The sequence below is a fragment of the Chiloscyllium plagiosum genome, unplaced genomic scaffold (genome assembly GCF_037043375.1).
Source record: "Chiloscyllium plagiosum isolate Xiang-an unplaced genomic scaffold, Cpla_swu_hap1 HiC_scaffold_18, whole genome shotgun sequence".
Classification (NCBI taxonomy): Eukaryota; Metazoa; Chordata; class Chondrichthyes; order Orectolobiformes; family Hemiscylliidae; genus Chiloscyllium; species Chiloscyllium plagiosum.
The window spans coordinates 102,390,145-102,678,502 of NW_028270156.1; the positions used below are offsets into that span (position 1 = coordinate 102,390,145).

The 288,358-nt window shown below is 45.2% G+C and overlaps 3 long non-coding RNA genes across 5 annotated transcripts; 2 read left to right on the forward strand and 1 right to left on the reverse strand.

Moving 5' to 3' along the window:
* The first annotated feature begins 54,535 nt into the window (after positions 1-54,535).
* Positions 54,536-85,729, forward strand: LOC148147128 (uncharacterized). The gene is made up of 5 exons (XR_015760061.1): positions 54,536-54,587; positions 55,226-55,332; positions 58,088-58,170; positions 65,073-65,177; positions 85,554-85,729. It is a non-coding gene; the product is annotated as an uncharacterized LOC148147128 (long non-coding RNA).
* On the reverse strand, positions 64,308-110,568 carry LOC148147129 (uncharacterized). 2 transcript variants are annotated; one of them, XR_015760062.1, is made up of 5 exons: positions 110,523-110,568; positions 109,779-109,885; positions 106,987-107,069; positions 91,249-91,482; positions 64,308-64,402 (listed from the first exon to the last, which is right to left on the reverse strand). It is a non-coding gene; the product is annotated as an uncharacterized LOC148147129 (long non-coding RNA). The 2 variants fall into 2 exon arrangements; XR_015760063.1 differs by lacking the exons at positions 64,308-64,402; positions 91,249-91,482 and adding an exon at positions 105,206-105,262.
* A 17,092-nt stretch (positions 110,569-127,660) lies between these two features.
* Positions 127,661-201,501, forward strand: LOC148147130 (uncharacterized). 2 transcript variants are annotated; one of them, XR_015760064.1, is made up of 3 exons: positions 127,661-127,771; positions 128,749-128,864; positions 201,294-201,501. It is a non-coding gene; the product is annotated as an uncharacterized LOC148147130 (long non-coding RNA). The 2 variants fall into 2 exon arrangements; XR_015760065.1 differs by lacking the exon at positions 201,294-201,501 and adding an exon at positions 154,904-155,041.
* The last annotated feature ends 86,857 nt before the right edge of the window (positions 201,502-288,358 follow it).

Consider the following 288,358-nt stretch of genomic DNA (forward strand, 5'->3'; position numbering starts at 1 on the left):
CATTGATGGAGTGAGGGTGAGGGGTTAGGATGCCGGTGAGGGAGTGAGTGTGATGGGATCAGTGTGACGGTAATGGAGTGAGGGTGATGGGGTCAGCGTGACATGGACGGAGTGAGTGTGAGGGGGTCAGGGTGACGGTGAGGGAGTGAGTGTGATGGGATCAGTGTGACGGTAATGGCGTGAGTGCGATGGGGTCAGGGTGACATTGACTGAGTTAGTGTGAGGGGGTCAGGGTGATGGTAATGGCGTGAGTGTGAGAGGGTCAGGGTGACAGTGAAGGAGTGAGTGTGATATGGTCAGGGTGACGATGATGGAGTGAGTGTGATTGGATCAGTGTAACAGTGATGGAGTAAGTGTGACGGGGTCAGGGTGGCCGTGATGGTCTGAGTGTGAGTACATCATGGTGACAGTGATGGAGTGCGTGTGAGGGGATCTGGGTGACAGTGATGACGTGTGTGTGTGGCGGTCAGTATGACGGTGATGGAGTGAGTGTGCAAGGGTCAATGTTACAGTGATGGAGTGAGTGTGAGGGGGTCAGGGTGATGGTGACGGAGGGTGTGCGAGGATTCTGTGATGGACTGTGTGTGAGGCGGTCAGAGTGACGGTGACGGAGTGCGTTTGAGGCGGTCACAGTGACGGTGATGGAATGAGTGTGAGAGGGTCAGTATGACTGTGATCGAGTGAGTGTGAGGATGTCATGGTGACAGTGATGGAGTGAGTATAAGTGTGTCAGTGTGACGGTGAAGGTGGGAGTGAGAGGGGGTCGGGATGATGGTGACGGAGTGAGTGTGAGGGGGTCAGGGTGACAGTGATGGAGTGAGTGTGAGAGGGTCAGGTTGACGGTGATGGTGCGAGTGTGAGTGCGTCAGGGATGGAGTTAGTGTGAGGCGATCAGTGTGATGGTGACGGAGGGTGTGCGAGGATTCTGTGTGACAGTGATGGACTGTGTGTGAGGCGGTCAGAGTGACGGTGACGGAGTGCGTTTGAGGCGGTCAGAGTGACGGTGATGGAATGAGTGTGAGAGGGTCAGTATGACTGTGATCGAGTGAGTGTGAGGATTTCATGGTGACAGTGATGGAGTGAGTATAAGTGTGTCAGTGTGACGGTGAAGGTGGGAGTGAGAGGGGGTCGGGATGATGGTGACGGAGTGAGTGTGAGGGGGTCAGGGTGACAGTGATGGAGTGAGTGTGAGAGGGTCAGGTTGACGGTGATGGTGTGAGTGTGAGTGCGTCAGGGATGGAGTTAGTGTGAGGCGATCAGTGTGATGGTGACGGAGGGTGTGCGAGGATTCTGTGTGACAGTGATGGACTGTGTGTGAGGCGGTCAGAGTGACAGTGACGGAGTGCGTTTGAAACGGTCAGAGTGACGGTGATTGAATGAGTGTGAGAGGGTCAGTATGACTGTGATCGAGTGAGTGTGAGGATGTCATGGTGACAGTGATGGAGTGATTGTGAAGGGGTCAGGGTGTGGGTGATGGAGTGAGTGTGACGGGTTCAGGGTGACGGGGGTGGAGTGAGTGTGATGGGGTCAGATTTACGGTGATGGAGTGAGTGTGAGGGGATCAGTGTGACGGTGAGGGACTGAGTGTGATGGGATCAGTGTGACGGTAATGGCGTGAGTGTGATGGGGTCAGGGTGACATTGACGGAGTTAGTATGAGGGGGTCAGGGTGACAGTGAAGGAGTGAGTGTGAGATGGTCAGGGTGACGGTGATGGATGAGTGTGATTGGATCAGTGTGACGATGACGGAGTGAGTGTGAGGGCGTTCTGGGTGACAGTGATGACGTGTGAGAGGGGCAGTATGACTGTGATTGAGTGTATGTGAGGATGTCATGGTGACAGTGATGGATTGAGTGTGACGGGTTCAGAATGACGGGGATGGAGTGAGTGTGAGGGGATCAGTGTGACGGTGATGCAGTGAAAATGAGGGGGTCAGCTTGACGGTTACAGAGTGAGTGTGATAGGATCAGTGTGACATTGACGGAGTGAGTGTGAAGGGGTCATGGTGACGGTGAGGGAGTGAGTGTGATGGGATCAGTGTGATGGTAATGGAGTGAGTGCGAGGGGGTCAGGGTGACTTTGACCGAGTTAGTGTGAGGGGGTCAGGGTGACGGTGAGGGAGTGAATGTGAGCGGGTCAGTGTGACGGTGATAGAGTGAGTGTGAGAGGGTCAGGGTGACAGTGATGGAGTGAGTGTGATTGGATCAGTGTGACGGTGACGGAGTAATTGTGACGGGGTCAGGGTGGCCATGATGGTGTGAGTGTGAGTACATCAGGGTAACAGTGATGGACTGCGTGTGAGGGTGACAGTTCAGGGTGACAGTGATGACGTGTGTGTGAGGCGGTCAGGTTGACGATGATGTACTGAGTGTGTGGCGGTCAGTATGACGGTAATGGAGTGAGTGTGCGAGGGTCAGTGTTTCAGTGATGGAGTGAGTGTGAGGGGGTCATGGTGACAACGATGGAGTGAGTGTGAGAGGGTCAGGGTGACGTGATCGAGTGAGTGTGAGGATGTCATGGTGACAGTTATGGAGTGATTGTGAAGGGGTCAGGGTGACGACGAAGGAGTGAGTGTGAGAGGGTCAGGGTGACGTGATTGAGTGAGTGTGCGTGTGTCAGTGTGACGGTGATTGTGTGAGTGTGAGGGGGTCAGGATGACGGTGATGGAGTGAATGTGAGGGGGTCAGGGTGACAGTGATGCAGTGAGTGTGAGACGGTCAGGTTGACGGTGATGGTATGAGTGTGAGTGCGTCAGGGATGGAGTTAGTGTAGGCGATCAATGTGATGGTGACCGAGGGTGTGCGAGGATTCTGTGTGACAGTGATGGATTGTGTGTGAGGCGGTCAGAGTGACGGTGATGGAGTGAATGTGACGGGGTCAGGGTGACGGTGAGGGAGTGAGTGTGAGAGGGTCAGTATGACTGTGATCGACTGAGTGTGAGGGTGTCATGGTGACGGTGAGGGAGTGAGTGTGAGAGGGTCAGGGTGACAGTGATGGAGTGAGTGTGAGTGGGTCAGGGTGACGGTGATGGAGTGAGTGTGATTGTTTCAGTGTGACGGTGATGGAGTAATTGTGACGGGGTCCGGGTGGGCGTGATGGTGTGCGTGTGAGGGGTTCAGGGTGACAGTGATGACGTGTGTGTGAGGTGGTCAGAGTGACGGTGATGCAGTGAAAATGAGGGGGTCAGCTTGACGGTTACGCAGTGAGTGTGATGGGGTCAGCGTGACATTGACGGAGTGATTGTGAGGCGGTAAGGGTGACAGTGATGGAGTGAGTGTGAGTGGGTCATTGTGACGGTGATGGAGTGAGTGTGATTGGATCAGTTTGACGGTGGCGGAGTAAGTGTGACGGGGTCAGGGTGGCTGTGATGGTCTGAGTGTGAGTACATCAGGGTGACAGTGATGGAGTGCGGGTGAGGGGTTCAGGGTGACAGTGATGATGTGTGTGTGAGGCGGTCCGAGTGACGATGATGGACTGAGTGTAAGGCGGTCAGTATGACAGTGATGGAGTGAGTGTGCGAGGATCAGTGTTACAGTGATGGACTGAGTGTGAAGGGGTCACGGTGACGACGATGGAGTGAGTGTGAGAGGGTCAGGTTGAAGTGATTAAGTGAGTGTGAGTGGGTCAGTGTGAGGTTGATGGAGTGAGTGTGAGGGGATCAGTGTCACGGTGATGGACTGGGAGTGAGGGGCTCTGTGTGACGGTGTTGGAGTGTGAGTGTGTCAGGGTGACAGTGATGGAGTGAGTGTGAAGCGGTCATTGCGACGGTGATGTGGTGAGTGTGAGGGGGTCAGTGTGACAGTGACAGAGTGAGTGTTAGAGGGTCTAGGTGACAGTGATGGAGTGATTGTGCGAGGGTCAGGGTGACATTGATGGAGTGAGTGTGAGGGGGTCAGGGTGACGGTGGTGGAGTGAGTGTGATGTGGTCAGGGTGAGGGTGATGGTGTGAGTGTGAGAGGGTCAGGGTGACGGTTATGAAGTGAGTGTGAGGGGAGCAGAGTGACGGTGATGGAGTGAGTCTGAGAGGGTCAGTATGACTGTGATCGAGTGAGTGTGAGGATGTCATGGTGACAGTGATGGAGTGTGTGTGAAGGGGTCAGGGTGTGGGTCATGGAGTGAGCGTGACGGGTTCAGGGTGACGGGGATGTAGTGAGTGTGATGGGGTCAGAGTTACGGTGATGGAGTGAGTGTGAGGGGATCAGTGTGACGGTGATGCAGTGAAAATGAGGGGGTCAGCTTGATGGTTATGGAGTGAGTGTGATGGGGTCAGCGTGACATTGATGGAGTGAGGGTGAGGGGTTAGGATGCCGGTGAGGGAGTGAGTGTGATGGGATCAGTGTGACGGTAATGGAGTGAGGGTGATGGGGTCAGCGTGACATGGACGGAGTGAGTGTGAGGGGGTCAGGGTGACGGTGAGGGAGTGAGTGTGATGGGATCAGTGTGACGGTAATGGCGTGAGTGCGATGGGGTCAGGGTGACATTGACTGAGTTAGTGTGAGGGGGTCAGGGTGACGGTAATGGCGTGAGTGTGAGAGGGTCAGGGTGACAGTGAAGGAGTGAGTGTGATATGGTCAGGGTGACGATGATGGAGTGAGTGTGATTGGATCAGTGTAACAGTGATGGAGTAAGTGTGACGGGGTCAGGGTGGCCGTGATGGTCTGAGTGTGAGTACATCATGGTGACAGTGATGGAGTGCGTGTGAGGGGATCTGGGTGACAGTGATGACGTGTGTGTGTGGCGGTCAGTATGACGGTGATGGAGTGAGTGTGCAAGGGTCAATGTTACAGTGATGGAGTGAGTGTGAGGGGGTCAGGGTGATGGTGACGGAGTGAGTGTGAGGGGGTCAGGGTGACAGTGATGGAGTGAGTGTGAGAGGGTCAGGTTGACGGTGATGGTGCGAGTGTGAGTGCGTCAGGGATGGAGTTAGTGTGAGGCGATCAGTGTGATGGTGACGGAGGGTGTGTGAGGATTCTGTGTGACAGTGATGGACTGTGTGTGAGGCGGTCAGAGTGACGGTGACGGAGTGCGTTTGAGGCGGTCAGAGTGACGGTGATGAAATGAGTGTGAGAGGGTCAGTATGACTGTGATCGAGTGAGTGTGAGGATGTCATGGTGACAGTGATGGAGTGAGTATAAGTGTGTCAGTGTGACGGTGAAGGTGGGAGTGAGAGGGGGTCAGGATGATGGTGACGGAGTGAGTGTGAGGGGGTCAGGGTGACAGTGATGGAGTGAGTGTGAGAGGGTCAGGTTGACGGTGATGGTGTGAGTGTGAGTGCGTCAGGGATGGAGTTAGTGTGAGGCGATCAGTGTGATGGTGACGGAGGGTGTGCGAGGATTCTGTGTGACAGTGATGGACTGTGTGTGAGGCGGTCAGAGTGACGGTGACGGAGTGCGTTTGAAACGGTCAGAGTGACGGTGATTGAATGAGTGTGACAGGGTCAGTATGACTGTGATCGAGTGAGTGTGAGGATGTCATGGTGACAGTGATGGAGTGATTGTGAAGGGGTCAGGGTGTGGGTGATGGAGTGAATGTGACGGGTTCAGGGTGACGGGGGTGGAGTGAGTGTAATGGGGTCAGATTTACGGTGATGGAGTGAGTGTGAGGGGATCAGTGTGACGGTGAGGGACTGAGTGTGATGGGATCAGTGTGACGGTAATGGCGTGAGTGCGATGGGGTCAGGGTGACATTGACGGAGTTAGTATGAGGGGGTCAGGGTGACAGTGAAGGAGTGAGTGTGAGATGGTCAGGGTGACGGTGATGGATGAGTGTGATTGGACCAGTGTGACGGTGACGGAGTGAGTGTGAGGGCGTTCTGGGTGACAGTGATGACGTGTGAGAGGGGCAGTATGACTGTGATTGAGTGTATGTGAGGATGTCATGGTGACAGTGATGGATTGAGTGTGACGGGTTCAGAATGACGGGGATGGAGTGAGTGTGAGGGGATCAGTGTGACGGTGATGCAGTGAAAATGAGGGGGTCAGCTTGACGGTTACAGAGTGAGTGTGATAGGATCAGTGTGACATTGACGGAGTGAGTGTGAAGGGGTCATGGTGACGGTGAGGGAGTGAGTGTGATGGGATCAGTGTGATGGTAATGGAGTGAGTGCGAGGGGGTCAGGGTGACTTTGACCGAGTTAGTGTGAGGGGGTCAGGGTGACGGTGAGGGAGTGAATGTGAGCGGGTCAGTGTGACGGTGATAGAGTGAGTGTGAGAGGGTCAAGGTGACAGTGATGGAGTGAGTGTGAGTGGGTCAGGGTGACGGTGATGGAGTGAGTGTGATTGTGTCAGTGTGACGGTGACGGAGTAATTGTGACGGGGTCAGGGTGGCCATGATGGTGTGAGTGTGAGTACATCAGGGTAACAGTGATGGACTGCGTGTGAGGGTGACAGTTCAGGGTGACAGTGATGACGTGTGTGTGAGGCGGTCAGGTTGACGATGATGTACTGAGTGTGTGGCGGTCAGTATGACGGTAATGGAGTGAGTGTGCGAGGGTCAGTGTTTCAGTGATGGAGTGAGTGTGAGGGGGTCATGGTGACAACGATGGAGTGAGTGTGAGAGGGTCAGGGTGACGTGATCGAGTGAGTGTGAGGATGTCATGGTGACAGTTATGGAGTGATTATGAAGGGGTCAGGGTGACGACGAAGGAGTGAGTGTGAGAGGGTCAGGGTGACGTGATTGAGTGAGTGTGCGTGTGTCAGTGTGACGGTGATTGTGTGAGTGTGAGGGGGTCAGGATGACGGTGATGGAGTGAATGTGAGGGGGTCAGGGTGACAGTGATGCAGTGAGTGTGAGACGGTCAGGTTGACGGTGATGGTATGAGTGTGAGTGCGTCAGGGATGGAGTTAGTGTAGGCGATCAATGTGATGGTGACCGAGGGTGTGCGAGGATTCTGTGTGACAGTGATGGATTGTGTGTGAGGCGGTCAGAGTGACGGTGATGGAGTGAGTGTGACGGGGTCAGGGTGACGGTGAGGGAGTGAGTGTGAGAGGGTCAGTATGACTGTGATCGACTCAGTGTGAGGGTGTCATGGTGACGGTGAGGGAGTGAGTGTGAGAGGGTCAGGGTGACAGTGATGGAGTGAGTGTGAGTGGGTCAGGGTGACGGTGATGGAGTGAGTGTGATTGTTTCAGTGTGACGGTGATGGAGTAATTGTGACGGGGTCCGGGTGGGCGTGATGGTGTGCGTGTGAGGGGTTCAGGGTGACAGTGATGACGTGTGTGTGAGGTGGTCAGGGTGACGGTGATGCAGTGAAAATGAGGGAGTCAGCTTGACGGTTACGCAGTGAGTGTGATGGGGTCAGCGTGACATTGACGGAGTGATTGTGAGGCGGTAAGGGTGACAGTGATGGAGTGAGTGTGAGTGGGTCATTGTGACGGTGATGGAGTGAGTGTGATTGGATCAGTTTGACGGTGGCGGAGTAAGTGTGACGGGGTCAGGGTGGCTGTGATGGTCTGAGTGTGAGTACATCAGGGTGACAGTGATGGAGTGCGGGTGAGGGGTTCAGCGAGACAGTGATGATGTGTGTGTGAGGCGGTCCGAGTGACGATGATGGACTGAGTGTAAGGCGGTCAGTATGACGGTGATGGAGTGAGTGTGCGAGGATCAGTGTTACAGTGATGGACTGAGTGTGAAGGGGTCACGGTGACGACGATGGAGTGAGTGTGAGAGGGTCAGGTTGAAGTGATTAAGTGAGTGTGAGTGGGTCAGTGTGACGGTGATGGAGTGAGTGTGAGGGGATCAGTGTCACGGTGATGGACTGGGAGTGAGGGGCTCTGTGTGACGGTGTTGGAGTGTGAGTGTGTCAGGGTGACAGTGATGGAGTGAGTGTGAAGCGGTCATTGCGACGGTGATGTGGTGAGTGTGAGGGGGTCAGTGTGACAGTGACAGAGTGAGTGTTAGAGGGTCTAGGTGACAGTGATGGAGTGATTGTGCGAGGGTCAGGGTGACATTGATGGAGTGAGTGTGAGGGGGTCAGGGTGACAGTGATGGAGTGAGTGTGCGAGGGTCAGGGTGACATTGATGGAGTGAATGTGAGGTGGTCATTGTGACGTTGATGGGGTGAGTGTGAGAGGGTCAGTGTGACGATGATGGAGTGAGTGTTAGTGGGTCAGGGTGACGGTGATGGTGGGAGTGTGAGGGGGTCAGGGTGACTGTGACGCAGAGAGTGTGACGATCAGTGTGATGGTGATGGAGTGACTGTGAGTGGGTCAGTGTGACGGTAATGGAGTGATTGTGAGGGGCTAGTGGATGGTGATGGAGTGAGTGTGAATGTGTCATGTTGACAGTGATGGAGTGAATGTGAGGGGACAGGGTGACGGAGTGAATGTGAGGTTGTCATGGTGACGGTGATTGTGTGAGTGCGAATTGGTCAGGGTGACGGTCATAGACTGAGTGTGAGGGGGTCAGGGTGACTGCGATGGAGTGTGTTTGAGGGTGCCAGTGTGACGGGGTTGGAGTGAGTGAGGGGGTCAGTGTGACGGTGATGGATTGAGTGTGAGGGTGTAAGGGTTACGGTGATGAAGTGAGTGTGACGGGGTTAGTGTGTTCGTGATGGAGTGAATGTGAGGAGTTCAGGGTGATCATGATGAAGTGAGTGAGTGTGACGTGGTCAGGTTGATAGTGATGGAGTGAGTGCGTGCGGTTCTGGGTGACTGTGGTGAAGTGTGTGTGACGGTGTCAGTGTGAGGGTTATTGAGTGAGTGTGAAGGAATCCGGCTGACAGTAACACAGTAAGTGTGTGGGTCTAAGGGTGATAATGACACAATCAGCTTTGGGGGTCAGCGTGACTGTGACACAGTAAGCATGTGTACGTCAGGGTGACAGTGACACAGTAAGTGTCAGTGGGTCAGGGTGACAGTGACACAGTAAGCGTGTGGTGGTAAGAGCGATAGTAAAGCAGTCAATGTGAGTGGGTCAGGATGATAGTAACGCAGTCAGTGTGAGGGGGTCAGGGTGAGAGTGACACAGTCAGTGTAAGTGGGTCAGGATGATAGTGACGCCGTAAGTGTGAAGATGTAAGGGTGAACGTAAGACAGTAAATGTGAGTTGTCAAGGTGATAGTGACACAGTAAGCATGTACGGGTCAGGGTGACAGTGACACACTAAGTGTGAGGGGGCAGGGTGATAGTGACGCAGTCACTAGGAGGGGTCAGGCTGACACTGACACAGTAAATGTGTGGCGGTCAGGGTGACACTGACGCAATCAGGGTGAGGGGGTCAGGGTGACAGTGATGCAGTAATTGTGAGGGGATCAGGGTGAGAGTGACGCAATAAGTGTGAGGCGTTCAGGGTGATTGTGACGCAGTAAGTGTGAAGGGGTCAGAGAGATAGTGACGCAGTAAGTGTGAGGGGGTCAGGGTGATAGTGACACAGTCAGTGTGAGGGGGTCAGGGTGATAGTGACGCAGTAAGAGTGAAGGGGTAAGTCTAATAGTGACGCATAAGTGTGAGGGAGTCAGAGTGATAGTGACGCAGTAAGATGAGGGTGTTAAGGTGACAGTGATACAGTAAGTGTGCAGGGGGTCAGGGCGAGAGTGACGCAGTAAGTGTGAGGTGATCAGAGAGATAGTGACGTGATAATTGTGAGGGGTCAGGTTGATAGTGACGCAGTAAGTGTGAGGGAGTCAAGGTGATAGTAAGGCAGTAATTGGGAGTGGTCAGACTGGCAGTGACACAGTAAGTCTGAGGGGGTCAGGATGACAGTGATGCACTAAGTGTGAGGGGTCAGACTGACAGTGATGCAGTAAGTGTGAGGGGGAGAGGCTGGTAGTGACACAGTGACTTTGATGGTGTTAGGTTGATCATGACGCAGTAAGTGTGAGGGGTTCAGGGTGATAGCGATGCAGTAAGTGTGAGAGGTACAGGGTGACACTGACGCAGTAAGTGTGAGGAGGTCAGGCTGATAGTGAAGCAGTAACTGTGAGGGGTCAGACTGACAGTGACGCAGTATGTCTCAGGGGTCAGTCTATAGTGGCGTAGTAAGTATGAGGGAGTCAGGCTGTCAGTGAAGCAGTAAGTGTGAGGGGGTCAGGGTGATAGTAACAGACTAAATGTGAGAGGTCAGGGTGTCAGTGATGAAGTAAGTGTGAGAGGGAGAGGCTGGTAGTGACACAGTAAGTGAGTTGGGTTTCAGCATAACACTGGTGCAGTCGTTGTGAGGGGAGAAGCTGGTAGTGATGCAGTAAGTGTGAGGGAGTCAGGGTGTTAGTTGCACAGTAAGTGTGTGGGTGTCAGGATGATAGTGACGCACACAGTGTGAGGGGGCAGGGTGATAGTGATGCAGACAGCGTGAGGGGGTCGGGGTGATCGTGGAAAAGTAAGTGTGAGGTATCAGGGCTATAGTGACACAGTATGTATGTGGGGGTCAGCGTGATAGTGATGCAGTCAGTGTGAAGCTGTCAGGGTTATAACGACACAGTAAGTATGAGGGTGGGCAGGGTGATAGTGACGCAGTCAGTGTGAGGGGGTGAGGGTGATAGTGACACAATAACAGTGAGGGGGTCAGGGTGATAGTGACACGGTTAGTGTGAGGGTGTTGGGATGATAGTTACGCAGAGAGTGGGAGGTGTCAGGGTGATAGTGACACAGTAAGCGTATGGGGGTCAGGGTGATAGTGACGCAGTAAGCGTGTGGGATCAGGGTGATAGTGACACACTAAGTGTGAGCGGGTCAGGGTGACAGTGACACAGTAAGTGTGAGGTGATCAGGCTGATAGTGACGCAGTTAGTGTGTGTGATGGTAAGGTTCAACATGATGTAAGGCGTCAGTCTGATAGTGACGCAGTAAGCGTGAGTTGTCTGTGATGCAGTAAGAGTGAGGGGGTCAGGGTGACAGTGACACAGTAAGTCTGAGAGAGAGAGGCTAACAGTAACGCAGTTCGTGTGAGGGGTTCAGGCTGATAATGACACAGTCAGTATGGGGGTGTTAGGGTGATAGTGTCACAGTAAGTGCAAGGATGTCAGGGTGATAGTGATGCAGTAACTCTGAGGGGGTCAGGGAGATAGTGACACAGTAAGAGTGAGGGTGTCAGTGTGATAGTGACGCAGTAACTGTGAGGGGGTCTGGGTTATACTGACGCAGTAAGTGTGAGGCGATCAGGGTGACAGTGACGCAGTAACAGTAAGGGGGTCAGGATTAGTGACGCAGTAAGTGTGAGGGTGTCAGGGTGATAGTGTCGCAGTAAGTGTGAGGAGGTCAGGGTGATAGTGCTGCAGTAACGGTGAAGGGGTCAGGGTGATAGTGACGCAGTAAGTGTGAAAGGGTCAGGTGATAGTATCGCAGTCAGTGTGACAGGGTCAGGGTGATTGTGACGCAAGATGTGTGAGGGGATCAGGGTGACAGTTATGGAGTCAGTGTGAGGGGGTCAGGTTGATAGTGAAGCAGTAATTGTGAGGGGTCAGGGAAATAGTGACACAATAAGTGTGAGGGTTCAGGGTGACAGTGATGCAGTAAGTGTGAGAGAGACAGGCTGGCAGTGACGCAGTAAGTGTGAGGGGGTCAGGCTGGTAGTGACGCAGTGAGTGTGAGGGGGTCAGGCTGATAGTGACACAGTCAGTGTGGGGGTGTTATGGTGACTTGCTCGCAGTCAGTGTAAGGGGCTCAGGGTGACAGTGACACAGTCAGTGTGAGGGGGTCAGGATGGTAGTAACGCATTAAGTGTGAGGCAATCTAGGTGATAGTTACGCAGTAACTGTGAGGGGTCAGACTGACTGTGACACCGTAAGTCTGAGGGGGTCAGGATGACAGTGATGCACTAAGTGTGAGGTGTCAGACTGACAGTGATGCAGTATGTGTGATGAGGAGAGGCTGATAGTAATACAGTGGTTGTGATGGTGTTAGGTTGATCATGACGCAGTGTGTGTGAGGGGGTCAGGGTGATAGTGATGCAGTAAGTGTTAGACGTTCAGGGTGACACTGACGCAGTAAGTGTGAGGGGGGTCAGGCTGATAGTGACGTAGTAAGTGTGAGGGGGTCAGGCTGATAGTGACACAATAAGTGTTGGGTGTTTGGATGATAGTGACGCAGTCAGTGTGGGGGAGTTAGGGCGATAGTGACGCAGTCAGTGTGACAGAGTCAGGGTGACAGTGACGCAGTACGTGTGCGGGGGAAAGGCTGAGTGACAGAATAACTGTGTTGCTGTGATGGTGTTAGGTTGATCGTGATGCATTAAGTGTGAGGTGCCAGAGTAATAGTGACGCAGTCAGTGTGTGGATGTAAAGGTGATAGTGTCGGAGTCAGTGTAAGGGGGTCAGGGTTACAGTGATGCAGTAAGTCCGAGGGGGTCAGGGTGACAGTGAAGCAGTAACTTTGAGGGGTCAGACTGACAGGTGACGCAGTATGTCTGAGGGGTCAGTCAATAGTGACGCAGAATGTGTGAGGGGGTCAGGGTGACAATGACGCAGTAAGTGTGAAGGGTCAGTCTATAGTGGCGCAATAAGTGTGAGAGGTTCAGGGTGACACTGACGCATTAAGTATGAGGGAGTCAGGCTGTCAGTGAAGCAGTAAGTGCGAGGGGGTCAGGGTGGTAGTGACAGACTAAATGTGAGGCATCAGGGTGACAGTGATGCAGTAAGTGTGAGGGGGTCAGGGTGATAGTGAAGCAGTAACTGTGAGGGGTCAGACTGACAGTGACGCAGTATGTCTGAGGGGTCAGTCTATAGTGGCGCAGTAAGTATGAGGGAGTCAGGCTGTCAGTGAAGCAGTAAGTGTGAGGGGGTCAGGGTGATAGTAACAGACTAAATGTGAGAGGTCAGGGTGTCAGTGATGAAGTAAGTGTGAGAAGGAAGGCTGGTAGTGACACAGTAAGTGAGTTGGGTTTCAGCGTGACACTGATGCAGTCATTGTGAGGGGAGAAGCTGGTAGTGACGCAGTAAGGGTGAGGATGTCAGGGTGAGAGTGAACCAGTAAGTGTGAGGGGTCAGGGTGACAGTGATGCAGTGGGTGTGAGGGGTCAGGCTGATAGTGATGCAGTAAGTGTGAGGGGTAAGGCTGATAGTGACGAATAAATGTGAGGTTAAGGGTGACAGTGACGCAGTAAGTGTGAGTGGGTCAGGGTGACAGTGACCTAGTGAGTGTGAGGGGGTAAGACTGAGAGTGACACAGTAAGTGTGAGGTTGAGGGTGACAGTGACGCAGTGAGTGTGAGGGAGTCAGGATGACATTGATGCTATAAGTGTGAGTTGTCAGGGTGATAGTGACGCAGTAAGTCCGGTGGGGTCAGGGTAAGTGTGAGGGGTAGATGCTGGTAGTGACGCAGTAAGTCTGATTGTGTCAGGGTGATAGTGACATAGTCACATATGAGGGGGTCATGCTGATAGAGACGCAGTAAGTGTCGGGGTTTTAGGGTGATAGTGACGCAGCCAGTGTGGGTGTGTAAGGGTGACAATAACGTAGTAATTATGTGAGGGTCTGGGTGATAATAACGCAGTAAGTATGAGAGGGGCCTGGGTGACAGTGATCCAGAAACTGTGAGGGGGTCAGACTGACATTGATGCTGTAAGTGTGAGTTGCCAGGGTGACAGTGACACAGTAAGTGCGGTGGGGTCAAGGTAACAGTGGTGCAGTACGTGTGATTGTGCCAGGGTGATAGTGATGCAGTAGGTGTGAGAGGTCAGTCTGATAGTGATCCAGTAGGTGTGAGTGTGTTCAGCTTGTAGTGAAGCTTTAAGTGTGAGGGGGTCAGGGTGATAGTGACGCAGTCAGTATGAGGGAGTCAGGGTGATAGTGACGCAGTAAGTGTGAGGGGGTCAGGGTGATATTGACGCAGCAAGTGTGAGGGGATCAGGGCGATAGTGACGCAGTCAGTATCAGGGGTTCAGGGTGATAGTGATGCAGTCAGTGTGAAGGGGTCAGGATGATAGTGACGCAGTAAGAATGAAGGGTAAGTGGAATAGTGACGCAGTAAGTGTGAGGGAGTCAGAGTGGTAGTGACGCAGTAAGTATGAGGCTGTCAAGGTAACAGTGATGCAGTAATTGTGAGAGGGGTCAGGGCGAGAGTGTCGCAGTAAGTTTGAGGTGATCAGAGAGATAGTGACGTGGTAATTCTGAAGGGTCAGAGTGATAGTTATGCAGTAAGTGTGAGGGGGTCAGGGTGATAGTAACGCAGTAAGTGTGAGGTGTCAGGTGAAAGTGACACAGTAAGTGTGAGGGGGCTCAGGGTGATAGTGACGCAGTAAGTGTGATGGGGTCAGGGTGATAGTGACGCAGTCAGTGTGAGGGGTTCAGGGTGATAGTGATGCAGTAAGTGTGAGAGGTACAGGGTAACACTGACGCAGTAAGTGTGAGGGGGTCAGGGTGATAGTGATGCAGTAGGTGTGAGTGAGAGATGCTAGTAGTGATGCAGTAAGTGTGAGGGGCTCAGTCTGATAGTTGCGCAGTAGGTGTGAGTGTGCCCAGCTTGAGGTGAAGCAGTAAGCGTGTGGGGGTCAGGGTGACAGTGACGCAGTAAGTGTGAGGGGGTCAGGGTGACAGTGATACATAAATTGCGAGGAGGTCAGGGTGATAGTGACGCAGTAAGTGTGAGGGGGTCAGGGCGATAACGACGCAGTCAGTATGAGGATTTCTGGGTGATAGTGATGCAGTCAGTGTGAAGGTGTCAGGGTGATCGGGAAACAGTAAGTGTGAGGTGTCAGGGTGTCAGTGGCGCAGTCAGTGTGAGGGAGTCAGGATGATAGTGACGCAGTAAGTGTGAAGGGGTAAGTGTAATAATGACGCAATAAGTGTGAGGGAGTCAGAGTGATAGTGATGCACTAAGTATGATGGTGTGAAGGTGACAGTGATGCAGTACGTGTGAGGGGGGTCAGGGCGAGAGTGACGCAGTAAGTGTGAGGTGATCAAAGAGATAGTGACGTGGTAATTGTGAGGGGTCAGGGTGATAGTGACGCAGTAAGTGTGAGGGGGTCAGGGTGATAGTAACGTAGTCAGTGTGAGGTGCCAGGGTGACAGTGACGCAGTAAGTGTGATGGGGTCAGGGTGATAGTGATGCAGTAAGTGTGATTATGCCTGGGTGATAGTGATGTAGCAAGTGTGAGGAGGAGAGGCTGGTAGTGATGCAGTAAGTGTGTGGGACTCAGTCTGATACTGACGCAGTAGGTGTGAGTGTGTCCAGCTCGTAGTGAAACTGGAAGTGTGAGGGGGTCAGGGTGATAGTGATGCAGTAAGTGTGAGGGGGTGAGGGTGACAGTGAACCAGTAAGTGTGAAGGGGTCAGGGTGGTAGTGACGCAGTCAGTGTGAGGTGGTCAGTGTGATAGTGATGCAGTAAGTGTGAGCGGGTCAGGCTGACAGTGACGGAGTAAGTGTGAGGGGTTCAGCGTGACAGTGACGCAGTAAGTGTCAGGGGGTCAGTGTGACAGTGATGCAGTAATAGTGAGGAGGTCAGGGTGACAGTGACGCAGTAAGTGTGAGCGGGCAGGATGAATTGATGCAGTAAGTGTGAGGGCTTCAGGGTGATAGTGATACAGTAAGTGTGAGGAGGTCAGGGTGATAGTGAAGTAGTCACTGTTAGGGGGTCAGGCTGATAGTGACGCAGGAAGTTTCGGGGTTTTAGGGTGAAAGTGACACAGTCAGTGTGGGTGTGTAAGGGTGACAGTGACATAGTAAATGTGAGGGGTCAGGATGATATTGATTCAATAAGCGTGAGGTGGTCAGTTTGATAGTGACGCAATAAGTGTGAGAGGGTCAGGGTGACAGTGATGCAAAAAGTGTGAGGTCGTCCGGCTGACAGTGACACATTAATTGTGATGGGTCAGGGTGATACTGATACAGTTAGTGTGAGGTTGTCAGGGTGATGGTGACACAGTTGGTGTGAGGGGGTCAGGGTGATAGTGACACATTCTGTGTAAGGATGGTCCTGTTGATAGTGATGCAGTAACTCTGAGGTTTCTCTCTGACTGAATCTGTCTCCCTCCTGTCCCTCCCTCCCTCTCTCTCTGACACACTCTGTCTCCCTGGTCCTACCCCCTCCCTCTGACCCAGAGACAGGGTGGTTTGGGGGCGAGGTCCCATTTGTGGCGGTTGGGGTGAGATGTGGGAGAAAGGGAAAATTGTGGGAGGCAGACAGCGACAGCAGGACAGTGAGAGTGAGCGGGAGGGGGTGGGGATAGGAAAGCGTGGAGGCAGGTGGAGAAACCAGGGTTGGGGGTGAGAGAGGGGGTACGAGAGAGAGTGAAAGGGAGAGGAGTGAGAAAGAGTGAATGTGCAGAGAGGGGGGCAGAGAAATGAGGAGAAAGCGTATGGGAGAGGAAATGGGGAGGTCAGATTGGAGTGGGGGAGACAGAGGGAGTTAATCCCAGCTCCTGAGCTCAGGGCGCGATATCTTTCCCTTCGCTGAGAGCCAGGACTTGGGGCTGAGTCTGTTTCTCTCCAGCTCAGCTTCTCCAACACAAAGACACACAACAACATCGGTCACTCTGCTGCTCGGCATGCTTTAATCAACATTTTTATTGTTTATAAATGGAAGTGATGTTTACAGTCAGTGGGATGGTGCCTTTTCTCACTGGCACCTGAGTTGTGAGAAACATTGAAATGTTTCCCTGTAACTCTCCTGGGGGATAAGGATGGACAAACCAGCGCTACCCTCAGTCTGTTACCATAGCGACAGGCTGCTCCATCGCTGAAACACTGAACTGAAATGAGAAAATCCCGGATGGATTGATTAATGAGGGAATTTGATGGATGGATGGATCTGGGTGAAGGGATATTTCAGCACATTCTTCAGCTGCTGCCTGAACTTAGTCTGGGTCACGGCATAAATCGCGGTGTTTGTGCAGCAACTGAGGAGCTGCAGCATGAAGCCCAATTCCCGCACAAAGCCAGGGAGAGACACAGAGGTATTCACAATCCACCCCATCCGTATCCATATAGAATACAGCATTAACGTTGACCATAACAGGATCAAATTGGCCGAGATCACAAACAGTAAAATGATGGATTTTTTTCGGTTCCTCATTTCAGTGTCAGACTGAGCGTCCCCATTGGTGTGAGCGCGGAGTCTCCTGCGGGCTCTGCTGGTCATTAAAATGTGTCTGACGGTGAGAACATTGAGCAGCAGAATCAGGAGAAATGGGACACACGGGGTTAGAATGTGGTGGAGGGAATCGATTGAGGTCCAGACATTGGAGTAAAGAACAACGACTTTTACCGCACAAAACCAGGGGCGGTTCATCAGCGAATACCGAGCCGTGAGAATAAAATACCAGGAAATGTTCTTTAAACAGCTCAGCACAGTCACTGCTCCCAGAACCACAGCCGCCGTTTTCTCACTGCAACATTTACTTTTCAGCTTCTGGCAACAAATGGCCACAAACCGATCAAAGGTGAAAGTGACGGTGAACCAGACAGAGCAGTCAGTGGCTGCATAAAGTAGGACATCGTAGATATTACACACGGGGACGGAGACTCTCAGGAAATAAAACTGTTCCCGATAAACAATGGGAATGTGTCTCAGTATCAGGTCGAGGATAATGACCAGGAGATCCTCGGCTGCCATGGCCCCCAGGTAACGTCTGACACATGGAGACAATCCACAATCTTTATAAAGCAGGACGTAGATGGTCACGACGTTAACTGTGAGGAAGGAAAACAAACCCATTATCCATCAGCCTGGAGGCAAAGGAACCCGTTTGATTGGGACCCAGTGAGATTTTCAAATGTGTCCTTGTATTCAGGGATTTATTAAAATAATTGGAGTTGGAATAACAAATGGGAAGGTCGGAATTACTGACAAAAATGTGACATAAACCACAGGAAACCCTCCCACTTCAAACACACAGAAACACATCCATAAGGACAGATGGTTTCTAGAACATTCCCACACACTCGATCACTCGAGAGCAGACACAGGTCACTCCTTCCCAGTTCCTAATACGGAGGGTGGGAACGTTGCTGTCCTGAAGGATTCTCTCCCAGTTTCCTGAAGACAAACGGAATTTGGGAATTTCTTTGTTTTGGTCTAAATTGTGGTCGATCCTGTGTCGGGAAGAAATGTAAACGCAGGGAAAACTTATTCACCCCTTTAACTGCCTGAGGGGCCTTCGGAACAGTGTCTCCTTCTCCCTGCAACGGGATCTCTACCCTCAGGATCTTATCGTTTGTTCAATTCACTGACGTCCGGGCGTTCACAAACAATGTCAGGGACAGAACGTTCCGGGGAATGGTGGTTATAGAATGCCGGGGACAGAACGTTCCGGGGAATGTCAGTTATAGAATGTCAGGGGCAGAACGTTCCGGGGAATGTCAGTTATAAAACGTTGGGGAAAGAACGTTCCGGCGGATGTCAGTTATAGAATGTCCGGGACAGAACGTTCCGGGGAATGTCAGTTGTAGGATGTTGGGGATAGAACGTTCCGGGGAACGTCAGTTATAGAATGTCAGTGACAGAACATTACAAGAAATGTCTGTTATAGAATGTCGGGGACAGAATGTTCTGGGGAATGTCCGTTATAGAATTTCAGGGACAGAACATTCCGGGGAATGTCAGTTATGGAATGCCAGGAACAGAACGTTCCGGGGAATGGCAGTTATAGAATGTTGGGGATAGAACGTTCCAGGGAATATAAGTTATAGAATGTCTGGGACAGAAATTTCCGGGGAAGGTCATTTATAGAATGTCGGGGACAGAAAGTTCCGGGAAATGGCAGTTATAGAATGCTGGGGATAGAACGTTCCGGGGAATATCAGCTATAGAATGTCAGGGACAGAACTTTCCGGGGAAGGTCATTTATAGAACTCATTGACCTGGCCATCACCTTCCCCCCCCCCCCCCCCCCCCCGCCAATCCACCCCACCAACATGACGTACTGTACCTGGACACACTGTAACATTAGTGGGGAAAGAGATTGAAGGTCCAATCACAGGAATGGGAACTAAAGGCATTGACAGATCAACTGAAATGGTTAGATATACCACATTCTCAATCCACCTCACAGAACCAGCCCAGACACCATACACCCAGAGGAGATATCTGTTCGCCGTGGAACACTGTGCAGACCAGGCCTGTGTACTGCTCAGTACAACCCAGCAACCTCTCCAGATTCATCCATTACACTGGTCAATCCAATCCAGGCAATCTGTCCAGGGTGAAACATTGCACAGCTCCTGTCACAGCACTTATCTTCAAACGCAGATTAGACATCTGTCCAGTTTGGGAAGCTGGGATAGAGACAGAAAAGGTGCAGATGCTGGAGAGCAAAGTAGACAGGCAGGAAGCTGGGAGAACACAACAATCGATCAGGAGTTGGAGAAGTCGACATTTCGGGTGTTACCGTTCTGTAAGATTCCTGAAGAAGGGCTACACCTGAAACATCAACTTCTACACCTCCTGATGCTGCCTGGATTGCTGTGTTCCCCTAGCAAGTATACAGCATGAGACGCAGTGGAGACCACACCCGTGCATTGATCTATAAACCCCAACTAGATATCTGTCCAGCACGGGGAGCTGTGCAGACCACAGTAGGGCCCTAATGTGTAAACCTGAAACAAATATCCATCCAGCATAAGGAACTACACAAACCACATCATTGTATTATCTATAAACCTCAATCAGATAGTCTGACCAGCACAGGGAACTGTGCAGTTATCGGCCATGAATTAATCTGTAAACCAGGAGCAGTTACCCTCCCAGCATGTAGGACTGTGTACACCACTCCAGTACATTGATCTGTAAACCAGGAGCATTTAACCTCCCAGCATGTAGGACTGTGTACACCACCCCAGTGCATTGATCTGTAAACCAGAAGCAGTTACCCTCCCAGCATGCAGAGCTGTGTACCCCACCCCAGTGCATTGACCTGTAACCCAGGAGCAGTTACCCTCACAGCATGTAGGGCTGTGTACACCACCCCAGTGCATTGCTCAGTAACATTGTGTTAGATACCTGCCCAGTGTGTGGAAACTTGCAGCCCATGCTGGAAGAGACATGATGTGCAGCTCCCACCCATTTACAGCTCCATATCTCCATTGTGCCATGACAAGGGGGTGCTGTGGCTATGAACATCACTGCCAGAGAGAGATGGCAGGGGAATAAGTTTAAATATCACCACATGGGAGGGGTTTTGGAAATAGACAGAGACAGGGTGACTGAGAGACAGTGTCATGGAAGGATGTGTTCCCAGGTTTCAGAATACTGAAATGTAAACACATCGATAACATCCTGTAACATGAGCCAGTCTTCCCAGGAAAGATGGGAAAATGGGATATTGGTGTGAGGTCAGATGAAACAACAGCTGCTGCGTGATTTTGAAGTTACGTTTATGTAATTTTAATAAGTGTCTTTTTGAAACAGTATATTGTTATAGAGTTGGAGTAGGGTAATAAGCAGTTAAGAGAAATGGGGTCCCAGAGTTGTGAATAGTTGATGTACAATGTTCACTTTCAGAGTTAAAAAAAATTGGGAGTGGAATTTGGGAGTTCTTTCTGACTCATATTTTAACAGTTTACAAGGCAAATTGAGCATTTCTTTATGTTTAGTGTAAATTACCAGATAAGCTCAATGCTGTGTCCTAACAATTGCTGTGTGTGTAACTGTGTGTCTCTGTGTGGGGCAGGTCTGGCAGTCTCTGTGGTGCTTAAAGCGATGCAATGCCAACCTCTGCTGGCCTCCTCACGCCACAGCACAGACATTGGCAGAGGGTGAAAACCAACATGGATCCATTCAGAGAAGGGGAGGGGGAGGGAGAGGGCAGCTGCTCACAGCACCATTCAAACTGATGTCTTATCCATGGACTGATCTAAATGTCCTTTAAACGTTGTAACTGTCCCTGCTTTCACCACTTCCTCTGAAAGTTCATTCCACACACAAGCCAGCTTCTGTCTAACATAATTACCTCTCGTGACTTTTGTAAATCTTTTTTCCTCGCACCTTAAAATATCCCTCAGTTTTGAATCCCCATCTCCAGTGAAAAGACATCAGCCCTTCAACGTTTCTGTAACCCTCATTATTTTATAAACCTCTGTAAAGTTACTGCTTAATCTCATATTCTTCAGTGAAAAAAATCCCAGCCTATCCAGCCTCTCCTTATAGCTCACTCCCTCCTTTCCCAGCAACATTCAGGTTAAATTCTTCTCAATCCTCTCCAGCTTAATAATATCAAGGTTAATACTATCAAAATGAAGAGTCAAGGTATTTTCTAAGGGTATGGGGAGTCCAACACTAGAGGACATAGGCTTAAGTGGGCGGCACGGTGGCACAGTGGTTAACACTGCTGCCTCTCAGCGCCAAAGACCCGGGTTCAATTCCTGCCTCAGACGACTCTCTGTGTGAATTTTGCGCATTGTCCCCGTGTCTGTTTGGGTTTCCTCCGGGTGCTCCGGTTTTCTCCCACAATCCAAAAATATGCAGATCAGGTGAATTGGCCAGGCTAAATTGCCCGTAGTGTTAGGTGAAAGGTTAAATGTAGGAGAACGGGTCTGGGTGGGTTATGCTTCGGCGGGTCGGTGTGGACTTGTTGGGCCGAAGGGCCTGTTTCCACACTGTATGTAATCTAATCTAATCTAATTTAAAAGTGACCTAAGGGGCAGCTTTTTCACCCAGAGAGTGGTGTGCCTATGGAATGGGCGGGCAGGGTGACCAGACTGGACACAGTATTCCAGAAGAGGTCTCACCAATGTCCTGGACAACCACAACATGACGTCCCAATTCTGATACTCAAACGTCTGTCCTATGAAGACATGTGCGTTAAAAACCTTCTTAACCACGCTATCAATATGAGATGCAAACTTTAAAGAATTAAACCTGACGGCCTAGGTTTCTGTACTACAGCACTGCCAAAGGCTCTACTTTTAATTGTATAGGTCCTGTTGTTTGATTTACCAAACCCAATACCTCGCATTAATCCAAATTAAACTCCATAAGCAACCCCTCAGCTCAGTGTGTGATATTACTGCCACCTCACCCTCCCCCTTCAATTTTAAAATGCCTATCCCTCTCCAGGATGCCTGCACACTCCGGCCTTGATTTTCACAAAGACCCTGAGCATGGGATGCCTTGTGTGGTTAGGGGGAGAAGAGACAGATTGCAGGCACAGTCAGTGGGGAGGAGAAGCTGGACAGTAATCAGCGGCCTGGTGTCATTTCATGGTTTTAGGAAGAGTGCAGTCGCACGTGAGAGTTGGGTAAGAGTGTTCGGTGTTTTGGGGTCAGAAATTAAGCTCTTCCTTCGTCTGTGGTGTTCAGTCATAAATATCTATTTGAGACCTTTCATTTGGCAGAGTGTGTCTGCAGGATTTCTTTCCTTAATATTGCAGACTACAGATAATAGCAATTAAAGATGTTTATAGTTAATTTGATGGCACAGCACGTACACTCAATATTCTACAGTTGCGACAATATCTTGCATTTGTTTAATAATACAAAGTGTTTTTTTGTAATTCAGTAACGGTAACCTGATTATAATAAATCTCACCAAGCTGAAAACGGGCACTTAAAATATTACCCAAAATCTGGGTATGGTAGTTGTAGTGGGTAGTGTCCCTGTCTCTGAGCCAGAGGTCTGGATTTGATTCCAATTCCTGAATATGTGTGGTCGTGTTCCTAGATCTGGACTAGAAGGCCTGGATTCAAGTCCTGCCTGTAGCAGAGGTATGTCACAGCATATCAGAACAGGCTGATGAGCAAACACACAGGAGAATAATGTTACAGCTTTATGGGTATTGCTGAGTGATGCTAGTGTCCCCACCTCTGGGCACAAAGGTCCAGGCGAAAAGCCCACAGAAGTGTCTCATGATACATCTGTGCAACCTGATTAAAATAGATTTAGAATTGTGACTTGATCGAGAAGGAAGTGGAGTCAGTATTGAATTTCAGAATTTCGGCCCGGGATGATTGAAAGTACGACTATTCGTGTTGATTGGAGGCATATTTCGCAGCAGTAAAGGTTTATAAAATCAGAACGGTCCTGTATAGGGTGACTAGTCAGGGTTTTTCCCCAGGTTAGGCGCGCCCAAAACCTGAGGGCATTGGTTAAAAGTGAGAGGGGAAAGGTTTTGATGAGGCCTAAAGGGCACTTTTTCACACAGAGGGTGGTGTGCATATGGAATGAGCTGCCAGAGGAAGTGGTGGAGGCTGGTACAACTAAAACATGTAAAAGGCATCTGGATGCTGACAGACCTGCCGAGCTTTTCCAGCAATTTCTGTATTTCTTTAAAAAATGCATTCAGTTTAACACAGGTATTCTGAATAAATTAAACATTTTTATTTTTTTAATATCGCAGGGATATATAAACATATCTTCAAATTGACCGAGACCATTTTCTGGGAAGCATATGGCTCTGTTTATGACAGCAGCAATGATGCATCTACATTGAACAGGGATGTGATGGAGACATAGTTTGGACAATGTACAAGGAGACCTCACATGGTCCAGTTTGGGAGAGGATGACATTCCTGTGTGATTCAGCTCAGAGAGGGAGAAAATGTCATCTGCCCGAGAAGGAATGGCTTATTGCACTCGCTCTCCTTCAGTGTTCCTCATCACAGCAATGTGTGCAAGCTAAAAATAAAACCTCGACAGTCACCGATGCCATTCTTATTTTTATGGAATCACTGCAGTGTTGAAACAGGCCCTTCGGCCCAACAAGTCCACAACAACATTACCAACCCTTTTCCCTATATTTACCCCTGACTATTGCACATAACCTAGAAATCCCTGAACACTACAGACAATTTAGCATGACCAATCCACCAAACCTACACCGTTTGTGGGAGGAAATTGGATCACCAATTAGAAGCTCACATAGACAAGGGGAGAATGTGCAGACTCCACACAGAAAGTCACCCAAGGCTGGAACTAGGGCTGAAATCCCTAGTTCTGTGAGGCAGCAGTGCTAACCACCGTGCTACCCTTTGGATGATCCCGAACCAGAATTCACTGGAATCTAATCACTGCCTAAAGCAAAGGGAATTCAGCCAAATCCAAACTCTACTAGGATGAAATCCCATTGCTAGCAGCTTGTGTGAGTACAATATCTTCAGAAGCAGAATAACGTTTTGGACAATCTCACAATTTTTCCTTGCAATGAGATCCAATAATATCTGGACAAAGTTCTTTCAAGTTAAAATTGCAGAGATTGTGTGTGTGTGTGTGTGTGTGTGTGTGTGTGTGTGTGTGTGTGTGTGTGTGTGTGTGTGTGTGTGTGTGTGTGTGTGTGTGTGTGTGTGTGTGTGTGTGTGTGTGTGTGTGTGTGTGTGTGTGTGTGTGTGTGTGTTTGAGAAAGGGAAATATTGATTATATAATTGCAATACCCAAACAGTTTGCCACTCATCTTTCCATCATAGTTTGAGTAACATTGCTCTGGATCATAAATGTGTTGTTTTAGCAGATTAAAGAAACGAGCCTGACTTATTTCTAAAGCTGACCCTGACCCAGTCTGAGACCGATATCATCGGCCATATCACCCACCTGGTTACATTTAACATTTGTTGTGAGCAGTGGAGGAATGGGACTTGAGGAAACAGTGACCCACAAAGCTGGGGAACTATCGACCGGTAAGCCTGATATCAGTGGTGGGTAAGTTGTTGGAGGGGATACTGAGGGACAGGATTTACATACATTTGCGAAGGCAAGGGCTGATCGGGGTCGACAACGTAGCTGTCTGCTTGGGAAATCATGTCTCACTAATTTCGTTAAGTTTTTTGAAGACGTCATAAAGAAGATTGATGAAGGATGTTTGTTAGACATTGTCTATATGGACCTCAGCAAGGTGTTCATTTAAAGAACAAAGCGCAAAGAAAATTTCCAGGCCAGGAACAGGCCCTTTGCCCTCCAAACCTGAGCCGATCCAAATGTACTGTCTAAGTCTGTCGGTCAATTCCTAAGCATCTGTATCCCTCTGCTCCCCACCTACTCATCCATCTGCCCAGACGCATCTTAAATGAATCTGCCTTGCCTGCCTCTACAACCTCTGCTGGCAACACGTTCCAAACGGCCACCATCCCTCTGTGTGATGTACTTACCGCGTATATCCCCTTAAACTTTCCACCTCTCACTTTGAAAGCACGACCTCTCGTTATTGAATCCCTCAACCTGGGAAAAAGCTTGTCTCTGTCCATCCTGGCTGTACCCTTCTTGATTTTGCAAATCTCAATCAGGTCCCCCCTCAATTTCCTTTTTTCAAGTGAAAATAAACCTAACCTACTCAGTTTCTCTTCATAGCTAGTATTTCATTCTGATTGGTAGACAGATTAGTAAGTTTCAGTCACATGGGATACAGAAGAAGCTAGTCACAATTGGTTTGAAGGAAGAGGGATATATTTCAGACTGGAGGCTTGTGAGAAGCAGTGTGCTGTAAGAATCAGTACTGAGTTCACTGCATTTCATCATTTATGTAAATGATTTAGATGTGAATATAGAGGCAATATTTAGTAAGTATAGAGATGACATCAGAAAGGTGGTGCAGTTGATTATCTCAGATTACAACAAGACGGCAATTAGATGAGACAAAGAGGCAAGGAGTAACAGATGAAGGTTAATTTAGATAAATATGAGGTTTTGCATTTTGGGAAGGCAAACCAGGGCAGACATTATATACTTCATGGTCAGGTCCTGGGGCATGTTGTGAAACAAAGGGACCGAGGACTGCAGGTACATTGTTCCTTGAAAGTGGAGTCGCAGGTAGACAGTGGTGCTGAACACATTTGGCACATTTGCCTTAATCAGTCAGAGCATTGAGTTTAAGAGTTGTGGTGACATGTTGCATCTATAAAGGACGTTGGTGAGACCACTTTAAGAATACTGAGTACAACTCGGTTTTCTGCAAAAATGACTTACACAGATGTGTAAGCTTTAGGGAGAGGTTGATTAGGTTGAGGTATTTTCGCTTGGAGTGTCAGAGGCTGAAGGGTGCCATTACAGAGGTTTATGTAATCATCAGGGGCATGGATATTCTGAACAGCCATGTTCTGCTCTCCAGGACAGGGGAGTCCAGAACAAGAGGGCATAGGTTGAAGGCGAGGGCGAATGATTTAGAAGGGACCTGAAGATAAATGTTTCACACAGGGAGTGGTGTGTGTCCAGAAAGTGCTGTCAGAGAAAGTGGTGAAGGCAGTTACAATTGCACATTTAAAAAGAATCAGAAAGAGGAGGGGTATTAGCCAAATGCTGGCAATTGGGACTGAATCAGATTTGATATCTGATCGGAGTCAACAGATTGGACTAACGGGTCTGTTTCCGGTTTGCTTGACTCTCTGATTCTATAAGAGGGATGATGAAAAATTCTGTAAGGTCCTTTCAAGTCGTACTTCTCTTCTCTGGAAGTTTATCGTGCCTCTATGTTCACATTGATCGAAAGCTGAATTAGTTAAATGTTTGACAAAGAAGTGAATCATGCACAATGGGATGCAGAGAGGAAAGTGGGGCTGAGACGCCAGCCTGATCAGCCACAATCTTACTACCTGGTCGTGAAGGCTCAAAGTATCTAATGACCCACTCCTGCTCCTCAGTCCCATGTTCCTGTGTTCCATTCAGCCCCTCAAACCTGCTAGACAGGAACAGTTGGAGGCCACTTACTCCTATAAACTGGTGCACAGAAACAGAGGAGACCATTCAGCCTCTCAAGACTGTCACACACGCTTTGAGGTGATTTGGGAAATGTAATTGGAAAATCCAGACTGGGTATGAAAGAGGCCCCTCAGCTCGCTTTACAGAGGTTCCCCTATCTGCAGCTTGTACTTCGTTTGTTGGTCGTGTTGTAGACCCAGATTCACTGTGACTACAGCTCACATACCTCACCCAGAGATGGATCAAAAAATCATTTGGTCTCCCTGACTGCAATATGCAATACCAGAACATTCATAAAAATAACACCCACTAACTTTCCAATAACAGAATGTGAGAACATCAGAAACAGGGGCATGTCGTTCACTCCCCAAGCCTGCCTTGCCCTTCACTAAGATCATGGCTGATCTGCTCCTGGCCTCAAATCCTCTTTCATAACCAATTCCTCATAGCCCTCAACTCTCTGACACGTCAATATCCATTTATTTCCTCTTCAAATGCTTTCAGTCATCTAGCTCCCGGAACACTCTTGAGAAGAAAAATCTTGACATTCAATACCACCTGTTTGAAGAAAACACTTGCTGCTCCTATATCATGGCCTATTGATGTGAACAAAAGAGGTTGGCTTAAGGGTTCAGGTAAAAATGACTGGCCCTGATATCAAGGCAATGGTTGACTTCTGTTGACATCAAGGAGCTGGACTTAATGGGAATCAGAGTAAACTCTCCAGTATTTGGAGTCAAACATGGCACAAAGGAAGATGTTCATCATCTTAGTCCTGGGTCACTTCTGTGGGAGATTCTCAGAGTAGCTTCCTCTTCACAAACATTTTCAACTGCTTCATCAATGTCTCCCCGCACCCACCTTCCCCACCATAAGATCAGAAGTGGGGATGGTCACTGAAGATTCTACAATGTTCAGAATGTTTTGTCCCCCGTCAGCTCCTGAACTGGTCTGTGACCATGTGCAGCAAGACCCAGACTCCATTGAGACTTGTGCTGTTAAAGTGTCTGTAACATTCATGTATGTGCACTGCCTGATACTGCGCATTGCCACAGTAAAATAAGAGTTCATTCAGCACCTAACGCTGGTTTCACAGGAATATGAGGAAGCCATTCAGCCCATTGACACTATTGGAGAAGAAGAGGGACAGCCCATTCAGTGCCTCCAGCCTATTACTCAGGAAGAGAAGGAGTCTAGTGTGATGGACCACACCAGAGCCCCTCGAAAATATTTGATGGCAATAACCTAGACTCTAATGTTTTTTTTTGCTTTAAAGGAAATGTAATTTTTCTGTTACAGATGCAGTGTGACTGGTCAAACAACTCGGTGTGAAGCAAAATACCATCTATTTCAATACGAAAGACGAAATAAAACCACAGAAAGAGGAATGTAGAATAACGTAATTCTATTGGACAGTTTAGGAGAATAATAGAATTAGGAGCTGTTACTAATGAACTATTCCAACATAGGAAAATTCCAGAAACAGAGCCCTTGGCAAAAACGAAAATTCAGACACAGAATGTCACAAATATTTCTCCATTCTAGGAATAAAAAACAGCATCAAGAGAAAATTCAGAGAGAGTAGCAGCCGGGAGATAGTCACTGACGCTTCCAACTCTTGGAGACCCCTATAACTTTTGATGTTACTGAGAAACCAAAACCCAGAGATCCTAACCTGTGAGAGCTGGCCACACCCATTCAGGCTGCATTAAAATTAACCTAAGGACTCCCTCGCTGTTTACTCAAGTGGTCTGAACTAGCCATATTTGTAACAATCTTTCTTTTAAAATAAACCAGGACAAAATAACCTCTTAAAGCTGCAGCATTGTCACACTGGTCAGTACATTGAGCTGTCAAACAGGAACCGGGGGAACCCAGTCAGGCCTCGGCCCTGTCCAATTGGACGAGGAAGAAGCCAGTCAGTCCCTTGAGTCACTTATACAGGAACAGTAGGAGACCATTCCCACCTCAATGCACTTACACGGGGGCAGAATGAGGTACTTTATGCTGATTCCTGATGATTTATGTATGCCCAAAACGTCAATTATCCTGCTTCTAGGATATTTCCTGACCTGCTGTGCTTTTCCTTCAATCGATTCTCTACTCTGATCTCCAGCATCTGCAGTCTTGGGTGTCTCCTCAATAATGCTCTGACATGATGAACAAGTGGAGCAGAGGCTGCACAGACAGACTGCTCCACGTTGTTCCTCCTGGGTCCGTTGCTCATTCTACACATGTGGGACTTTAACGTGGTCTTGTATGAAGTCTCAAGAAGGCATCTTTCAGCTCCGAGAAGACAGCCAGGTGTTCTCTATGTAGGGCGGAAGCTGGTGGGAATGGCTACCTGTTTCAGATGGAAGGTATTGTGGCTGCTGTTGGGGATTGTGAACAACATGATGTTGAGTACGGGTTCACACGCCGACTGCACAATAACGTGGAGAGAGTTAATTTAGGCATATAAACTATTAGGAAAGCCATGTTAGACTGATAAATGGAGATTCTAAGTTCAAACAATGGTGATCTTGTTCATGTTGATCTTGTCTAGTGCACGTCGTGTTGCCTTACTCTGTCCAAGTCTATTTCCACCCTATGATGTGCCTGGGCATGTTCACTATGATCTTCCTCCACTGCTCATAAATAATGTGTTTCCCTGTACTGACGTGCACGTGGCAATAAATGAAACAAATCAATCCTGGTAAAGTATGGAACTTCTCACCCTATCAATGTCTCTTTTGGAAATAAGTGATCGCTGCCACTCCTCATGTTTCAGCATCGCCATTGCTTTGTCTCTCACAGCTCTGCAGATTAAACACTCAGCTTATTCACTCTCTCCTCATGTTACCATGACCCGTGTCTGTGGTAAGGAGATCATTCCTTACAAAGGAGATCAAATCTGTAGAGAGTGCCCCAAGTGCTCTCTCAGCATGGCTCTACAACAGCAGGAAGATGGCTTTACTTATGTACTCGAATCATCTTACAATGAAGGACAGCATACCCTTGACTGCACCCATGACTGACACAGGTTTTGATTCAGACCGGTCAGCATAAACTTGTGAGTGGGAGATCATGCTTGCCCAATTTCTTAGAGTCCTTTGGTGAAGTGACCAAGAAGGTTGATGAGGGCAGAGTGGTAAACGTAGTACCTATGGATTTCAGTCAGGCCTTTGATAAGGTTCCACATGGGCAGGCTCCTCTTCTATGAAATTGAGGTCGCGGGTACATCGGATAACGAAGAATGCGTTTGGTATGCTTTCCTGTATTGGTCAGAGTACCGAGTACAGGAGTTGGGAGGTCATCTTGCGGGTGTACAGGACATTGGTTAGGTCACTCTTGGAATATTGCGTGTAATTCTGGTCCCTTTCCTATCGAAAATATGTTGTGAAATTTGAAAGGGTTCAGAAAAGATTTACAAGGATGTTGCCAGGGTTGGAGGATATGAGCTACAGAGAGAGGCTGAACAGGCTGGGTGTGTCTTCCCTGGAGTGTCGGTGGCTGAGGGGTGACCTGATCGAGGTTGACCCTGGGGTCAGAGATTCTAGAACTAGAGGGCATAGGTTTAGTTTGAGAGGGAAAGACATGAAAGAGACCTAAGGGGCAACTTTTTCACAGAGAAGGTGGTACGTGTATGGAGTGAGCTGCCACAGGATGTGGTGGAGGCTGGTACAATTGCAACGTTTAAGAGGAATTTCGATGAGCATATGAATAGGAAGGGTTTGGAGAGACATGGGCCAGGTGCTGGCAGGTGGAACTAGATTGGTTTGGGATATCTGGTCGGCATGGACAGGTTGGAACGAAGGGTGTGTTTCCATGCTGTACATCTCTATGAATCTAACACTCTGTAACTCACTCCGGGCTACCTGTTTTTCTGCATAGAAACCACCCTGAAACTCTCGATTAGATTCCAATCTGTAACTAACTCTGGGGTATCTGTTATTGTACTCATGATCGTCCTGAATCCCCTTGATAAAATTCCAATCTGTAACTGACTTCCATTTTTAAGGGACTCTGTACATGAGCCACCTCAATCCTTGAATTAGATTCCAGTCTGTATCACACTCCTGGATATCTGTTAGTCTGTATATTAATCATCCAATCCAAACCCTGTTAAAATTGCCCACAGTGTTCAGGGATGTGTATGTGAGGTGCATTAGTCAGGGGTAAATGTGGGGAAATGGCTCTGAATGGGTTATTCTTCTGAGGGTCAGTGTGTTCTTGTTGGGCTGAAGGGCTTGTTTCCCCACTGTCGGGATTATATGAATCACCCGGAACCCTCTCGTTTAGATTCCAACGTGTAACTCACTTCCATGTATGTGTGAGTGGCATGTTTCAAAAACACCCCAAAACCTTCAATTCTATTCCACTTCGATAAACACGAGGTGCTGTATTTTGGGAAAGCAAATTTGAGCAGGACTTACACACTTAATGGTCAGGTCCGAGAGAGAGTTGCTGAACAAAGAGACTTTGAAGTACAGGTTCGTAGCTCCTTGGAAGGAGAGTGGAAGGTGCATAAGATAATGAAGGCAGCGTTTGGTATGCTTTCCTTTATTGGTCAGAGTTTTGAGTATAGGCATTGAGAGGTCATGTTGCGGCTGGACTGGACATAGTTTAGTCCACTGTTGGAATATGGCGTGCAATTCTGGTCTCCTTCCTACCGGAAGGATGTTATGAAACTTGAAAGGATTCAGAAAAGATTTACAAGGAGGTTGCCAGTGTTAGAGGATGTGAGCTACAGGGAGAGGCTGAATAGGCTGGGGCTGTTTTCCCCGGAGCATCAGAGGTTGAGGGGTGACCTTATCAAGGTTTATAAAATCATGAGGGGCATGGATAGGGTAAATAGACAAAGCATTTTCCTTGGGGTGGGGGAGTCCAGAACTAGAGGGCATAGGTTTACTGTGAGAGGGGAAAGATATGAAAGAGACCTAAGGGGAAACGTGTTCACTCAGAGGGTGGTATATGAATGGAATAAACTGTCAGACGAAGTGGTGGAGGCTGGTATAATTGCAACATTGAAAATACAGCTCGATGGGTATATGAATGGGAAGGTTTGGAGGGAGATGGGCCAAGTGCTTGAAAAAGAGACGAGAGTAGGTTAGGATATCTGATCGGCATGGTGGGATTGTACTAAAGGGTCTGTTTCTATGCTGTACATCTATATGACTGTATGATTCCGCGATTTTGTGACTCACTCCTTGTTATCTGTTATTCCGTATGTAAACCACCTCAAACCTCTCGATTAGACTCCACTTTGTCCCTCACTCCTGGGTACCTCATATGCTGTATGTAAATCCTAAACCGCTCAATTAGATTCCAGTCTGGACCTCACTCCTGGGTTATCTGTTATTGGATCTGTGAAGTGATCCTTGTTGAATGTTAGACTGAAGACAAGATGAACTAAATGGTCAAATGCTACATTGGGAGCAGGAACACAGGAAGCTGCTGGTTCATTTGTGTTCTGTTACATATCTCCAAATTTCAGATTGGGGCTGAATTTCTGCCACAATGGTGAAAGTCTCAAAAGCTGTTTACTGTCCTGCATAAATGCATCGTCATAACATGAATTCCCTTGCAAGATAGGAAATTGAGAAGCTCCTGGGAGGTGTCTGTATCTCTGTGTGTCTGTGTATGTCAGTTTGTATGTGATTCTGTCTGCGTGTTCAATGTTTCATATAATTTCAAACTGTATTGATGTTGCCCGTCTCTCTTGCTTTTCCTTATTTATGAACTCAATGTCATCGTTTTGCTGATACAAAATGGTGGCTGAGGACGAATCTAAAATGTCTGCCTGACTGATTTGTGTCAGGAATACTTTCAGCAAGGGCGAGGGGGCAATGTGTCAAAGGCCATTTCCATTCATTGATGCTCGCAGAGATAGGAAATGGAGACAGCTCTTTGAAGGTGATCAAAATTCAAATCCCAGAACCTGTTTACAGTGAATGCGGAGAGACAATGTGACATTCCAGTAAGGTCTGCCTTACTTTCCAAGCTCCTAATATATGAGAGAAACGTAAGATCCAAAACCTGATAGAGCTCAGCCACTGAATTGTAGATTTGCAGCGTTGGATCAGAATCCTGCCTGGCTAGGCCTCAGCCCAAATTGAAGGGCTTCTCAAATACCACATGATCTTCTGTGGGTTCAAATTGTGTGTTGTCTACAAATAAAAGAAAATAATGCACCTGCAATTGAACAAAACTCTTTCTGGAACTTTGTATGTCTGTTGGTTTAAGTATCTTTCAACACGATTGAAGATAAATGAGACAGTTAGAGATAGGCAGCACTGTAACCAGAATGGCAGTGCATTATAAAAGATATATTAGTATCTTCAGTGAAAGGGGAAAACAGGGAAGGATAGTCCTCAAACTAGTACCGTGGGGAGTCAGTAAAGTCGTGTAGTTTGTGACTGCATTATGTTTCTGTGAGTCAAGATTTGAAACCACTTGGCCAATAGTACACTTTGTGACTCACTTCCAGTTACACGTTAATACACGTAAAAAGGTTAACATATCCCTCGATTAGATTCCAGACTGTAACTCACTCCGGGCTATCTGTTATTCCATATATAACGACCCTGAACTCGATTAGATTCCAGGCTGTTACTCATTCCGGGCTATCTGTTATTTTGTATATAAACGACCCTGAACCCCTCGATTAGATTCCAGGCTGTAACTCTCTCCAGCCTTTCTGTTATTCTGTATATAAACCACCATGAACCCCTCGATTAGATTCCAGGCTGTAACTCACTCTGGGCTATCTGTTATTCTGTATATAGAACACCCTGAAACCCTCGATTAGATTCCAGGCTATAACTCACTCTGGGGTATCTGTTATTCGTATATAAACCACCCTGAACCCCTTGATTGGATTCCAGATTGTAACTCAATACGGGGTATCTCGTATTCTGTATATTAACCACTGAACCCCTCGATTAGATTCCAGTCTGTAACTCACTCCGGGCTATCTGTTGTTTTGTATATTAACCACCCTGAACCCATTGATTTGATTTCACTTCCTGAAATGTTAAGCTCATGTTCCCAACAAAATCTAATATCAATAATGATCAGTGCATGAGGAGAAAGTGAGGACTGCAGATGCTGGAAATCAGAGCTGAAAATGTGTTGCTGGAAAAGCGCAGCAGGTCAGGCAGCATTCAAGGAGAAGTAGAATCGACGTTTCCGGCATGAGCCCTTCTTCAAGAATGAGGCAAGTGTGCCCAGCAGGTTAAGATAAAAGGTCAACTTGGATGCAGCCGGACCTGCTGCGCTTTTCCAGCAACATATTTTCAGCAATGATCAATGTATCACTGGTCCTCCTGTCTGCTGCCACTACCATCATGTTAACTTTCTGATGTTTACGGAGATGATTAGCTGTAGCAGTGAGTCGCAGGTAGACAGAGTGGTGCAGAACACATTTGGCACATTTGCCTTAATCAGTCAGAGCATTGAGTATAGGAGAGGCTGATTACGTTGAGGTGTTTACCCCTGGACTGACAGAGGTTGAGAGGTAACATTACCGAGGTTTATAAAATCATCAGTGGCATGGATATTCTGAACAGCCATGTTCTGCTCCCAAGGATAGGGTATTCCAGAACAAGAGGGCATAGGCTGAAGGCGAGAAGGCGAATGATTTCGAATATTTCACACAGAGAGTGGTGTGTGTAAGGAAAGTGCAGTCAGAGGAAGTGACTGCACTATGCGATTTTCCTATATTGGAACAGTTCATTAGTTATAGTTCCTAGATCTATTATTCTGTTAACTTGGCCAATAGAATTATGTTATTCTAAATTCCTCTTTCTTTGGTTTCATTTTCTCTTTTGTGTTTAAATAGATAGTGTTTTGCTTCCCACGGAGGAGTTTGACCAGTCACATTGCATCTGGAACAGACACTTTACATTTGCTTTAAAATTAAAAAAAAAACATGAGAGTCCAGGTTACCAACTTTAAATATTTTTGAGGGGCTCTGGTGTGGCCCATCTCACTAGACTCCCTCTCTTCCTGAGTAATAGGCTGGAGGCATTGAATGGGCTGTCCCTGTTCATCTCCAATAGTGTCAGTGGGCTGAATGGCTTCCCATTCAGCATGAGATGCTGAAGGAACTCTTGTTTTACTGTGGCAATGTGCAGTGTCCGGCAGTGCTGTTACATGAATATTACGGACACTTTAACAGCATAAGTCTCAATGGAGTCTGGATCCTGCTACACACGGACACAGACCAGTTCAGGAGCAGACGGGGGACAAAATGTTCTGAACATTGTGGAATCTTCAGTGACCATCCCCACTTCTGATCTTATGGTGGGGAGGGTGGGCATGGGGAGACTTGATGAAGCAGCTGAAGATGTTTGTGAAGGGTAAGCTACTCTGAGGATCTCGCACAGAGGTGACACAGGACGGAGATGATGAACATCTTTCTTGGTGCCATGTTAACAGCATACGTCTCAATGGATCTTAAGGGGTGCAGTGGGCAGAGAGACCTTGGTGTTCAGGTGCACGGTTCTCTAAGAGTGGAATCACAGGTAGACAGGATAGTGAAGAAGGCTTTTGGCACATTGGCCTTCATCAGGCAGGATATTGAGTATAGAAGTTGGGAACTTATGCTGCAGTTACACAGGACTTTGGTAAGGCCGCACTTGGAGTATTGTGTTCAGTTTTGTCACCTTGTTATGGGGAGAATGTTATTAAATTAGAAAGAGTGCAGAAGAAATTTACAAAGACGTTGGCAGGACCCAATGATCTGAGTTATAGGGAGAGGTTGGACAAGGTAGGACATGTTATTTCGCATGTAGGAAACTGAGGGAGTCCTCATAGAGCTGTATAAAGTCACGAGGTGTAACGATAGGGTTCTTGCTCTCAGTCTTTTTCCAAGGTGTAGAGAATCGAGGATTAGAGGGGATCAGTTGAAGGTTAAAGGAGAAGGGATAAAAGGGAACCTGAGGGGCCACTTCTTTACACAGAGGGCTGGTACGTGGATGAGCTGTCAGCAGATGTGTTTGGGGTTTATATTAACAACATTTCAAAAGCATTCGGATAAATTTGTGGACAGGAAAGGAATGGAAGGATATGGGCTAACTGCAGGGAAATCGGTTTAGTGTGGATGGACATTTACAAGGTGGAGTTGAACTCTTCTGTTAATTAAAACCTAACACTCAGAAAAGCTCACCTCACCTCGTTATCTTTTAAAATATGAGTGATGCAGATCTCCTACATTCCACTATTTAAACAAAAAATAACAAGTTAGTTTCTTAACTTTAATAGTGAACACTAAACAACAACTATTCACAAATACAAGCCCCTCTTTTCTTAGCTACTTGCTATCTGACTCCAACTCTGTAAAACTTTGCTGTTCCAAAAACCCACATACTAAACATTACAATCTCAAGACCATACAGTCTCTATCTTCCCCGCTGTGTTCACTCTACTGATCTTGCGGGGTCATTATCTTTTATTGCAAATAGGTTTGCATGAACATGTGTCTTTGATAGAGAGTGTTTGAGATGGCCAGTTAGCACTCCTGCTCTACAACAGTTACCCTGCTGTTGGATGGCAGTACCTCTCCCTCCAGTGTTCAAAATGCTGGGTTCATATACTCCCCATGATACAGCAATTCTCATAATTTGATTGCTTTCCAGGTGTCCAAACAATAATATTCAAATTCTGTTGGTTTCTGCTATCCTGAGCGTTATTTAAACTCTTTGGTTGCATTTGAATGGCTGTCAAAACAGCAACCAAAACTCAGGTATCCATTTCTCAGCTAATGGTGACATGTGGAACAGTGTGACATTCAGCTGGAATCTGTGGCTTTAATTTCTATTCAGCAAAACCCGATCTGTCTTAAAGTACCCATACAAGTTTTTGTCTTCATAACATCTCCCCGCTTCAGAAAATAAAATGAACCAGCAAAATGAAAAGATGGCTACATTTCTTTTCCTCTAATTCTTAATCCCAATGTTATGAAATACAAAAGTACTAATCTCAGTTATATCATTCATATTAATTCGGCACACCAATACAACATTGGAATAAGTCAAATCTTATCTACGCTGTTTTCCTTTAAATCCGCAATAACACATCTGCTATCACATTGTCGGAGCCACAGCATGTACATTTTGTGAGTTTAAAGTCAGTAAGGTAAGACTCCAATTAAATAGTCTCATATTCTGGTCTTTAAATATTCCAAAAAATGCGAGAGATTTGTCGTTGTCCACAACCATCTCCGACAATTTGTCATATACACATTAAAATATTGACAGGCCAGTGTGAAACATAATCATTCTTGTTCAATAATGGAGATTTTGTACTTTTTTTTTCTGGTGGATATTGAGCTTTTTCGACAAGTAGCCAATTAACCATTCAATTCCATCATCCTCTTTCTGTATCAATACATCTCCGAGCCCTATATCCCGAGCATCAAACACAATTTTCAAAGGGTTTCAAAATATTTGGTGGAGCTAAAACTGGTGTGGTGATTAATCCTGCTTTAAAATTCTCAAATGCCTCCTGGCATTGTTCTGTCCACCACAATTCTGTGTCTTTCTTCAGTAAATCCATCAGTGGTGCCGATATGCTGCTGAAGTTTGGAACAAACTTTCAATAGAATCCACTCAGTTCCAAAAATCGAAGCACCTCTTTCTTCGAGGATGGTTGTGGAAATTCCTCAAAGTCCTTCGTTTTTGTGTTGCATGGGGTCAACCTTCCATGGCCAATGTAATGTCCCAAGAACGTCACCTCTGCCTTCACGAATTCTGTTTTCCTTCAGTTTTATACCAAGTTTGCTTATTGTAATCGTTCAACATGCTCTGCCAGCTGTAACATGTGAGCTTTCAATCACTTGCTAAAGACCACTACATCATTCAGATAAGCTGCACAATTTGTCCATATGGCCACACCTCTGTTCTTGAGTCTTAAATGTGGCTGGTGCATTATTCATCCATATTAAATAGTCAATAAAGTTTTTTGTCATCTCCGGTATCTTTACCAGATAGTTGAACTGACTCCACATTTTTTTTATTTGAAAGGGGCCACGAAACGCGGCTTTGAAGGGATTTCTTACCACTGGTGGCAATACTAATAGCTCATCCCCACGGGAAATCGTCAAAGTTTCAGAGTTTTTATCTGCCACTTGCATCACTCTGTACTGTGCCCACTTCAGGTGCTGTTGAGCTCACTCACCTACTTCATCAAATCTATCCCTCACCTCAGATACATGATCCGACTTTGGTCCAGTCAATTTATATTTAATTAATTTCAAAGGACCTCTCACTTCATGTACGAACATTAAACCAAAGGAAGTAAAGTGAGTAGAATTAGTTGGGGAATCTCTAATGGCAAACAATATAATGGGGCACCTTTATCCGAATCATTCAGGTACTCCTGACAGTATGCTGTTAACATGGTCCTCAGTGTGTGATGCGAACTTTCCAAGGCTCCCTGGGATTCAGGATGGGACGCACTTGATTTCAAGTGCTGTATGCCTAAGCTATCCATGATTCCTAAAACAGCTGAGCGATAAAAATGAGACCCTTGGTCTGACTGAATCTCTCTGGGCAGTCCACAGTGAGTAAAGAAAGCTACCAACCCCTCCACCTCAATTTTTGCCTTAACACGCCAATAATAGATTTGCCTCTGGAAATCTGGTAGGCACATCCATTATGGTCAGCAAATATTGGTTTCCACTTTTACTTGTGAAAGGTTCTTCGAATGCAGTAATCCGCAACAAAGGTGCTGGTTTTATTACTGCCTGTGACTTACCTACCATTTGGTATGTATGTCACGTACAACCAAAATTAACAGCGTCCTTGTGCATTCCAGGTCACTAGAAATGCTTCTGTACCTTAGCCTGAGTCTTCTGTACACCTAAGTGACGGCCTACAGTTAGTTTATGAGCTACCCGTAACACTGTACGTTACTGCAGTATCCGAGGGGCAGGAGCGTTGACGTTTCAGGCATAAATCCTTCATCAGGAAAGTGGGGGATAAGGGAGGGGGAAGAGGTTGAGAAATAAATGGGAGGGTGGGGGTGGTGCTGGGTGGAAGGGATCTTGGAAGGCGAGAGGTAGATGCAGGTGGAGTGTAATGGTGATAGGTCGGAGAGGATGGTGATAGACACCTATCGGTGATAGGACAGCTGAAACCCTCAAACTGTACAGCATCAACGTTGACTTCACCAAATTCCAAATCTCCCCTCCACCAACCTCTCCCAGATCCAACCGTTCAAACTAGCACTGCCCTCTTAAACTGCCCTAACTGGCCATCTTCCTTTCCATCTATCGACTCCACCCTCCCCTGCGACATATCACTATCATTCCCAAATACATCTTCTTATCGCCTTCCCAGTGACCCTCCCACCAGCTCAGCTACTACCCTCGTATTTATCTTTCAGCCCCCTTGTCCCCCCACCATGTTCCTGACGATGAGTTTCCGCCTGATATTCGATTGTCCTGCTGTTCGGATGCTGCCTGAACTGTTGTGCCTTTCTGGCGCCCCACTTCTCAACTATTACAGACTGAGCAGATCCCGCATCTCACAAAAATTTAGGCGGCACGGCGGCACAGTGGTTAGCACTGCTGCCTCACAGCGCCAGAGACCTGGGTTTAATTCCCGATTCAGGCGACTGACTGTGTGGAGTTTGCACATTCTCCCCGTGTCTGTGTGGTTTTCCTCCGGGTGCTCCGGTTTCCTCCCACAGTCCAAAGATGTGCAAGTTATGTGAATTGGTCATGCTAAATTGCCCGTAGTGTTAGGTAAAGGGGTAAATGTAGGGGAATGGGTGCATTACGCTTCGGCGGGTCGGTGTGGACTTGTTGGGCCGAAGGGGCTGTTTCCATACTGTAAGTAATCTAATCTAATCTAATCTAATCTAATCTAATAACTTCTTGTCCTTCTCCCCCTGTTCTTTCGGAGTAAACTTTATCTACAGAGGCGAATTCTTGAGAGAGATCAGGCACTGCCTCCATACCCAGCCCTTGCTGAGGCTGTGCAATTTCCTGCAGCTCCTCGGCTCCACTTGGGCTCTCCTTTACCAGTTTCACTAATGCCACTGGGCTTAGCCTCTTCTACCCCATCTTTCCTCAAAGTGTCATCCTTTAACGCCCAGCACGGTGTGTGCCAGCTTACTGCAGTGAAAACAACTTTTTCCCTGTGCCCTTCTTAAACCAGCAGCACTGTAATATTATGTGTTCCACTCCCTTATTAGTGAGAACACCTGAGGCATTTCACCTCCTGTCAACGCTCTTGGGCTTCTTTCTTCACCTGTGGTAAACTATTGTGAACTAATGTTCGCTTTGTAATGTGTGATCTTCCCTTCTCCCAATTTCTATCCCTCCCAGGATGAAATTCCTGCCAGAAGCTAAATTTCATCACATGCCACAATGCATATTTACCTGCCATTTCTGCCTCGCTTCTCACTTCTTGAACTTTCTATTCATTCACATGAATTCTTATTATCTCTGGAAGTGAGTCTTTTAACTTCTCCAGCAGATTAATCTCCCTTCGAGCCTCACAGGTCTTATCTATTTTTATTTTTATTTTTTATATATTTTTAATAGATATTTGTATTAGAAATTTAACATTTTTACAAGTTTACAAAAATAAACAAAACTTTCAGATATAAACATTGATATACTATTAGCTCAAATATACAATAGCCAAAATTTAGCAAAAAAATCAAAACAACAACAAAAATAAACCGAAAAGAAAAACAAACAAACAAACAAAACTCAACTATCTACTAATCTAACCTACAACTAACCAGGGTGTATATTTAAGTCTCTTACATGCTCGGGATGTGTTAGCATCAGATATAATAAAACCCGTATTCGTGCGGGATTCCTCCCCCGAGGGGCCGCGGACCAGCCAGGTTTGTAATCTCGATGAAATAAAAGCCCTTGTTAGGATAGCCGAAATATCTGTATTTATGTAATTCAAAAAGGGCTGCCATATTTTATAAAATAATTCGGTCTTTCGGTACACCATATTTGTAAGGAAGTCAAGGGGAATACATTCCATAATTAGTCTGTGCCAATTTGAAAGTCCGGGGGGGCCCTCAGCCGCCCAGTTCACCAAAATATTTTTCCTTGCACAGAAAGAAAGAATAGAAAATAGTCTCTTCTAGGGAGGGAAAGTTCGAAAAGCCCAAGAGGAGAGATACAGGGTCCACTTTAATTTCCATTCCTAAAATTTCTGTCAGGGTACTTGCTACTTTAGTCCAATATCTATGGATCTTATGACAGGTACATAAGCAATGTACAAGAGTGCCCACCTCTATTTTACATTTAGGACACATTGGAGATGCTCCTGCCTTAAATTTTGCCAATCGAACCGGTGCTATATGGGCCCTATGAAGTATCTTCAGCTGGATAGCCTGGGTTCTGTTACAAATAGTAATTCTTCTAGCATTTTCCCAGATATCATTCCACGTTTCTGTGGAGATTTCTAGTCCCAGATCCTGATCCCATGTTTTAAGCAGATTATCCATATATCCCGATACTTCATCATGTAGTAAATGATAAATATTACTGACGGAAGATACCCACATTGGTCGGAGGACACTACATTCTCTATCGGATTTATAAAGACTATCTAATAACGTAGTCTTCTTCTGTATATAATCTCGAATTTGGAATTATCGAAAGAGGTCTCCATTGTGTATCCGAATTTCTGGCGCAGCTGTCCGAAAGACATCAGGACCCCATCTTTAAATAACTCCCCTAGACATGAGATACCCCTGGATCTCCAGAGTTTAAAAGTGGCATCTGTTAACCCCGGTTGGAATCCCCATGCTCCCACTAAAGGTGCATAGGTGGATGTTTTATGTGAATTACCCTCATTTTACCGCATTATATTCCAAGCCTTGATTGTATTTAGTGTTATAGGGTTTTTACAGTGATCTGTAATGATTTTCCTCTTGTCTGAGATTAAAAGGTTAATAAGTGGGTATTTTACTTGAGAAGCCTCGATGTCCAACCAGATTGATTGTGGATCAGACAAGACCCAATCAGCTATGTAACTTAATCGGGAACTTAACTGATATTTCCTAAAGTCTGGGAAGTCCAATCCACCCCTTGCCTGTGGAAGCTGTAGCTTCTTCAGCTTAATGAGGGGCCGCCTATGATTCCAGATAAAGGAACTCAGCCAGCCATATATTTTACATAAAGCCGTCCTCGGCAGCATCACCGGAAGCATTCTCATAGGATATAGGAGACGGGGCAGGATATTCATTTTGATTAATGCTATTCTACCCAACCAGGAAATTGGTAGGTCTCCCCATTGCTAGGAGGTCCTGCCTTATCCTTTCCAATAAATACACAAAATTAGCCTTATACAACTGACCAAATACTGGAGTAATAAAAATGCCTAAATATAAGAAACCCTCCAGGGACCAGCGAAAGGGAAAAAGGGAACCATCCGCTAAGCGGGGTATCATAGCAAGGCCACCCATTGGCATAGCCTCCGATTTTGAAAAATTAATTTTATAGCCTGAGAATGCACTAAATGTATTAATAACTTGGATTAAGCGAGGTATGGACATCAAAGGGTTACTGAGGAATAGAGAACATCATCTGCATAAAGGGTAATTTTATGTTTATCTGTACCAATCCTTGGGGCCACTATATTAGGATCAGCTCGTATAGCTTCTGCTAGTGGTTCAATTATTAGCGTGAATAACAATGGCGAGAGGGGACATCCCTGACGGCAGCCACTACCCACACTGAAGCTATCCGAGCCTAATCCATTGGTAACCACAACTGCTTTGGGATCACTATACAATGTTGAGACCCATTTGGTAAACACCTGTCCAATGCCAAACCTCTCCAATGTGTAAAACAAATATGACCATTCGACCCTATCAAATGCCTTTTCCGGGTCAAATGAAACCACTACTCCTGGTATCTTTCCCTGATGACAAGCTTGAATCATATTCAGAGCCCTTCTAACATTATTGGATGATCTACGCCCCTTAATAAACCCCGTCTGATCCTCCTTTATAATATGTGGCAGTATCCTTTCTAGTCTCAGTGCTAACGTTTTAGAGAGGATTTTAAAATCTACATTTAGCAAGGATATTGGTCTGTATGATGTACAATCTTCTGGGTCCTTTCCTTTTTTAAGGATAAGAGAGATATTTGCCTCTTTCAGCGAAGGCGGGAGACAGCCCTGACTATATGCATAGTTATACATGTCCATAAGTGGACCAGCCAGTATTTCTGTAAATTCTTTATAGAATTCAGCTTGAAAACCATCTGGGCCCGGCGCCTTACCATTTTGAAGGTGCCTAATTGCATCAACTATTTCTTGGGGTGTAAGAGGAGCATTTAGGACCGATACTTGTTCCGGAGTTAGGTCTGGAAAAGTCAAATTTTTTAAAAATGACTGTATCCTCTTCGTCCTAGCTTCACAATCCTGTGATTTATATAACTCAGAATAGAATTCTCTAAAGGTCGCATTAATCTTTTTGTGATCATGAGTCAAAATACCCGTACTTTCCTTGATAGACATAATAGTCTGAGGGGCCTTTTTTTCTTTTACAAGAAATGCTAAGTATATACCCGGTTTGTCACCATATTCATATAACCTTTGCTTTGCAAATAATATTTCCCTCTTAGCCGTTTGAGTAAGTGTAGATTTTAGAGCTGTCCTAAGAGCTGTAATCCTTTGCAATTTAATAATAAATAAGGTCTATCAGTGTATGCTGTTTCAGCCGCTTTTAAGCGGGCTTCAAGCAGACGCTGTTGTTCTCCCTTTAATTTCTTCTGGGTCGCTGAGTAGGAGATGATCAAGCCTCGCGTCTAAGCTTTGATGGTCTCCCACATCATTGACGGGTTGCTAGCTGTACCTGAATTAATTTTTTAAAAAGTTTTAAATTCTTGAGAGAAGTACTTTACAAATTTACTATCTTTCATTAGGAAGGGGTCCATACGCCAATGCCGAGGGGATGTCCCACTGTTCCTCGCCTTAGTTTCCATATATACAGCAGCGTGGTCAGAAATTGCTATATTACCTATTTTACAGGATAATATGGAATTTAAAAAAATCGAGGGGGCCAAAAAACATATCAATTCTGGTATGACATTCATGTGGATTAGAGTAGAAAGAAAAATCTCTACCCTGTGGATGAAGACATCTCCATACATCTACTAATCCTAATTCTTTGTTCAGATCCATCAATTGTCTAGATCTGGGAGATACTCCTGCAGTAACCTTGGGAATCCTATCTATTTCCGGATCCATAATACAATTAAAGTCTCCCCCTATAATTATATGACGGGCATCAAAAGCCATCAATTTTGAAAAGGCTTCCGTTATAAATTTAAAGGGGTGTGGCGGGGGGCAGTACAAATTTAAAATCCCATATTCCTCTCCATTTATGAGGGCTTCAATCAAGATATATCGTCCAGATTCGTCTTTTATCTGCTTTAGGATTTTGAAAGGGAAATTCTTCCGAACAAGAATAACAACTCCCCTGCTTTTTGAGCTAAAAGAAGAAAAAAAGGCCTGATCAAATCCGCCCTGTCGTAATTTCAAGTGTTCTTTATCTGACAGGTGTGTCTCCTGTAGGAGAGCTATATCAACTCTTTCCTTCTTAAGATTTGATAATATTTTCTTCCTTTTGAGTGGCGAATTACTCCCCTTGACATTCCAGGTGCACCACCTAACCGACTGATCAACCATAATCCTCTGGGCCAATCCGAGACCCCTCGGGAGGGGAAACCCTATCCAGAACATCCCGAGCGTGGAACATGTAAAATTTACAAAAATAAAGCCTCTTTAATACACCCACAACAATACAGTAAAAAAACTATTTCTAAATAAAAAAATATAAAACGTATCTAAGTGGAGATTTTCCCCCTTGTTCCCATGGGGCGTCATTTCCTCTCCAAAAGTCCCTCATATCCTCTCCCAACCAATGCCCCACCCTTGACCCAGGCACCCCTCAGTAAAATGAGGAGAATTCAAATATAATACAAAGCTAGAGTTAACAGTGAGCACCCTACCCCCACCCATACCAACACCTGGGTATATTTGGTAATGTTAATACCATATATAAACATATAACTATAAAATGACCACTTCAACAAATAATAATTAAATAATTAAATACAAAATAACGAAGGGAAAACAACCCCGCTCCTAAAGGCAGAGGTAAAATTGAATAAGGTAACCACTTCCCCCCACCAACATTAACCAAACCCTCCAGCTTTTATATATACACACATACATATATATATATATACATACATATATGTATATACACACATACACACATATACATACATCCCTCATATATACATAAAATAATAACAGAAAATAACTCCGGGGGGGGGGGGGAGAAAATCAAATCCCTCTCCCCACCCCCTATGATAATATTAAGCAGTAAGGTAAGAGAAAGAAAAAAAAAAGGAGGGGATATAAACCAAAGCGGGGGGGGGGGGGGGGGGGGGGAAGGCAGACCAACATCCATTATGTCTTACAGTTTATCTAAGAGAGTCCAAGAATTCCTTAGCCTTTTCTGGTGATCCAAAGTTATATACGGATCCTTCATGGTTAAAGTGTAACATCGCTGGGTAGCGTAAGGAGTACTGAATATTTAAATCCCTTAAACGCTTCTTCACCTCGTCGAATGCCTTCCTCTTTCGAACCAGAGCTGGGGAAAAGTCCTGAAATAGCATGATCTTGGATCCTTTGTAGATCATAGCTTGGGGGTCTTTTCCGAGATTTCTAGAGGCTTCTAGGAGTATCTGCCTCTCCCTGTAGCTCTGCAGCCGGAACAGGACCGGGCGTGGGCGCTGGTTCGAGCCGGGCCCGCGTATTGCAACCCGATAGGCCCATTCCACCCTTACCTGGCCTGATCCAGCTTGCAGATTTAAAAGCTGTGGCAGCCACTGCTCCAGGAATGCTGTAAGCTGGCCTTCCTCTTCCCGTTCGGGAAGTCCCAGCAAACGAATATTTTTTTGACGACCTCGATTATCGAGGTCGTCAATATGATTTTCCAAGGTCCGGACTCGCTGCTCGAGAGTCCGGACCTGATCCACGGCCAATTGAGCGGTATTTTCGGAGGTCGCGGCCTTTAGCTCCACCCCTCCGACTCGGCGTTCAATTTCTTGAATCTCTCGGTCGTGCTTCTGCAGCGCGGCCGAGAGCGACTCCCAACGATTTCTGGATTCTGCAATAAAGGCATCGATCTTCGAGTCAAGCTTGGAAATCATTTCTGCAAGGCTTGTTACTGTTGGTAAGTCCCCCGGGGCGGCTGTGGACGCCTCTGCTGCAGCTGGAGAGGGTGGGGGAGGGGTTCCTGCTTGCTGAGAGCTGCGGGCTCCCTTCCCTTTTGTCATTTTAATTTAGGATTAAATTGTTTAAATATAATATTACACAACTAATTAAATTACACAACTATTATAAATGATTTGGTGAGCGTGGTAGGGGGTGGGTGACCCACTGTACCCAAGTTTTGGGAGGAGCACCATCTTGGATCCCCTCGAATTGATTTTTTAAGGATGTTGCCAGGGTTGGAGGATTTGAGTTGCAGGGAGAGGCATAATCGGCTGGGGCCATTTTCCCTGGAGTGTCATAGGCTGGGGTGTGATGTTGAAGAGGTTTATAAAATCGTGAGGGGCATGGATAGCGTAAATAGACAAGGTGTTTACCGTGGGGTGGTGGAGCCCAGAACTAGAGGATATAGGTTTAGGATGAGAGGGGAAAATTCAAAAGGACCTAAAGGGCAACCAAAATGGCATTTGAATAGGAAGGGTTCAGAGGGATGGTGGTTAAGTGCTGACAAATGGGAATAGTTTAGGTTAGAATATCTGGTTTGCATAGATGGGTTGGACTGAAGAGTCTGTTTTTGTGCTAGACATCTCTGACTGTGGGATCATAAAAGTGAACACTGCTCTGATTCACCTCTGGGCTCCTTGATGTCCACTTGTTCGTTATCTAGCTTCCTCAGTCTCACATGAGTGTATTTTTGTCATGTTTAGTATTTTACTCCTACGTTCACAGACCTTTTTGTAAATGAATTGTCCACTGCTGCCCGACTCCTGACCGTATGCTGCTCCATTATCAGGTTGTTTTTTCCACAATGTCTTTGACAGTCAAGAATTCTTTTTTCCAATAGTGAGTGGATTTTTCTTCCATTTCTGACAGTCACATTCTGCACCATTTTCATTCCCTATAATTCACATTGCACTCCCTGAAACATCATGTGTATTTCTCCTTCCACAGACACCAGTGATCATTGCCAAAGCCCTGTTGCCTGTGGAGCGGGTGATGTTTGACGTCCTTGTACAGCTGCAGTTTGAATGGTGAAGGCGCGCCCACAACGTGGTTGGGTAAGAGACATTACAGATTATTCACTCAGAGATAGTGAAAAGTAGAAGATATCTGTACAAATCAACATGTTTTTAATTTCACAAAAATATTGAGAACCTTTGACATAAGGCTACAGCTGGACAATATTATGTCCAGTGACCAAAACCATTGCCAAATATGCAATTTTTCAGTAACGCCTTAAAGGAAGAAAGCAGATCTCAGAGGGTGGGAATTCCAGACCATGCTGTCTTGGAATCTATCGAAACAGTCACACAGCTGAACTCAAAAATAAACACATCATTGGGAGTCTAAACTAAAATGAGTTCTTGAGATATGAAAGGGTGTGTGGTGCAGGAAGATAGGAATGATTACAGCCAGGAATTAAGTCAAGGGTGTGAAAGTAAATTGTTGTTGCTCATAAATGGGAGCCTTTTGATGGATCAGCAAGTTCTGGAACAAGTGAGCACTTGGGCAGTAGAGTTTTCAATAATTCTGGAGATTAGAGGGAGGGTGATTGTGGGATTCTGGCCAGGAGTGGGTTTAGATAATGAAATCTAGAGTTAGCAAAATGAATGAATGAGAGTTTCAGTAAATGAGCTGAGACTGTGGTGAGGTCGGGTGATATCACTGAAGTCGAAATAGTGGTCTTGGAGTGGGACTGGGCTATCACCCTCACCTCACCTCTGGAATTCAGCTGTTTGTCAGTTTGTGAATCAAGTCTGTAACAAGATCAGGAACTGAGTGGCCCTGACAGACCCCAAACTGGGTGTCACAGAAGATTATTGCTGAGCAGCTGCGTGACAGCACTGTTGATGACACCTTCCATCACTTTTCTGCTGAGCGAGTGTGGACTGATGGAGGGAAATTGGCTGGGTTGGCTCTGTCCTGCAATTTTGTGTTGAGCATCCCTGGGAAATGTTCCACAATGTCAGTAGGTGCCAGTACTGGACTTGTCTTGGTGGGCAGCAATTTCTGGAGCACAGCCATCAGTATTATTGCCACAATGTTGGTAGGGCCGACAGCCTTTACACTACTTCTCCATTTCTTGATCTGATTTGAAATAAGTTTTCAACCAAATTGATTCACGTCTGTGATGTCAGGGACCAATGTAAAAGGCTTATCCACTTGGCACTGCTGGCTGAAGATTGCTGCAAATGCTGTTGTCTTGTCTGTTGCATGGATGTGGAAAGATGTGGAAGCTTTGGAGAGGGTGCAGAGAAGATTTACCAGGATGTTGCCTGGAATGGAGAGGAAGTCGTACGAGGATAGGTTGAGAGTTCTCGGCCTTTTCTCGTTGGAACGGCGAAGGATGAGGGGTGACTTGATAGAGGTTTATAAGATGATCAGAGGAATAGATAGAGTAGACAGTCAGAAACTTTTTCCCCGGGTACAACAGAGTGTTACAAGGGGACATAAATTTAAGGTGAAGGGTGGAAGGTATAGGGGAGATGTCAGGGGTGGGTTCTTTCCCCAGAGAGTGGTGGGGGCATGGAATGCGCTGCCTGTGGGAGTGGTAGAGTCGGAATCATTGGCGACCTTTAAGCGGCATTTGGATAGGTACATGGATGGGTACTTAATCTAGGTTAGAAGTTCGGCAGAACATCGTGGGCCGAAGGGCCTGTTCTGTGCTGTATTGTTCTATGTTCTATGTTTCTATGATGTGTGAGACCCCTCCATCAGTAAGATGGGGGATATCTGTGATGCTTCCTGCAGTGAGTTGTTTAATTGCCCATCACCATTCCTGACTAGGTGTGGCAGAACTGCAGAGCTCAGATCTGATCCATTGGTTGTTGGATCACATAGTTCTATTTGGTGTTGCTTGCACTGTTCGGCATGCAGGTTGGGTAGCTTCACCAATTTGGCACCACATTTGTAGGTATCCCTGGTATTGCTCCTGGCATGCCCTGCGGAACTCTCCATTGAACCAGGATTGATCCCCTGGCTTGATGTTAATAGTTGAATGGGGGATATACCAGGCCATGAGATTTCAGATTGGGCTGGAGTACAGTTTTGTTGTTGTTGGCACACAGTGAGACAGAAGTTGCAGGGTCAAGAGGGCTGATTGTGTGGTTGTATTTGCTAGTGCATTGGTAGATGTAATGTGGTCCATCCAGTTTCATTCCTTTGTTGAGACTGTGCAGTGACTAACACAATGAGTGACTTGATGGGCCACTGACAGGAATACAACTTTTCAAAAAAGGTTTTGTGATTTACACATGAAAGAAATGAAACTATCATGGTATTCGAACAGATGAAAGACTCAACAGACAATCAAGGTATTTTTCAATGGGATAATTTCATTTACATCACACTAAATTTTTGCTATAAATTCTGTGCCTTAGAATTGTGTCCTCCACAATCTCCTGATGAAGAAGCGGCGCTCTGAAAGCTTCCAATTAAACCTGTCGAACTATAACCTGGTGTTGTGTGATTATTAACTGAGAATATTACAGCACTACTAACAGGGCTGCATGTAAAGAGGCTCAGTCCAGTTCATCAATACATTCGGAAGGATTTCCTCCAAGTTTGATGACGCAATATTCGTCAAAACCGTCAACTTCAACCTGCAATGTTGTTATTAACAAAAACTTCAGGCTGACACAACGCTCCCTTACCCAACTGCAATGTGGTAACTGGGCCCGGCCCAGGAATTGGAACTGGGACATTTGTGGACTATGATCTCAAAGGAAGCGAGATGTGATGGTACAGAGAACACCGAACGGAGAATTCTCCACAAAGGTTGACAGGAAAGCCACACACACAGACCAAGTCCTGAACTACGAAAGCAACCACCCCAACACGCACAAACGAAGTTGCATCAAGACACTATTCAAAAAGGGCCACAACACACTGCAGCACACCAGAACTGCAAAAAGAGGAAGACAAACACCTGTACAAGGTATTCGCCAAAAACGGATACCCTCGCAATTTCATCAACAGATGCAGAAGGGAAAGACAATGGAACGAGAACATGCCACAACCCAAAGGACTAGCCACACTACCATACATCAGGAGCATTTCCGAACTGACATCCAGACTACTGCGACCACTAGGACTCATAACAGCACACAAACCAACAGCCACTCTCAGACAATAACTTACCAGAACGAAGGACCCGATATCCAACATGAGCAAAACCAATGTAGTGTACAAAATCCCATGCAAGAACTGCACAAAACACTACATAGGACAAACAGGAAGACAGCTAACGATCCGCATCCATGAAACCAACTAGCCACGAAATGACACGACCAGCTATCCTTCGTAGCCACACACGCAGATGACAAGCAACATGAATTCGACTGGGACAACACTACCACTATAGGGCAAGGCAAACAGAGAACAGCCAGGGAATTCTTAGAGGCATGGCACTCATCCACAGACTCTATCAACAAACATATCGACCTGGACCCAATATACCGGCCACTACAGCGGACAGATGGAACTGACAACCGGAAGCGGTAGAGACAGGCCACTATAAATGCCGGAGGAAACATCACAGAAGCACTTCACAGGAGGCTCCCAAGCACTGAGGATGTCACCAAGACAGGGGACAAAACGTTTGCAACACAAATTCCCAGCTTGGCGAACAGAACCACAGCAACGAGCTCCCGAGCTACAAATCTTCTCCCAAAAATTGAAAACTCAATTTTTGGAAGGATTTTTATTAAACCTGATTGAACATTTAAATCTTTGTTTTTTTAAACAAAGTGTGTGGGAACCAACCCACATCTTGCTAAAGGTTCAGTTCGGCCTGATACATACAGCCAAAGGTCAAGCAAACATCACACTTTCCATTCACTTCTACAAAGGGCTGACATCACATTTCCTCAGGACTTAAAGTATTTTATAAATTGTTTGTAAAATCATTTGTCACGTTAAAGAACTGGACAATAAATGTCATTGTATACAATAAGAGTGAAGCCTGTGACAGCAGATTTAGCTTTGGAGGGCAGTGTGTGCGCTTCCTAAATTCTGGGAGCATTTTGGGAGACTGCTCCCAGATGGTGATAGTGAGCATATCTGCAATGCACTGTTTAGATTTGGGAATCCATGGGAAACAATCTGTGGTTTCACTAATACTTGGCTTGCGTTGTTGGTGTACAGTAAGCAATCCATAAAGTTACTTATGTATTGTTGTTGACTACCTGAAAGGTATTCAAATCTGCCAGGATGCCTTCAATATGTAAATGCATCTATTGTAAATATTTGGAATATCCCAGAACTGCCCAGTGCTTGGCAAATTCAGGGGGGACAAAAAAATCACATTGAGTAATTTGAAATTAAGAATCCAAGAGGACGTAACCACTGAAGTATTCAATTCAAATAGTTAAATGGAGTGCTCACATTTAAAATACCTGTTATCCATAGGAATGGATGGACTGACAGAATTGGGATCAAATTCCTGGCTAGGGAGTGTGAAATCTGCTTTGATAAAGTCACCTGCATTTACCAACAATAATTTGGCAAGTTTGGAAATTTAACAAACAATACCAACTTCGGTGATGCTCCAGTTAGGTCCCAAGCTCTATGAAAAAAATAACAATGTTCAGGTTTATTGCATACACTCTGAAACACGTGTTTCTTCTACAGATCCTGCAAGTTTCCCCAATGAGCATAGTCCATCCAAATGATGTTGCTAACTTTGGCCAACTCATTTCTTTCCGAGCCTCTATAACCTGAAGAATGACCAGAAGCAATTACTTCACATATGTGGGAACATTACCGACGAGGATTTTTTCCTTCAGAATTGACTTCCATATATTCAGTGCCCAGAAAAGATAAAAACGCTTGTTATCTTTTATAGAGCAATGAGTCAGTGGGAGTAAAACCCTAACCTTTTCTTGCTTAATAATCACGCTGCCTAAATTTTAAACATGAACACTTCTTAATAGTTCACCAGATCCTAACGAAATATTTTGTGCAAAACAAATCACATGATGCGTAGTTATTCAGATAATAAAACAACTTTGTTCATTGAAGAACCCAGAGGAAAAGGTCATGAAACAATGTGAGTTTGATATACCTCAATTATCATTTCAAGTGCAATCTCTGCATAAATTCTCCTTTTCCTCCTCGAAGTATTCAACTTCTTGAATAACTGAGAGAATGAAGTCACAGTTGTACAACACAAAATCAGACCCTTCAGTCCAACTTGCCCATGCTGACCAGATATCAAAAATTAATCTAATCCCATTTGCCAGCATTTGTTGCATATCCATCTTAAACCCTTTCTACTGATTATCAGTTTATTTTACTTTATCAGCACTTGAAATACTGACATTTTTTTCTCCCAACATTGGTTAAAGAAATCATAAGTTCATTCATCCAAGTTAATTTTGTAATCTTTCACAAAGAAACAAGTGAGAACAACATATAGCTGAGTGCAAAATAAAATACTGCAGCTGCGCGATATCTGGGAACACTCTAAAGGTGAGGCATTGATACTGCACAAGTTTGTCAGCACGGTTTCAATTACTGATAATAATTTAGTAATGTCTTAGCCTTCACATAGTTAAGGTAAATGTGAGATATCTGAATTTCATGAATTGGTTCGTATTGCACTTTGAGAAGATTAAACCAAGAATAATTTTTTTGATCAAAGGAGAAAGTGATGACCAAAGAAGCTGGACATCAGAGTTGAAAAGTGTCATGCTGGAAAAGCACAGCAAGTCAGGCAGCATCCGAGAAGCAGGAGAGTTGATGTTTCGGGCATAAGCCCTTCATCAGGAATCACAGGCTTCAAAAAAATAACTGGCATAGACTTATGCCAGTACATACGTAGAAGGGTCAGAACATGTTACTATCAGATTAGAGACTAATTTCAGATTTGGTACCATTCAGTGCAACATTTCAGTATGATATTTACATATGTACCTAAAAGAGAAGTTGTCTAAAATTACAAGCTCTAGAATGATTATACGATTAAACCTGGAAATAAAGCTGGTGAACAAGAATGGCAAATCAGTCCCATCAGTATCGCCTTGGGCAGTGTCAAGTAAGAATTTGACAACAGAGTTGCCACTTTGGTATAACCTGCAATCTGGCCAAATTGCAGCAAAAATCTGTTCAATTTTATCTGCACACTATTGAATGCAAAATCCTCCTTGCACAATATTGATGCAGCATTTTGGGATGTCATTTTTAAAATATATTATTTTCAAAGTTACTCACAATTAAGAGTGATCACTTGGTGCTGTCTGCATAACACAGTACAAAAAGGAATGAACAAAAAAAAACATGATAACCCAAATTCAGAGTCACTAATTCATTGATATTGCATGGGTCCAGCATTTTTAAGTAATCAATTTTTAAAAATAAATGCAGATACATTTACTAACTATATTGGAGTACAGTCAGGTTTCTTACTGAACGGTGACAGGATTGGACAGACTCTGCATGGATTTAAGAGAGGGGAATCATACTTAGCAAATCTACTGAAAGAATCTACAGAGTCGAATATTAAAGAAATAAATTGCAGGACATTTAGAAAAGCTTATCATTAAACATGGTAGACTGGGTTTTGTGAAAGAGAAACTATATTTGACAAATTTACGACAGTTCATTGAGGAGATAACAAGCAGGGCTAATAAAGGGCAATCCAATGATGTTCTGTATTTGGATTTTCAAAATGTAAATGATAAGGTGCTACATAAAAGTTAATTGCACAATTTAGGAGCTCATGTTATCGGGGTAATGCATTGGCATGGGCTGAGGATTGGTTAACCACACTGGCTGTTGCTGAGTCCTTACTTGGAGTACTGTATACAATGTTAGCTCCTATATTTAATAAAGGGTAAACCAACATCGGAGACCATTCAAAAAAGATTCACTTAGCTGCTTTCAGGACGAAAGGGTTGACCTATCAAGAATAGATAAGCAGGGGTGATCTTATGTCAACAAGATTCTGAGGAACTTGACAGGGTAGATGTTGACTAGATCTTCTAGCACCAGTGAAGTCTCAAACCAGGGACATTACATAAGGGAACATTCTTTTTAGAAAAAGTAAAGAATTTTTTCTCTCAGTGAATGGCTAGAATTTTCTCGCCCAAACAATTGTGAAAGTTAAATGTGGGAGGGGAATGGTTGGGTTACTCTTCGGAGGGTTGTTCTGGCTTGTTGGGCTGAAGGGCCTGTTTCTACACAGTAGGGAATCTGTGATTCTATCTCAAATTATTTTAAAAGAGGGCAGATAGATTTTTGAAATGTTGAGGGCTTTGCGGATCAAGCATAAAAGAGATGTTGAGGTCTGGGTTGGCCCAGCCATGATCTGATAGAATGGGGGAACAAGCTAAAGGGATGAATTGTCTACTCCTGCTCCGATTTCTTGAGGCTCCATTTCATGTTTTTTTTTGTTTCCAAAGAAGAGCGTGATACATTGTGCTAAAGACCTCAGATGTGAAAATGGGGTGTTTATGTACTGATTCAGAAGGCATTGATTCATCAATCACACCTATACAGTCATGAGTAGGAAGGCAATTCCCTCCATGAATAAAGGAAATCTACTGCAGAGCTCACACAAAGGGAATTCTTACCCTCAGTGAACTCTCCCATCACATTACCCAACATATCAGCTAAAGCAGGACACACTGCGCATGCTCTAGCCAACAAAGTGACCCCCGGGTGATCGATTCAGCACCAGACCAATGAAAGAACAGTGGGCGAGGCTGGATGACCAAGCGGGATGTTGGTCCTCCAACCAATCAAAGTGACTGAAGGGCGGAGCTAAACTAAACCATGTGATCACCCTCGCGTGCGGCGCAGAGTCGCTGTCATGAATGTTCGGCAAGTTATGGAGAGAAAGGATACGGTAAGGAAAGAAATAAACAGGGAAACGGGAGAAAAACTGTGCTGCTACGAGCGGAGAGGTTTTACAAACAAATTGTGCACGTCGGAAAATCCAAATTTGAACGTCCCAGTCCCGTGTTTGCAGTAAATGAGGAATGGCCTCAGCGCGGCTACAGGCCTGAGTGAGCGCCGCCATCTTTATTTGGGGCAACGATTCACTGTACACGTGCGGAGCCGCCATCTTTGTAGGGGGCAAGGTGCAGCCAGGCGCATGTGCAGCCTTTCTCTGGTATAGAGTCTTTGTGATCATAGCAGCCAGTAAAGCTCTGATTCACCTCTGGGCTCCCTCATCACCACTTTGTCAATATCTAGCTTCCTCAGTCTCGAACCATAGGTGTATTTTTGGTCTGTCAACTACTGTATTAAAACTTTTTTAGACCCTTTGTAAATGAGTTTTTCACTGCAGCCCAGCCCCTGACCATGTACTGCTCTATTATCAGATTACTTTTTTCTTGAATATTTTTGACAGTCAAGAATTCTTTTTTCCAACAAGCAAGTGTATTTTCCTTCCATTTCTGACTATCAAATTCTGCACCATTTTCATTCCCTGTAATCCATTTTGCACTCCCTGAAACATCAACTGTGTTTCTCCTTCCACAGATACCAGTGATTAATGCCAAAACCCTGTTGCTTGTGGAGAGGGTGATGTTTGACTTTCTTGTACAGCTGCAGTTTGTGTGGTGAAGCTGCTCCTACAATGTGGTTGGGTAAGTGGCATTATAGATTATTCATTACAGCAACAGTGATGATTTGAAAATAATGTCTAATTCAGCAACAGTTTGTATTTTTATTATCATGCTTATAATTTCACAAAAGTACTCTTGAGAACTTTAGTCATAAGACCAGAGATGGCGATATTAGGTCAGGTGACCAAAAGCATTGCCAGAAAACAGGTTTTGAGGGATGTCTAAAAGGTGGAAAGCAGACCTGTGAGGTTTTGGCTGTGAATTTCAGACTATGCTGCTTCAGCAACTGTAGAAACATCCACACAGGTGAAGTAATGAATTAACAAATGGTTGGGAGTCTTAAAGAAAATGTGTTGTCGAGGTCTCACAGTGTGTGGGGTGCAGGGAGCTCGGGATGATCACAGCCAGGAATTAAATCAAGTGTGAGAATTCTAAATTGAGGGATATTGGCCAGGTGCTGGCAGGTGAGACTAGATTGGGTTGGGGTATCTTGTCGGCATGGACGGGTTGGACCGAAGGCTCTGTTTTCTTGCTGTACATCTCTATGGCTGTATGCTGTTGATTATAATTAGGAGCCTTTTGATGAATCAACAAGCAGAGATTTAGACTTTCTTGAGATTACACGGAGGTTGAATGTGGGAAGCTGGCCCTGAGTGTGTTTGGAAAATGAAGTCTGGAGATAACACAAGTTGGATGAAAGTATATGAGCTGAGACAAGGATGGAATCAGCTAGAAATAGTGGTCTTGGAGTGGGACTGAGTTATCACACTCACCTCACCTCTGGGATTCAGCTGGTTGTCAGGTTGTGAATCAGAGCGGTAACACAATCGGGAGCTGAGTGGCCCTGGTGGAGCCTAAAGTGAGTGTCACTCAGCTGGCTGTTGCTGAGCAGCTGCTGCTTGGTAGCCCTGTTGATGACATCTTCCATCACTTTTTACTGCTGATCGAGTGTGGACTGATAGATGTAAATTTCCTGGGTTGGATTGCCCTGTGCTTTTGTGTTGAACATGCCTGGGCAATGTTCCACATTGTCCGTAGATGCCAGTGCTGGAGCAGTACTTGGCTTGGTGGGTGGCAAGTTCTGGAGTACAAGCCATCACTATTATTTCCAGAATATTGGCAAGGCCCGTAGACTTTGCACTACTTAACCATTTCTTGATGTTATTCAAACTTAATCGAACTGGCTTAAAATTCTCATCTGTGATGTTAGAAACCAATGGAGAAGGCTAAGATGGATAATCCCACTTTGCACTTCTGGCTGCAGATTGCTGCAAATGCTGTCATCTTGTCTGGTGCATGGATGTGTGAGGCCTCTCGATCAGTAAGGGTGGGGATATCTGTGATGCTTCCTCCAGTGAGTTGTTTAATTGTCCATCACTGTTCACAACTGGGTGTGGCAGAACTGCAGAGTTCCGATCTGTTCCATTGGATGTAGGATCACTTAGCTTTGTTGCTTGCTGCTGATGCTGTTTGATATGCAGATGGTCCTGTTTGGTAGCTTCACCAGGTTGGCACTTCAGTTTTAAGTCTGCCTGGTGCTGCTCATGGTATGCCCTCCTTTACTGTCCATTGTGATGGGTGAGAGCAGGATTTACAAACCCATGAGATTACAGATTGTGCTGGAGTACAGTTCTGCTGCTGTTGATGTCCCACAGTGCCTCAGAGATATCCAGTTTGAGATCCTACATCTCTTCAAAGTCTGTCCCATTTAGAACGGTGATAGTGCCACTCAACACTGTGGAGGTTTTTCTCAACTTTAAGGCACGACTTTGTCTCCAAAAGGAATGTGTGATGGTCGCTCTTACTGATACTGTCATGGCCAGATGTATCTGCCGCTGGTCAATTCATAACAATGAGATCAAGTATGTTTTACACTCTTGTTGGTTCCCTCACCACCCGCTGCAGACTCAGTTGAGCAGCTATTTCCTTTAGGATCTGACCAGCTCAGTCAGTAATTCTGTTGCAGAGCTAGTCTCGATTGTGGACATTGAAATCCTGTACCCTGAGTACGTTTGACACCATTTTACTTCCTCAGTGCTTCCTCCAAATGTTGTTCAACATGAAGGAGAACTGATCCATCAGCCAAGGGAGGACGGTACGTGGTAATCGGCAGGAGCCATGAGACTTCCTGGTCTCCGGAGCCAATGCTGTGTACTCCCAGGGCAAATCCTCCCTGTCTGTACACCACTGTGCCACCACCTCTGCCTGGTCTGTCCTGCCGGTGGGACAGGACATATCCAGTGATTTCAGGAGAAAGTGAAGACTGCAGATGCTGGAGATCAGAGTCAAGAGTCTGGTGCTGGAAAAGCACAGCAGGTCAGGCTGATGAAGGGCTTAGGCTCGAGACGCCGATTCTCCTGCTCCTCGGATGCTGCCTGACCTGTTGTGCTTTTCCAGCACCACACTCTCGATATCTCGGGATGGTGATGGTAGTGTCTGGTCATTGTCTGTAAGGGATGATTCCGTGAGTATGAGTATGTCAGGCTGTTCCTTGACTAGTCTGTGAGACAGCTCTCCACATTTTGGCACCAAAAACCATATGTTAGTGAGGAGGACGTTGCACCATTGAGAGGGCTGAATCTGTGGTTGTAATTTCTGGTGCCTTGTTAGTTGCCAACTGGTTCATCCAGTTTCATTCCTGTGTTGAGACTTTGCAGTGATTAATACAGTGAGTAGCTGGCTGGGCCGCTGTCAGGTTGGCAGGATGTTTTTCACCATTGAAAATGGTTCCATGGAGATCAGGAGATTCCTAACACTTTTTTTTACTTGAATTCAGATTCCACCATCTGCCAAGACGGGATTCGAACCAGGACTTCAGTCGTTTGTTTTAATATTCTGGATAAAAGCTAAATACATCAGGTTTGTTAACTCATTTTAAATATCACTAACCCTGGTTTTGTTTCTTTGTAAAACACTGTCCATCATCCTGTCTCCTCCATCCTCCCCTCCAACACGAGTGAGGAGCACATGGAGTTTCTCTGTCACTAAGACTGAGATAATACGATCTGCTGCTTCTCTCCCTCCCACGAGCCCACTGAGTCAAACTGCCTCACGTGGTGTTCCTGGTTTTTGTCCTAAAACTACATCTTTCTCCAGTCTCTTGTCAAGCCTTATCAGAGCTCACCTTTACCCTAATCTCGCTAAACTCATTTTCCAACTCTCTTTCCTCCGATGCTGCCTCATCATCCCCCTCGCCAATTCATAGATATTGTTCCTTGTTCTCTCTGTTGGTCTTTTCTGGTTATGTCCTTCTCTCCCATTCTGTGAAAAACTAATATTTGACCTCACCGTTGTTGGAAAATCCTGCTCCATCTCCACTCTCCCTTTCCTTTCTGAATTCCTTGCATTTGGTGTCCCTCAACGATCGATCCTTGGTCTCTCCTGTATCTCACGTACATAGTGCCAGGAAGTGATATCGTCCAAAAACACTGTTAGGTTTGACATGTACACTGACGATGCCCAGCTCTCCATCCCCATCATCCCTCTCCATTACTCCACTGTTACTCAGTTATCAAACTGCTTATCACATTCCCACTACTCGATTAGCTTCAATTTCCTCCAATGACACATTGGCACGGTTAAACCCATTGCCTTACCTTTACCTTTCTGCTGAGCCCCTCCCTCCCACTCTGAGACAGAACTCTGAGGCAGAACGACACTTTTCACAATATTGCTGTTATATCTGACCCCAAGATGACCTTCTGATCAGACATCCACACAATCACAACCCCAGGAATTCCAATCTCTTAAACGTTGCTTTTCTCCACCTCACCCCAGCTCCATTGCCACTGAAACCCCTTACCCTCGTCTGTGTCGCCTTAAACCTGAATAAAAAACAGAATCTTTGATTCCGTGACTCGGAATCTGGTTTCAGACTCCCCTCTCAGTATTTACCCTCAGACACATCCTCTTTTTATTTATCCTGTCAAACCCCCTAAGAATTCCATCTGTCTCAATGAGATCACCTCTCTTTCTCCAAAATCCAGTGAGTAGAGTCCCAACCTTTTCAGTCTTTATTTAAAAGATAATCCCTCCAATCCAGGGATCATCTCATTGAATCTTCCCTGAAATGCCTCCAATAAAGTGACACATTTCCTGATCTAAAGGGACCAAAACTGCTCTCATTACTGCAGATATGGGGGTCTCACCAGCACTTCCACACGGTACTCTCAGGTATACACTCCAAACTCTAATACTGAGAACCTTTGAAACAAAACGTTCCATTCCTCTTCCTGCTTCCCTGTTGTAACTGTGTGGTAGCTTTCTGTGTTTCCTGCACAATTACCCCGGTCCCTTTGTGGTGCAGCTTTCTACAGTTTCCACCATTTAAATAATACTTTGTTCTTTTATTATCTCCTCCAAAATGAGCAACTTCCCATTTTCCCAAGTTACACCCCATCTGGCAACTTGTTGCTCCCTTCTCCTGTGCATCTCTCTCTTTTCATAATCCTCTTAGACCTTTACAGTTATGCCTTTTCTAGAAGATATCTCCCCTTCCCATTCTTCCAAACATTTACTGGGAGCACTGGGCAGTGGGAAACAGAGAGAGTTGCTATCTTTTTAGGGATACGCTTTGGAGTGATTTGAGAGGATCTTTCTACCCATTGGCCAGGATGGAGACAACTTGCCCATCGTTAGGCATTAGCCTTTCACACCCATGTCTTACTGATGAGGCAGAGCGGCAGCACGGAATGAAAGAAAAGAAAGTAATTCTTGTTCCCCATATCTCACTGACGCTTGGATCATTTTCTCCAATGTGTCAAAGAACTGCTGTGTTCAGTCACATGAGATCTCAAGTTGGAATCTCCTAGAAACCCACAGATTTCCCCCTGAGTTGAGTGCTGTTGTCCTCAAGGATAATGTGTACAGTCATCCTGGGCCACGAGGAGGGGATAGTGTGGGTTTCTAACTTGGACTGATAGTGACAGATTTTATAAACTTGTATTACAGGGTATTACTGGTTGACATTCAGATGGTAATCTCAGTAAGTATTCTGCTAAACTCTGATTGAATTACTCAGTATATCAGGATCTGGATATTTGCATTGTGTGTGTGAGTATTGTGTTCCAGATCAATCCCATTTGCTGCTTAAAAATTCTCCTTTGAATCATCGCATTCGCTCAAAAGGTCTCCCAAAACCTTCAAAGTGTCATGTAATCCTTTTATGATGACCTGATGAGTGTAAGGTCTATTATTCGAATGTGTAAGTTTTGTATAAGGATGTCTCAGAGAGGGAGCAGAATATTCTTAAAGGGGAGAATAATCATTTTGAGGAGAGGCTGTTGTTTAATGGTATCAATGACATAGGAATAGAAGAGTTCACATTATTGGATCATTTGAGTCTCTTGTGGGGTAGAATTGACCTCCATCAGAAGGATGGATTGTACCTGCACTGGAAAGGAAGAGTTGCTAGTGCTATTCATGAGGCATTAGACCAGTGAAGAAATGTGGGGAAACCGAAAGAGAAAGTGAGGACGAGCGAAGTCTGAGGCTGGTACAATTCAGACGTCAAACAGTCAAGGCAGGCAAAGGCATGGCAGAGAACGAGGTAGGACTGAGCAGTTACACTGCATTTATTTCAATGCAGGAGGCCCGATAGGTCAGGCAGATGAGCTCAGGGCATAGGTTTGAACATGGCAATGGGATAGTATAGCAATTACAAAGGCATGACTTAATGATGGATAGGACTAGCAGCTTAATGTTCCAGTGTATAGATGCTATAGCAAAGATAGAAAGGGGGCAACAGAGCAGGGGGAGTGGTATTTTTGATTAGGGATAACATTACAGCTGGGCTTCAAGAGGGTATTCCAGGGAGTACATCGAGGCAAGTTATACAGGTGGAACTGAGAAATAAGAAAAGGATGATCTCCTTACTGGGATTGTACTATTGAACCCTCCTCACCCCTTCCCCAATAGTCAGCAGGGAATTGAGAAGCAAATTTACAAAGACATCACTTATCTGTAAGAATAGTATGGTTGTATACAAGACTTGACCTTTTTTATTCATTCACAGGATGAGGGTGTCACTGGCTGGGCCCAAAGGGCAGTAAAGAGTTAACCACATTGCTGTGGGTCTGGAGTCACATGTAGGTCAGACCTGTTAAGAATGGCAGATTCCTCCCTTGAAGGATATTAGTGAATCTGATGGGATTTTTTTTTCCTCGCAACAATCGACAATGGATTCATAGTCTTTCATAGATTCCTAATTCCAAATTTTTATCGAATTCACATTCCACCAACTGCTATGGCAGGATTCACACCCAGGGCTCCAGAACGTTATCTGGGTATCTGGATTATCCGTTTAGCCAAAATATCACTAGGCCATTTGGCAGGGTGAGTGACTGAGGTATCCGTAGGACAGCACATCAGCACCAAAATTCCCATGGTCTCTGCGGAACATAGAAAGGGCTGGGGAGGGAAATATATTCGAGGTGGTGGGGTCTGACTGTAGGTAGCGGAAATGGCGCTTTATCTGGTGATAACTGGGGTGGCAACTGAGGACCGGTGGATTATATTCTTCTTGTGGTTGGAGGGCTGATGTAAAGGCGAAGGTGCAGGAAGTGGAGGATATGCATTGAAGGGCATTGTTGATCACGTGGAAGGGAGATGTGGTGCTTGAAGTAGGAAACCTTTTCTGGGATGTCCTGGAGTGGAATTGCTTCTCCTGGGAGCACATATGGCAGAAGCAGAGGAACTGAGAGTACAGGATCACGTTTTTACTGAATATACTCGAGGGTAATCAGGAGAACAAAAAGGGGACATGACATATCTCTAGGAAATAGTTTAAGGAGAATCCAAAGAGATTCTTCAAATACATTAAGGATAAAATAATAACCAGGCAGAGAATAGGACACGTTAAAGATCAAGAAGGCCATCTATGGAACAACAGGAAGTGGGAGAGATACTATGCTATTCTGTTCGAGAGAGTTTGGAGAAATAATAGTGATAGCTTGAAAAGTGCCCATATTACAGAGGAGGTGGTACTGGATGTCTTAAATCGTAGCAAGGTGTATCCCAGAAATTTGTGGAAAGCTAGGAAAGTGATAGCAGTGCTCCTCCCTGAGATATTTATATCATCGTTTATGACAGGTGAGGTGTTGGAAGATGTGTGCCATTATTTTAAAAAGTAGTAAGGAAAGGCCAGGGAGCAAGAGGACAGTCACTCTGACGTCAGTGGCAGGCAAGTTGTTGGAAGGGATTCTGAGGGATAGGATTTACATGTATTTGGAAAGACGAGGAATGATTAGTGATAGTCAACGTGGGAAATTTTGTGTGTGGGAAATTCTCTCTCTCTAACTTGATTGAGTTTTTTTAAAGGCAGACTGTGGACGTTGTCTGTATGGACACTGAGCAGACTGGTTAGCAAGGTTAGATAACATTGAATGTTGGGAGAACCAGACATTTGGATACAAAACTGGCTTGAAGGTAGGCGGCGGAGGGTTGATTTGTGGACTGGAGGCCTGTGAGCAGCTGTGTGCTGCAGGAATGGATATGGGGTCCTTAAATAAATGACTTGGATGTGAATATGAGGGATGGTCAGTAGGTTTACAGAAGACACCAAAATTGGAGGTGTAGTGGACAGTGAAGAAGGTTAGTTCAGAATACAACAGGATCTTGATCAGATGGGCCATTGGAGCAAGGAATGGCAGATGGAGTTCAATTTAGATAAGTATGAGCTGTTGTATTTTGGAAAGGCAAATCAGGGCTGGACGTATGCACTTAATGGTAAAATCCTGGGGAGTGTTGCTGAACAAAGAAACCATGGTGTGCAGGTTAATTGTTCCTTGAAAGTGGTGTTGCAGGTAGGGAGGCGAGTGAAGGTTGCGTTTGGTACACTTAATTTTTTTTGGTCAATGCATTGAATACAGAAGCTGGGGCGTTATATTGTGGCTGGACAGGACATTGATTAAGCCATTCAGGAATTCTGTTTTAAGTTCAAAATTCCCTGTTTTGGGAAGGTTGTTGTGAATCTTGAAAGAGTTCAGACAAGATTTCCAACAATTTTGCCAGGGTTGGAGGATTTGAGCTAAAGGGAGAGGCTGAATAGGGTGGGGTTAATTTCCCTGGTGAGTCAAAGACCGAGAGGTGATTTTACGGAGATTTATAAAATCACGAGGGGCATGGATATGGTGAACAACCGGAGTCTTTTCCCCCCAGGTTAGATGGGTCCAAACAAGAGCACACGGGCTTAAGTTGAGAGGGCAAAAATTTAAAAGGAATCTAAGGGGCCACGTGTTCAAGCTGAGCGTGATGTATGTGTGGAATGAGCTGCCAGATGAAGTAGTTGAGGCTGATAGAATTAAAACATTTAAAAGGCATCCGATTGGGTACATGAATAGGAAGGGTTTCGAATGATACGGACCAATAGCTGGCAAACGGGACTCCATTAGTTTAGGATTCCTAGTTGGCATGGACCAATTGGACCAAAGGTCTGTTTCTGTGCTGTACATCTGACACTAATAAATGAAAATAAGATGTGTTCCTCTTTTGTGGAGAGCTAGCAGAAGCACAGATAATTATCCTTGGAGCTGAGAATGTTAAGCAATGATTTCGACCAGATGCAGATTTGTTTTCAATGTATTTAATTTGCAGAGAGAGAGAGGAATTGTTAACAACGTCATAATTTTAGTAACTATTTTCAAGTAATTGGCAACTAATGCAGGGTGAATATGTGAACATTATTTTATTCAGTAAATTCTGAGCATCTGGAACAGTCTGAATGGCAGCTGGACACAGATTCAGCAGTTATTCATAAATAGATTTGGAATTTTACTTTTTAAGCAAAGGTTTGGGGGGCTAAGGGCAAATGGGAGGGGAGTTGGGACAGATGTGCAGCATCTCCAGAGGGAGAGAGTATAGCCCCGATGGGCTGAATAGCCCCCAGCCCCAAGCTCTGTGATACTGCCCCATTCACTGTGAATGATGAAGCTCATCCGAGGGCAGAGAGGGAGGATACCACCACTCACCTCACAATGGGCCTCAGGTGATTGATGTCAGCGCAGGCCAACAGGAGGCAGAGGGTGGGACTGGAACACGAGGCAGTACCAGTTTATCTTCCAACCAATCGGAGTGAACGAGGGTATCCTTAAGGCTAGAATGAAAGAAAGGCACATGTAGCAGAGATTTGAGAAACTGGAGGAGATTAGAGATAGGGAGCGTTTTGTGGCTGGAGAGGAATCATATGAATAAGGAAGAGTTGTGAAGCTGGATGAGGTGACAGTGATCGGGAGAGTTGTGAGGATGGAGGAATTTGGAGACAGTGATAATGAGAGTCCTAATGTTATACAGCAAGGAAACAGGCCCTGTGGTCCAACCAGTCCATGCCGACCATAATTCCAAACTAAACTAATTGTACCTGCCTCCGTTTAGTCCACATCCATCCAAATATTTCCTATTTGCGTACTTATCTGAATGTCTTTTAAATATCGTAATTGTATTCACAACTACCACTTCCTCTGGAAGTTCATTCCACACGTGTAATTTTTTAAAAAAAAATCCCTAATGTCTTTTCTCTAATCTTTCTCATCTCTTCTCAAAATGAATGCACCCGAATTTTGAACTCCCCTCTCTCCCAGCCATTCACCTTTATCTACACTCTTCACGATTGCATAAACCTTTTAATAAGGTCACCCCTCAACCTCCTAAACTCCAGTGAAAAAAGTCCCACCCTTTCCTGATAACACAATCCCTCCATTCCCATTAATATTCCAGTAAATCTCTTCTGAACCTGCTCTGATTTAATGATATCCTTCCTATAACAGCACAACCAGAGCTGGGTTTAGAAATCCAGAAGAGGCCTCGCCAACATCCTGAACAACCTCAACATAACGTCCCAATTCCTATACTCAAAGGTGTGAAAAATGAAGGTAAGTGTGCTTGAACACTTTCTTAACCACCCTGTCTACATGTAACACGAACTTCAAACACGTGAAGCCCTCGGTCTCTTTGTTCCATATCACTACTCAACGCCTTACCTGTAATGAGTGTAAGTCCTGCCTTTGTTTGTTTTATCAAGATGTAATATTTTGTATTTATTCCAATCCAAAAATCCTTTGATTATAAAGGCAGTAGGAGTATAATTAAGAGGGAAATCAGGAGGCAAAAAGGGGACGTGAGATAGCTTTGGAAAATAGGGTTAAGGATAATCCAAAAGGCTTTTATAAATACATGAAGAACAAAAGGCTAACTAGGGAGAAATTAGAGACCCTCAAAGATCAGCAAGGTAGCCATTGTGTGGAGCTGCAGGCGATGGGTGAGAGAGGGAAACAAGTATTTTGTATCAGTGTTTACTGTGGAGAAGTACATGTGAGATATAGATAGTGGGGAAATAAATGGTGATATCTTGAAAAAAAAGTCCATATTACAGAGAAGGAGGAGGTGCTGGATGAGTGGCTAAGGAGCTGGTGCAGGGGAAAAGGATTCACATTTTTGGATCATTGTGATCAACTCTGGGGTAGAATTGACCTGCGTAAGAAGGATGGATTGTACCTGATTTGGAAGGTGTCTAATATCGAGGCAGGGAGATTTGTTAATGCTACTCGGGAGGCAGTAAATCAGTGAGGAGTAGGTGTGATCGCAAATAGCTAGTGAGAAAAGAGATATCTCTGAGGCTGGTACAGTTCAGAAGGCAAATAGTCATTGCAGGCAAGGGCAAGACACAGAACAAGGTGGGATTTAGCAGTTACACTGCATTTATTTCAATGCAAGAGGCCTGACAGGGAAGGCAAATGAGCTCAGGGTATGGTTTTGAACATGACACTGGGATATCATGGGTATTATAGAAAGGACTGGCAGCTTAATGTTTCCGGGTATAGATGCTATAGGAAGAATAGAAAAGAGGACAAGAGGAGGGGGAGTGGCATTTTTGATTAGGGACAGCATTAAGATTGTGCTTAGGGAGGACATGCCTGGGAGTACGTCCAGTGAAGTTATTTGGGTGGAACTGGGAAATAAGGAAGGGATGATCTCCTTATTGGGGTTGTCTGCGTGGGTTTCATCTGGGTGCTCTGGTTTCCTCCCACAGTGCAAAGATATGCTGGGTAAGTTCGATTATCCAGGCTGAATTGCCACAGTGTTCATGGATGTGTAGGTTGGTTGGTTATCCTGGCTGAATTGCCCACAGTGTTTAGGGATGTGTAGGTTGGGTGGATTATCCTGGCTGAATTGCCCACAGTGTTTAGGGATGTGCAGGTTGGGTGGATTGTCCAGGCTGAATTGCCCACAGTGTTCAAGGATGTTCATGTTGGGTGGATTATGCAGGCTGAATTGCCCATAGTGTTCAGGGATGTGCAGGATGGCCCTGGGAAATGCAACGTTGCAGGGGGAGGTTAGGCGACTCTGAGGGTCAGTGTCAGTGTGATGAGATGAATGGTCTTATTCCACACTGTCGGGATTCTCTGATAATTCTACTAGTTTTAAAATAGTTCCAGAAAATAATAGACCAGATCTAAAAGTTAAGGTTCTAAATTAGACAAAGGCCAATTTTCACAGCACAAGGCAAGCACTTTCAAAATTTATTTGCGGGAGGTTATTCCCAGGGAAAGGGACGGCTGGAAAGTGGGAACATAAGAACATAAGGAATAAGAGCAGGAGTAAGCCATCTGGCCCCTCAAGCCTGCTCTGCCATCCACAAGATCAGGGCTGATCTGTTCATGGCCTCAGCTCCACATTCCTGCTCTCTCACCATAACCCTTAATTCTTTTCCTGTTCACAAATCTACATTTTGCCTTAAAGGCATTCAAGTTGATAACGTCAAATGCTGCACTCGGCAGGGAATTCCACAGATTCACAACCCTTTACCTGAAGAAGCTCCGCCTGAACTCAGTCCTAAATCTGCTCCCCTTATTTTGAGGTTATGCTCTAGTTTCACCCGTCCCCAGTGGAAATAACCTCCCTGCTTCTGTCTTATCTACTTCCTTCAAAGTTTTATTTTTTCCTCTCCAACCTCCCATTCTTCTAAATTACAATGACGATAGAACCAGTTTTCTCAATCTCTCCACATACGCCAACCCACTCAATTCCCAACTCAAGCTAGTGAACCTCCTGTGCCAGTACATCCTTGCTAATGTAAGGGGACCAAACCTGTACACAGTACTCCAGGTGTGGCCTCCCCAGCACACTGTATAGCTGCAGCATAACCATCCCTCTAGCAATGAAGGACAATATTCCCTTCACTGTCTTAATTACCTGCTGCACCTGCAAACCAACTTCCTGTGATTCATGCACAAGGACACCCAGCTCCCTCTGTACAGCAGCCTGCTGCAATTTTTCACCAGTTCGTCATCAGTTTGCTGTTAGTCCAACTAAAATGGATAACCTCACATTTCCCAACATTGTCCTCCATCCACCAGATCCTTACCCACTCACTTAACCTATCTGTATCCCTGTGCAGACTGACAGTGGTCTCTACAGACATTGCTCTACCTCATCTTTGTATCAAATGTGAACTCTGACACCGTACACTTGGTCCTCAACTCCAAAACATTTGTGTAAATTATAAACCGTTGTAGTGCCAAAAGTAATCCAAACACCCATTTATCCCCGTTCTTTATTTTTTGTTGGTTAACCGATCCTGTATCAATGATAATACATTACCCACAATGCCGTGCATCTTTACCTTATACAGCAGCCTTTGTGTGGCAACTTGTCGAGTACCTTCTAGAAATCCAGATACACCACATCCACCGAGTACCCCATGTCCAACGTGCTCGTCGTATCTTCAAATAATTCCAGTAAATGCGTTATACATGACCTACCTTCCATGAATCCATGCTGTGTCTGCTCAATGAGACAATTTCTACCCAGATATCTCACCACTACTTCTTTGAGAGATTCAAGCATTTTCTCCGCTACAGAAGTTAAACTAACGGGTCCTTTTTGAAAAATAGTGGCACCACATTTGTAGCTTCCATTCTGTCAAAACCATCCCAGAATCCAACAAATTTTAGTGGATTATTACGAGTTGTATTTGCTATTTCCCCCCCACCCCCGCCATCTCCTTTTTCCCTGGGTGCATTCTTTTTAGATTAGATTACTTACAGTGTGGAAACAGGCCCTTCGGCCCAACAAGTCCACACCGACCCGCCGAAGCGTAACCCACCCAGACCCATTCCCCTATATTTACCCCTTCATCTAACACTACGGGCAATTTAGCATGGCCAATTTGCCTAACCTGCACATTTTTTGGATTGTGGGAGGAAACCGGAGCACCCGGAGGAAACCCACGGGGAGAACGTGCAAACTCCACACAGTCAGTCGCCTGAGGCGGGAATTGAACTCGGGTCTCTGGCGCTGTGAGGCAACAGTGTTAACCACTGTGCCACCGTGCCGCCCACAGCCTAAAGGTAGATGGACCAGGAGACCCATCTACCTTTAGGCTGTTATCTTTCCCAACATTACCTCTTTACTGGGAATGATTGCTTCTCTGTCCTCATCTGCCATTGCCTCCATAGGCCTGCGACAATGCGAGGACATAGACAGTATGTTCCTGTTAAGGCCAAGGCTGATAGGTGTAGAGAATGCTGCCTGTCGAGAGAAATTGTGGGCCTGGTCAAGAAAATGAAGGAGGGTATGGCAGGTACAGACAGCTGAGTTTGTGTGAATCCCTAGAGGAGTATAGGGGCAGTAGGAGTATACTCGAGGTAAACCAGGAGGGCAAAAAGGGGACATGAGATAGCATTAGGAAATAGGTTTAAGGAGAATCCAAAGTGTTTGTACAAATACACTAAGGACAAGCGAGTAACCAGGCAGAGAATAGGTACCCGCAAAAATCATCAAGGCTGTCTGTGGAACCGCAGGAGGTGGGAGAGAATCTATATGAGATTCTTTTACTGAAAGAGGATGTGGCAGCTAGAGTGTTTGGAGAAATAAATAGTGATCACGTGACAAGTGTCCATATTACAGAGGAGGGGGTACTGGATGTCTTAAACGGTAGCAAGGTGGAATAATCCCTGGGACGTACTCAGGTGTAACCCAGAACTTTGTGGGAATCTAGGGAAGTGTTTGCTGGACCCCACGCTGAGATATTTGTGTCATTGATAGTCACAGGTGAGGTGCTGGAAGATGGGCGCAATTATTTGAGAAAGGTGGGAAGGAAAGGCCAGGGAACAATAGACCAGTGAGCCTGAAATCAGTGGCACAGAAGTTGTTGGATGTGATTCTCAAGGACATGATTTACATGTAATTGGAAAGGCAAGAAGTGATGAGGGAGACGCAGCATGGCTTTGTATGTGGAAGTCACTAACTTGGACTCCAGGAAGACACAAGGTTCTACATAACAGACCGGTTAGCAAGTTTGAGACTGTAGAATACAGGGAGGACTAGCTATTTAGATACAGAATTGTCTAGAAGGTCATAGAGATGTATAACATGGAAACAGACCCTTCAGTCCGTACCGTCCATGCCAACAACTTACCCAACCCAACAACTGTGTGAGAAATATGCTGTCAGGCTGGGTGCTGGGTCCACTGCTTTTTGTCATTTATAGCAATGATTTCTATGTGAATAGATGAGGTATGGTTAGTAGGTTTACACTAGACACCAAAATTGGAGGTGTAATGGACAGTGAAGAAGGTTACCTCAGTACAATGGGACTTCAATTAAATGGGCTAAGGAGGGGCAGATGGGTTTAATTTAGATAAATGAGTTTCTGCATTTTGGAAAAGCAAATCAGAGCAGGGCTTGTACACTTAATGAGGAGGTCCTGGGGAGTGTTGCTGAACAAAGAGACCTTGGAATGCAGGTTCACACTTCCTTGAAAGTGGAATCTTAGGTAGGCTAGTGAAGAAGATGTTTTGTATTGAGTATAGGAGTTGCGACATTATTTTGGAGCTGTACAGGGCATTGATTCACCTACTTCTCGAATTCTGCTTTCACTCCTGGTCTCCCCGCTATAGGAATGATGTTGTGAAACGTGAAAGGATTCAGAAAAGATGCACAAAGATGTTGCCAGGGTTGAGAGTTTGAGATATAGGGAGAGGCTGAATTGGCTGGGGCTGTTTTCCCTGGGCATCGGATGCTGAGAGGTGACCTCAGTGGTTGATACACTCGTGAGGGACATGGTGAGGGTGAACAGCCAGGGTCTTTTTCCCACGTTAGGTGTGTCCAAAACGAGAGAGCACAGGCTTAAGGTGTGAGGGAAAAGATTTAAAAGGGATGTGAGGGGCAATGTTTTCAAGCTGAACATGGTATGTGTATGGAATGAGCTGCCAGAGAAAGTGTGGAGGCTGGTACAATTGCAACATTTAAAAGGCATCTGATTGGATATGTGATCAGGCAAGTTTGAGAAGGATATGAGCCAAGTCCTGGCAAATGGGATGAGATTAATTTAGGATATCTGGTGGGCATGGACAAGTTGGACCAAGGGGTCTGTTTCTGTGCTGTACATTTCTATGACACTAATAAATTAAAATTAAGATCGGTTTCTCTTTTATGGAGAGTTAGCAGAAGGTCAGAAAATTCTCCTTGGAGCTGAGAAGGTTAAGCAGTGATTTCAACGAGGAGCAGTATTGTTTCCAGGAAATTTAATTTACAGAGAGACAGCATGAGAAATTATTAACATTGTCACAATTTTTATGAACTACTTTCGGTAAGTGGCAAATAATGCAGGGTAAAAACGTGAAGATTATTTTACTCAGTAAGTTCTGAGCGTCTGGAACAGTTTGATTGACAGCTGGATGCAGATTCAGTAGTTCTTGTCAAAACAAATTTGCAATTTTCCTTTTTAAAGGAAGGATTTGGAGGGCTATGTCCAAATGGAAGGTGAGTTGGGACTGACTGGCACCATCTCCAGACGGAGAGTGTACAGCCCCATTAGGCTGAATAGCCCCCAGCCCCTGTGCTCTGAGACACTGTCTCATTCACTGAATGACGAAGCTCATCACAGGGCAGAGCCATAGACATGTACAGCATGAAATCATACTCTTTGGTTAAACTGGTCTATGCAGACCAGATATCCCAACCTAATCTAGTCCCATTTGCCAACACTTGGCACATATCCCTCTACTCCCTTACTATTCATATACCCATCCAGATGCCAAATGGTATAATTGTACCAACCTCCTCCACTTCCCGAGAGAAGATTCCATCCACGCACCAACTCCACTGTGAAAGAAATTGCCCCTCAGATCCATTTTAAGTCTTTCCCTTCTCATCTTAAACCTATGCCCTCTCGCTCTGGACTCCTCCACCCCAGGGAAGATACCTTGTCTATTTATACTACCCATGCCCCTCATGATTTAATAAACCTTTGAGGTCATCCCTCAGCCTCTGATGCATCTGGGAGGATCCCACCACTTATGTCACAATGGAGCCTGGCTGATTGACACAGCTTCAGACCAGTAGGACAGTTGGCGTGATCCTCCAGCCAAAGGGAGTGAATGAGGGGTGGGTCCAGCGGGCCAACACCTGACCATGAGCTTTGCAAGCGCAGTGTCACTGTGAGCGGGAGGGGTCTCAGTGAGTGTGAAGGGACTGGGAGAGAGATGGAGTTCGTGTGGACTGGGAGGGTTGATAAACACTGTTTCAGTCTGCTAGACCTGAAAAAAATACTCGGGGTAAATTAAAACCAAAAGAACTGCGGATGCTGTAAATCACACACAACAACCTCAAGGTACTGGAAAAGCTCCGCAGATCTGACAGCATCTGTGAAGAGAAATCAGTTCTCATTTTGGATCCGGTGACGCTTCCTCAGGTACTGATATTACTGAGAAAAATACTATTGGTTTATATGCAGAAGGTAGGGGTTAAGGAGTAAATGATAGGTGTGGATAGAGTCAAAAGAGAGAGAGACAGAGAGAGAGGAGCAGTTGGACAAAGGAGTGGATATCAACCTGGCTGGGGGAGAGTAAATACCTGTTTATGGGGACTGTTAGTGGTTATCCATAGGTAGTGTGTAATAGCAGGCTATGTAATAACAAGGCCTGGTATTTGAGGTAGGGGGCAAAGAAACTAGAACGTGGGAGAGTTCAGGACCTAAAATTATTGAATTCGATGTTGAAGCCATGGGATTGCAGGGTCCCCGAGTGGGAGATGAGGTGTTGTTCTTCCAGCTTGCTTTAAAGTGTGGCGCTGGAAAAGCACAGCAATTCAGGCAGCATCCAAAGAGCAGGATAATCGACATATTGGGCATATAAGCACTTCATCAGAAATGTGGGAGTGGGGGAAGCTGGCTGAGAGATAAATAGGGAGGGGTGTGTGGGGTTGGGGGGAAGGGAGCTAGGAAGAGACGAGGTAGATGTAGATGGGGTAGTAAAAACAATGACTGCAGATGCTGGAAACCGGATTCTGGATTAGTGGTGCTGGAGGAGCACAGCAGTTCAGGCAGCATCCTGATGAAGGTCTTTTGCCCGAAACGTCGATTTCAAAGCTCCTTGGATGCTGCCTGAACTGCTAAGCTCTTCCAGCACCACTAATCCAGTAGATGGGATAGTGGTGAGAGGGTGGAATGGATAATTGGGAAGGATGATGGACAGGTGGGACAGTTCAACAGGCCAGTGCCGAGTTGGAGGGTTGAATCTGTGATGAGGTGGGGGAGAGGAGATGAGGAAACCTTGATGCCGTGTGGTTGAAAGGTCCCAAGGTGGAAGATGAGGTGTTCTTCCTCCAGGGGTCGGGTGGCTCGGATCTGGAGGTGGATGACACCCAGGAATTGCATGTCCTTGGCAGCGTGGCGGCAGAGGGGGGTAGCTGAAGTGTTTGGCCACAGGGCGGTGGGGTTGGTTGGTGCATGTTCCCTGAAATGTTCCACAAGTTGGCATCCTGACTCCCCACTGTAGAGGAGACCGCATCGAGAGCAAAGGACACAAAAAGTGAGGTGTTATTGGATGTGCAGGAAAATCTCTGCTGGATGTGGGAGGATCCTGTAGTGCCTTGGATGGAGTTGAGGGGGGAGGTGTGGGCACAGGTGGCAAATGAAGGTGCTGGGAGTGGAGGATAGTTTGGTGGGTCGCATGGATCTAATGAGGAAGTCACAGAGGGAATGGTCTCGGGAATGCTGAAAGGGGTGGGGAGAGAAATATATCTCTGGTGGTGTTGTCTGATTTTAGTTGGTGGAAATGGCAGACGATGATGCATTGTATCTGGCTGGAAGGTGAGGAAGAGGGGGATTCCATACTTGTTGCAGTTGGAGGTGTGGGTGCCAAGGGCAGTGGTGTGGGAAGTGGAGGAGATACACGGGAGGAGAAATTGCAGTCCTTGAAATCGGAGGCCATTTGGTATGTTCTGGAGTGTTCTTCCAGCTTGTATCAAGCTTCACTGGAACACTGCAGTAAGCATGAGACAGAGATGTTGGCCTGGGAACAGCCTTGTGTGTTAAAGTGGGGGGCAACTGGATGCTCCGGGTTTTTTTTGCATCAGAACATAGATCATCAGCCGTCTTTTCCACCACCGCTACTGAGATGCTACCAGGTTCCTGTCTACTCCATTAACAGCTTTCCGCCCTTCCAGCCGGATTGTTATCCACTCTTTTGTCTTTCCAAATGTTCCAGTCTCTCTTTGGGCTCTGTCCCCACCTATTATTTACTCTTTAACCCTTATCTCCTGTAGTCCAAAAATGTGCAGATTAGGAGAATTGGCCCAGCTAAATTTCCCGTAGTGTTCAGGGATGTGCATTAGTCCGGGGAAATGGTGAGTAAACGGAATGGGAATGGGTCTGGGTGGGTGTAGAATTGTTGGGCCGAAGGGCCTGTTTCCTGTGGGGATTCTAATTTTCCCAATTGCCATCGGTTCTGAGGAAGGGTCACTGTACCCATGATGACCCTTCGTGTGTGCAGGAGGAGGAAACGGGAAAGGAGAGAGTGGCAGCAGAAACCGGATGAAATGTATCAGTGGAGACTGGGAGGGTTGAGTGACACTCTGTGCAGGTCGTTAATCTGAATTAGAAACTCCTGGTCCCTGGTTTGCAGCAAAGTGGAAGATGGCTTGGGCCTCAGGCAGTGAGACGTGCTGGGTTATGGCTGCCATCTTTATCTGGGGCCAAGGTACAGCAAGGAGCATGCACGTGTCCTCTTCCTGGGTGGGGGCGGTGCGATTTGAAGAGGAGCATCCAACACCTACCAAAAGAAGTGTTTGCCTTCACTATTCATCTTGCACTGACTATGAGCTTTGTTTTGTGAATTTATTTTATAGGATATTAGTTGAGAATAATTGAGACTGTGATCTCAAAAGCAAGTTTCTGCAGTCCACAGAGTCATCACGATCTGAATATCATTGACATTTAACTGTGAAAGGAGAAAGGTTTATCTGTTCTGTCTGTGGGACAATATCTTCAATATTTTTGTCAAGCCAAAAGCAGAACGATGTTCAGGTCCATGGTTGGATCACCCTTTGGGTGTGTGTTCAATTCTTGGCCCTGTAGCTGTGGAAGGAGGTATTGGCCTGAGAGAGAGCACAGATTTATCCATATTACACCTCGTCTCTTTGCAGGAACTGTCAGATTTAGTCTCAATCATCCACTTTATGATGTTAATCTGTAAACTCCTTACTTCCAATTCCCTGCAAATTTCACATTGAAATTCCTTGTGGACTCAAATTCCAGCACCATTTCAGGTGGAAAGTTCCAGATTCTGACAACTGTCTGTTCATTCGGAAACTGCTGAAGTCCATTTTGACTCTGGGGTTACAAAGGGATGAATTGAAAGATGAGATGCTGGTCCTGAGCTCCCATTGAGATGCATTGGAACAGTACAAGAGGCTGAGGGCAGTGTAGGTGTGAGCAGACAATGAAAATGACAGGGCTGCACTGTGAGGGCTACTTGGATCAATGAGAGTGTTTTGGAGTTGGATGTAAACAGAGTGAGGTGAGACAGGGAGAAGGTGAAGCTGAAACTCAGTTTTACTTCAGACTATTCAGAAATTCACAGTCCCAATGGGAATAGCCAATTTGTCAGTGATACCTGCGGAGTATTTAAGTTTATAAAAGTACAACATATCAGCTGAACTAAAGATTTGTTTTATTATAATGGGCATGTTTGAAGTGAAGGAAGGTTGCTCACTCACTTAAATTCTCTTAATGGGAGTAACTAGATGAATGTAGTGAGATGTTGTTACAAGAGCCCTCAGACCCGTGGTGTGCTCCTCTTGCACAATGTGGGACATAAGGGATGCTTCCAGTGTCCCTTACGGCTATGTGTGCAGGCAGTGTGCCCACCTGTCGCTACTGAGAAACTGTTTTTCAGACCTGGAACTGAGAATGGACTCGCTGTGGAGCAATGCTGAGATTTTTATGGACAGAATGGTTAATGAGTTAGTCACACTGCAGGTGAGAGTTACACAGGCAGAAAGGGAATGTGTGACCATCAGATCAAGTAAAAGGCTCAGGAAGGAAATGCAGGACTCCCCAGCGGTTATTCCCTTCTCATACAGATACTATGCACCACTTGGAATTCTATAAAGGGGGCAACAGGTGGGGTGGCCTCTCAGGGGAAATCAGCAACAGCCAGGTTCATGACACTGCTCCACTGCACAGAACAGGAGGAGGGAGAATGGCAGAGCTGTAGTGACAGGGGATCCAGTAGACAGGCGTGTCTGTGGCCACAGACATGAATCCAAACAGTGGAATTGAACCCAGGTCCCTTTATTGAAAAGTGCACAGACCAATAAAGGTCAGTGTCCCAAATGCAACCTTCAGCACTTGACCACCCTGAAGCTCCATTTTCCAGGGACTGTGCACTTGTTCTGAGCTCTTCAGAGGGATTGAAGGGGACAGGGAAAAAACAGGAGCAAGGTTGTGTTGCAGATCTATAAAATAACTGTCTCTCTCGCCTCTCGGTTTCTCCCCCCGCCTCGGTCGCCCACACCCCTCGTGCCTCCTCCCCACCACAGGGAAAAGACCTTGTGTATTTACTCTATCCATGCCCCTCCTGATTTTATAAACCCCTATAAGGTCACCCATCAGCATCTAATGCTCCAGGGAAAACAGTGTATTCAGCCTCTCCCTGTAGCTCAAATCCTCCAACCCTGGCAACATGCTTGTAATTCTTTTCTGACCACTTTCACGTTTCACAATATTGTTTTGATAGGAAGGAGACCAGAATTGCATGCAATATTCCAAGATTGACCTAACCAATGTCCTGTAGAGCCGCAATATGACCTCCCAACTCCTATACTCAGTGCTCTGACCGATAAATGAAAGCATACTAAACACCTACTTCACTATCCTATCTACCTGCGATTCTGCTTTCAAGGAGCTATGAACCTGCATTCCAAGGTCTCTTTGTTCAGGAGCACTCCCGAGGACCTTACCATTAAGTGTATACACCCTGCTAATATTTGCTTTTCCAATATGCAGCACCTCACATTTATCTAAATTAAACTCTTTCTGCCAGTCCTCAGCACATTCGACCCTCTGATCAAGATCCTGTTGTAATCTGAGGTAATCCTCTTCACTGTCCACTACACCTGCAATTTTGGTGTCATCTTACTAACAATGCTTCCTATATTCACATCCAAATCATTCATATAAATGATGAAAATTAGTGGATCCAGGACCAATACTTTGTGACACCCCACTGGTCACAGGTCTCCAATCTGAAAAGCAACCTTCCACCACCACCCTCTGTCTTCTACCTTTGAGCCAGTTTTGTATCCAAATGGCTCGTTCTCTCTATCTTCCTTGAGATCTAACCTTGCTAACCAGTCTTCCATGGGGAACCTTGTTGAACACCTTACTGAAATCCATGTAGATCGTTTACACCGCTTTGCCCTCATCAATCCTCTTTGTTACTTCTTCTAAAAAATTGACTCATGTTCATGAGAGGTGATTTCTCACACACAAAGCAGTTATTAATATCCACGACTTAACTGTACATTGGGGTCTGCGTCACACAATTATAGGTGTTAATATTCTGGATAAAGTTCACGTACACCAGCTTTGTGTTAGTGACTGTGTGTTGAGTCTTGTTAATAACACCAATGCCGGTTAGTTCCTTTTGAAAGGCAGTCCCTTCCGTTCTGCTTGTCTCCTCCATCCCCACCGTAGACAGTAAGTGGGAGGAGCTCATGGAGTTTCCATGTGAGTGAAATTGAGAAAATCTTCCCTTCATTCCATTAGCCCACCAGGAAATAGTGGTAGTGTCCTTACCTCTGAACCACGAGGTTTGGGTTCAAAGTTGAGTAACAGCATCTTTGAAGAGGCTGTTTGGAAAACATGCCCAAGCTTCCAGCTGTCCCTGCCTGAGCCTCCAAATACAACCTTCCTGTAGTTTCTCTCCTGTCAGACTCTCCCATTGCTCAGTTTGTCCAGGATCCCCTCCTGCTGCTGCACTGCTCCTGTCCCTCACTGAGCTGTCCATCCCCCCAGTGTCCTCCACATTCATTCATTGTTTACCATCCTATTGTCCCAGTACTCCAGTCCTCCAGCCCCGCCCCCTCCACCCTATTGGGCAGCAACTGCTGTCAATCACCCAGGGTCCTATGTGATCTGGAGCATGCTCTGTAGGAGGGGCAACCAGTGCACGGGCGCAGTGCTGGCCAATTGTTGGCGTATGTGCAGTATGGGACAGTGCCAGGGAGGCTGTGGGTGTGTGGGATTAATCTGTCATTTGGCAGCTCACTCCTTTCCTCCTCTGGGAACAGGACCCAGGGGAATGGTCCCAGCCCTGGTATCGTGACAAGTGGTCGGCGTATCAGTGGGGGGAGCATTTTGCAGAAAGTTATCTGAACTCGTGTGAAGATTCAGTAATGTTATGGAGAGGATCAAGGATGGGCCTGCAATTAAAGTTCTAATTTGGTTCATTTTAGTTCAACCAGATATGATTTGGCCAGTGTGTGCAGGATGGTTCTTATCAGAGGGTCGGTGTGGGGAAAATAAATAAGAGATTCCAGATTGGGAAAAAAAAATCAGTTTGGGTCTGACCAGGAAGGAAACCCTGGGAGGTGGGAGGAGGATTCACCAACACCCAGGAGGCTCTGATTCAGAGTAATAGACTTGATTAGATTAGATTTCCTACAGTGTGGCAACAGGCCCTTCGGCCCAACCAGTCCACACTGAAGAGTAACCCACCCAGACCCATTTCCCATGGCCGATTCACCTGACTTGAGCATCTTTGGATTGTGGGAGGAAACCGCAGCACCCGGAGGAAACCCACGCAGACACGGGGAGAACGTGCAAACTCCACACAGACAGTCACCCAAGGCTGGAATCGAACCTGGGACCCTAGTGTTGTGGGGCAGCAGTGCCATCGTGCCACCCCCTTTTTTTGTTCTTAGCCTGCAGGCAGGAGCTAGGAAGCTGAATTCAAGGAGAGGAGAGAGAGTGTGAGAACTGGGTGTGGAGGAAAGGAGTGAGGAGATTGGTCTGGTCTTCAGTTAACGAGAGAGAAATTGTGAGACTGAGATTTAAAGCTTTGGGGCAACAAGGAAACTACAATTTAATACTATCATTGTCTTATAAAGATCTTGTTTTCTCTGTACGGTACTGAAATGGCGGATTTGCGGATGAGAAATTCAAATTGAACTTCATGTTCAGTTTTGATGGTTACTTGATCCGTGCCGATCTGAATATCATTGGCCTTTTCATGTTGAAGGAAAGGTGTGTATTCTGTCCGTGGGTGAATATTTCAAATATCACTGTGACTGGAAACATTACTGAGACACAGCCAAGTCCATGTCAGTGTGGTGACTGTGGAGAGAGATTTCGTTTGTTTTTAAAAGTCTGAAAACATGGCACATTTTCCAGGAACAATTAAGCTACAGATTTGTTTTGTATGAGGACAAGGTTTTAATTAACCAAGCAACCAGAAAGAGACAAGGATGCCTGCACCATGGAACAAACCATGAAAACGGGATTGTTGTAAAGGAGTTAATTATCGATCATGGCTTGTAATTCATTGGCGTTGTCACGTCGGTTCCAGCGCCTTTGGGAAATAGTGGAAATGTGATGAATTTAATGTAGGTTTCAGTTATTAAACGGGAAAAAGTGCAGAAGAAATTTACAAGGATTTTTGCCAGGGCTCAGGGGTCTGAGTTATAGGAAGAGGTTGGACAAGCAAGGATTTTTTTTTGGTTAGAGCAGAGGAAACAGGGGGGGAATCTTTTCTCGAAGTCTATAAGACAATGAGAGGCATGGGTAAGGTGAATGCACTCAGTCTTTTGCCCAGTGAATCAAGGACTGGAGGGCATCAGTTTAAGGTTATAGGAGAAAGAATGAAAGGGAACCTGAGGGGCAACTGTTTTACACAGAGGGTGGTATGTATATGGACTGAGCTGCCAGTGGAAGTGGTTGAGGTGGGTACATTAATAACATGTAAAAAATATTTGGACAAATGCATGGATAGCAAAGGGTCAGAAGCAGATGGGCCAAATGCAGGAAAATGTGGTTAACGTGATGGGCATTTTGGCGGGCATGGGCCAGTTTGGGCCAAAGGGCCAGCCTCTGCTATAGGATGCTCTGACTCCAAGTATATTTGCTATTTCTCCTGCTATCTCTGGTAGCACCCTGGGATGTATTTCATCTGAGCAAGGAGACGTGTCCACCTTTAACTCCATTAGCTTGCCCAGTTCTAACGCTTTCGTGATGATGGTTGTTTCTTGCTCCTCACCTTCCTTTGTCTCTTTATCAATTACTGGCATGTTCTTCATATCCTCCACTGTGAAGACTGCTGTGTGCTCATATTCCTGAACCCTGCTGGATAGGAATAACTAGGTACAGAACTCTGAGAGGTCTTCTTTGAGTCTTTATTGATGAGACATGGCAGGTACCTTGATAATGTACATGCAAAACACCTCCAGGCAGCATCAGGTAACCCCCCGCCTGTCCGATGTGCCACTCCCATTCTTATACCTTTGTGGTTTTGAATGGAGGCTGTCTCTCAATATTATTTCCATAGCAACGGCAGTTAAAAAGTCGAGTTCAGCTCAACACTTTGTGTGAAATCACATACCCCTCCCCCACACCCCTATGGCTCAGTAAGGTATCTGACCGGCACTTCAGTTTCAGTGGGGCTGTCTGTCAGGATTCTGATGTTGAAGAACTGGTGTTGGACTGGGGTAGGCAAAGTTTAAAAACCACACATCACCAAGTTGTACTTCCAAATAAACCTGTTGGACTATAAGCTTTTGCAGTGTGCTGTGAGTTTGAACTTGATCAGGATTATCTCTATGGTAACAGTTAAGTGCTTCAACAATTACAGAGGCCATATGTTCCCCACATAATAGGTTCTCCTCTAGCAGTGTAAACTGCTATTCTGACCCTGGGGATAGCTACTCAATCCCATCTAGCTTTCTGTGGATCTTTAAAGTTTTTCTAATCTCCTAGATTCTCCTTGGCCTTTGCCAATTTGTATGCTTTCTATTTCAATTTGATAAACTCCCTTATTTCCTTAGCCACCCATGACAGATTTCTTCTTTTCCTACAGTCCTTTGTTTTCACTGATATATACTTTTGCTGAGCAGTTTGAAAATTTTTTTGATATTCCTCCACTGTCTGTCAACTGTCCCACCCTAAAGTCTTTGCTTCCAGTCTATATTAGCCAACTCCTGCCTCATCCTATTGTAGTCTCCTTTGTTTAAGCACAGGATCTTGGGATTGGATTTAATCTTCCCGCTTTCCAACTGTATTCTAAATTCAATCATACTTAACACAAGTCTTTTATCAGATTATGAGGTGAGGCGATGTTACCTGGGTGTTTTGGTTTTCATTGTCAGAGACCTTGGCTTTGTAATAAAGTACAGGATAGATATTCACAACAGAATGGCTGTTGGAGGTTCCTGGTTACAGGTGTTTCAGTAAGATTAGGGAGGGTGGGAAAAAAGGAGGGGGGTGGCATTGCTAATTAGAAATGGTATAACGGCTGCAGAAAGGAAGTTTGAGGGGGATCTGCCTCTGGAGGTAGTATGGGCTGAAGTCAGAAATAGGAAAGGTGCAGTCACCTTGTTGGGTGTTTACTATAGGCCCCCCAATAGCAGCAGAGATGTGGAGAAACAGATTGGGAAACAGATTTTGGAAAGGTGCAGAAGCCACAGGGTCGTAGTCATGGGCGACTTCAACTTCCCAAATATTGATTGGAAGCTCTTTAGATCAAGTAGATTGGATGGGGCGGTGTTTGTGCAGTGTGTCCAGGAAGCTTTTCTAACGCAGTATGTAGATTGTCCAACCAGAGGGGAGGCCATATTGGATTTGGTACTCGGTAATGAACCGGGACAAATGGAGGGCTTGTTAGTGGGTGAACATTTTGGTGATGGTGACCACAATTCTGTGACTTTCACCTTGGTTATGGAGAGAGATAGGTGCGCACAACAAGGTAGATTTTATAATTGGGGGAAGGGAAATTACGATGCTGTAAGGCAGGATTTGAGGAGCATACGTTGGGAGCATAGGCTGTCAGGGAAGGATGTGGTGGAAATGTGGAACTTTTTCAAAGAGCAGATACGACGTGTCCATGATATGTATGTACCTATCAGGCAGGAAAGAAATGGTCGTGTGAGGGAGCCTTGGTTGACGAGAGAGGTTGAATGTCTGGTAAAGAGGAAGAAGGAGGCTTACATAAGGTTGAGGAAACAGGATTCAGACAGAGCAGTGGAGGGATACAGGATAGCCAGAAGGGACCTGAAGAAAGGGATTAGGAGAGCTAAGAGAGGGCATGAAAAATCGTTGGCGGATAGGATCAAGGATAACCCCAAGGCATTTTATGCGTTTGTGAGAAACATGAGAATGACGAGAACGAGGGTAGGTCCGATCAAGGACAGTAGTGGGAGACTGTGTATTGAGTCGGAAGAGATAGGAGAGGTCTTGAACAAGTACTTCTCTTCAGTATTTACGAACGAGAGGGACTGTATTGTAGAAGAGGAGAGTGTGAAATGGACTGGTAAGCTAGAAGAGATACCTGTTAGGAAGGAAGATGTGTTGGACATTTTGAACAACTTGAGGATAGACAAGTCCCCCGGGCCTGACGGGATATATCCTAGGATTATGTGGGAAGCAAGAGAGGAAATTGCAGTACCGTTGGCAATGATCTTCTCGTCTTCACTGGCAACGGGGGTGGTACCAGGGGACTGGAGAGTAGCGAATGTTGTGCCCCTGTTCAAAAAAGGGAATAGGGATAACCCCGGGAATTACAGGCCTGTTAGTCTTACTTCTGTGGTAGGCAAAGTAATGGAAAGGGTACTGAGGGATAGGATTTATGAGTATCTGGAAAGACACTGCTTGATTAGGGACAGCCAGCACGGATTTGTGAAGGGTAGGTCTTGCCTTACAAGTCTTATTGAATTCTTCGAGGAGGTGACCAAGCATGTGGATGAGGGAAGAGCAGTGGATGTAGTGTACATGGATTTTAGTAAGGCATTTGATAAGGTTCCCCATGGTAGGCTTATGCGGAAAGTCAGGAGGCATGGGATAGAGGGAAATTTGGCCAATTGGATAGAAAACTGGCTAACCGGTCGAAGGCAGAGAGTGGTGGTAGATGGTAAATATTCAGCCTGGAGCCCAGTTACAAGTGGAGTTCCGCAGGGATCAGTTCTGGGTCCTCTGCTGTTTGTAATTTTTATTAATGACTTAGAAAAGGGAGTCGAAGGGTGTGTCAGTAAATTTGCAGATGATACGAAGATAGGTGGAGTTGTGGACAGTGAGGAGGGCTGTTGTCGGCTGCAAAGGGACTTAGATATGATGCAGAGCTGGGCTGAGGAGTGGCAGATGGAGTTCAACCCTGCCAAGTGTGAGGTTGTCCATTTTGGAAGAACAAATAAGAATGCGGAATACAGGGTTAATGGTAGGGTTCTTAGTCAGGTGGAGGAACAGAGGGATCTTGGGGTCTATGTACATAGATCTTTGAAGGTTGCCACTCAGGTGGATAGAGTTTGTAAGAAGGCCTATGGAGTATTATCGTTCATTAGCAGAGGGATTGAATTCAAGAGTCGTGAAGTGATGTTGCAGCTGTACAGGACTTTGGTTAGGCCACAGTTGGAGTACTGTGTGCAGTTCTGGTCGCCTCACTTTAGGAAAGATGTGGAAGCTTTGGAGAGGGTGCAGAGAAGATTTACCAGGATGTTGCCTGGAATGGAGAGGAAGTCGTACGAGGATAGGTTGAGAGTTCTCGGTCTTTTCTCGTTGGAACGGCGAAGGATGAGGGGTGACTTGATAGAGGTTTATAAGATGATCAGAGGAATAGATAGAGTAGACAGTCAGAAACTTTTTCCCCGGGTACAACAGAGTGTTACAAGGGGACATAAATTTAAGGTGAAGGGTGGAAGGTATAGGGGAGATGTCAGGGGTGGGTTCTTTACCCAGAGAATGGTGGGGGCATGGAATGCGCTGCCCGTGGGAGTGGTAGAGTCGGAATCATTGGCGACCTTTAAGCGGCATTTGGATAGGTACATGGATGGGTACTTAATCTAGGTTAGAAGTTCGGCACAACATCGTGGGCCGAAGGGCCTGTTCTGTGCTGTATTGTTCTATGTTCTATGTTCTATGTTCTATGTAGAATATTCTGGACAGTGTGAATGTACTACACAGTCTAAAACCATACATCACTGTCTCCCCTCCTTTCACATGATTTGGAAATGCCGGTGTTGGACTGGGGTGTACAAAAATTTTAAAATCACACAACGCCAGGTTATAGTCCCTCAGGTTAAATTGGAAGCACACTAGATTTCGGAGTGTCGCTCCTTCATCATGATCCAATTAAACCTGCTGGACTATAACCTGTTGTTGTGATTTTTAACTCACCTCAATTTAAAATTGCAAAATCATTATCTCCCACACGCTTCCTCACTATCTCATCCACCTGACTATCCTGCTTTTTCCGAAAATCTCCTTTGGTGAAGGTAGTGAGTTTTGGATTCAGCTTTCCAGTTATTACCGTAAAGAGATAAGCCCTCAGCCCAGGAGAGGCAATGCAGCCCTTTGAACCAGCTCCACCATTTAATACCATAATGATTGAGCTCACCTCGGTCTCAGCTGGATTTTTCCCACCTGCTCCCTCTCTCGCCCTTCATCTCATTGCAAATTTAACATCTGTATCTCTTCAGTAAATTTGCTTATTGTCCTGGCATCCACTGTATTTTGAATAAGGAATTCCCCAGATTCACAGCACTTTGAGATAGGTACATTCTTCTTCATGAGAATAGAATAGAGTCCCTACAGTACAGAGACAGGGTATTCGTCCATGGAGTCCACACCAACCCTATAATGAGCATCCCATTCAGACTCACCCATTTGCTGTATTTCCCATGGTTAATGGCTTAACCTGCACAGGCATGGACACTGTGGGAATTTAGCATAGCCAATCCACTTAACCTGCACATCTTTGGACTGAGAGATGAAACTGGAGCACCCAAAGGAAACTTGCACAGACACGGGGAGAACGTGTAAACTCCACACAGTCGCCTAAGGCTGGAATCAAATCCAGGTCCCTGACGCTGTGAGTCAGCAATGCTAACAATTGAGCCACCTCTGCTTAAAACCTGCTCCTCCTATTAACCACTCCACGCCCCAGTTGGCTGAATCTATATTCCTTACATCAAAAAATCAGGTTGTGGAAGCAGATGTCTCAGTAAAACCCAGTGACAGTCCATATGTTCTGTGTGTCTGTATGTGGATCCTACACACAACCCTCCAGCCTACACTTTATAATCACTTCCCAGAGACAGGGCTCCAGTGGCTTCATGGGGACTACAACTCCCACAAGCCCTGAGGCAGGGACCACGCATGTGTGGGGAAACCCAGAACTGTACATGTACAGAAAATGGGTGGGTTTTGGAGCATGTACTTTGGGTAAGTATACTTTGCGGAAAGTACTTCACACTGTGATTGGCTGGAGGAGGAATGCATCTGCTCATAGTATTGATCAGTTGGGGGGGTCAAAGTGTCACTACACGCATGGAGGACCATTCTCTATTCCCAATTCATTGTAATGGTGGGAATCAACTGATGGGGAACGAAGAAGGATCTGACCCATTCTCCCAGACTGTAGGTTCCTCTTCTGTCCAGGATCTGCCACCTCCCTTTCTGTTTCCTTTTGTTTCATTCTGCTGTTACATTACTGACTTGCAGCAACTGAAGGGAAAGGAAGTGAACCCAGAAAGGGTGCAGAGTCTAACCAGGGACGGGAAGTGGTGGCATGGATCTTTTTATCAGTAATGCTATGAGAATGTGGAGGGTGTACATTAGGGGGTAGCAGAGTCAGAATGGTGGGAGAGAGTAAGTGGGCTGGAGGGTTACAGCTTTGAGGGAAGAAAGGGGAAAAGGATATTCCAGAGAAACTAGAATTGTCTGTTCTGAATTTCTAATCTGTAAATATTCCTTTATACAGGGTGCTAGATGGTGAAGATTTGCAACTGAAATCTCAGAATCATGTGCAGATCATGATTAAGTTAACCAGCATTTGAAGAACCAAAGATAGAGAATCTCTCGGCCAAAATCCTGCAACACTCTCCCTCCCAGCATTGTCGGTCTATCTGCACCAAATGGACTGTGAATGGTTCAAGACAGCAGCTCACTACCATGTTCTCAAGGGTAACGAGAGATGGGGTATAAATGCTGGCTGAGCCAGTGATGCCCATATCCTGGAAACGGTTTCTGTCTCGAGTTGCTAAAACCCAGTTGATGTTACTGCAGGATGATGAGGGAGGCTGAGTACATCCTCCAGGAGGCAGCACCATCACATTACCCCTGCCTACACCCACACAGTAACACAGCAACATCACTGGTACAAAAGTCAGTAAAGTTAAAGGAGGACTTCGATATAGTTCTTCGAGGTAAAGTCATGAAAGGGGATTGGAACACAGCAGGAACAGGAGACTGAGCTGGATGGTCAGCTGTTTCCCATTGAATGGTGGAGCAGGATTGAAAGGCTGAATGGTCTCCTCCTGCTGCTATCTTCCAGGAGATTGAACTTCCACATCTTTTTTCAGTGAGGGATGGTTTGATGGATTTTATTTAACATTTATCTTTAACACAAGGTTTGTAAATTTTGGTTTTAAAATGTTGTAAAGGTTGTTTGCACAGCAAATAAAATTAAAGAAAATAAATTAAACTGTCTGAATATAAGTTTTAAAACTTTCAACCTCCTGTAAAACAAAATCCTGTCTATTCCCGGACCCCATCACTTTCCAGCTACTCAAACTCCAGGAAAATATTCCCTCCCTGTCTGAACCTTTGGTTTGATTTAACTGCTTTTCAGTTCTCGTTCTGTGAGCTGTGAAGCATTCTTTTTCCCATTTCTCCGACCCAGAAATGTTATCACAGTAACTTTCCCACCATCAAAATCATCATTACGCCATTTTGCTTTTGGTTAACATATAATCACCAGCAGAGAAAAATGAGGACCACAGATGCTGGAAGCCAGAGCCTAGATTAGAGTAGTGCAGGAAAAGGGCTTTCCCAAAACGTTGCTTTTCCTTCTCCTTGGATTCTGCCTAACTTGCTGTTCTTTTCCAGCACCACTCTAATCTAGACATATCATCACCAGCAGTAACCAATCATTTGTGTAACCAATTGAATATTTCCAAACAAAGCCCATTACTGGCCAAGCAAACCATTATAAGTGACAAAGTGAGAAGGGACTAAATCAAAGTAGAGTTGTATGGAGGGGGCAGCGGTGGAGATAAAGCACTGTATCCCCTGCGGTGCCCACCTCTATCTCAAAGCATCGAGAGCATTGATACGCAGCACATGCTCCTTCTCCAAGGACACTTTGCTGTGTAGCCTTTATCCTCAATCATGGAATAGAATCCCGACAGTGTGGAAGCAGAGCATTGGCCCATCAAATCCCACCGACCATCCGAAGAGCATCCCAGACAGAGCACTCCATCCCTGCAACAGTGCATTTCCCATGGCTGATCCACCTAGTCTGCACATTCCTGGTCACTGTGGACAACTTAGCACGACTGGCCCACCTGACCCGCATATCTTTGGATTGTGGGAGGAAGCACCTGGAGGGGACCCACACTATCATGGGGAGAATGTGGGAACTCGACATTGACCAAGGCTGGACTCCAACCTTGTACGTGGTGCTGTGAAGCAGCAGTGCTATGATCATAATTTAAATCAAAACAGATTATCATTGCTTATTGTCACATTGCTGTTTGTGGAGACTAACTGCACAGAGAGACACCCTGATGTTCAGAAAGTGGCAATATAAATTCAGTCAACTCCAGCCCAGTTCATGTGATGAACAACCACAACATCAAAACTCCAACAGTGTCGTCATATACAAGGTCCTGTGCTGATTCTGATGGACAGTAACTCCAGAATCAGAGTCCTGCAGTGATGTCTGAACTCTACCCCACACGGAGCAGGTGGGTGACCACTTCCCTGTGAGCACTCACTGGGCTCTCAGTCGTGTTGAAGACTCAGCAAATCCTTTGTCACACAGATAGGGAAACAGCTTCTACCCAGTGTGAACCCGCTTGGGTCTCAGGGGACAGGATGAATAACTGAATCCTCTCTCACATACTGACCATATGATTGGCCTCTCCCCCTGTGTGGGCTTGCTGGGGTCTCAGGGGGTAGGATGAATCACTGAATCCCCCCTCACACACTGACCATCTGAATGGTCTCTCCCCTGTGTGGGCTCACAAGGGTCTCAGCAGGTGGTGCATTTGTGTGTATCTCTTCTCCCACACTGGGAACAAGTGAATGACCTTTCCCCAGAGTGAGCTCGCTGGTGTTTCAGCAGGTCACTGCGTGAATCCTTTCCCACACACTGAGCAGATGAATGGCCTCTCCCCGATGGGAATGCACTGATGTCTCCGCAGATGGGAGATTTGAGTGAATCCTTTCACACACATGGAGCAGGTGAAGGATCTAAATCCACTGTGCTATCTCTGGTGTCTCAGCAGATTGTAAGATCGAGTAAACCCTTTCCCATACGTGAGGCAGGTGAGCGGCCTCTCCGCAGTGTGACTGTCAGTGAGTGTCCACTGGGAAGGGTAGGTAAATTCCTTCCCACAATCCCCACTTTTGCGTACCCTCGCCCTGGTCCCATCATAATGGTGTCTTCCCAGATCACATGACTGGTTAAATATTCGACCACAAGCAAAACATGGGAATGATTTGTCTGGGCTGAGAATGCTGCGTTCTCCTTCCATATTACCGATAAGGATCTGGACCTGTGCAATTGGATGACTCTGCAGTTGATGTGATGTTAAAGCTGAGTTTCCCATCTGGGAACTCTCTCTCTCTGTAAAACAATTTTTCCCTATCATTATTACAACTCCCAAAACCTGCTTTCCCATCAGTCCTCCTGAACTTCTAAATTTGGACTAATGCAATGACCTCAGTAATGTGCCTTTCTCTCACTTGTTTCTGAAAGTAAATTAGGAACATTTTGAATAACTTTGCACACTTTACCAGAAGAACCCATACCTATTCTTTCATTTACAAGTTTTAACCCATGGGAAATTTGTTAGCTTCTCCAATGACCGTTATAATGTTCTGACCACTTCTACAGAGCTAATGTAAGTCAATTCTAACAATTATCAATAGATTGTATCTAAACAGGATGCCCCCACAACAGGAAGTGCTCTGACACTCAATGCCCATAAGTTGTGTTTTTTTTTCTTAAAGCCCCTCATGCTTCTGGCAATCTGGCAATACAATTGAAGATATTTTATACAGTAGCCTTACAGTCTCAATTGCCAGTTCCAGTCCATGAAGCAGCCAGTTACACACACCAGTGACTTGAATTCTGACGACAGTGTTGCCCTGGCAGGAGAGATTGAAGAGCATGAAACTGTCTTCTCTGGAGTATCTAAAATGAAACACTTGAAATGAACAAAATTCTTCAAAAGCTCGATAGGACAGATACAGGAAGGATGTTCTCCCTGGCTGGTATATCTGGAATGAAGTCAGCACTAACTGTGGTATCTTTACCCAGCATCCCCTTTAGCTGCATCAATGTTTAAGATGTATTTGCTGCTCTAATTCCACTCTCTTGATCACTCCCATTTGTAATGGCTGTACTGTTGGGGCCATGCAAATTTATAACATTTGATTCAATCCATCCCAAAGTCTTTCTGTATAGGTGTCTCACTTTTGTTCACAGAGACTCTCAATCAATCTGACCTCTTCACAATCCCTGCTCTGATATTTCCTTAGAGGGCTCAGAATGAAATGTTCACAGAAGGACAAAAAGAGGCTGATTGGCTCATCAGTTCTCCAAAGGATCACCTCACCAAATGCCATTCTTTACCTTTACCCCATAAACATTCCCATTCATCCCCTTCCAATGACTGTTCAATTCTATCCTCTTCATTGTACCTGGCTCCACCACACTCTTTGGCAGTGCATTCCTGACCATAAACCTTCTCTGCATGAAAACATTTTGTCTCATGTCACATATACTTCTTTTATCAATCCCTTTACATCGGTGCCTCCTCATTATTGATTCTTTTCTGAATGTGAACAGTTTGTCCTGATCTACTCTCACGAGACCCCTCTTGAAGGTATCGTTACCCAGTATCATCTGGGATGGTGAATATCTCTCCCGGTCACAGGAGACCAGTGCGAGACCATTCAGGAGCTCTCACTTTGGGACTGGGTTCAGTACACCATCCAGCCTCACTGTACTCCAGTGAATACACACTGGGGAGAGGCCATTCACCTGCTCTGAGTGTGGGAAGCAGTTCACTCAGATATCCAGCTTGATGAAACACGAGCGAGTTCACAAGTAACCACAGTGATTGGATTTGTTTTGTTTGTTCATGGGATCACGGCATCACTTGCTGGGGCAGCATTTGTCATCCATTCTGACTGGACAGGAGATGGTTCAGAGTCAACCACATTATTCAGGGTCTGGATTCACATGTCCGTTGGACCAGGTCAGAATAAACAGTTTCCCAGACCCAATGACATGAAGAGTTGTTTTCTGGTCTATTATCCTATTTCAGAAATGATAAGGAATAATTTTTGCAGTTGAATTAAAAGTGAAAGACCAAAATGGGTTTTAGTCTGATTGAGCACGTCCTTCTATTTTCTCAGTTGTTATTGACAGTCTCATTCCCCTCGCACCAGAACCTGTTCCAGTGTTACAGAAAAGGCAGAATGGTCAGCTGCAGCTGGTCACCTGACCAGTCACTGGACCCAAAGGTTCACTCTCCACAGATGTTGCCAGATCTGCTGACTTTTTCCAGCAATGTCTGTTTTTGTTCCTGATTTCCCAGCATTTGCAGATCGTTAGTTTTTCAATATTGATTTTGTCTGTTGCAGAGGAGTTTATTAATGAGTTTGGAGGGTTTTGAAAATTGCAAGTTAGGCCACAAATCAGCCATGATCATCCTGAATGGCAGAGCAGGGTTGAGGGGCTGAATGGCCTCCTCCTGTTCCAATGAAAGTTGTCCATCTGCAGCTTTGGTAACATTCCCCCTCACTGTTCATTTCACATCCATGTCTAACACACTGTTACTGACTGAACAAATCTCCTGTGTTTGAACTAAACCTGCTAATGTTCAGTGGCTTCCTCTCCTGCCACACGGGTTTAACTCTCATCATGGAATGTTGTCTCGTATTACTGTGGGAATGCCCACAAAGGACTCAGCCTGGAGTCTGTATCCCTGAGAGCCACAAACCCCATTTATTTTCTTCTTCCTATTTCATTCTGGCGATTGAATTCTCAGTTTCAATCCAATCTCCTGTCATGCTCTTCAACATGTCCATGTGGGTGGACTAGAGGCAGCTGGGATTTAATGAAGGGAAGTGGGGATTAGGCAGAAGAATGAGGAGAGCTGACAGCAAAGGCAGTTCTCATTGGAATGGCAGAGTTTCTCCGTGACCCAGTGAGTGGTGAGGCACCTGAGACTGTGGGGGAGGCAGATTTGGGATCAGGGATTTGGGAAAGCACTCAGACACTGACTGACCTGTCCATCTGATTGTTAACTCAGACAAAAAGACACAAAGAAAGAGGCACATTTAGATAGCACTTTTGATGACCTGGGGCAACGAAACATGCTTCAAACCCAATGATTTCAGCCTCAAATCTCTGAAAATATAGACACAAAGCTTCCTACTTGTACCAGGTTGTCTCTCCAGCGTCCTTTTTTCTTGAGAAAAGAGTTTTAAGCTGTGTAGACATTCCTGGTGATGTAACCTCTGTGTCCTTGTAAGATGTATGACTGAATCTTTATTTTCCTGTTCCCTGTGAGCGACATCAGCAGCAGAAACAGGTCCTGACCTGTGCGGGTTTCGGTTGGAGTATTTATACTTACAAATTTATTCTCACCCTCACGTACAGTGTGAAATTGCTGTAAAACAGAAGGAAAGGAGTGAGAGAGCACCCACAGAAACACAAAGGCAGCATGTGTACCTGAGCTGAATGAACCTAGCATGAGGAAAACGTGTCGACAATCACCACTAGTTAGAATTACAGGATCTCTGAGGTGCACAAAGAGACTATTCGGTCCATCGAGTCTGCAATGACCCTACCTCCATAACCCCACATTTACCATGGTTAGCCCAACCCACCTAACCTACACACTACAGGCCATGTTAGTAAACCTGCACATCTGTGGGAGAGTCATAGATTATGTCTAAGTGCTCAGAATTGTGGATGAAGGCTCACAAATACTTGACTCTGACACAAATGCTCTTTTTTTTTTCAAAATAAAATCTGGGGGAAACTGCAACCGGAAAGATTTCTGATTATCTCAGGAGGAAGAGAATTCAAAACTCGTGCCATTGACCCAGGGGGCGCAGTGATAGTTACAGATGTCTGGGAACCATCAGAATTGTAACGGGGTGTGAGCAAGGTGGCGGTGAGACAAGGACAAAAATACATTCTGTCACACGGGGGAAGGCAGGAGAAATTAAACAGCAGAAATGGTAGTGCCTCAAGGCCACAGGGAATGGAGTTAGGGCTGGGAAAGAAACAAGGAAACAAGGTGAGCAGCTGCCAAAGAAATACTTTGAAAAAACAGATTATAACAACATAGAGGACAGAGTTCACAGTCTGAAATTGTTGCTGTCATTGGTGAGTACAGAACGCTGTAAAGTCTGGATCGTTCTATTACAGCCAACACATACAGGATGGACAAAGTGGCCTCGATCTGTCCTGTAACTAACTGACAAATTTATTCTGACTTTTGGAATTCAGGTCGGCTGATATTCATAAATTCTCAAATTGGACTTGAGTTTAATATTCTGGAGAAATGTCAAATAAATCACAATGATCCCATTCTGCAGACTTTAGTCCATAGCCCTGCATGTTCTAGCGTTTCAGTTACATCCTTGTCCTTTTATTCTAATGTGATGCTGGCTACTGCCTCTACCACCCCATCAGTGAGTTCCTGCTCCCCATCATCCACTCCCCTTCTTTCTGAGAATTAGTTTCAATCTAAAACCTCCAGTTTCTGCCCTCTCTGTTATGAATAGCTCCTTCCTATTCACTCGATCCGGATTCCTCAGCATCTTATCACTTCAATTAAATCTCAGCTCATCCTCCTCGGAAAGCATCCCCAACTTATCCAACCTTTCCTCAGAGCAGACATTCTCCAATCATGGAAACATTCTGATCAATCTCCTCTGTACCCTCTCTGGTGAGAACACATCAACGTGGGGACTAGGAGTGAGTGCGGTACTTTAACCATGGATTAACTGGTGTTCCTGACATTTCCCATGTCACCTCCGTGTTCTTGTGTTTGTCGCTGATACAAGAAGTGTCCTGGTTTTCCCACATGGAACTGGATGTGCACTCCATGGGGCTGGGATTCCATACCATGTGTTCATTTGTTAACTAATCCTAAATTAACTCCAGATTAAAACAAAATTATCAGATACCCAACAATCAACTTGTTCCATTATTCTCAAGTCACCTTACTTTTTAAAATTATTACTATCTAAACACAGCAGGCTTTAATTTGCTGAACAAGTATTCAGATGTATTCTCTGTTCGAATCACTTGAAGATTATTACCTTCAGCTACATTTGGTGAATTGAACACTGATTGTAAATATATGAATATCAAATAGATTTGAGTTTGATGATAATTAATCTAGTCTGACATTCGTGTTGATTAATATCAATATAAATAGCAATGGGGTTGATTCATACCTGCCCTCTGGGCAATTAGGCATGGGCAGTAAATGCTGCCGGGTCAGCGACACCCTTATCCTGTGAATGAATAAAGGAAAATAAAAGTCTCTACCCAGTGTGAATCTGTACATGTTCAACGATGTTGTGAACATTTCCAAAACTAAGTTCTCTATATGCAAAAAACTTTATGAACTGCCAATACCATTGTTCATTACTTGGTGTGAATAAGAGAAACAAAAATCCTTCAACTTGTGGTTATGAGTAAATTCACTGGTGTCTCAGCAGGATGGATGCCTGAGTGAATCCCTTACTCTGCCGCCCCCCCCCCCCCACACACACACAATAGACAATAGACAATAGGTGCAGGAGTAGGCCATTCAGCCCTTCGAGCCTGCATCGCCATTCAATATAATAATAGCTGATCATTCCTAATCAGTATCCTGTTCCTGCCTTATCTCCATAACCCTTGATTCCACTATCTTTGAGAGCTCTATCCAATTCTTTCTTAAATGAATCCAGAGAGTGGGCCTCCACTGCCCTCTGGGGCAGAGCATTCCACACAGCTACCATTCTCTGGGTGAAGATGTTTCTCCTGAGCTCTGTCCTAAATGGTCTACCCCATATTTTTAAGCTGTGTCCTCTGGTTCAGCACTCACCCATCAGTGGAAATATGTTTCCTACTGCCAGAGTGTCCAATCCTTTCATAATCAAATACGTCTCAATCAGATCCCCTCTCAGTCTTCGAAGCTGAAGGGTATACAAGACCAGTCGCTTCAGTCTTTCAGTGTAAGTTAATCCCGCCATTCCAGGAATTGACCTTGTGAATCTACGCTGCACTCCCTCAAATTTGGAGACCAGAACTGCACACAGTACTCCAGGTGTGGTCTCACCAGGACCCTGTACAGCTGCAGAAGCACCTCTTTGCTTCTATACTCAATTCTTCTTGTTAAGAAGGCCAGCATGCTATTAGCCTTCTTCACTACCTGCTGTACCTGCGTGCTTGCCTTCATTGACTGGTGTACAAGAACACCCAGATCTCTCTGTACTGCCCCTTTACATAAATTGATTCCATTGAGGTAGTAGTCTGCCTTCCTGTTCTTGCCACCAAAGTGGATAACCATACATTTATCCACATTAATCAGCATCTGCCATGCATCTGCCCACTCACTTATCTTGTCCAGGTCACCCTGTAATCTCCTAACATCCTCATCACATTTCACCCTGCCACCCAACCTTGTATCATCAGCAAATTTGCTAATGTTATTGCTGATACCATCTTCTATATCATTAACATATATTGTAAAAAGCTGCGGTCCCAGCACGGATCCCTGCGGTACCCCACTGTTCACTGCCTGCCATTCTGAAATGGAGCCGTTTATCACTACCCTTTGTTTCCTATCAGCCAACCAATTTTCAATCCAATCTAGTACTTTGCCCCCAATACCATGCGCCCTAATTTTACTCACTAACCTCCTGTGTGGGACTTTATCAAAAGCTTTCTGAAAGTCCAGGTACACTATATCTACTGGATCTCCCTCGTCCAACACACACACAGAGAGCAGGTGAACAGCTTCTCCCCAGACTGTCTGGTTTGGCTCGTTTCCAGGTGGGACTGGGTAAAGAATTCCCTTCTGGCATTCACCACATTTCCAGAGTCTGTCCCTAGTGTGGCTGCACTTGTGTTTTCATTTCAGATAAATGCTGGCAGACTGTTATACACACCGTTAGCACCACTCCACCCACCGCTCCCCCTCCCTCCTCCCAGAACCCAGTATAAAGCAGTAAACATCATCTCCTGCTGTGGAGGGACAGCCTGTGTTGGTTTGAGTAGGAACACTGAGCAGATTTACCTCAATGACAATTTAATCGGTGACCAGATCAAGTTAAGTAGGTCCAAATAAAATGCATTATAGCACAGAAAGAGGCCCATTAAATCCAAGCTGGCTCTCTGTAGCAGAATCCAACATTCTCATTCCACATCCGTACCCCAAAATCTGAGATTTTATTTCCCTCAGACCTGATATAATTGTTTTTATCAATCATTCATCTTCTCTGCTTGCACCACCGTAATAGGCAGCATGTTCTGCATATTTCCAGCCAATACAGCAGAGACATTTACTCATCTCCCACTTTCTCAAAACCTCACATCTGGTCTTAATTCTTGTGCCATCACCTAGCAAATACAGATATTTTTGTCTGCTATATCTAGGTGTTATAATCTTATACAGCTTTATCAAAAATATATTCAACTTGTTTACTTCAAAGAAAATCGCAATTTCTTCAAATCAATTCAGTGATTGCATTTTCTTCATCAGTGAACTACTCCAGTAAGTCTGTACGCCACACCCTGAAGATCACTCATATCCTTCCTTGTTGATGCCTATTCTGTTCCACAAATCCAGACGAGACAAGTTTTCTGCACAACAGCAGTAGCTTTATTATTGGACAGCCGGCGAGAGTTTCAAAGTGTCTCTAAAGTAGCCGAGTGTCTTCTTGCAGAGACTCTTCTTCACGAATCTCTGCCTTACCCACAGAGACAGTATATTTAATAGGAATTAGACAAAGGCATATCAGCCACATGGGCGATTGTCATTATATAGTTTAAAGTAGGTAATTATGACCTTACAAAGCTTGATGAATGGCGATGTCCTGTGATAACGTGTGATGGATTACAGAAACTGATTATCGTATTGTTCATGTTTATGTGTTAATGGGAAGAGATTAAGGCAGAAGGGTTCTTTCTTCAGTAAATGGGGGATTCACTTACATATGCTAATATGGAGGGGAGGTAAGACAATGGGAGCGGGAGGCAGTTTAACAGGGTTGTGCCCAGGGCTCTCAGTCTTGTCTGGAAAAGGCAAATTCCTCTGTCTGGGATTACGGGGAATCCACATTTTTTCCTGCAATACGTTCTATTTCGAAGGTACAGTCCGCCTCCCCCTACTGAGGTGTTCTGTCTGTGTTGTAAGAGTACAGGCCTTGTACTCTTACAATACAGCAGTAAGACCTTTGGCAGGAGAATGTTTAACCCTTGAGTCGCCAATGCATCCTGAAAGAAAGCAAAGTATGGAACAGGTCCCTCTGTGGTATTTTAACTTTCTCACCCTGACCAGGAATCTGGTGACCAGAATTGGATGCAATGATTGACTGTGACCTAACTAGAGCTTTGTCAATGGTCAGCATCTATTCCATGAGTTTGTTATCATTCGCTCTATTAATGAAGCCCAGTATCCTTTACGTTTACTCAAAACACTTTATGTTCTCTCTCCTTTAATGATTTGTACACATTGTCCCCCATTCCTGCTGTCCTACTCCCTGTGTCTGTGCCATTCAAACATATATTCCCTTTCTACATTGCTTCTCTCAAAATTGTCAACATACTGTGTGTTCGAAAGAAGAGACATATTCCACTCAAAATATTATCTCTCCCTCCACACATTCTCCCCCCCCCCCCCCCCCCCCCCCCCTGGAAAACAGAACAGTACAGTACCGGAATAATCGGCCCACCATGTCTGTGTGGATCATGATGCCATTCCAAACAAATTCCATCTGCCTGTATATGATCCATATCCCTGCCAACCCATGCCCGCTTATGTGTCAGCCCAAATGCCTCTTAAACATTGTGATTGTTTCAGCTTTTACCATCTCTCAGGCAAGTACATTCTAGTCACTGACCACCTTCTGCATAAGAAACTTGCCTGACACAACTCTCTTTAAACTTGTTCAGGTGTTGTTGGAAATGTTCAGCAGGTCATGCAGCATCTGTGAACAAAACTCAGTTAATAATTAGGGTCTGGTCACCCTTCCTCAGATACGTTATCGCTGATTTATCTTCACAGATGCTGCTAGACCTGCTGAACTTTTCCCGAAAATGTTTTTGTTTCTGGTTTACAGCATCTGCAGTTGTTTTGGTTTTCATTTCCTTTAAACGTGCCCCCTCTCCCCTTAACTCTATGGCCTCTAGAATTTGTCGTTTCCACCTTGGCAAAAGATTCAGATTATTCACTCTGTCTGTGCCTCTCGGATCACTCCACAGCCACTGACTTTCCAGTGACAACAACCCAAGTCTTTCCAACCTCTCCCAATCCAGGCAACATCCTGTAAACCTGTTTTCAACCTCTCCAAAGCCTCCACATCCCCCTTATGCTGTGATCAAAACGGCTCACAATACCACAAAGGTGACCTAATGACAGTTTTATATTCAGTCCCCTGACAGAAGAAGGCAAGCCTGCCATCCAGCTCCTTCACCACATTCAGGGAGCTGTGAACTTGCACCTGAAGATCCCTCTGCAACCAATGCTGCTCAGGGCCCTTCCGTTTTGTGTATACATTCCTCATGCAATGTGCCTCCCAAAATGCATCACCACACATTTGTCCAAATCAGATCTATCTGTAATTTCTCCGTATAACCTTCTAACTGATCTTTCTTGCTGCGTCCTTTGACAACATTCTTCACTGTTCACAGCTTCATCAATTGTACCATCTACAAACTTGCTAATTACGTTGTTTACACTAATATATGTTGCAAACAACAGATGTCCCAGCTCTGACCCTTGTGGAACAGAGGCACTGGCCACAGACCTCCAGCCAGCAACATGCCTCTGCACAACTGTTGCTGGGAGAAGTATCAAAGAGGAGCCTGTGTTTAGCAGCACACCTGACCTTTATTCAACGCTCCTTACTTAAGCATGATGGGAGAGTTCCATCTCGAGAACTCTGTGGCTTCCCCAGCCAAGTACAGCTGGGTTTCCTTCATGCGTTCCGGTAATATTTTCCCCCGACCCGATCTCCTGGGTTTGGAATGTCAGCTCGGATATTTCTGTGCTCCCTTTCCCAGTTTCTGGTTCTCTGTCCCTCTGCAACTTCCCCTCTCAGCTCATGCAGTTGCTTTGCCAGTTCTTGCAAGAATTGTTTAACCCTATCCTTGCCATTGCACATCTCGGGCACTCCCAATACCACACCCTGTGGTATCTGCATAGTCCGTCCGATCACTAATTCAAAGGGGGACTGCCCCGTTCCCTTTGCTGGGTTTGACGTCAGTTTCATTACGGAGTACTCTAACCCATCCCTGCCTGCCTCTGCCGAGTTCCGTCACCGCGCCTAACCCCGCCCACCGGCCGAGTTCCGTCACCGCGCCTAACCCCGCCCCCCGGCCGAGTTCCGTCACCGCGCCTAACCCCGCCCCCGGCCCAGTTCCGTCACCGCGCCTAACCCCGACCCCCGGCCCAGTTCCGTCACCGCGCCTAACCACGCCCCCCGGCCGAGTTCCGTCACCGCGCCTAACCCCGCCCCCCGGCCGAGTTCCGTCACCGCGCCTAACCCCGCCCCCCGGCCCAGTTCCGTCACCGCGCCTAACCCCGCCCTCCGGCCGAGTCCCGTCACCGCGCCTAACCCCGCCCCTCCGCCGACCTCTGTCCCCGCCCCCAGGCCTAACCCCGCCCCCACATCCAGCTCCAGTCCCACACCAGGTCCTAGCTCCCCGCCCTGCCGTGTGTTTACCATTCCTCCGGACCTGCCCCTCTCTGAGGATGAGAGATCAGTCCTCAGGAGGGGTCTCACCTTCGTTCCCACACGTTCTCGGGTCAATGAATTCAATACACGGAGTGACATTGAACGATTCTTCCGCCGCCTTCGCCTCCGTGCCTTCTTTTTCAATCAAGACCCTCACCCACCCTCTGACGACCCCTTCTCCAACCTCCAACACACCCCGTCCACCTGGACACCCCGTGCTGGCCTCCTACCTGCCCTCGACCTCTTCATTGCAAACTGCCGCCGCGATATTAACCGCTACCTGAACTCCCACACCCCTCCCACCCACTCCAACCTCTCACCCTCGGAACGCACAGCCCTCCACTCCCTCCGTTCGAACCCCAACCTCACCATCAAACCAGCTGACAAGGGAGGCGCAGTAGTACTTTGGCGCACCGACCTCTACACCGCTGAGGCCAAACGCCAGCTCGCAGATACCTCCTCCTACTGCTCCCTTGACCATGACCCCACCCCACACCACCAAACCATCATCTCCCAGACCATCCATAACCTCATCACCTCCCATCCACCGCCTCCAACCTCATAGTACCACAACCCCGAACCGCCCGTTTCTACCTCCTGCCCAAAATCCACAAACCTGACTGCCCCGGACAACCCATCGTCTCAGCCTGCTCCTGCCCCACCGAACTCATCTCCTCCTACCTCGACACGGTCCTGTCCCCATTAGTCCAAGAACTCCCCACCTACGTCCGTGACACCACCCACGCCCTCCACCTCCTCCAGGATTTCCGCTTCCCCGGTCCCCAACGCCTCATATTCACCATGGACATCCAGTCCCTGTACACCTCCATCCCCCATCACGAAGGACTCAAAGCACTCCGCTTCTTCCTTTCCCGCCGTACCATCCAGTACCCTTCCACCGGCACCCTCCTTCGACTGACTGAACTGGTCCTCACCCTGAACAACTTTTCTTTCCAATCCTCCCACTTTCTCCAAACAAAAGGAGTAGCCATGGGCACCCGCATGGGCCCCAGCTATGCCTGCCTCTTCGTAGGGTATGTGGAACAATCCATCTTCCGCAACTACACTGGCCCCACCCCCCATCTTTTCCTCCGCTACATTGATGACTGTATCGGCGCTACCTCGTGCTCCCACGAGGAGGTTGAACAGTTCATCCACTACACTAACACCTTCCACCCCGACCTCAAATTCACCTGGACAGTCTCGGACTCCTCCCTCCCCTTCCTAGACCTTTCTGTTTCTATCTCAGACGACCGAATCAACACGGACATCTACTACAAGCCGACCGACTCCCACAGCTACCTGGACTACACCTCCTCCCACCCCGCCCCCTGTAAAAACGCCATCCCATTCTCCCAATTCCTTCGTCTCCGCCGCATCTGCTCCCAGGAGGACCAGTTCAAAATACGCACAACACAGACGGCCTCCTTCTTCAAGGACCGCAATTTCCCTCCCGACGTGATCGACGATGCCCTCCACCGCATCTCCTCCACTTCCCGCTCCTCCGCCCTTGAGCCCCGCCCCTCCAACCGCCACCAGGACAGAACCCCACTGGTCCTCACCTACCACCCCACCAATCTCCATGTACAGCGCATCATCCGCCGTCACTTCCGCCACCTCCAAACGGACCCCACCACCAAGGATATATTTCCCTCCCCTCCTCTATCAGCTTTCCGTAGAGACCACTCCCTCCGCGACTCCCTTGTCAGATCCATACCCCCCACCAACCCAACCTCCACTCCCGGCACCTTCCCTTGCAACCGCAGGAGGTGCAACACTTGCGCCCACACCTCCCCCCTCACTTCTCTCCAAGGCCCCAAAGGAAACTTCCATATCCGCCACAGATTCACCTGCACCTCCACCCACATTATCTACTGCATCCGCTGCAACCGGTGTGGCCTCCTCTATATTGGGGAGACAGGCCGCCTAGTTGCGGAGCGATTCAGAGAGCACCTCTGGGCCACCCGGACGAACCAACCCAATCACCCTGTAGCACAGCATTTCAACTCCCCCTCCCACTCCACCGAGGATCTGCAGGTCATTGGACTCATCCACCGCCAAACCACAACAACGCGACGGTCGGAGGAGGAGCGTCTTATCTTCCGACTGGGAACCCTCCAACCACAGGGGATGAACTTGGACTTCACCAGTTTCTTCATCCCCCCTCCCCCCACCTTGTCTCAGCCGAATCCCTCCAGCCCGGCACCGCCTTCCTGACCTGCAGTCTTCTTCTTGACCTCTCCGCCTCCACCCTACTCCGACCTATCACCCTCACCTTGACCTCTTTCCACCTATCACATTTCCAACCCCCCCCCTCCAAGTCCCTCCTCCCTACCTTTTATCTTCTCCTGCTGAACACTCTCTGCTCATTCCTGAAGAAGGGCATGTGCCCGAAACGTCGAATCTTCTGTTCCCTAGATGCTGCCTGACCTGCTGTGCTGTTCCAGCAATAAAGTTTCAGCTTTGATCTCCAGCGTCTGCAGACCTCACTTTCTCCTCGAAGATTTCAACCTACTGCGAATCCTCTTACAAGGATGCCTTCCTTGAAGAAGCTCTCTGCCTCTCTCTACAAAGATTTCAGTGAGTCCCTCTTTCACTGCACACCCCAGGTCATCTCCTCTGCACAGAAGCTCTTCAGCCACATTCTGAAGCAGACTCGTTACCACAGCCATATCTCCTTTCTCAGCACCTGCCTACGGATCCGACTGATCCCCCATGGACTCCAGATCACCTTCCGACCAACACAATTTGGACCCAACCAGGACTACCAGTACCTGCAACAAATCCGCAGCCTCCCGCAACGGACCTCCCTCCGGATCCTCCACTCCACGCTTGCAGCCATGCGCCGGTACCTACATTCCCTGCAGCTCGACCTACCCCAGCTCAGGACAACTCTCTCACAGACCTGTAAAGGACCTCTACTGTTCTTCATTTACAGAAGAATCCATAGACTGAACAAACAGTTCTTTCTCGCCATAACAGAAATTAAAGGCAGTAAGTACCAAAAACTTTCATGCACTTACCCCCAAACTCCGGATTCCTCAACTGTTCCAGAACCTTCCATCGGCCTCCAGTCCGGCGCCATTGCACACGCGGCCACTACAGCGCCCGCGGCAATAGCCGCAGACGCCACAGACGATGACGTCACTTCCGCCACCACCGACCTCGCAACGTTCATGATCGCGGCCCAAACAACCGCCTCCGGGATCGCCGCACAGACAACCTGCTCTGCGATCGTCATGAAGACAATCGCCAACAGATTGGAAACCTCCGCGAGTATGGGGAAAAACTCTGTCTCCGTGGTCGCCGCAGCTACTTCCGCCCCCAGTGACGTCAGCGACCTGCATTCGGACATCGCCGCATGTGTCTCCGCCCCCCCGCCGCGTTCCGTCACCACGCCTAACCCCGCCCCCCGGCCGCGTTCCGTCACCACGCCTAACCCCGCCCCCTGTCCGAGTTCCGTCACCGCGCCTAACCCCGCCCACCGGCCGAGTTCCGTCACCGCGTCTAACCCCGCCCCCCGGCCGGATTCCGTCACCGCGCCTAACCCCGCCCCCCGGCCCAGTTCCGTCACCGCGCCTAACCCCGCCCCCCGGCCCAGTTCCGTCACCGCGCCTAACCCCGCCCCCCCGCCGACCTCTGTCCCCGCCCCCAGGCCTAACCCCGCCCCCACATCCAGCTCCAGTCCCACACCAGGTCCTAGCTCCCCGCCCTGCCGTGAGTTTACCATCCCTCCGGACCTGCCCCTCTCTGAGGATGAGAGATCAGTCCTCAGGAGGGGTCTCACCTTCGTTCCCACACGTTCTCGGGTCAATGAATTCAATACACGGAGTGACATTGAACGATTCTTCCGCCGCCTTCGCCTCCGTGCCTTCTTTTTCAATCAAGACCCTCACCCACCCTCTGACGACCCCTTCTCCAACCTCCAACACACCCCGTCCACCTGGACACCCCGTGCTGGCCTCCTACCTGCCCTCGACCTCTTCATGGCAAACTGCCGCCGCGATATTAACCGCTACCTGAACTCCCACACCCCTCCCACCCACTCCAACCTCTCACCCTCGGAACGCACAGCTCTCCACTCCCTCCGTTCCAACCCCAACCTCACCATCAAACCAGCTGACAAGGGAGGCGCAGTAGTAGTTTGGCGCACCGACCTCTACACCGCTGAGGCCAAACGCCAGCTCGCAGATACCTCCTCCTACTGCTCCCTTGACCATGGCCCCAGCCCCCGCAACCAAACCATCATCTCCCAGACCATCCATAACCTCATCACCTCAGGGGACCTCCCATCCACCGCCTCCAACCTCATAGTACCACAACCCCGAACCGCCCGTTTCTACCTCCTGCCCAAAATCTACAAACCTGACTGCCCCGGACAACCCATCGTCTCAGCCTGCTCCTGCCCCACCGAACTCATCTCCTCCTACCTCGACACGGTCCTGTCCCCATTAGTCCAAGAACTCCCCACCTACGTCCGTGACACCACCCACGCCCTCCACCTCCTCCAGGATTTCCGCTTCCCCGGTCCCCAACGCCTCATCTTCACCATGGACATCCAGTCCCTGTACACCTCCATCCCCCATCACGAAGGACTCAAAGCACTCCGCTTCTTCCTTTCCCGCCGTACCACCCAGTACCCTTCCACCGACACCCTCCTTCGACTGACTGAACTGGTCCTCACCCTGAATAACTTTTCTTTCCAATCCTCCCACTTTCTCCAAACAAAAGGAGTAGCCATGGGCACCCGCATGGGCTCCAGCTATGCCTGCCTCTTCGTAGGGTATGTGGAACAATCCATCTTCCGCAACTACACTGGCCCCACCCCCATCTTTTCCTCCGCTACATTGATGACTGTATCGGCGCTACCTCGTGCTCCCACGAGGAGGTTGAACAGTTCATCCACTACACTAACACCTTCCACCCCGACCTCAAATTCACCTGGACAGTCTCGGACTCCTCCCTCCCCTTCCTAGACCTTTCTGTTTCTATCTCAGGCGACCGAATCAACACGGACATCTACTACAAGCCGACCGACTCCCACAGCTACCTGGACTACACCTCCTCCCACCCCGCCCCCTGTAAAAACGCCATCCCATTCTCCCAATTCCTTCGTCTCCGCCGCATCTGCTCCCAGGAGGACCAGTTCAAAATACGCACAACACAGACGGCCTCCTTCTTCAAGGACCGCAATTTCCCCCCCGACGTGATCGACGATGCCCTCCACCGCATCTCCTCCACTTCCCGCTCCTCCGCCCTTGAGCCCCGCCGCTCCAACCGCCACCAGGACAGAACCCCACTGGTCCTCACCTACCACCCCACCAATCTCCATGTACAGCGCATCATCCGCCGTCACTTCCGTCACCTCCAAACGGACCCCACCACCAAGGATATATTTCCCTCCCCTCCTCTATCAGCTTTCCGTAGAGACCACTCCCTCCGGGACTCCCTTGTCAGATCCATACCCCCCACCAACCCAACCTCCACTCCCGGCACCTTCCCTTGCAACCGCAGGAGGTGCAACACTTGCGCCCACACCTCCCCCCTCACTTCTCTCCAAGGCCCCAAAGGAAACTTCCATATCCGCCACAGATTCACCTGCACCTCCACCCACATTATCTACTGCATCCGCTGCAGCCGGTGTGGCCTCCTCTATATTGGGGAGACAGGCCGCCTAGTTGCGGAGCGATTCAGAGAGCACCTCTGGGCCACCCGGACGAACCAACCCAATCACCCTGTAGCACAGCATTTCAACTCCCCCTCCCACTCCACCGAGGATATGCAGGTCATTGGACTCATCCACCGCCAAACCACAACAACGCGACGGTCGGAGGAGGAGCGTCTTATCTTCCGACTGGGAACCCTCCAACCACAGGGGATGAACTTGGACTTCACCAGTTTCTTCATCCCCCCTCCCCCCACCTTGTCTCAGCCGAATCCCTCCAGCCCGGCACCGCCTTCCTGACCTGCAGTCTTCTTCTTGACCTCTCCGCCTCCACCCTACTCCGACCTATCACCTTCACCTTGACCTCTTTCCACCTATCACATTTCCAACGCCCCTCCTCCAAGTCCCTCCTCCCTACCTTTTATCTTCTCCTGCTGAACACTCTCTGCTCATTCCTGAAGAAGGGCATGTGCCCGAAACGTCGAATCTTCTGTTCCCTAGATGCTGCCTGACCTGCTGTGCTGTTCCAGCAATAAAGTTTCAGCCCTCTCTGAGGCATCCTTGTACAAAAATTACACATTCGAATCATAAACCTTACACTCATCACATCATTATAAAAGGATTACATAACACATGATGGTTTGGGGAGACCTTTTGAGAGAATGTGATGATTCAAAGGAGAATTTTTAAGCAGCAAAAGGGATTGATCTGGAACGCAATACTCATAATGCGAATATCCAGGTCCTGATGTACTGAGTAATTCAGAGTTTGGCAGAACATTTACTGAGATTACCATCTGAATGTCCACCTGTAATATTCTGTAATACAAGTTTATACAATCTGTCACTCTCAGTTCAAGTAAGAAACCCACACCATCCCCTCCTCCTGGCGCAGGATTACTGTACATAGTTACAACAGGTCATCAGGAAGGGGAATAGAATGTTTTGTTTAGAGGGTTTTCAGTATGAGAGTTTGGAGTATATACCTGAGAGTAACGTGAGGAAGTGGTGGTGAGACCACCATATCTGGAGTAATGTGAGCAGTTTTGGTCCCTTTAGATAAGGAAATGTGTCACTTTATTGGAGGCATTTCAGGGAAGATTCACGAGTAGAAAGTGCGGACTGCAGATGCTGGAGATCAGAGCTGAAAAATGTGTTGCTGGAAAAGCGCAGCAGGTCAGGCAGCATCCAAGCAGAAGGAGAATCAACGTTTTGGGCATAAGCTGAAGAAGGGTTTATGCCCGAAACATTGATTCTCCTGCTCCTTGGATGCTGCCTGACCTGCTGTGCTTTTCCAGCAACACATTCTTCAGCAGGGAAGATTCACTGGGATGATCCCTGGTTTGGAGAGATTATCTTTTAAATAAAGGCTGAACAGGTTGGGACTCTACTCACTGGATTTTGGAGAAAGAGAGGTGATCTCATTGAGACAGATGGGATTCTTAAGGGGTTTGACAGGATAAATACTGAGTGGATGTTTCCGAGTGTTAATACTGAAAAGGGAGTCTGGAACCAGATTCTGGGTCAGTCGCGGAATCAAGGGTTCTGCTTCAGATTCGTCAAGTTTAAGGCGACACAGAGGCGGGTAAGGGGTTTCAGTAGCAATGGAGCTGGGGTGAGGTGGAGACAAACAATGTTTAAGAGATTGGAATTCCCTGGTGTTTGGGATTGTGCAGATGTCTGATCAGAAGGTCACCTTAGGGTCAAATATAACAGCAATATTGTGAAGAACGTATTTCTGCCTCAGACAGTTACCAGGGAGAGGGAGAGGCTCAGCAGTAAGAGAAAGGAGTTTGGAATAACAACTGAAGGCAATGGGTTTAACCGTTACAATGTTTCATTGGAGGAAACTGCAGCTAATCAAGTAGTGGGAATGTGATAAGCAGTTTGGTAACTGAGTAACAGTGGAACAATGGAGAGGGATGGTGGGGAGGGAGAGCTGGGCAGTGTCAATGTACATGTGAAACCTAACATGGTGCTTTTTCACAATGTCAACTCCTGGCAGTATGTAGGTGAGATACAGGAGAGAGCAAGGATAGATACTGGAGGGACACCAAATGCAAGGAATTCAGAAAGGAAAGAGAGAGTGGAAATGGAGCAGGATTTTCCAAAAACCATGAGGTCAAAAGGAAGTTTTTCAAAGAAGGGGAGAGAAGGGCACAACCAGAAAAGACAGACAGCCAGAACAAGGAACAATATCTGTGAATCGGTGAGGAGGAGGAGGAGACAGTGTTGGAAAGTCTGTGGTTTAGCAAGCTTTGGGTAAATTGTAAAGATGAGCTCTGATAAGGCTTAACAAGAGACTGGAGAAAGATGTAGGTTTAGGACAAAAACCAGGAACACCACGTGAGGCAGTTTGGCTCGGTGGGCTAGTGGGAGGGAGGGAAGCAGCAGATCGGATTATCTCAGTCATGGTGACAGAGAAACTCCATGTGCTCCTCACTCATGTTATTGGAGGGGAGGATAGAGGAGACAGGATGATGGACAGTGTTTTACAAAGAAACAAAACCAGGGTTAGTGATATTTAAAATGAGTGAACAAACCTGATGTGTTTAGCTTTTATCCAGAATATTAAAACAAACGACTGAAGTCCTGGTTCGAATCCCATCTTGGCAGATGGTGGAATCTGAATTCACGAAAAAATAACTGGAATTAGGAATCTCCTGATTTCCATGAAACCATTGTCAATGGTAAAAAAAATCCTGCCAACCTGACAGCATCCCATCCAGCTACTCACTGTACTAATCACTGTAAAGTCTCAACACAGGAATGAAACTGGATGGACCATGTGGCATCTAACAAGGCACCAGAAATTACAACCACAGAATCAGCCCTCTCGATGGTGCAACGTCCTCCTCACTAACATCTAGTTTTTGATGCCAAAATGTGGAGAGCTGTACCTCAGACTAGTCAAGAAACAGCCTGACAGTCATATTCACGGAATCATCCCTTACAGACAATGACCAGACACCACTTTCACCATCCTAGATATCGAGAGTGTGGTGCTGGAAGAGCACAACAGTCAGGCAGCATCAGAGGAGCAGGAGAATCGACGTTTTGAGCCTCAGCCCTTCATCAGTCTGATCTGGTGTGCTTTTCCAGCACCACACTATCGACTCTGACCTCCAGCATCTACAGTCTTCAATTTCTCCTAAAATTTCTGGATATGTCCTGTCCCACCGGCAGCACAGACCAGACAGAGGTGGTGGCACAGTGGTGTACAGACAGGGAGGATTCGCCCTGGGAGTCTCATGGCTCCTGCTGATTACCATGTACCGTCCTCCCTTGGCTGATGGATCAGTTCTCCTTCGTATTGAACAACATTTGGAGGAAGCACTGAGGCAACAAAATGGTGTCAAACATACTCTGGGTACAGGATTTCAATGTCCACAATCGAGACTGGCTCTGCAACAGAATTACTGACTGAGCTGGTCATGTCCTGATGGACGTAGCTGCTCAACTGAGTCTGCAGCGGGTGGTGAGGGAACCAACAAGAAGGAAAAAAACATACTTGATCTCATTGTTATGAATTGACAAGCTGCAGATACGCCTGGCCATGACAGTTATCGGTAAGAACGACCATCACATGTTCCTTTTGGAGACAATGCCTTGCCTTAAAGTTGAGAAAACCTCCGCTGTGTTGAGTGGCACTATCACCGTTCTAAATGGGACAGACTTCGAAGAGATGTAGAATCTCAAATAGGGTATCTATAAGGTACTGTGGGACATCAACAGCAGCAGAACTGTACTCCAGCACAATCTGTAATCTCATGGGTTTGTAAATCCTGCTCTCACCCATCACAATGGACAGTAAAGGAGGGCTTGCCAAGAGCAGCACCAGGCATACCTAAAAATGAAGTGCTAATCTGGTGAAGCTATCAAACAGAACTACCTGCATATCAAACAGCATCAGCAGCAAGCAACAGAGCTAAGTGATCCAACATCCAATGGAACAGATCGGAACTCTGCAGTTCTGCCACACCCAGTTGTGAACAGTGATGGACAATTAAACAACTCACTGGGGGAAGCATCACAGAAATCCCCACCCTTACTGATGGAGGGGCCTCACATACCCATGCACCAGATAAGATGACAGCATTTGCAGCAATCTGCAGCCAGAAGTGCAAAGTGGGATGATCCATCTCAGCCTTCTCCAGTGGTTTCTAACATCACAGATGTGAGTTTTAAACCAGTTCGATTCAGTTTGAATCACATCAAGAAATGGTTAAGTAGTGTAAAGGCTACTGGCCCTGCCAATATTCTGGCAATCATACTGATGGCTTGTGCTCTAGAACTTGCCACCCACCGAGCCACATACCGCTCCAGCACTGGCATCTACCGACAATGTGGAACATTGCCCAGGGATGTTTAACACAAAAGCACAGAACAATCCAACCCAGGCAATTTCCATCTATCAGTCTACACTCGATCAGCAGTAAAGTGATGGAAGATGTCATCACCAGGGCTACCAAGCAACAGCTGCTCTGCAACAGCCAGCTGAGCGACACTCACTTTCGGCTCCACCAGGGCCAATGAGCTCACGATTGTGTCACCGCCTGATTCACAAACTGACAACCAGCTGAATCCCAGAGGTGAGGTGAGGGTGATAGCTCAGCCCCACTCCAAGATCACTATTTCGAGCTGATTTCACCCTTGTCTCAACACAATGTGATGAAAGTATATGAGCTATCTCTAGACTTCATTATCCAAACTCACTCCCTGGCCAGCTTCCCACATTCAACCTCCCTGTAATCTCAAGAACATCTAAATATCTGCTTGTTGATTCATCAAAAGTCTCCTATTCATAAGCAACAACATAGAGTCATAGAGATGTACAGCATGGAAACAGACCCTTCGGTCCAACCCATCCATGCCAAACAGATATCCCAACCCAATCTAGTCTCACCTGCCAGCATGTGGCCAATATCCCTCAATTTAAATTTCTCACACTTGATTTAATTCCTGGCTGTGATAATCCCTAGCTCCCTGCACCACACACACTTTGAGACCTCGACAACCCATTTTCTTTGAGACTCCCAACAATTTGTTAATTCATTACTTCATCTGTGTGGCTGTTTCTACAGTTGCTGAAGCAGCATGGTCTGAAATTCGCAACCAAAATCTCACAGGTCTGTTTTCCACCTTTAAGACATCCCTCAAAACCTACTTTTGGTCACCTGACCTAATATCTCCATCTCTGGCCTTATGTCTAAAGTTCTCAATAGTATTTTTGTGAAATTATAAGCATGATAATAAAAAAACAAACTGTTGTTGATTTGACATTATTTTCAAATCATCACTGTTGCTGTAATGAATACTCTGTAATGTCTCTTACCCAACCACATTGTAGGAGCACCTTCACCACACAAACTGCAGCTGTACAAGAAAGTCAAACATCACCCTCTCCACAAGCAACAGGGCTTTGGCATTAATCACTGGTATCTGTGGAAGGAGAAACACAGTCGATGTTTCATGGAGTGCAAAATGGATTACAGGGAATGAAAATGGTGCAGAATTTGACAGCCAGAAATGGAAGGAAAATACACTTGCTTTTTGGAAAAAAGAATTCTTGACTGTCAAAAATATTCAAGAAAAAAGTAATCTGATAATCTAGCAGGACATGGTCAGGGGCTGGGCCGCAGCGAAAAACTCATTTGCAAAGGTCAATAAAAGTAATAATACAGCAGTAAACAGACCAAAAATACACCCATGGTTCGAGACTGAGGAAGCTAGATATTGACAAAGTGGTGATGAGGGAGCCCAGAGGTGAATCAGAGCAGTATTGGCTGCTATGATCACAAAGACTCTGTACCAGAGAAAGGCTGCACATGCGCCTGGCTGCACCTTGCCCCCTACAAAGATGGCGGCCGCGCAGGTTTCCAATGAATCGTTGTCCCGAATAAAGATGGCGGCGCTCACTCAGGCCTGCAGCCGCGCTGAGGCAATTCCCCATTTACTGCAAACACGGGACTGGGACGTTCAAATTTGTGTTTTCTGACGTGCACAATTTGTTTGTAAAACCTCTCCGCTCATAGCAACACAGTTTTTCTCCAGTTTCCATGTTTATTTTTTTCCTTACCGTATCCTTTCTTTCCATAACTTCCCGAGCATTCATTACAGCTACTCTGCGCCGCGCGCGAGTGATCACATGGTTTAGTTTAGCTCCGCCCGACATTCACTTTGATTGGTTGGAGGACCAACATCCCGCTAGGTCATCCAGCTCCGCCCACCGTCCTTTCATTGGTCCGGTGCTGACATCAATCATTCGGGGGTCCCTTTATTGGCTAGAGCATGCAGTGTGTCCTGCTTTTGCTGATATGTTGGGTAATGTGATGGGAGAGTTTACTGAGGGTAAGAATTCCCTTTGTGTGAGCTCTGCAGTAGATTTCCTTTATTCATGGAGGGAATTGCCTTCCTCGTCATGACTGAATAGCTATGATTGATGAATCAATGCCATCTGAATCAGTACATAAACACCCCATTTTCACAACATCTGAGATCTTTAGCACATTGTATCACGCTCTTCTTTGGAAACAACAAAAAAAACATAAAATGGAGCCTCCAGGAATCGGAGCAGGAGTAGGCAATTCATCTCTTTCAGCTTGTTCCCCCATTCTATCAGATCATGGCTGGGCCAACCCAGACCTCAACACCTCTTTTATGCTTGATCCGCATAGCCCTCAACTGCTCAATATTTCAAAAATCTATCTGCCCTCTTTTAAAATAATTTGAGATAGAATCATAGATTCCCTACTGTGTAGAAACAGGCCCTTCAGCCCAACAAGCCAGAACAACCCTCCGAAGAGTAACCCAACCTTTCCCCTCCCACATTTAACTTTCACAATTGTTTGGGTGAGAAAATTCTACCCATTCACTGAGAGAAAAAATTCTTTACTTTTTCTAAAATGAATGTTCCCTTATGTAATGTCCCCTGGTTTGAGACTTCACTGGTGCTCGAAGATCTAGTCAACATCTACTCTGTCAAGCTCCTCAGAATCTTGTTTCCATAAGATCACCCCTGCTTATCTATTCTTGATAGGTCAACCCTTTCGTCCTCGAAGCACCTAAGTGAATCTTTTTTGAATGGTTTCCGATGTTAGTTTATCCTTTATTAAATATGGGAGCTAACATTGTATACAACACTGCAAGTGAGGACTCACCAACAGCCAGTGTGGTTAACCAATCCTCAATCCATGCTAATACATTACGCTGATACCATGAGCTCCTAAATTGTGCAAATAACTTTTATGTAGCACCTTATCATTTGCATTTTTAAAATCCAAATACAGAACATCATTGGATTGCCCTTTATCAGCCCTTCTTGTTATCTCCTCAATGAACTGTTGCAAATTTGTCAAATATAGTTTCTCTTTCACAAAACCCAGTCTATCATGTTTAATGATAAGCTTTCCTAAATGTCCTGCAATTTCTTACTTTAAGAATCTACAGAGTCGAATATTTCAGTAGATTTGCTAAGTATAATTCCCCTCTCTTAAATCCATGCGGACTCTGTACAATCTTGTCACTGTTCAGTAAGAAACTTGACTGTACTCCAATGTAATTAGTAAATGTATCTGTATTTATTTTTAAAAATAGATTACTTATCAATGCTGGACCCATGCAATATCAATAAATTAGTGACTCTGAATTTGGGTTATAATGTTTTTTTCTGTTAATTCCTTTTCGTACTGTGTTATGCAGACAGCACCAAGTGAACACTCTTAATTGTGAGTAACTTTGAAAATAATATAATTGAAAAATGACATCCCAAAATGCTGCCTCATTATTGTGCAAGGAGGATTTTGCATTCAATAGTTTGCAGATAAAATTGAACAGATGTTTGCTGCAATTTGGCCAGACTGCAGGTTACACCAAAGTGGCAACTCTGCTCTCAAATTCTTACTTGACACTGCCCAAGGCGATACTGATGGGACTTCACTTTGCCATTCTTGTTCACCAGCTTTATTTCCATGTTTAATTCTATAATCATTCTAGAGCTTGTAATTTTAGACAACTTCTCTTTTAGGTACATATGTAAATATCATCCTGAAATGTTGCACTCAATGGTACCAAATTTGAAATTAGTCTCTAATCTGATAGTAACGTGCTTTGACCCTTCTACATATGTATTGGCATAAGTTTATGCCAGTTATTTTTCTGAAGCCTGTGATTCCTGATAAAGGGCTTATGCTCGAACCATCAACTCTCCTGCTTCTCGGATGCTGCCTGACTTGCTGTGCTTTTCCAGCATGACACTTTTCGATTCTGACGTCCAGCTTCTTTGGTCGTCACTTTCTCCTTTGAGTAGATTAAACCAAGAATAATTTTTGTTGATCGAAGTGCAATAGGAACCAATTCATGAAATTCAGATATCTCACATTTACCTTAACTATGTGAAGGCTAAGACATTACTAAATTATTGTCAGTAATTGAAACCGTGCTGACAAACTTGTGCAGTATCAGTGCCTCAGCTTTAGAGTGTTCCCAGATATCGCGCAGCTGCAGTATTTTGTTTTGCACTCAGCTATATGTTGTTCTCACTTGTTTCTTTGTGAAAGATTACAAAATTAACTTAGATAAATGAACTTATGATTTCTTTAACCAATGTTGGGAGAAAAAAAATGTCAGTATTTCAAGTGCTGATAAAGTAAAATAAACTGATAATCAGTAGAAAGGGTTTAGATGGATATGGAACAAATGCTGGCAAATGGGATTAGATTTTTGATATCTGGTCAGCATGGGCAAGTTGGACTGAAGGGTCTAAGTTTGTGTTGTACAACTGTGACTTCATTCTCTCAATTATTCAAGAAGTTGAATACTTCGAGGAAGAAAGGGAGAATTTATGCAGAGAATACACTTGCAATGATGATTGAGGTATATCAAACTCACATTATTTCATGACCTTTTCCTCTGGGTTCTTCGCTGAACAAACTTGTTTTATTATCTGAATAACTATGTATCATGTGATTTGTTTTGCACAATACATTTCATTAGGATCTATTACAAGTGTTCATTCTTAATAGATCTATTAAGAACTATTAAGAAGTGTTCATTTTTAAAATTTAGGCAGCTTGATTGTTCAGCAAGAAAAGTTTAGCGTTTTACTCCCACTGAATCATTGCTCTATAAAAGGTGACAAGCTTTTTATTTTTTCTGGGCACTGAATATATGGAAGTCAATTCTGAAGGAAATAATCCTCGTCGGTAATGTTCCCACATATGGGGAGTAATTGCTTCTGGTCACTCTTCAGGTTATAGAGGCTTGGAAAGAAATGAGTTGGCCAAAGTTAGCAACATCATTTGGATGGACTATGCTCATTGGGGAAACTTGCAGGATCTGTCGAAGGAACACGTGTTTCAGAGTGTATGCAATAAACCTGAACATTGTTACTTTTGCACAGAGCTTGGGACCCGACTGGAGCAGCAATGAAGCTCGTATTGTTTTTTTAAATTTCCGAGCTTGCCAAATTATTGTTGGTAAATGCAGGTGACTTTATCAAAGCACATTTCACATGCCCCAGCTAGGAATTTGGTCACAATTCTGTCAGTCCATCCATTCTTATGGATAAGAGGTATTTTAATTTTGTTTTTTTTTTGTTTTTTTTTTAACAAGGAAGATAGGAAAACAATAACCTGTTTATTTATTTATTTTTTTTATTTCCCCACACTACCACCTAAGTGCGGTAGTGCTTATTTTTTTTCCCCAGCACCCATGGTGTGTGTGTGCAGGTGTGAGACACAGTGAAAGACACAAAGTGCACGAATCTTTATTCAATTTTCACCACCAGGAAGATAGGAAAACACCCGGGTGGCCAGTGACAAACACTGCCCTTCACATCAAAGGGCAGTGCTGTGTGATCAAAACAGTGAAGGGGAGGGTAGGGACTAAATCAACATAGAATTGGAGGGAGAAATGATGCACTCCACTCCCTGTGGCGCCCACCTCTCCCTGAACAACTCCAGGGTGTTGGTGGACACCGCGTGCTCCTTCTCCAAGGACACCCGGGCCCTAACGTAGCCGCGGAAGAGGGGCAGGCAGTCGGCCCTAACGACACCCTCCACGGCCCGCTGCCTGGACCTGTTAATGGCCAGTTTGGCCAGGCCCAGGAGCAGACCCACGAGGAGGTCCTCAGACCTGCCCTCCTTCCTCCGTACCGGGTGCCCAAAGATCAGGAAGAGGTATTTTAAATGTGAGCACTCCATTTAACTATTTGAATTGAATACTTCAGTGGTTAAGTCCTCTTGGATTGTTAATTTCAAATTACTCAATGTGATTTTTTTGTCCCCCCTGAATTTGCCAAGCACTGGGCAGTTCTGGAGTATTCCAAATATTTACAATAGATACACTTACACTATTGAAGGCAACCTGGAAGATTTGAATACCATTCAGGTAGTCAACAACAATACATAAGTAACTTTATGAATTGCTTACTGTACACCAACAACGCAAGCCAAGTATTAGTGAAACCACAGATTGTTTCCCATGGATTCCCAAATCTAAACAGTGCATTCCAGATATGCTCACTATCACCACCTGGGAGCAGTCTCCCAAAGTGCTCCCAGAATTTAGAAAACGCATAACTGCCCTCCAAAGCTAAATCTGCTGTCACAGGCTTCACTCTTATTGTATACAATGACATTTATTGTCCAGTTCTTTAATGTGACAAATGATTTTACAAACAATTTATAAAATACTTTAAATCCTGAAGAAATGTGATGTCAGCCCTTTGTAGAAGTGAATGGAAAGTGAGATGTTTGTTTGACCTTTGGCTCTATGTATCAGACCGAACTGAGCCTTTAGCAAGATGTGGGATGTTTCCAACACATTTTGTTTAAAAAAGCAAAGATTATGCTCTGAGGTTTAAATGTTCAATCAGGTTTAATAAAAATCCTTCCAAAAATTGAGTTTGACTTCAGCTCCTTTAAAGAGACATGCTCTTGGCCTTCAATTTTGTGACATGTGATCATTCTTTGGTAAAGGTAGCTGTGTACAACACTGCAGGATGTTGTGCTGAAGTGCCTCATTGGGTGGATGAGCTTTATTACTGGTGTAACTCGGCTAATTTTGAGATGGAATGTCACTTTGACATTAAATCTTGTTTTTAAACTGAGACGTACTTGTGTAACTCAAGTGTGGAAACTATGCTCATGTTTGCAATGAACCTTTCACTTTTGGAGATTAGTATTTTTCCGATCTGTTTTGTAAATAAAGTTCACTATAGAAAGCACAGTGCTGGAGAACCGCAGGTCCAGCAGCATCTCTGAGGGGGGAAAAAACATTGTAAGTTCAAAGTCTCATGACCATTTGTCCGTTCAGACGAAGAGTTAGTGAACTTGAAATGTAACATTTTTTTCACTTCACTGATGCCCTCAGAACTGCTGAGTTTCTCCAGCACTTTGTTTCTGTGGTTCAGCACCTGCAGTTTATTTTTTTATATAGATCCGATGATTTGACTTGGGGAGCAAGAGGCAGCAACTGTGATCAACTAGGATAAAACTCCCCAACCATGGAAAACACAGTTCTTTGTACTTTGCAAAACACAACTGTAAATAAGAAATGCAATTAAGCTAAGTGCAAGGTGGCATACCACCGGCCTTTTCTCAAACTTGCTACTCACCTTTGAGGACTAATCTGTCAGAATTGTGTTTTCTCACTTCCTTTGAGATCACAGTCCACAAATGTCCCAGTTCCTGGGCCGGGCCCGGTTACCACATTGCAGTGGGGTGGGGAGCTTTGTGTCAGCCTGAAGTTTTTGTTAAGAGCAACATTGCAGGTTGAAGTTGACGGTTTTGACTAATATTGAGTCATCAAACTTGGAGGAAATCCTTCCGAATGTATTGATTAACTGGATTGAGCCTGTTTACATGCAGTCCTGTTAGTAGTGCTGTCATATTCTAAGTTAAGAATCACACAACACCAGGTTATAGTCCATCAGGTGTAATTGGAAGCACACTAGCTTTCGGAGTGCCGCTCCTTCATCAGGTGATTGTGGAGGGCACAATTCTGAGGCACAGAATTCATAGCAAACATTTACATTGTGATGCAACTGAAATTATGCATAAAAAAAATCACAAAACCTGTTTTTAAAAGTTGCATTCCTGACAGTGGTCCACCCAATCACTCACTGTATTAATCACTGCACAGTCTCAACAAAGGAAGGAAACTAGGTGGACTTTATTACATCTACCAATGCACTGGAAAGTACAACCACAAAGTCAGTCCTCTTGACACTGCAACTTCTGCCTCACTGTGGGCCAAAAACAGCAGCAGAACTGTACTCCAGCCCAATCTGAAATCTCATGGCCTGGTATATCCCCCACTCAACCAATAACATCAAGCCAGGAGATCAGCCCAGGTTCAATGGAGAATACAGGACGACATGCCAGCAGCAGTACCAGTACATAAAATTGAGGTGCCAACCTGGTGCAGCTACCAAACCTGCACGCCAAACAGTGCAAGCAACACCAAATAGAACTATGTGATCCCACAACCACTGGATCAGATCTGAGCTCTGCATTTCTGCCACACCTAGTCATGCTTGGTGATGGACAATTAAACAACTCACTGCAGGAAGCATCACAGATATCCCCATCCCTACAGACAGAAGGGTCTCAATCATCCATGTAACAGATACGACAACAGCATTTGCAGCAATCTTCAGCCAGCAGTGCCAAGTGAATGAGCTTCCCCATTGGGCCCTGACACAGATGTGAATTGGATTAGTTGAAAACTCATTTCAAATCAGATCAAGAAATGGACAAATAGTGTAAAGGCTCTGGGCCCTGCCAACATTGTCGCAATAAGACTGATGGCTGTGCTCCAGAACTTGTTGCCCACCAAGACAAGTACTGCTCTAGCACTGGCATAATATTCTCCATCTTTGGCCTTTTGTCAAAAGTTCTCAATAATGTTTTTGTGAAATTAAAAACATATTGATTTTTACCGGTATCTTCTACTCGTCACTATCGCTGAGTGAATAATCTGTTCTGTCTCTTACCCAACCACGTTGTGGGAGCACCTTCACCATACAAACTGCAGCTGTACAAGAAGTCAAATATTACCCTCTCCACAGGCACCAGGGCTTTGGCATTGATCACTGGTACCTGTGGAAGGAGAAATACACACGATTTTTCAGAGAGTGCAGTATGAATTATAGAGAACGAAAATGGTGCAGAATTTGGCTGTTAGAAATAGAAGGAAAATTTACTCGCTTATTGGAAAAAAGAATTCTTGACTATCAAAGATATTGTGGGAAAAAAAACCTGATAATGAGAAGCATATGGTCATGAGTTGGGCAGCAGTAGACAATTCATTTACAAAAGGGTCTGTGAACATAATAGTAAAATACTAAACAGAGCAAAAATACACACGAGACACTGAGGAAGCAAGATAATGAACAAATGGACATCAAGGAGACCAGAGGAGAATCAGAACAGTGTTCACTTTTATGATATCACAGTCAGAGATGACTAGCACTGAAACAGACTCTTTGGTGCAACCGTCTCTGCCAACCAGATATTCTAACCTAATCTATTCCCATTTGCCAGCATTTGGCCAACATCCCTCTGAACCCTTCCTATTCAAATGCTTTTTAAGTGTTCCAATTTTAGTTGCCCTTTAGGCTCCTTTTGAATCTTCCTCTCTTAACCTAAACCTATATCCTCTAGTTCTGGGCTCCACAAACCCAAGGTAAACATCTCGTCTATTTATGCTATCCACGCACCTCATGATTTTATAAAGCTCTATAACATCACACCTCAGCCTATGACACTCCAGGGAAAATGGACCCAGCCTATTATGCCTCTCCCTGTGACTCAAATCCTCCAACTCGCAACATCCTTGAAAATCAATTCTCAAACCTTCCATGTTTCAGTTCCTCCTTCTGATAGGAGGGGGACTAGAATTGTAAACAATATTTCAAAAGTGGCCTAACCAAGGTCCTGTTCAGCTCCGTTACTCAATGCTGTGACCAATAAAGGAAAGCATACTAAACAACTTCTTCACTATTCTATCTACTTTCAAGGATCTATGAACCTGCACTCCAAGGTCTATTTGTTCAGCAAGAATCTCCAAGACCTTACAATTCAGTATGTGTCTTGCTCTGATTTGCTTTTCTAAGATGCATCACCTCACATTTATCTAAATTAAACCCTATCTGTCACTCCTCAGCCCATTGACCAATCTGATCAATATCCCATTGTACTCCGAGATATCTTTCTTCACTGTCCACAATACCTGCAATTTTGGTGTCATCTGCAAACTTACTATCTGTACCGCCTCTCTTCACATCAAATTTTTTTAAATGAATGACGAGACATGTCCAGAATAAAAAGCATCCATTTCCCTGGGTTTGAATGTGCTCTGTGTAAATCCTGCCCCATGACTCTATCAGGGAGAGCTGCACATACACCCCTCTAAACTTTGCCCCCTACAAAGCTGGCGGCTGCGCACGTGTCCAGTGAGTCGTTGCCCCGAATAAAGATGGCGGCGCTCACTCGGGCAGGATCGCTCAATGAGGCATTTTCCCCTTTGCTGCAAAAACGGGACTGTAAGTTTCAAATTTGTGTTTTCCGATGTGCACCAAATGTATTTAAAACCTCTCAGCCCATACCAACACCATTACCCTCCCGCTTCCTGCTGTTTATTTCTTTCCTTACCGACAGCTCTCCAGCCACACGTCCTGAACACGCGCGCCGACGGCGGGGATAATCACGTGGTATAGTCAAGTCCCACCCCTCATTTACTTCCAGCAGAGCTGGAAGACCTGTCTTTCCATTGGTCCGCTGCTGACATCAATCACCCGGGGCCCATTGTTGGTTGGAGCATGCGCACTGCTTTGTGGCTTCTGCTGCTGTTCATAACTTACGAGAGGGGACAATGTTAAAAATCCAAACAGACAGCACCACCAGGGATATATTTCCCTCCCCACCCCTCTCCGCCTTCCGCAAAGACCGTTCCCTCCGTGACTACCTGGTCAGGTCCACGCCCCCCTACGACCCACCCTTCCATCCTGGCACTTTCCACTGCCACCGCAGGAACTGTAAAACCTGCGCCCACACCTCCTCCCTCACCTCTATCCAAGGCCCCAAAGGAGCTTTCCACATCCATCAACGTTTTACCTGCACATCCACTAATATCATTTATTGTATCCGTTGCACCCGATGCGGTCTCCTCTACATTGGGGAGACTGGGCGCCTCCTAGCAGAGCGCTTTAGGGAACATCTCCAAGACACCCGCACCAATCAACCAAATCGCCCAGTGGCTCAACATTTCAACTCCCCCTCCCACTCTGCCGAGGATATGGAGGTGCTGGGCCTCCTCCACCGCCGCTCCCTCACCACCAGACGCCTGGAGGAAGAATGCCTCATCTTCCGCCTCGGAACACTTCAACCCCAGGGCATCAATGTGGACTTCAACAGTTTCCTCATTTCCCTTTCCCCCACCTCATCCTAGTTTCAAACTTGCAGCTCCGCACTGTCCCCTTGACCTGTCCGGACTTGTCCGACCTGCCCAGCTCCTTTTCCACCTATCCACTCCACCCTCTCCTCCCTGACCTATCACCTTCATCTCCTTCCCCACTGACCTATTGTACTCTATGCCACTCTCTCCCCACCCCCACCCTCCTCTAGCTTATCTCTCCACGCTTCAGGCTCTCTGCCTTTATTCCTGATGAAGGGCTTTTGCCCGAAACGTCGATTTTGCCTGTCCTCGGATGCTGCCTGAATTGCTGTGCTCTTCCAGCACCACTGATCCAGAATCTGGTTTCCAGCATCTGCAGTCATTGTTTTTACAATGTTAAAAATCACACAACCACCTGATGAAAAAGGAGCAAAACTAGTGCTTCCAAATAAACTTGTTGGACTCTAAAGTGGGCGTTCACTAAATTATAATTTTGTCCATCCTAATCCAAAACCAGCACCTGCAAGTCACGAGTGAGGGAGGAATGCATAATATAAGAACAAAAGAACTAGGAACAGGAGAAGGCCGTCCTGCCCTTCGAGCCTTCTCTGCTATTCAACAAGATCATTTCGTGGACGCAGAACCATTTACCCGCGTTCTCACCACATCCCTTAATTGATTATTTCTTTTTTAATAAAAATCTACCTTAGCTTTAAAAACGTTTATTGAACTAGCATCAACTACTTTCCTGTGAAATTAATTCCATAGTGGTTAAGAAGTTCCTTCTCAATTTAGTGCTAAATTTGCTGCCTCTAATCTTGAGATGATGCCATGTTGCCCTCGCTTCACCTGCCAGTGGAAACATCCTCACTACTTTTGTTTTATCCATTCCATACATTATTTTATGTTTCCATTCTTCTGAATTACAATGAATATAATCCTGTGGGATATAGGTAAAACAGTGTTTTACTGTCCTCCTGCGAACATTGAACAGTGAAATTGAGTACTAACTTCAGCATATAATTGTGGGAGATAGGTAAATAATTACTAACTTTAGTATATAATTGTGGATAATTGAGTAACTTTAGTGCATAATTATTCTAGCAAGTAATTTCTTCCATCACGATAGTTTAAATAATTTACAATTTCAGCAAAAGAGCTGAGATAGCTGAAGCTCATAAACTAGGCAAGAAAAGACATATTGTTAAAATGTATATTCAGGAATGGAATGTACCTATGAACAATGGAAGATGTTACAAGCAAACAGATAAAGTGAAAAGAACATCAAGATCGAGGTTTAGCAAAATCTCCCTTATGTCAGCACTTACAGAGGGGAGGGTCGCCTGCTTGGATAAGGGGCAAGTAATAATGGCAGAGCGGACCTGGGTAGTGGCAGAACGCAATAAGAGAGATTGATAGGCATGAAGACCTATGAGGTAAACGGGGAATACCGAAAATTAAAACTGTATACATTGTAAAGCAATCCCTGAATGTGTGTGCCCACTGGTAACCCCTTCTTGCAAGAAGGTTCCAATAAAATTCGCTGGTTCAGATTTTGACTCAGACTGAAATTTATTATACTGTGAGTTTTATTTCTCACAATTCCAATCTACTCAGTCTCTGTTAAGCCAACCCCCTCAACTCCGGAATCAACCTAGTTTACCTCCTCTGCACGCCCTCCAGAGCCAGGACGTCCTCTCTCATGTAAGGAGATAAAAACTGCATGCAGTACTCCAGGTGTGACCTCACCCAACACAGCTGGAACATAATCTTTACATTTAAACACAATCCCTTCAGCAATGAAGGACAAAATTCCATTTGCCTTCTGAATGGATCTTTGTACCTGGTGACCAACCCTCATGCAGAAGGATACCCTGGTGCCTCTGCATAGCAAATGTGCAACTTTTTAAAAGTCAAGTAATAATCTCCTTTGTAATGTTACTCCAAACAAACAGTATGACTTTACATTTATGAACATTGTATTCCATTTGCCAGACCATTGCCCACTCACTCAATGTATCTATGTTCCTCTACAAAGTTTCACAGTCCTCCGCACACTTTATTCTGCTACTCATCTTAGTCTCATATGCAAAATTTGACACCCTACAGGTGGTCCTCAACTCCAAATTATCTGTATCAATTGTAAATATTTGCAGTCTCAACACTGATCCCAGAAGCACACAACTAGTCACTGATTGCCAGCCAGAATAATACTCATTTATCCCCACACTTTGCTTCCTTTTATTCAACCAATCTTCTATCCATGCTAATACTCTACCCCTAACACCATGCACCCTTATATCATGCAACAGTCTCTTGCACAGCACCTTGTTGAAGGCCTTTTGGAAATCCAGGTACTCCACATCCACTGAGTCCCCGTTGTCCACCTTGCTCGTAATGTCTTCACAGAATTCTGAAATATTTGTCAAACATGACCTGCCCTTCATGAACCCATGCTGCGTCCGTCCAACGGGACAATTTGTATCGAGATTCCCTGCTATTTCTTCCTTGATAATAGACCCAAGCATCTTTCCCACGACAGAGAATAAGCTAACTGGTGTATAATTTCCCATCTTTTGTCCACTTCCTTTTTAAAATAGTGTCATCACTTTTGCTGCTTTCCAATCTGCTGGGACTGCCACAGAGTCCAGTGAATTTTGGAAACTTACTGCCAGTGCATTTGCTATTTCTCCTGGCATCTCCTTGAGTACCCTGGGATGCATTCCATCAGGGTCAGGAGACTTTTCTATCATTAGAACAATTACCTCCAACAGTCAACACTAGCTATTCCATAATAATGATAATTTCCAAATCCATACCTACCGTTGTCTCTTTGTTAATTACTGGCAAGATATTAGTGTCCTCCACTGTGATATCCCATAACTAAATGCTTCTTCTCATTTTCCAAGGGACCAACATTTACTTTAGCCATTCTTTTCGCAAAAATATTTATTTATTTATTATTTATATGAAATTTTGCTCTCTGTCTTTATAGTCTGTGCTAGTTTATTTTTCTCCTGTTCTAATTACTATTTTTTATAGCTCTGCTGTGACTTTCTGTTGACCTTTAAAGTTTTCCCAGTTCTAGTTTCAGGCTATTTTTGGCCACTTTGTATGCCTTCCCTTTCAATTTGATTGCTTTCCTTAGATACCCATCGCAGAGTATGCCTTTTCTTACAGTCCTTCCTTTTCACTGGAATATACTTTTACTGAGCACTTTGTAACATGTCTTTGAAAATCTGCCGCTGGTCATCAATAGTCCCACCATAAAATCATTGTTTTCAGTCTACTTTATCCAGGTTCTCCCTCATTCTATTGTAGTTCCCCGTGTTCAAGCACAGGACCCAGGTATTAGATTTTACCTTCACACTTGCCATATCTATTCTAAATTCAACCATACAGAGATCACGTCTTCCAAGAGGTTCCCTAACTCTGAAGTCATTAATCATTCCTGTCTCATTGCACAGGGGCCAGATCTTGGATAGCCTGCTCCCTTGTCAGTTCCATTTCATACTGTTCAATGAAACTATCATGGATACAGTTAACAAACTCAAGGCTACCCTGACTGAGCTGGTTCAACCAATCGACATGTTGATTAAAATCACCCATGATAATAGCCGTACCATTTTTACAGGCATTAGTTATTTCTTTGTTTATTGCCCATCACAATGTGATGTTATTATTTGGTGGCCTGCACACTACACCTGTCAGTGACTTTCTTGTTATAATTTTGAATGCATCATTCCTGTTTCTCCTAATGTATGGCAATAACAAAAACTACTTGCTTTGCATGGAATCTTTCAGAATGGCAAATCTCCTAAGGTGCTTCATGGATGATCAAAACATTGATTAAAGAGAAGGATTTTAAAATACATCTTAAAAGGAGGATAGAGAAGGTTAGGGAGGGTTTTCCACAGACTTCTGCCCTTGACAGCTCCAATTGTGGAGTGATGCAGGTGGGGTGGATTGGAAAGGGAATGTGCAAAAGGAAAATGGAGGAGCGCAGGCAGTGCAGATGGTCTTAAGGACAGAGGAGGTGCCAGACTGAGTCTGCCTGCCTAATGGAGTTTGAAGCTCTGCAATGGGTCCATGCATGTCATGTTAGTCAAAGATAGTATAACGGCGGCTGAGAGAACTTTTGATGAGGACTCATCTACTGAGGTAGTGTGGGCTGAGGTTAAAAACAGGAGAGGAGAGGTCACACTGCTTGGAGTTTTTTATAAGCCTCCGCAGAGTTCCAGAGAGGTGGAAGAGAGGATTAGCAAAATTATTCTGGGTAGGAGTGAAAGTAACAGGGTGGTCATTATGGGGGCTATAACTTTCCCAACATTGACTAGAAATGCTATAACTTTAGTATGTCTGATGGATCAGTTTTTGTCCAATGTGTACAGGAGGGTTTCTTGACACAGTATGTCGAAGGGCCGACAAGAGATGAGGCCACATTGGATTGGTCCTTGGTAATGAACCAGACTAGGAGTTTGATTTAGTTGTAGGTAAGCTTTTTGGAGAGAGTGATCATAATTCAATTACATTTAGTTTAGCATTGGAAAGGGATAGGTACATGCCACAGGTCAAGATTTATCAATGGGGCTGGGGCAATTATAATGCGATTCAGCAAGAATTAAGATGCAAAATGCAGGGGATGCAGACTATTGAAATGTGGAGCTGGTTTAAGGAACAGATATTGCGTGTCCTTGATAGGTATGTCCCTGTAAGGCAGGGAGGAAGTAATCAGGTAAGGAAACTGTGGCTTACTGCAGAAATTGCATCTCTTGTTAAGAAGATGTAGGAGCTTATGTGTTGATGAGGCAAGATGGTACAGATGAGGTGATGGAGAAGTACATATCAGCTAGGAAGGATTTAAAGAGAGAGTTAAGAGGAGCAAAGAGAGGACACGAGCAGTCTTCAGCAAATAGAATAAAGGAGAACCCTAACGCATTCTATAGTTATGTGAGGAATAAAGGGATAGGGTAGGAATAGGACCAATCAAAGACAGAAGTGGGAAGTTGAGTGTGGACCCTGTGGAGATCGGAGAGATGCTAAATGAACATTTCTCATTGGTTTTCACTCAGGAAAAAGGAGAATATTGTAGAGGAGAAGAACGAGGTAAGAGATGTTAGACTAGAAAGGATTGAGGTTAGTTATGAACAGATGTTATCAATTCTAGAAGGAGTGAAACTGGACAAGTCCCCTGGGCTGGATGGGATTTATCCGAGGATTCTCTGGGAAGCGAGGGAGGAGACAGCTGAGCCTTTGGCTTTGATATTTAAGTCTACAGGTTTGGTACCAGAGGACTGGAGGATTGCAAATGTTGTGCCCTTGTTCAAGAAGGGTAGCAGAGATGACCCAGGTAATTATAGACCAATGAGCATTACTTCTGTTGTCGGAAAGATATTGGAAATGATTATAACTGATAAGATTTATAATCATCTAGCAAAAAACAATTTGATTTCAGATAGTCAACATGGTTTCATCAAGGGCAGGTCGTGTCTCACAATCCTCTGAGTTTTTTGAGAAGGTGAACAAGCATGTAGATGATGGTCAGGCAGTTGACGTGGTATACATGGACTTCAGTAAAGTCTTTGATAAGGTTCCACATGGTAGGCTGTTGGTGAAAATGCAGAGACATGGAATTGAGGGTGATTTAGCAGTTTGGATTAGAAACTGGCTTTCTGAGAGAAGGCAGCGAATGGTGGTTAATAGAAAATATTCAGCCTGGAGTCCGGTTATTAGTGGTGTGCCACAAGGATCTGTTTTGGGACTACTGCTGTTTGTCATTTTTATAAATGACTTAGATGCAGGCATAGGTGGATGGATTAGTAAATTTGCAGACGACACTAAAATCGGTGGAATAGTGGTCAGTGTGGAAGAATGTTACAGGTTGCAGGGTGACATGGATAAACTGCAAAATTGGGCGGAGAGGTGGCAAATGGAGTTCAATGCAGCTAAATGTGAGGTGATGCACTTTGGGAAGAATAATAGGAAGGCAGGGTACTGGGTCAATGGAAAGATTCTTGGTTTGTGGATGTGCAGAGGGATGTTGGGGTCCATGTACATAGATGCCTGAAAGTTGCCACCCAGTTGGATAGTGCTGTTAAGAAGGCATACGGTGTGTGAGGTTTAATTCGTGGAGGGATTGAATTCCTGAGCCACAATATCATGCTGCACCTATACAAACGCTGGTGCAGCCATACTTGGAATATTGTGTGCAGTTCTGGTGCCCATATTTCGGGAAGAATGTGGAAGCATTGGAAAAGGTGCAGAGGAGATTTACGAGGTTGTTCCCTTGTCTGGAGGGAAGGTCTTATGAGGAAAAGTTGAGACTTGAACCTGTTCTCATTGGCAAGAAGGCCAAGAGGGGATTTGATAGAGACATACAAGATGATCAGAGGCTGAGATATGGTAGACAGTGCAGGTCTTTTTCAAGGATGATGACATCATTGCGTATTAGGGCACAGAACTACAAATTGAGGAGTGATAGATTTAAGACCAATATCAGAGGCAGGTTATTTATTCAGAGTGGTTAGGGCGTGGAATGCACTACCTGCTAATGTAGTTAACTCAGCCACATTATGGAGATTTAAACAATCCTTTAGATAAGCACATGTGTGATTTTGGGATAGTGTAGGGTGTTGGCCTGAGAATAGTTCACAGGTTGGCGCAACATCAAGGACCAAAGGGCCTGTTCTGCGCTGTATTGTTCTATGACTATAGTGCTACAAGAGATTTCTGATGTCTTAAACAGAGTGACACATCTTGTATTGTGGGCTTACGAAATGTCACTGATATCTACCAAAAATGTACGAGGTAGAATCAGGGCAATAATAAGATGCTGCAACAGGAGGGGAACAGGTAACTCCATACAAAACCCTACTCCTTCTCAATTCTTATCCCCTCCAAAACCGAATGCCTTTCAAAAAAGCACCTCTATCTCCCACCACAACACTTTGCCACACAATTGTGGTATTTGGCTGTGCACTAGAAGGAGTGCAACAGCCTGAACTGGGACCCACTGGGGCCCTGAAACACTTGGTAAAGACTAAAATCATCTGAGCATTGAGAGTCCCACCATATTGCATGGGTTTTGTTATTGTTTTAGTGCTGTTCCGGACTTCCCTTGTTTTTCCTAATGAACCTGTTCAAAGATGTTATTACAAACCTGCACAAGTTGTGAATTAATCTCTGGCCTCTCGGTCCAAGATTCAGGATATTTTCACCGCATCAGAAGGCATCGACTCTAAGTTCCCTTGTCCCTTAATGTTTCTTTTGCTTGGCCAGTTGAATCAACTCTGCAATTGGGAGGAAGGGGCGGAACTAGAGGACTGAGCAGCGGCCGGTCTTCCAACCAGAGTGAGTGAGGAGCGGGGCCAAAGCATTCTCGGCGAGTGAACGCTTCAGGATTGGTCAGAAAGCAAAGTGTTTTGCACGATTGATCGTTCTCACTCCACGGTACAGCGTTAAACCTCTCTCATAAATCTATGTGACATTTTAAAAAATAGTTGAGATGTAAATCTGATAGCATATATATTTCCAATCGATTTACACAACTCGAGTAAAAAACTTATTTTCAAATTCCCAGAACGATTGGTAATTTATATACCTGGCCGATATGGTTGAATTGGAACAAACAATTTATTGGCAAGCTAGACATGTCTATGACTGTAAGTCGACAGAGCAATTGTTAATGACTAATATTTCACCCATGATTCTGTGCAGATTGGAATATTATATATCAACTCACCGATAACCTCAGACGCACGCGCAGATTGGTTTCTATGCAGAGCATGCGCAGTGTCACATTCGTCATGACATGGAGCTGCTTTCTCCGACAGCGGCTGCGATCGACTTCAGAGAGCGATGGTCGGAGCCGCTGTGTGGGAGCCTCGCTGGGAGAAAAGAGCGGAGAGAATTCACAAATCCCGAAAACAGGTAAAAAGAGCGAAAATAATACTCCAGGCCCGTGTAAAGGGGCGGCGATCTCTGTTGGGGAAGCGGTCCAGGGTCACGGCCGCCATTTGTTTGAGGGAAGAGGGAGCGCGGGCCTCAGGGCCGCCATCTTGAGAAGGTCAAGGTGCAGGAGGGCGGGGCTCTCGGGGTCTGTAGAACAATCAGAGGAAAGGGAAGACCCATTGTTACTGATTAATCCCACGGACACAGGGCGGTCCCGCAGGAATAGCCTCTCTCAGTCCTGCTGGGATGGTTCACCCAGTCAGAACCAGCAGCTCTCCTCCTCTCTCAGCTCCCCTTCTGTCCTTCCTGCAGCATCTGTCCCCTGGGACATTGAGCTGCCTGTCCTGTCCCTCCCTCAACTGTTGTTCTTTAATACCTGTGATATCCCAGTCCCACCTTAGATTACTTCACTAAAGACAGGAATGCACCCGATGGATTTTTCTTAACATCAGCAATTGTTTAATACTCACTTACAGGTTTTTAATTACATCGTTTTTGAAGCATTTACTTCACATTCAATCATTTGCAATGGTGGGATTTGGACCTGTGTCCAGAGAACACTTGCTGAGTTTCTGGATAAATTGTCACACAATAATGCCACGAGGCCATCACTTCGCCTGCTCACACTTTGTGTATCCCAGTGCAACATGAATCAAAACCCTTTCTTCCTGCACAATTGTTTGACCCGGCACTCTGTTGATGTGACTCAGTACCTCTCCATGTGGTATCCCTCACTGTGTGGGTCTAATTGCTGCCTCTGTCACTGTCTCTCACTTTTGAAGCTACTCCAGATCATGAGCCAACAGAATTCTCCACTCCAGAGAGATGAGGCAGCACAGGTCAGGAATGGAGACTGGGATTTTCCTGATCTCTGTGGGCTCAGTGCCATGCTATATGTGTAACCCTCAAAGCATTAGTCTAATTTCCCATTCTGCCTATTTCTGTGTCTTCTACAGGTACTCATGGAGTTCCTGACTCAATAGGCTTGCCAACTGCTGGTTGGAACGATGGTTGGTCAGCCAGAAAGACAAAGTCAGGGAGGTCGGGAGTCTTCAATAAATCCTGGTCCCAGGTAAGATCATTCCAGTGCACAGAGCAGAAAGTAATAAGCTAACAAGACATGACATAGAGAATGTGCTGGAGGGGGAGCACAGTACAGACACGCCCTAGGCTCAATCACTAAGCCTGCTGCAAGTTTTGTTGTAATGAGACAGCATCGGCAGTTCCCAGTTATCAGTCCAGGCCTGTGCTTTCTTAGGGAGCGTCAGAACAACTGAGGGGAAAGCAGGCCTCCCACGCGAGGGTGGTAATGCTGCCTGGGATCTTTCTGTTCCCTATTCCCTCTCCAACACTGTATCTATGACTTGTATAGAGGACCAGTGTCTTCAATCATTCTAACTCCTATAACAGTTCCTATCTCAGTCATCCCCTCCCCTCTTACCAATTATTTCACGTATTTGAAACCTCCAGTCCAGATGGCCATCCGTATCACTGTACCTTGCTTCAGTCTCTACAACATGCCTTGTCTCGATAGTCTCCTCCTCCAATAACTGGAGACATAGGGTCTGTTTCTGTGGGGCATGACTCTTCGGCTGAAGCTTCCTAAATGGAATGAGTCGAGTTTGCCTGTGTTTGGCTCATATCCCTTCAAACCTTCTCCTCTCCATGTACCTGCCCGAGTGTCTTTTCCATGTTGTAATTGTACTTGTTTTTACCATTTCCTCTGGCAGTCCATTCCCTCTATGCACCATCCTCTGTGGATAATGTTGCCCCTCAGCTCCCTCTTTAAATCCTTGCTCTCTCGCCTCACGTTTATGCCTCTAGCTTTGGACTCACCTACCCTTGGCAATTCACCTTACTTAAACCCTACATGGTTTCATAAACCTTTATAAGGTCACCCCGTGGCCTCCTCTGCCCAGGAGAAATATTGACGACAGTGTTACCAATATCTCCAACTCATGTACTCAATGCTCTGACCAATGAAGACAAGTGTGCCAATTGCCGCTTTCAACACCCTGTCGCCCTGTGATGCCAGTCCAAGGAACAATGTAACTGCACCCCTTGGTCTCTCTCTTTTCTACAACACTGTCCAGGGCCCAACCATTACCGGTGTTAGTCCTCCCTGGTTTGTCTTAACTAAATCCAACACGTGAATTAAACTCCATCTTTCATTCCTTGGCCCAGTTGATTAACATCCCCTTCGATAACTATATTCCCTGCCCACTCTTCCACTAATCTTGGTATCTATAAACATATTAACAGGGATTCCTATATTTTCACTCAAATTGTTTATGTAAGTGGTGCACAACAGTGGTCCCAGCACCGATCCTTACAGCACACTGCTGGTCAGAGGCCTCCAGTCTGAACAGCAACCCTCTCCCACCACCCTCTGTCTCCCACTGTCATCCCATTTTGTATCTAGTTGGCTAGCTCTCCCTCATCCTTTGTGATCTACCCCTACTAACCAATGAATCATGCTACATCCTGAACAAGGGTTTGCGGAAGCCAGAAACAACGTCTGTTGCTCTGCCTTCATCTTTCTTTTTGGTCACAGGTTGAGAAAACTCCATTTAAGTTTGTGGGACATGTTATCCCATGCACAAAGCCATGCTGGCTGTCCGTAATCAGGCCTTATCTTTCCAAATGCATGTAAGGCCTACCTCTCAGAATGACCTCCAACAACTGACCCACCCTGATGTCTCGCTCATCAGTCTGTAGTTCCCTGGCTTTCTCTTGCAGCCTTTCTTAATTGATGACACAAAATTATGATCATAGTCAGAGAGTCATACCGCACTGCTGAGTTAACGCTAACCATACTCTAATAAGGATCTCATCCCACCTGCCTGTTCCTGGATCATATCCCTTCAAACCTTTCCTATTCCTGTACTAATCCAAATGTCTTTTAAACATTAAGACAACTCTCATTAACTCTATCTAACTCCCTCATGATTTTATAAACTTCTATGAGGTCATTTGTCAACATTCAGGTTTCAGTGAAAAATACCAACCTATTCAGCCTTTCTTTATACTGAAGCCTTTCGTACCCAGCCACATCCCAGTAAATCTCCTCCCAATCCTTTCCAGCTTAATAATATCCTTCCTATAACTGGGCGACCAGAACTGGACACAGTATTCCAGAAGAGGACTCACCAATGGCCTGTGTAATCTCAATATGACTTCCCAACTCCTATATCCAAAGGACTGAGCAATGAAAGCAAGTGAGGCAAGCACCTTTTTTTAAACTATCCTGTCTCTCCATGTTGCAAACTTCAAAGAACAATGTAGCTGAACCCTGAGTCCCCTCTGTTCTACAACACCACTGTAGGTCTTGCCATTAATTGTATAAGCCCTGCCCGGGTTTGTTGTACCAAATGCATTACCTCGCAATTATTCAGATTGAACTCCACCTACAGTTTTTCAGCCATTCACACATTTCATCAGGATCCCTTTGTAATCTCAGAAAACCTTCTTCACTGTCCACAATGCCACCCTCCAGTCTAACAGCCTATCACATGCAGCACTCTATGGTACAAATATCTCTGCTGGGGGCCCTACAATTTCTTCTTCAGCTTCCCACAATGTCCTGAGACATTGATCAGGTCCTGGGGATTTATCTACCTTTGTTTTTTAAAACCTCCAGCACCTCCTTTTCTATAATGTGGATTCATTTCAAGACATTGAGTCATAGAGATGTACAGCACGGAAACAGGCCCTTCGGACCAACTCCTGCATGACGTTTCTAGTCACATTTGCCACAATTTTGCCAATATCCCTCTGAACCTTTGCTATTCATACACCCATCCACATGCCTTTTAAATTTATTTCTATCAGCCTCCACTATTTGCTCTGGCAGCTTATTCCATCCACTCTGCGGAAGCCAGTTGTCCTTTAGATCCCTTTGAAAAGTTTCCCTCGCCTGGGGAAATGACCTTGTCTATTGACCCTGTCGATGACCATCATGATTTTAAACACCTTTTATCGGTTAACTCCTCAGCCTCCCATGTTCAACTGAAAACAGCCCCAGCCTATTCTGGCGTTTCCCTGAAGCACAAACCCTCCAACCCTGGCAACATCTTTGGTCATTTCTTCTGAATCCTTTCATGTCCCACGACATCCTCCCGATGGCATTGAGACCAGAATTGCACACAGTATTCCAATAGTGGTCAGGCCAAACACTGTTTAGTTCCCTGATCGTCCCAGTCTTTATCCACAGTAAGTTCCAAAGTGAAATATTTGTTTCGGATCTTTTAGTTTCACACATCGTTGGCTTCAATGATCACTAAGGATACCGGGTTTGTCCCTAGCTCTTCTTTTGCTCTTAATACACTTGTAGAGTCTCTTTGGATTCTCCTTAACTTTCTCTGCCAAATCTATCTCATGTCCCCTTTTTACATTCCTGATTTCCATCCTAAGTGTATTTCTACAGCCCCGATGCTCCTGAAGGGATTCCCTTGAGTCAGCCAGTTATATCTGACATGTGACCCCTTTTTTCTTGACCACAGCCTCGAAACTCAGCCAGTGTTTCCTAATTCAGTCAGCATTGAGCTGCACGCTAACAGGAACATGCTGGCGCTAAACGCTCCTTTTATCTCGGTTTTAAAATATTCCGACTTGCCAGACTTCCCTTTACCTGCAAATAGCCTCCCCAGATCTACTTTAAAAATTGCGGGGTTATCCGTTTTTGGCGAATACATTGTATAGGTGTTTTTCTTCCTCTTTTTGCAGTAGTTCTGGTGTACTGCAGTGTGTCATGACCCTTTTGAATAGTGTCTTGATGCAACTTCCTTTGTGTGTGTTGGGTGGTTGCTTTTGTAGTTCAGGACTCGTTCTGTGTGTGTGGCTTTCCTGTATACCTTTGTGGTGAATTCTCCGTTCGGTGTTCTCTGTACCATCACGTCTAGGAATGGGAGTTGGGTGTCCTTTCCTTCCTCTCTAGTGAATCGGATTCCTGTGAGAGTGGCGTTGATGATCCGCTGTGTGTTCTCTATTTCTGTGTTTTTAATGATTACAAAGGTGTCATCCACATTTCTGACCCAGAGTGCGGGTTGAATTTGCGGTAAGACTGTTTGTTCTAATCTTTGCATTACCACTTCTGCTATGAGTCCAGAGATGGGTGAGCCCATGGGGGTGCCATTGATTTGTTCATATGTTTGGTTGTTGAATGTGAAGTGTGTTGTGAGGCACAAGTCCAGTAGTTTGAGTATACCGTCTTTGTTGATAGGTTCACCGTCCTGTTGTCTGTTCTGTATGTCCAGCAGATTGGCTATTGTTTCTCTGGCTCGGGTTTTGTCGATAGGGGTGAACAGTGCCGTGACATCGAATGAGACCATAATTTTTTTCTTGTCTATGTGTGTTATTTCTGATCATGTCTAAGAATTCCTGTGTTGACTGTATAGAGTGTCTGGATCCGCTGATCAGATGTTTCAGTTTCTGCTGTAGTTCCCGGGTAGTGATACTATGGGTCTGAGTGGGATGTCTGGTTTGTGTACTTTAGGTAGTCCATAGAATCTGGGAGTGCTGTTGCTTTCAGATTTCATTCTCTGTAGGTCAAACCTGGTTATCTCTCCGTTTTTTGTAGATTTCTCAGTGTGTTGTTTATCCTATTGGTGAGCTGTGGGGTGGGGTCAAACTCCACGCAATTTCATCCACAGATGCCTCAGGGAAAGACAATGGAACGAGGACATGCCACAACCCAAAGGACTAGCCACACTACCATACATCAAGAACATTTCTGAACTGACAGCCAGACTACTGTGACCACTAGGACTCATAACAGCACACAAACCAACAGCCACTCTCGGACAACAACTCATCAGGACGAAGGACCTGACACCCAGCATGAGCAAAACCAATGTAGTGTACAAAATCCCATGCAAGGACTGTACAAAACACTACATAGGACAAACAGGAAGACAGCTAACGATCCGCATCCATGAACATCAACTCGCCACGAAATGCCACGACCAGCTATCTTTAGTAGCCACACACGCAGATGACAAGCAACGTGAGTTCGACTGGGACAACACTACTATTATAGGACAAGCCAAACAGAGAACAGCCAGGGTATTCCTAGAGGCATGGCACTCATCCACAGTTTCAATCAATAAGCACATCGACCTGGACCCAATATACTGGCCACTGCAACGGACAGCTGGAACTGACATCCGGAAGCGGCAGGTACAAACCACTATAAATGCCGGAGGAAAGATCACAGAAGCGCTTCACAGGAGGCTCCCTGAGGATGTCACCTAGACAGGGGACGAAACGTCTGCAACACAAATTCCCAACTCGGCGAACAGAACCACAACAATGAGCACCCGTGCCACAAATCTTCTCTCAAACTTTGAAGCCCTTTAGACTCTACAAAGCTCCGTCATGAACAAGCCACCATCTCTCTATTTCCTTTGCCTTCTTCAGTGTCTGCAACTCTCGCTGTATCTTCCAGTAGCGTTCTTTAGTTACTGCAGGTCTGCCTAGCTCCCCAGATAACCTGTTTCATCCCCTACAGCTCCCTCAATCACTGTAACACCCTCTTCTCTGTCTAAGCCTCCTCTTTCCCACTGTCTTCCAGGCACAGCAGCGATCCTGTAAGAGAGCAGTGCGGAATGGGATGTTATAAATCGCAGCTGAGGTTTGATGCTGACCATTACCTGGGAGTCACAAGGGGAGAGACCCTGAGAGAGAGCAGCACAGAGCGGGAGAATATACATCAGCAGCGAGGGTCACGGCCGACTGGGACTTGGATTTGGATAAAAAGCAGAGCAGGAGGCTCGAAATCAGCACCGAGTCACAGAGGGAGTGACCGTGTGAGGGAGCAACTTGGAGCAGGAGCTTGAGGCTGACTCACACCTGGGAGAATATAAATCAGCACTGAGGATCGAGGCCTAGTTGTACCTGGGAGTCACAGAGACGGTGACCCTGTGAGGGAGCAGACTGGAGTGAGAGCTGGACGATTACACGTCCGAGGAGACACATCACTGTGTGTGCACGTGTCCCTCCCTTGTTCTGTGTTTGTGTGTGTGTGTGTGTGTGTCCCCTTCCTTGGCTGTGTGTGAGCATGTCCCTCCCTCACTGTGTGTGTGTGTGTGTGTTTATGTGTGCGTATGTCTGCATGTCTCCCTTCCTCACTTTGTGTGTGTGTCCCCTCGTGTGTGTGTGTCCTCTCGCTTTCTGAGCACATGTCCCATCCTCGCTGTGTGTGCGTGTTTCAACCTCGCTCTGTGTGTGTGTGTGACCCTCTTGCTGTGTGTGAGGGTGTCCTCCCCTCGCTCTGTATGTGTGTGTATGCCTATCACTCACTCACTGTGTGTCCCTCCCACGCTGTGTGAGTATGTGTGTGTGCATGTCCCTCTCCCACTGTGTGCGTGTCGCTCTTGCTGTGTGTGTCCCTCATCCTGTGTGTGTGTGTCCCTCCCTCGCTGTGTGTGTGTGTGTGTGTGTGTGTGTCCCTCCCTCGCTGTGTGTGTGTGTGTGTGTGTCCCTCCCTCGCTGTGTGTGTGTGTCCCTCCCTCGCTGTGTGTGTGTGTGTCCCTCCCTCGCTGTGTGTGTGTGTCCCTCCCTCGCTGTGTGTGTGTGTCCCTCCCTCGCTGTGTGTGTGTGTGTGTGTCCCTCCCTCGCTGTGTGTGTGTGTCCCTCCCTCGCTGTGTGTGTGTGTGTGTCCCTCCCTCGCTGTGTGTGTGTGTGTGTCCCTCCCTCGCTGTGTGTGTGTGTGTGTCCCTCCCTCGCTGTGTGTGTGTGTCCCTCCCTCGCTGTGTGTGTGTGTCCCTCCCTCGCTGTGTGTGTGTGTCCCTCCCTCGCTGTGTGTGTGTCCCTCCCTCGCTGTGTGTGTGTGTCCCTCCCTCGCTGTGTGTGTGTGTCCCTCCCTCGCTGTGTGTGTGCCTGTCCCTCCCTCGCTGTGTGTGTGTGTCCCTCCCTCGCTGTGTGTGTGTGTGTCCCTCCCTCGCTGTGTGTGTGTGTGTCCCTCCCTCGCTGTGTGTGTGTGTGTGTCCCTCCCTCGCTGTGTGTGTGTGTGTGTCCCTCCCTCGCTGTGTGTGTGTGTGTCCCTCCCTCGCTGTGTGTGTGTGTGTGTCCCTCCCTCGCTGTGTGTGTGTGTCCCTCCCTCGCTGTGTGTGTGTGTGTGTCCCTCCCTCGCTGTGTGTGTGTGTGTGTGTCCCTCCCTCGCTGTGTGTGTGTGTGTGTGTCCCTCCCTCGCTCTGTGTGTGTGTCCCTCCCTCGCTGTGTGTGTGTGTGTGTCCCTCCCTCGCTGTGTGTGTGTGTCCCTCCCTCGCTGTGTGTGTGTGTGTGTCCCTCCCTCGCTGTGTGTGTGTGTGTGTGTCCCTCCCTCGCTGTGTGTGTGTGTGTGTCCCTCCCTCGCTGTGTGTGTGTGTCCCTCCCTCGCTGTGTGTGTGTGTGTGTCCCTCCCTCGCTGTGTGTGTGTGTCCCTCCCTCGCTGTGTGTGTGTGTGTGTCCCTCCCTCGCTGTGTGTGTCCCTCCCTCGCTGTGTGTGTGTGTGTGTGTCCCTCCCTCGCTGTGTGTGTGCCTGTCCCTCCCTCGCTGTGTGTGTGTGTCCCTCCCTCGCTGTGTGTGTGTGTGTGTCCCTCCCTCGCTGTGTGTGTGTGTGTGTCCCTCCCTCGCTGTGTGTGTGTGTCCCTCCCTCGCTGTGTGTGTGTGTCCCTCCCTCGCTGTGTGTGTGTGTCCCTCCCTCGCTGTGTGTGTGCGCACGTACCCTCTGTGTGTGTATGTGCCTCTCCCTCGCTGTGTGTGCGTGTGCGGTCCCACCCTCGCTGTGTGTGTGTCAGTTCCCCCCATGTGTGTGTGTGTCCCTCTTGCTATGCGTGTGTGAGTGCATGTCCCCCCTTGTTGTGTGTGCGTGTCCCTCCCACGCTGTCTGTGCGTGTCCTTCTCTCCCTTGCTCTGTGTATGTGTATGTGTGTGTGTGTGTGCGCGCGCGTGTCCCTCCCTCACTGTGTGCGTGTGCCCCCCCTTGCTGTGAGTATGTGTCCCTCTTGATGTGTATGTGAGTGTCACTCCCTCGCTGTGTGTCTGTGTGTCCGTCCCTCGCTGTGTGTGTGTGTGTGTGTCTCTTGCTGTGTGTCTGCGTGTATCCCCTTAACTGTGTGTATGTGTGCGTGTCCCTCCCTTGCTTTGTGTGTGTGTGTCTCTCTTGCTGTGTGTGCGCATGTCACTCCCTAGCTCTGTGTGTGTGTCCCTCCCTCACTGTGAAAGTGCATATCCTCCCTTGCTGTGTGTGCGTGTGTCCCTCCCTCGCTGTGTCTGTGTGTGTCCCCTCTCCCTGTGTGTGCGTGCCCCCCTCACTTTCTGTGCATATGCCCTGCCCCTCGCCATGTGTGTGCTTGTCCCTCCTTCCCTGTGTGTGTGTGTGTGTGTGTGCGCGCATGTTCCTCCCTCGCTTTGTATGTGTGTCCCTCCCTCCCTCGCTCTGTGTGTGTCCCTTGCTTGATGTGTGTGTGCGTCCCTCCCTCGCTGTGCGTGTGCATGTCCCTCGCTAGCTGTGCGTGTCACTCGCTCGCTGTGTGTATGTGTGCGCGCATCTCTCGCTTGCTGTGCGTGTATGTTTCCCTTCCTCTCGTGTGTACGTGTCACACTCTCTCATTATGTGTTTGTGTGTCCCCCCTTCGCTGCATGTTTCTCACTCGCTGTGTGTGTGCGTGTCCCTCCTTCACTCTGTGTGTGAGAGTGTGTCTCCCTCCCTTGCTGTGAGTGTGCGTTCCCCCTCCTCGCTGTGTGTCTGTGTGTGTGTGTGTGTGTATCTCACTCCCTTGCTGTGAGCGTGCGTGTCCCCCCTCGCTCTGTGTGTGGGGGCCCCCTCTTGCTGTGTGTGTGTGTGTCTCCCTCCCTCGGTGTGAGTATGCGTGTCCCCCCTCATTGTGTATGTGTGTGCGCGTGTCCCTCCCTCACTGTGTATGTGTGAGTTCCCCCCCCTTGCTCTGTGTGTGTGTGTCCCTCCCTCACTGTGTGTGTGCGTGGCCCTCCCTCGCTGTGTGTGTGCGTGTCCCCCTCTCGCTGTATATATCTGTGTTTGTGTGCTTCCTCATGCGCATGTCGCTCCCCCACAATATGTGTGTGTCCCTCCCTCGCTCTGTGTGTGTGTGTCCCTCCCTCGCTCTGTGTGTGCGTGTCCCTCCCTCGCTCTGTGTGTGCGTGTCCCTCCCTCGCTCTGTGTGTGCGTGTCCCTCCCTCGCTCTGTGTGTGCGTGTCCCTCCCTCGCTGTGTGTGCGTGTCCCTCCCTCGCTCTGTGTGTGTGTGTCCCTCCCTCGCTCTGTGTGTGTGTTTCCCTCCCTCGCTCTGTGTGTGTGTGTCCCTCCCTCGCTCTGTGTGTGTGTGTGTCCCTCCCTCGCTCTGTATGTGTGTGTCCCTCCCTCACTATGTGTGCGTGTCCCTCTCTCACTGTGTGTGCATATCCCCCTCTTGCAGTGTGTGTCTGTGTTTGTGTGCTTCCACATGCACGTGTGGCTCCCTCGCTGTCTGTGTTTGTGTGTGTGTGTCCCTCCCTCGCTCTGTGTGTGTGTGCGTGTGTGTCTCCCTCCTTCGCTTTGTGTGTGTGTGTGTGTGTGTTTGTGTGGTCCCACCCTCGCTATCTGTATGTGTGAGTTTCCCCCCTTGCCCTGTGTGTGTGTGGCCCTCTCTCGCTCTGTGTGTGTGTGTGTGTGTGTGTGTGTTCGTCTTGCTGTGTGTGCGTGCACGTGGCCCTCCCTCGCTGTGTGTGTGTGTGTGTGTGTGTGTGTGTCGCCCCCTCGCTATGTGTATGTGTGTGTGTCTCTCCCTCGGTCTCTGTGTGTGTGCGTGTCCCTCCCTTGCCGTGTATTTGTGTGTCCCTCTCTCGCTGTGTGCCTGTGTTTGTGTGCTTGTGCTTGCGCATGCGCGTGTCCCTCCCTGGCTGTGTGTGCATGTCCCCTCTTGCTGCGAGTATGTGTGTCACTATTGCAGTGCATGTGACTGCCCCTCCCTCGCTGTGTGCATTTGTGTATAACCCTCCCTTGTGTGTGTGCATGTCCCTCCCTCGCTGTGTGTGTGTGCATGTCGTTCCCTCCCTCGCTCTGTGTGTGTGTGTGTGTGTGTGTGTGTGTGCATGTGTTCCCTCCCTCGCTGTGTGGGCGTGTCCATCCTTCGCCGTGTGTGCGCTTGTCCCTCCCTCACTCTGTGTGTGCGTGTTCCTCGCTCTCTGCATGTCTCAGCAAGTCCCTCCCTTGCTGTGAGTGCCCCTCGCTCGCTGTGTGTGTGTGTGTGTGTGTGTCTCGCTGTGTGTATGTCCCTTCCTCATTGTGTTTGTGTATGGGTCACACCCTCACAGTATGTGTTTGTGTGTGTCCCCCTTCGCTGTGTGTGCCTCACTCGCTGGTTGCGTGTGTGTCACTCCCTCACGTGTGTATGTGTCTCTCTCTCGCTCTGTGTGCGCGTCTCCCTCCCTCGCTGTGAGTGTGTGTGTGTGTGTGTGTGTCTTCATCCCTCCCTCTCTGTCTGTGTGTGTGTGTGTGTGTGTGTGTGTGTATGTGTCCTTCCCTTGCTGTGTATGTGTGTGTCCTTCCCTTGCTGTGTATGTGTGTGTCCCTCCCTCGCTGTGTGCGCTTGTCCCTCCCTCGCTGTGTGCGCTTGTCCCTCCCTCGCTGTGTGCGCTTGTCCCTCCCTCGCTGTGTGCGCTTGTCCCTCCCTCGCTGTGTGCGCTTGTCCCTCCCTCGCTGTGTGCGCTTGTCCCTCCCACGCTGTGTGCGCTTGTCCCTCCCTCGCTGTGTGCGCTTGTCCCTCCCTCGCTGTGTGCGCTTGTCCCTCCCTCGCTGTGTGCGCTTGTCCCTCCCTCGCTGTGTGCGCTTGTCCCTCCCTCGCTGTGTGCGCTTGTCCCTCCCACGCTGTGTGCGCTTGTCCCTCCCTCGCTGTGTGCGCTTGTCCCTCCCTCGCTGTGTGCGCTTGTCCCTCCCTCGCTGTGTGCGCTTGTCCCTCCCTCGCTGTGTGCGCTTGTCCCTCCCTCGCTGTGTGCGCTTGTCCCTCCCACGCTGTGTGCGCTTGTCCCTCCCTCGCTGTGTGCGCTTGTCCCTCCCTCGCTGTGTGCGCTTGTCCCTCCCTCGCTGTGTGCGCTTGTCCCTCCCTCGCTGTGTGCGCTTGTCCCTCCCTCGCTGTGTGCGCGCGCATCCCTCCCTCGCTGCATGTCTCAGCAAGTCCCTCGCTCGCTGTGCGTGTATGTGTGTGTGTCCCTTCCTCGCTGTGTGTGTGTGTACGTATCACATCCTCATTGTATCTGTTTGTGTGTCCCCCCTTCACTGCGTGTCCCTCCCTCGCTGTGTGCGCTTGTCCCTCCCTCGCTGTGTGCGCTTGTCCCTCCCTCGCTGTGTGCGCTTGTCCCTCCCTCGCTGTGTGCGCTTGTCCCTCCCTCGCTGTGTGCGCTTGTCCCTCCCTCGCTGTGTGCGCTTGTCCCTCCCTCGCTCTGTATGTGTGTTTACGTGCGTGTTCCTCCGTGTGTGTGTAAAAGTGTGTCTCCCTCCCACGCTGTGAGTGTGCGGTTCCTCCTCGCTGTGTGTGTGTACGTGCCCCCCCTCACTGTATCTGTGTGTGAGTGTTCGTCCCTCCCTCGCTGTGTGCGTGTGTGTGTCCCTCCCTGGCTGTGTGTGCGCATGTCCCTCTCTCGCTGTGTGTGTGTCTCTCTCTCGCATTGTGTGTTTCTGTTTGTGTGCTTGTGCATGCGCGTGTCATTCCCTTGCTCTGTGTGTGTGTCCCTCTTGCAGTGTATGCGCATGTCCCACCCTCGCTTTGTGTGTGTGTGTATCCGTCTGGCTGTGTGTGCGCGTGTCACTCCCTCGCTCTTTGTGTGTGTGTGCATCCCTTGTGTGTGTGTGTGTGTGTCCCTCCATTGCACTTTGTTTATATCCCCCTCACTATGTGATTGCATGTCCCCCCTCGTTGTGTGTGCGTGTCCCTCCCTCACTGTGTGAGTGCATGTCCCCTCTCGCTGTGTGTGCGTGTCCCCTCTCAATTCCTGTATACATGCCCTCCCCCTCGCCGTGTGTGTGCTTGTCCCTCCTTCCGTGTGTGTGTGTGTGTGTGTGTGTCCCTCTCTGTGTGCACGTGTGCCTCCCTGGCTGTGTGTGCATGTCCCCCTCTCGCTGTATATATCTGTTTTGTGCTTCCTCATGCGCATGTCGCTCCCCCACTATATGTGCGTGTCCCTCCCTCGCTGTGTGTGTGCGTGTCCCTCCCTCACTGTGTGTGTGTGTGTGTGTGTGTGTGTGTACCGCTTGCTGTGCGTGTCTGTGGCCTTCCCTTGCTGTGTGTGCATGTGTCGCCCCCTCGCTCTGTGTGTGTGTCCCTCCTTCACTTTGTGTGTGTGTGTTTGTGTGGTCCCACCCTCGCTGTCTGTATATGTGCGTGTCCCTCCCTCACTGTGTATGTGTGAGTTTCCCCCCTTGCCCTGTGTGCGTGGCCCTCCCTCGCTGTGTGTGTGTGTGTGTGTTCATCTTGCTGTGCGCGTGGCCCTCCCTCGCTGTGTGTGCATGTGTCGCCCCCTCGCTATGTGTATGTGTGTGTGGTCCCACCCTCGCTGTCTGTATGTGTGCGTGCCCCTCCCTTGCCGTGTATTTGTGTGTCCCTCTCTCGCTGTGTGCCTGTGTTTGTGTGCTTGCGCATGCGCGTGTCCCTCCCTCGCTGTGTGTGCGTGTCCCCCTCTTGCTGTGAGTATGTGTGTCCCTCTTGCAGTGTATGTGACTGCCCCTCCCTCGCTGTGTGTGTTTGTGTATGACCCTCCCTCGTTGTGCGTGTGCATGTCTTTCCCTCGCTGTGTGTACGTTTCACTCCCTCGTTGTGTGTGTGTCCCTCCCTCGCTGTGTGGGCGTGTCCATCCCTCGCTGTGTGTGCGCTTGTCCCTCCCTCACTCTGCGTGTGCGTGTTCCTCACTCTCTGCATGTCTCAGCAAGTCCCTCCCTTGCTGTGAGTGCCCCTCGCTCGCTGTGTGTGTGTGTGTGTGTCTCGCTGTGTGTATATCCCTTCCTCATTGTGTTTGTGTATGTGTCACACCCTCACAGTATGTGTTTGTGTCTCTCTCTCGCTCTGTGTGTGCGTCTCCCTCCCTCGCTGTGAGTGTGTGTGTCTTCATCCCTCCCTCTGTGTGTGTGTGTGTGTGTGCGTGTGTGTGTGTAAAAGTGTGTTTCCCTCCCAAACTGTGAGTGTGCGGGTCCTCCTCACTGTGTGTGTGTATCCCCCCCTCACTATCTGTGTGTGTGTGTGTTCGTCCCTCCCTCGCTCTGTGTGTGTGTGTCTTGCAGTGTAAGCGCATGTCCCACCCTCGCTTTGTGTGTGTGTATCCGTCTGGCTGTGTATGCGCGTGTCACTCCCTCGCTCTTTGTGTGTGTGTGCATCCCTTGTGTATGTGTGTGTGTCCCTCCATTGCACTTTGTGTATATCCCCCTCACTGTGTGAGTGCATGTCCCCTCTCGCTGTGTGTGCGTGTCCCCTCTCAATTCCTGTATACATGCCCTCTCCCTCGCCGTGTGTGTGCTTGTCCCTCCTTCCGTGTGTGTGTGTGTGTGTGTGTGTGTGTGTGTAAAAGTGTGTCTCCCTCTCACGCTGTGAGTGTGCGCGTCCTCCTCACTGTGTGTGTGCGTATGCCCCTTTGCTGTATCTGTGTGTGTGTCCGTCCCTCCTTCACTGTGTGTGTGTGTATGTGCCCCCCCTCACTGTATCTGTGTGTGTGTGTGTCCCTCCCTCGCTGTGTATGTGTGAGTTTCCCCTACTTGCTGTGTGTGGGTGGGTGTGTGTCCCTCCCTCGCTGCGTGTGCATGTGTCTCCACCTCGTTGTGTGTGCGCGTAGCCCTCTCTTGCTCTGTGTGCGTGTTTGTGTCTAACTCTCCCTCGCTGTGTGTGCATGTCCCTCCCTGGCTGTGTGTGCGAGTGTCCCTCTCTTGCTGTGTGTGTGTGTGTGTGTGTGTGTGTGTATGTGTCTGTGTGTCTCCTCCTTGCTGTGCGCGTGCGTGCGTGGCCCTCCCTGGCTGTGTGAGCATGTGTCTCACCCTCGCTGTGTTTGTGAGTGTCCCTCTCTTGCTCTGTGTGTGTGTGTGTCCCTCCCTTGCTGTGTGTGCATGTCCCTCCCTGGCTGTACGTGTGTGTGTCTCTCTCTCTCTCGCTGTGTGTGTTTCTGTTTGTGTGCCTGCACATGTGCGTGTCATTCCCTTGCTCTGTGTGTGTGTGTGTCCCTCTTGCAGTGTATGCTCATGTCCCACCCTCGCTTTGTGTGTGTGTGTCCCTCTGGCTATGTGCGCGCGTGTCACTCCCTCGCTCTTTGTGTGAGTGTGCATCTCTTGTGTATGTGTGTGTGTCCCTCCATTGCACTTTGTGTATATCCTCCTCACTGTGTGAGTGCATGTCCCCTCTCGCTGTGTGTGCGTGTCCCTCCCTCACTGTGTGAGTGCATGTCCCCTCTCACTGTGTGTGCGTGCCCCCTCTCAATTCCTGTATACATGCCCTCCCCCTCGCCGTGTGTGTGCTTGTCCCTCCTTCCGTGTGTGTGTGTGTGTGTGTGTCCCTCCCTTGCTGTGTATGAGCGTGTCCCTCCCTCGCTTTGTGTGTTTGTGTATGTTCCTCCCTTGCTGTGTGTGCATGTCCTTCCCTCGTGTTTGCGTGTGTGTCCCTTCCTCGCTGTATGTATGTGTGTGTGTGTATGTGCGCGTGTCCCTCCATCGCTGTGTGTGACCCCCTCTTGCTGTGCATTTGTGTGTGTGGCCTTCCCTCGCTGTGTGTGCATGTGTCTCCCCCTCGCTGTGTGTGCGCGTGTCCCTCTCTTGCTCTGTGTGTGTGTGTGTGTGTGTGTGTGTGTGTCCCTCTCACTGTGTGTGTCTGTGTTTGTGTGCTTCCTCATGCGCGTATCACTCCCTCACTGTGTGTGCGTGTCCCTCCCTTGCTGTTGGTGTGTGTATGTGTGTCCCTCCCTCGCTCTGTGTGTGTGTATGTGTGTCCCTCCCTCGCTCTCTGTGTGTATGTGTGTCCCTCCCTCGCTCTGTGTGTGTGTGTCCCTCCCTCGCTGTGTGTGTGTGTGTGTGTATATGTGTATCTCTCTCTCGCTCTGTGTGTGTACATGTGTGTCCCTCTCTCGCTCTGTGTGTGTATGTGTCCCTCCCTCACTGTGTGTGTGCATGTGTGTCCCTCCCTTGCTCTGTGTGTATATGTGTGTCCCTCCCTCACTCTGTGTCTGCGCATGTGTGTCCTTCCCTTGCTCTGTGTGTGTGTATGTGTGTCCCTCTCTCGCTGTATCTGTGTGTATGTGTGTCCCTCCCTAGCTCTGTGTGTGTGTATGTGTGTCCCTCCCTCGCTCTGTTGGTGTGTGTATGTGTGTCCCTCCCTCGCTCTGTGTATGTGTCCCCCTCCCTCGCTCTGTGTATGTGTGTCCCTCCCTCGCTCTGTGTATGTGTCCCTCCCTCGCTCTGTGTGTGTGTCCCTCCCTCACTGTGTGTGTGCATGTGTGTCCCTCCCTCGCTCTGTGTGTATATGTGTGTCCCTCCCTCACTCTCTGTGTGTGCATGTGTGTCCTTCCCTTGCTCTGTGTGTGTGTATGTGTGTCCCTCTCTCGCTCTGTGTGTGTATGTGTGTCCCTCCCTTGCTGTGTATGAGCGTGTCCCTCCCTCGCTTTGTGTGTTTGTGTATGTTCCTCCCTTGCTGTGTGTGCATGTCCTTCCCTCGTTGTGTTTGCGTGTCCCTCCCTCGCTCTGAGTGTTTGTATGTGTGGGTGTGCGCGCGCGTGTACCTCCCTTGCTGTGTGTGTCTCTCGCTCGCTGTGCGTGTGTGTGTCCCTTCCTCGCTGTATGTATGTGTGTGTGTATGTGCGCGTGTCCCTCCATCGCTGTGTGTGTCCCCCTCTTGCTGTGCATTTGTGTGTGTGGCCCTCCCTCGCTGTGTGTGCATGTGTCTCCCCCTCGCTGTGTGTGCGCGTGTCCCTCTCTTGCTCTGTGTGTGTGTGTGTGTGTGTGTGTGTGTCCCTCTCACTGTGTGTGTCTGTGTTTGTGTGCTTCCTCATGCGCGTGTCACTCCCTCACTGTGTGTGCGTGTCCCTCCCTTGCTGTTGGTGTGTGTATGTGTGTCCCTCCCTCGCTCTGTGTATGTGTGTCCCTCCCTCGCTCTGTGTATGTGTGTCCCTCCCTCGCTCTGTGTATGTGTGTCCCTCCCTCGCTCTGTGTATGTGTCCCTCCCTCGCTCTGTGTGTATATGTGTGTCCCTCCCTCACTCTCTGTGTGTGCATGTGTGTCCTTCCCTTGCTCTGTGTGTGCGTATGTGTCCCTCTCTCGCTCTGTGTGTGTATGTGTGTCCCTCCCTCGCTCTGTGTGTGTATGTGTGTCCGTCCCTCACTCTCTGTGTGTGCATGTGTGTCCTTCCCTTGCTCTGTGTGTGTGTATGTGTGTCCCTCTCTCGCTCTGTGTGTGTATGTGTGTCCCTCTCTCGCTGTATGTGTGTGTATGTGTGTCCCTCCCTAGCTCTGTGTGTGTGTATGTGTGTCCTTCCCTTGCTCTGTGTGTGTGTATGTGTGTCCCTCTCTCGCTCTGTGTGTGTATGTGTGTCCCTCTCTCGCTGTATGTGTGTGTATGTGTGTCCCTCCCTCGCTGTATGTGTGTCCCTCCCTAGCTCTGTGTGTGTGTATGTGTCCCTCCCTCGCTCTGTTGTGTGTGCATGTGGGTCCCTCCCTCACTCTGTGTGTGTGTGCATGTGTGTCCCTCCCTCGCTCTGTTGTGTGTGTGGTCCCACCCTCGCTGTGTGTGTGTGCGTGTTCTTCCCTCGCTGTGTATGTGTGAGTTACCCCCTTGTTCTGTGTGTGTGTGTCTCTTGCTGTGCGTGTGTGTGCGCGTGTCCCTGTCTTGCTGACTGTGTGTGTGTTTGTGTGTGTCCATGTCCCTCACTGGCTGTGTGTGTGCATGCCCCTCTCTCGCTGTGTGCCTGTGTTTGTGTGCTTGCGCATGTGCGTGTGCTTCCCTCGCTATGTGTACGTGTCCTCCTCTTGCTGTGAATGTGTGTCCCTCTTGCAGTGTATGTGGGTGTCCTTCCTTCGCGCTGTGTGTCTGTGTGTGTGTGTGTGTGTGTGTGTGTGTGTGTGTGTGTATGCATGTGTGTCCCTCCCTCACTGTTTATGTGTCAGTTTCCTTCCCTGTATGTGTGTGTGTGTATGTGTGCTAGTCTTGCTGTGCGTGTGTGTATGTGGTCCTCCCTCGCTGTGTGTGCATGTGTCTCCCTCTCGCTGTTTCTGCGCGTGTCCCTCTCTTGCTGTGTGTGTGTGTTTGTGTGTGTGTGTGTGTGTGTGTGTGTGTTTTGCGTGTGTCCATGTCCCTCCCTGGCTATGTGTGTGCGTGTCCCTCTCTAGCTGTGTGTCTGTGTTTGTGTGCTTGAGCATGCGCGTGTCCATCTCTCGCTGTGTGTGCGTGTCCCCTCTTGCTGTGAGTTTGTGTGACCCTTTTACAGTGTATGTAAGTGTCCTTCCTTCGCTGCGTGTGTGTGTATATGTGTGTCACTCCCACACTGTGTGTGTCCCTCCCTTGCTGTGTGTCTGCGTGTATGTGTGCGTGTCCCTCCCTCGTTTTGTGCGTGTGTGTGTGCGCCGCTTGCTGTGTGTGCGTGTGTCACTCCCTCGCTCTGTGAGTATGTCCGTACCTTGTGTGTGTGTGTGTGTGTCCCTCCCTTACTCTTTGTGCATATCCCCACCATTGTGTGTCCACATCGCTCCTCGCTGTATGAGTGCCTGCCCCCCCTTGCTGTGTGTGCGTGTGCCCCTCCCTCGCCATGTCTGTGCGTGTCCCCTCTCGCTGTGTGTGCGTGCCCCCTCTCAATTTCTGTGCACATGCCCTCCCCCTCGCCGTGTGTCTGCGTGTCTCTCCTTCCCTGTGTGTGTACATATCCCTCCCTTGCTGTTTATGTGCGTGGCCCTCTCTCGCTCTGTGTGTTTGTGTATATCCCTCCCTCGCTGTGTGTGTGTGTCCGTCCCTTGAGTGTGTGATTGCGTGACCACCTTGCTGTGTGCGTGTGTCCCACCCTTGCCATGTCTGTGTGTCCCCTCTCGCTGTGTGTGTGTGTCGCCTCTCAATTTCTGTACACATGCCCTCCCCCTCGACATGTTTGTGTTTGTCCCTCCTTCGCAGTGTGTACATGTCCCGCCCTTGCAGTGTATGTGCGTGTCCCTCCCTCACTGTGTGTCTGCGTGTATTCCCCTCACCGTAAGTGTGTGTGTTTGTCCCTCCCTCGCTGTGTGTGCATGTCCTTCCCTCACTGTGTGTGTGTGTGTGTGTGTGTGTGTGTGTGTCCCTTCGCTGCGTGTCTGTGCTTGTCCCTCCCTCGCTGTGTGTGTCCCTTCACTGCATGTCTATGCGTGCCCCTCCCTTGCTGTGTGTGTGTGTGTGTGTCTCCCTCGCTGTGTGTGTCCCTTCCTCGTTGTCTGCGTGTCCCCCTTCGTTGCGTGTCTGTGCGTGTCCCTTCCTCGTTGTGTGTGTGTGCCCCTCCCTTGCTGTGTGTGTGTGTGTGTGTGCATGTCCTTCTCTCGCTGTGTGTCTGCGTGTATCCCCCTCACTGTGTGCGTATGCATGCCCCCCCCTTTGCTGTGTGTGTCCGTGTCCCTCCCTCGCTGTATGAGTGCGTGTCCCTCCCTCGCTGTGAGTGTGTGTGTGTCCCTCCCTCGCTGTGAGAGTGCGTGTCCCTCCCTCGCTCTGTGTGTGTGTGTGTGTGTCCCTCCCTCGCTGTGTGTGTCCCAGCCTTGCTGCGTGTATGCGTGTCCCTCCCTCGCTTCATGTGTGCGTGTCCCTCCCTCACTGCGTGAGTCCCTCCCTCGATTTGCGTGTGTGTGTCCCTCCCTCTGTGTGTCTGCGTGTATCCCTCTCACTGTGTGTGAGTGCATGTCCCTCCCTCACTGTGTGTGTGTGTGTGTGTCCCTCCCTCGCTATGTGTGTGTGTGTGTGTGTCCCTCCCTCGCTGTGTGTGTGTGCATGTCCTTCCCTCACTGTGTGTCTATGGGTATCTCCCTCACTGTGTGTGTTTGTGTGTCGCGTCGCTCCCTTGCTCTGTGTGTGTGTGTGTGTGTGTGTGTGTGTGTGTCCAATATTTGCACCATCAGTGGATTGGCGATCATAAATTGACTGTGGTATTCAGGAATGTGTGGTTTAAGTAAGTTCATCACCAGAAATGCAGGGTTTAATGTTCAGGTCAAGGGGTGGGTCTGGGCAGGATGCTCTTCAGAGGTTTGGAATGGACTGGTTGGGCCGAATGGCCTGGTTCCACACTATGGCGATTCTATTCAGGTTATTGTCCAGCCCTGTCAACCATCCCCGTCTCTTACACCTTGCCTTATCCCCAATATTCTCCTTGACACTGTAATCTCCTGCAGACTCTAAAACACTCCTTGGCGATGTAAGCTTCTCCAGTCCTTGCAAAGATCGATATGTCTGTCACCTCTTCCTGCGTTTAGAACCCTCCCTATAACTATTACCATTTGGTACAGCACTCCCAATCATTGTTCCTTCTTGAAACTCCCATAAACATTTGTATCTCTGAAAACTCATCTGGACTATCTCAACTTTATGGGCGGAACGTTGGCACAGTGGTTAGCACTGCTCCCTCACAGCGCCAGAGACCCGGGTTCAATACCCACCTCAGGTGACTGACAGTGTGGAGTTTGCACGTTCTCCCCGTGTCTGCGTGGGTTTCCTCCGGGTGCTCCGGTTTCCTCCCACAGTCCAAAGATGTGCAGGTCAGGTGAATTGGCCATGCTAAATTGCCCGTAGTGTTAGGTAAGGGGTAGATGTAGGGGCATGGGTGGATTGCGCTTCGGTGGGGCGGTGTGGACTTGTTGGGCTGAAAGACCTGTTTCCACACTGTAAGTAATCTAATCTAATCTAAAACTTCCCTTTGACAGTTACGTGCTGAGACCTGCTCTATATCAGTGAAGTAATTAAGTCTTGGCAACACTCACTGTTATAACCTCCCTCCAGCTTTACAGCACTGAGGATCTGTCGAAGCTCTTTTCAACCCGACATCTCTGTGTCTGTAATCTCCTCCACTCCCCATAATACATTCTCTCTGAGCCTCTCTGTAGTCCACTAAACACTCCCTAACACTGTCTGTATCACAGTAACCTTCACCAAAAACACAACCTTCTCGATCTGTGTAAATCCCTACACCGGTCCCTGTCCCTCTCAGCTCCATCTAACAATACAACCCTCCATGTCTGTGTATTCACCTTCAGTCCCTACTCACCTCCCTCTCTGTGTAACCTTCTCCATGCATTTTTGCTTCAGTCTCTTCAACTGTCCCTGTCAGTGTAACCTCTTCCAGACGCAAAAACTCTCCTCTTTTTGACTTACTCAGACCACACAACCCTCACTATCTATAACCTACTCCTGTCTGAGAAACCTACCTCTGCAAATTGCTCCAACTCTTCCACTCTCCATAAGCTCTTACATCCCTCCCTATCTACCAAGTCTCTTCCAGTCCCTAAACACCAACAGTCTGTGGAGACCCGACCACCATCCCTATCAGTGTAATCCTCTCAGGTCTCTGCAGTATTCCTGATCTGTCAAACTCACTCCATGCCTGTGCCTCTCCCAATCCAGTCCCTACAAAATCCACTATCTATTTAACACCCTCCTGTCACTATCATCCCCATGTCAATGTAAGCTCCTCCTGTGTCTCCACCATCCACCCATCTTCATAACCTTGTCCAGCTCTTACACCACTATCTGTTTAAACGTCACCCTCCCCTACAACTTCCTCCTGTTTGTGCTATGCTCTCTTATCTGTGAAACTGTTTCTGACCAAAATTGTTATCCCTGTCTCTGAAAAGTAATCCAGATTCCACAGCCTCCGTAACCCCCAGAACCTAAGCCTTCCTATGTCTATAAACATCTTCAGTCACGACTACCCTGCATATCTGTGTTTGTTCTTCCAGTCGATACAAACAACTTTATCTCTGTAATCTGCTCAGCTCCCTAAAGCAGTCCCTGTCTGTGATCCAGCCCTGGCCTACAAACATCGTGATCCCTGTAAACCTCTCCATCCCTCCCAACATTCCCATCTCCATGAGCCCGTCAGCCCTACAGCTCTCTACATTTCTGTAACCTCTTGTGGGTCTATGGTCCTCCCTCCCTGTGAAACCACCTCCAGCCCCCACATCCCTCCCAATCTGGGTCGTCTGCTCCAGATCATACCATTGCTGTCTCTGTAAACACCTCCACTCCTGACAACTCTTCCCATTTGTGTAACCTCATTCAGATCCCATACTCTCCAGCTTCCTGAATTCTCTTTCTGCATTGCAACCAAAACCACATGTTTATGTAATATCCACCAGTGCTTTACACCCTCCCCAACTCAGTAACCTCTTGCAGCCCTAATAAAACATCTAAACTGTGAAACCTCTCATTTCCCTGCAATCCTCCCCCCTCCCTCTTCAAATGCCTTCATCACCATCAAACGACACAATTACTGAAGCCTCCTTTTGGCACTGCAAACCTCCTAATGTCTGCAAAATCCTCCAGTCCTGATATTCATCTCTGTCTCTGTAACCCCCACCACCCTCCAGTGTCCTTCTGGGGAACATGGCAGAGGAGGGAAGGTTTGTGAAGTCCGAGCCATGTTACGGAGATAGAATTCTTGGAATTACAGATTTGATCGAATGTCTGTGGTGTGCAGATTATTTGCGAGGACTCGAAAGACAGGATTTATGACTACTTGGAAAACCATTGTTAAATTAGCCACCGTCAGTATGGGTTTGTGAGGGGTCAGGTCATGCCTCACAAACCTTATTGAATTATTTGAGGATATGGCAGAATATGTTGCTGGCTCATTCAGAAAAGAAGGAAAATTGGGATACAGGGAAATCTGTCTGCCTGGATACAGGATTGGATGGCCTAGAGAAGACAGAGGGTGGCAGCAGATGGACAGTATTGAGCCTGGAGCTCAGGGACCAGTGGTGTTCTGTAACAATCGGCTCTGGGACTCTGCTCTTTGTGATTTTTGTAAATGACTTGGATGTGGATGTTGGAGAGTGGGTTAGTAAGTTTGTCAATAACATGAAGGTTGGTGGAGTGGTGGGGAATGTGGAGGCCTGTTGTAGGTTGCAATGGGACATTGACAGAACGCAGAGCTGGGCTGGAAGTGGCAGATGGAGTCCAATCTGGAAAAGTGTGAAGTGATTCATTCTGGAAGGTCGAATTTGAATACAGAATACAGGGTGAAAGGCAGAATACTTGGCAGTGTAGAGAAACAGAGACCATGGGGTCCGTGTCCATAGATCCCTCAAAATCGCCACGCACGTTGGTAGGGTTGTTAAAAAGGCATATGTTGTATTGGCTCCCCTTAGAAGGGGATTGACTGTAAGAGCCGTGAGGTTTTACCGCATCTTTATAGCGTCCTGGTGAGACCACACTTGGAATGTTGTGTTCAGTTCTGGTCCCCTGTTTACAGGAAGGCTGTGCATGTTTTAGAGAGCGTACCCAGGAGATTTACCAAGATGCTGCCTGTAATGGAGGGCAGTTCTTACGAAGAAAGGTTAAGGGAGCCAAAGGCTTTTTTCATTGGAGTGAAGAAGGGGGTGGGGTGACTTTGTGGAGGTGAACAAGATGATGAGAGGCACAGAGAGAATGAATAGTCAGAGACTTTTCCTCCTACGGAATAAATGGCTATTACAGGGGGTGTAATTTTAATGTGATTGGAAGATGGATCAGAGGATAGAGAATAGTAGGTGGTTGGATGGACTGTCAATGGTGGTAGTAAAATTAGACACATCTGGGACATTTAATAGACTCTTGGACAGACACATGGATAATCGTAAAACGAAGGGAATGTAAGTTAGTTTGATCTTACAGTCGGATAAAAGGTTGGCAAAGTATCATGGTCGAAGGGTCTTGGGCTGAACTGTTCTGTGTTCTATGTTCTGTCTGGTAAACTGGGTAATAAGCTCAGATCAGTGTACAAAGGATATGGCATTCAGGAGGAGCTAGTGAACTGGATTCAAAATTTGCTTGATGGTTGTAGACAGAGAGTGATGGGAGACATGTTGTTTTTTCTGACTGGAGGCATGTGAACAGCGGTGTAGTAGGTCCACTGGTGCTTGTCATTTGGATAAATGGTTTGGGTGGGAATATTGGTTTCCTGGTAAGTAATTGTTTTGGGTGACACTGAAATTGGTAGTAAAGTGGACAGTGAAGAAGGTTATATATGATACAACAGGATGAACAGTACTGCTGAGGTAGTGGGCTGAAGAATAGCAGATGGAGTTTAATTAGATAAATGTGAAGTGTTCCATTTTGGTGAAACAAACCAGAGTGGGACTTGTACAGTTAATGTTCGGGCCCTGGGTAGTGTTGTCAGTCAGAGAGCCAGTGACTCAGGTACACAGTTCTTTGAATGTGGTGTCACAGGTAGACAGGCTGGTGAAGCAGGTGTTTGGGGTGGTTACCTTCATTGGGAAGAGCATTAAGAGTAAGAGTTGGGATGTCATGTTGTGGCTGTAAAAGACATTGGTGGGACCACCATAAAAACATTGTTGAGCAGTAGGAAGAACTCATCTCGTTCACAAACTTCCTTTAGGGAAGGACATCAAATATTCTAACCTGGTCTGGCCGACATGTGACTCCAGACCCATAGCAACATGGCTGACTCTGAGCTGCCCTCTGAGTAATTAGCAGTGGGGTCAAAGAATGTTGTTCCAGGCAGTGACACCCACATCCCATGAATGAATATATAAAAATACCTATGTCCCTCCCTACCTCTGCAAACCCCTCCAGCTGCAGCAATCCGTCCTGGCTTTGTAACACCCTGACCACTCTCTGTAACACTCTCACAACCTCCAGCACCTTCACCTCTCCCTGTTCCTATTGTGTCAATGAACCCTGACCGTGGCTCCTTTTCCCACAGCCCTCCTCCTGCGAGCAGACCCATTCCAATCCATTAACATTTACTCCTAAAAAATACTCTCACTTCAGTATTTTAAGTATTCTTTGGTGATCTTCTCAGCCTCATAATCTAGTATGATTCCTTTTGTCCTGAGTGAGGGCCCAGTGGGGATTTCTTGCTGAGGTTTTTACAGTTTCAATTGAATGTCCTTTTGTTGAGTATTTTGCATTGTCCCTTCAAATGTTTTCCACTGTTCATTTACAGGCACATATTTCAGACTGTTTAGCCTGTTTACCTTGGTCAGTTCTCTCAAACTCATGTAATTGGCTATTTTTGTTTCTAGTTGTAGCTTGTCCTTTCTGTGATTCACTTTAAAACTTTATATTTCTTGAAACTGCACTTTATCACAATTTCCCGAAGGATCTCTGCAGGTGACATTACTCATTCACTAAGTTTCATTACTCGGTCCCTCTGCAATAGTTATGTCCCTTAACAGTTGCATAATGTGTTTTTCAAAGAAACACTGAAAAAAAATAACCAAACTCCTCTTCCAATATCAATGTTGTCCGTGTGATTGTCCCAGATTATACAAATATTGAAGTTTTCCAAAATTATCACAATGCCTTTGTTAAAAAAATCCAATGAGTTCCTGTTTATTGCAGTAATGAGCAACGGAATGCTGTTCAGTAGCTAAAACTGTTCTGCTGCTTGTGTCCTTGGCAAATAGTAGCCAGTATTTATATTCAGACTGACTCTACTTCATGATCTGATGCCAAATGCTTTCTCTGTGATGCCTTTCTTAGTGTTACCCATTTTGCCTGAGTTTCCGCATGGTTGTGATCCATTGAATATTTATGTCCACCTTTTGTTCACCCTGTAACCATATCTGTCTGGTGTCTAAACCTCTTTTATCTCAGTGTCGCAAATCCATCTGCCTTATTGATAAGACTTTGTCCATTCAAAATAAAACATAATTTACTCTTTCCCACAATTTCCTGTCATAAACCTGTTCACTGATGTACAGTTTTAGTTAATCGCTGTCCCATCCTGTTCCTTTCTGATTGCCTTCAGCCACATCCCCATACTGTTCCGATGCTTCACCTTTTCTCTTTGGATTTGGAAAGCTCCTTTTACCTGGACCCTGCCCCTGCATCCTCTCTGTAAGTTTAAAGCCCTGTCCATAAACCTACTGACATGATTGGCCAGGACACTGGTCCCAGCACGGTTGCAGTGGGACCATCTTATTGGATTTTCTTATAAATCAGGTCGGGGATGTGGGTGTCTCTGGCTGACCAGCCTTTATTGCCCAGCCCTAGCTGCCCATGAGTTGAGTAGCTTGCTTGGCCATTTCAGAGGGCAATTGAGAGGCAAACACTTTGCTGTGGGTATGTCGTGCAGACCACGTGGTGATCAGATCTCCTTGTGGAAAGGACAAGTGGGCAGCATGGTGGCTCAGTGATTAGCACTCCTGCCTCACAGCACCAGGGTCCCAGGTTCGATTCCAGCCGCGGGCGACTGTGGAGTTTGCACATTGTCCCCGTGTCTGCGTGAATTGCCTCTGGATGTTCCGGTTTCCTCCCACAGTCCAAAGACGTGCAGGTCAGGTGAATTGGCCATGCTAAATTGCCCATAATGTTAGGTGTATTAGGTCGAGGGAGATGGTCTGATTGGGTTACTCTTCGGAGGGATGGCGTGGACTGGTTGGGTCGAAAGGCCTGTTTCCACACTGTGTGGAATCTAATCTAAGGGATTGTGATTTTTGTACATCAGCAATGGTTTCATATTTGTTTATGGATTGTTAATTGCTATTTTTAGAATTATTGATTTTAAATTCCACCATATCTTATAATGGGATTCAAACCTGCCTCCCCTGAACATGAGCTGAGGTTTTGCACAAATGCCCTAACAATAATGTTACTAGGCCATCACTTCACCTACTCACTGGTTGCTCATCCCTGAGCACTGGTACATGAAGCTAAACCCATTCTTCCAACATGATTGTGTGATCCTGAAGTCTTCCAGCACGCTGGTGATATCACTCAGTCTCTCTCCATGTGGTATCCCTCACCGTGTGGGTCTAATTGCTGCCTCTGTCAGCGTCTCTCACTCTTGCAGCTACTCCAGATTCTGAGCTAACAGAACTCTCCACTCCAGAGAAACGCAACAGCACAGGCCAGGGATGGCGTTTGGGATTTCCCAGATCTCTGTGGGGCTCATTTCCATTCTCCTTGTGTAACCCTCACTGCATCAGTCTAATTTCCCATTCTGTCTATCTCTCAGTCTCCTGTAGGTACTCAGGAAGTTCCTGACTCAATAGACATCCCAATTTCTGGGGTCTCGTCCAACACCTCATTGAAGATGGTTGGTCAGCCAGAGAGACAAAGGGCAGGGAGATGTGGAGTCTTCAATAAATCCTGCAGTAAGGTAAGATCACTCACAGTGCAGAGAGCAGAGAGCAATGTGATGTCTCCAAACATCGCTAACAAGACATGACATAGATACAGTGCTGGATGGGGAGCACAGTATAGACACATGTCATGCTCAGTCGCCACGTCTACTTTAACTTATGTTGCACGAAGACAGCATCGGGAGTTCAGAGTTATCAATCCAGGGGTGCGCTGTCTTAGTGAGCATCAGGACAACAGAGGTTAATGCAGGCTTCCGACGAGAGGTTGGGAATGCTGCCTGGGATCTTTCTGTTCTGTGTTCTCCCTCCAACACTGTACTAAGACTCACTACTCTGCAACACTGTATCTATGGCATGGCTTGTGCACCAGTGTCTTCAGTCATTTTTAACTCCTATAACAGTAGTTGTCCCTGTAACCTGCTCCATTCCCAATAGTCCCTTCACATATTTGAGATGTACTGCATTCCAGACTACCATCCCTATCGCTGTAACTTGCTTCAGTGTCTACAACATGCCTTATTTTGGTACACTAATCCTCTTTAACTTGATACAGAGTGATACAGCACGGAAACAGAACTTCTTGTCAAACTCCTCAATGCTGCCCATGTTACCGAAACTGAACGAGTCTCATTTCCCTGCATTTGGCCCTTATCTCTTCAAACCTTCTCCTCTCAATGTACCGGCCCAAATGTCTTTTCCATGCTGTAATTGTTCTTGTTTCTCCCATGTGCCTGAGGCAGTTTGTTCCGTCTATGCACCATCATCTGTGGATAATGTTCCCCCTCAGCTCCCTCTTTAAATCCTTGCTCTCTCACCTCCCGTTTATACCCTCTAGTTTTGGACTCACCTACCCTTGGTTATTCACCATTCTTAGGGTCACCCCGTGGCCTCCTCTGCCCAAGGGAAATATTTAGGACAATGTTACAAATATACCTAATGTATGTAACAAAGTGCTGGCCAATGTCGGCAAATGTGCCAAATGCCATTTTCCCCACCCTGTCCATCTGCTATGCCACTTCCGAGGAACAATGTAACTTGCACCCCCGGTCTCTCTCTCTCTCTCTCTCTCTGTTCGACAACCCTGGCCAGAGCCCTTCCATTAACTGTGTTAGTCCTCCGTGGTTTGTCTTAACAAACTCCAACAGCTGAATTAAACTCCATCTTTCATTCCTTGGCCCACTGGCCCAGTTGGTCAAGATCCCCTTTGATAACCGTATTTACTGCCCACGACACCATTCATTTGATCATCAACAAACTTTCGCACAATCACTCCTCTATTTTCAACCAAACTATTTATGTAGATGATGCACATCAGTGGACCCAGCCCTGATCCTTTCTTCAATAATGGAATAAAACCATATTCTTGTCATAAAGCCATACAGCATGGAAACTGACCCTTCAGCTGATACCCACCATAATCTAAAACTAAACTCTTCCCAGCTGCCTGTTGCTGGCCCATATCACTCCAACCCCTTCCCCATTCACCTGTTTATCCGAATATCTTTTAAATGTTGTAATTGTACCCACATCAACCCCTTTCTCAGGAAGTTCATTCTACACTCAACCCACCCTCTGTGTAGCAAATTGCCCCATGACTTTTTTTTGAACATCTCTCTCCTCTAACCTTAAAAATGTGGCCCCTCCTCTTGAGACTCCCCCATCCTGAGGAAAAGGCAACTACCATTAAATTGATCTATGTACGTCATTTTTTCATAAACCTTCATAGCATCATGTCTCAACCTTCAGGCTCCAGTGAAAAAAGACTCAGCCTATCCAACCATTTTTCAGAACTCAAGCCTTCCATACCCAGCAATATCCTGGTAAATTTCTTCTGAATGCCCTACAGCTTAATAATATCCTCCCTGTTAACTGGGCGACCAGAACTGGACAGAGTATTGCAGAACAGGCCTCACAAATGTCCGTGCAATCTCAACATGACGTCCCAAATCCTCCACTCAATGGACTGAGCAATAGTCAGGCATGCAAAGCACTGTCTTATCCCTCCTGTGATGCAAGCTTCAAGAATTATGTACCTGAACCCGGAGGTCCCTATGCCCTAAAACACTAACCGAAGCCTTAACATTAATTGTATAAGCTCTACCCTTGTTTGTTTTACAAAATGCATTACTTCGTTTTTATTCAGATTGAAGACCATTTCTAGTTTTTCAGCCCATTCACTCCCTTCATCAAGATCCCTTTGTAACCTTAGAAAACATCCTTCACTGTCCATGATGCCACCCTCCAGCCTGCCAGCCCATCACACATGGCTGTCAGTAGTACACATACCTTTGCTAGGGGCTCCTCAATTTCTTCCCGAGCATCCCACAGTGACCTGTGATACACTTAATCAGGTTCTGGGACTTGCCATAGCTTTGAGTTTTAAAACCTCCAGCACCACCTTTTCTATAACATGCACTCTTTTCAAGTCATAGAGATATACAGCATAGAAACAGACGCTTCGGTCCCCAACTCGTCCAGGCTTACCAGAAGATCTAATTAAATCCATTCCCTTTTCCAGCATTTGTCCCATATACGTCTCCACCCTTACTATTCAGATGCCCATCCAGATACCTTTTAAATGTTGTAATTTTATCAGTCTCCATTACTTTCTCTCTCAGCTCATTCCATACACACATCACCATGTGTGTGAAGCTGTCCCTTCAGTCCCTCTGTAAACCATTCACCTCTAACCTTAAACTTATGCCCTCTAGTTTTGGACTCCCCAACTTCTGGGAAAAAGCCTTGAATGCTTAACCTATCCATGCCCCTCATGTTTATATAAACCTCTGTAAGGTCATCCCTTCGTCTCCGATTCTCCAGTGACAGTAACCCCAGCTTATTCAGCAACAACCCAGGCAATATCTTGTTAATCTTTTCTGAGCCCTTTCAAGTTTTGCAACATCCTTCCTGTCGCAGAGAGACTGGAATTGCAGAGAACTCCAATTGTGGTCTAATGTATTACTCTTGTTCCCTGAGTTCCCCAGTCTTTCTCCACAGTAGGTTCTGGGGTGAAAACATTGTTTAGGATCTTAGCAAATATCCTGCTGTTCCACACATCGATGGCCTCATTGATCTTTAATGGACACTATTTTGTCCTGAGTTACTTATGCACTCTTAATATACTGATACAATCACTTTTGGATTCCCCTTTCCTTCTCTGCTGAGGCTATTTCATTTAGCCTTTCTCCATTCCTTTTTTTCTACTCAAAGTGGATTCCTACAGCCCTTATATATCCTCAGGGATTCCCTTGATCCAGCTGGCTATACCTGACATGTGCCCCCTTTTCCTTGACCTGACCCTCAATAGACAGCCAGTGAATCCGAATGCTGTCAGCATTAACCTGCACACAAACAGGAAAATGCTGGCGCTGATCGATCAGTTTATCTCACTTTTAAAATATTCTCACTTGCCAAACTTGCGTTTCCCTGTAAATAATTCCCTTCCACAATCACATTTTGAAAGTTCCTGGCTAATACGATCAAGATTGGTCAGGCTCCATTTTATAACTTGCACTTGTGGACCAGGCCTGTCCTTTTCCAAAGCTGTTTTCAAACTACTAGAACTGTGGTCACTTTGGCAAAATGCTTTCCCACTCACATCTCAGTCCCTTTCCCTACCTTGATTCCCAAGTGGAGGTCAGGTTTTGCCCCTTTCACTTTTCAGGCCATTTACATATTGATTGGGAGTTTTCTGGAACACAATTACCAAATTCCTCCCTTGCAAACGCTGAACACTGGCTGTCCCAGTCTAGGTTTGGATAGTTCAAAAACCATACCATAACAGCCTTATTATTATGGTTGATATTTAAGATGTCCCAATATATTTGTTCCTCAGTCTGCCACAGATTATTCGGGGTCAGCAGTCCGATCGTATCAAATTGATGACTCATTCTTATTTCTCTGTTCCACTGACGTAGCTTCACTGGGTGATCCCACAGGAATATCCTCTCTAAGTACTGCTGTGATGATTCATGCAATCAAAACCCACCACCACACGTCCTCTCTTGCCTCCCCTTCCTGTAGCATCTCTACCTTGAAACAATGAACTACCAGCCCTGCCTCTCCCTCAGCTGTGTTTCTGTAATAACTATTATCTCCCAGTCCCATGTTCCAATCCATGTCCTGAGTTCATCTTCCTTACCTGTCTGGCCCCTTGCATTGAAATAAATGCAGTTTAATCATCAGTTTTCCCCCATTCCCTGCTATGTTCTTGCCTGCCTTGTCTGCTGAAATTGCTATCTTTAACCTCGTGTACCAGACTCAATCTTCTTTCAGACCTTACATTTACTTAAGGTCCAACACCCTGCCAGACTAGGTTATATCCTCTCAAGCATCTCCAGCAATTCACCCCACCAGGATATGGGTCCCTCTCCCGCTCCCAGTTGAGGTGCCTTTCCCACCCTGTCTCCCTGTGTTGGCACCTTCAGGGATCTATGGACTTATCCACCATGGTCCCTGTATTCCTCAGTACTCCGCAAGGACCTACCGTTCATTATGTCTGTACTTCGCTTATTATACCTCCCACAGAGTATTAACTCACTTCAATCAGAACTGAACTCTGCTTAGGTTATCATCCGATCGACATCGGACTGCAGATGGAGACCATCCTCCTCACTCTGAACAACACCCTCATCTTTCATGTCATCTGCAAACCGACTAATGATACCTTCTGCTTTCACATCCGAGTTATTAATGTTCAATGGTTCCTGGACAGATCCCTGTGGTACACCCGCTGGTGAAAGTATTCTATCCACCAATTTTGCATCCAATTTGCCAACTTGCCTTGTAATCCAGTCCTTTTGGACCAGCCTTCCATGTTGGATCTTGTTTAAGGACTTAGTCAAGCCCATGTAAGCCACATCATCTGCACTGCCCTCATCAATATACTTAAGCACCATTTCAAAAAAAAACTGAACTGAATTCCTCAGACAGTATCTTCCTCTGCCAAATCCGTGATAACTAAACCAAGTTGATCCTTACCTTTGCAAGTGTTGATTCATCCTCACAATTGCTTCCAATAATGTCCCTCCCCCTGCTGTCAGACTATCTGCTCTGTAATTTCCTGGCCTATCCCTGCTGCCCTTCCCGAACAAAGGAACCACATTAGTGATCCTCCAGTCATTCAGCACTTCACCTGTGTCTAGCAAAGTATTATATATATCCACCAGGGCCCCAGCAATCTCTGGCTAATTAGCATGGGGTCAAAGAATGCTGGTCCAGGCAGTGACACCCACATCCCATGAATGAATAAATAAAAATACATATGTCCTTCCTTCCCTCTGACACACCTCACAGCTGCAGCAATCCTTACTGGCTTTGTAACACCATTCAGGCCCTGACCACTGTCACCACCTCCAGCACCTTCATCTCTCCATGTTCGTATCGTGTCATAAAACCTTGACAATGATTCCCCTTCCCACTGCCCTCCCTCAACTAGCAGACCCTTTGCAATCCCTTTAAAACTTACTCCTAAAACACACTCTCATTTCAGAATTTTAAGTACTTTGTGGTGATCGTCTCAGCCTGATAATCTAATATGATCCATTTTGTCCTGAGTGAGGGCGCAGTGGGGATTTCTTGCTGAGGTTTGGTCTGTTTCAGTGGAATGACCTTTTGTTGAGTGTTGTACACTATTCCTTCAAATGTTTTCCACTGTTCATTTACAGACACATATTTCAGTCTGTTCAGCCTGTTTACCTTGGTCAGTTCTCCTCTCAAACTCATGTAATTGGCTATTTTTGTTTCTAGTTGTAGCTTGTCCTTTCTGTGATTCACTTTAAATCTTTATATTTCTTTAAATTACACTTTATCACAGGAGGATCCCTCCAGGTGACATTACTCATTCACTAAGTTTCATCACACAACTGTTGATCTGAGATAAGTACTTCTCTAGCCAGTTGCACAATGTGTTATTCAAAGAAACACTGAAAAACGTTCTCCGAACTCCTCCTCCATTATCACTCTTGTCAGTGTGATTATCCCAGATTATGCGAATATTGACGTTTCACTAAATTTTCACAATGCCTTTCTTTAAAATTCCATTGAATTCCTGCTTATTGCCGTGACGAACAATGAAATGCTGTTCGGTGGCTAAAACTGTTCTGCTGCTTGTGTCCTTGGCAAGTAGTAGCCAGAATTTACATTCAGACTGACTCTACATCATGATCTGAGACCAAATGCTTTCTCTGTAATGCCTTTCTTACCCATTATTGTTAGCGTTGCCCATTTTGACTGAGTTTGCACAAGGTTGTGAACCATTGAATATTTATGTTCTACCTTTTGTTCGCCCTGGAACCACGATTCCCTGGTGTCTAAATCTCTTTTATCTCTGTGTCAAAAATCCATCTACCATGTTGCAGAGACATTGTCCATTAAAATAAAACATAATTTACTCGTTCCCACAATTTCCTGTCACAGATGGATTTGCTGATCTACAGTTTTAGTTAAACTTTATCCCATCCTGTTCCTTTCTGTTGTCTTCGGTCACATTCCCACGCTGCTCTGATGCTTCACCTTTTCACTTTGGATTTGGACAGTTCCTTTCACCTGAACGCTATCCCTGCATCCGCTCTGTCAGTTTAAAGCCCTGTCCATAAACCTACCGACATGATTGGCCAGCACACTGGTCCCAGCACGGTTCCAGTGGAACAATCTGAAAGGAATTTTTTTTAAAAATCAGGTATGGGATGTGGGTGTCTCTGGCTGGTAAAAACAATGACTGCAGATGCTGGAAACCAGATTCTGGATTAGTGGTGCTGGAAGAGACAGCAGTTTCTGTGGCTGACCAGCCTTTGTTGACCATCCCTTGCTGCCCTTGAGCTAAGCAGCTGGCTCGCCCATTTCACAGGGTAATTGAGAGGCAAACACTTTGCTGTGGGTATGTTGTGCAGACCACGTGAGAGTGAACTGTTGTCTTTCTCTGAAGGTCTAGTGTTTGGATTTTTATCAATATCTATTTATTGATTGTTAATTCCAATTTTTTTAAAAAAATATTCATTTAACATTCCACATGGTCAGAAGTTAGATAGAAGAAGGGAGGTGATGTCTTTGTTGGGACTGTATTGTAGACTGTTGTAGACCCAACAGATACCAGAGGAGCAGATGTGTAGAGAGATTGCACATAACTATAGGAATAATAGAGGAGTACTGGCTGGAGATTTTAATATTCCCTGTACTGACTGGGCCACCTCGAGTATAAAAGACCTGGACGGAGTGCATTTTTCAAATGTGTCCAAGTAAGATTCCTAACTCAATATGCAGAGAGCCCTACTCTACTCAGGCAGGTGCAACACTGGACCTCCTCTCAGAAAACAAGGTTGGGCAAGTGACTGAAGTGTCATTCAGAGAGCACTTTGGGTCCAGTGCCCACAACTGTCTTTGTTTTAACATAGTTATGGAGAAAGATCAGGAGGTCCACAGATTGAAGAGGAAAACTGGAGCAGGGCCAGGTTTGGGGCCATTCTGCAGGATCTGGCCAGGGTCAATGCTGTGACTTTAAAATTGCACAACGCCCAGTTATAATCCAACTCACTTTGGAAGCGCTGGTGATCACTGTAACCGATGAAAGGCTTATACTAAATTTGTTTGATACTATATTCCATGACACTGCCATCCTGTTGCTATAAATTCTGTACCTTAGGATTGTGCTCCACAACCACCTGATGAAGAAGCAGTGCTCTGAAAGCTAGTGCTTTCAAATAAACCGGTTGGACAGGAACCGAGTGTTGGGTGATTTTTAACTTTGTCCATCCCCAGTCCGACACCGGCACCTCCACATTATGATTCTAATGGATTGGGTGAGTCTGTTTGAAGGAAAAGGAACAACTGGCAAATGGGAGGCTTTTCAAAGTGTGATATCAAGAATCCAGGACAGTATGCCCCATTGGGATAAAGGGAAATGCTGGCAGGGTTAGGGATCCTTGTCTGATGAGGGATAATAAGGCTCTGGTCTTGAAATGAAGACTGCATGCATTGGGTTTAAGCTATCCGTACCTATGTAAACTCTTCTATTCTTAAAGACACGATCAATCTGTGGAGACCCTACAATCCTCTCAGTCCCTGTAACACTCCCAATCTGCAGAAGTCATTCCAATGCCTGTGACTGTTCCAATCCAGTTCCTACAAGACCCTCTATCTGTGATATATTTTCATTGTCAGCACCCACCCTGTCAATGTAAGCTCCTCCAGTGTCTCCATCCATCTACTCATTTCCATAATATTCTCCAGCTCTTATATGTGTAAACATCACCCTCCCCTACAACCCTTCCCACTTTGACCAAACTGGAGGAGGTTACTAATGCTCCCTAATCTGTGAAACTGTCTCCAACCAAAATTGCTGTCTTCATGACTTGGAAAATCTGTCTGATTCCACACCCTCCATATCTAAATAACCTGCAGAACCTAAGCCTTCCTGTATCTATAAACATCTTCAGTCACGACTACCCTCCACATATCTGTTTGTTTTTCCAATCTGTACAACCCACTTTATCTCTGTAATCTGCTCCATTCACCTGAAACATTCCTGTCTGTGTAAAACACCCCATCCTACCAACATCCTTATCCCTGTAAACTGATCCATCCCTCCCAACCTCCCCAGCTCCATGAACACCGGTAGGCCCTGTAGCTCTCCACATTTCTGTAACCTCCTGTGGCTCTATGGTCCTCCCTCCCTGTGAAAACACCTCCAGTCCCCACAACCCTCTGTCTCTGTTACCTCATACAATCTTAGCAATGCCTCCTATTTGTGTCTCTTCATTCAGCTCGCATCCTCTCCCGCTTCCCGAACCCACTTGCTGCCATAGTAACCCTTGCTATTTAGAACATGGAATAGCACATTCCAGTACAAGCCCTTGAGCCCTCAATATTATGCTGACCTTTTATCCTACTCTGAAGACTAAACTAACCTGCATACCTTCCATTTTACTATCATTGATGTGCCTATCCAAGAGTTGCTTAGATGTCTGTAATTTGTCTGAATCTACTACCATGGCTGGCAGTCCATTCCACGCACCCACCACTCTGTGTAAATAACTTACTAGTCCCATCCATGCCAACAGGATATCCCAACCCAATCTAGTCCTACCTGCCAGCACCTGGCCCATATCCCTCTGATATCTAAGCTCAACCTTCCGCCAATTACCTTGAACTTATGTCCCCTTGTGACAGCCATTTCGCCATGGGAAGTAGTCTCTGGTTATCCACTCTATCTATGCCTCTCATTCCCTTGTACACCTCTATCATGTCACCATTCTTCCTCCTTCGCTCTGATCAGAAAAGCCCTAGCTTCCACAACCTACCTTCTATGGGCATGCCATCCAGTCCAGGCAGCATCCTTCTAAATCTCCTCTGCACTGTCTTTAAAGCTTCCACCTCCCCCCTATAATGAAGCGAACAGAACTGTTCACAATATTCGAAGTGTGGTCTAACTGGAAAGCTTCAGCAAAATCTCACATCTCTTAAATTCAATCCCACTGCTAATGAAAGCCAACACACATATGCCTTCCTAACACCCTATCATCTTGGGTGGTAACCTGAGAGACACAGGATCCCTTTGTTCCTGCACGCTGCTAAGAATCCTGCCTTTAACCACGTAAACATTTTCTGCAGAATCCTCCAATCTAAAACTATCCCTATCTTTGTAACTTCCTCCAGTCCCTACAACACTCATAAACTGTGAAACCTCCTCAAGTCCCTGTATTCCCAATGTCTGCAAAATCCTCCCGTCCTGATGTCCCTCCATATCTCTGTAGCCCCCACCATCCTCCAGTGTCCTTCTGGGGAACATTGCAGATGAAGGAGGAGTTGGAGAGTCCGGGCCATGTTATGAGGTATGAAGGGCTGCAGAACCTGGAGGATGGTACTAATGTCGGTAGAGGGATATTTGAAATTTCAGAAGCATTTTGACAAGTTTCAACCCGGGCTAAAAATTAGCTCGGTAGAGAATAGGGCCCCTGAAAGGTCAATGAGGCTGTCTGTGTGGAATCACTGCTGATGGGTGAGATACTGAACAAGTATTTTGTGTTCGGATTTAGTATGGAGAAAGACATGGAAGCTCGGGAACTTGGGAAACTACATAGGGATGTCTTGAAAAGAGTTCACATTGGAGAACAGGAGGTGCTGGATGTCTTAAAATGCAATAAGTTAGATAAAACCTTGGGACATGATCAGATGTATCCCAGCGCCTTGTGAGAAGCGAGGGAGAAAATTGCAGGGGCCCTCCCAGAGATATTTGCATCATCCACAGCCACTACAGCCCAGTGAGACTGATGCAGGGGTGGTAAGTTGTTGGAGGAGATTCTGAGAGAAACGATCATCATGCCTTTGGAAAGGTAAGGACAGATTAACGATCGTCAGCATGGCTTTGTGCATGGGAAACCATGCCTAAAATGTTAGTGTGGAGGTAGACAAGTCAGAGATCAAAGCAGAGCAGTACACGATGTCCACATGAACTTTATCAAAGCCTTTGACAAGGTTCTGCATGGCAGACTGGATAGTAAGTTTAGATCACACATAACCAGGGAGCGCTCACCAACTGGATACAAAACAGATTTACGGTAGGAGACAGAGCGTGTTCATAGACGGTTGCCGCTCAAACTGCAGGCCCGTGACTAACGGTGTGCCATGGGGTACAGTGCTGGGTCGCTGTTGTGCATCATTTGGATGAAAATACAGGAGTCATGGTTAGCAAGTTTGTGAATGAGACTGAAATTGGTGATAATGTGGACAGTGAAGAGTTATCGAAGAGTACAATGGGATCAACAGTACTGCTGGACCGGTGAGGTTAGGAAGAACAGGTGGAGAAATGCAAGATGTTGTATTGTGGTAAAGCAGACCAGGCTGGACTTGTACAATTAATGTTCGGGCCCTGAGTACTGTTGTCAATCAGTGACCCGGGGACGCAGGTACACATTTTTTGAAAGTACAGTCATGGGTAGACTGGCTGGTGAAGCAGGCGTTTGGGATGGTTACCCTTCATTGGGCAGAGCATTAAGAGTAGGAATTGGGATGTCATGGTGTATCTGTACAGGATATTAGTGAGGCCACCGTCTAAGCATTGTTGATTATCTGGTAAATATCAACTTGTTCACGTATGTCCTTTCGAGAATAACATCTGGCATTCTTGCCTGGTCTGGCTCACATGTGACTCCAGTCCCACAGCAATATGGCTGACTCTGAGCTGCCTCTGGGCAATTAGCAGTGGGGTAATGTATGCTAGTCCATCTGCTGACATCTTCAGGCCATGAATGAATCAATGAAAATACAGATGTCCATCCCTACTCTGCAAAAAGCTCTAGCTGCAGCAATTCGTACTGGCTTTGTAACATTGTTCAGGCCTTTGCCCTCTCTGTAACACTCTCACCACCTCCAACACCTTCACCTCTCCCTGTTCCGATCATCTGATTAAACGCTGACGTTTCCTCTTCCTACTGCACTCCTCATGCTCGGAGACTCCCTAGCGATCTCTTTAACAAATGTGTCCACATTTCTAAACGTTGGCTTCTTCAGAATTGATAGTTTTTTTTTCATCTCTTAATCAAATCTGATAAGTCCTGTACCAAGATCGTCCAAAGTGGGGGAGGAGTATTGGGAAAGTGTCGAGTACCTCGAGACTTTCTGTGGGGAAAATGGGAATCCAGGAGAAATCAGCACAAGGAGCACGTGACCACACCAACGCCCCACACCCCCTTCCCATGGTCACCTTCTGCAACAGAGTGTAACAGAGTCTGTGGAAGGCCGCATCGGTCTATACAGCCAACTTCAGACCTCCCCCTGCCCACCCCACCCCGAGAGTGGGAGAGAGTCAGCCTCGTCTGTGACCCACCGCCAAAGAGATGATGAGATAGGAATGTTGACTCCCCTCACAATTATCCCAGTGCGTTTGTGGTAACTTCAAACAATTCCCTGTTAATGCAGTGTCTAATAATGTGATATCACTCAGTATCTCTCCATGTGGTATCGCTCATTGTGTCGGTCTATATGCTGCCTCTGTCAGCATTTCTCCCTCTTAGATCCTGAGTCAACAGAATTGTCCACTCCAGAGAGACACAACAGCACAGGCAAGGGATGGAGACTGGGATTTCCGAGATCTCTGCTTGACTCAGTGCCACCCTGCATGAGTTATCCTCATTGTATCAGTCTAATTTCCCATTCTGTCTATTTCGCTCTCATGCAGGTAATCAGGATGTTCCTAACTCCTGTCTCATCCATCACCTCATTGAAGCTGGTTAGTCAGCCGGAGAGAGATGGAGAGGGAGATCTGGAGCCTTTAGTAAATCCTGCAGCCGGTAAGATCGCTCACAGTAAACAGCACAGGGTGGAGGTAGTAGACTGTTCAGACCTGGAAGACCGGACATAGATACAGAACTGGGCAAGGAACAGCAACATTATAGGCTTCATTCCCACCATCTTGTGAGGGTCCTGCCTTCACCTCTGCTGTACTGGTCCTCAATTCGACAGCATAGGGGATCGCAGGCATCAATCCTGGCCCATGCTGTGTTAGTGGTTTATGTAATATTCTCCCGTCCCGATAATCCTCCCTCTGTTTGGAATCTCCTCTAGTCCACATCATTCTTTGAGTCTCTGTCTGTTTCTCTGTTTCTGTCAGGTTCTCCAGTCCCTAACACCCTAATCCCTAACCTTCTGCAGTAGATACTAAATTCCTTCATCCCTGTAAACCCTGACAGCACTGTCTATCCCTGTAAGCTTCTGCCACCAATACCACCCTCCATGTCAATGTATTTGTCTTTAACCTCTCCATCCGTCCCTACCTCTGTAATCTTCTCCAGCTCCTATAACCCTTCCTTAGCTGTGAAAAATGTGTAATCTCCTTATCCTTCTCCAATTCTTTGATCTTTATCTTGTTAACTTTCACCCTCATTCGCAACACCATACCCCTCCCGACCATAGGAACCTCTTTCAGTTTGTGCAACCCTCCCCATTTGTGTAACTGTCTCCAACCCAGTAACCTAGCATTCGCATTTGCCTTCCTATCTATGTAGCCTCCACAGCCTTCTTATATCTGTAAATGTCTTCAGTCACGACAACCTTCCATATCTCTGTTGGTATACACAATAATCTCCAAGATGAAACAGCCCGCTGTCTGTGCCTGTCAGTCTGCCTGCCTCTTCCTTTCTCCATCCCTATCCCTATCTCCAGAATCTAATCCAGCTCCCACTATCTCTGTGAATTTCTCCAATCCCCAAAAAACTTTGTCCCACTGACATTCTTTACCAGATGTAACTCTGTTTAACTCTAACATCCTCGAGTTCCTGGAAGCCTCCCTATCTCTCTAACCTCTACCCATCTGTTCAAACCCCCACTACTGAGGAGTGAATCCATGTATTCGTCATAAGGCAGATGGAATGACAGTGAACAGATATGATGGAGATGAAGCTGCAGAATGGCCATCGCTGGGAGGTGAATACTGAAGGGTTGTTGGGATAGAGTCATAGAATCAGAGAGATGTACAACATGGAAACCAACCCTTCGGTCCAAACCATCCATGCTGAGTAGATATTCCAACCCAATCTAATTCCAATAGGCAGACAGGGCAAAAAGCCAACAAGTTGTGAAGGAAGGATTAGGTTAATGCATTAATGAGACAGTTATGTGGATCTGAATATCAAAAGTGGAGCTGAGAATAACCAAGCAGCAGCAACCATTAGCAGGAATTCATTTGTCGGCACCAAACAGTGATGGGAATGTCAATATGTTTACAGTCAGGACACTGAATGTACTTATGGCAAGGGCAGTACAGTAACTGTGTGTGACCGTGGTCTCCATACCGACTGATACATCAACGAGCCTGTTGGATTTAATATGTTGGTGTGAATATAAATGGCATAATTGTAAGGGAGGAGGAGGGTATAGTGGTATAGGGGGTATGGTGTATTGAATTATCCTTTATGCAAGTTTCAATAAAGGCTAAAAGTAACTTGGTAGAGAATAGGGCCCCTTAAAGATCAATAAGGTCACCCATATGTGGCACCAGAGGAGGTGGGTGAAGTATTCAACAAAATAATCTTGTCAGTATTTACTGTGGCAAAAGACATGGAAGTTTGGGGACGTGGAGAAATAAATAGTGATGTCTTGGAAAGAATCCTCACCAGAGAAGAGAAAGTGCTGGAACCTTACAACAAATAAAGGTAGATCAATCCTCAGTAGCTCATTAGGTCGATCCTAGAATATTGTGGGAAGCTAGGGAAGAGATTGCAGTGTCCCTAACAGAGATATTTATATTATCAACAGACACAGTGAGGTGTTGGAAGACTGGAGGTTGGCTAATGCTGTTCCATCACTTAAGGGCTGCAGGGAAAAGCCAGGAAATTACAGCCCAGTGAGCCCAGTGATGGGGAAGTTGTTAGATCCTTATATTAACAAAGGCAAGGGCTGAATCGAGATGGTCAGCATGGTTTTGTGAGTGGAAAACCATGTTTCACAAACCGGATTGACTCTTCAAGGAGGTAGCCAAAGATAGATGAAGGCAGAGCAGTCAACGTTGTCCACATGGACTTTAGCATCTAGTGAAGAGGAAGAAGGAAGCTTACTTAAGGTTGAGGAAGCAAGGATCAGGAGAATCGACGTTTCGGGCATAAGCCTTTCTTCAGGAAGGACTTATGCCCGAAACGTCGATTCTCCTGTTCCCTGGATGCTGCCTGACCTGCTGCGCGTTTCCAGCAACACATTTCTAGCTCTGATCTCCAGCATCTGCAGACCTCACTTTCTCCTTGAAGCAAGGATCAGACAGGGCTCTAGAGAGTTGCATTGGATGGCACGGTGTCTCAGTGGTTAGGACTGCTACCTCATAGAACCACGGACTCCATTTCGATTACAGCCTCAGGCGACTGTCTGTGAGGTGTTTGTGCACTCTCTCTGTGGGTTTCCTCCAGGTGCTCCAGTTTCCCCTCCCACAGCCCAAAGATGTGCCAGTTTGGTGGCTTAGCCATGCTAAATTACCCATAGTGTTCAGGGATGGGTAGGTTTGGCGCATTAGTCAGGGCAAATGGAGAGTAATAGGGTGGGGGAATGGGGCTGGGTTGGATACTGTTTGGAGGATTGATATGGAGCTGTTGGGCCAAATGGCCCATTTCCAAACTGTAGGGATTCTCTGAAGGTACCAGGAAGGAACCGAGAGATGGACTTAGGGCAACTAGAAGGGGGCATGAAAAAGCATTGTTGGGAAGGATTAAGGAAAACCGTGAGGCATTCTCCACTTATGGGAGGAACAAGAGCAAGGCCAGAGTGAGGATAGGGCCGGTCAGGGATAGTGGAAGGAACTTGTGCCTGGAGTCACAGGAGGGAGGGGAGGTCCTTAATGAATACTATGCCTCAGTATTCACTGCTGAGAAGGGTCTTGTCATCTGTGAGGACAGCGTGAAATAGGCTGATGTACGTGAACAGGTGGATGTTAAGAAGGAGGATGAGCTGAGAATTTTGTGAAAGATAAGGATAGATAAGTCGCTGAACCAGACTGGATGCATCCAACGTTACTACAGGAACCGAGGGAGTGGATTGCTGAGCACCTGGTTATGACCTTTGCAGTCTCACTGTCCACTGGAGTCGGACCAGATGATTGGAGGCAGGAAAATATTATTCCCTTGTTCAGGAAAGTCAATAGGGATAATCCTGGGAATTGCACACGTGTCAGTCTTATGTCTGTGGTGTTCAGATTATTGGAGAGGACTCTGAGAGACAAGATTTATTATTCCTTGGAAAACCATAGTTTGATTAGAGATGTCAGCATGGTTTTGTAAGGGGCAGGTCATGCCTTACAAGTCTTATTGAATCTTTTGAGAATGTGACAAAACATCTTTATGACTCATTCAAAACGTACGGAGGCATGGGGTACAAGGAAACCTGTCTGTCTGGATACAGGATTACTGGCCCACAGAAGACAGAGGGTGATGATCGATGGAAAGCATTCATCCTGGAGCTCAGTGACCAGTGGTTTTCTGCAGGGAGAGGTTACAGGACCTCTGCTCTTTGTGAGTTTATGAATGACTTGGATGTGTGATTGAAAGAGGGGTTAGTAAGTTTCCCAATGACACGAAGGTTGGTGGAGTGGTTGATAGTGTGGAGGGCTGATGTAGGTTGCAACGGAACATTGACAGGATGCAGACTTGGGCTGAGAAGTGGCAGATGGAGTTCAATCTGGGAAAAGTGTGAAGTCATTCATTTTGAAGATTGAATTTGAATGCAGAATACAGAGTTAAAGGCAGGATCTTTGGCAGTGTGGAGGAACAGAGAGGGATCTTGGGTTCCAAGTCCCTAGGCCCCTCAAAGAAGCCAAGCTGATAGGCTTGTTAAGAAGGAATATATTGTGTGAGATTTCATTAGTTTAGGGATTGAGTTTTAAAGCTGTGAGGTTATGCTGCAGCTCTATAGAGCCCTGGTTAGACCCCACTTGGAATATTGTGGTCAGTTATGTTCCCTTCATTACAGGAAGGATGTGGAAGATTTAGAGAGGGTGAAGAGGAGATTTACCAGGATGCTGCCTGTACTGGAGAGCATGTCTTATGAAGAATGAAGAAAGGTTGAGGGAGCTAAGGCTTTTCTCATTGGCGTGAAGAAGGGTGAGGGACGACTTGGCAGAGATGAACAAGGTGATGACAGTCATAGAGTAAATAGAGAGAGATTTTATTACCCTGACATAACTAGCTGTTACAAGGGGGTAGAAATTTCTGGCGATTAGCGGATGGTTAAGGGGAGATTTCAGAGGTAGGTTCATTACATACAGAGTGGTGGCTGAGTGGAATGCAGTGCCACTGGTGGCAGTAAAATTAGATGCATGAGGGACATTTAATATACTTCTGGATAGGCACATGGATGATAATAAAATGAAAGGTGTGGAAGTTAGAGTCATAGAGATGTACAACATGGAAACAGACCCTTCGGTCCAACCCGTCCATGCCGACCAGACATCCCAACCCAATCTAGTCCCACCTGCCAGCACCCGGTCCATATCCCTCCAAACCCCTCCTATTCATATATCCATCCAAATGCCTCTTAAATGTTGCAACTGTACCAGTCACCACCACCTCCTCTGGCAGCTCATTCCATACACGTACCATCCTCTGCATGAAAAAGTTGCCCCTTAGGTCTCTTTCATATCTTTCCCCTCTCACCCTAAACCTATGCCCTCTAGTTCTGGACTTCCCAACCCCATGGAAAAGACTTTGTCTCTTTACCCTATCCATGCCCCTCATAATTTTGTAAACCTCTATAAGGTCACCCCTCAGTCTCCAGTGTTCCAGGGAAAACAGCCCTAGCCTGTTCAGCCTCTCCCTATAGCTCAAATCCTCCAAACCTGGCAACATCCTTGTAAATCTTTTCAAGTTTCCCAACATCTTTCCGATAGTAAGGAGACCAAAATTGCACGCAGTATTACCACAGTGGCCTAACCAATGTGCTGTACAGTCGCAACATGACCTCCCAACTCCTGTACTCACTACTCTGACCAATAAAGGAAAACATACCAAATGCCTTCTTCACTATCCTATCTACCTGCGACTCCACTTTCATGGTGCTATGAACGTGCACTCCAAGGTCTCTTGGTTCAGCAACACTCCCAAGGACCTGTCCATTGAGTGTATAAGTCCTGCTAAGATTTGCTTTCCCAAAATGCAGCATCTCGCCATTTATCTGAATTAAACTCTTTCTGCGACTTTTTTTTTGATTTTACGGTCGGATAAAAGATTGGCATATCATCATGGCCGAAGGCTCTTGTTCTGTACTGTTCTGTGTTCTATGTGTTGTATGGTAAACTAGATAATAAGCTCAGATCTGTGTAAAAGGTTATGGCATTCAGGAGGAGCTAGTCAACTGCACAGAAAATTGGGCTTGATGGTAGGAGACAGAGTGTGATGGGAGACATGTTGTTTTTCTGACTGGAAGCATGTGACCAGCGGTGTAGTGGGTCCCCTGTTGTTTGTCATTTGGATAAATGGTTTGGATGGGAATATTGGTTTCCTGGTAAGTAGGTTTTTTGGGTGACACTGAAATTGCTGGTGATGTGGACAGTGAAGAAGGTTATCTATGATACAACAGGATGAACAGTACTGCTGGGATAGTGGGCTGAAGAATAGCGGATGGAGTTTAATTAGATAAATGTGAAGTGTGCCATTTTGGTGAAACAAACCAGGGTGGGATTTGTACAGTTAATGTTCGGGTCCTGGGTAGTGTTGTCAGTCAGTGACCCAGGGATACAGGTACACAGTTCACACAGTTCTTTGAAAGTGGTGTCACAGGTAGACAGGCTGGTGAAGAAGGCGTTTGGGATGGTTTCCTTCATTGGGCAGATCATTGAGAGTAGGAGTTGGGACGTCATGTTGTATCTGTACAAGACATTGGTCAGGCTACCATAAAATCATTGTTGATCAGTGGGAAGAACTCATCTGGTTCACTTACCTCCTCTTGTGTAGAACATCTGACGTTCTAACCTGGTCTGGCTAACATGTGATTCCACACCCACAGCAATATGGCTGACTCTTAGCTGTCCTCTGTGTAATTAGCAGTGACACCCACATCCCATGAATGAATAAATAAAAATGCATATGTCCCTCCCTACCTCTGCAGACCCCTCCAGCTGCAGCAATTCATACTGGCTTTGTAATATCGTTCAGGCCCTGACCACTCTCTGTAACACTCTTGCCACCTCCGGCACCTTCACCTCTCCCTGTTCCTATTATGATGTTAAATCCTGACACTGATTCCCCTTCCCACTGCCCAACTCCTGCTCGCAGACGCTTTGCAATCCCTTTAACACTTACTCCTAAAACACTCTTTCACTTCAGGATTTTAAGTACTTTGTTGTGATCTTCTAAGCCTCATAATCTCATATGATTTCTCTTGACCTGAGTGAGGGGCCGGTAGGAATTTCTTGCTGAGGTTTTGTCTGTTTCAATGGAATGTTCTTTTGTTGACTGATTTACACTGTTCCTTCAAACTGTTCATTTACAGGCACATATTTCAGTCTGTTTCGCCTCATTACCTTGGTCAGTCCTCATCTCAAATCCATGTAATTGGCTGTTTTTGTTTCTAGTTGTAGCTTGTCCTTTCTGTGATTCACTTTAAAACTTTATATTTCTTTAAACTGCACTTTATCACAATTTCCCAGAGGATCTCTCCAGGTGACATTACTCATTCACTAAGTTTCGTAACACAACAGTCGCTCTGAGATTGTTATGTCGCAAGCCAGTTGCACAATTTGTTATTCAAAAAAAAACCCGAAAAAAAATTCTCTGAACTCCTCTTCCAATATCACTCTTGCCATTATGATTATCCCACATTTTGTGAATATTGATGTTTCCCAAAATTATCACAGTATTTGTTAAAAAATTCCAATGAGTTCCTGTGTAATGCAGTGATGAGCAATGAAATGTTGTTCGGTGGCTAAAACTGTTCTGCTGCTTGTGTCCTTGGCAAGTAGTAGCCAGAATTTACATTCAGACTGACTCTACTTCATGATCTGAGGCCAACTGCTTTCTCTGTAATGCCTTTATTACCCATTATTGTTAGCGTTGTCCATTTTGCCTGAGTTTCCGCAAGGTTGTGAACCATTGAATATTTATGTCCACCATTTGTTCACCCTGTAACCACGTCACCCTTGTGTCTAACTCTCTTTTATCTCTGTGTCACAAATCCACCTACCTTATGGCAGAGACTTTGTCCATTCCACAAAAAAACATAATTTACTGTTTCCTACAATGTCCTGTCACAAATTGATTCGTTGACATACAGTTTTAGTTAAACTCTGTCCCAACCTGTTCCTTCCTGCTTGTCTTCAGTCACATTCCCATGCTGTTCCAATGCTTCGTCTTTTCTGTTTGGATTTGGAAAGCTTCTTTCACCTGAACCCTGCCCCTGCATCGTCTCTGTCAGTTGAAAGCCCTGTCCCTAAACCTTGTCCAGGATACTGGTCCCAGCACAGTTCTTGTGGGACCATCCGAATGGTTTATTTTTAAAATCAGGTATGGAATGTGGGTGTCTCTGGCTGACCAGCCTTTCCTGCCCAGCCCTAGCTGCCCTTGAGCTGAGTAACTTGCTCGGCCATTTCAGAGGGTAATTGAGAGGCAAACACTTTGCTGTGGGGATGTCATGCAGATCATGTGAGGATGGCAGATGTTCCCAAGTGTATTTTTGATGAACAAACATTGTTGTGGACATCTGCAATGATTTTGTATTTATTCATGGATTGTTAATTGCAATAAAAAACAAGATTGCAAATTCCACCATTTCTGATGGTGGGATTGAAACCTGCCTCCACTGAACATTGGGTGAGGTTTTGGATACATGCTCCAGCAACAGTACCATTAGGCCATCACTTCATCTGCTCAAAGGTTGGTCATTCCTGAGCACTCATACCAGTGCATTAGGATCCTATACCTGTTCTTCCTACATGGTTGTTTCATTCTGAAAACTTCCTGCACTCTGGTGATATCACTTAGTCCCTCTCCATTTGATGTCCCTCACTGTGAGGATCTAATTACTGACTCTGTCAGCGTATCTAGCTCTTGCAGCTACTCCAGATCCTGAGCCAATTGAAGTTACCACTCCAGAGAGACACAACAGCACAGGCCATTGATGGAGACTGGGATTTTCCAGATCTCTGTGGGACTCAGTGCCATTCTCCATGTGCTTCCCTCACTGGATCAGTCTAATTTCCCATTCTGTCTGTTTCTCTGTCTCCTGTAGTTACTCAGAAATTTCCTGATTCAATAGACTTCCCAGCTGCTGGGTGTCTCATCCATCACCACATTAAAGATGGTTGGTCAGCCAGAGAGACAAAGGGAAGGGAGATCTGGAGTCTTCAATAAACCCTGCACTGAGGTAAGGTCACTACCAGTGAACAGAGCAGAGAGCAATGAGAGAGCTCCCAACATCGGTTAACAAAACATGACTTAGATACAGTGCTGGAGGGGGAGTACAGTACAGATATACCCCAGGCTCAATCACCATCCCTACTGTAAGTTCTGTTGTACTAAGACTCACTACTCTGCAACACTCTATCTATCGCATGTGTTGTGGACCAGTGTCTTCAATAAGTTTTAACTCCAATAACAGTTCCTGTCCTTGTAACCTCCTCCCTTTCCGATAGTCCCTCCACATATTTGAAATGTACTGTATTCCAGACTAAAATCCCTATATCTGTAACTTTCTTCAGTGTGTACAACATGCCTTATCTCGTTAGTCTCGTGCTCCAATGGCTGGAGACAGGGTCATGCATAACGGAAACAGTTCCTTCACTCCAACTAGCCCATACTGAACGGAGTCCCTGAACGAGTTGTTTTTCCCTGTATTTGACCCATATCCCTTCAAACCTTCTCCCCATGTACCTGCCCAAATGTCTTTCGCATGTTGTCATTGTACTTTTCTCGACCACTTCCTCTGAAAACCCATTCCATATATGCACCATCCTCTGTGTGGAAAATGTTCTCCTCCAATCACTTTTAAGTTGATTTTCTCTCCCATCTCAGACTTATGCCCTCGAGAACACAGAACTTAGAACATTCCCCTTCGACCCTCAATATTGCGCTGACCTGTGGAACCAATCTGAAGCCCATCTAACCTTCCCTATTCCATTCTCATCCATATGCCTGTCCAATGACCGTTTAAATACCCTTAAATTTGGCGAGTCCTCTACTGTTGCAGGCCATGAATTCCGTGCCCTGACTATTCTGAGTAAGGAGACTACCTCTGGCTTCTGTCCCATATCTATTAATTAATAGTAATATTAATTACTACCTCAATTTAAAGCTATCTGCCCACGTGCTAGGCATCACCACCTGAGGGAAAAGGCGCTCACTGTCCAACCCATCTCACACACTGATTATCTTATCTGACTCAATTATTTGGCCTCAAACATCTTCTCTTAAACAAAACCGGATTCAAGCCCCTCAGCATTCCGCATAACACCTTCCCTCCGTAGTAAATTTCCTTGGAACCCTTTCCAAATCTTTCACATCTTTCATCTAATGCGGTGATCTGAACTATAGGCAACACTCCAAATGTGGCCGCACCAGAGTTGTGTACAACTGCAGCATTATCTCATGGTTCTGAAACTCAAACCCTGTACCAATAAAAGCTCACATGCTGAATACCTTCTTCACAAGGAGAAAATGAGGACTGCAGATGTTGGAGACCAGAGTTGAAAAATGTGGTGCTCGAAAAACACAGTAGGCCAGGAAGCATCCGAGGAGCAGGAGAACCGATGTTTCAGGATTCCTGAAGAAGGACTTATGCCCGTAACGTCGATTCTCCTGCTCCTCGGATGCTGCCTGGCCTGCTGTGTTTCTCCAGCACCACATTTTTCAACACTTCCTTCTTAATAACCCTATCAAACTGGCAACTTTCAAGGATCTATGTACATGGACACAGTGATCTCTCTGCTCATCTGCACTACCAAGATCTGCTTTACCCACATCCACCTGTTTGGTCACCTCAACAAAGTCAATAAGGTTTTTGAGATATGGCCTATCCTTCACAAAACCATGCTGACTATCCCTCATCAACGTATTCATCTCCAGATGATTATAAATGCTAGCTTTTACAAGCCTTTCCAACACGTTACCCAGAATCAAAGTAAGGCTCACGGCTCTATAATTACCAGGGCTGTCTCTATTCCCCTTCTTCGTCAAGGGGACCACATTTGCTGTCCTCCAGCCTTCTGACACTACTCCTGCAGACAATTATCATATAAAGATCAAAGTCAAGGGCTCAGCAGTCTCCTTCCTAGCCTCCCAGACAAACCAAGGATAAATCCCATCTGGCCCAGCGGACTTATATTTTTTGACACTTTCCAGAATTGCTAACACCTTCTCCGTCTGCAGTTCAATCCCATCTAGTTATGGACTCCACTACCCTGGGTAAAGACGTTGGCTAATCACCTTACCTGTACCCCTCATGGTTTTCTAAACCTTTATAAGGTCACCCCTCAGCCACCTACACCCAATGGAAATGCGAAGGACAATGATATAAATATCTCTGCTCGTATCCCTGCCACAACTTTGTCACAATGTTCTGGTATACACTTGTTCAGGACCTAGGGCTTTCTGTGTTCTAAGACCTCCAGCTCGACCTCTTCTGTAATAGGGGCTCTTAACAAGACATCACTGTTTCTTTCTCTTTGTTTCCTGGTCTTTGTCCACAGTACGTTGTAACATGAAACCCTCATTTAGGCCCTCGCGCATCTCCTGTGTATCCACACTTGGATGGCCTCACTGATCTTTGAGGGGCCCTGGTGTCTCTCCAGTTGTTTTTTCTCTGTACTTGTGTGCTGTGGAAAAGTATTTGCATTCTCCTTAACCTTATCTGTCATTCCCCCATGTTGCTTTCCAGCTTATCTAGCCTCTCCGATTCTGTCAAACCCTCCAGTATCAGTAACATCTTTGTCAATCTTTGCTCCATTTACAGTTTCAGGAAATGCTTCCTAAATCAGGATGATCAGTATTCTATGCAGTACTCCAAATCTGTGCTGTCTGTCCCCAATCAATCATGCTGTTTCAAATGCATGTAACTCCTGTCCCGCAGAAACGCTTCCAACAGCGTTTGCACCACTGATATCAAGCTACTTCGTGTTTATGTCCATGGCTTTCCCTCGCAGACTTTCTTAAACACTGGCACAAGATTAGCCACCCTCCAGGCTTCCAGCTCATCACCCGTGGCTGTCAGTGGTAGAAATATCTCTTTATGGGACCCAACAATTTCTTCCTGAGTTTCCCACAATATCCTGGGATATAACTGATAAATTCCCATGGATTTGTCCATCTTCTCTGCATTTTAGAACCTTCAGTACCTCCTCTTCTGTTATGTGGAGTCTTTTGATGATATCCCTGTTTATTTCCCTGAGCTCCCCAGTCTTTCTCCTCAGTAAGTTCAAACATGAAATTTTCGTTCAGGATCTCACCCATCTCCTGTGGTTCCACAATTGGATGGCCCCATTCATCTTCAAGGAGCCATATTCTGCCTGCCCCTAGTTAATCTTCTGTTGTTAATATTCATGTAGAATCTCTTTGGATTTTCCTCAGTCTGATCTGCCAAAGATTTCTGTGGTCCCCTTTCGGCCCTGCTGATTTCCCTCTTAAATGTATTACTCCACCCGCAATGTTCTTCAATGGATTCCCTTAATCCAGCTGGCTATATGTGACATGTGCCCCTTTTTGTTGACCAAAGCCTCAATATCCCCCGTTATCCAATGTCTCCTACTTGTGTCAGCATTGTCATTCACACTAACAGGAATATGCTGGCCCTGAAGTCTCATTTTATTGCTTTTTTGAAATTTTCCCATCTGCCTGACGTCCCTTTACCTGCAACTAGTCTCCACAATCAATTGTTAAAAGCTCTTGACTAATACCTTCTGAATTGAAGCAAGGCCAGTTTTGATCTTTAACTTTTGCACCAAGCTTGTCCTTTTCCATCGCTATTTTCAAACTAATAGAATTGTGATGACTTTGCGAAAGTGTTGGCCCACTAATAACTCAGTCCCTTTCTATTCCTTGTTTCCCAAGGGGAGGTCAGGTTTTACCCCTTTCTGCAGTCCGACCATTGACATTCTAACTGAGACAGTTTTCTTAAACATGACTAACAAATTCCTCGCATCCAAGCTCTGAACACTCTAGCAGTCCGAGTCTCGGTTTGGAAAGTTAAAATCCCCGACCATTACAACCCTATCAGTCTTACAGATCTCGGAGATCTCCCGACATATTTGCTGCTCAAATTCCCGCTGACTGTTGGGGGCCTGTAGTACAGTCATATCAAATTGATGACCCATTCTCATTTCTCAGTTGCACTATTATAGCTTCACTGGGCGATACTCAGGAATATCCTCTCTAAGTCCTGCTGTAATGTTTTCAGTGATCAAAACCATCACGCCCCCTCCTCTCTCACCTATCCTTCCTGTATGATCTGTACCCTGGAACATTGAGCTCCCAGTCCTGTCCCTCTATCAGCTGTGTTTTTGTAAAACTATGGTACCCCAGTCCCATGTTCCCATCCACGCACTGAGTTCATCTGCCTTAACTGTTAGGCCTTTCACTTTGAAATAAATGCACTTTAATTGATCAGTTTTCCTTCATTGTCTGCTGTGCTTTTGCCTGTCTTGTCTATTTAAATTCCTGTCTTGAAATTCTTTCCCAGCCTCAAACTTCAGACTGTAACCTGAGACCATTCACCTCACTGTGGATGGCATCCTGACCTTTCATGTCATCTGCAAACCTGATAATGATAGCTTCTGCTTTCATATCGAACTCATTAATACACATAATACTGTATAAAATAATGAGAGGAATACATAGAGTCAATAGCCAGAGAATTTTCCCCAGAGCAGGATGGACTGGTACGAGAAGTCATAGTTTGAAGATATTAGGAGGAAGGTACAAAGGAGACATCAGAGGTAGGTTGTTTAGGCAGATAGTTGTAAATGAATGGAATGCGTTGCCAGTTGAGGTGGTGGAAGCGAAGTCATTGGGGACATTTAAGCGACTGCTGGACATGCACATGGATAGCAGTGAGTTGAGAGTTGCGTAGGTTAAGTTACTATATTTTACATAAAGATTAAGTCTTGGCACAACATCCTGGGCCTAAGGGCCTGTTCTGTGCTGTACGTTTCCATGTTCTATAATAAACAGCAATGTTTCCTGCGCAGACCCCTGTGGTACACCCACTGGTGAAAGAATTTCAAACACAAAACCAAACCTCCACGATTGTGGATCCAGGTTGCCAAATTGCCTTGGATCCCATTGGTCTGTTGGACCAACGTTCCATGAGGGACCTTGTCAAATGCCTTACTGAATTTCATGTAATCCACATCTTCTGCACTGCCCTCATCAAAATCCTCAATCATTATTTCAAATAAAAATCTCATTAGAATTTGGGAGAGGATCTTACTCTATCAAATCCGTGATGAGTATCCCTAATCGATCTCTGCCTTTTCAAATGTTGATTCATTCTGTCCCTCAGCATTGTGTCCAATAATTTCCTCTCACTGTTGTCAGATTATCTGTCCTGTAATTACCTGGCCTATCCCTGCTGCCCTGCCTGAACAAAGGAACCGCATTAGCGATCCTTCAGTCATTCAGCACTTCACCTGCGGCCAGCAAAGTATTAAATATATCCATCAGGGCCCCAGCAATCGCCTCCCTTATCTCCCATAGCAGCCTGGGATACATTTCATTGGGCACTGGGGATTTTTCCACCTTTATGCATGTGAAAAAAAGACTTCCACCTTATTGATCTTAACATGTTCGAGAACCTCACAATCCCGACTGAAATCCCTGGCTACAATGTCTTTCTCCTGTGTGAATACAAATGGGAAGTATTCATTGAAGACCTCACCTACTTCCTCTGGCTCCATGCACAGATTGTCCCTTTAGTTTCAAACAGGCCCCACTCTTTCCCCAGTAATTCTCTTATTCTAACTATACTGCTAAAATACCTGTGGTTTTCCTTAACACTATCTACCAAGGATATTTAATGACCATTGTTTATCCATCATTTTCAAGGAGCCCCCTTGCACTCCCTATATTTTCGAATGGCTTCACCTGGTTTTATTGCACTGTATTTTCTTTATCAAACTCACGATATCGCTTGATCAGTATTCACTAGACTTGCTGCCTTTACTGTTCCCTCGGCATGAACACACTGACCCTGAATTCTCACTGTATCACTTTGGCATACTCTTTCTTTCCAAATATAGACCCAACTGCAGATAGTCCTCCCAGTCTCTATTTGCCAGATCCTCTCTAATGATCACAATACTGATAGGAGACTCAGTTGTGAGGGGGACAGACAGGAGACTGTGTGGCTGCAGAGGAGAACCCAGGATGATGTGCTGCCTCCCGGGTACCAGGGTCAAGGATGTCTCTGATTCGTTACTGAACATTCTGAAGGAGTGGGTGAACAGCCAGACATGACATCGTTAGTCAAGGGGAGGGGTCCTGTGAAATACGTACAGAGAGTGAGGAAAGAAGTTAAAAAGCAGGACCTCAAGGGTAGTGATCTCCGGATTACTCCCAGTGCCACGTGCCAGTGAGGATAGAAACAGAAAGATAGGCCGGACAGATGTGTGGCTGAGGAGCTGGTGGAGGGGTAGAGTTTTCAGTTCTTGGATCATTGGAATCTCTTCTGGGGTAGAGGTAACCTGAACAAGGGGGAGAGCTTGTTTAACTTGAACCAGAGGGGCACCAGTATCCCTGGGTGGAGATTTGCTTGTCTTACCCTGGAGGGTTTAAACTAGTTTGGCAGGGGTTTGGACTCTGAGTAAGTGAGGTACCATCTACCAGTCAAGGGAAAAATGCATCAGCCATCGAGAGCAAGTTTCCTCTCCAGGATATCCCGGGGAACAGTCAAGGGAGGGACAAGACTTCTGGTTTAAAGGGCATTTATTTCGATACACGAGGCCTGACAGGTAAGGCAGACAAACTCAGAGGATTGATTGGCTCTGCCGATTGGGATATTATAGCCATAACAGAAACATGGCTGAGAGAAGGGCAGGACTGGAAGCTCAGTGTTCCAGGACATAGAAGGTACAGGCGTGACAGAAGGACAAGTAAGTGAGGAGGGGCAGCTACCCTTTTGATAAGGGAGGACATAACAACAGTGCTTAGAGAGGATACTCTTTCGGCGTGATCAAATGAGGTCATATGGTTAGAAGTTAGAATCAAAAAGGGGATGGTCAGTCTGCTGGGATTGTGTTCTGGATCCCCAAATAGCCAGTGGGTACAAGAGGAGCAGATGTGAAGAGAGACTGCAGGTACCTATAGAAATAATAGAATAGTATTGGTTTGAAATTTTAACTTCCCCGGTATTGACTGGACCACCCAGAGTGTAAAAGTCCTGTATGGGGCGGAATTTGTCAAATGTGTCCACGAAAGCTTCTGAGATCAATATGGAGAGGGCCCCACTCTACTCAGGCAGCTGAAAACGAGACCTCCCCTCAGAAAATGAGGTCGGGCAAGTGACTGAAGTGTCAGTCGGAGAGCAATTTGGGTCCAATGAACACAACTGTCCTCGTTTTAACATAGTTATGGAAAAAGATCAGGCAGGTCCACAGATAAAGTTGCGATACTGGAGCAGGGCCATATTTGGGGCTATTTGGCAGGATCGAGCAGAGGTCGATGGGTGAATTAAAAATCACACAACAGCAGGTTATAGTCCAACAGATTTAATTCAAAGCACCAGCTTTCGAAGTCCAGGTGATCATTCTGAAAGATGAAAACTTAAACTAAATTTGTTTGGTATTACATTCCATGACACTGCAATCCTGTTGCTATTAATTTTGTGCCTGATGAAGGAGCAGTGCTCTGAAACCTAGTGCCTCCAAATAAACCTGCTGAACTGTAAACTGGTGTTGTGTGATTTTTAACGTTGTCCATCCCAATCCAACACCGGCTCCTCCACATGATGCACCCATTCACTGGGTGAGTCTGTTTGAAGGAAAAGGAATGACTGGCAAATGGAAGGCTTTTAAAAGTGTGATCTCAAGAATCCAATATGTTCCTGTTAGAGTGACGGGAAAAGCTGGCAGGTTTAGGGATCCCTGGCTCATGGGGGATATTGAGGCTCTGTTCAAGAAAAAGAAGGCGGCACACATCGTCTTCAATGTTTCCGTATCTACGTAACCTCTTCCAGTCCTAAAGACATTATCACTCTGTGGAGACACAACAACCCTCTCAGGTCCCTGCAGCACTCCCGATCTGTAGAACCCACTGAAAGCCTGTGATTCTCACAATCCAGTTCTGGCAAGACTCATTTTCTATGTAACATCATCCCATCGCTAACACCCATCCTTTCAATGTAAGCCCCTCCTGTATCTCCATCCATTTACTCATCTCCATAACCTTCTTCAGCTCTTACGCTCCTACCTGTGTAAATGTCACCCTCCCCTACAACCCTTTCCACTTTGACCAAACTGGAGGAGGTTACTAATGCTTCCTTATCTGTGAAACTGTCTCTAACCAAAATTACTGCCCTTCTGGAAAATCTGTCAGACTCCACACCTTCCATATCTAAATAATCTGCAGAAGTAAAACTTCCTATATCTATTAACATCTTCAGTCATGACTACCCTCCAGTCTATACAACCCACTTTATCGCTGACATCTGCTCCATTCACCGAAAATCCTCCCTGTCTGTGTAAACCTCTCCATCCTACTAACACCCTTCTCCCAGTAAACTGCTCCATCCCTCCCAACCTCTCCATCTTCGTGGACACATGTAGACCGTACAACTCTCCACCTTTCTGTAACACCCTGTGGTTCTATGTGCTCCCTGTGAAACCAACTCCAGTCCCCACAATTCTCCGAGTCTGTGTTGTTTTCTCCAGATCAGACCATTGCTGTCTCTGTTACCTCCGACAATCCTAGTAAACCTCCCTAATGTATCTATTCATTCAGATCCCATCCTCTCCAGCCTCCTGAAACCTCTTCCTGCCATTGTAACCCTCCCTATTTAGAACACAGAACAGTACAGCACAGTACAGGTCCTTTAGCCCTCAATGTTGTGTCAAGCTTTTATCCTACTATAAGATCAATCTAACGTGCAGACCATTGAAAGAACAAAGAAAATCACAGCACAGGAACAGGCTCTTCAGGCCGCTAAGCCTCCGCTGATCCAGATTCTCTGTCTAAACCTCTTGCCTATTCCGTCGCCTATTTGGTGAGGATCTGTACCACTTTGCTCCCTACCCATTCATACATCTGTCTGGATACAGCTTAACTGACGTTATAATTCCCACCTGTACCATCTCCGCTGGCAAAGTGTTCCATGCCCCCATCACTCTCTGCGTAAAGATCTTTCCACACATATCTGCCCTCAACCTTTCCCCTGTCACTGTGAACTCGTGACCCCTAGTAATTAAGTTCCACACTCTGGGGGAAAAAATGCTTCTTGCTATCCACCTTGTCTATACATCCCATGATTTTACAGACCACAATCAGGTCTCCAGTCAACCTTCATCTTTCTAATGGAAATAATCCAAAACTATTCAATCTCTCCTTATTGCTAGCGCCCTCTATACCAGGCAACATCCTGGTGAACCTCCTCTGCACCCTCTCCAAAGCATGCACATCCTTTTGGTAATGTGGAGACCAGAACTGTACGTAATATTCTAAACTAATGTCCTATATAACTTAACATGACCTGCCAACTCGTGTACTCAATACCACGTCCAATGAAGGAAAGCATGCCGTATGCTGCCTTGACCACTTTACTGACCTGCGTTATCAAGGAACAATGGATCTGAATACCCAGATCTTAATTTTGCCCAGGACCTTCCCATTTATTGAATAATTCACTTTTGAATTGGATCTTCCAAAATACATCACCTCGCATTTGCCCAGATTGAACTCCATCTGCCATTTCTTTGCCCGCCTCTCCAATCTATCTATATTCTGATGTATTATCTGACATTCCTTCACTATCAGCTACTCCATCAATCTTAGTGTCATCTGCAAACTTGCTAATCAAGGAGACGATACCTTCCTCCAAGTCTACCAACATTCAGCTCCTCACCACCACCACCCTCCCCTTACTGGGAAAGGATCCTGACCCTAACAACCCCGAGAGACTGACTGAGAGTGTCCAAGCTCCCGGACTGGGATTTAAGACTCCCCTTGACTCACTGTGCTAGGCACCCTGACTGAATGTGGATAATGATACTAAGCTTCCTGGGTTTGTGTTTGCACTAAACGCCAAGACAATGCAGCAGGTGGATGAGCCTGGTAGCCCTAGCTGAGGGGTAACACTGCTAAAGGCAGGGTGAGGTGAGGCAATAATTATGTGAGCATTCAAGTCAGCTCAAAGTGAATGTGTACAAACACGGAGTGAGCAGCCCAGAGGGACAGCCCATGAGTTGGGTGTGTGTCCCTGAGCACAGTGTCCTTGCAGCAGCATTGAGTGTGTACAAACACGGAGTGAGCAGCCCAGAAGGACAGGCCATGACCTGGGTGTGTCCCTGAGCACAGTGTCCTTGCAGCAGCATTGCAATGAGAGCTGTCAGTGCACCCTGAGCTGCAGCATTGAAGTACAGAAGCGTACTGTCAGTGGGTTGGAGATGTGCTGGGATGGCATGGTGAGGCTGACATATGTCAGATGCCAGCATTGGAGGGTATGTAGTACATGCAGCTTTGGTCTGTGCAGTGTCCCCTGAGACGCTGGTGTCCAAGACAGAAGGCCACAGGAGCAAAGGTCATGATGGCGTCACCAGATACCAGCTCTAACATTCATGTCAAATTGTCCATATTGAGTTTCCCCACAGTGAGAGGAGGACGTGAACCTGAAAATTAATGAGTAGAGATCTGCATGAAAGTGGCTGCTGATCATCAGGAGTTATTCAATCAGCAATTGGCCACTATCTTGCTGAAATCTTGTCTTGAACTGTACAGCACAGGAACAGGCCTGTCAGCCCACTAAGTTGCACTGATACTTGATGCCTTTAGAAGTTATAAAATGATGTATATCATTATATTCCCTGCAAACTCATGTACATGTCAAGATACCATCATTGCTGTTGTATCTTCTTTTATAGCCTCCTCCACCAGTGCATTCCGGGCACTTTCACATTCTGTCTGGAACAGATAAAAAAAAAACTTGCTTCTCATATATCATTTAAACTTTCCCCCATTTACCTAAAACATATGCGCCCCAGCAATTAATATTTCTACTCTGGGGAAAAAAAAGACTCCAACTGTCTATTCTATCCATACCGCTCATAATTTTGTAAACCTGTAACAGGTTCCACTTATGTCTAATATCCTCCAAATCAGACAACATCCTAGTAAACGTTTTTCAAACCCTCTCCAATACCTCGATATCCTTTTGCTGATCTGGCAATCAGTCCTGCACACAATATTCTGGATGCCGAAATATAGTTCTATCCAGCTGCAACATGTAATAATGTTTGCCTGTGTTGCCACTTTCAGGGAACTATGGACCTGTATGCCCAGATCCCATCAATGTTGAAGCTACTTAGAGGTATTTCATTTAATGTATATTTCTCTCCTGCAGCAGACTTTCTCAAACGTATCAACTCGCAATTGCCCATTTTAGATTACATCTGCTTTTTCTGCATCCAAGTCTCCAGCCCACATATATCCTGCTGCATCATCTGCCAATCATCCTGACAATCCGCAACTCCCCCAATCTATTCACGCATATCCAGACAGAAAAAAACACCCTTCCACCACTACTGACTGCTATGACCAAGCAGTTCTCTGTCTACGTTACTGACTGACCGCTGATCCTATTTCACATCACCTTCTGTATGAGCCTGCTGTAAGGAACCATATCAAAGGCCTTGCAGTGATCCAGATGGCCAACATCCAGCTCCATGCTCTCATCAATCACTTTTGCCACTTTCTCAAAATATTCAATCACATTTGTGAGACACAATTTTCCCCACACAAAGCCATGTTGTCCATCGTGAATAAGTCCATATTTTTCCAAATGTGGGTCAGTCCTATCACTAAGAATCTCCAATATCTTCCATACCACTGATGTAAGGCTCTCTGAGCTGAAATCCCTGTAATTATCCGTGTTGCCCTTCTTCAACCAAGGAGCAACATTGGCGTTATTCCAGTTCTCTCGAACCTCTGCTGTCACTGAAGCGCAAACAAAGTGTGTGCAGAAGGTCCCAGCCATTTACTACCTCGATCCCCTCAGTATTCCGGGATTATTCCCATCATATCCTGGAGACTTGTCGACCTTAATACTTTTCAATACACCCAACACTGCCTCCATTTTTAATATCAAAATGACGCCGGATATCAGCATGTCCATCTCTTGACTCACCACCCATCATGTCCTCCTACTTTGTGAATACCAATACAAAGTATTTATTAAAGACTTAACCCCCTTCCTCCAGCTCCATGCATTAATTCCCTCCTTTGTCCTTGATCTGGCGTACTCTTTCCAGGCTACTCTATTCCTCCTGATAAACTGCTTTGGCATTTTCCTTAATCCTGTTTATAAAGACATTGCATCGTGCTTTTTCGTCCTCCCATCTCTTTTTCTTGATGTTTTTCCTGTCTTTTATCATGTTTTTCGAGGCTTCTGAGTGTCTTCAGTTCCCAAACTCTTAGATGTACTTCCTTTTTCTATTTGACTGAACTGACAATGTCTCTTGTCATTAAACTTTCTCAAATCTTGCCATCCTTACCACCCTGATTCCATGACCAGATCTCACATCCCTGAATATAGTAACATCGAGAAGGGTCTGATGGGCTTCTCAGACAATTCTCCCAGATTCATCACAATAGCCCCCATTGTTGAGGTCCTTTAATCTTTAATTGAAACTCAGAAACATATACAGACCATCGACAGTTTCTATTGCTTGCCTTTTATATTCCTTATTTTACTTTCCCTTCTATGATCTGAAAAGAAATCTGCTAAAGATGACTCGATATTTCTTGACAGCATCATTTCACAAACACTGTTTGCTTTCTAATTTCGTTTTGGATCTCACCCCTCCATATTCCACACTCCCCTCGTCATTCTGTAGTATTACATTCCCGTTGTGTGATGTAAGGTTTCCTGTTCTGTCTTTGTATTCCTAGATTTCAAGGTGGCTCTGGATTTAGCTGCCTGACCCTTTTCACTTTATGAGAACACATTTTCTTACAATCACTTTAATCTCCTCTCAGATTAAATGCCACTGCTCTGATTCTGATTTATTTTCTAGTTACTTGTTTCCGTTTACTTGAAGAAATAAAGTTAGACAGTGTCTTCTTCGTCTAGCTTTGTCCTTTACAATACTTATGTTAAAATCAAATGAATTATGATCACTATTCCCTAAATACTGTCCTTTTCTTTCCAGATGGCAATGGTAATGACTGCGGATGGTGCTAACAGAGGAAATGTCAATGTACTCATATCTGCTACTGGATGGTGGAGGGAGGGAGTCGTTGTGGATGGGGACCATTTATTTCAGCTGCTCAGTCTTTAATCGTGTCAAACTATCTGAGTACTTCTGGAGTTGCACCCATCAAACAAGTGGAGATTATTTGATCATATTCCTGACTTGAACCTTGGAGAATTTGGCCAGGCTTTGGCAAAGCAGAAGAAAAGTTACTTGCAGCAGGATTCCTAACTTCTGATTTGATGTTCTCACCGTAGCAGGGAAATAGCCTTGGATTAACCTGAGAATGTTAATGCCAATACCAGTAATGGTACTGCCTTTGAATTTTGAATGTCGATAATGAGGTGGTTTAAGATGGTCATTGTCTGACATTTGTGTGGCACAGATGTTACTTGTCACTTGTCAGCCCCGAAGCCTGGCTGCTTTCCAAGTCTTGCTGCATTTGGACTGATTTTTGTGATCTGAGGAGTTGGGAGTTGTAAACTCATGAGCCAACCTCATCACATCTGATCGTATGAAGGAGTGAGCTTTCAGATAGCTGGTTTTCCAAACTCCCTGCTGCCTTTGTTCTTCTCGATGGCAGTGACTTTAGAAGGTACTGTCCAATAAGCCTTGGAGCAGTGAGTCTTGTAGATGGTATACACTGCTATTGCTGCACATCAGTGGGATATGGATGGATGGTCGTGGAAGTGATAATTGTTAAATTGGCTGGAATTTCACCTTATATTACATTTCAGGAATAACCATCGCAGGTTTTGTGGAGTTAGTAGGTGAATTCCTAACCTCTGACCTGCTCTAAAAGGCAGTGTTATTAATGTGGCTAGTTCAGGGCAATTCCTAGTCAGTGATGGCACCCAGGATGCTGATAGACACCGTGTTGGGGACTCAATGTTGGGGACTCATTGTTGGGGACTCAGTGATGGGAATGCTATTAAAAATCAAAGAATGATGGTTTGATTCTTTATTGTTATAGTTGTCTAATGTTTGAGTGTCGTGAACATTACTTGCTGTTGTCAGACAAAATCCGGATGTTTTCCAGGTCTTGTTGCATTGCAGCATGGTCTGTTTCAGGAATGGTATAATGAGTGACCATTCCCCCGTCTGACCTTATGATGGAGAGAGGGTCATTGCAGCAGCTGGAAATGGTTGAGCCTCAGACACTCTCTTTCCTGAGGAATGGCTGCAGAGCTTTCCTGGAGTTCCAGTTGCTCACACTGACAACAGACATTATTGTTGCTGGGGATAATTACTCACACTGACAACAGACATTATTGTTGCTCGGGATAATTCCCACCAGGAGAGTACTTGCCCCAGATTCTGATTAACTATAGTTTTACTCGGGCTCCGATTGTCACACTCTGTTAAATGGTGACTCGATGTTAAGAGTAATTACTCTCACTGCCCCTTTGGAGTTCCACTCTATTAAACTGAGCTTGCAGTGGGTTCAGGATCTGAGTGAGCCTGACGGGACACTACCTGAATGACAATTATTGCTGATTGATCCCATTATTGCTAACACTTTCCATCACATTTCCACGGTGGACCGTACACTGATGGGTCAGTGACTGGTTGCAATGCAAGGGCCTTGCTTTTTGTTCACAGGACACACGCGGGCAGTTTATCACATTGTTGGTAGGTGTCAGTGTTCTTGCTGGAATGGAACAGCTTGGCTAGAGATGTGTCAATCTCTGGAGTTTCCAGACTCTCCAGCCATTTCTCGACATTGTGTGGAGTGAATTGAATAGTCTGAAGATTGGGGTCAGTGATGCTGGGGCCTACTGAAGCGGCCTGAAATGGATCATCTGCTCAGCCCGCCTGGGTGAGGATTGTTCCAAATGCAGCAGCTTTATTTTATTCCTGCTGTGCTGGGCTCCCCAATAATTGGGGATTTCATTGTTGGAGAGCAGCAGCCTCCTCCTCAAGTTGTCTCTTTCATTGTCCACTATCTTTTATAACTACATGTGGCAGGATTGCAGGGATAGATCTGAACCATTGGTAGTGGAATCACTGAGCTCTGTCCATCACTTGCTGCTTGTGCTGTCGGAATACAAGTCGTCCCGTTTTGCAGCTGAAGGCAGTAAGAGTTTCTCCAGGCTGTCCCTCGTCTCCAGGTCTGGCTGGTGTTGCTCCCAACATGTTCTTCTGCACTCAACACTGACCCAGTTACTGTAGAGTGGGAGATATATTGGGCCGTGATGGTTACTGTACAGTAGGAGGTATGTCGAGCTGTAATGGTTAATCTACAGTGGGAGGTATGTCGGGCCATAATGGTTACTGTACACTGGGAGGTATGTCGGGCCGTGATGATTACTGCACAGTGGGAGGTATGTCGGGCCATAATGGTTACTGTACAGTGGGAGGTATGTCAGGCCGTGATGGTTACTGTACACTGGGAGGGATGTCGGGCCGTGATAGTTACTGTACAGTGGGAGGTATGTCGGGCCGTGATGGTTATTGTACAGTGGGAGGTATGTCGGTCCGTGATGGGTACTGTACAGTGGGAGGTATGTCGGACCGTGATGGTTATTGTACAGTGGGAGGTATGTCGGGCCGTGATAGTTACTGTACAGTGGGAGGTATGTCGGACCGTGATGGTTATTGTACAGTGGGAGGTATGTCGGGCCGTGATAGTTACTGTACAGTGGGAGGTATGTTGGGCCGTGATGGTTACAGTACAGTGGGAGGTATGTTGGGCCGTGATGGTTATTGTACAGTGGGAGGTATGTCGGGCCGTGATGGTTACTGTACAGTGGGAGGTATGTTGGGCCGTGGTGGTTACTGTACGCTGGGAGCTATGTCGGTCCAGGAAGTTGCAGACTGTATGAGTTGTATAGAATATGATCCTGCTGCTGCCGATGGGTCATTGAACCTCATGGATGCATCATCATTTGTTGCTTAATCTGTTCAAAGTCTGTACCATTCAGTACATGTCATGGTGAGGAGGGTCTGCAAAATGTGAAGTTAGCCCTTGTTCCACATAAGGACTGTGCAGTGAACATTGTTACCGATATATGAAATGGAGAGGTGTGTCTGCAGCAGGCAGATCGGTGATGATGTGGTCAATTATAGGTTTCCCTTTTATTGGTTCCCCATAATCTGCCGCAGAGCAGTCTAGCCACCACAGGATCCAGCATCAATGCTGAGCACTATGGTTATATTAGATTCCCTACAGTGTTGGAACAGACCATTCGGCCCAACCAGTTCACACCAACCCTCCGAGGAGCAACCCACTACCATGGTCAATTCACCTGAGCTACATTTCTTTAGACTGTTGGAGAAAACCCACGCAGACATGGGGAGAATGTACAAACTCCACACAGGCAGTTGTCCAAATCTGGAATCAAATCTGGGTCCCTGGTGCTGTGAGGCAGCAGTGCTAACAACTGAGCCGCCATGCTGCCCTATATTGACTATATGCCAAGAAGCTGCCCTCTTCTGCCTGGCTGTGCCCTTTCAGGGGAGAGAACCTACCACAGAGGGTGCTGATGTTGCTTGGGACATAGTCCTGTTCACATAATCTTGCTATTTAGACAATATCTGATTGTTGCTTGATTAGTCTGTGGGAAATATACAACAGGTCACTTTTACATTCTGTAAAATGAAGAGTTAATATCACTTTATTTCTTACATATTTTAAAATAAACCAAACATCATTGTTTTTAAGTTGAAACCAATTGAAGTGAACAATAATTGATTTACCAGAGCGCACACCTCGCTATTACAGTTCAGTGACTATAGTAAACAGCTGATTCATGTTCAGTTCAGTGAGCACACCACCTTGCAGGCAGCAAAGCTGTTCGAAATGACATTGAGAAAAAACCTACATTCAGACACAGTTTTACTGGTCCTCACCATGACCTCCAAAACACTGGCCATCTCCAAAATCTGTCCAGAGAGCTTCCAAACTGGAGCTGGGCAGTTACTGATACAATCCCTCACAATAGACTGGTGAGAGACATACTTGAACAATGGGGAGATATGTGTGGGGCAGACTGGTCAATGGACTAGCACATGGCGTTGGTCCAGACGTAGTTCAACATTTGTAACAATGACCTATAAACAACCATGTCTTGCAAGTATATCTCTTCTTGTGTGCCACCTGAACTCTGTAATTCTGCACCTTGGACCCGATCCTGAATGAAGGTGTTATAAAAGTGATAGGCTCCTGCAGCACATGGCATCTTACATTTCATCCCTCATAAATCATATCCAGTGTATGTTAACCCCACAATGTCAGTATCCAAACAGAATTGTGCAGCTCTATTTTTGGCCAGCATCATCCCAGACCAACGTTCTTGTGTGTGACTTGAGCTGGAAATCTCTGTGTAAATGTTTGCAGCATTGTTCTAACCATTAACAGCAAAGTCTCTTTACTGAAGGTCTAACATCATTTCGTAATACCAACTTTTAGATTGTCCAATAAACACAAAATCCCCCCCTTTATTCAGTTCATTTTTGTAACAATATGATGAAAACAGTGCAGAACTCACAGTAAGGAGCATTGAAATGATGAGTCTCATTTCCACACCCAAGACCAATTATTATTAAGTGCAAGGACTTTGAAAATATGCAATTAATTTTCCTTGTATTAATGTTGTGAACTAATAGTCGACTTTCCTGCTCCTCAGATGCTGCCTGAATGGCTGTGCTCTTTCAGAACCACACTTTTTGACTCTGATCTTCAGTATCTGCAGTCCTCACTTTCTCCCTGCTAATATTCCCTCATAATCATTTTTGTGGTAACAATTTCACTGTGTGTTTAAACATGTTAGTCAGATATGAATACATTTTGAATTGCTTATGTCTATCTCAGAGCTCAGTAATGTTGTGTGTGAATGTCAATGACTGTGTTTTGCTCGGTATGTAGGCCATGCCTCTGAGAGAATGACAGATTATCCCTTCAGCTGTTCACAAGCAAGTTACGGACTGAACCCAACCAGCCTGAACTCACAAAACCCAAAGCATAGTGTCTAGCATTGGGCATGTTTGGACAATATTTTTCATTTTAATTTATTCATAGAATATGATTGGGCCAGTATTTATTGTCCGTCCCTTGTTTCCCTTGAGAAGGTGGTGGTGAGCTGCTGCACTAAACCACTGCAGTCGATGTGTTGTCGTTAAACGTACAATACCATTCGGGAGGGACTTTGAAACAGTGACACTGAAGGAACAGCAACATATTTCCCAATCAGGGTGGTGGTGGCTTGGTTCGGAATGTGAACATGGACAGGCCCCCATATATCTGCTTCCCTTGTCCTTCTTGATGGTTGTGGTTTCGGATGTACGTTATAAGAAGTCCTGGTAAATTTCTGCAGAGCACCGTGGAGATGGCAGGAATTGCTACTCCTGAGTGTCAGTGGATGAGGGATGAAGCTGCACTCACACAGGCAAATGGGGGGGGGGGCGGGTATTTCATCACACACACTTTCAACATGTGTCTTAGAGAGAGGGGACAAGTTTTCAGAAAACATGAGGTAAATTATTCGATTAGATTACTTACAGTGTGGAAACAGGCTCTTTGGCCCAATAAGTCCACACCAACCCTCCGAAGAGAAACCCACCCAGACATGCTCCCCTACATTTACCCCTTCACCTAACAATATGGACAATTTAGCATGGCCAATTCACCTAACCTGCACATCTTTGGACTGTGGGAGGAAACCGGAGCAAACCCATGCAGACACGGAGGCAATGTGCAAACTCCACTCGGACATTTGCCCAAGACAGGAATTGAAGCCGTGTCTCTGGCGTTGTGATTCAGCAGTGCTAACCACTGTGCCACCGTATTTATGCAGGATTCCTAGCTCCTGACACATTCTTGTAGCCAATTAACTTACATATGTCGACAAGTGTGCCGCTGGAAAAGCACAAGAGGTCAGGCAGCATCTGAGGTACAGGAGAATCAATGTTTGAGCATAAGCCCTTCACAGAAATGGGTAATGAAATTATATGATCAGTCCAGTTCTGGTTTACAGTAATCCCTGGAATTTTGCTAGGTGGATGTTCAGTGATGGTGGTGGCATTGACCGTTAGAGGAGAAAGTTCCGTTCTGTATTGTTAGAGGTAATTGTTGTCTGGCACATGTGTAATGGAAGTGGTCCTTGTCACTGTTAAGCACATACCTGCATATTTCCAGGTCCTTGTTGCATTTGGATAAGGATTGCTTCAGTATCTGAGTAAATCACAAATGGTGTTGAACATTGTCCAATCATTGACAAGTATTCCATTTTGTGACTTTAATATATAGGGAGGGCCATTTATGATTGGGCCTAGGGCAGAGAGCACTCTTATAGCTCACATATACTGTCCCTCTCTCTGGGTTAGGAAGCTGGCTTCTAGTTCCACCTGGTCCAGAGGTGTCTAACAACATATCTGTGCAGAATAATGTTACAGTATCTTCCCCAATGAGATGAGCGAGGACTTGGTTAGTTCAATAAGTTGGACAGCTAGTTATTAATACCAACAGTATGGATTCATTTCCTTCACTGAATGGTGTGACTAAAGGACTGTCCTACTCAACCTCTCCCTTACTTGAGGCATGATGACTGTCCTGGTAAACTGCCGCCGGTTGTCTCTGACTAATGAGAGAGCAGCCCTATCATTCTGCAGGAGTATGGTGACTTACCTTTCCATTTTTGATCTACAGACTTACTCCAACACCAACACAGGGGAACTGCTGCGGAGATGGCTGGTCTCCACCATCCCCAGCCACCTTCTTTTGTACCAGGTATAACTTGAGCCAGTGCAGACGATTCCTAATTGCTCCAGTTTTGCCATTAATCCTGGATACGGCACTTGGTCAGATGCAGTTATGATGATGATAAAAGTGCAGTCACTGCCGCCTCACCTCTAGAATTCAGCGGTGTATTTTCTTGTTGTATATCGTTAAACCAAGGCTTCAATGAGCCCAAGGGATGAGTAGCCAAACTGAGCTTTCGTGAGCAGGTTGGTGCTGAGGAAGTGCTACTTGATCCCACTGTAGATTCCAATAACATTCCAATATTTTATTAGTGATAGGGATTAGAGCAAGGGGGCAATCATTAATTGCCTGATGTTTGGTCTGTGTGTGTACAGGACACACTCGGATAGTTCCCCAGATTGTCAGGTATATGCCAGTGCTGTATCCCAGCAGGAACAGCTTGAATGGAACGTTCTCAGGGCCCACAGCCTTTGCATTATCCCATCCGTCCAGCCACTTGGAGATACCACAGAAAATGAATTGAATTTGCCGAAGACTGCTATCTGGAGGAGAATAAAATAGATCATCCCATCGATACTTCTGCCTGAACATTGCTGTGAATGCTTCAGCCTTAGCTTTTCTATTGTTGTGCTGAGCACTTCCGTCATTCAGGAATGTAGTATTTGTGGATCCTCCTCCTCCAGAGAGTTGTTTGATTGACCACACAATTCATGCTGACAGCATATGACAGGATTGCAGAGATTAGGTCTGATTTGTTGGCTAGATCTGTCTGTCACGAGCTGTTTAGGCTATTTGGTGAGTAAGTGGTCCTGTTTGGTAATGTCACCGTTCCCAATATGGTCATCGATCAATGTGTCTGCCACCTTGGCAGGCCCTCCTGTATTCTCCATTGAACAAGGGCTTATCTCCTGGCCTGACTGTCAATGTAAAGTGGAGCAGATGCCAGGCAATGACAGTGAAAATTGTGCTCGAGTACTATTCTGTTGCTGTTGGTAATGACCCAAACCACCTCACACAGGCCAGTGCTGAGTACTAGATCTCTTCAAAATCTGTCCCATTTAGCATGATGATAGTATCTTTCACATGGGCACGCATGCACACGCGCGTGCACACACACGCACACACACACACACACATACAAATGTAAAAGTGGGACTTTGTCTCCAGAAATACTGTGTGCGGTGTCACCGTTCCCAATATGGTCATCGATCAATCTGTCTGCCACCAGTAGGTTTCTCCCTCTCAGTTGCCCCACCCCATTCCCCTCCCCGACCAAGTGCAGACCCAGTCTCACAGCTATGTCCTTTTTTGAACCGATCATCTTTATAAGTAGTGCTGCTGCTGAACCCGTCTTCGTGCTGGTTATGAAATGGCCCACCCAGGATACATTCTCCAGCTCTGTCAGTCTCTCCTTCAAGTGTTGTTAATGTGGAGGGACACTGATCCATCAGCTGAAGGAGGGGAGTCAGCAGGAGGTTTCCTTTTCAGTGTTTGATCTGACACCGTTTGGTTTTGTTATGTCATAATGTTGCTTGAGCAATTTGTAAGACACCTCTCCCAAATCTTGCCCTAGCCCCCAGATTTTAGGAAGGAGGGGTTTCCAGTCTCTGCAGGACTTTTGTTCTTGTTACTATCTATTGAAGGGCCTCTACTCTCTCTCTATGACACTCTATGACTCTTGTCATTGGACACTCCAAGGTCTCACTCTTCAGTTCCTCCCAGTGCCTTTATTCTACAGATTTCTACAATATTTTCTCCGTTGCGTCATTGCATAATACCGTTTTTAAACTATCTACGTGTATCTCTGGATCTTTCCCTGTCATCTCCACCAGCCGTTGCATCCATCTGCATCTCAGTAACCCTCCGTATCTCCACAATCTTTATCTCATACTCCAGCCCCATCTATCACTGTAAAATCCGCCAGCCCCTACACCCCTCCCTATCTCTATAATCTCCAGCAGCTACACCTCTCCCTATATCCTGTGAATCATTTTAAAAATATCTCACTAACATCTTCTAGCATGCACACGCCACACTATCTCTTGACTACCTCCAGCCTTGCTTTCCCATCTCTGTAATATCTCCAGCCTTGCTTTCCTATCTCTGTAACATCTCCAGCCTTGCTTTCCTATCTCTGTAACACCTCCAACCTTGCTGCCCTCTCCCTGTAACATCTCCCGCCTTGCTTTCCTGTCTCTGTAACATCTTCAGCTTTGCTTTCATATCTCTGTAATATCTCCAGCCTTGCTTTCCTATCTCTGTAACATTTCCAACCTTGCTTTCCTATCTCTGTAACATCTCCAGCCTTGCCTTCCTATCTCTGTAACATCTCCAGCCTTTGCTTTCCTGTCTCTGTATCATGTCCAGCTTTGCTTTCCTATCTCTGTAAGATCACCAGCGTTGGTTTCCTACACATCTCAGTGAATTGTTTACATATCTGCTCCTGTTTTGTCGTCGTTCTGTGGGCAGCATGGTTGCACAGTGGTTAGCACTGCTGCCTTACAGTTCCAGAGGCCCGGGTTCAATTCCCGCCTCAAGCAACTGTCTGTGTGGAGTTTGTACATTCTCCCTATGTCTGCGTGAGTTTCCTCCGGGTACTCCCATTTCCACCCACAATCCAAAGGTTAGGTGAATTGGCCATGCTTAATTGCCCGTAGTGTTAAATGTAGAGGAATGGGTCTGTGTTGGTTGCTCTTCGGATGGTCAGTGTGGACTTGTTGGGCAGAAGGGCCTGTTTCCACACTGTAAGCAAAATGCTCTGTGTGTGTCATCATTTTGATTCGAAACTCGACCCACAAAGCCTCATTTGAAGACCCTTCCAAGATATTGTCCATCCTTTCAGCAATAACTGGCTTGTTAATTTATAATGCAACACCACTTCCTCTTTAACACCCTGCCCTGTCCTGCATATAGTTCCAATACAACAGAGTATTGAGTTGTTAGCCCTGACTTCCCTCAAATGCGCCTCTGTGATTGCAAAAATGTCACACCTCCACTTGTCAACTCATTCCCTTATCACATCTGTCAGCCTGTCTGATAATATTCCCAGCATTAATGTAAACTGGAATATAATACCTGAAATACCTTGTACCTCGGAGTTCTTCAGTCATTTCCTGTTTGTTATCAAGCTGCTCAAACCATGAATCACAACTCTAACTCTGGCACTGAATGAATATCTGTGGAATTGTAATTTCTTTTTTAAAAAATGTATTCATCAAGTGCAACTTTCCAGAACTGAGCAGTCAGCTCCACATACAATGAGTCCTGATGGTTAATTCCCCACTCAGTGTGCAGAGGGGACAGCCCTCAGTAATGGAGAAAGTGAGGACTGCAGTTGATGGAGATTAGAATCAAAACGTGTGGTGCTGGAAAAGCACAGCAGATCAGGCAGCATCCGAGGGGCAGGTGAGTCGATGTTTCGGTCATAAATTCTTCATCAGGAAGGCATTGGTGCATTCCTTTATTTTTTCATTCCATGATTCATAGCATGTTGTAAACTATACTTACTCAGGAAGGCAGCACTGTATATTGCACTGAAATGGAAAGCGGTCAATCAGTTGGTTGGTCAGGGTGTAGAAAAGTTGAAGGGAAGTATACACTGATTGAATAAATTACAAACATAAGGATAGACAAATCCCCTGGGTCAGATGGGGTTACCCTAGTTTACTCCAGGAAGTGACGGAGAGATTGGCTTGCCTTTGGCGATGATCTTTGCATCCTCACTGTCTACTGGAGCAGTGCCAGCCAGATGATTGGAAGGTGACAAATGTTATTCCCTTGTTCAGGAAAGGGAATCGGGATAACTCTGGGAATGACCGAACAGTCAGTTTTACATCAGTGGTGGGCAAAGTATTGCAGGCGTTTCTGAGAGACCGGATTTACAATTACTTAGAAAACGATAGTTTGATTAGAGATAGTCCGCATGGCTTTGTGAGGAGCAGGTCATCCCTCAGAAACCTTATTGGATTCTTTGAAGATGTAAAAAAACACATTGATGACGGTAGACCAGTAGATGTAGTGAACAAGAATTTTAGCAAGGCGTTCCCCATTGTAGGCTCATTCAGAAAGTACGGAAGCATGGGGCGCAGAGAAATTTGGCTGTCTGGATATGGGCATGGCTGGCCCATAGAAGACAGAAGATGGTAGCAGATGGAATGTATTCAGCCTGGAGCTCAGTGACCAGTGGTGTTCCACAGGGATCGGCTCTGGGACCTGTGCTGTTTGTGATTTTTATAAATGAATTTGATGAGGAAGTGGACAAGTAGGTTAGTAAGTTTGCCAATGACACGAAGTTTGGTGTGGTTGTGAATAGTGTGGTGGGCATTGTAGGTTGCAACAGGATATTGACAGGATGCAGAGCTGGGCTGATAAGTGACAGATAGAGTTCAATCTTAAAAAGTGTGAAGCAATTTATTTTGGAAGATTGAATTTGCATAAAGAGTACAGGGTTAAAGGCAGAATTCTTGGCAGTGTGGAGTAACAGAGGGATCTTGGGGTCATTTATCATAGATCTCTCAAAGTTGCCACCCAAGTTGATAGGGTTGTTCAGAAGCAATACGGTGTGTTGTCTTTCATTACCAGGGGGATTGAGATGAGGAGCAGCGAGGTTATTTCTTCGCTCTATAAAGCTGTGGTTCAACCACACTTGGAATATTGTGTTCAGTTCTATGCCTCATTATCGGAAACACGTGGAAGCCTCAGAGAGTGTGCAGAGGAGACTTACCAGGGTGCTGCCTGGACTGGAGGGCATGTCTTACAAAGAAATGTTGAGCGGTTAGAGCTTTCCTCCAGCGGTGGTAGTAGAGTCAGATACATTCGGGATATTTAAGAAGACTCTTGGAAAGGCACACGAAAGTTAGTGCATTGAAGGTTATGTCGGTTAGCCTGATCTTAGAGTAGGATAAAAGGCTGGCAAAACATTGAGGGCTGAAGTGTCTGCACTGTGCTGTACCGTTCAATGTTCCAAGTTGCACTCAGCTTGTGGATTCTCATCAGTTAGTGAATGTGTGAGGGAGTGAGGTGTCTGAGGGAGTGAGGGAATGGAGTGTGTGAGGGAGTGAGGTGTGTGTGGTCAGGAAGGTGGGGAAGGGCGTTAGACCAAGACGTCCAGTTTTGATGTAATTGTTACATTCACCTGAGTGTCAGCACAATATGTGTGGTTACCTAGACCAGACAAAATCCACAAATTCAGTTATTAAAACGATTTTTGGCTTGCCGTTTGCTCCTGGTTTCTTCAGATACATTCTGCTGGGTTACCTATGAATTAGTATCTGAGCATCCGCAGGCATGTATAATTTTATTTTGATATTGTTGAATGTGAAGGTACATTTATTGGATATAGTTTCAGAGCGTTCACTGTGAGACACAAAATGCTGCAATTGACTGTCAATTGTGAACGTTTTCACCCAGTGTCTGGTCCAGGGAGCATATGTATGGAGTCTGGGGGACATGCCAGATGTCACCACCATAAGTAACGTGTGCGATGTGATTCTGATACTCCATGTCCATACATCTGCTCCCTGGGCCAGGCTCTGACTGATGATGAATTTGTAAGATCTGGTTCCTGGTCAGTCATTGGTATCTAATTTAGACAGCATTTGAGAGCAGTGATAGCCTGTTGGCTAGTTTCCTCCTGCTCAAGGTGGATTCCAAATGATTCTCTGTGAGGGAATATTTGCATGACTGCCCTGACCCAGGTTGGAAACTCTCTTCACAGATGCAGGACCAGGCCAGTGTCTCTCTGAGTGCTACATGCAGCGGTGAGGTCCAGTAACACTGTACACGAATTCACCCTTTTGGAATCCACTTTTAATGTCGGTCATGATGCAAGATAATGGGTTAACGGCGCTGCACAATAATCAGGAGTTTGCCATGTTTGTGAATTGTGCAATAATAAGTTATGAGCTACAATTATTCAACTGAACGATAACTGCATCATCTCTGAAGACAATAAAATTGATTCTATGTTGATGGAATTAAAATATAAACACCGAACGACCGTTTATGATACAAAAGTAAAGAATGTACATTTTGTTTTGTATCTAAAAAGAACATGTTGTCTGACTATGCTGGTGATCACAATTACACATTGAATCTCAGTGTTCAAATGCATACATTATCGCTCTATCATTTGCAAAATAGTTGACATCTGACAGATTGAATATTCAGAGTGAGCATTTGATTGAACAATTAAATAGAATTATAACATTTAAATATAAGCAATCAATTTAATTTATCACCTGAAATGTGTGAGCTTCCGTTATTTGCCAACAATTCTATTCGTTTTAAAATAATGATGGAAAAGGATAGTCTAGATCTAAAAGTTGAAGTTCTCAATTGGAGAAAGGCCAATTTTGACGGTATTAGGCAAGATCTTTCAAAAGCTGATGGCGGCAAATGTTCGTAGAAAAGTGGATCGCTACAAAATGGGAAGCCTTCAGAAATTAGATAGCCGGAGTCCAGAGACAGTATATTCTTGTTAGGGTAAAAGGAAAGGCTGGTAGGTATAGAGAATGCTGAATGACGAAAGACATTGAGGGGCTAGTTAAGAATGAGAATGAAGGATATGACAGGTACAGACAGGATAGATCGAGTGAATCCTGAGAAGAGTATAAAGGTAGGAGGAGTATTCTAAAGAGGGAAATCAGAAAGGCAAAAAGGGGACATGAGGTAGCTTTGACAAATAGAGTTAAGGAGAATCCAAAAGGATATTACAAATACATTGAGAACAAAAGGGTAAACAGGGAGAGAAAAGAGATCTCAAAGATCAGCAAGGCGTCCTTAGTGTGGAGCCGCAGGAGATGGGAGAAATACTGAACGAGTATTTTGTATCAGTGTTTACTCAGGAGAAGGACATGGGAGATGTAGATTTACGGATAAATAGATGGTGATATCATGAAAAATGTACATATTACAGACGAAGAAGTACTGGATGTCTTGAAACGCATAAAGGTGGAAAAACCAACAGGCCCTGACAGATCAGGTGAAACTTGAAAGGATTCAGAAAAGACTTACGTACATGTTGCCAAGGTTGGAGGGTTTGAGCTATAGCTGGAGGTTGAACAGGTTGGGCTGTTTTCCCTGGAACTTTGGAGATTGAGGTGACCTTATAGAGGTTTAAATAATCATGAGGGGCATGGATAGGGTAAATAGACAAGGTCTTTTCCCTGGGGTGAGGGAGTCCAGAACTGGAGGGCATAGGTTTTGATTGGGAAAGGAAAAATGTAAAAGAGATGTAAGGGGCATTTTTTCACTCAGAGGGTTGTCCGTGCGTGAAATGAACTGCCAGAGGAAGTGGTGGTGGTTAGTACAATTGCAACATTTAGATGGCGTCTGGATGGGTATATGAATAGAAAGTGTTTAGAGGGATATGGGCTGAGTGCTGGAAGGCTGGACTAGATTGGGTTGGGATATCTGGTCAGCATGGACAAGTTGGACTGAAGGGTCTGTTTCCATGCTGTATACCTCTTTGACCCTGTGACTGGAATTTAGAAATGACAATAATTTGACATGCACTATCAAATAAATAAATCATTTATATTATTAAATTGTATCATACAATAAGTTGAAAACTTGCTATTTTTAGAATGATTGATAAAGAACAAAGAACATTCCAACACAGGAACAGACCCTTCGGCCCTCCTAGCCTGTGCTGATCTAGATCCTCCTATTTTCTAAGGATCTGTATCCCTCTGCTCCCTGCCCATTCATGTTTCTGTTTAAATACATCTTAGATAACGCTATCGTTCCTGCCCCTACCACCGCTGCTGGCCACACGTTCCAGGCTGCCACTGCCCTATGTGTAAAAAACTTCCCACAGAAATCTGCCCTCAACCTTTCCCCTCTTACTTTGAACTCATGACCCCGAGCAATTGAGTTCCACAATCTGGGGAAAAGCTTCTTGCTATCCACCCTGTGTATATCTGTCTTGATTTTGTAGACTCGTACCTCCCCTTCCTAGACCTCTCCATTTCTATCTCGGGCAACTGAATCAACACGGATATTTACTATAAACTGACGGAGTCCCACCCTGCCCACTGTAAAAATGCCATCCCATATTCCCAATTCGTTCGTCTCCAGCGCATCTGCTCCCAGGAGAACCAGTTCCAAGACCGAACAAACCAGATGGCCTCCTTCTTCAAAGACTGCAATTTCCCCCCAGATATGTTCGACGATGCTCTCACACCGCATCTCCTCTACTTCCCGCTCCTCCGCCCTTGAATCCCGCCGCTCATTCGCCACCAGGACAGAACCCCACTGGTCCTCACCTACCACCCCACCAATCTCCATATACGTCGTATCATCCGTCGTCATTTCCGCCACCTCCAAACGGACCCCACCACCAAGGATATATTTCCATCCCCTGTCAGCGTTCCGATATGACCACTCCCTCCGTGACTCCCTCGTCAGGTCCACACCCCCCACTAACTCTAACTTCACTCCCGGCACCTTCCCCTGCAACCGCAAGAAATGCAAAACTTGTGCCCAGACTTCCCCCCTTACTTCCCTCCAAGGCCCCAAGGAATCCTTCCATATCTGCCACAAATTCACCTGCACCTCCACACACATCATTTACTGCATCCACTGCAACCAATGTGTCCTCCTCTATATTGGGGAGACAGGCCGCCTACTTGCGGTACGTTTCAGACAACACCTTTGGGACACCCGGACCAACCAACCCAACCACCCCGTGGCTCAACACTTCAACTCCCCCTCCCACTCCACCAAGGATATGCAGGACCTTGAACTGCTCCATCGCCAGACCATAGCAACACGACGGCTGGAGGAAGAGCGCCTCATCTTCTGCCTAGGAACACTCCAATCACAAGGAATGAACTCAGATGTCTCCAGTTTCCTCATTCCCCCTCCCCCCACCTTGTCTCAGTCACAACCGTCGAACTCAGTACCATCTTCCTAACCTGAAATCTTCTTCCTGACCTCTCCTCCCCCACCCCCACTCCGGCCTTTCACCCTCACCTTATCACACTCACCTTAATCTCCTTCCACCTATCGCATTTCCAACATCCCTCCCCCAAGTCCCTCCTCCCTACCTTTTATCTTAGCCTGCTTGGCACACTTTCCTCATTCCCGAAGAAGAGTTCATGCCCAAAACATCGATTCTCCAGCTCCTTGGATGCTGCCTGACCTGCTGCACTTTTCCAGCAACACATTTTCAGCTCTGATCTCCAGCATCTGCAGTCCTCACTTTCTCCTAGTTTATTTTGTAGACCTCAACCTTCAACTTCGTAATGAAAATAGTCCTAATCTACTCAATCTTTCTTCATAACCAGCACCATCCAACCCAGGCAGCATCCTGGTGAACCTACTCTGTACCCTATTCAAAGCATCCACATCCTTTTGTTAATGTGGTGACCATTATGCAGTATTCCAAATGCGGCAAAACCGCAGTCCTATGCAACTGTAACACAACCTCCCAGCGCTTGGACTCAACAGCCGATCCAATGAAGGAAAGTATGCCATATGCCGCCTTGACCACTTTACTCACTTGTGTTGGCATCTTCAGGAAACAATGGACCCAAACATTCAGATCTCGCTATAAGTCCATTTTCCCCAGGACTTTTCCGTTTACTGTGTTGTTCAATCTTGAACTGGTTCTTTCAAAGTGCATCACCTCGCATTTGCAAAGATTGAACTCCATCTGTCATTTCTGTGCCCATCTCTCCAATATGTCTACATTCTGCTGCATTCTCTGACAGTCCCCTTCACTATCTGCTACTCCACCAATCTTAGTGTCATCTGCAAACTTGCTAATCTGGCAACCGATACCTTCTTCCAAATCATTGATATATATCACAAAGAACAGTGGTGCCAGCACAGATCGCTGTTGCACAACACTGGTCATCGGTCTCCATTTTGAGAAATCCCCTTCCACTATTTCTCTCTGTCTCCTGTTGCCCAGCCAGTTTTCTATTCCTTTAGATAGAACACCCTGAACCCCTTGCGACTTCACCTTCACCATGAGTCTACTATGGGGAACCTAATAAAACACCTTACTCAAGTCCCTCAGTATCTTCTCCAGCAGCTTCCCTACCACTGATGTCAGGCTCGCCGGTCTACAATTACCTGGATTATCCCCGCTATCCTTCTTAAACAAGGGGACAATATTAGCAATTCTCCAGTCCTCTGGGACCTCACCCATGTTCACTCATCCTGCAAAGATATACGTCAAAGCCCCAGTTTTTTCCACACTCAACATCCCTTAGTAACCTGTGGTTTATCTCATCCGGACTTGGGGGCTTCTCTACCTTAATACCTTTTAGAGTATCCAAAACTTTCTCCCTGTTTATGTCGACTTGACCCAGAGTACTCAGAGATCTATCCCTAACCTCAACATCTGTCATGTCCCTCTCCTTGGTGAATACAGATGCAAAGTACTCGCTAAGTATCTCACCCATTGTTCCTGACTCCATACATAACTTTCTTCCTTTGTCCTTGTGTGGGCCAAACATTTCTCTAGTTACCCTCTTGCTCCTTATATATGAAAATAAGTCTTTGGGATTTTCCTCAACCCTGTTTGCTAACGATGTCTCATGACCAATTTTATCCCTCTTAAAGCCTCGATATTTACTGTGAAATGCAGCTAGTGAAAATAAAATCAACATTTATTCGTGCAAGTGGGAACTCAGACCTTTTCAAAGTGTTTTTTGTCAAAAAAAATTGAAATCCGTCTCAGTGCAAATAAAAAGCAAGAGAAGAAACCTTTTGGGAAGAGCAATTTCAGCCACTGTCCTCCCAAAGTACTTCTGAGGTAGTAAAGAGTGAGGGTTGTAACAAGGGCACAACAGTAACTAAGAATAGTTTGAACATGCAAATTGGCTCAATTCATCAACGTGACAGTGATATCCTTGAATAAAGATTCATAGAATGTATGAGAGATTATTTCTGAGAGCAGGACGTCATGGACCAACCAGAGAATGGGATGGCACGGTGGCTCAGTGGTTAGCACAACACCAGGGTCCCAGGTTCGATTCCAGTCTCGGGGGACTGTCTGCGTGTAGTTTGCTCATCCTCCCCCTGTCTGCGTGGATTTCCTCCCATAGTCCAAAGATGTGCAGGTCAAGTGAATTGGCCATGCTAAATTGCTCATAGAATTAGGTACATTACGCAGAGGGAAATGGGACTCGGTGGGTTACTCTTCGGAGGGTCGGTGTGGACTTGTTGGGCCAAAGGGCCTGTTTCCATACTGTAGGGCTTCTAATCTAATTGAGATTTGATATTATGTAACAAGGAAGGACTGGTGGATGATCTTTGCCTTGGAATAACCACAACATGCTGGAGTTTCACATCAGATTGAAAGAGCGAAGACTGAGTCATACATGAGAGTTTTAGTGTTAGGCAATGATAATTATACTGGCCTAAGGAAGGATTTGGCTGTGGTGGTCTGGGGGGAGAAAAGAACAATCAAAGGCAGGACAGCTGAAGAAATTTGGCAAACGATTAGGGAGATAATAAAGACCGAAGAGGAATTTCATTAAGAGAAAAATCATCCATAACTTGATAAGGAAATCAAGGATAACATGAAGGCAAATCCCAGGGCATATCATACTGCACATGTCAGTCACACTGTAGAGGATTGGGCAAGTCAGTGGCCTCTTGGTGTTATCACTGAATTCTGATGTGATAAACCCAGATAATGTTTGAGTGAACTGGGTTCAAGTCCTGCCACAACAAGTGGTGGAGCTTATATTTAAATCTGAAATTAAGATACTGATGGTGTTTATGAAAAGATTGCCAAGAAAAACTCACCTGGTTCACTGATGTCCATTAGGGAAGGAAACTGCCATTCTACCATAGATTCACCACTCTCAGGCTGAACGCATTTCTCCTTATCTCCGTTCTAAACATTTTCCCTTGACTCTCAGGGTATGTCCTTGAGTCCTTTCTCTCCTAACAGTGGAATCATCTTCCCAACATCTACTCTGACCAAGCAACCAGTATTCTGTATGCTTCAATTAGATCCACCTTCATCCTTATAAACTCCAGCGAGTATAGACCCAGAGATCTCATATGTTAAGCTTTTCATTCCGAGGACCATTCTTATGAAGCCCCTCTGAACATGCACCGGGGCGCTACATCCTTCCTGAGTTATGGGGCCGAAAACGGTACATAGTACACCAAATGTGGTCTGACCAGAGTCTTATAGAACCTCAGAAATCCATCGCTGCCGTAATATTCAAGTTTTCTCAAAATAAATGCCATCACTGTATTTGCCTTGATGACCAGACCAGAATGACCACCTGAAATAATAATCTTACGATGGACAATAATAAATTTACCATGGAGTTACAAAAATGAACAATGATTAAAGCATGCTGGGAAGTAGAACCCAGCATTGACCAAAGTCTATGTGCTCATCCACATGCTGCAGAATCCAGACAGGCGGCAGCTACCCACAAATGGTTGCAAAGAAACCTGAAGCAACAGACCATGTAATACACACCTGAAGTTGGACCTGAATGAAACAATGGAATGTCGCCCTTGGGCCATCAATGTGACAACACCTGGTTGAGTCTGATTGATCAGGGTAAATGAAGCTGATCATTTCATTGGCAGATCCTCCATACCCTCCCAAAAAGGCGCGGAGGCTTGGAAGGATAAGAATCACCGTAAAACCCCTCAGAGAGTGGTAACTCGAGAATAACCACTGAAAGAGAAGACACCTCCAAAACTATCAGAAGAACAAGAAGACTTCACCACGTGGAATCCGGTCAACTTCTAGTGGGGTGGTATGTGATCACCCAAAGTTAAGTTAAACCATAAGATAATTTGTAGTGTTTTAAATTACGTTATAATACGTTTTATTGCTCGAATATTAATTGTGTTCAATAAACAAATATTATTGTTTATAAGAGTTGACTCATTTCTCTTGATGAATATAAGATTTCAAACACATTGTGCGGCAGAAACACCACATTCCTAACTATTGACTCAACTTGCACAATTACCTTGAGACAATCCTGGACTGGAACTTGCAACACTGTTTGTACTTCAGACTTCTGAATTTTCTCCCCAGGTATAAAATAGTCCCTGCTTCTCTTCCTACTAAAGTGCACCACCGTGCACTTTCTCAGGTTGAACTCCATCTGCCACTTCTTTGCCCACTCTCCTACCCTGTTTAAATCTTTCTGCAGCCTCCCTGCCTTCTTAATGATATCTGTCCAACTACCTACCTTTGCATCATCTAAAAATCTCGCCGGAATGCCCTCAGTTCCTTCATCTAGATTGTTAATGTACAAAGTGAAAAGTTGTGGTTCCCTTGCTGCTATCCTGAGAAGGACCCTTTTATTCCCCCTCTCTACTTTCTGCCAGTCAAGCTTCTATACACGCTAGTATCTTGTCCCTGACACCGTGGACCCCTATCTTACTCAGCATCCTCCTGTAAGGCACCTTGTCAACGTCCTTCTTGAAGTGCAGATAGATAACATCCATTAGCTCTCCTTGGTCTAACCTGCTTGTTACATCCTCAAACAATTGTAACAGATTCATTAGAATGACCTCCCCTTGACAAAACCATACTGACTTCGCCCTACTTTACCATGCACTGGCAATTATTCAGAAATCTCATCCTTCACAATGGATTCCAGGAACTTGCCCACGACCGGGGTTAGGCTAATCAGTTTATAACTTTCTGCCTTTGGCCTTATTCCCTTTTTAAACAGGGTGTCAGTGAGATCCAAAATGGCGGCGACCCAGTAGGTCTGAGTCTGCACAGCTCTGCCTAAGACTCAGTCAAAGTGGGGTACTCACCCTCACCTCACCTGCTAAATTTTTTAAAACAGTTTTTGCCTATCATCCTTGGCCATTCTACATCAAACTTTGGTCATTTTAAAAAGCGTCAAATTCTAAAGGCAAAGGCTCTCGCATTTCACAACAGGCAGGCACCCCTCCCCCCACCTGGCAGCAAGACAGATGTCTGCGGCCGCCGCGGGGGACTCACCTGCAGAGGCGAGCCTGATCTTGGAGCTTGTTACACTCCGAGAGAAGACTGATGCGTCCATTGAAGAGACCCAGTCCAGGTGGGAGTAATCTCGGTCATGCTGCAGGAACGTGACGGAGAGATTGAGAAACTCGGGCAACGTGTCGGAGATGCAGAGCAATGGACCACGGCCTCCGAGACCACTGCTAAGTTATCCATGGGTCAGGCCTGGGCTCTGGAACATCGAGTCCTGACCTTAGTGGAACATATTGACGACCTCGAAAATTGAAGTCATCGGAAAAATATTCGGTTGCTGGGCCTTCCCAAACAGGAGGAGGAAGCTATGCGTTTTTCTTTCCTGAAGCAATGGCTCCCACAGCTGCTGAAACTGGAGTAGGAGCTGGGCCGGGTGCCGGTTGAACGGGCCTACCGGGTTGTTGTGCATAGAAAGAGCAAGGCATTTGATGAGGCGAAGATTGGGGAGCGGGATAGGTGGGTTAGCTCCCACCCTTTTAACCTCTGTCTTATAAGGCATTGGAATTTATTTACTCTACTTTGTAATGCCTGGGCCGAGGGCATGGTTCTGGCTGGGATATTATAGCGGGATTATTGGAAGCTAGTAGTGCCCCTTGTGAACAAGGGAGTAAGTCTCATTTTAAATATGTTTTATGCTATTTGTTTTAAGGAGTAGTTCTCAGTTGTTTTGATTTCGCTGTTTAAAGAGTGTTTTCAAGTGTGAATCGTTTTTGGTTTTTAGTCAATGTCTTTTGGGTGGGGTTCTTCCTCCTTGGGGGTCTCTGGTTTGCTTGGACGATCATGGCTAGCGATTTGTTTAGGTGGTGCACAGGGAATGTCAAAGAGAGCCACTCACTAATCAAAAGGAAAAAGATATTATCAAGTCGTAAAAAAGAAAGGGTGGATGCAGCCTTTCTACAGGAGACACATTTACATGATAAGGAGAATTCGAGGCTGAAATAGGGTGGATTTGGCAAGGTGCTCTTTTCATCTTTGAGCTCAAAAAGTAGGGGAGTACCCATTCTTATCCAAATGCTAAGCCAATAAAAGATGAGTCTGGATGGTATATAATAATTGAAACCCTAATATATAGAGAGGAATATGGAATTTTGAATCTCTATTGCCCCCTGGTGCACCCTTTTAAATTTGTGATGGAAGTGTTCTCCAAGTTGATGGCTCTCGGGGTGCACCACACAGTTATAGGGGGCGATTGTAATTGTATCATCAACCCAAGTCTGGACAGAATACCTAAGATCTCTGCGGGCATATCTTTGAGATCTAGGCAGTTGGCGGATCTGAGTAGGGAATTGGGGCTGGTAGATGTTTGGAGGTGTCTTCACCCTGAGGGTAAAGACTTTACTTTTTATTCTAATCCACATGTGCAAAACCAGAATTGATATGCATCTATCCCCTCGACACTTTTGAACTCAATATATTGTTTTTTGAAGTAGGTAACATAACTATTTGGCGGATGGACCCTTTCCTATTGAAGGATAGTAAGTTCATAAAATATTTCTGGCAGGAATTTAATATCAACTCCAACGCAGCCAGTAACCCTTCGGTGATGTGGAAGACTGGTAAGGCCTATGTGTGAGGCTTGGTTATCTCATATTCTGTGACCTGGAAAAGACAAAAGGGAGAATAACAGTGTTTGCTCGAGGCTCGCCTGACGGCGGGTGAGACAGCGTATGTGGATAGAGTCTCCATTACTAAACTATAGCGGATCACAGCCCTAAGAGCAACTTTGAATCAAACACTTATTCAACAAGCAAAGAGGGAGCTATTACTTGCGAAGCAGAGATTATTTGAATATGGTGACAAGCCTGGCAGGTATCTAGCATATCTTGCCAGAAAGAAGAAGTCTCCCCAAGCCATTACGTCTTTGGAAAGGGTGCTGATGTCCTGACTTGTGATCGTAAAAAGATTAATGCAGCCTTTAGAAAGTTCTATTTCGAATTGTATAGGTCACAGGGCTGTGAGGATAGAACAAGGAAGATAGAGTCTTTATTTTTAAAACTTCTTGCCCTCCCGGGCCTAACCTGGTAGCAGGTGTTGTTCTTGAATGCCCCCCTAGCAACCCAGAAAATACAGGAGGCAGTGAGTCAGCTCCAGAGTGGCAAAGCGCCAGGACCAGATGGATTCCAGGCTGAGTTCTACAAAGAATTGACCGGGGAATTAGTCGGGTCACTTATAAATATGTATAATTCTTCACATAGTCAGGGCTGCCTCTCGCCTTCTCCGAGAGAAGCAAATATTTGTCTCATTCTTAACAAGGAAAATGCCCCAGATGACTGCTGTTCATATAGACCTATATCCTTGTTGAATGTGGCTTTTAAAATTCTCTCAAAAGAGTTGCCATTAAGGCTGGAGAGGGTTTTACCATTCATTATTAAATAAGGCCAGATTGGGTTTATAAAGGATCGCAGATCAAGTAATAACGTGAGAAAAGTCTTATATATGGTACAAGCCTGCCAGCAGGGAGCGATGCCGGGATTAGTTGTCTCCCTAGAGGCAGAGAAGGCATTTGATCGGGTAGAATGGCCATATATCGTTTATATGCTGGAATGGTTTGGTGCTGGAGAGGTCTTTACTAAATGGGTTCCAGTATTATATAATGATCCCAAAGCAGCGGTGATCACCAACAGTTTAAGTTCAAATAGCTTTCGCATTGGCAGAGATTGTCATCAGGAATGCCCTCTCTCACCATTATTATTTACGCCAGTCATTGAGCCATTGGCAGAAACTATACGAGCTGACTTTAATAAAATGGCTCCGGAGGTTGGCTCGGGTAAGCGCAAAATTACTCTCTATGCATTTGATGTCCTCCTTTTCTTAAACGATCCATTGACATCAGCGCCCCGCTTAATTCAAGTGGTTAACTTATTTGGCATGTTCTCAGGTTATAAAATCAATTTGTGAAATCAGAGGCCATGCCGCTGAGAGGTCTTGCCAGTATATCCAATTTTCCGGATGAATCCCGTTTGTCTTTCGGTGGTCACTGGGAGTGTTTCTTTACTTAGGTATTTTTAATACTCCGGCATTTGGTCAGCTATATAAAGTCAATAATACACATTTATTGGAGATATTATGATAGGACCTTCAACGCTGGGAAGATTGCCCGATATCCTGGCTAGGTAGAATAGCTTTGGTCAACATGAATATCCTACCTGGCCTTTTATACGCAATGAGAATGCTCCCCTTGATACTGCCGAGATAGGCGCTGTGTAAGCTTTATCGTTGGCTCGGCTCCTTTATTTGGAGTCATATAAGGCCCCTTATTAAATTAGAAAAGCTAGAGCTTCCACAAGTAAGGGGTGGGCTGGATTTTCCGGATTTCAGGAGGTACCAATTGAGCTCTCTATTATCCTACGTAGCTGCTTGGGTCTCTTGTGACCCACAATCAATCGGGTTAGATACTGAGGCATCCCAAGGAAAATATCCCCTCATCAATCTACTATTTATGGACAAGGTGAGAGTTATCACGGATCATTGTAAAAATCCTATTGTATTACATACAATTAAAGACTGGACGATAATGCGACAGGATGAGGGTAACCTACAAAAATACCTTCCATATACCCCTAAAGTGGGAATGTTGGGATTCCAGCCAGGGATGAGTGATGGTGGATTTAGAACCTGGGAGTCCAGAGCTATCTCCTGTTTGGGAGACCTGTTCGATGGGGAGGTCATGATGTCCTTCAAACAGCTGCGTCAGAAGTTTGGGCTGCATAGCAAAAATCTTTTTCGATATTTTCAAATAGGGGACTTTATACAAAAGAAGACCATGTTGATAATTGATCTTTATAAATCGGATAGGGAAAGGAGAGTGCTTCGGCTGATGCGTCTGCCCGTGGTCAGTACTCTCAACTACCAACTATTTAATAAGGTATCAAAGGACATGGAACGGTTATATAAAACCTCGAGTCAAGAATTGGGATGGAAATCTCCTTAGAGATGTGAGAGGACGTCTGGGAAAATGTCAGGAAAATCTCGATCTGTAACAGAACTCAGGCTATCCAATTCAAGATACTTCATTGGGCTAACATGGCACCTGAGTGACTTGCAAAGTTCAAGAAGGGAGCATCTCCAATGTGTCCTACATGCAAAACAGAAGTTAGTACTCTCACCCATTGTCTGCGGATATGCCGTAAGATCTGCATGTATTCAGACAGAGTAGCGAATGCCTTGGCAAAGATTTTGGGTACGGAGATTGGATGGGACCAAGTGCCTCTACTTTTGGGATCCCCAAATTTCCCTTCTTTGGATGTATACGGGAGGAAATTATTCATTATCCTTTTCTTTGGTCCGGGGAAAAGCATTTTAATGAACTGGATATCCGAAGGTCCCTCAGAACTTTCAAATTGGCACAGGATAGTCATGAAATATATCCCCCTTGACTTCCTTACGAATATGGTGAACCAAAAGGCGGAATTATTTTAAAGAACATGGCAAACCCTTTTGAACTACGTTGACACAGATATATCAGCCACATAGTTCAGGGCCTTTGCTTAGCCGTGGGAATGGTTCTGGCTGGTTCTGGGGCCCCAGAGGAGGAATCCTGTAACAATACGGGTTCTGTTATGACTGAATATAATTTTTAAAAAATATGTATTTAGTTTCTTATTTACTTATTTATTTTCTTTTCTCCTATTGTTTAGTTTTAGTAATGTAGGATATCCTATTTCATGGTTTGCTAGTTTGGAGAATAGATTAGTAGTTTGTTTTAAATTCTATATTGGGGTTGTTATTTTATTGTAAAGCAGTATACACTAGTTTGTACTATTTTTGTAATTTTGTTTTAAAAAATTCAAAAATCATATTTTTATTAAAAACAAACAGGTTGTTACGTTCGTAATTTTCTAGTCTTCTGAGACCCTCCCTGATTCCAAAAATTTCTGGAAGATGACCATTAATGTCTCCATCCAACTTATTTATCCATTTAGTTTTTCGAGCAACTTCTACTAATCAGCTCTGCCTCCTCACTCTCTTGAATTTTTCGGATGTTATTCATGTCTTCCGCCATGAAATCTGACTTGAAATAATTATTCAGTTTCTCATCTATTATTTGTTCCACGCTGCTATCACTCCAGCGTCATTTTCCAGTGCCCCAATATCCACTTCTGCTTCCCGTTTTTGCCCTTAACATATCTAAAGAGACTCTTACGGTCATCCTTTCTATCACTGGATAGCTTAACTTCATATTTAAGCTTCCGCCTCCTTATTTCTTATTTTGTTGCCCTCTGTTCCTCTTTGTAAGCTTCCCAATCCTCTGGTTTCCCACTGCCATTTTGCCATGTTATCTGCTTTCTCTTTTTCTTTTACACTACCCATGCATACCCCAGTCATCTATGGATGCCTCATCCTCCCTGTACAATGCTTCTATTACCTCGGGATGAATCTCTGCTGTGACTCCTAAATTGCTCCGAGAGACTCCGTCCATTACTCTTCCACTGTCTTTCCTGCTCGGCTCCTCTGCCAGTCAATTCTATCCAGCTCCTCCCTCATGTCTTTGTAGGTGCCTTTATTCAGCTGTAATATTAACTCCAATTCTACTTTCTCCCTCTCAAATTAAAGTTTAGGTTCAATCATATTACGATCAATGCCTCCGAAGGGTTCCTTCACCTTAAGCTTTCTTCTCACATCTGACTCACTGCACAACACTAAATCCAATATTGCCCGTTCCCTTGATGCTTGCACATAAGCTGCTCCAAAAAGCCATCTTGTAGACATTCCACAAATTCCTTTCCTTCCAAGCCACTACCAGTCTGATTTTCCCAATCCACCTGCATATTGAAATCGCCCCCACTCACTGTAACTTTGCCTTTCCTACATATATTTTCTATCTCCTGGTCTAAAATGCGCTCCAGCTCCTGACTACGATTCAATGGCCTGTACATTACTCCAACTATTGTTTTACCCCTTTGTTGTTCCTCAATTCTACCCACAAACATTCCACACCATCTGACCCTACATTGAGTAATGGGAACTGAGTGATAGGACTGCAACACACTTTAGCTTTATCTTAAATTTATTGTTTAGACATGGAGTAAAAATATTTCATTTTAAATTACTTTGAAATGTCGCCATAGGTGTTTCTTTGGCCAAATATTCAGTCTGTATTAGGGAAGAATACAAAATGTTGAAACTGTTGGAGAAAGAAGATATGAAGAGGACATGAGTCTGTAAAGAGATATAGGTTGGGCCAAGTGAACAGGCAAATATTAGTGTGTGGAACATAGTAGGAAAAATGTATCTGCGCTCAAAGATATTGGCGGGTTGAATGGAAACATAATGTATTATTTCAGTGGAGAGATTGGCTTTAGGCACAGAGGAACCAGGCACCTGGGTTGCAAAATAAAAACTTTACGTGTACATCAAACTTTTAGGGAATTAAGATAAATGTTGAAACTTTCTGAAACAGAATACATTTAAAAGTAGGGGCGATTTTCTACAGATCTACAAGGTTATGGTGTAAGCACATCGAGCGAGTGATGGCCACAATGATATGAAATGCAATCCATAGAAGATTCACTCAGCTGCATATATTTCTGGAGGAAATCTTGAATTGATGGCTCTGGATCTGCTGGGCTTTAGGCGCACAACATGTGATCTTGTTGAACCCCAGAATATTCCAAGTAATCTTTCAAGTTGAATTCTGAAACAATGTTTCAGCTTGTATGAGAAATTGCAATGATTGGATGGATTATAAAACTGAAGAATGTCTCTGTTAAGAAGTTGGTGATTTGGTGTAATCATCTCATTGTGTTGTGTCTTTGTAGAATTCTCTTCCCAGATAGTATTGGAGAATAAGACATTGAATATTCCTAAGGTAGAGGCAGGCAGATTATTGACTAAGAATGACGCACTAACCTTGGAAGGGCAAATGAGGAATGTGTGATTGTGGTCACAATCAGATCATCCACGACCTTATTGCATAACGGAGCTGTTTTGATTCCTTACTCCTGACGCTAGTTTCTACATTTCTGTTGTCTTTAGATACCGAAAAAAATGACACGTTTCTCATTAACATGAAGACTTTTCCTTTTAGATTATTGGGCACAGCTTTCCATATGTGACTTTTAAAATGGCACTCCAAAGCACTCAGGAAAGATTCATGATGTTGTAACGAAGTCAGGAGCACAGGACAAAGGGAAAGCCTCGCTTGAAACTGCTTTAGAAATCGAATGGATAGCTTTAATACAGCAGGTTTCTTTCAGTTGTTCCTGTGAGGTGCGTTTCATTACCAAGGCCAGCATTCTGTTGCCTGTGTTTAATTTCTATTCAGAATATGGTGATAGACACCAGAGATTCATGTGGTGCAGGAACAGGTATGTTACAAAGAGAGAAACGAGGTTCTTAACAATTTGATAGTGATGGGAGAATGATGTAGCTTCAAATCCTGTGTGTCCTGGTAGATTGTATTCCTCACGATTTGATGCTCACAAGCTTTGGAAATAGTGAGACCACATTCTCTGTTTCCAACAATTAAAGTGACAGTCATACAGCATACAAACCGACCCTCCAGCCCAATACAACTACATCAGCCAGAAAACACCAAACCACCTTATTTCCAGCTACCTGAAGATCTATAGCCGACGGTTCCCTGGCCTTTTGCGTTTAAATGTTGCGTTACCGTGTATCTGTGACTTGAGCTTTTAATCTTTCAATTTATGCAAGAAATGGTTTCACGGAAATAGATCACACAACATCAACGACAGCGACAAATTCATTGGATCAATAAGATGCCCTCATTGTTTAATAATTATTTGAAAATCGTATTTCTTTTTAGTTCAACCCTGTCAAGTGTGAGGTTGTCCATTTTGGAAAGACAAATAAGAATGTGGAATACAGGGTTAACGGTAGGGTTCTTCGTAAGGTGGAGGAGCAGAGGGATCTTGGGGTCTATGTTCATAGCTATTTGAAAGAAAACACTCAGGTGGATAGAACGTGTAAGATGTCATATAGTGTATTAGCGATCATTAGCAGACGGATTGAATTCAAGAGTCATAAGGAGATGTTGCAGCTGTACAGGACCTTGGTTAGGCCACATTTGGAGTACTGTGTGCAGTTCTGGTCGTCTCGTTTTAGGAAAGATGTGGAAGCTTTGGAGAGGGTGCAGAGGAGATTTACCAGGATGTTGCCTGGAATGGAGAATAGGTCGTACGAGGATAGGTTGAGAGTGCTAGGCCTTTTCTCATTGGAATGGCGAAGGATGAGGGGTGACTTGATAGAGGTTTATAAGATGATCAGGGGAATAGATAGAGTAGACAGTCAGAAATTTTTCCCCTGGGTACAACGGAGTGTTACAAGGGGACATAAATTTAAGGTGAAGGGTGGAAGGTATAGGGGGGATGTCAGGGGTAGGTTCTTTCCCCAGAGTGTGGTGGGGGCATGGAATGCGCTGCCTGTGGGAGTGGCAGAGTCAGAATCATTGGCGAACTTTAAGTGGCAATTGGATAGGTACATGGATGGGTGCTTAAGCCAGGACAAATGTTCGGCACAACATCGTGGGCCGAAGGGCCTGTTCTGTGCTGTATTGTTCTATGTTCTATGTTCTGTGTTCATTTGGGATTTTAATGGAGCTAGACCAGCATTAATTGCCGTTGAGACGTTCCAGTCCAGTTGGTGTTGGTCCATCCAAGTGGCGGTTGAGAGAGAGTGCCGGCTGTGCATCTTATGTACCGGTTTAAATGGGAGTAAATATTACTGCTGGTGGATGGAGTGTTACACAAGTCGCTCATAGGAAACAAACTCTTTTTCAATGCGAATATATGAGAAGGAATTTATTATTCTTCAGAGAAATAACAACCTTACACAAGAAATCTATATAATAATGAAGCAAAGTCTGTTTCTATGTTATTGGTGTCCTTAAAATAATGGTGTCAAACAGCCGAAATAATGCTGATGCTGTCGTTGGACGATTCTTGTACTGAGCATGTGAATTAACATGGATGTTTTAAGAGGTGTCTGGGCAGTCCTAGGTTGAGTAAGTACTGATACTCCATGGGATGATGCTGATTTGTAATCTCGCCACTTACTGAGCACAGTTCGATGGAACAAACCAACAAGTCTCATTGATTGCTGCTTCAGAATAAATCAGAGCTTTCATGGCTGCCACCACATGAAATAATGTTTTAAAGACAAGGCCCATTGAGTCTGCACCATCCAATGCTGATACAAGTGCTTTATAAAGTTTGTGTGGTTTCCTTTCTTATCCGCCCTCTCAGGTAATGCATTCTAGACACAAACAATCGTCTGGGTTCAAAGCAGATTCCACAAATACTCTCTTCATGTCTTGTCTTTTATTTTAAACGTGATCTTCCTTACTTTGACCCTTTGACTAAAGGGAACAGCTGCAGTCTGTTCACTCTGCTCATACCTCTCATGCTCTTATACACCTCTGTTAGGTTCAGTTTCCTCTCACAGTGCACACAGGTTCAGTAGATAGACCATGCTAAATTACCCATCATGTGCAGCTAGGTGTGTTAGCTATGGGAGACGCAGGGACAGGGTAGGAGTCGGGTTAGCCATTGGAAATGCAAGAATGGGGTATGAGGTGGGTCTGGGTGCAGTGCTCTGCAGAGGGTCAGTGTGGACTCGATGGGCCAATGTCCCATAAAATAACAAAAATAAAGGTTAAATCAAATAAAGAAAGATACTGGGGTTCTGAACCAAAAGGAAACAGAGTGCTGGGGAAATCGAGTAGGTTTGGCAGCTTCTGTCGAGAGAAAAACAGAGTTAGCATTTTGCGTCCACTCCCCATGCATCAGACATGAAAGCAGCTGAGAAATAGTGTAATATGTGTTGGTGGATTGTGTTGAATATATGGCGAAATAGAGACATCAAAAAATATAAACAAAGGGACTGTGGATAATCAACCGGTATGGAAATAAATTGGGAGATCATTTTCATTTATTTTTCACCTTTTCCAATATTCCTGAGTATCATGCCCAAGTAGATATATATCCAGGTCCCTGTTTCGAGTGAGTTCTGTCCCCTCTATCTCTCCATGCTGGGCGTGGTCATCTTCTTTTCTTCATTAATGGGTCATGGGTGTTGTTGGTAGGGCCAGCATTTATTTCTCTTTCCGAGTTGATTTGAGAAAGTGCTGGGGAACTGCATCTCTGAACCACTGCACGTCGACGTGCTGTAGACTGGCAGTGCTCAGGTCTGTCTGGTTTCACTTCTTTGAGACCTTGTAGTGCATAACTGAATATCAGACTTGGCCATTGCAAAGAGCATTTGAGAGTCTACCACTGCTGATGATCTGGAATCACATGTAGGCCACACCAGTGAAGATAGCAAATTTCCTTCCCTGAATGACACATGTGAGCCAGATGCTCTTAGTTTTTACAACCATCAATATTTCATTAGATTGCTAATTCTAAATATTTTATTGAATTCAAATTCCAGCGTCTGATATGGCGGGATTGATGTCCGGGTTTGGGTCATTACCTGGGAAAGGTATACCATTGGGAAATATTTGTGGAAATCTCAGAATTTATAGTCTAGAGAAACTACCGCTGGACCATCACCTCCCCAGCACCTCCGCCATCAATAGCGATGTTGCTGTTATCGTGACTGAGGTACAGAAAATTGTGCAGTTACATTGTCAACTATTTCCATGGAGAGCAGAACTATTCATATTTCAGGGACTGCACTGAAATGTAACAGTTTATCAGCCAGGAATAGAAACAGAGGTGAGGCAGGCATTTTATACATTAGTGGGTGTGCCATATATGTAAGTATTGACTTGCTCCTGACATTAGAAAGTCAGTGTTGGTTCTCTGGATGGTTTTCCTGGATTTGTGTTGTCAGCTGCTGCATGCATTCAGGGAGACCAGAGAACCTGGTGTTCCTACTCTGTGCAAGGTATGGGGATAGATTTGACAGTGTATCTGGGTCTACAGAGACTGCATAGGGAGGACCAGAGCACTGCACTGTCCTTACTGAGATTTCCACAAATATTTCCCAATGGTATACCTTTCCCAGGTGCAAATAGTGAAGCCAGTTTATTTCAACAATGAGGAGATCACAGAGCTGTGCAGTCTCACACTAGGGAGAGGACTGTACTCAAAATGTCCATCAAACATTTTGATTCTGGAACTTGCCAGGTATGGGGGACATATCCATTATGCCAGAATCTCACGTACTCACGAGGTGACAGAAGCCATCTCTGTCCAGTCAGGTGAACATATTGGTTCTGTGCAAACAGAAGACGCAACATAAAATCTTTTTGGAAGTACTAGAGAACAGGGTGACTGCGAAAGCGAGGAACTTCAGGAAATTTAGAATTAGTAATGTTGAAGTACTGGGAAAAACTCATTGTGTTGAAGGTTGGTAAGCTGCTGGAGCAGATGAGTGATGAATTTAGAGGGCTACAGAGATAGGGTTGGAGAATTGAGCTTGCTGGATAGCTTGCTTAATTATATGAGGGTGGTCAAAGCTCTATAGATTCTGTAAAGGATCCTGCTTACTAGAAAGCAGCTATTATGACCACACATATTTACAACAGGACGGAGGGTGAAAACAGAAAACCAACTGGGGGATAGGTTTACGTCACTAGTGAGGAAGCTTTGAGCATTTTTTGTAATTAATCATAAATAGAACATTGGAGAACAATGATATGATTGAGCAGCGTCAACCTAGATTCAGGACAGGAAATCTATCGTTGAAAAACGTACTAGGGTATATGGAGGATATTGGTTGTGACATCGACGAGTGAGAACTAGTGGGAACGGTGTATTTGGATTTTCAGAAGAAGGTTGACACGGTTGCAAACAGGTGAGTGAAAAAAGTTACAGTCCTTGGGGAAGAGGGATATCCTACATGTATTGAGAATTGGATGATGGCGAGAACAGAGACTAGGGTCCTCCTTTGGACAGAAGGTCACGACTGATTGGGTATCACATGCATCCTTGGAACACCGCTATTTGTAACACAAAGAAGTGATTTGACTGTGAACAACACGTACAGTCCTTTTCATGTAATTATTAGAAGGTGAGAGGTTGGGAAGTGCTTTTGGCAATAAAGGACCTGGATGTCCTTGGTCATAAGTCACGAGCAGGTTCATGCAGGGCATCCATTAATCAGGACAAAAAAATGAAATGGCAGCCTTCATTACAAAATGAATCATGTGTAGGAGTTGTGGAGTATTGTTGAGGCAGTATTTGGGCTATTGTGGACAGAATTTCTCTCCTTTATAAATCAATAATCGCTGGCATGATGGTAGCATGAAGAGAGCATGAAGGACGGCATGGTGGCACAGTGGTTAGCACTGCTGCCTCACAGCGCCTGAGACCCGGGTTCAATTCCCGCCTCAGGCGACCCACTGTGTGGAGTTTGCACGTTTTCCCCGTGTCTGCGTGGGTTTTCTCCGGGTGCTCCGGTTTCCTCCCACAGTCCAAAGATGTGCAGGGTCAGGTGAATTGGCCATGCTAAATTGTCCGTAGTGTTAGGTAAGGGGTAAATGTAGGGGTATGGGTGGGTTTCGCTTCGGCGGGTCGGTGTGGACTTGTTGGGCCGAAGGGCCTGTTTCCACACTGTAATGTAATCTGTAATCTAATCTTAATCTGAAATGGATGTTTAATTTGTAGCACGGTGAGAGAATAAGAGTCTACTACATTGAAACTTGAAGATCATGGACGAACACACATTATTTTCATTTAAAGACATTGCTGGCATGAGAAATTGCATTTTCCCCATGATACGTGTTTCTGGGAACTTTATGTAGTTCTGTGGAGCTCCCATGTTGGTTGAGAGACTGCTTCAGGCTCTGACTGAAGTCTTACCACCTCAATCTGCAAATGGCATGTGGCCCTGCACTGAGCGTCACATTGTTCACAACTCTGTCAGCAGCGACAATGCCTTACTTCTGAAAGAGTTAGCCATTCACAATAGCTTCTGCCCTCCATAGAGAACACCAGTCTACCTTCTCAGAGATGAAAGATGCTTCCTTGAGACTTCACATGAAACATTTGTCTTCTCTCGTCACCATCAGCAAACCAAATTGATGTATCAGTTGTGTATAATTAGCAATGGAGCCAGGAGGAACAACATGGAGCGGTGTATCCATGCAGTCTCTTCTCTTCATTGATTTATCATGTGGGGGTGTCTATAACATCCTCCTATTTCTGTACAAGCGGTTTGAGGGGCTGAATGGCCGCCTCCTGGTGTCATTGGAGAAGCTCAAGGGCCTGATTGGGCAATCCCTGGTTCCTGTTTAACAGCTCAATGTGTTTGACTGGGCTCCTTCTCTTCCTGTGTAATAGGCAGGAGGGATTGAATAGGCTATCCCAATTCTTATCCAATAGTGTTGATAGACTGAATGAGCTTCTCACATTCCTGTGAAGCGAGCTTGAGGTGCTGAATGAGCTCTTCCCTTTACTGTAGTAATGCACAATGTCCAGCAGTACTGTTACATGAATGTTACCGACTTTTTAACAGCACAAGCCTGAATGATGCCCGGGTCTTGCTGCACGTGTTCACAGGTGCTGAGGGAGGACACATAATTCTGAACATTGTGTGATCTCCATTGACCTTCCCCACTTCTGAGCTTATGATGGGGGGAAAGACATTGAGGAGAAACTGAGGAAGATTGTGCTGTGAATCTCCCGCAGAGATGTCCCGGGACTGAGGTGGTGGATGTCCAAGAACCACAGCCATCTTCTTTGTGCTGAATCACTCCAACCGGTGGGGAGATTCCTCCTAACATCCATTAAGTTACAATTTCTTCAGGTTCTTTGATTCAATCATCAGTCAAATACTGCCTTGTTATCAGGGCCAGTCATTCTTTCCTGGTGTTCATATATTTAGTTGATGTCAAAAGGTCACGCTGTATGTGTGCGATGTGTTTTCTTTTCACAGAGGGGAGTGACCGTCGGCACGTCTCTATTCCAAAGAGGTAGGGGAGATAGATTACTGAGATACTTGAAAGACAGGGATGGATGGATGTTTGACACGTCAGGCACTGGGAGCTGGGGCCGAGAGCAGATCAGCCATGACCCTATTAAAGGGAAAGGCGGGCTGTAGGAGCTGAATGATCTATCCTGCTTTTTTTGTTCTTGCATTCTGTTATTGGAAGTTTCATCGTTGTTATTTTTCTGGAAGTCTGGAAGTCAGAGAGACCAGAAAATTTTGTGATCACTATCTGGGTACAGTATGAGGGCATTATTCACTTTGAATCTAGGTCTATAACATGAACAATAAATAGAACCAGGAGAACCTCTGTAAAGAGAGAGGAGGGGACTGTTTCACAGTAACACCCACTCTTTTTGCAAGAGCGTTTCCCAATCCACGCCAGATCATGTCTGACTGTATTCAGGAGCTGAATGGTCACCTCGGTTTCTGTGCACCAGGTAGTAGGATTAAGTAGTCTCCAACTGCTCTTGAGTAGCAGATTGAGGGGCTGAATGGAATGGAGCAAAGTCGAACTGAGAAACAGGTGTGGGTCCCTGCCCCACCAGGAACTAAGATTGTGACTGATCAGATTGCGGTTCCAGTCCCACGTTCCCAACTGCAGATCATTATCTTTGAGTCACTTTCCCGTCAAATATTTAACGAACACATCTTTAAGTAAACGCAAACACACAGATACCACAAGCCTGTGGGGCAGAGAATTCCCACTCAAATGGCCTTTTGAGAATACCTCCTTATCCCTGTTCCTACCAAGATTAGAGATTCATTGTTTCTGTTTCTAGTCCCAGTCCTCCAGAGGTCACGAAAAATTATCAGTGTAACTAAGTGTGATATTGTAAATGATATCCGTCTCAGACTGGGTCAGGTTCAACGTTAGGAACAAGCCAGATAGGTTTCCTCAATTTTTAAAAATATCTAATCTAAAACCAAAGCAACTTTACTCGAATTACGATGGATACACACAAAAGATATACAATTTGAACATTGACAATATGTACATCAAAATTTATTTTGTATAAATCTGAGAAAGAGAAACATGCTCACAAAGACATACACACAGACACACACACACACACATCTGAAGGCAGAACAGAAAAAAAAATGAAACTGCAGAATATTAGTTCGGAAGAGCTTTGTCCAAATAACAGTTAATTTCATGACAAAAGCAAATTTGAAACTGTTGCAATTGTGATTCTGCCTTTGAAGTTATTCTGCCTCACAGAAGCTGCTAGCTCTGGGCTCTCTCCTGGAATAGTTGGATTTGGCTGAATACCCTTTGCTGCAGTCAGTGGTAAGATCACATTAAATCCTCAGCAGTAACCCTCAAAAAGTGCTAAAGATGTCTGATTGGTTTTTAGCTCTCATATGTTGCAAGTACAAGTCGAGAAGTACAAGTAGAGATGGAGCAATGGCTGTTTATTTCTACGACAGATTGCATTTTCTCCCTCTCTGATCGGAAACATGCAATAATGTGACCCGAACATCAACCTGGTCTATATCAGGTCTGGTTGAGCATTTCCCTGAATGCATGACTCCATCCCTGTTATCTGCACCATTTTGAAATGATTTGTAATTTATAATTTGAAGACATGTGTATATGTGTCTGCATAATTTTTGAACAATAAATTTATGTCTTCATAGTACTGTATTAAAATGAGTATGTTGTTTTCTAAAACAGAATCCTTAGTTTTATTCTCTCATCCATTAGCTACGCCCCAATAAACTCTCCTCACGGGCTTATGTGGTTTAATATGAACATCTCTCATTCTCAAGCATGAAGAGGTCCGAACTTGTAGAGGCCATGAGGGGCTTAGAGGCGTGGTTATTTTCCAAGGCCGGAGGAGACAAAACCACAGGGTACAGATTTAAGGTGGGAAGGGCAAATTTGTAAAGATACCTGAAGGGTAACATTTTTATGCAGAGTGTAGTGTGTGCATGGAATGAGCTGGCAGCGAAAATGGTGGAGGCTGGTACAATAACAACATTTAAGAGACAATGAATGGTGTATGAATAAGAAAGGTTTATAGCACTATGGTCTAATGTTGGCAAATTGTAATACATCAGAATGGAATATCTCGTCGGTACAGATGAGCTGGACTGAAGGGTCTGTTTTCGTGCTGTATGAAACTATAATTCCATTTGGCCTTCATGCTAGCAAAGAGTAAAGTGAAACATCTGTAAAAAGCTTCTGAAACAATTGCATATTTTTCTTTCAGTTTAGGGTTTCATTACTACACACAATATATCCGATGTAGTCTCAGCATTGTCTTGTCCACATGCAGTAAAACATCCCGATGATTATACCCAATAACCTTTGCATGAAACAGCATCATTCGCTACACTTTCCTAATCACTTGCTGAATCTGCTGAGAGATGTGGCTTTATGTGGTTCATGTACCAGGACGTCCAAATGCCTCTGTACCAATGAGTCCATAGATGTTTCTCCATTTAAGTAGGTTACTGTTGTTTTAGCTTTTCAACACAAGACTGGCTTCCCTTAACCCACATTATACTGTTTTCTGCCAAAGATTTGCTCACTAACGTCCCCTGTCTGTATCCCATTGCAGAGTCTCCATGTCCAGTTAAATGACTATCTTGGTGAATGAGCTAATTGAGCTCCAAGCCAATCAGTCCTCTCATCCAAGTCATTGGTGTAAATTGTAAATAGTTGAAAATCTCACTCTGATCCCTGAGACACTCCACCAAGTTACAACTTTACAACCTGAAAATAATCATCTATCCCGAAAGTTTATTCCCAGATAGTTAACCGGGTTTCCCTTGTTGCTGGGCAGAAGGCTGGAAAGGTTGGATTACCTCATCTTACACTGTGTAATGTACTTAGCGGGCTGAATGACTTCAATCTATTCCTGCATAAATCCTTAGAGGGCAGAATGGTCTCCTCCTGTCTCATTATAATTATGCTGACTGGCTGAATGAGATCTTTCTTTACCCCTGTAAGATTACGGAGCGCTTGAGAGATCAACAAATGGGTTAGAAGCAACAGCTGGCCATTCAGCCCCTCGCACCTGCTGCACCATTCAGAATGTGCATTGTTGATGTGATTGTAAGTAAACATCCCCTTCCTGTCTGTTCCGAATAAACATGGATTATCTTGTTCATCAAAGGTCTATGGAACTCAGCCTTGATTGTTTTCAGTAACCCAGTCTTCACTGCTCCTTGGGCACGAGAACACCACAGATCACACAACCCGAAAGAGAAACAAACATCCCTGTCTCAGTCAGAAATGGGAATGCCCTTATTCGTGGGCGGCACGGTGGCACAGTGGTTAGCACTGCTGCCTCACAGCGCCAGAGACCCGGGTTCAATTCCCGCCTCAGGCGACCGACTGTGTGGAGTTTGCACATCCTCCCCGTGTCTGCGTGGGTTTCCTCCGGGTGCTCCGGTTTCCTCCCACACTCCAAAAATGTGCAGGTTAGGTGAATTGGCCACGCTAAATTGCCTGTAGTGTTAGGTGCAGGGGTAAATGTCGGGGAATGGGTCTGGGTGGGTGCGCTTCGGCGGGTCGGTGTGGACTTGTTGGGCCGAAGGGCCTGTTTCCACATTGTAAGTAATCTAATCTAAAAAATTTCTAAAAATGTGTTCCCCTCAAACCAATCACCATTCTTTTGATATATAAGGAGTCGACAATGAGAAACTGATATCAACCACTCAGCCCCTCAAACTTGGCCCCACTCCCATTAAATCTCCTAAATCAAATACTTAGCCAATTCAGCCTCCACTGGCCTCGTGGAAAGACAATCCCAGGTACCACAAGATCAAATGAGCAATGAACCCTGCAGCATAATTAGACCATTCAGCCCATCTTGTCTTCCATAGCATTTGATCGCGGCTAAAATATTTCTGAATCCCATTCTCCTGCCTTCTCCGACTGACCCTTGATAACGTATTAATAAAAAAAGTATATATCTCTGTATTAAGGGCAGTCTGTGCCTCTATATGGGGTAATGTTCGTGTGTTTGTGTGTAAATGTCCATATCTATGTGCGTATCTCTGTGGGCATATGTTATGTGTGTTAGTGTCAGTATCTCAGTTTGTGTGTACCTCTGTCTGCATCTCTGTGCAGTGTTGTTTTTGAAGTAAATAGATTGAAATTGGAATCAAAGTCTCCCTCCTCCTCTCTCTCTGTCTGTCCCTGTTGTTCATAGAGTTCACAGAATCACTACAGTGTGGAAACAGACCCTTTGACCCAACGCATCCACACTGACCCTTCGAAGGGTAACCCACCCAGACCCATTTCCCAACTATCCTACGTCTACCCCGATTAACGCCCCTAACCTACACATCCCTGGGCACTATGGACAATTTATCTTGGCCAATTCACCTAATTTCCACATCGTTGGACTGTGGGTGGAAACCAGAGCACTCGGTGGAAACCCAGGCAAACATGGCGAGAATGTGAAACTCCACACAGACAGTCGCCCGAGGGTGGAATCGAGCCTAGGTGCCTGGCACCATGAGGCACCAGTGCAAAACACTGAATTTTATGATTAGATTCTTACAATACCTCCCTCTGCTGGCCTCCCCGCACCACTGCATCAGTGGCACAGTTTTTTACTCTCTGAGAAGATGATAAATCCATTCCTGTGAATCTCTCAAATTGCACGGCCATTTGATTTTTCAAATAATATCTTTGTCTGATACAAAGCAATTTTGTCTGATACAAAGCAATTTTGTTCCTGTGTCATTACCAACACCACTGCGCCTTTTTCGCGACTTTTCAATACTTTCTCACGTAATTTTTAAGTATTGAAAGTCACAGAATAAGAAACAAATTCACCTCATCCCCTGACAAAATGGTTCACTCAGGGGTGAGCATTTCCATTCCGACAGGCCCAAATATATTTGCAACCCTCCAGTTGCCAGCATTGTGTGTGTGTGTGTGTTGGAGTGGGGGTGGGAACGTTGGGGGGAGGTGTATGTGTTGAAGGTGCTGTCAGTTTGGATGGTGATGTGAGCTGCTGCCCTCTCTCCCTCCCAGACTGAATCTTCGAAGGTTATCACCCTCTGCCACTGTCACTGCAGTAGGGTGTGGAGGCCAGCTGAGGGAGAGATTGCGTCATTTTAAACACTGCAGACACTGTCAGACCTGAACACATGTATAGATACTCACAGAGTGAAATGCAGACACACAGGTAAATTGGGCGCGGGGGTAGGGTGGGGTGCGGAGATGGATATCGGGCACTCCACCACACGGCTTCGCTCTTTCAATCCTATTCCAAGCTGTTTGTCCTGGAATAAGAGATGATGTAGGTGGTGGTGGGGGGGGAGATGGTGCCGTGACCAGAGGGAGTCAGCCAACAGTGTTGTATCCATGTGGCTCTAATAGTGAAGGAACTGTAGTAGAGTGGAAAGCGAGTGAGAGTTAGAGAGAGGGGGAAGGTGCTGCATACTGGGTGGTGAGCCCTGACCATGATCGTTGGGTCTGGCGGTGGGGCCCCTTCTGGGAAGAGAATGGTCCCCCTCTGTACTAGACCATCCAGCAGGACCTCTGTGCCCCTGTCGACAAACCGCAGTGTAATTGCCCCTTATCTGCCATGCTCAGGGTAAATTGTGCAGGGCAGCTCTAACCTGAGAAAACTCAACCATGTGCCTATTGGCCTTTTAAAGATGGCACCAGTGCCAAAGATCACGGAAGACCAAGGGGCATGTGGGTGATGGTGAATACCTCCAACCTTGATGGGTGGGAGAATCGGGCTGGTATTGAAGGAGAGGGACACCATGGGGTGGGGTGGGTAGCGAATGAGGTGAGTCCGATAAGATAGCACAGGAAACTAGCTCAGCCTCGTGCAGACAATCCCTCTGTCACACTCAATGAAAATGGCACTGAGACAAATTATTTTTAGATTCAAACCAATGAGTCGAAGATTCTGCTGACCCCAATCCCAATTACAACTCTGCAGCTGCATGACCAATTCTCTCGATCACACAGAAGGAGCTAAACGTCACCTTACCTTTGGTAAATAAGGCAGTGGGGAGGGGTGGTTGAGGTTTCAGTGGGGGAACACTTTATGGCAAGTCATCATAATTCTATCAGTTTTAAAATAGAGATGGAAAGGGATGAAGCAGGTCAGAATTTAAAGATCTAAATTGTTGAAAACCAACTTTGATGATATTAACTAAGAATTTTCCAAAGTCGATTGGGACAGATATTCGCAGAGAAGGGGAGTCAGTTGGGAAGTAGCAAGCCTTCAAAAATGAGATGTCAGGAGTACAGAGACATTATGTCCCTGTTAGGGTGAAGGGTAAGGCTGGTACGTGTAAGGCATGCTGGAGGGTTGGAGAAGTTGAGGTTCTGGTCACAGATAAAAGGGAAGCATATGTCAGGTATAGACAGCAGGAATTGAAGTTTTTTTTTCTTAATTCATTCACACAATGAGGGCGTCTCTGGCTAGGCAAGCATCTATTACCCATCCCTAATTTCCCAGAGGGCAGTTAGCAGTCAACCACATAGCTGTTGGTCTGGAATCACTTGTAGGCCAAACCAGATAAGAATGACAGTTTGTTTCCGTAAAGGGTGTCAGTGATATAGAAGGATTTTTCCGACAATCGGAATGGTCATCATTAGCCTCTTAATTCCTGATTTAATGTGAATCACTAGAAGATTCTGAAGACAACAAGAGTATACTTAAGAGAGAAATTGGGAGCATAAAAAGGGGACATGCAATAGCTTAAGGAGAATCCAAAGGAATTCTACAAATATGTCAAGGACAAAAGAGTAACTGTGGAGAGAATAGGACATCCTTAAACATCAGCAAGGCTGCCCATGTGCAGAACCACAAGAAATGGGGGAGATCCTGGACGAATATTTTGCATCAGTATTTACCATGCAGGAGGATATGGAAGCTAGAGAACTTGAGGAATAAGTAGTGTCATTAGGAAATTGTCTGCATTACAGCGGAGCTACTCGAGGTCTTAAAACATGCAAAGGGAGGTAAATGTCCTGGCTTTTATTGGATGTACGCTAGAACTCTGTGGGAAGATATCCAAGTGATTGCTGGGCCCCTTGCTATCATCAATAGCCACAGGTAAAGTGCCGGAAGACTGGAGGTTGTGTAACGTGGTGCCACTACTTAAAGGATTTAGAAGGGTAATAGGGAAAAGCTAGTGACCCTGACGTCAGTGGTGGGTTAGTTGTTGGAAGGGATTATGAGTCATCGGATTTTCACACATTTTGAAAGGTTCCGACTGATTAGGGATATCCAACATAACTTAGTGCAAGCAATATTGTGTCTCACTGACTTGACTGAGATTGTTTTGAAGAAGCGATTAAAAAGATTAATTAAGATAGATTGGTGCACATTGTCGATATGGACTTCAGTAAGGCGTTGAATAACATTGTGCATGGTCATCTGTTTAACAAGGTTGGTTCATTTGAAAGTCATTTGGTTGCAAAACTGGCTCAAAGGTAGGAGTCAGAGGGTAGTGGTAGACGGTGGCAATATCCTGGAAAAGGTTTGCAATGCTCCTCATGTTGTACAGATAGTCCAGTTTATGGAGTAATCCTCTAGCACGGCTTGCACAGCTCTCCATCGTAGCTGTTACCTTACCCCAGTTTATGGTGTCTGGGCTGGTTCTCTGAAGCAGATTCAGGATTTGAGGCAATGGACCATTCCAGCAGATCTGGCAATGCCTTTATTCTTTGTTTGCATTCTTGTGAATTGGCCCAGTGTTGTCTCATTTATCCAATTATTCAAATCCCCCCATCTCCTTATCCATATATTCAGCAAGTTATCAGTTAATGAGCTATTTGTTTTTTTGCTGTATCTTCCCTGGCCTTAGTTTTTGACTCCCTCCTGTATCGATTGCTGGCATTGTGAAGCTCAGAAACAGTGAAATGGTATGTGTCAGGCTGTTGTTCCCTTCCCGATGTGTCCCATGTGGTTCTCCATGGACAAGGGTGTTCCAGCAGCTTTGACTCACGTGTTTGAAACTTGATATGCGCCTGCTCACGGAACGTCTGTTTGTCTCTCTCAGTTGATCGTGCAGTCAGTAACACGAGGAAAATTCTGGAGAATAATTGTAAAGGAACAGGCATCTAACTTGGAGCTGAGGGGCTTCTGACTGACTCCTGTTATTGAAAAGCTAATGGGGTGGCTGGGATGGTTTGCTGGAGGTTGTGCTGTGAGCTGCGTCAGACATTCAGGGAGACCTTAGGATTTGCTGACCCAACTCTGGATGGAGCATGGGGACTGTAGTTACTGCTTCTTGGTGTGTAACGTGAACAACAAATGGATCAGAGGCTGCAGAGAGGGGAAGCTCTGAAACCACGCAGTGCGTGTGTGGGGGGAAAGAGATTTGCTGTATCTGTGTTTTCGCCTGGACAAGCACATACTCTCAGTCTCCCCGTTGCATACACTGATGCACACTCTCCCTATCTGCTCCACATACACTCTCCCTCTCTCACATGCACACACGCGCACTCCATTCTGTCACACGCACGCATGCACTCTCTCCCTCCCACACTCTCACACACACACTCCTCACTCTCTCTCACATGTACATGGAATGTCTCTCTCTCTCTCTCTCCCCGCCCCCGACCCCCTTCACACAGACACGCCCCACTCTCCTACATACGCACGCACACGTATGCACATATAAATCTGCGGGGTGAATTTGCAATTGACCATTTGCATTTGCAGATGCATTTTATTTTCTTCCAAAAACATACAATTTGTGGACAGTCAGTCAATGTGATATTTTGCAAACTCCTACTTTGTAAATAAAACCAGTCTGACTCCAGATGAAGGCACAGACAGCGTCCAAACAAGGTCTCACACTTAGAATACATTGTCTGACCGCATGTGTTACTTGCGGCACGGTGGCACAGTGGTTAGCACTGCTGCCTCAATTCCCGCCTCATGCGACTGACTGTGTGGAGTTTGCACTTTCTCCCCGTGTCTGCGTGGGTTTCCTCCGGGTTCTCCGGTTCCTCCCGTAGTCTAAAGATGTGCAGGTCAGGTGAATTGGCCATGCTAAATTGCCCGAAGTGTTAGGTAAGGGGTAAATGTAGGGGTATGGGTGGGTTGCGCTTTGGCGGGGCGGTGTGGACTTGTTAGGCCAAAGGGTCTGTTTCCACACTGTAAGTAATCTAATCTAATGTAAGTAATCTAATCTAATCTAATCTCCATTTTCTTGAAGGTATTTTCAAGAGTGACTTGAAATAAATTCTGCAATTTGCATATTAATCAATCAAATTTGCATCTCCATTCTAACTGATTAAGTATTTAAGCGCCATCTTAGGTGTGTACAATTCATGTGCATAAGTTGTACAACCCTTTGATCTTCTCTTATAACTTCTGTGTTTAAGGTCTTCCTCTCTCTTACACCTGATGAAGGAGCAGCGCAAGGAAACCTTGTGTTTACAAATAAACCTATTGGCCTCTAACCTGGTGTCGTTTGATTTTTGACCTTGTCCAAACCAGTCCAAAACCAGAGACTCCATATCATGGTTTTTACTGGTTAGCTAATCATCTCCCCTGGCAAGTAAAATGTTCCTAACCCCATGTGTCCTTGTCTTCCATATTAATATTTTGCGAGGCACGTTATGCACTGATATCTGGAAGTCCAGATATAATACATCTATATGATCCCCTTTATCCAACTAGCTTGTTATGTTTTATTTAAAGAAAGGTAGTCAAATCATTCAAACATGATTTATCCTTCGTATAACTATGTTGACTGTGCTGGATTGTGTCTTGACTTGGAAATCTCCTGTTATTAATTCCTTCATCTAGGATTCTAAAAATCTGTCTTCAATCCCAATAGTTTTCTCCCTACTTTTCATCCCCCAGTGAAGCTGATTATTTGATGTCCTTCCCTTCTATAACCTCTATGTTCCCTTTCACAATTCCTGTGTAACAGGCACAAGGCTGTAAAAGATCTGCTCGAATTGCTGTGTAAGAGGCATGAGTGGCTGATTGGACTCATTCTGTTTCTGCTTTACACACCCGCTTTGCTGAATGTCCTCCTGCTGTTCCGACATTATAGTCTCAATGGACTTGCATGTCCTGCTCCTGTTTCTGACCAAGCCGCTCAAGATCTCAATGTCCACCTCCTCTTGATCAATAACAGGTTTGAGGACTTATGGAATCTCGGTGGTCAAATGTCACTTTTCAAGGGCTGAAATATTTAGGAAAGTTGTGTTGCCCACAATGGGTAGCTCGGTGGTTAGCACTGATGCCTCACTGTACCAGAGAGCTCAGTTCAATTTCAGTCTCCAGCTTCCTCCCACTGTCCCAAGATGTGCATGTTAGGTGGATTGGCCAAGCTAAATTACCCATAATGCACGGGGATGTGGAGGCTAGGGGCATCAGTCTTGGAAACTGCCAGATTATAAAGATTGGGTGGGGATTGAATGGGATGGTCTTCGGAGGATCAGTGTGAGTCGATGGGCCAAAAGGATGTGGTTCCACTGGAGGGGTGCAGTGGAGATTCACTAGGATGGTCCCTGGTTTGGAGCATATCACCTGTGCAGAGAAGCTGGAAAAGCCTGGTTTGTTTACTCTGGAGCAGAGAAGACTGAGGGGGGTGTGATTCAGAAGGATAAGATTACGAGGGGCATGGACAGAGAGCAGTTGTTCCTTTTAGTCAAAGGGGCAAAACCAGGGAAACACACTTTTAAAGTGAAGGGCTTGAGGATTTGAGATTTGATTTTCATCCAGAGGGTGTTCAGTTCTGGATTACACTTCCTGAGAGGGGAGCTGTTTTGGTAACCACATAACAGCTAAATAGGTCTTGGACGAGCTCTTGAAGTTTCATAACATTCCCGGCTACAGGCCTCAAGTAGGAGAGTGGGATGAGTGTAGACCGTGCTGTAGACCGATGACGGTACAAAGACTATGCCAGATTATAAAGATTGGGTGGGAATTGGATGGGATGGTCTTCGGAGGATCAGTGTGGAGTCGATGGGCCAAAAGGATGTGGTTCCACTGGAGGGGTACAGTGGAGAATCACCAGGATGGTCCCTGGGTTGGAGCATAAATAATGGCAGAGCAAATCAGTGGGAAACTAGACGATTGGGAAAGCTATAAAGATTAAAAGAAAGCAACAAAACATAAAACCTGTCCAGAAACATAAAAGTGCATGTATGGTATGAGCTGCCAGAGGATGTGGTGGAGGCTGGTACAATTGAAACATTTAAGAGGCATTTGGATGCGTATATGAATAGGAAGAGTTTGGAGCGATATGGGCTGGGTGCTGGCAGGTGGGACAAGATCGGGTTGGGATATCTGGTCGGCATGGACGGGTTGGACCGAAGGGTCTGTTTCCATGCTGTACATCTCTATGACTCTATGACTCTATAAGATAGATAGATTATGAGAGCAAACTACCTCAGAATATAAAGATAGATATCAAAAGATTCTAAAAATACATAAAGTGAAAAGAATGGCTAAGGTAAGCATTCGTCCTTTAGAGGGTGAGGAAATGCCGAGGAATTGAATATATATTTAATCAGTCTTCACAGTGAAGGACACTAATAAGATGCCATAATTGTCAAAGAGAGGATGGTAGGTGAGGACCTGGAAACAGCCATTCCCATGAGAGAGATAGTGTTGGGCAAGTTCATGGATCTAAAGTTAGATAAGTCTCCTGGCCCTGATGGAATGCATCCCAGGGTACTATTAGAGGTGGTGGAAGAAATAGCAAATACATTTGTTTTCTAAATTCACTGGACTCTGGTACAGTTCCAGCAGAGTAGAAAACAGGAAATCAGACACCACTGTTTAAAAAGGGTAGAAACAAAGTGGGAATGATAGACCAGTTAGCCTAACATGTGTAGTGGAGAAAATACTTCAAGCTGAAATCAAGGAAAGAAATAGCAATTCATCTAGATTGAAATTGTTCCGTTGGATAGACACAGCATCAGTTCATGAAAGGCAGGTCATAATTAATTAATTTACTGGAAAGCTATGCAGACATTATGACCACGGGGACCCAGTAGATGTGGTGTACCGAGATTTACAAATGGCATTCGACACAGAGCCGCCAAAAAAGCTGCTGCATAAGGTAAAGATGTGTGGCGTTCCGAATAATGTATTCACATGGGTAGAAGATTGGTTAACTAACGGGAAGCAGAGAGTGGGAATAAATGAGTGAGTTTCTGGTTGTTGATCAGTGACTAGTGGTGTGCCTCTGGGATCATGCTGGAACTGCAATTATTCACAGCTTAGATGGACGATTTGGAATTGGTGACCACGTGTAATATCTCAAAGATTGTAGATGATACGGAAATCAGTGGCAGAGCAAATGTGCAGAGGACTGATAAACTTTTCAAAGCAACAAAAATAGTATAAGTGAGTGGGCAAAGGTCTGGCAGAAGGAGTACAATTATAATATATGTGATTTCATCCATTTTGGTCGGAAGAACAGTTAAAAAAGGCTATTATTTGCATGTTAAAAATGCAGCATGCGTCTCTGCAGAGGGACCTGGGGGTCCTTGTGCATGAATCACAGAAGGTGCTCTGCAGATGCAGCAGATCATTAACAAGGCAAATGGAATTGTGTTCTTCATTGCGAAAAGGATTGAGTTTAAACATAGGGAGGTTATGTTGCTGCTGTACAGGGTGCTGGGAGGTCACACCTGCAATACTGTGTGCAGTTTTGGTCTCCCTACTTGAGAAAGTATGTCTTGGTACTACAGTGGATGCAGAGGGGTTCGCTAGGTTCCGGAGTTGAGGCAGTTGGCTTATGAGGAGAGACTAAGTAGACTATAATTATATGTTGATTGGAATTTGAAAGAATGAAGGAGAATCTGGTAGAAACAGGTATGAATATGAAGGGAGTAGATAAGATAAAAATAGAGAGGATGTATTCAGTAGCAGGTGAGAATAGGATAAGAGGACAAAATCTCAAAATTAGATGGAGCAGATTTAGAACTGAATTGAGAAGGAACCTCTTGACCAAGAACGTTGTGAATCTGTGGAATCCCCTGCCCAGTGAAATAGTTGAAGCTTTATCATTGAATTTCTTTAAATGTCAGATAGATTTTTCCGAGCAGTAAAGGGACAAAGGGTTATGGTGAAGGGGTGGGTAAATGGAGCTGAGGCCATGAAATGATCAGCCATGACCTTATTGATGCTCCTAGTTCTTATGTAATAGCTCAACATGAAATGGAAATCATATTTAAGAAACTGACTGGTTGATACATACGGAGAAGCAATGGATGCAATGCATTTGGATTTTCAGAAAGCTCTTGGTAAAGACTCTGGCCTAGTGTGCAAAGTCAAATGTTACAGGATTAGGGTTAAAATATGAACATAGTTTTAGAATAGCAGAGCTGACAGGAAACAATTAACAGGAATAAAGCACTCTTTTTTGAAGTACAAGGATAACTGGGTGTCGCAGGGATTGCTGCTTGGGCCCCAGCGTTTCCCAATGCATGTCAAACGTTTAGTTAAGGGAATCAAATGCAATATTTCGCAACCTGCTGACAACACTAAACGAGGTTGGATTGTGAGTGAGTGAGGAGGATGTAAAAAAGCTCCAAGTTGGTTGAGGCAAGTGGAGTGAATGGGCAAATACCTGGCAGATTGAGAGCAATGGGGTGGGTGTGATGGTATGTACTTTTGTGGGAACAGTAGAACAGCAACCTATCATTTGAAAAGAGATTAGTTGAAACATGTTGATCTTTAAAGGGATTTATGGTCTTACTTTGTTTCTTCTCTGCAGACCTCCAATGTCAATGCAGGGCAGTAATTTCTGAAACTAGAAGTCAATAGTGGGAATGGCATTGGCACGCTGCCAACATACGCAGACCCACCAAGTGGGAAGCTGTAACATTGAAAAGGATTTGGATCTCCTTATACACCAGTCATTGAAAGCAATATTGCAGGACGGAAAGCAGTTCGGAAGATAAGTGATGGATTGACCTTTATTGCAGGGAAATTTGAGTACAGGAGTAAGGGTATCTTACTGCAGCTGTACAGGGCCTTGGTGAGATCACATCTCAAACATTGCGCTGTATTGTGTGCAGTTTTGGTTTCCTTACTTAATAAAAGACAAACATGACAATGAGGAAGTACAGTGAAGGATAACCAGACTGATCTCTGGGATGACAAGTTTGTTGTGGGAGCAGAGTTTTGGGTGATTGGACCCGTATTCCATGCGCTTTAGGAAAATTAGTGAAGATCTCAGTGACATATATAAAACTATGACAGGGGGAGACAGATTGGAAGCAGGGATGATAATTCCGCTAGCTGGGACATCTAAAACAATGGACAACAGTATTAGGTATGGGCAGGTCACTCTGCATTGAGATGAGAATAAATGTCTGGCTTCCGAAACTGGTGAACCTGGGGCGTTCTCTCCCACATAAGGGAGAACGCCCTGAGGGTGCCAGGACACTAAATATAAGAAGGATTTCCGGACACTAAAGGGATCAGGAATCAGCTGGAGTACAGCTGTCACATGCTCTCAGATGTGAGGAAGGAGATCTCTGCAGTGTCAACAGGACTGTGTTTCCCATTCCCTTTTCCAATATCGAGTTTTGTGTCGGTTTTATCCATCCAAACCTCGGAGCAGTTTGATGTATTTGAGTGCCTTGCTTGACCGTTTCAGAGATCACTGAAGAGTTTATCACATGTCTGTGTATCTGCAGTCACTTTTAGGACAGACCAGGAAAACACGGGAGATTCACTTCCTGAACGTACATTGGGGAAGGAAATTGATGTTTACAGTCAACATTGGGTTTAATGTGAGTATTCCTGGCACCAGATTTTACAGCTCGATATTTTTAAAATTGTTTTTTAAATTCCACCAGCTGCCAGAGCATTAGCCTGGTCTGGATTAGTAATCCAGTAACATTACCACAACAGCACCATCTCCACTTGGAGACCAATCGGAAACCACACTGAGCAGTTTATTTCTGAGCTGCTTGACAGCTCTGTCAGAGAAACGACCACTAATTTGCGTTTTGTGATGGCACTGAGGGTATGGTAATTGGTCAGATTGCATCTATTCCTCTCTTTGGGAACTGGAGATAGCTGAGTAATTTTACACAGTGCCCGGGAGATGTCAGAGTTGTCAGCTTGGTGGTAGTGCTAGTCTGAGGGATTATCCCATTCAAAAAGTTACATATTGTCCTTGAATATAATACTGCTTCTGCTGATGTTACTGCTGTGATCTACAGCACCACATCATAGAACATAGAACATAGAACATAGAACAATACAGCACAGAACAGGCCCTTCGGCCCACGATGTTGTGCCGAACTTCTAACCTAGATTAAGTACCCATCCATGTACCTATCCAAATGCCGCTTAAAGGTCGCCAATGATTCCGACTCTACCACTCCCACGGGCAGCGCATTCCATGCCCCCACCACTCTCTGGGTAAAGAACCCACCCCTGACATCTCCCCTATACCTTCCACCCTTCACCTTAAATTTATGTCCCCTTGTAACACTCTGTTGTACCCGGGGAAAAAGTTTCTGACTGTCTACTCTATCTATTCCTCTGATCATCTTATAAACCTCTATCAAGTCACCCCTCATCCTTCGCCGTTCCAACGAGAAAAGGCCGAGAACTCTCAACCTATCCTCGTACGACTTCCTCTCCATTCCAGGAAACATCCTGGTAAATCTTCTCTGCACCCTCTCCAAAGCTTCCACATCTTTCCTAAAGTGAGGCGACCAGAACTGCACACAGTACTCCAACTGTGGCCTAACCAAAGTCCTGTACAGCTGCAACATCACTTCACGACTCTTGAATTCAATCCCTCTGCTAATGAACGATAATACTCCATAGGCCTTCTTACAAACTCTACCCACCTGAGTGGCAACCTTCAAAGATCTATGTACATAGACCCCAAGATCCCTCTGTTCCTCCACCTGACCAAGAACCCTACCATTAACCCTGTATTCCGCATTCTTATTTGTTCTTCCAAAATGGACAACCTCACACTTGGCAGGGTTGAACTCCATCTGCCACTCCTCAGCCCAGCTCTGCATCATATCTAAGTCCCTCTGCAGCCGACAACAGCCCTCCTCACTGTCCACAACTCCACCTATCTTCGTATCATCTGCAAATTTACTGACCCACCCTTCGACTCCCTCATCTAAGTCATTAATAAAAATTACAAACAGCAGAGGACCCAGAACTGATCCCTGTGGAACTCCACTTGTAACTGGGCTCCAGGCTGAATATTTACCATCTACCACCACTCTCTGCCTTCGACCGGTTAGCCAGTTTTCTATCCAATTGGCCAAATTTCCCTCTATCCCATGCCTCCTGACTTTCCGCATAAGCCTACCATGGGGAACCTTATCAAATGCCTTACTAAAATCCATGTACACTACATCCACTGCTCTACCCTCATCCACATGCTTGGTCACCTCCTCGAAGAATTCAATAAGACTTGTAAGGCAAGACCTACCCTTCAGAAATCCGTGCTGGCTGTCCCTAATCAAGCAGTGTCTTTCCAGATACTCATAAATCCTATCCCTCAGTACCCTTTCCATTACTTTGCCTACCACAGAAGTAAGACTAACAGGCCTGTAATTCCCGGGGTTATCCCTATTCCCTTTTTTGAACAGGGGCACAACATTCGCTACTCTCCAGTCCCCTGGTACCACCCCCGTTGCCAGTGAAGACGAGAAGATCATTGCCAACGGTACTGCAATTTCCTCTCTTGCTTCCCACATAATCCTAGGATATATCCCGTCAGGCCCGGGGGACTTGTCTATCCTCAAGTTGTTCAAAATGTCCAACACATCTTCCTTCCTAACAGGTATCTCTTCTAGCTTACCAGTCCATTTCACACTCTCCTCTTCTACAATACGGTCCCTCTCGTTCGTAAATACTGAAGAGAAGTACTTGTTCAAGACGTCTCCTATCTCTTCCTATCAATGTCAGGAATTCTGTATTTAAGAAAGTTCAAATATTTATATCACTGAAAGTATTTACAGAGGACGTTTGACTTGGAAATGAATTGAGGGCAATAAAGAATTAATAGACTCTTACCCTCATACGTTATGAAAACAGAGCCTTTGACCCAACTCATCCATGCTCACCAAGTTTTCTAAACTGAACGAGTTCTATTTTTCTGTTTTTAGCACATACCCCTCGAAAGCGTTCCTGTTCATGTACACATCAAATTGCCTTTCAATTGTTGTAATTGCACTCACCAATACCACTTCCTCCGACAGCTCGCTACGTGTCATTGGGAACCTCCATCCTGGGGAAAAGACTTTGGCTATTCATCCTATTAATGCCCCTCATAATTTTATAAACCCCAATGTGTTCACCCTTCAGCCTCCTAAGCAAAAGGACAAAATCACAGCCTATCCTTATACCTCAAAACCTCCAATCTTCCTCATACCATTTAAAATATTTTGTCCCCATTCAAGTTTATAACATCCTTCCTTTAGCACGGCGACAAGAATTGTACTCAGTACTCCAAATGTGGCCTTACCATTCTCTTGTACAGCCACAACATGATATCCCAATTCCTATAATCAATGCTCTGACTGATGAAGGTAAGCGTGCCTGACGCCTTCTTCACCACCATGTCTACCTGTGACTCCACTTTCAAGGAACTATGTACCTGCACCCTGGATCTCTCTGTTTGACAGCACTCCCCAATGCCCTACCGTTAACTGCATAAATCCTGTCCTGGCTTACAAAATGCAACACCTCACATTTATCTGCATGAAGTTCTATCTGCCAATCATCAGCCCACTTTCTCAGTTGGTCAAGATCTTATTGTTCTCCAAGATAACCTTCTTCACTGTTCACTATTAACAGCAATTTTGGGGTTTCATCTATGAACTTACTATCCATGGTTCCTATATTATGATCCGAATCATTTACAAAAACGATGAACAGCAGCAGCCTGGTCCTTGTGGCAACCACTGGTCACAGGCCTCCAATTGCAACAACAAATCTCTCCCAAAATCATCTACCTCCTACTGTCAAGCCAATTTTGTATCTAATTGGATAGCTCTCCCTGATCCCATGTGATGTAACCTTATTAAACAGGCTACCACGTGGAACCTGTTGGTCCTCACTATATTCACGTAGACAATGTATGCTGCTTTACCTTCATCTATTTTCTTCGTCAACTCTTCAAAACTGCAATCTAATTTGTGAGACGTGGCTTCCCAGACACAAAGTCATGCTGAATATCACTAACCAATCCTTGCCCTTCCAAATGCATGTAAATCCTGCCTCTCAGAATCTCCTACAAAGACTTACCCACGCTTGACATCAAACTCACTGGTCTGCAGCTCCCTGGCTTTTCCTTGCAGCCTTGTTACAAATAATGTAACAACATTAGCTGTCCTCCTGTCCTCCAGGACCTCAACCGTGGCTGTCAATGATTCACATAAGAAAGTCAAGAGAACTGCAGAATTCGTAAACCTGAAACAATGACAGAACGTGCTGGAAAAGCTCAACAGGTTTGGCAGCATTTGTGCAGAGAATTCAGACTTAATGTGTTACAACACGGGGAAAATCCCTCCCCCCCCCCCGCGCCCGCTAATTTAAACCTGCAACACAGAAAAGGCTTAACCTGTGCTGTAATCTGTTAAAACTCGGGAGGCCAAGAGCCATCCTAAAGGTCACTATTTAAAATAAAAATTAACAACTCTTCTTTTTTTAACAAAAGTCTAACAGAGAAGAATTAACTAACAACTATTTGCAACTCCTTTAGAACATAGAACATAGAAGAATACAGCGCAGTACAGGCCCTTTGGCCCTCGATGTTGCGCCGATCCAAGCCCACTTAACCTACACTAGCCCACTATCCTCCATATGCCTATCCAATGCCCGCTTAAATGCCCATAAAGAGGGAGAATCCACCACTGCTGCTGGCAGGGCATTCCATGAACTCACGACTCGCTGAGTAAAGAACCTACCCCTAACATCTGTCCTATACCTACCCCCCTTAATTTAAAGCTATGCCCCCTTGTAATAGCTGACTCCATACGTGGAAAAAGGTTCTCACGGTCAACCCTATCTAAACCTCTAATCATCTTTCTCTGACCTATCTTTTATTTTTCCTTCTACAATACAGGTCCAATGAAAAAAACCCAATTAAGATTTACTAAAACATTCAAATTTCAGAACCAGACCGCTGTCAAATCTTCTCTTTGTATTTTCCTCTGTCATCTTTTCTTCTCCTTTGGGTTTCTGTTTCACAGGTCAGTGACAAATAAAGGCATATTTAGGACAGCTATTCTCTGGGCAATCTGCAGATGTTGGTGGCTTGGTAGTTCTCCCCCAACTGTTCTTTTTTTTTTGGTTTTATACCTCAAAGCATCGGGTCATTTCATTTTTTTCTTTTAACATTGTCAAAATGCAAAATTCAAACTTGATTGGAGTTTAGAATCTTGGGACACAATGTAAACTGATTGATCGAATTTCATTTTATTTTTGTCTCATAGCTATCCAGGTACTGCCAGCTTCTGGACCAAATGTTACATTATAAATTTTCCAGAACTCGCTATGCTTGTAAATCCTTCAACTCTCTTAAAGGTACAATATCCTTTACACCTTCATAACACCTTCCCTCTCAAAAATGAACCGTCATAATGAAAACATGGTCTTATTTATTTTTGTATTCTTTAAACAGATTACTATAACATACTGATAACTTAAATCCAAGTTCACCTTAACCTTTTCCCACATATCTATATTTAACATTGGATAAATACAAATCTCATCTAAACTTTATTAGTTAAATCCGTGAGAACGCCTCTGCAATTACATTTTTATGACACGCTGCATGTACAATTTTAAAATTAAAAGTCTGTAACATAGTCTCCAATGAAATAATCTTTAAAGCGTTCTAATAATGTAAATAGATTGGGATCCGTGTACACAATTGTCTCCAATGCATTATTCGTGACATACATATTAAAATACCATAAGGCTAGTACTAAACTCAATAGTTCTGACTCAATCATGGAACGTTTCCTCTCGTGGCTGTGGAGTTTCTTTGAAAAGTACAACTCCATCTCATCGTCCTGTAGCAATACAGCTCCGACTCCTATGTCACTAGCATCGATTGCAGCTTTGAAAGGTTTCGTAATGTTTGGTGTATCTAAAACTGGGTTGGTGATTAATATTTCTTTTAAATAGTCGAGGGCCTCCTGGCATTGTTCTTTACACCAAAACTTTGTGTTCTTTTTCAGCAAATCGGTTAACGTTGCCACTACACTGCTGAAGTTTGGAACAAACCTCTGAATGAATCCGCTGAGTCCGAAGAAATTAAGTACTTTTTTCTTTGAGGTTGGTCGTGGAAATTCCTCGGTAGCTTTTGTCCTTGCATTCCATGGAGTCAAGAACATGTCCCAAGAACATCACGTGTGCTTTCACAAATTCAGTTTGATTTAATTTTACCACCAGTTTTGTTTCTTGTATTCGTTCAAAGGGCTCTGCCAACTGTACCAAGTGATCTTTCCAGGACTTACTAAAGATCACTACGTCATCCAAATGGACTGCACAGTTTGTGAAACCAGCCATACATCTGTTCTTGAGTGTTTGGAATGTGTTGGGTGCGTTCTTCATTCCAAAGAGCATTAGTTTTAATTGATACAGCTGATTTGGCGTTACAATTTAGAAATTTATTTCACCCTCTCTGATAAAGGTACCTGCCAGTAACCACGCATTAAATCCAACTTGGTGATGTAACTGACTTGTCCAACTTTCTCGATACAGTCCTCCAATGTTGTTATTGGATATTTCTGAATTTGTAACAGTGTTGACCTTCCAAGAAAAATTATTGATTCCTGTCCGGTTTGGGACGATTGGCGAGCTCCACTCGCTCTGGCTTGGTTTGATGATGTCGTCATTGAACATGGCCTCCACCTCCTTCTGGACCTGTCTGGCTTTGAGAGGATTAAGCCAATATGGATGCTGTTTTATCGGAACAGTGTTCCCGACGGCTACCTCATGTACAATAGCATTAGTTCTCCCCATATGATTCTTACTTATGTCCTCATACTGCAATAACAAACCTTTCAACTTTGTTCTATGTTCCTGAGACAGACAGTTTACGAACCTTTCCGACTGTTCGAGGACTTCTGCATTTTTAACATACTTTGAGGCACATCAAAATCCACAAGATTTGGATTTGATTCCTCACTCTGCGCGGCAGTAACTGACACCTGTTTCTCCAGTTCTTCTTCTCCTCTACTTTACAAGAGGGGACCTATACAATCATTTATAACCCACATGAAGGGGTTTTCGAATGCAGGAATTGGCAACAGAGGTGTTAGTTTCATTACTGCCTTTGGCCTACCTACCATTTGGCATATATGACATGTATGTCAAAGGTTAACCAAAAGTTAGTCAATAAAAATGTTTTTTTCCTTAGCCTGAATCGTTCGTACCCCTAGGTGACCTCCTATAGGTCGTTCATCTGCTACCCATAACACTTCCTGTCTGTATTCTATCGCAAACACAATCTGGTGCACTTTGGCACATTTCTCCTCTGCACTAACTTGACGTGGTCTCCATTTCTGTCTTAAAATTCGACTTTTCAGATAATAACCCTCACGAATATCCTCTGCCTCCTTTTCAGAATACACATCCATATATAAATGTTTTATCATCTTGTCTGTTTGTTGCAAATCCCTTCGTCTTTCAGGACTAAACACCTCTGTCTGATCCACTGCCTGTTCAGGTTTTCCTTGCATCATTACGGCAAACAGGGTGTCCGGTGACTGAACATCAACTCCTTCATCTTTGTCTTTAGCGGTGCTTCGTGCTGTGACTTATGATAGCGGAATCTGGTTACTGTACAGCCTGGGAAAATACCAGGATATTTCTGATTTAACTCCTCAGTTTCTTGGTCTTTCTTGTGCTTCTCCACAACCAGGGGTACCACTCTCAACTTGGACCCTGCTAAATCATTCTTAAGAACAAACTGGATTGCTGGAACTGACTCTCTGTTAATCATTCCAACTGTAACATCCCCAGTCATCAGTAGGCATTCCAATCGGATCTTACAAAGGGGAATGCTAAATTTCTGTCCATCTATTCCACAAATCACCACACTCTCGGGTAACAGATCAGAAAGATTGCAAATTTGCTCATCCCTTACTATTAGAGACTGGCTAAATCCTGTATCTCTCAAAATTATAACTTCTTGCCCTTCTCCCCCTGTTATTTTTGAGAATTCACAGAGGTGAATTCTTTATAGATATCAGATACTAACTCCACACCCAGCCCCTGCCTAGGCTGTGCACTTCCCTGCAGCTCCTCAGCTCGTGTTGGTGTCTCCTTTAAAACTTCCACTAATGCCACTGGCTTAGCTTCTTTTACCACATCTTTTCCCACGGTGTCTTTCTTAACGACCAGCACTGTGACCATACGTATCCCTCCTTATGGCAGTAAAAACATCATTTTCCTAGTGCCCTTCTGAAACCACCGACACTGTAATTTTCTGTGTCCCATTCCATTACAGTGAAAACACCTGAGGCCTTTCGCCTCCTTTCCACTCTCTTGAGCATCTTCTTTAACCTGTGGTGATCTCTTATTCTCTACACTTTCTTTTATATTCTAGAATCTCCCCTTCTCCCAAATTCTATCCCTCACAGGACGTAATTCTGACTGGAAGCTTGTCTTATGCAGCAACATGTAATCATCTGCTAATTCTCCTGCTCTTCTCAATTCCTGAACTTTCTGTTCATCCACCTGAATTCTTATCATTTCTGCAAGTGAGTTTTTAAACTCCTCCAGCAGAATAATCTCCCTTAGAGCCTCATAGGTCTTAGCTATCTTTCAATCCCGCACCCATCTCTCAAAATGCCTATAGTTAATTCTTTCGAACTCAACATAAGGCTGACCTGGTTCCTTCCTTAATTTTCTGAACTGCTATCGATATGCTTCCAGTACGTCAGTACTTAAAATATCTTGTTTGACGTCTTCATAATCTCCTGAATTCTCATCTGACAGTGCAGCAAATACCTCACTAGCCCTTCCTACCAGCTTAGTCCAAAGTAGCATTACCCATAGATCCTTGGACTACTCCACCTGCCGAGCCAAATTTTCAAATGAAATAAAGAAGTCTTCAACACCTTTCTCATTAACACGTGGCAGTGTTTTGACACAGTTGTATAGATCACTAACGCCCCTTTTAATCTCCATCCTGTTAACTTGACTTTGCTGACTAAATCGCAATTTCTCAAGTTCGAATTCTCTCTCTCTTTGCTCAGCTAAGAATTTCTTTCTCTTTTTCTCCCTCTGTCTTCTCTGTTTGATCAGCTAAGAACCTTCTCCTCTCTTTCTTCTCTCTCTTATTCTCTTCCTTTGTTTATCTTTAAACTGCATTTTCTTCAATTGTAATTTAAGCGTTTTTTTCTAAATCTCATGCATTTCTCTGTTTCTCTGACGCACCTTAGAGTCTCAGTAATTTCCTGACAATTTCTGCTTTACTCTTGTTCTTGGTTAGACCCATATCTAAGTTATTTGCTAATTCTTAACATTTGGCCTTTATCGTTCCTTCTAAATGCCCTCGGCAAATGTGGGAATCATCTTCAAACTCCAGAACCTCTTTAACATTTTTAAGAGCCATTTCTCTCACTTTTAATTTAACCAACCACAGGTCACCGAAACTTAACAAACTGTCTCACCGACGTTTTATTTAAAGCTCGTGGACAATAATGTGCAAATAATTAAACCTACTGTGTGTTTTTCACAGCCCAAACCTATCTAAATCTGCCCAAATCTCAGACTGGATCTGTCTAAACCTATTCAAATCGCAAACGAAAGTCCTCTCTCCTAATTTAGACCCCTCTCCTAATAGACCCCCTCCTAATTTAAACCAGACACAGAGCAAACGTTCACCTCATGCTGGAATCATGATTGGATTGGATTTCAGTGTATTTGGGCATAATTTAAACTGATTGGCCCAATTTGAATTTGTTTTTGTTCCATGGCAACTCAACTCATTGTTGATTTCACAGTCAAATTTTATACTTTAACTCCTTTCAGAACAATGTACACCTCTACACCTTCATAACAATATCTTTGGTTTTCTGTAAATTTGATGATCTTAGTAAGTTCACATAATAGCATATTCTGTTCCATAAAAAGACCGGTTTACTGTCATCCTTCCTTTGTCTAAATCCTTCTTTCCAGTTATGATTCCAGTTACTAACGATGTCACTGGTATTCTTCAACAAAGTAATACACTGTGTGTGTGTGTCTGTTTGCGTGTCTGTGTGCATGTGTTTTGTGATTAATCCGCTATAATTAAACTGACATGAAAGAATGAGATGCAATCACATTCCCAGAAGAAGAAGTAAGTGTGCAACGTTTCCAAGTTTTCCGATATTAAAAAGGTGAAAAAACTCCTTTATTCAGGTTAGAAAAGTGAGCACATGACGTTCATTTACAGGACGGAAGTAATTTAATGAACATTTACTGGGATTATTGAAAAACCAAATATTTAGATTTCTCCTGAAAGTTTAAATTCGGCATTTTTCAAGTCTGAGTTGCACATGTTCTTATCAATATGCAATCGTGATCAGTGACAAAAGCAGAAGTTGCTGGAAATGCCCAGTAGTTCTGGCAGTATCTGTTGTGAGAAAGCAGATTCAACATAGGGTAACGGAATAGGTCTGGGATGTTTACTTTTCGCCAATAGTGTTCAGCAATGTACCGGTTAGATGCATTAGTCAGGGTAAATGCAGAGTAACAGAGTAGGGGGATGGGTCTGGGTACGTTACTCTTTGGATGGTCAGCGTGGTCATGCTGTGTGAAACGGCCTGCTTCCCCACCGTAGGGACTCTGTGATTCTATGTATTCTTCATACAAAGGGTAGTTCGTGCCAGGATCAAGAATGTCTCGCAGCATGTTTAGGGCATAGTGAACAGCCAGTGGTCGTGGTACACGTTGGTGCCAATGACATACGTAAGAAGAGTGAAAGGTCCTGCAAAAAAAGCTCAGGGAGCTCGGAGTGAGTTTAAAAGCAGGATCTCCAGTATTGTAATCTTGGGATTGCTCCCTGTGCCACCTGGAAGTGAGACAAGGAAGAGGAAGATAGTCGAGTTGAATATGTGGTAAACCTTTTAACTAAATGTGTGCAGTATTTGGAGTAAAATGAATGAGCTGACAGCTCAAACAAAGGTCAATGAGTGTGGCCTTGTGGAGATTATTGAAACGTGGTTACAGAAAGATCAGGACTGGGGTGTTAAATGTCCAAGGGGACTCTATTCAGACAAGAAGAAACAGCAGATGGAGTGTCTATATTGGTTAAGGATAATGTCAAGGCTGTATTAAGAAATGATACTAGCACGTGGGACGATAATGACTGATCAATCTGGTTCAAAATAATACACATGGAAAGAAACCCATTGGTAGGAGCATTTCCAGCCCAAAATCTCCCACCCCGGCAACCTACTTTCAAAGTAGCGAATAGCATAAAGCAGGGAATATTGTTGGCTTGAGACAAGGGCACAAGAGTAATCATGGGTTATTTGAACATTCATATTTACTGGACTAATCAATTTGGCAAGAGGAGCCTCAGAGAACGATTCACCAAATGTATGAAGGATTATTTCTTCGAGTAAAATGTAATCTAACCAAACAGAGAACTGGGTTTGGTATTACGTAATGAGGAAGGCATGATAAATCATATTGTAGTACTGGATTATTTTAGAAAGAGTGACCACAGGATGCCGGGGTTTCACATTCAGATTGAAACAGGAAAGACAGCGTCATATATGAGAGGTTTAGTGTTGGACAATGATAATCTTACTGGCCTGAGGAAGGGGTTGGCTCTAGTGGACGTGGCAAAGCATTAAAGGGCAGGACAGTTGAAGAACAGTGGCAACTACTTAGGGAGATAATCAAAAAACCCCTCATTAAAGTGTAATCCTGAGTGGAACAGGCATTGTATAAAGGTGAAAAGTGATCCATGTCTTAACAAGGAAATCAATAATAACATGAAGGTGATAGCCTGGTCGTATTATCGCCGACTATTAATCCAGGTAATGTTCTGGGGACACGGCTTCAAATGCCACCATGGTAGATGGGGGAAGATAAATTAAACATAAACCTAGAATTAAGAGTCTATCAATGATAATGAATCCACTGCTCATTGTTGGATGTTTCTGTTTCATGACGCTCCTTTCGGGACAGAAACCACCCTCCTTACCTGGTATGACCTACATGTGGCGTCAAACACACACAAATTTGGTTGACGCTTAACTACCCTCTGGGTTCAAAGTTTGTGCGAAGATTTGTAGCTCGGGTGCTCGTTGTTGTGGTTCTGTTCGCCGAGCTGGAAGTTTTTGTTGCAAACGTTTCGTCCCCTGGCTAGGCGACATCATCAGTGCTTGGGAGCCTCCTGCGAAGCGCTTCTTTGATGTTTCCTCCGGTGTTTATAGTGGTCTGTCCCTGCCGCCTCCGGTTGTCAGTTTCAGCTGTCCGCTGTAGTAGTTGGTATATTGGGTCCAGGTCGATGTGTTTGTTGATGGAGTTTGTGGATGAATGCCATGCCTCTAGGAATTCCCTGGCTATTCTTTGTCTGGCTTGCCCTATGATAGTAATGTTGTCCCAGTCGAATTCATGTTGCTTGTTGTCTGCGTGTGTGGCTACTAAGGATAGCTGGTCGTGTCGTTTCGTGGCTAGTTGATGTTCATGTATGCGGATTGTTAGCTGTCTTCCTGTTTGTCCTATATAGTGTTTTGTGCAGTCCTTGCATGGTATTTTGTACACCATGCTCCTGATGTATGGAACTGACTGCCAGACTATGCGACCCCTAGGACTCATAACGGCACACAAACCAACAGCCACGCTCAGACAACAACTCACCAGAACGAAGGACCTGATACCCAACATGAGCAAGACGAATGTAATGTACAAAATACCATGCAAAGACTGCACTCAACAGAACCACAACAACGAGCACCCGAGCTACAAATCTTCGCACAAACTTTGAACCCAGAGGGTAGTTAAGCGTCAACCAAATTTGTGTGTGTTTGACGCCACATGTAGGTCATACCAGGTAAGGAGGGACGGACAATGAGTGCTGTGTAACCCAGCGACGCCATCATCCTGTGAATGAATTAAAGAAAACGCTTACATTGTCAGCAAATGGTTACTAAAAACAAAATCAAAATCAAACGAAGGAAAACGAGCAGAAATCATAAGAATTGATAATGAACACTTCTCGGAGTAGACAATAAGGAAAAGAATGCTGTACCGAAATGTTGGTATTTTAGAGGATGAAAACGGCAAGGTAATACTGGGAAACTCAGAAGTGGCAGAGGCAATACCAACATTAACTATTTTCACTGTGGAAGATAATTTCTTCCCAAAATGTACAACAATTGCAAAGGATCTTGATGGAAGTACAATGATGAGGAAGAAGATATTAAATACATTGATGGGATTAAAGTTAGGTCAGGCCCTCGGCCTGCATTCTATCATTTTAAAGGAGGCAACAACAGGGGTACTGGATGCGTTAGTTACGATATTAAAAACATCCCTGGATTCTAGAACAGTGCCGAAGTATTGGAAAATTAATAATGTGGCACTAGCATTCAAAACAGGAGATAGGCAAACAAATCATAAACTATAGACAAATCAATTTAACCTCTGCCGTGGGGAAGTTTCTTCAACAACCATAAAGTAGGAAATAACTGAACACTTGGAGAAACAAAAATCAATTTACCAGTGTCAGCAAGGTTGTGCTTGACAAATCTGTTGGAGTTCTTTAAGAATGTAACCAACAATGTGGATAATTGGGATGCAGTAACTGCTGTACATCTAAAATTCAGAAGGCATTTGACAAGATGTCATAAAGGACTGATCTAGAAGGTTAGATTCCAGGGCTTAAGTGTAGAGTATTGAATTGGATAGAGAATTGGCTGACTAATAGAAAGCAAAGCATTGGGGTATATCGTCTTTTTTGGCGAAGTGAAACTACTGAGGTGCTGCAGCATTCAGTTTTCGGACCTCAATTGTTTGCAATCTGCCCAAATGACCTGGAAGGAGAGACTGAGTGCAGTAACTGAATTCACAGATGGTATAAAACTAGGTGGTAAAACAGGCTGTAATGAGGAGCTAAAGAGTTTACAGATGAATATTGATAGGCTTTGAAAATAAGGCAGATTGCTATATCTGGCCGATGGTGTTTAGTGTGGATAAGTGCATACTTGAATTTCCTACCGCCAGTCTTAACGTCTATGTTCTTGTGTTGCTCCATCTGTAGTTCTTTGGATTTTATTCATCGTTGGTTGCTGAGGAAACAGGAATCATGGGGTTTGGATGAGGGAGATGCAGGTTGCTGTGTGTGTGGGGAACATGACATTACTGTGGAGAAAATATCGCAGTCAGACCTTGTTGATTACCACAGCAGGCCTCGCAACCAGATGGCCTATCCTAGTTCGTAATAAACCAAATCACACTATTGCAGTCAGACAGTCAATCAATAATTAATATGCCCATTTCATAATAACGGGACAAATGGCCATTTAGAACAGAAGTAAAGATTTGGCAAGTCCTTTTAGATTTAATGGCTATTTGAAACTGCAGCTTGAGAAGTGGGTGACGGGACAACAAAACACTTTAGCATTGTTTCAACTTTATAGTTTAGATATTGAGTAAAAATATTACATTATCAACATTGTTGGAAAGTGTCCATTATCTACGTCTTATGAACAATATTTTGAATGTTTCATGGGAGAATACAAGCATTGAAATGGTTAGAAAAGGAAAATGTGAAGAGGATATAAGTAATTTATAGAGGTCTGGGAATGTTAAGGGAACGGGTAAATATTGGACTTTGGATCATAGTTGGGAAAATGTGCCTGTTTTTGTGAACGTTGGCGAGTTGAATGGAAAAACAGTGCATTTTTCGGGAGGCAATATAAACCTTGAAATATTTTAAAAGCAAACACGTTTACAAATAGGAAAGTTTTTCTACAGTTTACATATTAATGATGAGATCAGTTTCACTTTATAGTTACAGTGTGTCTCCTTATTACTTTTATCTCCTTTTATCTTCTCCTGCTGAACACTCTCTGCTCATTCCTGAAGAAGGGCCTGTGCCCGAAACGTCGAATCTCCTGTTCCCTGGATGCTGCCTGACCTGCTGTGCTGTTCCAGCAATAAAGTTTCAACTCCTTATTACTGAGCCTCGGAGTAAGGGGAAAAGCTGTTCTCTCTTCACCCTCTCCATACCCCACCTCCCCCCCACATGCTGTTAAACTCCTCCATCAGGAGCACACCTGATCCTTCTTTGGTTAAAAGTAAAATCAAATAAATCGAGCCTCCCTTCAGTTTGAGTACTGTCTTGTCTTGTTACTTCTGAAATGTATCACATTTATCAATGAAAAATTTCATCAGCGATTGATCTGGCCATCTGAACAATAGGTTTATACCCTCCTGCACCCTCACACGTTCTTTCTGACTGTGAGTCACCATCTCATCTTTGTGTCATCAACAACACTATTTATCATTTCCCCCAAACTCCATCCTTCCAATTCTTATCATCATCTTTTATGAAGTTCACTATATGGCCTTGATTTTCTTCGTGTTCTTCAGATGTAGTTCACAGGGAAAGAATTAAGAATTCCATTCTCTTGTTTTTTTTTCCTATTTCGATGAATTTACAGCGTGATGCAATTGAGGCTTTTTCTTATTTTGGACAAATTTTATTTTGGACATGGAGCTCAATTCCCCTTTTATACTAAACGCCTCTGTATGTTTTATTCTTAAGGCTTGTACTTAATTATTATTGGATTAGGGTTAGGTGGTTTTCACTGCAGCATTTGTGTTTTATGTGGACCTGGATAATGTTATTTCTATCGTTCCCTGCAACAGTCAGAGCTGAAGGAACTTTCCGTCTGTACGATGGACACAGATTCATAATTTTGTTTGAAAGAGCTAGAGAGATGATGATAAAGATTCAATTAAATTCTACATATAAAGCCTTACGGCAGGAGATCAAATTATATCGTAAGTCATCTTGAATTGGAAATAACTTATTAAGACATACGCCCATTTTTCTTCATATTGTAAAAACAGGTCCGAAAAAATGTTCTTAGAGCAGCATGGATCTTACAGCTGCTCCTGGGATTGCAGGCAGTCAAATATTTCATGTAGTCTTTTTTTGCAGTTGATATAGTTATCATAGTTTATTAATTTAACATTATTTTTTTCTATTTTGTTTTATTAACATTCAAAAGCAAACAATAAAAGCAAAACAACTCACTACTTTCTTTCAAACGAATATTTTTTAAAAATATCTTTTTAAGGTTTAAAAAAAAGTAATGTCTATTTATGTTTTAAAATGTTTCTTTTATTACGCAGCAATAGATGTTTTAGTTTTGAAAAGTTAATCAGTTTTTAAAGAAAAAAAGGAGTTGTCCCTTCATTCCGGAGAGTTCTATACATGCTCAGGTCCGGAGAAGACTTTTCTTCTCAGAATTTGTTGAAGGGGAATACTTTTATTGATTTAATTAGCTGAATGGCTGCTTTCATTTAATTTTGTATGTATAAGTATATATTTTTCCATTGTCTGTAGGTAATGAAAGGTAACATAATGTGTAGTAAAAAGAAATCCTGCTTTTAAGGTCACATTTAAGGGACAGAGAGGATGGCTGGGAGATTTAGAAAAAAAACATCCAGCAAATCAATCAGATAGATGGATGTCAGGCAGAAAAGATAGGATTACAGTTCAAAATCCTCTTGTGCCTATTCATCTATCAAAATGATTTTCAGTTTTTAGAACTGTTGAAGGGAATTGTGTCTCTGAGGAAAATGGAAGAGCCATCAGTTATTGGACACTTGGAATGATTCTTATGTTCGGCAGCGTTTGACAAGATTTAGTAGAATTATTTCTATAGTGAGCTCTTCTGTCAGGGGCATCAACAGGATATTCTATGGCAGTGACAATAGATTAAGGATAGCTTGTTGCTTTCCCTGTGCTCGGATTAAGAACGTTCCTAAATTTTTCAAGCACATTCTTAAAGGTGAAATTGAGTAGCCAGAAATTATTGGACATAGTGGTAGGAACGATATTTTAGGGAAAGGTTAAAGCAGTACAGAATGATTTTAAGAGGGGAGGTCGAAGATTAAAAATAAAATCTTAAAAGTAGTTATTTCTGATATATTCCCAATGCCAACCCCAACCGGCAAGGAACACAAGGTTAAAGGAGAAAAATCAATGGCTGAAGAACTATTATGTAGTTGAGGGATTTCGATTTTTGGGAAAGAGGAATCTATTTTAACAAAGGAGTTAACCCTTCATTCCGGAGAGTTCTACACATGCTCAGGTCCGGAGAAGACTTTTCTTCTCATAATTTGTTGAAGGGGAATACTTTTATTGATTTAATTAGCTGAATGGCTGATTTCATTTAATTTTTGTATGTTTGAAACGTATAAGTATATACTTTTCCATTGTCTGTAGGTAATGAAAAGTAACATAATGTGTCGTAAAAAGAAATCCTGCTTTTAAGGTCACATTTAAGGGACAGAGAGGATGGCTGTTCAGAAAAGACCTGTTCAGAAAGGAATGGTCTAATCTAAACTGGAAAGCAACCAATATCTTAGCAGAGAAATTTGCTCATATATAGGGAGACTTTATATGGATAGAGACAGCAAGGGGGATATTCCAAGTAGCATAACAAATTGTAGGATGGATGGAGAAGTTTATGAATGTGAGTATAGCATGTCAATTAGAAAAGAAAGACGAGAGAGTCAAGAGTGTACAGTAAGTCTAAAGCACTCAATTGCATTTATTTAAATGTAAGGGGTCTGACAGGTAAGGCTGATGAACTCAGAGCATGTTTAAGAACATGGGAGCCGATGAAGGACTTTTGCCTGAAACGGCGATTTTGCTGCTCCTCAGATGCTGCCTGACCTGCTTAATTTTCCAGCCCCACATTCTCGACTCCAATCTCCAGCATCTGCAGTCCTCACTTTCTCATGAGAGATGTTCAAGACTGACAATTCAATGTTCCAGGTGTTAAGTGTCACAGAAAGGATAGAAAAATCATGCAGTTGGCTTTGAGGGGAGGTCTACCCTTTTTGATAAAGGAATACATTAATGTTGCAACTGAGAAAGATATTTCTGAAAAATCATCCAGTTAAAATATACGGGTAGCATTAAAAATAAGAAAGCAAAGATCTGTTTGAAGAGATTGTACTAAATGCTCAATTGTGACAAATCGTCCAGTGAAAATATATTGGTAGAAATTAAAAATAAGAAAGGAAAGAGCACCTCAATGGTATTGTACCGAATGCTCTCCAACAGTAAGAAAGAAATTGAGAAACAAACATGTAGGGAGATCTCGGATATGTGTAAGCTTAATAAAGTTGTAATACTGGGGGATTTTAATTTTCTAAAATTTGACTGGGACTACCACAGTATTATAGGGTTGGATGGTGAAAAATTTGTCAAATATGTTCACGAAAATTTTCTTCATCAATATGTAGATGATCCTCAGGAAATGAGGAATAAAATCCCATTCCTGGTTTACAAGACAGCAACAAACAAACAAAATTGAGTGCACCTCATATTCATCCAGCTTGAACTCTACTTGTCCACTGTGCCACCAGTTTTGGTGTCATCTTCAAACTTACTAACCACGCCTTCGATATTCTCACGCAAATCATTTACATAAATGACAAACAATGAACACCCAGAACCTATCTCTGTGGAACACTGCTGGGCATAAGCCTTCAGTCCGAAAAGTAACCGCCCTCTCTGTCTCTTGCCATTGCACCCAATTGAAATTGCTGGAGAGAAACCCCACAGTTCTAGCAATATCAGGGCAGAGAAAAATGGAATTAACTTTTTTTGAGTCCAATATGACTTGTTGAGAACATGTTCATTTAAGACTTGATATGTTAACTGTGTCTCTGCCCAGATCCTGCGTCATCTGTTGCATTTATCCATCATTTTTCATTTGTATTTCAAATTTCCACTATCTCTAATATATTTTTTTATTGGTCTAGACGCTGAACCCTGTTATATTTGGACAATATGTTCCATTCCTGTTCCCATTACTTGTGCCAATGACGCATGTATTACACTAGATTCTGTTTCTTCTTTAAGCTCTGCAAATAAATGCGTGGATCTCATGAAAGTGATTTTGATTTAAAAGGCATTTTAGAGACAGCTACACTCGAAGAAAAGTAAGTACAGTTCATTAATTATGACATAGTGCGTTTTATGACTCACATTGTCTCCTCAGTCGCTAAATATTTTGAAAAACGCCATCGCATTCTCCCAATTCCTTCGACTCTGCCGCATCTGCTCCCAGGAGGACCAGTTCCAAAAACGCACAACCCAGATGGCCTCCTTCTTCAAGGACCGCAATTCCACCCCCCCCCCCCCCCCCCGCCGACGTGGTCGACGATGCCCTCCACCGCATCTCTTCCACTTCCCGCTCCGCTGCCCTTGAACCCCGCCCCTCCAACCGCCACCAGGACAGAACCCCACTGGTCCTCACCACCACCCCACCAATCTCCATGTACAGCGCATCATTCGCCGTCATTTCCGCCACCTCCAAACGGACCCCACCACCAAGGATATATTTCCCTCCCCTCCCCTATCAGCATTCCGTAAAGACCATTCCTTCCGTGACTCCCTCGTCAGATCCACACCCCCCACCAATCCAACCTCCACGCCCGGCACCTTCCCCTGCAACCGCAGGAGGTGCAAGACTTGCGCCCACACCTCCCCCCTCACCTCCCTCCAAGGCCCCAAAGGAAACTTCCATATCCGCCACAGATTCACCTGCATCTCCACACACATCATCTATTGCATCCTCTGCACCCGATGTGGCCTCCTCTATATTGGGGAGACAGGCCGGCTACTTGCGGAGCGTTTCAGAGAACACCTCTGGGACACCCGGACCAACCAACCCAACCACCCTGTGGCTCAACATTTCAATTCCCCCTCCCACTCCACCAAGGATATGCAGTTCTTTGGACTCCTCCATCGCCAAACCACAACAAAACGACGGTTGGAGGAAGAGCGCCTCATCTTCCGCCGAGGAACCCTCCAACCACAAGGGATGAACTCGGATTTCACCAGTTTCCTCATTTCCCCTCCCCCCACCTTGTCTCAGTCAAATCCATCGAATTCAGCACCGCCTTCCTAACCTGCAATCTTCTTCCCGACCTCTCCGGCCTCACCCCAGTCTGACCTATCACCCTCACCTTGACCTCTTTCCACCTATCACATTTCCGACGCCCCTCCCCCAAGTCCCTCCTCCCTACCTTTTATCTTAGTCTGCTGGACAAACTTTCCTCATTCCTGAAGAAGGACTTATGCCCGAAACGTCGATTCTCCTGTTCCCTGGATGCTGCCTGACCTGCTGCGCTTTTCCAGTAACACATTTTCTGCTTATGTGCATTTTGTAAAACCCCCAAGCTCACTTTTTCCACCTCCAAAACAAGCTTGGTTCCTGCAAGGACCATCGCTATCTGAAGCTCTGTTTACTCGCCAACCAACACATGAAATAAGAGACACTAACACCTGCCACTCGCTATCTAAATACGGCAAAGGGCTCCCAGTCTGTTATGGGCCAAACCCGACCCCTCAAAACATTTTAAGCAGAAAGCCCAGACCATAACTTTGCTACTTGTTGAAGGTTAGTGTGTAGCTGATATTTCCAGAGTGAATCAGCTGGTGAGACTGCCGAGTTTTAAACACATAACATTTTTTTACCAAATTACGAAATGAAACATAAGGAACCGAAAATAGAATACCTGAATAACGTATCGTATCTGAAACCAGCAGGCTGTTCCGATTGAAGGATGCTGTTCCAGAATACTTGCAACAATCCCAATAAACAAACCCCTTGGCACCAAGTGTAAAACTGACACAACTGCTGACAGGTTACAAGGTCAGAAGCGCAGAAGGAGGCAGAGAGCGTCCAGTGACCCTGACTCAACTAACCCCATAACTGATTCAACCTGTCCAGCTAGGGAGCTGGCCACGTCCTCTTGATTATACATGTTTCTTTTTAAAGACATGAAAGGCTTCTGGATGAGGCATTATCTGTTAAGATATAAACGAAAGGGCACCAATGAACCTTTAAAAATTCTGACATATTAGAATCTTGGGTCGTTTAGAGCCTCTTTATAGAAATCAAGGACAATCAAGGACTGGTTTTGCGACAACATTACAGATTTGGCTTTGGACTGAATTCCAAAAATGTAAGTCTTACTGCTTTGAAGTCAATAAAGTGTATTAAGGTGTTCGTGAGTTTACAGAAAACAGTGCTTAATCGTATTGTGTGTTGAAGATTCAACATTGTCTTATTAGAGCAACGAGAGGAATGTCCAGACATATCCGCACTTCCTGTGCATGTTCAGGGCAAATATGCCCACTGAAAATCTTTGCTTGGCACCTGTTCTAATCGAGGCGAAATCAGCATGTTAACAATATCTAGATTGTGTTTATTTTGGGTGGTCTTGGTGGAGCGTTCAGGCAGTTACAATATTGCAAATGGACAACACAGCAGAAGCATCGAGCCTGCAACAAGAAAGCATCCATCATTTTTCCTCACAACTAACTTCACGACAGTAATTGCTGATGAGAGATGTGACCATTAGCCAGCGATGTCAACATTCAATTGAATTCAATTGTTATTGCGAACTGAAGGTAGCATACTGAAAGGAGTTAACTGGATCTGTTTGTTCAGTGACTGTGATTGATGTCAGTCTCAATGGATCCTAATTATGTCACTGAATGGCTTTCCTCTTTTATATGTAAAGGGCTTCTTGCAATGCTTTATCCCATTATAGCTGCGGATACATCACCTCCAACACTAACAGGGATCAGCTGTAGAAGAGACAGGGAGAGGAGAGTTCAGAATCTGAGAACCATAGACTGGAATGTTCCAACAATGGATCATAATCTGAGAACAGTAGACTGGAATGTCGCACCAGCGGTTCAGAATCTAAGAAAAATAGAATGGAATGCTGGAAGAATGGACAGGACTTTATCCTGGGGTCTTTACCTTGTTTCCTGGAATTGGCACATATTACCATATCGGATATATGGTGTACTGCTGATTATTCAGGGTGGTTTCTATCCCATGCTCGCTATTGTTGGCGTTCCTGGTAAGTCCCCCCATCTCTATCAATTTATTAATCCCACAAGCCATGGTGAACTTCAGTGATATTTCTGTTATCAATATTTAGTAAAGATCGAAACTTTTGTCTTCAGTTTCAAATGCAAATCCATTTATTCTCCACAAATTTCAGAACTGCCCACACCTCCGCCCTCACAAACATCTGAGAACAAGACTGTCACAATCCCTAAGTACCTATTTGCCCTGAATTGATTTATGCCTTGGTATTCTCTCCATCACCAAAGCTACCCACAACCAGCTCCATGACATCCCCAGACCCCATCTTGACGTCAGTGCGGGTGCGAAATAAACCATTACCTATACCTTGGTAAAATTCAGACTTTATGATTCCAGTTCTCTTCTAATCACTCTTTCCGTTACAAATGTTTCCATCACAATCTTGTTCTTGTCTGTAAAGTAAATTCATGACAGGGACACTGTGTCAGAGTAGTAATGTCGCTGTTCACGTAATTCAGTGGCCCAGGGTACTACACTCATGACACTGTTTCAAATCATATTTCAGAGAATGACAGAACTTAAATTCAAATGACAGGAACGGGAAATAAAAGCAAATTTTACTAATATAATCCCACCAGTACTTCGTCATTAAGTTTATCTATTTCACTCTTGTCCTTTGTTAAAGATATCCAGCATTATTATCTGGTCTGGATTAAGACTGACGTCAGAACAACTGCCTTTAGGAATGGCCTCACAGTAAAAGGCATTTAGTGAGGTCAACAAGTGCTGCCCTTGCCAGTGATGCAGACATCCCATGTAATAACAACATGAAAGGTTGAAAAAAAACAAAGAATGATGCTAGAAATCAGAAAGAAAAAGAGCGAGGAAGTGCCAGAGAAACTGAAGAGATTTGACAGCCTCAGGTCGAGAGAAAAATAGAAATGACATTTCGAGTCCAACGACCAGACATCAAAACTGAACGCAACTGGGAAATAGTGTGACTGATGTTGGTGACAGGGATGTCTGTTGTGACGGGGAGAAGGAGGGAGTTGAATAAATAGAGAAAGAGAGAGATAGAGAGGAAGAAGCAAACAAAGGGATTGTTGATGATCAGCTGGAATGGCAATAAACATCCAGATTAATCTTATATATCTTTCTCATGTTCCCAAATTATTGAATTTCATGCCCTTGTAAGGTGTACATCAAAGTCCCGGTTTGAAATGTCCCTTTGTCTCTCTTCCGTGAGCGTGATCATCTTCCTTTATTCATTAATGGGATGTTGGGCCAGTAATTAATTTCCTTTCCTCATTGTCCTGAGAAGGTATTGGTGAGCTGCCTTCCTGATGCACTGCAGTCCATGGGCTGTAAGTAGTCAGTGCTGAGATCTGCCCGGTTTCATTTCTTTGTAGACTTTGATGTAACTGAGTGGCTGGCTTGGCCATTTCAAATTGCAATTGTGTGTTAACCACAGTGCTGTGAATCTGGAGTCACATGTAAGACCAACCAGGTAAAGATGGTAGATTTTCGTCCCTGAAGGGCATGAGTGTGCCAGGTAGGACAAACACAGTGGTTTCATTGTTTCATTTGATTCTCAATTCCTGATATTTTATTGAATTCAAATTCCAACATTTGCCGTGGAGAGATTCAATTCCGGGGTCTGGGTCATCACCTGTTCCCTGGGTTAATATTCCAGAGATAACACAGCTAGGCCATCACCTCCTCAGCATCTTCAACCATCTCCATGGCAATAGTGCTGTGCCGTCGCGTGGCTGTGCTTAAAGCATAGCGCTTTGCAAGGCAATGAAATTATTTGGCAAAACATACCACCCTTATTATTTTGTATTTATGAGAAGGAAAGATGATGGGAAGTGTTCTAAGTGAAAAGGATCTGGATGTCCTTGGTCATGAGCCACTGACAGAATTCATACGGAGGAATACGTAATCAGTTCTGAAAATGTTGGGAAAATGATGGAAGTATAGGAGTGAAGATATTTTATTGAAGTTGTACAGTGATATTGAGACAGGACTTGGGGCACTGTGAACAGATTTTCTCTCCTTCGTAAGGAATGATCTCCTTGCAACAATGAGACAGTGTAAATGTGTTACACCAGACTAATCCATGTGGTGATGGTACCATGGGGAGATTGTGAAGGAAATGAGTGTGTAACTTGTAATGCGACAAAAGAATAAAATGTGATTGCAATAAAACTTGAGTGTTATTAACCAACATTCATTATTTCCAAAACAAAACATTGATATCGTGAAATATAACGTGTTTCCCGCAATACATATTTTAACATTTGGACAAATTTATGCTCGGAAACGTTTAGAATGATATGGGCCAAATGCAGGAAATGGAGTTAGCATGGATGAACATTTTAGTCGGATTGGATCAGTTTGGGCTAAAGGCCCTGTTGAACTCTATTACTCTATGATAGTTTACATATCTGTATGGAGCCCCCATGTTGGTTGAGTCAGAGTTCCATGCTCTGAACAAACTCTCACCGTCTGAATGTACAGTTGGTGTGAGACGCTGCACTGAGCACCATGTTGTTCACAAACCTGTCAGCAGCCACACACTGATAGAGTTGGCCATTCTCAAAAACTTCTGACATCCTTGCAGAAGATTAGTCTGGTTTCTCAGAGATGGAAGATGCTTCCTTGAGACATCGCACAAACCATCCTTACCATCAGGAAACCACGTTCATGTAACGCACGTGAACCATTATCAAGGGAGCTAGGAGGAACAATATGGAGTAGTCTGTCTCTGCAGTCTCTATTTCGTTGGTATGTCGTTTTGCAGCATCAATGACATTCTCCTATTTCACACTCCATCCACCTGGACACCGCTGGTCTATTACCGGCCCTCGATGTCTTCGTATCCAACTGCCACCAAGACATTAACCATCACAACCTGTCTACCCCTTCCCCCACTCCAACCTGTCACCCTCACAACGTACAGCCCTCCACGCCCCCTGCTCCAATCCAAACCTCACCATCAAGCCAGCAGATAAAGGGGGTGCAGTGGTAGTTTGGCACACTGACCTTTACACTGCTGAAGCCAGAAGCTAACTCGAAGACACCTCCTCCTACCGCCCCCTCGACCATGTCGGCACTCCCCAAAATAAACCATCATCTCTCAGACCATACAGAATCTTATCACGTCAGGAGGAGATCTCCCACCCACAGCTTCCAACCTCATAGTCCGGGAACCCCGCACCGCCCGATTCTACCTCCTTCCCAAGATCCACAAGCCTGACCACCCTGGCCGACCCATTGTCTCAGCATGCTCCTGCCCCACTGAACACACCTCTACCTACCTCGACACTGTCCTATCCCCCCTATTCCAGGAACTTCCCACATACGTTCGAGTCACCACCCACGCCCTCCACCTCCTCCAAGAATTCTGTTTCCCCGGCCCCCAAAGCCTCATCTTCACCATGTATATCCAATCACCGTATACCTCCATCCGCCATGACCAGGGTCTCCAAGCCCTCCGTTTTTTTCCTCTCCCGACGTCCCCAACAGTACCCTTACGCCGACACTGTCATTCGTTTGGCTGAATTGGTCCTCACCCTTACCAATTTCTCCTTCAAATCCTCCCACTTCCTCCAGACCAAAGGGGTAGCCATGGGCACCCGTATGGGCCCGAGCTATGCCTGTCTCTTTGTTGGCGACGTAGAACAGTCCATCTTCCGTAATTTCACCGGCACCACTCCCCACCTCTTCCTCCGCTACATTGATGACTGCATTGGCGCCACCTCGTGCTCTCGCGAGGAGGTTGAGCAATTCATCAACTTAACCAACACATTCCACCCTGACCTTAAATTTACCTGGGCCATCTCTGACACCTCCCTCCCCTTCCTGGACCTGTCCATCTCCATTAATAACGACTGACTTGACAATGATACTTTTACTGAGTCCCATAGCTACCTGGATTATATCTCTTCCCGCCATACCTGCTGCAAAAATTCCATCCCGCATTCCCAATTCTTCCGCCTCCCCCGAATCTGCTCCCAGGAGGACCAGTTCCACTACAGAACACACCAGGTGGCCCTTCTTTAGAGACCGCAATTTTCCTTCCCTCATGGTTAAAGATGCCCTCATACGCATCTCATCCACATCCCGCACCTCCACCCTCAAACTCCATCCCTCTAACCATAACAAGGACAGAACGCCCCTGGTGCTCACCTTCCATCCTACCAACCTTCGCATAAACCAAATCATCCAACGACATTTCCACCACCTCCAAATGGACCCCACCACCAGAGCTATATTTCCCTCCTCAGCCATTTCTGCTTTCCACAAAGACCGTTCCCTCCGTGACTACCTGGTCAGATCTATGTCCCCCAAAAACCCACCCTCCCTTCCTGGCACCTTCCCCTGCCACCTGCGACCACCCCTCCTCTCTCATCTCCATCCAAGGCCCTAAAGGAACCTTGCATATCCATCAAAGTTTTATCTGCACATCCACATATATCATTCATTGCATCCGTTGCTCCTGAAGCGGTCTCCTCTACATTGGGGAGACTGGTCGCCTCCTAGCAGAGCGCTTTAGGGAACATCTCCGGGACACCCGCACCAATAAACCACACCGCCCTGTAGCCCAACATTTCAACTCCCCCCCACTCTGCCGAGGACATGCAGGTCCTGGGCGTCCTCCACCACCGCTCCCTCACCACCAGACGCCTGGTGGAAGAACGCCTCATCTTCTGCCTCAGAACACTTCAACCCCAGAGCTTCAATTTGGACTTCACTAGTTTCCTCATTTCCCCTTCCCCTACCTCACCCCATTGCCAACTTCCAGCTCAGTGCCGTCCCCATGACCTGTCCTACCTGCCAATCCTCCTTTCCACCTAACCACTCCACCCTCTCCTCTGACCTAGCACCTTCATCCCCACGCACATCACCCATTTGACTCTTTGCTATCTTCTCCCACTCTCCTCCCTGACCTATAAGCTCCATCCCCACCCCCATTTACCTATCGTACTGTATACTACATTCTCCCCACCTCCACACCCTCTCATTTATCTCTGCACTCTGCAGGGACCGTGCCTCTGGTCCTGATGAAGGGCTTTTGCACGAAACGTTGATTTTCCTGCTCCTCGGATGCTGCCTGACCTGCCGTGCTTTTCCACCACCACTCTGATCTATACTCTGGTTTCCAGCATCTGCAGTCTTTGTTTTTACCCCATGACTGAATAAGGTGTCAAGGAGACTGAATAAAATTGAACCTAGTGGGAATCAGTTGTAAACTCTCCACTGGTTGGGCCATTCAGAACACAAAGTGGCTGGTGGAGATCAATCCTCTCAGTCCCAGGATATCTCTGTGGGCGATCTTCCGGGTAGCTTCTTCGGCACAAACACCTTCAGCTGCTTCAGCAACGTCTGACCCTCCATAGTTCGATCAGAAGTGAGGATGCTCAGAAAAGATCGCATAAAGCATCAAAACCTGGACAACATTCAAGCTCGTGCTGTTAACATGTTACAGTACTACTGGAACCTGAACATTTCCACAGGACTAAAAACAAGGAGCTCATTCGGCATCTAAAGCTGGTTTCACGCAAATATGAGAACGCAATTCAGCCCATCGCAGCTATTGGATAAGAAGAGGCACAGCTCGTTCACTCTCTATGACCTATTACACAAGAAGAGATTTTGGTTTAAAAATGCAAGTGTTGGAATGCAGGAGGCTAAAAGAACACAACAACCCAGGCAGCATCAGGAGAAGAAGTCCACACCTTGGGTATATCCTTTCTTCAGGACTGGGGGTGCTTGTACAGATAAAGAGGAGAGGTGGGGAGTAGGAGGACGTGGCATTGTGAGGTGGGGAATACAGGTAAATGATACTACCGAGTTGCTCAATGGTAGGAATGAATCCAGTTGACAGCTGGACGCTATGTCCATAACTTTTGCTCATGTCAATAGGCTAAGGTATATGTGTGGGGACTGTTTCCTTCTCTCAGAGGTAGCGACTGTTGGGGCTTCTCTGTCCCAGACAGCTACACCTCTGAAATGATTTGGGGCACAGGGAGATCTTAATGGATTTTGTAACATCAGGGAGTTGAGGGCTACAAAGAATTGAACGTGAAAGAGAAATTGCGGTCGAGAGAAGGAAACACCAGAAGAGGATGAAGCTTTTTAGCCCCTGGAGCATGGTATACAGTTACAGGAGGAATCCAATCAGTCCCTTGAGTTGATAGAACCAGACCCAGTTTAGATCATGCTGCAACAGTATCTGACTATTCAGCTACTTGAAGTCAGTAACACAGGAAATGGAAGATGCAACAAACTGACTGGACTATGGGGTATACTGGAATAACACCAGGCTATATAGCCCCTCAAGCCCGCCCTTCCCTCCAGCTCCAGGGGCTGAAAAGCTTCATCCTGTTCTGGTGTAACTGAAATACACTTTCTCCAAGGGTCTACCACCCTTAACGAAAGTGATCACTGCAGATGCTGGAGATCAGAGTCGAAAAGTGTGCCACTGGAAAAGCCCAGCAGGTCAAGCATCATCCGAGAAGCAGGAGTATCGATGTCTTGTACATTCCTTATGATGGAATTATGCCAGAAATGTCAATTTTCTTGCCCGTCAAATGCTGCCTTACCTGCTGTGCTTTTCCAGCACCACACGTTTGGACGTCTACCGGCCTGCCCTACTCGACCTTCCTGGTCACGTCAGCAAAGAGTTTTAGGACATTCGTCAGGCATGAACTTCCACTCAAAACGCCTTGCCTATTATTCCTAATCAAACCCTGTTTTCCGAATGCATGCACATCTTATCCCTCAGAATCTTCTCAAGTAATTTACCTACCACAGATGTTAAGATGAATGGTCTGTCTTTCCCAGGCTTTATTTTTCAGTCCTTCTTTAATAAGTGCACAACATTTGCTATCCTTCAGTCTTCTGGGATCTAACCTGTGGTAACTGATAATCAAAATTATCAGCCAGGGCCCCCCCCCCCCCCCCCCAAATTCTTCTCTAGCCCATTGCAGTGTACTTGGATATATCTGGCAAGGCCCATGAGATTTCTCCAACTTCAAACATTCTAGTACATCCAATACCTCCTCTACTGTGATATAGACTGTCCCCAAGACATCACCACTAATTTCCTCAAATTCCCATGTATTCACGTCTTTCCCCACTGTAAACACAGAGGAGAAATATTTGTTGAGGACATTTCCTATCTCTTACGGTACTACACATACATATCCACTTTGATCTTTGAGAGATCCTATTCTCTCTCTCTAGTTAATGCTTTTCCTATAATATACTTAAAGCGCCACTTTGGATTCACCCTGATCTTCCCAGGCAAGATTACCTCATACCCCTTATTCGCCCTACTGATTTGCTTCTTCAGTAAGCTCCTGTATCCCCTGTACACCTCCAGGGATTTTCTTGATTCCAGCTGCCTCTACCTGACCCACGCCTCGACATTTTGTTTTGCCAAAACCTAAACATCTCTTGTCATTCAGGGTTCCTCATTCCTGTCAACTTTCCTTTCACCCTCACAGGAACATATAGATCTTAAACTCCCACTTGCTGGAGCTCCCTTTGCTTGCAAACAGACTACTCCAATCAACCCCTGCAAACTCCTATCTGAGTCCATCAAAATTAACCATGTCCCAATTTAGAACTTGAATCTGTGGACCAATTTTTTCCCCTCTCCACAGCTATTTTAAAATTAATAGAACTATGGTCACTGGTCCCAAAGTGCACATCTACTGTCACCTCACTCACCTGTCCTGACCTATTTTTTTTAGGTCAAATTTTGCCCCTTCCCGATTAGGACCCTCTATATACTGCTTGAGGAAAGTTTCCTGACGCACTTACTTGATTCCATCCCATCAAATCCCTTAATGCTCTGGCAGTTCCAGTCTGTGTTATAAAAATTAAAACCCATATTATGGCAACCCGAATGCTCCTGCACGTCTCCCCAATCTCTGTCTATATATTTGTTCCTATAATTCCTGTTGACTATTTGGGGGCCTATAGTACAACCCCATTAATGTCACCATCCCCTTCTTTTTTCTTAGTTCCACCCACAAAGCCTCACTGGATGATTCATCGGTTATTTTTATCTCTGATCACTGCTGTGATACTCCCCTTAATCAGAACTGCAACTCCCCTCCCCTCTTTCCACCATCTCTGTCCCTCCTAATGCACTTTACCCTGTTACATTAAGCTGTCAGTCCTTTCCATCTCTCAGCCATGTTGCTGTAATAGCTAATCTATCCAGCGACGATTACCTATCCACAACCTGAAATCATTGGCCTTACCTGTTAGTCCTTTTGCAGTGAAATAAATGCAATTTAATCCATAGGCATTCCTTGCTCTCTATCGTATTCCAGCCTGATCTATCTCTGCAACGTACTGTATCTCCTTCCAGCCTCACATTTGCCTCCCTGCTCTTGAGGATACCACATCCTGCCAATCTCGTTTAAACACTCCCTTGTAGCACGAGCAAAACTGGCTGTGAAGATATTGGTTCTCCCCCTCCCCCCCCCCCCCCCCCCCCACCCCAGTGCATGTGCCACCAGTCCCCCTTTAACAGGTCAAATCTGTCACAGAAAAGCTCCCAATGATGTAAAAATATGAATCCCTCCCCCTGCAACAATTCTTTAGTCACATATTTATTGCCATATCATCCTATTCTTACCTTCACTATCTCATGACCCTGGAAGTTATCATGAGATTACAACTGTCAAGGTCCTGGTTTTTAACTTTTCTCCTAGCTCTCAGTAATCACTCTGTAGGACCTCATTCCTATGTCTACCTGTGTCATTTATACCAACGTGCACAATGACTTCTAACAACTCACCACCCGCCCCCCCCACCCCCAGCTCCCTGGGAAGGTTCAGCAGCCACTCAGAGACATCCTGGACCCTGACACCTGAGAGGCCACACACCATCCTGGTTTCCCGTTTATGGCCGCAGAATCTCCGATCTGTCCCCCTGACAATCGAATCTCCAATCTCTAAGACCCTGTTTATCTTTATCCTATCCTGCTGCTTCCCAGAGCCAGTCGTAGTGCAACTAATCTGGCTACTGCTGCTTTCCCCTGAACGGTCATTTCCTGACACCCATCCCCATCTCCCACCACACACAAAATCAGTAACCAAAATGATATACTTGTGTTTCGAGAGGAATGGCCACAGGGGATTCCTGCACTCTCTGCCTACTTCCTTCGCCATTCCTGGTGGTCGCCCAGCTACTCTCTGCCTCGAACACGACAGGAAGCAACGAACGAAAATAAATTCCGTTTATTTACATGCAACAGGGCTGATAGGTAATGCATATGAACTCAGGGCGTGGATCTTGACATGGGACTGGGATATTATAGTTTTTACAGAAACATGGCTAAGGGGGGACATGGGCGTTACCACCTCACTAAAGCTCTTATCTACGAAGTTCTCAGTATCTTGGATGATCCGGAGACCAGCCAGGTCCAGCTCCTGAACACGGTATCCCAGGAGCTGCAGCTGGTTGCACTGTCCACACGTGTAGTCATCAGGGACGATGGAAATCTCCCTGATCTCCCACATGCCGCACAAGAAACATGCAACTGCCCTAGCTGCAATCTCAAATGCTGTCAGACTAGAGTTAAAAAGACTTTATTTGAGCTTAACTGCACCTTTTGCTGAGCTGCTGCTCACTGAAGCCTCTGGAACCAGAGCATTACTACTTACTCTGCAACTTACAGCACGTCAATAGACCACTCCACATTTACTTTTAGAGGGAGGCAATACATTGGTGTATTGTTTGGGCCTTCAGCGCTCATTAACACCAGGCCCATGCTTGGACTTGGAGGGGGTCTTGCTTCTAGTAGTGATGACTGCACTGATGCACATATTCAACCTGACAGCCAATCCGCATTGTCGCAGTCCTCTGGTCTTTTCTGTCTTTTATTACTGCATTCATGAATTCCTTGAGTCTATTGATTGCATTCCAAACTGTGTCTCACTCCTGAGGGACAGATGCTGATGTTCCAGTGAATACAGGCTATTAGAAAAGGTTTACCTTTAGACATACGAGCGACAGTATGCAATTCCGCTCGCTGATTCTGCTTTTCCTTTCAATTAGGGTACATTTATTCAGATACCCTTCCATTCCATTTTCCTGCGTTTTCCCTATAACCCTTGTTAAAAATCTGTCCATCTCAGCGTTGAAGATATTTAGTGATCATTCCTCACCAGCCATCACAAATTTGTAAAATTGTTTCCCTCCCATTGATGTGAGACTTGGTGGTCTTTAATCCCATGGCTTTTTTTCTAGCATACTGTGTGGAAGTTAAACCTACATTAGATGTTGTCCTGTTCGATCATACCACCTCTGTGGCCAAGGCAAAAGAAAAAAAAACACAAATTTTAAGAGCCTGTAATCTCCTCCCTCATCTTCCACATCAGTCTAAGATACAGTTCATCCGGATCTCAGGGTTTGTCCACTTTTTATCCTGCGTCAACTTCCGATACTTTCTCAGCTTCTGTGTCAATTTGCTCAAGGTCACACTGTCAGGAGCAGACATTGCATACAGAAACTGCTTCTCCAAAGTGAAGACTGGTATGTAGTATGTGTTTGACATATTCTCTGGCTCAATGCATAGGTTGCCTCCTCGGATCTTAATACTTCCTATATTTTCTCTTGTTACCCTCTTACCCTTAATACATCGATGAAATGTATTTAAATTCTTGAAAACATTGCCCACTAACGTTTTTATTACCGCCCCTCCCCCCCAACCCACCACCACCACTTTTGGTCTTCTACTTACTTTCTTGAGTTTAGCCCTACACGTCTCTACTCTTCTGGGACCTCAATTGACCTGCTCACTTTATGCCTGCTTTAACCTCCTCTTTCATTTGTAATTCCATTCTGAATATTTGAAGATATCCAATGTTCTCCGGGCTTATTTTCCCACATTTCTTCTTTGTTGTAACATGCTGCAGTGACACGCTCATCAGTTCCATTGTGAACATGTAATCCCCACCACCGCCACGCTGTTCTGTTACAGTTTCACCCAGAAGTAACGGTACTGTGGTCAGATCCTGTCTTCGTTTTGAAAAGATCTGCCTCCCTCATCCAAATTAGTTTTATTTTTCTAACCTTTTTCTTTTGGTCTTTTCCTTAACACGCTAAAAATGCTTGAGTCACGGTCACTGGTCATGCAATGCTCTCCCAATCCTGCCTGCAACACCTAACTGGCTTCGTTCTCCACAGCGACCCCCAGCACTGCCCCGCACATCGTTGTATCTGCTGCATGTTAATGTAAGGAGCTCTCTGGAATGAACGTCAAGACATCTTTCCCCTCTTAAAAAAATGTTATCACTGCCCTAATGAATGTTTAGAATTAAAATGCCTGACCATAATGATCCTATTATTGTATTTACTCACCTCAGTGAATTGGTTATATATCTGCTCCTGTATTTTCTTTTATCTAGAGTCTATACTATATCCCCAGGAGTGTGTCTGTCATTGTATAGATCCTAACCTCAACCCACAAAGCGTCATTTGAATACCCTTCAAAGATATCTTCCGTCCTTACTGCAGTCATTGACTCCATAATTAATAAAGCAACATCACCTTAATTTTACCCCTCTCCTGTGCTGCCTATAGTTCTTGTACTACAGAATATTGGGTTGTCAGCCCAGACCTCCCTCAAACACATCTACGTGATGGCAAAAATGTCCACTTCCCCGTGTCACCTCGTTCCCTTCTGAAATCTGTCGGTCCGATAATATTCTCAGCTTTAAGGTAAATGACATCCAGCCTGTCATATAGGACCTGGAATACTCTGTACCTCAGAGTTCTTCAGTCATTTACTTTTTGTTATCAAGCTGCCTTTTCATGAACTAAAAAATGTAACTGTCACTAAATGAATAATTGTAGAATTGTAATTTAGTTTTTTAATTAATGTGTTAATCAAATGCAACTTTCCAGAACGGAACAGTCAGCTCCACATAGAATGAATTCCTGCTGATTAGTTCCGTGCTCAGTGTGCAGAGGGCTCAGCCCTTAGTAATGGAGAAAGTGAGGACTGCAGATGCTGGAGATCAGATTCGAAAAGTATGGTGCTTGTAAAGCACAGCGAGTCAAGAAGCATCTGAGGAGCAAGAGAGTGAAAGATTTGGGCTTAAACCCTTTATCAGGAAGGCATTGGTGTGTTCACAATTTTTTCCATTCCCTGAATCATTGAATATTTGGAACTGTACTTGCTCAGGAGGACAGCACTGTATATCGCCCTGAAATGGAAAGCAGTCAATCAGTTGGTTGTAAAGGGAGTAGACAAAGTGAGGTGAGGTACAGACTGATTGAAGTACAAACATAAGGATAGATAAGTCCCCTGAACCAGACAGGAAGCACCCGGGGTTACCAGAGGAAGTGAGGGAAGAGATTGCTGCGCCTTTGGCGATGATCTTTGTGTCCCCACAGTCCACTGAAGTACTGCTTAATGATCGGATGGTGGAAAAATTTATTCCCTTGTTCAGGAAAGGCAATCTTCCGAAATACTGGCCAGTCAGTCTTACTTCTGTATTGGGCAAAGTATTGGAAAGGATTCTGAGCGACAGAATTTATAATTACTTGGAAAATTATAGTTTGATTAGAGATAGTCAGAATGGCCTTTTGATGGGCAAGTCATGCCTCACACAACTTAGTGAATTCATTCAGGATGGAATCAAACACAGAGATGAAGATAGAGCAGTGGATGTGACGTACATGGATTTTAGCAAGGTGGTTGATAAGTCGGCTCATTTGGAAAGTGAGGAGGCATGGGAAATAGGGAAATCTGTCGGTGCGAATACAAAATTGTCTGGCCTGTAGAAAACTGATGGTGGTAGTACATGGAAAGTTTACAGCCTGGAGCCTGGTGACCGGTGGTGTTCTTCAGGAATTGGTTCTGGGACTGCTGTTCTTTGTGATTTTTACAAATGACTTGGATGATAAAGAGAAAGGGTGCTTTAGTAAGTTTCACGATGTTACAAAGATGTTGGAGTTATGGATAGTGTGGAGGGCTGTTGTAGATTGTATTTGTACATTGACAGGATGCAGAACTGGGATGGTAAATGACAGATGGAGTTCAACCTGGATAAGTGTGATGTGATTCATTTTGGAACGTCGAATTTGAATGCAGAATGCAAGGTTAAAGACAGGATTATTGGCAGTGTGGAGGACAATAGGGATCAAGTGTTCCATATCATAGGACACTCTAAGTTGTAACCCAAGTTGATAAGGTTATTAAGATGTATGTTTTTATCATTAGCCAGGGATTGAGTTTAAGAGCCGCAAGGTTATGCTGCAGCACCAAAAAGCTCTGGTGAGACTACAGTTAGAATATTGTGTTCAGTTCTGGTTCCCTCATTACTGCAAAGATGTTGAGTCTTTGGAGAGGGTGCCAGGGAGATTTACCAGGATGCTGCCTGGACTGGAGAGCATGCCTTACCAGGAAAAGTTGAGGGAGCAAGGGCTTTTCTCCTTGGAGCAATGAAGAATAGGAGGTGACTTGATAGAGGTAAATAAGATGATGAGAGGCACAGGTAGAATGGGTCGCCAGACACGTTCTCGCAGGGTGGAAACGGCTATCTCGAGCGGGCATAATTTTAAGGTGATTGGAAAAAAGTTTGAAGAGATGTCACAGGTAGGCTCTTTACACAGAGAGTGGTGGGTGCTTAGTAGAGTCAGCTGCATTAGGGATATTTAAGTGCATTGGATAGGCACATGAAGGGTATGTCAGTTAGTCTGGTCTTTGAGTAGGATAAAAGTTCAGCAGGACGTCAAGGGTTGAAGGGTCTGTACTGTGCTGTTCTGTTTTGTCTTTTGGATTCACCCAGCCTGTGGATTCTTATCAATTGTTGAATGTGTGAGGGAGTGATATGTGTGAGATTTGGAAGCAGGGGAGGGGCGTTAGTCCAAAACTACCAGTTATGTTGTTCATTATTCCATTCACCTGAATGCCATTACAATGTTTGTCGTGTCCTACACCAGGCAGGCTCCGCCAAGTGCAGTTATTAACTTGATTCTTGACTTGTCATTTGCTGCTGTTTTCTACAGATACAATCTGTTGGGTGACCCATGTATTGATCAGATGTTTGCTATGTTTCGTGAATTGGGCAAATTGCAGATGTCAACTATGATTATTCGACTGAACAATAATCTCTGAAAATAATTAGATTGATTCTATATTTATGGACCTATAATATAAACTCATGTCAAGATTTTCTAACACAGAAATAAAGAATGTACATTTTATTTTGTATAGAATAAACAACATGGATGTAACTCTTTAGGCGATCAGAATTACATACGCAATGTCAGGATTCAAAAACATTGTGACTCCAACGTTTTGAAAGTGGTTGGCTTCTGAATGATTACATGTTCAGGGTGAGCAAACGATTGAACAATCAAGTAGAATTAGCGTTATTATATATTTATATATAATCAATCAGTTTAATTTCTCACTGAAATGTACAAGCTTCAGCTATTTGCCAGCGAATTAGAAATAGCTATAATTCAACATGCGCTGTGAATATTAAACTAAATAAATGATTTGTGCTATCAAATTTTAGTGAACAATAATTTGAAAACTTTTACTTTTTAGAAAGAATGTTATTTAATATGAAATGTGGACAGTTATCAAAAGCGAGGAACATATTATTGTGTGAGTGAAAAGTCAGACCTTTTCAAAGAGACTTGTGCCAAAGCAATGACAGATTTGTTTTAGTAATTGGAATACAACATTTAAAATATTCATGTTCTGAGCAATACTTAGACTATTTAATGATGCTGGCCTTGCAATACTTGCATTTTAAATGCTTATGCTGCACTAAATAATCAGATATTCGCGAGCATTTACAATGGGAAATAATCGGATACTGACTTTTATTCACATCAGACACATGATAGAGTGCAAAACTTCTAAATATAGGAGGAGGCCATTGGCCACTGTGTGTGCATCAACTCCAGGAATATCTCCCAAGCCCCTCTCATTTGCCAGCCTTATTTCTGCAGCCTGTTAAATTCACATTTCCAAATACATACCCAGTTAGAGTCATAGAGCCATGTATACCATGGAAACAGACCCTTCATTCCAACCTGTCCATGCCGACAAGTTATCCCAACCCAACCTAATCCCTCCTGCCATCACCCGACCTATATCCCTCCAAATCCTTTCTATTCATATACCCATCCAAATGCCTCTTAAATGTTGCAATTGTACCAGCCTCCACCACAACCTCTGGCAGCTCATTCCATTCACGTGCCACCCTCTGTGTGAAAAAGTTGTCCTTTAGATCTCTTTTATATCTCTCCCCATTTACCCTAAACCTATGTCCCCTAGTTCTGAACTCCCAGACCCCAGGGGAAAGACGTTGCCTATTTATCCTATCCATGTCCCTCATAATTTTGCAAATCTATATAAGGTTACCCCTCAGCCTCCGACGATCCAGGAAAAACAGCCCCAGCCTGTTCAGACTCTCGCTGTAACTCAGATACTCCAACCATGGCAACATCCTTGTAAATCTTTTCTGAACCCTTTCAAGGTTCACAATATCTTTCCGATAGGAAGGAGACCAGAATTGCACGCAATATTCCAAGAGTGACCTCACCAATATCCTGTACAGCCGCAACATGACCTCCCAACTCCTGTACTCAATACTCTGATCAATAACGGAAAGCATACCAAACGCCTTCTTCACTATCCTATTTACCTGCGACTCCAATTTCAAGGAGCTATGAACCTCCACTCCAAGGTCTCTTTGTTCAGCAACATTCCCTAGGACTTTACCATTAAGTGTATGGGGGATTTTAATATGCAGATAGACTGGGAGAATCAGGATGGTATTGGGCCTCAAGAAAAAGACTTTGTGGAGTGCCTCAGAGATGGATTCTTAGAGCAGCTGGTGCTGGAGCCGACCAGGGAGAAGGCAATTCTGGATCTGGTATTGTATAATGAACCAGAATTGGTCAGAGACCTCGAAGTGAAGGAGCCGTTGGGAAGTAGTGACCATAATACAATAAGCTTCAATCTGCAATTTGAGAGGGAGAGGGTACAGTCGGAAGTGACAGTACGTCTGTTGAATAAAGGGAACTATGGAGCTATGAGGGAGGAGCTGACCAAAGTTCAATGTTGCAATACCTTAGCAGGGATGACCGTGGAGGAACAATGGCGGATATTTCTGTGTATAATGCAGAAGTTGCAGGATCAGTTCATTCCTAAAAGGAAGAAATATCCCAGGAGGAGGCATGGGCGATCGTGGCTGACCAGGGAAATAAAGAAACAAAAAAAGTTAAAAGAGAAAAAATATAACATAGCTAAGATAATTGGTAAAACTGAGGACTGGGAAGCTTTTAAAGAGCACAGAGGATTACTAAGAAGGAAATACGCAGAGGAAAAATGAGGTACGAGGGTAAACTGGCCAAGAATTTAAGGAGGATAGTAAAAGATTTTTTAGGTATGTGCAAGGCAAAAAAATGGTTAGGACAAGAATTGGGCCCTTGAAGACAGAAACAGGGGAATATATTACGGGGAACAAAGAAATGGCAGAAGAATTCAATGGGTACTTCAGATCTGTGTTCACTGGGGAAGACACAAGCAATCTCCCTGAGATAACAGTGGCTGAAGGACCTGAAATTAAGGGAATTTATATTTGCCAGGATTTGGTGTTAGAGAGACTGTTAGATCTGAAGGTTGATAAGTCTCTGGGGCCTGATGGTCTGCATCCCAGGGTACTGAAGGAGGTGGCTCGGGAAATCGTGGATGCGTTGGTGATTATTTACCAGAGTTCAATAGATTCGGGGTCGGTTCCTGAGGATTGGAGGGTGGCTAATGTTATACTACATTTTAAGAAAGGTGGGCGAGAGAAAGCAGGAAATTATAGACCAGTTAGTCTGACCTCAGTGGTGGTAAAGATGCTGGAGTCTATTATAAAGGATGAAATTACTGCACATCTGGATAATAGTAACAGGATAGGACAGAGTCAGCATGGATTTATGAAGGGGAAATCATGCTTGACTAATCTTCTTGAATTTTTTGAGGATGTAACTATGAAGTTGGATGAGAGAAATCCAGTTGATGTAGTGTACCTGGACTTTCAGAAAGCTTTTGATAAAGTCCCACACAGGAGGTTAGTGAGTAAAATTAGGGCGCATGTTATTGGGGGCAAAGTACTAGATTGGATTGAAAATTGGTTGGCTAATAGTAAACAAAGGGTAGAGATAAACGGCTCCATTTCGGAATGGCAGGCAGTGACCAGTGGGATACCGCAGGGATCCTTGCTGGGACCGCAGCTTTTTAAAACATATGTTAATGATATAGAAGATGGTATCAGCAATAACATTATCAAATTTGCTGATGATACAAAGCTGGGTGGCAGGGTGAAATGTGATGAGGATGTTAGGAGATTACAGAGTGACCTGGACAAATTAGGTGAGTGGGCAGATGCATGGCAGATGCAGTTTACTGTGGATAAATGTATGCTTATCCATTTTGGTAGCAAGAACAGGAAGGCAGACTACTACCTCAATGGAATCAATTGATGTAAAGGGGCAGTACAGAGAGATCTGGGTGTTCTTGTACACCAGTCAATGAAGGCAAGAATACAGGGACAGCAGGTAGTGAAGAAGGCTAATAGCATGTTGGCCTTCATAACAAGAGTAATTGAGTATAGAAGCAAAGAGGTGCTTCTGCCGCTGTACAAGGCCCTAGTGAGACCACACCTGGAGTACTGTGTGCAGTTCTGGTCTCCAAATTTGAGAAAAGACATTCTGTCTATTGAGGGAGTGCAGCGTAGGTTCACGAGGTCAATTCCTGGAATGGCAAGATTACCTTACACTGAAAGACTGAAGCGACTGGGCTTGTATACCCTTGAGTTTCGAAGATTGAGAGGGGATCTGATTGAGACGTATAAGATTATGAAAGGATTGGACACTCTGGCAGTAGGAAACATATTTCCACTGATGGGTGAGTGCCGAACCAGAGGGCACAACTTAAAAATACGGGGTAGACCATTTAGGACAGAGCTCAGGAGAAACTTCTTCACCCAGAGTATGGTGGCTGTGTGGAATGCTCTGCCCCACAGGGCAGCGGAGGCACACTCTCTGGATTCATTTAAGAAAGAGTTGGATAGAGCTCTCAAGGATAGTGGAATCAAGGGGTTCTGGAGATAAGGCAGGAAGAGGATACTGATTAGGAATAATCAGCCATGATCATTTTGATTGGCGGTGCAGGCTCGAAGGGCTGAATGGCCTACTCCTGCACCTATTGTCTATTGTCTATTGTATAATTCCTGCTAAGATTTGGTTTCACAAAATGCAACACCTCGCATTTATCTGAATTAAACTCCATCTGCCACCTCCCAACCCATTGGCCCATCTTGTCCAGATCCTGTTGTAATCTGAGGAAACCATCTTCGCTATCCACTACGCCTCCAATTTTGGTGTCATCTGCAAACTTACTGACTGTATCTCGTATGCTCACATCCAAATCATTTATATAAATGGCAAAGAGTAGATGGCCCAGCACTGATCGTTGTGGCACTCCCCTGGTCAGAGTTCTCCAAAATGAAAAACAACCCTCCACCACCACCCTCTGTCTTCTACCTTTGAGCCAGTTCTGTATCTAAATGGCTACTTCTTCCTGTATTCCATGAGATACAACCTTGCTAATCAGTCTACCATGGGGAACCTTGTCGAACGTCTTAGTGAAGTTCATATAGATCACACCTACTGCTCTGCCCTCATCAGTCTTCTTTGTTACTTCTTCAAAAAACTCAATCAAGTTCGTGAGACATGATTTCCCAAGCGATGTTGACTATCCTTGCCTTTGCAAATACATGTACATGCTGTCCCTCAGGATTCCCTCCAACAAATTGCCCACCACAGAGGTCTGGCTCATCCACAACTCTCCCAGGCAGTCCATTCCAAATCCGAACAACTCTCTCAATAAAGAAGATTTTCGTTATCTCACTCCTGGCTCTTTTCATGATAATCTTGAAATTAGAACTCCTTGATGCTGTAATGCCAACTAACGGAAACGGAATACTCCAGTTTTACATATTTTCATATTTTTAAGTACCGCAATAAGTTCACATATTTGTCTGTTCTGCTCCAGGTATAATAAGCCTTGCAAGAACTGTAACAAGCACTACATCGGAAAAAACAGGCAGAAAACTAGCCACCAGGATACATGAACAACAACTAGCCAGAAAAAAAAAGACATAACCCACTATCACTAGTATCCTTACATACAGATGAGAAAGTACATCATTTCGACTGCGTCTTCACATCCATCTAGGACAAGACAAACAGAGACACACACGAGAATTCCAAGAAGCATAGCGTTCCAACCTGAACTCTAACCACAAACACATCGATTTTGATTCCATCTAACACTCTCTGAGAAAAGGAACCGGACACAAAATCACTAATACTGGAAATTACATCACTGACTCAAGGAAACCTAAACACATCAATATCAAGTTGGACATAACACCAGCACTTCACCAGAGGCTCAGTGATAAGGTTCCCTAGTACAATGATGAACCATCTGAAAATGAACTTTCCAGCTCAGCGAGCAAACTGACATCCAGAAGAAGCGCAATTTCTCTCATCCTCCCTTTAACTAAATCCTTCATTCGAGTTATCATTCCGATTATTTTAGGGTTAGTTGTATTCTTCTGCAAAGTAATGTGGTGTCTGTCTGTCTGTCTTCTGAATGTGTGTGTGTGGGGGGCGGGGGGTATGTGCGAGAGACAGAGAGGGAGAGAGAGAGGGGGGAGAGATGGGGGGAGAGAGAGGGGGAGAAAGAGAGAGCGCGTGCGCGAGAGTGAGAGAGACCAATCCTCTGTAATGTCTGGATTACTCCCCGTGCCATGTGGAAAAGAGGGAAGGATGAGGAAGACAGTATAGCTTAACATGCTTTTAACATGCTACTTCAGTGGTGAGGGTTTCAGATTGTTGTATCATTGGGATCTCTTCCAAGACAGGTGGGGTCCTGTACAAAAAAGACCGGTTGTATCTTAAGTGGACGAGCATCAGCATCCTTGTGGGGAGGTTTGTTAGTGCGAGTCATATGGATTTGAATAAGCCAGGAGAGTGATAACCAAAGCAGCAGATCAGAAACTGAGTAGAAGGTCGAGGTGAATAGGACATCAGACACGACCAGTCTAATGACCATGCCGAGAGAAGGAATCAAATCAGTCCAAAATGTGAGTTGTAAGTTGGAATAAATTATTGAGATGAGGCGCAAATTTTTCAGAGATTCATCAATAAGGATGGAGAGTGTGGGGATGTGTGGGAGTGAAGTGTGTGAGATCAGGGAGACAGTGCACAAGAAAATGTTAAAGTGGAAAAAAGTTGGGGTGGTGAATTCTGTCGGAAACAAATGGCTAAAAACACAGGAAAACTTGCAGTTTGTCAAAGTGAATACATGGGAAATAATTTATTATGCTTCAGAGAAATAACATCCTTATTGCTAAAGATCTGTATTATAATGGAGGAAAAGATGTGTTCAAGTTATGGCTGTGACTATAGTAATGGTGGCAAACAGCCAGAATAATATCAGTGCTGTTGTTGGACAATGCTTGCACAAGCATGTGAATTAACCTGGATGTTCCCAGAGATGGCTGGGCTGACTTTGGTTGAGTAAGTGCTGAAGCTGCATGAGATGACGCTGGTTTGTAATATAGCCACTTACTGAGTACAGTCAAAGTAAAAAAAGTAGCAACTGCCATTGCTTATTGTTTCAGAATATGTCAGAATATATCATGGCTGCCACTGCAAAGAATCATGCAATGAAAAACAGGCCTATCACGTCTGTGCCAGCACGTGCATATCCAAAGGCTTTTTAAACGTTTGTGAGGTTACCTGCCTCAACCACCCATCTAGACAACGCATTCCAGATTCATAACATCCTCTCAGTTCTTAACACATTCCACAAGTCCTCTTTCAATCCCTTGACGTTCACTTTAAAAATGTGTCCCTTCGTTTTTGATCCTTTGACTAAGGGAAATAGCTGCTGTATGTCCATCCTCTCCATACCCTTTATGCTCTTGTACATCTGTACCATGTTCCCTCCTCAACCTTCCCTGCAAAGAAAAACGAGCAAATTTAAACCTCCTCTTTCATACTCACTTTTGAGCATTCACTTGTCTTGTTACTTCTGACTTGCATCTTCCCAATTTATCGGTGTTAAATTTCATCAGGCCATTGATCTGGCTATCTGAATAATCTGTTTCTATCCTCCTGTAGCCTAACACTTTCCTCCTGACTGTGATGCACCCAGCTCATCTTTGTGTCATCCATAACATTGGTCATAATTCCACTGCTCCCCACCTTCCACATTCTCAAAATCGTCATTTCTGAATATCACAAACAAACCGTGATATCCTTCCTGTTCTCCAGATGTTGTTCAGAGGACGAATTGACAATTCCAGTCTCTTGCTTTTCCTATTTTGGTGAATTTATGAGTGATGTAATTAACACATTTTACGAGGGAGCCACAAATAGCATTTTCGACACAGAGTTGAATTCACCTTTTACACTCTGCCCTTCTGCATGTTTTAGTTATAAACCTTTTAAATAATTTAGGATAAACTAGGGTTTGGCACCTTGCAGTGGAACATTAGCACTTTGTGTGGCACTGTTCTTGTAACATTCCCTGCAATTGCTGGAGCTGAAAACATTTTTCATCTGCAGGATGGACATGGACTCATTCATTGTTTGCTTAAATCAGCGAGTGTGATGAGGATAAATATTCAATTAAATTCTATGTTATGGGCAAACCGCAGAAGATCAAATCATATTTTCATATCCACCTTGAATTGGAAGCAAATATATACTGCAAACAAAAACAAAAACATTGAAACACCACCATAGGGGAGAAAGAAACGTGTCATCTGCACTTGATGAAGATATAGAAATATATAGTACATGTCCAACCTGAATAAGAATCAAGCGATAGAAGAGAACGGACAAGAAATCCTTTCTACATTTTGAACGGAATCCAGATCCAGATTTTCTTGTACAGTGATGTTTTCTCATCCAATCTCACTTCCTCAAAAACAAGCTTTTCCCTATCACTAAAACTTCATCAGCCATTCTTCCTCCTCCATCCTACTCTTTTCTTACACTCCTACTCCCCTTCACTACCCCTTCTGCTGCTACATACTCTTCCACTGATGATCTCCCTTCACACTCTTCTTCTCCCACTCCCACTGTAAGTTACACCAATTCCCCAGTTACTCCCACTTTCTCTGGCCACCCCTTCCCCTTTTTGCTTTCCAACTGGGATGATGGGAGCCGCTGGCTTCTGTGCTCCTATTTGTCATCAGTCAATGATGAGATTGAGACTATCAATGTCCAATAGGAACAGACAGTAGTGTGTTTCTGTCACTGTCTGATGCACCGTTAACAGGCTGGTTTTGTTCCTCATGGTACGGAGTGAAGTGTCTTTCTGGGTCTCTGTCACATCATCTAACCAAACAGCCTCATCACAAATAAGACAAACCTCTCCTCAGAATCAGAAATCCATGCAACTGTGTTACTCAGCCTGTCCCGATAAGTCTGGTGGACTGATTTCGAAATTGCAGAGGTTGAACGCCCAATCTCAGATAGCTTCTCTAATCTCCCCCTGCTCTATCACCCTGCCATGGCACATCATGCCATTATATCAACCATGATAACAGACCATATTTCATCTGGAGATTCCTGCCCCACACACCCCTCCCCCCTAACTGCCCCCAAGTTGATGGTCCTCTGATAGCAGTGCTCGCTTCTATCTCCCCCCAAAAATTCACAAACAGAACTGCCCGGACAGACCCATTGCTTTTGCCTGCTCCCGTCACACAGAGGAAGTGGATGGATACACACGTATGCCTGTTTCACCTTGGGGTACGTCGACCATTTCCTGTTCCAGTTCTATTTCAGCACCCATCCACAACTCTTTGCCTGATACATAGATGATATCATCACTGCTGCATCTCTCTCTTGCGCAGAATTGGAAAAGTTCACCGATTTCGCTTGGAATTTGAACCCCTCCATCAGTTTCATCTGGTCTATCGCTGACTCCTTCCTTCCTTTCCTCAACATCTCTGCTTCCATTTCTGGGGATAGCCAGGCCACTGATATCCAGTATTAACCCACCGACTCCCACAGCTTCGTGGAGTATACATCCTCACACCTGGTTTCCAGCATAGACTCAATTCCATTCCCCCAGTTCCTCCGTCTCTACCGCATTGCTTCTGATGATACTAAATTCAACAAGGAAGCCTTTGAAATGTCCACCTTGTTCCTCAATCAAGGGATTCCCCATCACTGTTGTCAACAGGGTCCTCAACCAAGTCATCTCCTGTACTTCAAGCCTACCCCTCCCCTTCACTCTCGCAACAGAGTTTCCCTTGCCCTTACCTACTATCCCAGCAGCATTCACATGCAGAGGATCATCAGCCCACATTTCCCCCACCTCCAGCGAGATGTCCCCACCTGCACATATTCACATCTCCTCCCTTGTCCACCTTCTGGAGGAATCATTCCCTCCAGGACACACTGGTCTATTCTTTATTCACTCCCACTCCAGGTCCACTTCACTTTCCCCTGCCGGAGGTGTGACACATTCCCATTTACCTCCCTCCTCATCAGTATCAAAGGGCCCAACTATACGTTCGAGGTGAAGCAGCACCTTACCAACATTTCCCACAGTCCGGTCTACTACATCGCACACAATGCTCAAAATGTGGTCTCCTCTACATCGGGGAAATGAAGAGTAGACTGGGTGAAAGCTTCACAGAACATCCGAGTTGGACCGCTGCAAATGACTCTGAGCTTTCAGTTGCCTGCCAGTTTAACAGCCCATCCTGTTCCCTGACCAATATCTCTGTGTCAGGCTTGCTGCAGTGTTCCAGGCAAATTCAACGCAAGCTGAAAGAGCTACACCTCATTTTCCATGTGCGGACCCTGCAGCCTTTTAGACTCATAATCAAGTTCAATAATTTTCAGGCCTGAACTCCCCAATGTCCTAGCCCCCTACCCATACACCAGGCCGAGTTGTCACACAGCCTTCCATTACTCACACCCTATTGTTAGCTACTAACAGTCTCCATTAAGATCTATCCAGTCTCTTCTGCATATAAACCAACATTTTCTGTGTTACTATCAGTTCTGAGGAAGGGGCACTGGACCTGAAACGTTAACTCTGATTTCTCTGCACTGACGCTGCCAGACCTGCTGAGCGTTTACAGCAACTTCTGTTTTGTTTCAACATTGTCAACGCAAGTTCTCACAATGCAATACGTCATCGATATTTAGAGCCCTGTCAAACAGAGGAACTTTGTAATTCCTCATTTAATGTCCATAACAAATTACTCGAGATACAACTGAGATAACAGCATTGCTGCGATCATTCAGATCAGACACTTTGTCACAGTTCAGAAAGAAGAAAAAAATCAAAAGAGCTGGAGCGAAACTCAGTCGATCTGACAACATCTGAGCAGAGATGCAAAAAATTAACCTTTGGTTCTAATATGACTTTTCAGAACAGTGTCACATCATATTACATATGTTAATTCTGTTGCTCTTTGCAGATACTTCTTCATCTTTTTCGTTTCTCCACCATTTTCTGTTTGCATTTCATGTTTCCATTATCTCTATATTTCATGTTTCTTGACAGGTCTACACGTTGATCTTGGTAATATTTGGACAATGTGGTACTTTCATGTTTCTATTACAGTTGGTGTGTCTGTGACACTTGAATTACAGCCGAAATCTGTTTCTTCTTTAAGATAGAAAGTAAAAAGAAAATCTGAACATCTTGTAAATCTCAGGAAATCTATTTTGTTTGAAAATACATTTTAGAGGCAGCTGAACTTCATGAAACAATAGGGATAGATTTTTGATGATGGAACACTCCGTGTCCTTCATTGAACTAGCTTGTCTCCCCAATCTCCAAAAGCTTTCAATGAATAACATAGAATTATTATAGCAAAGGTGGTGAAAACTCAACCCATTGTCTCTTCCAATTTGGAATGAGCGATATTTCTACTATCATTCTCTTGTATTGTCCCCATACCCCTGTACATTTTGTTATTAGCATCTGCTTTTAATTGTAAGCATCCTGCCAGATATGAATAACATGATAAATCTCATACAAAAACAGACGTTGGAGGGAAAGCTCAGCAGGTCTGGCTGTATCTGTGAAGAGACATCAAAGTCAATGCTTCAGATGCCGTGACGCTACTCAATCTGTATTCCCAATGATTAAATGGTGTGCATATAAAATATAGTTCACTTTATCACATTTAAAATTATCCTGTTCTGTTCACATTGTCATTCAGCATTGCATCTCCCAAACGTTGGCTCGTTTCTTGTTGTGAACTATATTTAATTCTATCTGACATTAAGAGTGATGATGACTGGGGAATATCATTGTACTCCCCATGCAGTCTCCACAGCAACTACCCCCATTCCGCCCTATCTACAGCTAAATCTGACTTATTAATTCATAAGTAATAATGAATAAGTTCACTTTTGGTTTTGGACTGAGGGGGAAAAAGGTTAAAAATTCCTGCTTTACAGCAAATAAAACTGCATTAAGATGTTTGTCAATTTGTATAAATTAATTACTGAAGCATATTCTATATGGAAGGTCCAACGTTTCTTTATTAGAGCAATGAGAGGACCATTCAGAGAAGTCCACACTTCCTGTCTATGTTCAGGGCAATTGTGCCCAGTGACAGTCTGTTGGCTGGCGTTTGTTCCCGTGGAGGAGAGATCAGCACCAAACAACATCCTGATTGTGTTTCTTTTTTGTGGAGGGGCGGAGATTCGGGGTAAGATGGTGACTGCATTGCAAACGTACAACAGGGCAGAGTCATCTAGCCTGCGATAAGAAAACGTCCATCATTCTCCCTCACAACTGACTTCACTAGAGGAATTGGTGATGGGAGATGTGACCAATAGCCAGCAATGTCTGCATCAAGTCCAGTCCGGTCCAGATATATTGCGAACTGAATGTGCTGTATTGAAAGCTAGAGCTGTTTGCTCAGTGACTGCGATTGATGTCAGTCTCCATGCATTGTAACTGTGTCCTATTGGTGAGGGGCTTCACTCAGTGCGCTATCCCAGCCTAGGAGCCGATGCATCAGCTCCAACAGTAACAGAGATCAGCAGCTGCACAGACGTGGAGATGACAGATCTGAATCTGCGAATAATGGACTGGATAATTACACAACTGGAGAGGAGGCTTTCCTTGGGATTTTTCAACATTTTCCTCTGTTGGAAATTTCTGCCTTATCGAATATTAGTGGTGCTGATTATTATTTTGGGCGGGATGGAGAGTGTGTTACTAACCTATGGTGGAGGAGCGTCGCTCCGAAAGCTAGTGTGCTTCCAATTAAACCTTTTGGACTATAACCTGGCTTGATGTTTAACTTTGTACACCCCGGTCCAACACCAGCATCTCCAAATCATAACCTATTCTAGCTGCTGTTGGTATTCTCTACCTCTGTCCATTCATTAATCACATAAACAATTTTGAACTTTATTGCAATTTCTGTTATCTATGTTTGCAAATGAAAGAAACCTTTATCTTCAATTTCAATTGCAGTTTCCATTCATCTGAATTGCAGACCACTCCCTTACAAACATCTGAGAACAAAACTGCACAACCTCGAGATCCCTTTTCGCCCTGAAATGATTTATGTCTCTTGTTCTCTCTGTCACGAACCTTGTCCACTATCATATCCCCAGTCTCCATCTCTGCGTCAGTGCTGTGGCTGAACAAACCATTGTCTGCACGTTGGTAAAATTCAGACTTTATGTTTCAAGCTCTCTTCTGGCCACGTTTCCAGTTACAAGTATTTCAATCACAAAATTGTTCTTGTCTCGGACGTTACTTCATGATTAGGACAATGTATCAGAGTAGGAATGTCGCTAGATATAATTCAGGAGCAAAGCTTATTAAACGAAAGACATTCTTTCAAGCGATTTGTTTCAAGTCCAACCACAGCTGATGGCAGAACTTAAGTATAACTGATAAGAATTCGAATAAAAGTGAATTTCACCAAAACAACCATGAAACCCACATTTTGTCTGAAAATCTTCCTATTTCACTGATGACCTTCGGTAAAGAAATTTAATGTTACTACACGGTCTGGGTTATGTGTGACTTCAGACCCATATCAATGTGCTTGACTTTATATTGGCTTGTGGAATGGCGTCACAGTCAGGGCAATTAGTGATGATTAACAAATACTGCCCTTGGCAGAGATGCTAACGTCCCATGGAATAACAAATTTGAGGGTGAAACCAAATTAAAAATGATGCTGGAGATCTGAAATTGCATAAGAAATGCAAAGAAAATAACAGAAAGTGCTGGGGAGCTTTTCTGAACTGAAAGCAGTTGGAAAATAGTGTGAATAATGCTGGTGACAGGGAAGTCTGCTTTGATTGGGAGGAGGAGTTAGTTAAATCGATAGAGAAAGAGAGAGATAGAAGAAAAAGATCAAACAAACGGAATGATGATCAGCTGGGATGGAAATAAAATGTGAGATTCACCTCATTTTTTTTTTACTTTTTCCATCTTCCTGAATATCATGCCCAAGCCAATACATGTATCCCCCGCTTTTCAAAAATTCGCTTTTTGCCACTTCCATTTCCGAAAAACCTCCCTTAGGTCCTGTTTTCGCTAACCAAAAGAAATCCGAAAAGGGTTTTCACTTTTACCATGAAAGGTGATTTTGTTTCCCCCACATAAAGTAATGCTACTTCGCTTTACGCCATATCAGCTTATGAAAGGTTTTGTAGGAACACTCTACTTTCAGATACCGAGGAGAACCTGTATATAGGTAAGATCATGTTTAAAGCGATTTGATCCCACCTGTCTGTCTTCCCTGAGTGTCGTCATCTTCTTATATTTATTAATGGGATATAGGTATCGCTGGCTGGGCCAGCATTAGTTCACTTTTCTGATTGCACTTGAGAAGACCTTGAGCCTCAATGGCACTTAGACAGAGTGACGCATGTAAGGTGATAGCTGCACAGGAGGTGTGCAAAGCAAGATCGATTTTAGCAACATTAATATTATGTGAAAAGTTAGAGATTCCAATTCGTCAGTCTTATTACGGTAGGGAAGAAGGTGTTCCTGAGAATACTGGTCCATGTTTTCAAGCCTCTCTATCTCCTCCCTTTTGGAAGAGATTGTAGGAGACCATTACCAGTTTGGGAGAGATATTTGATTTTGCCAGCCTTTCGCTGACAATGAGAAGTATAAATGGATGGAAGGTTGTCTTCCATGATAGTATGGGCTGTGCACAAAACCGTCTGTAGTTTCTTATGATCCTGGAAGAGCATTTACCGTCACACTATTATGCACGTGAATAGAATATTTTCAGTTTCCAGTATACAGAGCATTGGGAGAAGGCAGTTCCAAAATATTTGGATGTAACAATTGGCTTTTAAATGGATATCCAAGTTCTGGTTGCTGTTTTGACAACAATTGGAATTTCACAAATAAATTTAAATTATGCCCAAGATACCAATACACAATTGAATTTATTTTATTGCCAACATCCAACCAAAGAGCCATCACATGCTTCAAAAGAATAAAGAAGGCATCACCATCACAACACGTATAAGGAGAGAGAGAGAACACAGCGAGGGAAACAGAGGGATAGTCAGTTAAACAGAGAAAGGAAACAAAACAAGACGGGAGAAGGGGAGATGGTAAGTTCAGGGAAAGAAATAGAAGACAGAGAAAAGGAAAACACAGGGAAACAGACAGTGTGAGAAAAATAGTGAGATACAAAGCACACAGTGAGCTGGGGATGGGGTCACAGTGAGCTAGGGATGAGGAGTGGGAGGAGATGGGGGTGAGGACCGGAGAGAGCTCGGAGTGAGCACTGGAGGG